The 288358-nt window shown below is 39.2% G+C and overlaps 1 protein-coding gene across 6 annotated transcripts; it reads right to left on the bottom strand.

Annotated features, from left to right (window-relative positions):
• Positions 1–84962: 84962 nt before the first annotated feature.
• Positions 84963–286503, bottom strand: TTC6 (tetratricopeptide repeat domain 6). 6 transcript variants are annotated; one of them, XM_010817188.4, is made up of 32 exons: positions 286326–286498; positions 272788–273747; positions 221518–221610; positions 218061–218270; positions 211366–211499; positions 206422–206616; positions 189523–189664; positions 178613–178717; positions 167213–167305; positions 164610–164684; positions 161587–161960; positions 158915–159365; positions 157786–157915; positions 156604–156776; positions 152797–152933; positions 146230–146399; positions 143058–143178; positions 141510–141660; positions 138644–138726; positions 137680–137756; positions 136869–137029; positions 127432–127566; positions 124157–124306; positions 123184–123324; positions 121527–121640; positions 118284–118403; positions 108686–108759; positions 102826–103036; positions 98209–98361; positions 97201–97371; positions 85703–85928; positions 84963–85195 (listed from the first exon to the last, which is right to left on the bottom strand). In XM_010817188.4, the coding sequence occupies exons 2-32, from the start codon at positions 273730–273732 to the stop codon at positions 85059–85061; spliced, it is 5652 nt and encodes a 1883-aa protein (XP_010815490.3). In that variant the 5' UTR covers positions 273733–273747; positions 286326–286498; the 3' UTR covers positions 84963–85058. The 6 variants fall into 6 exon arrangements, with proteins under 6 accessions (XP_010815490.3, XP_059735328.1, XP_024837846.1 ...); XM_059879345.1 differs by lacking the exon at positions 286326–286498 and adding an exon at positions 285876–286306; XM_024982078.2 differs by lacking the exon at positions 127432–127566 and having other exon boundaries at positions 286326–286499.
• Positions 286504–288358: the final 1855 nt, after the last annotated feature.

Here is a 288358-nt window from a genome sequence, read left to right as displayed (position 1 = left end):
AGTTCCTCGGAGGTTCTGTCTATCCACCAGATTGGGTGCTGCTTGATTCTAATCAGTTTTTGCTTAAATAAACTCTTAAAATTTTTAAATATGGCTCAATTTATCTTTTAACAATAGGAAATTTTATGATGCCACACAATGGGGAATCCATTCCCAATGACTCTCAGAAAGGATTTTAAAATGTCCCTCTTACCACTAACAAAACTGAACACCAACTGTAACTCAAAGAGATCTGGCCTCCATAAGGGCACACAAACACACAACAGCGAGGATACAGGAGAGCTCAACATCATGAAAACAATAACCAGTATTGTGCAGAATATACTGAAGCAGATAAAATTTTCCATCTAAATTCATTGTTATTACAAAAGACAGTCATTTACTTTTGATACCCTATAGATTCTACTTGAAGGGTTCTAGCCTCCTCCCATTTGTAAGCCCAGTGTATTCATACTGAAACATAAAGCCACTCTCAAAAAAAAGGCAGTATAGCAATAGTAATAGTAATGGTTATTCAAATGATATTATTAAGCACTTATAGTATGTGCCAGGTAATACTGTAAGCCCATTTAAGCTGATAACAGCCCTATGAGATGTTTCATCATTATAATTCTTACTTTATATCTTAGAAGTGAAGTTGCAGAAGAATCTATTACATAAACTATTCAATATATATAGTAAAGCAGGACCTTTGAATGAGATTTCAATGATTTGATACAATTTTATAAGAAGCAGCAAAGAGATTTTCAAAACAAATCACTCAGTGAACATTCTTTTTTTCTTTTGTCTGAGTAACACGGATCAGAAGAGAAATCTATAGTGTTAAAGGATGGATATCAAGTTAGTTAGTAAAAATACAATAATTTTCCACAGTTGGCAAGATTTTAGGGGAAAACAATGCAATAAAAAAGGAGGAGACCACAAAGCATTTGCGGTCTTAGGAGGCTGAAAGGAGGCTGGTAAAATGAATAGAGAATTCAGTGAGGCTGAAACCAGACAATGGAACACTTTCTCATGCTGCCACTAAAATTAAAAGATACAAATGTAGATGAAGTAAACAGAAATCAAGGGAGAGTCTCAAATGCCATCTTGGCAAAAAACCAGAGCATGATTTGGGAAGGCTACTGAACAGGAAGTATAGGACCACAGAGGGATAGTTGAGGTGTGCAAATAAATAGGATTGGGCAGGACAGGTATACTCAGAACTTCATAGATAGTGCAGACCTGTTCTTTTCTGAATAGGTCAAACCAGTGTGAGTAAATATGGAATGACAGTAAATATATATGTCGGTTTCTGCCCTTGTTCCTGAGACAGAGTTCCTAAGGCTGTTATAATTTCTTGAGTGATGGAAGTGCCTGACTTCAAGCTCCTAAATCCCTTGGAATTTCCTTGGTAATAGAAATGATTTTTGTTCTAAAGTGACTCTCTGTGGACTCTTGGATGGGGGCTGATCACCAGAAAGACCAGGCCATGACATCAAGGCAACTGAAGAGCTGTCATCCAAGTGGTTTTGCAGATGATGGAGTGTGAATGACATGCTTGTAATGAGGCCGTTAAGAGTGTCTCCTGGCCAGCCTAAAATAACATGGCACAGTATTGAAGAGGGCTCGGATTCTTACATATGCTGGAGGGAGCTCAAGCCCGTGAAGTTTATGATAATTACTGCTGCGGTAACCATATTCATGCCTTTAGAATTATTATGTCTGAAAATTTTTAAACTATATATTTGGAAGGATATGCACCAAAATGTTAATAGTGGCTGTTTTTGGATGATAGGGATTATGAATGACTCATTTTTTTTCCTTTACATTTTTTACTTCCCCCAAATGTCCTGTAACTAAATTTTATATTATTGATATAGTGTGATCAGCAAACACACACACAATGTTATGTTAAAAAAAAATACTCTAGGGGCTTCAGTGCCATTCAAATACACCCAAATGATGTTAATTAAGCCTTCTCAACAAACAATCTCACAACTTCAAGTTCAGAGTAGAACAAAGGAAATCTAAAAACTTGGAGAGCCAAGAGTGGGAGGACAATTCTTCCCAGGAAGATCTAATTCTCTTCATTTATCACCAAAATAAACAGTAATATCAGCAAACATCATCTCAGATAGACATCCAAAGAACAAATAAATTGGAATTAATTGTACTGAATTCATGACTTTTAAAATTTTTAGATATGTAAAATATAGTTTATAGTCCATTAGATGTGCTATCTCTTGTTTGAATTACTGTAAATAGATAGCTATATATAGGGATATGAAAACAAAACATAAACATAGCCATGGAGTATATATAGGATTAGATGCACATATGAATTTATCGGGGATCTCAGAACCATACTTGAGACCCACTCCTATATTTTCCAGTATATCCTCTTTAGTTCCTTACCTCAAACTGATTACATTCCCCAAATTTTCAGAACCTGTGGCTCAGTGGTAATCTGCCTGCCAGTGCATGAGATGCAGATTTGATCCCTGGGTCAGGAAAATCCCGTGGAGAAGGAAATGACAACCCACTCCAATATTCTTGCCTGGGAAATCCCAATAACAGAAGACTACAGTCCATGGGGTTGCAAAGAGTCAGACGTGACTTAGCAACTGAACAGCAGCAGCAGCAACAATCTTAAATTTCAGCAATTATTAAACAGTCCAGTCCCTAGACAACTTTCATTGTATTGCTTTTTATGTCTGTTATATATCCATAATAGAAGAGAGGTATGCAGAGTTCAGGAAAATTTAAGAGAAAAAATATGTTTTATTTAAGACACCAAAGATTTATAGCCAAATAAATAGCTGAAGGAAAATTACTAAATATACTGCATATTATATTTAGCAATTTAGATAATAAATTCAAGATACCTGAATAATCTACACTGAAAATATCTATACTTTGAAAAATCTACAACTTTAAAAGGCATCAGCAAATGATATTTGATAATAAAATTTTATTTGCAAATGAATTTTGTGAATCACATTATATTAAAAATCACCTATTATCTTATGGTTTAATATAAAATGTATTACTGTTGATCTATGTATATATTGTTTATATGGCTATAGAATAATCCATAATTCATAAGGAAAAGTAGTCTTAGTCAATATCAATAACTAAAACTTTTGTACAATTCCTAAAAAGTAATATATATTTATGAATTATATTAGATATGTATTTATTTAAATAAAATATCCCCCAAATATGCTATTCATCTCAAGTTCAATTGCATATCACATATAAATAAAGAATGGATTTTAGGTACAAGTTGTCTACACAATAATCTTACTACAGTCATAGAATAGAAAAACCCAGCACAACTACATTTTACAACTCTGGGGCACACTTACACAGCAACCCTGGACAAATACCACATGAACAATTCTATAGAGATGGTCAGTAATTGTTTTCTAAAGGATAAAGCAGAATTACATCCTCTAGTTTAACCTCTGAAGCGACTAGTTTCCCTTCTTTCCATCACTGACTGCTTATTTTGTGTCTCCTTATCTAATTGCCCATTTTCTCTGGTCTTTAATAAGATTCCACTGTTTCTGGCAAAGCATTTGTGCTAATAATTTCCAGCTCAAGGTCTCTCTATAGCTGCATATGAATGATGACTTGTTTCTTTGCTAAGAGCTCATTTGCTGGATTGTAATTTTGGTTCAAGAGGAATTAACATTTTGTAAAACAGATGGTGGATAATAATTCATCACACCTTGAAAGTTTTGCTGCTGCTGCTGCTGCTGCTGGAAGGAAAGCCAGGTTCATTTGACAGGTGTTCCATTGCCACTTACTATTGTTGAAGGTGATAGAAAACTTCCCTCTCCCGCATGCCTTGAAGTTTTTGCAAAATTTGTAATACCCAAAAGGCCTTCTGGGTTGGGGACAGCATGTTCCTGTAGGGTAAGTCTTTCTGTGTAAATACCAAAAAAAAAAAAAAAGGCTATCTCTGGTCTTGTTCATCACTTCTGTAGTGAGAGAGAAAATTACATAATTTTTACTAACTTTAAAAATACTCTCCTTGCCAAATCAAACCCAGAGCTTAAAACATTTCTGAAGCACCTACTCTGACTCAACAACTAAGAATAAGGCTGAAATTTTTATTTTTAAAAAGATCAACTAGCTTCCACAGCTATTCAGTTGTTTACAAATTCAATCTTCAAAGGCATTACACTACGATGTTTTAAGCAGATTCAGGGCATGTTGACCTTTGACCTCAAAGCTAACTTTTGAGGATCTCCTCTCTTCTGGGCATTCTGAACTGCACATAATGAAGAGGCAAATCTAGGAGGAAAGTTCCCTCCAAAACGATGCAGAAAAGGTGACAGGCTAGAAGGTTCCAGCATTATCATGGCAGAAGCTGAAGACTACACTCAATTTTATTTGTTTTTATCCCTAAAAAGTCCTTCCCATTCTGATTTTGGAACTCAACTGTGAAGATTAAGAAGTGAAACTCACAGAGGTAAAAAGCAAACTCTAAGAATGCAAACCATACCCTCTAAGGACATAGACAAGAACAAAATTCTTGAAGCAAATAAAGGAGCATCTGTGGCAAAAATACAGGTGTTTGTCTTCCAACTCCCCTTCTCCAGTGAGTAATTCTGAGGGGTATTCTACATTGTACTCCAGAGCTTGCCAATATGATCGCATCCCAGTGCTAAATTGACTGACTTGCTGTATATTTGTTTCCTTCTCTTGCTTATCTCATGCCTCCATTCCCTTCTCAACCCTTCCTTGGATTATCTCCAAAGAAACCACTTTTACACAAATCCTTGTCTCAGTGCCCGCTTCTAAGAAAACCCAACATAAAAGGATGTGTATGCCCATGAGTCCCTCTGAGCTATTGGAATAATAATAGATAATAGATGCAAATAAGATTAGAGTTAAAATAAATAGCTATTAATAATAATTATTATTACAATTATTTTTACAATTATTACTGTAAAATTATTATTATTATAATTATTACAATTACTATATTCTTCCCTCTGAGAACACCCTATTTCTCTCTTTTCTACAGTGGTAGTCAGTAAAGAATAAGAAGCAGTATAAAACAGTCCTAGAATGTAAAAGACCTCTAGTCCTCCTGAAAAGGGGCTGCTTAGTTATAGATCTGGTCCCATCACTTCATGGGAAATAGATGGGGAAACAGTGGAAACAATGTCAGACTTTATTTTGGGGGGCTCCAAAATCACTGCAGATGGTGACTGCAGCCATGAAATTAAAAGACACTTACTCCTTGGAAGGAAAGTTATAACCAACTTAGACAGAATATTTAAAAGCAGAGACATTAGTTTGCCAACAAAGGTCCATCTAGTCAAGGCTATGGTTTTTCCAGTGATCATGTATGGATGTGAGAGTTGGACTGTGAAGAAAGCTGAGTGCCAAAGAATTGATGCTTTTGAACTGTGGTGTTGGAGAAGACTCTTGAGAGTCCCTTGGACTGCAAGGAGATCCAACCAGTCCATTCTGAAGGAGATCAGCCCTGGGATTTCTTTGGAAGGAATGATGCTAAAGCTGAAGCTCCAGTACTTTGGCCACCTCATGCGAGGAGTTGACTCACTGGAAAAGACTCTGATGCTGGGAGGGATTGCGGGCAGGAGGAGAAGGGGACGACAGAGGATGAGATGGCTGGGTGGCATCACTGACTCAATGGACATGAGTTTGAGTGAACTCCGGGAGTTGGTGATGGACAGGGAGGCCTGGCGTGCTGCGATTCATGGGGTCGCAAAGAGTCGGACACGACTGAGCAACTGAACTGAACTGAACCGAACTAGTTATAGATGGAGCTCAACTTCATCCACACTATGTAGTAGTTTTCTAGGGCTACAATGACAATAGCCACAAATTTGGTGGCCTAAAACAATAGAAATGTCTTTGCTCACAATTCTGATTCATGGATGCCTAAGAATCTGCTCCCTCTGAAGACCCTAGGAAAGGAGCCTTCCTTGCCCCTCCTAGTTTCTCCCAGCACTCCTGCAAGCCTTCCTTGGGTTGCAACTGTATCGCTCCAATCTCTGCCTTGGTCTTCACATGGAGTTCTTCCTTGTGCACCTCTCTGCCTCTTCACACGTCCTCTTAGAAGGACACCACTCATTGGATTTAGCACCCTTTCCCTGCCCCAGTCCAGTATGATCTCAGCTTAGCTTAATTACATCTACAGTGACCCTATATCCAAATAAGATTGCTTTTAGATACAGGAGGTGTGAATTTGAAACTATTTCTTGGGGGATACAGTTCAACCCACACCATGCCGTATCTACCAGTTTAATAGAACAATCAAGTCAGAAAAGTCCCTACTCAGAAAAATCAGTTGTCAGAAATCCAGAAGTCCAATATGCAGATCAAGTCTAACACAGGCACTTTAAAAGATGCATATGGGTTTAAAGAATAATGTCTTCAGCATCCCTGAGATTTCCAAAATATGATGTAGGTTCTATACTCACTGAAAGTGGAAACAAAAGTTGCTCAATTATGTCCGACTCTTTGTGACCCCAGAGACTATACAGTCCATGGAATTCTCCAGGACAGAATACTGGAATGTGTAGCCTTTCCCTTCTCCAGGGGATCTTCCCCACTCAGGGATTGAACCCAGGTCTTCTGCATTGCAGGTGGATTCTTTACTAGCTGAGCCACAGAGGAAGCCCAAGAATACTGGAGTGAGTAGCCTATCCCTTCTCCAGCAGATCTTCCTGACCCAGGAATTGACCCGGGTCAATCTCCTGCATTGCAGGCAGATTCTTTATCAATAGAACTATCAGGTAAGCCCTTCTGTACTCATTCATGTATACCAGATATGGTGATGGTGGTGATGATGATGAAAATATTGATGGTAGTGATGATAATTCTAAAAATCTACTCCAGTCAGGAATGTATGCTTTGGCATAACTAGACTATACAGAAAGTTCATGGCCAGTTCTTTATACTTACACCTGTGGTCTTATTTTACTTTCTAGGCTGGTTACAGTCCATAGTATATATATTTGCTTTGAGAACTGATTGGCTGCCTTGAATCTCTAATCTTCTCTCTCCTAAAAATAGTGAAAGTAATTTTGACATGATAGTGTCTTCTGTAATGGAGTGAGAGTCAAAATAAGCAGTTCAGCAACCCCTCACAGTCCCTAAAAGCTGAACCATGTTTCCATCACTCTGAGAGATGCAAGTAGCCAAGAAGAAAGCAGCCCGTGACCTTTCCACCATCAGTCCCCTGAACTGCGTGCATCCCTTTTCTCATCGTTACAAGCACATCTTTACAAGCACATCTGGTTTCCAAGTGAAATACTCCCAGGTTCTTGAGTAATTCACAAACCAGTCATGGCATTTGAGTCAGATAACTGTATGTTCAGCTTTTTTGATGCAATTTCTCTTTTGATTACTAATGAGAAGGCATTGAAAAGGAAAGGGAAGGTTATTGAACAACCAGAGCAAAATGTTCATCACTAATTGTCTGAAAGCCTGATGAGCTAGCATCCTGATTAGCACAGGCCTGGAAAAAGCACAGAGTAAAAACTGGACATTTATTCTTCAGTTAGAGAGCTGAATAATTACTGCCTCCCAGATACCCTGGGGAGCAGCTCTTCAACTTTATCAGTCCTTGAGCAGAAAAGTAATTTAAAAGACGAAGAAGTGCCCATTTAGGGTCTAGGAACAGAGTCTCAAATGCTCCAGTGTGGAAGGCACTTCTGACTTTTTTTTTTGCTTTTATCTCTTAATCAAATTAGTCTCCTGCTGAGGTAAAAACAAAAAGAGCAGTTCACAAAATTATATATGCAATGCTATGTCAATTATTGTTAAATGTACACAGTGTTTTTTAGAAGAGAAGAAAACACAACAAAACACTCCCTGTGGTAAATCTTTGAGGATCCCACTATGAGTATTTCATTACTTTCTTTTCAATCCTTTTGTGTTTTCCATGTTTTCTACAGTAAGCATATATTTTTAGTATTTTATCAGTAATGGTTTTAATATATGTTGAGTACCTATAATGTACATGACACTATGCCAAGAAAATTGCGTATATTATTTCATTTTATTCTACTGAAAGGGGCAAAAAATAACCTATGTAGGAAGTATTAACACCATTAGATAACTTGCCAAGGATCACTTTCCTGACATATGGTAGAGTTGGGATTCAAAACCAAGTCTACACAATTTAATTCTGCCCGCCATGGACAAGTTTCAGAGAATCAGAGAAAAGGGGCTATTCTAAAATCAGTATCTGCTAAAAAAAAAATTCAGCTGCATAAATTTTAAAGATCTTCTTGGCTTTATTCAACGATTCATGAATTGGGCAGTATCCAGTCTAGCAGACATAAAGGAGCTCTGAAAAGCTGTATGAAATAAAAGACTTTAATAGGCAGAAAGGAGCAGAACTAAGGAAGTTATACAACGCAAAAAAGAGGATTGGTCACTGGAAGCTAACTTTCCTTTAGGGGACAGGGGACCATCAGGCAGATTACCTAACCAGTGCCGATCAGGCAATTCCTGATTGACGGGTTTAAGATTCCATTTCTGGGAGAGCTGAAACTATAATTAAGTCTAGGTTTGGTGATGTGGGGCTTAGCATAAATGACTCCATTTAGGGGCCTGTTGTGTTCTTTTTTCATAGTATCTGAGACAGTAACAAGAGTGGAATCAACCCGTGTAAAGCAAGCTTCCTAAAATGCAAACTAAACAATACACCTAGAGAGGATAAAAACCTGTAAAAATAATTTATCTCATTTTTTAAAAAATATTTATTTAGCTCCTTGGGTCTTAGTTGCAGCGCTCAGGATCTTAGATCTTTAGCTGTGGCATACAAACTCTTAGTTGTAGCATCTAGGATCTGGTTCACTGACCAGAATTTGAACCCAGGCCCCCACACTGGGAGTGTGGAGTCTTAACCACTGAACCACCAGGGAAGTCCCTATCTCAGTTTTACTCAAGGTCAGTTGCCAGATATTCAGTGGTCTTACAGTATGAAAATGCACACACTTGATACAGTGCCTGGAAATCAGTAGTCATCACAGGTAGATTCTGCAAGCACTTACTAAATAATAGCTGTCAATATTTGAAAGCATACCACCGCTACTTGCCTGATTATTCAACATTTCAATTCAAGTCAGTACTAAAAATAGATAAAGTTTTCTACCACCAGTTTTGTGAAAGATAAATAGAGAAGTCTTTCATGCCTGGGAAGGCTGTTATAAGAGAATAACATTAGTGAAACAGAGAACACGTTGGTGAGAACTGAAATGAAAACCACTGCTCAGTAGATTAGAAATAGACATGTGGATGTATTAAGCAGAGTCCAATATGTTCTAGGGTATCAAGAGTGACCTCATGGTCTCTTGGTTCCTATAGCAAGAAAGATATAAAATAACCTGTATTTCTTCTAAGGTTCCCATGAGGAATATCTCGACTGCCCCATTCCTGTTGGCCAGGCATTCTAGACCCCTACTGACCTGGAGCAGATTAAAAATTATAGCACATAGATGAAATTTATGTGACAGCCTCATGAATCATTTTTCTCACCTCAGTGACCTTTGTCCCCCGAATGCCATTTTTTGTAAAGTGTATCAACCCTAGAGATTTTAACAGGTTGTCTTCATTTTGCTTATTTCTCCAAAATCCTGCTCTACAAACTTTTTGGCCTTTCAGCTACAGAAATTATTTCTCAGGGATACATAAAAGTGTCAATGTTACCAGGCAGTCTGATGATGCATGGCATACTTCTTGCTAGAGCAAAGGCGATGGAGAAGGTATTGCTTTGAATCAAATACTGACACGGGGCCAAAAACCATGGCATGTAATACATTCTCCGATGGAATAGGTTACAAATGTGTGGGGAGTGGTGATAACGCACACATGAGATGTATACCGCATGTCAGGAAGGCCAATTCGAACTTTAAGAAGAGAAGTTGAAGAACCTCTCAGAACTGTACTCATGTCAGCTAAATTGGGATTTTTAATTAAAATGCATTGCATACATGTTTGAGGCACTTAGGGGCAGCAATAAGGGAACATGTCTCTCCTCCATTTGGCTAATTTCTATTTATCCTTCAGATCTCAACTCAGCAATAACCGTCTTCAAGAAGCTCTTGGCGATCCCCATTGCATCCTCTACATCAGCACCCACAACTGCTACCACAACCATACTATTTCCTTTGCCATTTACAACCACCGCCACCACCGCTACAGCCCGATCTAAGCCTGTGCACATCTCTTAATGTGGCTATATCACACTGCATTTGTTTGGTACTGGCTGTTCTCTCGCTGGACTTCCCTGGTGGCTCAGGGTAAAGAACCCACTTGCCAATGCAGGAATCCCTGGGTCAGGAAGATCCTCTTGAGAAGGAAATGGCAACCCACTCCAGTATTCTTGCCTAGGAAATCCCATGGAGAGAGGAGCCTGGCAGACTACAGTCCATGGGGTCGCAAAAATGTCAGACACAACTTAGCAACTAAACAACAACATTCTCTCACTAGCCTGATTTTTTGGTATCAGGGACTGTTTTTTCTTATCTTGCCCCCGACCCTAGTGCCTAATAAAGAGCCTACTTAGAGTAGGTATTCAACAGATGTCTGCTGGACGAACAAAGATAAAAACAGAAATACTGTAAAGAAATGCTTACAATACGGAGTGTCTTCTTTTTAACAAATTATAGCCAGATTCTCACAGTGCAAAAATCACCTAGTAACTTTATCACTTCTTTCCAGCCACTAAGGAACACTAAAGAAGCAATTTACTGAATGATACTCTAGTGACCAGAAAGAGGTAATGTGGCTAATTCCAAAAGAAGTTTTTCATGCAGAGTTTGCCCACAGGAAAAATATGGCTAAATGCTTTTTAAGACCACAGATTGGTGAGCACTAAATTAACTCTGCCTGAGAAGTTCATATACGGTGGGTGTCACCTGTTGGAAGACAGTTTTGAAAATCTGTTGAAAAAAAAAATCCCACTCTTTCATTAATGACTTTTGTGGCTTAGCTGCATTTCTATACATGGAAATTCAGGCTGGACTCTAACAAGGGTTTTTTAATTGCTCACAAATGACCCTTGAACAATAAAGGAAAAAAATCTGAAGTTATTTTGTTCATTGCTAAAGATTGTTCCTTTTCTTTGTGAGACTTGCATATATTTTAAAAACAAAGGAGGAAACAGGAAAAAGAGAGGAAGTGAGGCAGAGAAATAGGAAAAGAGGTAAATGTAAAACTTTTAAAATGCGTGTGTGTGTGTGCACGCACGTGTGCACATACAAGCCCAACATCACATCAGCTATTAATGCCAAAAACCACAAGTTTGGAATCCACTCATTTGCTCTGCTTCTAACTCTACCACTAACAATGTGACATTAAGCATGTTAATTTTACTCCCGTTCCTTTTCTGTAAGTCTGGGGCACAGTGTTGTTTATCCAAAGGTTCCTTCATGTTCTATGATTTCATAGGCTTCTGCAAATAAGCACTGAGTATTCTGTTTTCTCAGCTCTCTGCCTCCCTTTATTAGAAAGCCAAAGGTCCAGGTGAAGAAAAGTACTGCCAATGAGCACCTACCCGGGGATCTCAGAGGTTGCTGTTTAATATTTTTTAACTCACACAGTGAAAGAGAAGTTGCTTTATTCTGCTGCCAACTTGAGGAGAGTTATAGGCACCATAACTAGGTTTAAATTTTAAGTCCTTTATCAATCAAATTCCCCCAGGGTTCAGTGCTGATCTCATTCCAATAATTCAATTCCTTCCCACAAAAAGAAAATACGAAAGACCAAAGACAAGAGTTACATGGTTCTCCTGGCTGTCACTGTCACCTATTCCTTTAGTCTGTGTGCTCCCAGGAAAAAGATACATGTAGGCCAGGAAATACATAAAATACACGGAATAGTAAAATATAAATAAGTTCACACATCTATTCCTTTACTATCCAGCATTCACCAGCGGGGGAGAGTTGAACCAGTTTTCACTCCAGCCCTTTTCTCAAATCAGAGAACAAACGTGAAGAAAGAGGGGAGGGGAAATGTAGCAGAGAAGAAAAGCAAAGGTTGATTTTAATTATGTGCACCACACATGACCATGCTTTCGTATTTCATTTATTTACTTTGCTTTTCTACTGGGTTGGCTGAAAAGTCCATTCAAGTTTTTATGGAAAAACCCAAACAAATTTTTGACCAATAATAATTAATATTATTAGTATAATTGTCTGTTGTTGTTTTTTTTTTTAATTCCAGCCTGCTTCAACTGACAGACCTTCCTGGCCTTGCTGAGGAATCCAGAGCAGCTGAATATTCTAGGTATCAGGAGCAGAGGGACTGACTCAGGAAGCTGGGCTGAAAACGTGTAGATCTGGGACAGTGAAGAAAGTCAGCTCCTCGGAACAGGACTGAGCATTACTTTTCCAGCTGGATATACCCTTGTACCCTTAGATGGGCTTCCCTGGTGGCTCAGACGGTAAAGAATCTGGCTGCTATGCAGGAGACCCAGGTTCAATCCCTGGGTTAGGAAGATGCCCTAGAGAAGGAAATGGCTATCCACTCCGGTATTCTTGCCTGGAGAACTCCACGGACAGAGGAGCCTGGCAGGCTCCATGGGGTTGCAAAGAGTTGGACATGACTGAGCAACCAACACATGTCACATACCCTTATGTATTTGATCCTTCAAAGCTTATATTCTACAAGATATTAAATAACTTGAAACTCCTAACTGTTGAGCTTTTTATCACTCAGTGCATCCATTTATAATATTATCAATAGTAGGATAGAAGTAATAAACTTAGGAAAATATGTACCAGGGATGTGAGGCAATAAATTCTCCTATTGGTATGTGTATTATTCTCTATAACAATGCTTTTATAATGGAAAAACATAAATACATCTCTCATAATAATAGAGCTTTAAAGCTTTCAGTCTCTCAAAAGAGGGGATGTTTTTCATCCCTATTTCCCAATATGCGCAAAGGATTCCCTGAGGCACATGAAATTAACCCAGCAATAAACTAGTGATGTGCAAGTATAACAGCTCTCCGAATAAAAAAGCCCTGATTTGTAGTATTTGTGACAGGATGTAATTTCTATGATAAAAATATTCCTACCATGGCAAGTTAAAGCTACCAAAGTTTTAACAACTTGCAAATACTTGATTACTGGAAAATCAGTTCTGAGAGCCAGTGCGAGTCAATATAAGTCAGTTCCAGCACACCAGCATCACATTAAAAAAAAAAATTTAAGATTTCCTTTCAGAAAGTAAACTCATCTATTTAAATAACTTGAATAAGTCAATCAGACTCCACAGTTTTCTCCTTCTAGATTTTCAAATTCTGATTTCCTAAAAAAATGTCACCAAAATACCCTGTCAAAGAGCAATGCTGAGTTTATTGCTTATTAAGGTATGGGAGGGGCTTCCCAGATGGCTCAGTGGTAAAGAATCTGCCTGCCAATGCAGGAGATGCAGGAGATATGGGTTTGATCCTTGGGTCAGAAAGATGCCCTGGAGTAGGAAATGGCAACTCACTCCAGTATTCTTGCCTGGGAAATCCCATGGACAGAGGAGACTGGTGGGCTACAGTCCATGGGATGGCAAAGAGTTGGACACGACTGAGCACACACACAGGTAGAGGAGATCACCTCCTTGAAAGATTCTTGGTAGCATTTCAGAGGGAAGAGAGCAAAGGTAAGCTGTTTAAAAGGTTTTTAGTGTCTGGTTTAGGCAGGTATTTCTTTCTTTTATAAAGGCAGGAGAGGGGGAATTTGATTAGGATAGGTCAAGTTTTTGACATAATAGTTTAGGACTGGTGAACACAGCAAGGCAAGGGTTTCAAAGTGAATCTTGAAGAAAAAACCATGGCTCAGACAGTAAATAATCTGCCTGAAATGCGGGAGACCTGGGTTCAATCCCTGGGTCGGGAAGATCCCCTGGAGAAGGAATGGCTAGCCACTCCAGTACTCTTGCCTGGGAAATCCCATGGACAGAGGAGCCTGGCAGGCTACAGTCCATGGGGTCACAAAGAGCCAGACACGACTGAGCGACTAACACTTTCGCACACACATCATCCTGAAAAGGAATATTTATTCTGATGAGGGTACATTGAGTAGTCTAGTGTTTAGATTCGTGGGTTTGGGGAATGTTTCTGGAAAAAATAAAGCAACTTGCAACTTTCTCTTTCTGGGCAAGAATTTACTAGGATCTTAAAAATCATCTTAACAAAGTCTGTCAAATAGGAAAGATACTTTGATGAACACAGCCAAATAATAAAGTTCTCCATGGTTATACCAGATTTTGACTGCCAGATCCAAAGGTCCATAAACCTGGAGGCTTCTCTACATGTGAACTAGTGATTTTCTTGTCAAGATTAGGAAGGGTCCATTGATGTTTTTATTCCCACATCATGGGGATATACAGAGTTGATGAATACTTCGAAGATACCCACAGAAGCCTGACAAAGAGCTCCAAAATGTAGGAAGAATATCAGGGTGCAAGAAGGTTAAGCATTTGCCAGGCTGGTGTAATCAGAAAATTCACAGGTATTCTTTCCACAGAAATGTTGCGAAATATCTACCACAGCCCTTTCTCTTCTTTGTGATACATACTAATCTCTTTTAAAATACAGATTTCTCAACACAGAGTCCACTAACACATAGTCTCTAACATTCTAGTGTGAATGAATTATTTTATTCATTGGTTCAGTCCATCAATCATTCAATCCAAAAATAAAGTGCCTATTACCTTTCAAGTATGCTGTCACCAAGATGGACATAATTTTTAAAAATATATTCAATTAAAGGGGAAAAATAAGTGATGTGGGATATTATTGATACTGGTTACAAAATCTCCACTGCTCGTGAACTTTCAATTTTAAAATTTCTTAATAGGCATGAAAGAGGCAACAATATATCAACCTTGTAAGTGCGTGTGTTGAGTCTCTTTAGTTATGTCTGACTCTTTGTGACCCTATGGACTACAGCCTGCCAGGCTCCTCCATCCATAGGATTCTCCAGGCAAGAATACTGGAGTGGGTTGCAATTTCCTCTTCCAGGGGATCTTCCCAACCCAGAGATCAAATCCACATCTCTTATGTCTGCTGAATTGGCAGGTGGGTTCTTTACCAACTAGGCCACCTGGGAAGCCCAGCCTGCCCTTAAATAGGGATTTTGTAAACTTACTTTGGCCTTCCCAGGTGACACTAGTGGTAAAGAATCTGCCTGCCAGCACAGGAGATGCAGATTCAATACCTGAGTTGGGAAGATCCCATGGAGTAGGAAATGGCAACCAATTCCAGTATTCTTGCCTGAAGAATCCCATGGACAGAGGAGGCTGGCAGTCTACAGTCCATGGGGTCATAAAGAGACACGATTGAGCAACTGAACTACCACCACCATACTTACTTCAGTACAGAATACTGCATTACTCGTGAGCCTAAAAGGCATAAATTCTAGGTATATTGTTAACATGAAAAGATTTAGGAATATTATCATCCCTATCATGTTTTATGGGCACCCTCCAATAGTTTGGCCACCTGAGGCGAAGAGCTGACTCATTTGAAAAGACCCTGATGCTGGGAAAGATCGAAGGCAGGAGGAGAAAGGGATGACAGAGGATGAGATTGTTGGATGGCATCACCGACTCAATGGACATGAGTTTGGGTGGACTCCGGGAGTTGGTGATGGACAGGGAGGCTTGGCGTGCTGTGGTTTAAGGGGTTGCAAACAGTCAGACATGCCTGAGTGACTGAACTAAACTATCAGAAACAGTGAAAGTGATTTCAAAAACTTCTGTAAGAGAGACATAAAATTATGATATAAATGAAAAGATTATTATTAATTTTTCATTAAAGGTGCCTTCTTTTCCCATTTTTCTGATAAAATCAAGTCACTATTTATTCCACTTTTTCCTTTATTAATTTGATGCACCTTCCATTTACCTACCTGCTCTCATAATTAGACGCATGTCTGTCTCTGCTGATAAATGAAATAAAATACTGAGTGTTTTCCCTCATAAATATACTCCTTCTGAATAAAATTGTACTTTTATTAGATTACTTCATGTTCCCTCTTCGTGCCCCATGAGACATTGGGAATACTTTTACTCTGCCCCTTCCAGCCCAATTCTTGCTTTTACTGAGATGGTTTGCTACAATTTTATGCTTTTTTTATTCTAGACTATTATTAGACTTTTCTTCTAGTAGATTCCTTCCATTTTAAGAGTCTAGATTCAGCTCCTAATGTTATACACTTCCAGGCAACTTATAATTTTCTATTCAATGGATAATTTAAATTGATTCTCCCTGCTTTCTCTCTTCATCCTCCCTTATCTTACTTTCTGATATGGTTCATTTCTTGTTTAATTGGAGTCTTTTACCAAGTGGTCTTCTGAGAAGGAATACACAAGGGATGACTGAAGCTCCTTACACAAAACTCAAACCTTATTTATTAATAGTGGGCATATCATACCTGATTAAATGAGATTATTTTCAGATATGACACTACAGATATAGATTCAGTTGCATAATTTGTCCAGTTATATTCTGGTGAAAAGGAGAATAGATTTTTCCTGAAGCTCTGTAAATAATATTATTGCTATTAAAGACAGAACACTAAATAGAAGCATTTCTTAATTCTTAAGGGTCAATTTTATATATATATGTGTGTGTATATATATATATATATATATATAAAATAATGAAACATTAAAGATTCAAACTATATTTCAAACAAATAACCACAATTTAATTTCCTTATCAGTTTGTCTAGTCCCACACTTTTATTCCACTGGATCCAAGGCCAAATAGTCTTCTTTCATCATACATTTTTGCCTCAAGACTGGAAAAAGTCCTGGAATTCCTAACAGCCCACTGGTAAAATCTGAAAGTCCCCTAAGCATTGAGAGCTTAGAAGTATATATTCAAGTATCTGTCCTTTAAAGTCTCAGTATAGTATGTGATAGAGTCCACCCATGAGACTCTACAACTGTCCCTCTTTGTTGAAGATGCCTTATACTAGTCTGTAGTAAATACGAAAGCCTTTAGACAAACATCCAAGGGGAGCTGAAACTTGCTCAATAATGAAACTGAATGATGGTCAACAATGCAATGACTAATAGTATCAGAATGGAGGAAAATAATATTCTCTAATCAAGTATGCTTCTGCTAAGTCGCTTCAGTCGTGTCCGACTCTGTGTGACCCCATAGACGGCAGCCCACCAGGCTTCCCTGTCCCTGGGATGCTCCAGGCAAGAACACTTGAGTGGGTTGCCATTTCCTTCTCCAATGTGTGAAAGTGAAAAGTGAAAATGAAGTCGCTCAGTTGTGTCCGACTCTTTGCAACCCCATGGACTGAAGCCTACCAGGCTCCTCCGTCCATGGGATTTTCTAGGCAAGAGTACTGGAGTGGCTTGCCATTGCCTTCTCCGCTAATGAAGTATAGTACATAAATATTTCATAAGGGTTTGATCATTGTTTTCCTGCAAATAGAAATAATGAGAGCACCAATAAATCTCAAGGGCTTTCTCACAAAATGTACAATTTCTGAAATATTTATCTTAATAACATTTTACCTATACAGACTTAGCAAGGGAAGAGTCAGCATGTCTTCTGATTTAACAATTACTCCATATTGTTCTTATAGTCATGTCAAATTAATTATGAAACATGGAACATACTAAACACTCATAATTATTTCTAGCATCCTTAGAGGTATAAAGGTAAGGTACAAATATAAGGTAAAATAATAAATCTTTTTTATCTTCCAGGGCCCTCTGTTAATTCTCAAATACAGTTTTAGATGTAAAAGACATACTGGTTTTATTTTTCTAATTTTAGGGTTTAAGTCAAAAGAGTTATTAGAAGAGCTTTGAAGACTTAATTAAAATAACATTATGGATACTGAGAACTGCTGCTGCTGCTGCTGCTAAGTCGCTTCAGTCGTGTCCAACTCTGTGCGACCCCTTAGACGGCAGCCCATTAGGTTCCTCTGTCCCTGGGATTCTCCAGGCAAGAACACTGGAGTGGGTTGCCATTTCCTTCTCCAATGCATGAAAGTGAAAAGTGAAAGTGAAGTCGCTCAGTCGTGCCTGACTCTTAGCGACCCCATGGACTGCAGACTACCAGGCTTCTCCGTCCATGGGATTTTACAGGCAAGAGTACTGGAGTGGGTTGCCAATGCCGTCTCCATACTGAGAACTAGTACCTGCCTATCTATTTAATCAAAGTGTCAATAAGGTATTTTAAAATAACATCAGTAGGGTATATTGGGCTTCCTTGGTGGCTCAGCAGTAAAGAATCCTGCAGGAGACTTGCAGGAAACATGGGTTCAATCCCTGGGTCAGGAAGATCCCCTGGAGAAGGAAATGGCAACCCACTCCAGTATTCTTGCCTGGAGAATCCCATGGATGAAGGATTCTGGCAGGCTACAGTCCATGGAATCACAAAAGATGAGACTGAGAGACTAAACAATAAACAGAATGACATGATTATAAGGAGTTTTGATTCTTTCACAAGTGAAGCATCTTTGTTAATTATTTTTGCTTTTTAAAAAATAATTAAGGACAGTACTAAAAAAAACAAAGTCAATACAGAACAGAAAAAAATATTCTGATGAGATGCAGAGCCTCTATTATTTGAATAGATTTTACAAAGGATACACAAAAACATTTTTCAATCCCTTAAGATTAATTTATTATTTTAATAGAGAGAAAGCTAAATTCTAATTTTTCATTAATATATTTGAAAGTAAAAGATTCACAAGCTCCTTTTCATTCCTTCAGTTATCCCATGACCAAATTCTTCAAAATCGAACAAATTTGCCAAAATTTTAATACGTCATAGCTTCTTTTCAGACTAAGCTATTATCAGATTAGATCAGTCACTCAGTCGTGTCCAACTCTTTGCGACCCCATGAAATCGCAGCACGCCAGGCCTCCCTGTCCATCACCAACTCCCGGAATTCACTCAGACTCATGTCCATCAAGTCAGTGATGCCATCCAGCCATCTCATCCTCTGTCGTCCCCTTCTCCTCCTGCCCCCAATCCCTCCCAGCATCAGAGTCTTTTCCAATGAGTCAACTCTTCGCATGAGGTGGCCAAAGCACTAGAGTTTCAGCTTCAGTGTCATTCCCTCCAAAGAAATCCCAGGGCTGATCTCCTTCAGAATGGACTGGTTGGATCTCCTTGCAGTCCAAGGGACTCTCAAGAGTCTTCTCCAACACCACAGTTCAAAAGCATCAATTCTTCGATTCAAGGCAAATAAAATCACTTTCCTCAAATTCTCAACAACTTGCTCTACATACTCAGATTTTTGTCCTTCACTGTGCTCTCTTGAGAATACTCTGGGACAAACTCGCACCCTTTAATGTGGGATTAAATCACTCTCCTTTTTTTCTTGAAAAAACCAAAGTACATATACAGTTTCATTTTTCTCACACTGTGGCTCCTACTATACTTTCAAGCATCCATATTAATTATCACTTTTAACTAAAATAACTTCTACTTCACAGAGCAAACTGGAAGATAGAAAACTGAGAAATGTATCATACTTAAGAATTTTATCAGTCTAACAAAACTCATGAATACTAATAACAAAACTTCTTCCACATACACACTCCCTTTACACTGTCATAAATAACAAAAATAGAACATTCATTAACATGAGTATTCCAAAGATATAGCAATACTACAGTGTATCAAAGTCAGATGTAAAGGTATATGAGCTTGAAATTATGCCTAGTAATCTATGTTTTAGTCTAAATAGTACTTATAAGTGTTATGTGTGTCTATTGATTATCTCCTAAATAACAGTTTTTTTAAATTCCAAGATTTTAAGTTACCTACCAATCTTGGAAATGATGTTCAAACTGACACACTGCAAATATAATTATAGCTGTAAAAGTGTTTGTCAGAATTGTGAAAAATTTATAATTTTATAATTTTAAGCACTATGTATCTATAATATTAATTTATTTGGTTAATAATCCAGAGTAATGGGTTTAGGAAGCTTATATTAAACTAGTCTCCTCATGAGAAGACATATCCAAATCATGTTTTAAAAAATGCACTGTATTATAATGAACACTGATAAATAAACATTTATTAAATTAGTATAATTCATCCAAAGATTCACTTTCATTATGTAAACTTCGATTCTTAATATGCTTCTAAGCTTGCAGTTTCTGTAAGAGAGATTTTTTTCCCTCATATGCCTAGTGCATTTAAAGTAGTAAAAGATTAGTTATTTATTTTTCTATGAATTCTAGGAATATTTAATTTATATAAGCATTTGTTCATCTCTAAAAACCAATCAGAACACAGTTCCTTAAACTTACTATACAATGTAATCTAATTTATTAATATCTTCCAGAAGTAAGAAAATATTTCACATTCACACACAAGAGGTAAATGTTTTTCTGAATTACAATCACACAGCGTTTAGCCCAGTTGCACAACTTCAACTGCAGGTCAAAAGTAAACCCAGAAAGTCAAAAGTTCATCAGTCTAGATTTCAAGAGCCATTCATTACTCTTCCCAATGGTCACCAAATATTTTTCAACTTATTTGAGCTCACAAGTAGGAAAACAGGAAAAGATCCCAATTGATCAAACCCCCACTCTTCAGAGACTAGATCTCCATCATCCATTTGACAGAGATCACAATGGTCAGGCCATAAAACCAAATTCCCAACCACTGATGCCACTAATGGGGAATGACTTTACTGACCATGAAGAATTGATGCTTTTGAACTGTGGTGTTGGAGAAGACTCTTGAGAGTCCCTTGGACTGCAAGGAGATCCAACCAGTCCATCCTAAAGGAAATCAGTCCTGAATATTCATTGGAAGGACTGATGCTGAAGCTGAAACTCCAATACTTTGGCCACATGATACAAAGAACTGACTCATTTGAAAAGACCCTGATGCTGGGAAAGATTGAAGGTGGGAGGAGAAGGGGACAACAGAGGATGAGGTGGTTGGATGGCATCACTGATTCAATGGACGTGAGTTTGAGTAAACTCCAGGAGTTGGTGATGGACAGGGAGGCCTGGTGTGCTGCAGTTCATGGGGTCGCAAAGAGTCAGACACGACTGAGCAACTGAACTGACTGACTGACCATGCAGGAACCGGAAAAAGCAAAAACACAATACCAAGAAAGAGAGAAATCTGAAGAAGCAGAGCATCTGCAAAAGCTAAACTTCTATTGCTGCTTGACATTTACTCCAGGGGGCAAGAAAAGAATGCTTGAGCATAAGCATCTCCAGAGGTGACTTCAAAGAAGCAACCCTTTCAGCTGAGTGCACTTGGGCATTTCAATGGAGGATCTCCAAAACTGTTACAAGAATCATTTTCAAAAAGGTAAAACCACAATTCTAATGCAATAGGAGCACCTGCCAATGATTTTTTAACTCTCTAAAAATAAGAGAAACAGTAAACTCTTTGAAAGAGGAGAGAGAGAGAGCAATTCGGTGAGGATTCAGGAAGGTAGGCAGAAAGAAAGAAGCAAAAAGGAATGTAAAGATAAAATTGATGAGTTAGATACAAAACTGCTTTATGTCTTACAGAGTCATAAAGTATATCCCTTGGGGGAGTGCCTGTTCCATGAAACAGAAATTATTTTCATCTCTACCAGATGAAAATCTGCATATTAATTTCAGCCACTACAGACTTATAGAATATTTTAGTCAATAAAAAGTCAAGCCCAGCCCTGCACAGAGAAAGCACCCAATAATCCCTTTGTCATAGCCCAACTTTGGGACCATTTTTTTCTAAGAGTTCAAGAATTTCCACCATACCTCAATATATCCTCTTTTATGCACCCTACTAAAATCTGGGGAGCCCTTTCAGAATACAGATGTAGATCTTTTTTCAAATCAGGGACAGTTAGCCCACAATGCTGTGTGTAGCCATTGGGAGGAGGGCGTGAGGATGGAGATTGTTCTTAAAGTAAGCAGAAATGTGTGAAAATTGAACTGTTTGACTAGAAAGGATAAACCAGGTCATGTTTAGCTTGAAATAAGCAAAGTGCTCACGTCTAGACTCCCTTATCCACTGTCAAATCTCAGGCTGGCATTAGAACCCAGTTGTCCTCTCTGAGCGATTTGTTCATTCACTCAGTGAACTTGTTTCCCTGGGTTCTTTAGTTATTTTGTTATCCTTCAGAGGGTAGGATATTTATAGAATGGGTCAAGTCCAAAGCCATATTGAGGCAGAAGAGAACTTTTGGTAAAATGAGAGGAAAGTTAGAACTTAGGTTTCTACAGAATGAAGAGGCTGTTTGGATTTTTTTTTTTTTTTTTTTTTTGCTTTTTTGCTTTTGATTTTTCTCACACCTGCTGCAAAAAAAAAAAAAAATGAACCCAGGGGCTGCCTTGCAATGGGACCATCTCCTAAGGATGCCTTAAAGCAGCACTTCTGTAGGCCTTAGATCAAATCGTTCTCCTCTCTGACTTTAGTAGTCTAACTTGGGTGTCTTTTCTTTCCTTTTTACCCACTGTGTGCATGAGTTTAGGAGACAGACATCAGTTAGGACCCTGGGCTATGTTTTAGGGGTTGTAGTTCTTAGCATGCTTGTTAAAGTTTACCTCAACCACTTAAGTCTGACTGCTGGATAAGAAAAACATTTTTGTGGCATATTGTGATACAGCTCAGCTCCCAAGGAAAGTAAATTTAAGTTTGGAATTAAACCTCCGGCTATTTACAATTTATCTGTACCTGAATTTATCTTTTACATATCACCTTTGCAATCTGGTGCAGAGTTGGGAGGCTGATTACTAATGATACTGTACTTAAGATAATGGGCCTGGCTTTATAGAGGTGGAGAATAACACATCCTTTAAGATTACATAAGGCAGCTCTAATGGCCCTAAAAGATTTTACTGCTTCAAAAGAAGAGACAAACTTAAAGCATTGTCAATATCATTAGAACCTTGCAATGGGTTTGAAGATTTTCCTGTCTTGTTCCTATTTGATATCCATAATTATTCAAAGATGCAATAAGAAAACAAACCTTACTAAATATTTAAATGGTAGCTTGAGTCTACTTCCTTTCCTTTACAAACAAAAAACACTGCTTGCTTTTACTTTGACTGACTTATAACTTTAATATCATTTCACTGTTTTATAAAAATACAAAAACATAAGGAAGGATATAAAAGTTATCCATAGTCTCTGTTACTAGAAGTAACCTCTGTTAGCATTTTGCTGAATTCATATATATATGCATAAAGCTAATGAGTTCAGTCATATCTATATATTCATTTTACTAAATGATTTAGACAATGTAGAGCTAGTTTTTAAATAACATGAACTTTTTTCAAAACCCTATTTGAATTTATATTTTTTCTAATTACAAAATCCAAGAGTAGCATAAGTTTTAGTTTAACATTCCTTTACTTCCCAATTCTTGCCAGTACTGCCCAAGATTAAGTGCCTAAAATATTATCAAATTGTTTTTCATTCTGTATTCACTTTCAATTTTTATTCTTACATTTCATTTGGGTAACAATTAGTGCTCTCATCATGGTCCTTTAGGACAATCTAATTTTTTTTAATTGATGTATAGTTGACTTACAATATTGTGCTAGTTTCTAGTATATAGCAAAGTGATTCAGTTATACATATACATATTTTTCCTATTCTTTTCCATTATGGTTTATTATAGGATACTAAATAGAGTTCTCTGTGCTATACAGTAGGATTTTGTGGTTTATCTAATATTTTATATATATTAGTTTATATCTACTAATCCCAAACTCCTCATTTATCCCTCTCCACCCTTTTGGGCTTCCCTGGTGGCTTAGACGGTAAAAAATCTGCCTGCAATGTGAGAGACCCAGGTTAGATTCCTGGGTCAGGAAGATCCCCTGGAGAAGGAAATGGCAACCCACTCCAGTATTCTTGACTGGAGATTTCCATGGACAGAGATCCTGGCGGGCTACAGTCCATGGGGTCGCAAAGAGTTGGACATGACTGAGCAACTAACACTAACACCACCCCTTTTCCCCTTTGGTGACCATAAATATAGGCAGGAGGAGAAGGGGACCACAGAGGATGAGATGGCTGGATGGCATCACTGACTCAATGGATGTGAGTCTCAGTGAACTCCGGGAGTTGGTGATGGACAGGGAGGCCTGGCGTGCTGCGATTCATGGGGTTGCGAAGAGTCGGACACGACTGAGCGACTGATCTGATCTGATCTGATGTCTAAGAGTCTGTTTCTCTTTTGTCATTCAGTTCATTTGGGGGATTCCCTGGGGGTCCAGTGGTTAGGACTCCTTGCTTTCACTGCCGAGGGCATGGGTTTGATCCCTGGTCAGGGAACTGCTGCTGCTGCTAAGTCGCTTCAGTCGTGTCCGACTCTGTGCGACCCCATAGACGGTGGCCCACCAGGCTCCCCCGTCCCTGGGATTCTCCAGGCAAGAACACTGGAGTGGGTTGCCATTTCCTTCTCCAATGCATGAAAGGGAAAAGTGAAAGTGAAGTCGCTCAGTCGTGTCCGACTCTTAGTCACCCCATGGTCTGCAGCCCGCCAGGCTCCTCCGTCCATGGGATTTTCCAGGCAAGAGTACTGGAGTGGGGTGCCATTGCCTTCTCCAGGTCAGGGAACTAAGATCCCACAAACAGCCAAAAATAAAAAAAAATTTTTTAAGTTTTGAGTCATATATAGGATAATCTATTTTATTTTCTTATCCTTAGAAGTATCTCTTATTTTTCTAGATTGATAACTTTAATTGTTTTTCTACTGGAAATTCACATTTTCACCAGCATATACCTGATTTCTTTTATTTTCCTTGAAACATTTTCCTCAATCCATACTGTCAGGCATTTTTTTCAGACCCAGAAACTTTTCTTTACATATCTTTGATTATACACTTATTTATACTTTCTATTCATTTAGTCTCATCTTTAAGGATGCCAATTATTCATACCTTCACGTTCCATTCCCCAAATCAATCATTTTTCATTTTCTTCTGCATTATAAAATAGATTCTACATTAACTATCCCCAAAGTAGATTTTTAATTCTGCAGGGGAGTTTTAATTTTTATGGATTCTTTTCTTAACATTGGCAGCTCATTTTTAATCTTTATCCACTCCCCCTTCAAATACTCTTTCACAGATACCTTTCTTTTTGCCCTTTCATAACTCAAAGCAGGTATATTTTAAGTTTCCTTCTTTTACTATGATGACCTTTCACACATACTTGTTATTTACACACCCAGTTTGCTCCAAAAGCAATTGAGAAGGTATCCCTCCCCTCTCCCCCAAGAGTTTTATATATTTATCTATTTTAGGCTGCGCTGGTTCTTTCTTGACGCACAGACTACTCTCTAGCTGTGGTGCACAGGCTTCTCACTGGACTGGCTTCTCTTGCTGTGGAGCACGGACTCCAGGGTGCACAGGCTTCAGGAGTTGCAGCTCACAGGCACTAGAGCACCAGCCCCGTAGCTGTGGCTCACGGGGTTAGTTGCTCTATGGCATGTGGGATCTTCCCCTTCTGGGGATCAAACCCATATCTCCATGTCTAGTTGGTCATCATGAAACATTAGAAACCTCTGTATATGTTTGGGGGTTTTAGGTCACTTTTTAGGAACCTGTTTAAGATGAAGGAGTATAAAAGAAGATAAAAATAATATCAAAAGTATGCATAATCCATTATATTTTAGTCTGTCCTGGGTAATTTTATCAAATGAAATGTATAGCTCTTTCTATTTCTATAGGCTGTTTCTTGTAATTTTTGAAATTAAAATAATAGCCAGTTCTCTCAACACTGCACCAGAAGTTAGGGGCCAAGTCCCAGTGAGCGTGGGTGTCCTGAACATTTGAGACTGTCGGGACTCACAGAATCTCTGCTTAGCGGGACAGTCTACCAACCTTTGGGCTGTAACCGAGTAATCCTTTGGTGGTGAACAAGGTCACCCACCAATAACGATCACAAAGGCCAACAGTGATAGAAAAACACTGTTGTGGATGAGTTCAGCTGTTCACCCTCCCTGACAGGGTGAGTTGCTAAGCGGTAGCTCTAACTTCTGTTTCAGACTTCCCTTAAGTCTTAACCTTGATAGAATTTCCATCCTCTCCTCCAAGCATCCCCTGTCTCTAAGTTTCATCATGAATATGATAGATGAAGGAAACAAATTTTCTGAAATTAATATGGACAGAATATTTTGTATTTCTTACTATACTTCTTACTTATGCACAAGTGCATGACTAAAAAGCAGAAGTTCTAAATAGAGATTCTAAGGGATTGATGAGCTGTTTACTTTCTCATGTCATCAATTATCATGGCAAATAAATCAATTGCACTGATTGGCTCCCTACAGCCCTGTGTAGGATGCATCTCTTCATCCATTTACTGTTACTCTTTAATGATCATTATCTGGCCTGGTTCCAGTATCCAGTGAATCGGCAATGCTTCAAAAGTCAACTAGACTAAAATCTTTCTGCTTCTGTATTTTTAAAGTATCAGTTCATTCACTTAACTAACATTACTACCTTGTCTAACTTTTATTTTAAGTAATGTTCTAGACTTGTGGGGATTATATCATAGTCCTTGCTTTCATGACAGTATGTGAATAATTATCATTTGAGCTAGTGTTTACAAACACTACACAAGAAACACAGTAAAATGTCACAGAGATACAGAAGTAGGAATAAGTGCTTTCATCTGAGATTAGAGAACATTTCATAGAGGACTTAGTACGTGAGTTTATCTATAAGAGTAAGAACAGATGACATTAAGAGAGATTGGAAGGATGCTCCTAGGAAATAGAGTAGCATGGAAATGTATATGAGTGTTATTTTTTTAAAGGCAAGTAGCACAATTTGAGGGGTAAGGTAACTAAAGGCAGATATAATAAGATTTAATTTTGGAAATGTAGGTTTGAAATAAGTCAGGAGAAACTTTGAGTGAGTGCCAGCTTAAAATGTTCAAATATCCTTTTGCAATCCCTCCAGAAAATAAAATAAACTTTGAAATTTTATTTAAATTCTATTTCCCAGTTATTCTATCTGAAACAATTTCTTGTTTGCAAGGGAAATATTTTCAAAATCTACAGATTAAATGTCCTAAAATATCAATTGAGTGTTTTTTTTAATAAATTGAAATTGCTCCAGTTTCACTAAGTACATTATATGTTAGAGAGCGACACCTAATGGTAATATGTTATTTTACAGCCAATTCTGTGATCCAGGAGAAAAGATTATAATAAAAAGGATAGAAAGGGGTTAGGCAAGCTCTCCCAGAGGAGAGACTTCCCTGGACTACAGTAAGGGCTGTGATGACCCTAAGGGCAGTAAGAAGAGATGGCAGGTGATTGCAAAGGGCCCCAAATTTCCTGAATTACTAAGTTCTACTTTGCCAACAAAGGTCCATCTAGTCAAGGATGTGGCTTTTCCAGTGGTCATGTATGGATGTGAGAGTTGGACTGTGAAGAAAGCTGAGTGCCAAAGAATTGATGCTTTTGAACTGTGGTGTTGGAGAAGACTCTTGAGAGTCCCTTGGACTGCAAGGAGGTCCGAACAGTCCATTCTAAAGGAGATCAGTCCTGGGTGTTCTTTGGAAGGAATGATGTTAAAGGTGAAACTCCAGTACTTTGGCCACCTCATGCGAAGAGTTGACTCATTGGAAAAGACTCTGATGCTGGGAGGGATTGGGGGCAGGAGGAGAAGGGGAAGACAGAGGATGAGATGGCTGGATGGCATCACCGACTCGATGGACGTGTGTTTGAGTGAACTCCGGGAGTTGGTGATGGACAGGGAGGCCTGGCGTGCTGCGATTCATGGGGTCACAGAGTCAGACACGACTGAGTAACTGAACTGAACTGAATGGAACATAAATTATTAGTCAGCATTTGGGATCCTCCATGCCTGTGTTCTCTGGATCTGCCAGAGGATAACAAGCCTAAAGTAGTTTTATTTAAGGATAGTATAAGAGAAAAATGTAGATCCTACATGTATCTAATAATAGGTTCTTCAGATCCCCGGGAATTATAATGCATGATGCTTTCAAATCATGGCGCTGGAGAAGACTCTTGAGAGTCCCTTGGACAGAAAGCAGATCAAACCAGCCAATCCTAAAGGAAAGCAACCCTGAATATTCATGGAAGGACTGATGCTGAAGCTGAAGCTATACTACTTTGGTCATCTGATACAAAGGGCCAACTCATTGGAAAAGACCCTGATGCTGGGAAGGATTGAAGGCAGGAAGAAAAGGGGGATGACAGAGGATGAGATGGTTGGATGGCATCACTGAATCAATGGACATCAGTTTAAGCAAAGTCTGGGAGATAAAGGACAGGAAAGCCTGGTGTGCTGCAGTCCGTGGGTTTGCAAAGAGCTGGACACAACTTAGCTACTCAACACAACACAACAACAAGACAAACCCCAAATGTCCAAATGTTTGTCTAACATCACACATAATAAAAATTTATAAGAACGGTCACACATTTTATCACTTGTGTCTTTCTGAAAAAAGGACGTAACATCACAAAGTATCATAAAACTCCTTAAACTCCCGGAAGTTACTCTTCCACTACTTCCAGTTCAAATGCCAGGGCAGCATCTGCCTATCCATGGTAGTGATTTTATGCTGGAAGACCTTCTCATTTGCTTACATCTTGTAAATGGAGAGGGGGATGATCCAGGCTAGGGTACACTCCTCCAAGCACGTGGGGCGGGAGGACAAATACAACCCATCAAAAAGTCACACAATGACTTTTTTACGATAACCTTCAGTGAACACATTTTCTTTTTTTGTTTGTTTGGTTGGGTTTTTTTTTAATTTATTTATTTTAATTGGAGGCTAATTACTTTACAATATTGTATTGGTTTTGCCATACATTGACATGAATCTACCATGGGTATACATGTGTTCCCCATCCTGAACCCCCCTCCCACCTCCCTCCCCATACCATCCCTCTGGGTCATCCCAGTGTACCAGCCCCAAGCATCCTATATCATGCATCGAACCTGGACTGGCGATTCGTTTCATATATGATATTATACATATTTCAATGCCTTCTCCCAAATCATCCCACCCTCGCCCTTTCCCACAGAGTCCAAAAGACTGTTCTATACATCTGTGTCTCTTTTGCTGTCTCGCATACAGGGTTATCGTTACCATCTTTTTAAATTTCATATATATGCGTTAGTATACTGTATTGGTGTTTTCCTTTCTGACTTACTTCACTCTGTATAATAGGCTCCAGTTTCATCCACCTCATTAGAACTGATTCAAATGTGTTCTTTTTAATGGCTGAGTAATACTCCATTGTGTATATGTACCACAGCTTTCTTATCCATTCATCTGCTGATGGACATCTAGGTTGCTTCCATGTCCTGGCTATTGTAAACAGTGCTGCGATGAACATTGGGGTACACATGTCTTTTCAATTCTGGTTTCCTTGGTGTGTATGCCCAGCAGTGGGATTGCTGGGTCATATGGCAGCTCTATTTCCAGTTTTTTAAGGCATCTCCATACTGTTCTCCATAGTGGCTGTACTGGTTTGCATTCCCACCAACAGTGTAAGAGGTGAACAAATTCTCTTGTTCCCCCTTCTAATACTCGCAAGCTTAGAAAAAAAATGTTCAGTTGTTAGATGAACAGAAAATGAGCTCTCACTTACTCTCTGCCTATGTTTAGTATGAAGATCTGTCATCTCTCTGATCAACTGGGACTCTGGGCTGCAATCCATAAATCCTGGACTGGAAAAGAAAAAGCAAAAGTTAGCACAGAGCACCTAGGTCATTTTAGGTTCTAAGTTTGCATTCTACTCACATCTTCAAGCAGTACAAAAAAAAAAGAAAGAAAACTAAAATAATCCTCTTTGCTTATATTATTCTAACTGGGTACACTTCATTTCAGCTTTTAGCTCCGGTTTTATCATTTTAGCTTGCACCATGACTTTGAATTATATTTCTATTAGAATGTAAGTTTGTGGATACCATATTCCAAAATGACATTAATTTAATGCCATGCATTGTGCTGTTATGTGCTATCACAGAATTATGTACAAGGAAATGGCTGACAAAAAATAAGCAACCTGTGTTTCCAATATCAAGTGTTTTTTTTTCCTCTACATATGCATTCTAAGATAATATTCTTATGCACATTAGGTTTACTCTAGTCTCTTAGCTTGACTCAGCAAGATTTATATTATATAATGCCCCAAATAGACGTCAAACATTTTCAATTCCTATTCTTATTTACACTGTAATCTCCCAAGAACTTATGAAACATTGGAGGAAGGGAAGGATGTTCAAATATGCAAGGACTACCCTAAGTCATGAACATTGGCTGGCAATGCCAATGGAAGCATTATTATTATTGAATCTGGAGGGATTTGATGAGAGTAATCAGGGCATATAGGTGCCAATTGCCTTTTCCAACCCCCAGAGGCAGAAGTAACTAGCACGGTGGAGGGACCTGATGTTTCCTAAGGTGGCCCTGCATGTTAATGGCTCTGCCAGGACAGGCTCCTTGGTGGGTTGTAAAGAAAAGAGCAGGTGGAATAAGTGTTCCCAGGAGGATGGCACAGGGTTCTTTCCAGCTGGTTGGAAGCCTGCCTCTGTGACAAGAATAATCCTAAAGGGAGTGATTCTCCCTTCATCTCTCCTGCTCCCCCCACCTCTAGCAGAATAACGTTCCCAGAGAGAATCACAAAAAGATAGTGATGCCTCCTGTCCACAAGCTTATTAATTTACTTTCGCATGAACACCCCAAGCCTAATGTTCATCCTCCTCTAAAACCACAGCTAGGGGGCTTCCCTGGTGGCTCAGTGGTAAAGAATCTGCCTGCTGCTGCAGGCGACACCGGTTTGATCTCTGGTCCCGGAAGATCTCACATGCTGCAGGACAACTAAGCCCATGTGCCACAACCACTGAAGCCCAAGCACTGCAGAGCCTGTGCTCTGCAATAAAAGGAGCTGTGGCCATGAGAAGCGCGCGCACCACAGCTAGAGAAGCACCCACGCAGCAGTGAAGACCCAGCACAGCCAAAAATAAATAAATAAAGTTATAAAAAAAAAACCTCACAGCTTGGGCAATACCCCTTGTAAAATTAAATAACAAACAGCTACATAAAGTCTGTACCACACGAGTACCACTCACATACAAGAACTTCTCAACTTTTCTTGGCCATGTTGCGGTACATGAATTTCTTTAAGCAATATATTTAGTAGCTTATTTTTAAATGAAATCTGAACTTTTCTGTCTTTTGATGAATGAATTTAACCTATTCACGTCTTGTATGAAAGTAAATATGCATCCTTAACTCCTTTTGTTGATTTTAGGTTTACTTTTTATCATTCTTTATTGTTGTGGATCCATCTGTTCATAGTGGTCTCCAGACACACACTCTAGAGCAGCACCATCTGATAGAATGTTCTGTGGGGAGGGAAATGTTCTAAATCTCTGCTACTCAATTCAGTAATCTGTAGCCACAAATGGCTATCGTACACTTGATATGTGGTTACTGCAACTGAGGAACTGAAATTGTTATTTAAAGTAATCTTGGTTAATTTAAATGGTCACATGTGGCCCGTGGCTACTGCATTGAACAGTGTAACCTAGAAGCTTTTGTCAGCCTGGTAAACTAGGAGAGGAGGGTCCCCACTTGACAGGCAGAAGTCAGCAGCCTGAGTCCAGCCTGCTTTGCTAGTGACTCCAGAGCAAAGGAGGGTCCAGGTAGCAGAGAGGAGAAGAAAACTTCCATCTTCAAGGGGCTCTGGGTCGGCTCTCCAGATATCTTTTTTTCTCTCTGCAGACTCCTGCCATCAAGAGCACTGAAATGTATCATCTCCAGGACTCTGTCTCCATGACACCGGTAAGTCGTCTTTTTAAGGGATCTCTGCCTGATGTCTTACTGAAGATGGTGGGTAGACAGTCCCCTTCCTCAAGCATACTTGACTTCCTGCTCTGCTTCTGGCCCTGGACTCAGAACTGTGGCTCTCCAACTTAAAGAGAATATAGGATTGGGGAGTTCATTGGGAACCACGCACAACAAATAGGCTGGCTCCTTTTCAAGAGGACCCAGAGTCTTCCACTTGCTGGACCCTGAAGAAGCTGCAAAAAATCTCTCATTTCACTGTAGGCTTTGAGGAGGGACCAGCCCTCACCGTTTCTGCCTCTCAACTCCACCAGCAGCCTAGGTGTTCTCCTAAACTTCCTCCTGTTATCTGTTCCAGTAGGAAATGGGAATGGGGGCTCTCAAGCCTGTCATATTCCTAGAATCTCCTCCAGCAAATTCTCTGCGAAAAGTGTTACATCTTTATCCTACTTTCCAACTGAATAACTGAGGAGTTGGAAATACTAGGCCATTTCAGCCTGGGTCCCAGACACCTGTTCACCCATGGCTGGACGGAGCTTTTCTGAAACTTAGCTTTCCCTGCATTCCACTGCAGGCAATCTTTCCCTGCTGAACATACTCTGTCCTCTGCAGCAGCTCCCCTCCTGACCTCTCCTTCGTTTTTTTTTTCTTTTTGGAATGTATCTCATTCATTATTAACATTTTAGAACTACATGAGACTAAAGACTAAGTCCCCAAATTTACACAGGTGAGGTAAAAGAGTCACAAGGACGGACAAATAGAAAGCCTGTAGGCTGTCACATTCCCTTCCTCTCCTACATGGTCAACTGCAGAAACCTTCCCTGCTGGCCTCCAAATCTTTCCCAACAGAATACTCCAGGCAGCCTCTTCGTATTTAATCGTAAATGTGGTTGGCATCATACAGTAAGCCCATTTGCTGATCCAGTGTTAAGTGATGTTAGAATTAAGACTGAGGCCTGAACTTATGTCCCCGGTTTCTCAGGCCACTCACCTCTCTAGTGCCTCACCATGCTGTGCTTATGTCCAAATGCCATGTTTTCAGGCTTCACAACCTCCCAGCCACATTTCATTACGAGCTAAGTTTTCCAAAAAACATCTAATCATGGTTTTGTCTTTTAACTTATTCTTCTTAAAGAAGGAAAACATCTATGGGTTAAAAAAAAATCAAAATTTGGGAACAGCAGGTGCAAACTACGATATATAGAATGGATAAATAACAAGGTCCTACTGTGTAGCACAGGGAAATATATTCAATGTCTTGTAATGAACCATAATGGAAAAGAATTTTTAAAATACCAAAAAAAATCAAAGCAATATAAAAGTATAGTCTGAGAAGTCATGCTCCCACCCTCTCACCACCTACACCATCCCTCCACTTTTATTAGTTGCTCGTTTATCCTTCCAGGGTTTCTTTGTGCAAATACAAGCACATCAAATATATATTCTTATTTTCTGCCCTGGTTATACACAAAAGGTAGCATATTATATACAGTTTTAGCACCTTGCCTTTTTTAATTTAATATATTCTGGAAATGGATCGTCCTCATTTCTCAGCAGATACAAAATCATGTAACCTTTGACATTTAGCTCCTTCAAACAGGATCCAACGTGCAATACACATCTTCTTAAGCCCTGCTTTTGTCCTCTCTGAAATGCAACGCCACTGGACAGTTAATGTCTAAGTGGCCCTTTTTGCATAACCTTGAAGATCATTCCCGATCCTCCTCAGTAGGTGAAGTTTTTTCTATTATCCAGCAGCATGGCCAACACTTGTATTTTAAAATAAACTTAATTAAAGCCACCACTCTTTTGAGAGACATTTTTTTTAAGGCATAGAGATACACATAAATCATCATAATGACATTGACAAGAGTTTAGAATTTTGCAGTTGCCAAGTAGGAACCTGGAGACTTCAGAATTGATTTTGTTAATAAAGTGGAGGCTTACTTATTACACATCTGCTCCTAAAACTGCTCTCAGTTCCACTCACAGAAGGCCTGTGGCTTCCCTGGCTTGTAGGCCTCTGGTAGAGCCCTTTAGATCTGTGGGGCTGCCCCAAAATTACCCCACCAGACTGAGTACTGATTAAATGGGCCCCAAAGTATCCACCCCTACTCTTATGTCAACTGCCCTGAGTGTACCTGGTCATCAGAAGACAGAGTAGAGTCTGTGGTCCATGTAGCCTCTTGTACTCGGATCTTTTTTACCTTCTACATATGAACAAATCACTTACACATTTTTCAGTTCCTTTGAATTGTCTTGATAATACAGAATGAGCCCTCCCTAGAAAGCCAGCATTTCTCTGAGAGAAGAATAAATGTTGGAGACATTATACAAAGCAAAGAAACATATTTAAGGATACATATCCTGCTGCTGCTGCTAAGTCTCTTCAGTCGTGTCCGACTCTGTGCGACCCCATAGACGGCAGCCCACCAGGCTCCCCCGTCCCTGGGATTTTCCAGGCAAGAACGCATCCTACATATCCTCATTTCCATCCCAACACTTCTTTTTTTTTTTTAATTTTTTTTTTTACTTTACAATATTGTATTGGTTTTGCCATACATCAACCTGTATCTGCCACAGGTGTACACACGTTCCCAATCCTGAACCCCCCTCCCACCTCCCTCGCCATACCATCCTTCTGGGTCATCCCAGTGCACCAGCCCCAAGCTTCCTGTATCCTGCATCAAACCTGGACTGGTGATTTGTTTCTTATATGATATTATACATGTTTTAATGCCATTCTCCCAAATCATCCCCCCCTCCCTCTCCCACAGAGTCCAAAAGACTGTTCTATACATCTGTGTCTCTTTTGCTGTCTTGCATACAGGGTTGTCGTTACCATATTTCTAAATTCCATATATATGCGTTAGTATACTGTATTGGTGTTTTTCTTTCTGGCTTACTTCACTGTGTACAATAAGCTCCAGTTTCATCCATCTCATTAGAACTGATTCAAATGTATTCTTTTTAATGGCTGAGTAATACTCCATTGTGTATATGTACCACAGCTTTCTTATCCATTCATCTGCTGATGGACACCCAACACTTGTTAGATGGCAAATTTCTTTGAACAAAGGCTAAGAAAACAACAGAGTAGCCTGGTGGGCTACAGTCCACGAGGTTGCAAAGAGTCAGACATGACTGAAGTGACTTATTGGACATGACTCCATATGGATGGAGACAGAGAATAACAAGACCTTGTAGCTTGGGGTTATTGATGCCAGATAAGCGGAGACATCACACAGAGACTGTTTTGCCTCTTTCCTATCACTGCTCCCGGGAGGCCCAGTGGTAAAGAATCCGCCTGCCAATGCAGGAGACACAAGAGTTGCAGGTTCAATCTCTGGGTCAGGAAGATGCTCTGGAGTAGGAAACGGCAATGCACTCCTATATTCTTGCCTGGAAAATTCTACAGACAGAGGAGCCTGGCAGCTACAGTCTGTGGGGTCACAAAGAGTCAGACATGACTGAGCACACATGCACGCAATACCACTGCTCCCCAGAAAGAGACAATGTGGGGACTCTGTAAGGAGAGCACGCCAGGCCTCAGGATGGAGCAGACACCAGCAAGTCAGTCTCAACACTAGACAGGAACATTAGCCTTAACAGCACTAATTAGTAATTTATTTCTTCTTTGTGTAGCTGAGCACTTAATGATCTGAATCTTGGGAGGTAACTGAGTAATAGGTCACTGCTGGACAAGCCATCTTGACTTTAGAAGTTGCTATTGTTTTTTACATTACCCTCAAGTACCATCATTAAGTTGTGAGCAAAACCAATTTTCTTAATCATCCCCAATCTCCCCACCCCTTCTTCACTAGGATAATATCATCAACAGGCTTCACAAATTGGGCATCTGAGATTTAGTTGAATTAGTAACACCTCAAAGATCATTTATGGCTGCAGCAATCAGCCTCCAATTTCATCTAATTAGAGAGCAAGATTATTTCCCTAAATCCTCACTAATATTTTGAGTTGACAAACAATGGAGCAATCCCGATAAAGAGAATAAATGAGTTTCATAAAGCCACTGCTTTCCTGTTCCCTCTTCAATAACCTGACCACTATGTCCCATGTGCAAATTTAAGTGTCGAGAACAGAACACATAAGCATTCATCACAGCACTCATCGGCCAAGAAAGCTCTGAAGAAACTGCCCTGAACCAGAAGCGTTTAACTCTGGGGCTGCCATCCACCAGGAACAATGCTACTGCTTTTATGCTTAAATTCTTAAACAGTCAGGGACAGAGACAAATTTTGCTTGGTCCCCCATCATGACATTACTTAAGTATTTGCTAACGCTAATTTCTCCCAATAAATTATAACTCATTCCCCAAAGTTATTTCTCAAATATATTTGCGTGTGTGCTAAGTTGCTTCTGTCCCATCTGACTCTGTGCAACCCTATGAATTGTAGCACGCCAGGCTCCTCTGTCCATGGAATTCTCCAGGAAGAAATACTGGAGTGTGTTGCCATGTCCTCCTCCACTCAAAGACACTATGGAGCACCTAAAAAGATGAGGATGTGGAAATCTGATCAAGCCTGCTCTAGTTTGGTAAATGACAACTTTTTCCATCTGAGACAACATCTGTAGGCTATGTCTATTTTGAGTACATGTGCTGCATGCTAAGTCGCTTCAGTCATGTCCAGCTCTTTGTGACCCTATGGACTGTAGCCCACCAGGTTCCACTGTCCATGGGATTCTCCAGGCAAGAATACTGGAGTGGGCTGCCATCTGCATCTCCAGGGGATCTTCCCGACCCAGGGATCGAACCCACGTCTCTTATGTCTTCTGCACTGGCAGGCAGCTTCCACGTTATCGCTAGTGCCAACTGGGAAGCTTGAGCACGTGTGAGGGTATTAAAATTCATTTAAAATTGGATGCAGTGTTGGCAACTATGCCCCATGGGTAACAAGATGAGAAATTATATAGCAGATGCACAGAACAGTGGGAGGAGAAGAACTGAATGAAGAGAATAGAAGACAGCAAAGTAGAGAAGAGTTAAAGGGGGAGAGAGACCCTGCTGTCTTGACAAAGAGCGTTATGGACTCCACAAGGGGGTCTGGTAGGTCAGGACCTGGGCTGGCTGACAGAGTCCGATAAATGTGTCTGGCTCTGTCCCAAAGCTCTTAATGCACAGGGACCCTGGCAGGATCATTCTATACCTCATCTTACTTGGCAACATTATTCTGGAAGATAACAGGGAGAGACTGTATTGGGGAAGCAATCAGAAGAGTGGTGTCCAGTGGAAGACTGGAGAATCTGGGTTCCTTCTTCCTCAACAGAAGTTCAGGCTGGGTCCCTTAACATTTGTCCTCAGCTGTATTAAATGTGTCACCCATTTCTGCCATTTGAAATCAAAGGAATGCAATGGGCAGAGTTTGCAACTTGCTTTCTAGAAACTTAAATATTTAGTCATTTATTTTAAAGCTAATGACTCACTTTCAGGTGTGCAAACTTACATTTCCTAGAAATCTGGAAAGCCACCTAAACCTCTTGATTTTCTGAGGACCAATATTATAGGTTATTAAGGCAAATGTCAACAAAGCAGAGAGAGCCTGCCCATTGTTTTCCCACTCTCCATAAGTGCAAACAGCACTCCCGTGGGAGTCTGGAGACCTGTTTATTTTTCAACTGACAAAGGTGAAAGCTATTAAGTGGTGGAGCCAGCTCTGAGCTCCATTGTATCAGACTCCATCATGTCCCACGCTTGCTCCCTGACCTCTAAACCACACATCAGTCAGTCCTTTGTACCCTGATTAATAACGAAATATTTTTCAGACTTCATAGATATCTGAGAAACGCCAAGATGCTAAAGAGCAAGTCAAAGGGTCCCACTTTCTGCTGATGGCTGCCTGCCTTGTGTGGAGTCATCCTCAATTTTGTGGAACTGAGGACTCTTTTAATAGCTAATATTTACTAAGCACTAAGTAAGCTATGGCACCCCACTCCAGTACTCCTGCCTGAAAAATCCCATGGACGGAGGAGCCTGGTGGGCCACAGTCCATGGGGTCACTAAGAGTCGGACACAACTGAGCGACTTCCCTTTCACTTTTCACTTTCATGCATTGGAGAAGGAAATGGCAACCCACTCCAGTGTTCTTGCCTGGAGAATCCCAGGGATGGGGGAGCCTGGTGGGCTGCTGTCTATGGGGTCGCACAGAGTCAGACACGACTGAAGCGACTTAGTAGCAGCAGCAAGTAAGCTATATGCTATGTTCTGAACACTGCCTGTGTATCAACTCATTTATCATTCACAACTACTCTGAGAAATAGTCATCCCATTTTGCAGATAAGGAGACTGATTCCTAGAAAGGTTAATGGATGCAAGGCCTTACCACAAGTGGGTGGCGGTGCCCAGGTATAAACTGTGGTTCCAAATTGTACCTCCTTCTGTAAGACCTAGCCACCATCTGCCTGTCTTCTCTCTCTTCTTTTTACACACACACACACACACACACACATACCTTTTTAACATAAAGGAATTATATCCACAATATAGCTCTACAATAAACAATAGATCTTGAAGCTCTTTCGATGTCTATGCATATTGATACGTCATTCTTCTAAGAGATGCAAATAGTCAAATGTCACCTTGTCTGAGGGTGTCCCTGGCCATCTTTATAAAATAGCACTCTCCCCATCTCTGTCATTCTCATCCCTTAATTTTCTTCTCAGCTTTTATCAACCCAGGTATATTTATTTGTTTACTATCTCCCTCCGCTAAAAGGTAAACTTTATGAGACAGAACTTCCTTTTTTACTGGTATATTCCCAGTCTATAGAGCAGTGCTGGCACCTCAGAGACACTCAAAACATTTTTTGAATGAATACTGTTGAGATCACCCTTCAAAAAGACGTTATCAATTTACATAATCACAATAGTGTATGCGTGCCCACTAACCCACACCCTTGCTAACACTGCCCATTGTAGGACTTTCAAATTTTTGTTAATCCAAGAGCTCATTTTAATCTACATTCCCTGAGACCTTGTGGAGTCAATTACCTGTTCAAATACGTTTTTCCCTTTGGCAGTTGGATCTGATTTCTTCTTATCTATTTGTAGGCGCTCTTTACACATACCGGGCATCAATCCTCTGTATTTTATGAGCTGAAAATGTTTTATCCTCTTCTGTCTCTCATGGGCCACTGGTCAGGCATGGAAGCGAAGCTTTGACTGACTCCTCAGGGAGCCCTGTCACTGGATGGAGACCAGAAGTGCTATGGACTAAATATCCTCATGAACTGGCTTGTTTCAGATGACCTGGGCCTTTCCAGAACCATTCAGTCAGCAGCTACCATTCCCTGAACCCTACTCTGAATAAAAAAAAAAAAAGATTCCCAGGATTGTGCCTCCTGCCAGGCCTTGCGAGAGAGCACCGTATTGAATCAGCTGCCGTCCAACATCATGAGGTCGAGATTAAACACTGAAGGAATATTGTTAGAGGACACACTGCCCATCCAAGCCTTTATATATTCTCTCCAGTCTAATTATCTGAGAACTGAATTCTTGGCCTCTGTTTTCCTGAAGTCACTTTAGCTGACCTCCACGTTCCAGCTAGCTGGTTAACAGCTGTTACTGATTCTCTCTGAAAATGAACCGAGGAAAGCCCAGGGCCAGCTGAATGCTAGCAGCTAACAAATCCAAGCATTTCTGTCTTCCCCGGTTATTTGCTTGCCCCGACTCCGTTGTGTTTTTTTCCTCAAATCTATTTATACTATTTAATTTTGTTGTTGTAATTCATAATTTGTTATTATATAAAGTAACCAAAATGTAGGTGAACAGAGATTAGTTGTTCCTATGAAAACTTGGTTGATTATTTCAGATACATCAGAAAATTAGGTGCTAAAAATTGGTATGAGATAACCGTTAAAAAAAAAAGGGGGTGGGGGGAAATGTCCAAAAATGTAGAAATGTAGAAGCATTCCTCCTTCAGATCGGATTGTAAAGAAAAGGTCCAGGCTCTACATCAAAATACATCTCAGAAACTGCACCTTTCCTTATAATAAAATGAATGTCATATGCATGATTTTTTTATAATTCTCTGCTTTTGTACACTTTATAGTAGCTGGTCCTACTCACATTGTACTCTGCGGGTGGAAGCAGGAGCAGTAGAAGCTTATTACAAATGCAGGATATCAGGCCAGCCCCAGACTTACTGATTCAGGACCTACATTTTAAGAAGTTCCTCAGGTGACTGAGCACACTGCACTCTGAAAAGCACCAATCTACAGGATGGTTTCCCCCTGATTTTATAAGGGACACTAAAAATAAATCTGTGCAGTTGAGGACTTTTCTAGATACTAAACTCAGCCCGTGTCAAAAATGTCTTTTTAAATTTGGAGGTAGGAAAAGCTTTTCCCTTGCAGACAGTAATAATTATAATATCAACCTTAACTTCCTTTTCCGTTTGACCACAAGGAAGCTCATAAACAGTTTTTACTCTGCTATGTCATTTGTTCTTGTTTTCTTATTTTAATTAGTATTTCCCCTAGTGGAGTAGCTTTTATTTACATTTTGTTATTTCATTGTTATATGTTTCTTAACATTTATTTACTTTATTGTTTTCCCTAACATCATTTATGGAGAAACATAAGGAGATTAAGAAATGGAGTCTTCAAAAGTACTTTGAGTGGAAGGAACATGTATCATCTGGGTACCTACACACAGTAAGTGCTATATTAATGAATGAATAAATAAGTGTCCAATGGAATGGATTAAGTACATATGATGAGAGTTTCATTTGGTTTACATTCTAAAAAAAAAAAAAAAAGATTTGACACAGGTAGCCACCAACCTGATCAGTAAAATAACACATTACTTTTACATTTTCTTCTTTACTCGTCATTCAAAGAAAGTCATAACCCAGAATTTGTTTGAGGGTCTGAAAATTGTATTCAAAATATGTAGGACAACATGTACGATGTCAACTTTCAGTCAAGCCAATGGGTAATTAGGATACACGGTAGGGTGGGTCAGATGTCTATGTGTACCTTGGATGGGATGATAGAAAATACTTCCATCTTTACCCAAACCACAGTGCTCACCTGGGGCTTCTGGAACCATTTCTAAAGATTCACAGACCTTTAGCCTCTTAAAGCCAAAGCTCCCCATGGACTGCCTCCCAGTGATCTGCAGGGGAACAAGGTAATGTTGACTTTGGTGGCTCCGAGACAGTGTAAAATGGTAGCAGACAGTAGCACACAGCCAGCCAGGAAAATGGGACATCTGCGTGTGAGCCAACACACCCCGCTGACCTTGAGCTGAAGGAAGGAACCTTGGCAGGGACCATTACAGGGCTCAGACTCCCCGAGCGGAGAACGAACTCCACTCCCCTGCAAGCGCAGAGGAGTAGCCCCTGCCACATTCACCAGCCTGGCACACAGCCGTCATCAACAAAGCCAGCTTTGTGATGAGGAAACATGGAGGACTGTAAAGTGTATCAATTCTCTCACCTTCTACTGAGATCAATTCTGTCGGACAGAAATGTAATGCAGGCTATGAATGTAATTTTAAATTTTTATAAAGTTTAAAAGAAAAAAGTGAACTTAATTTTAATAATATGCTTAAAAGTCATAATAAGCTATATTTAGCCCAATATACATAAACTGCTAGCATTTCAATATATAATCTATAATTTAAAAATTATTAATGAGACAGTACATCCATTTTACATACTAGGTTTGTGAAACACACCATCTCATTTTGGACTAGCCACATTTAAAGCATGCAATAGACACCGCAGGTGGCTAGTGAGTAGAGTCCCGGACAGTGCAGACTTTAGATACTGAAAATGCAAAAGTGGCAAAGTAAGCATTCATAAACGACGGGAAAGGTCCTGGCTTTGAAGAGCAAGGTGCCGAGCTACATTCTACTCCTTGGCTTAAACCTAGCTCTTGGCACAAAAGAGCCCATTTAACCTCTCGGAGCTTCTCCTCATTAGAAAAATGTTGATAAGTAATCTGTATGTTTCAAGTTGTTGGGATGAATATATAGCGTCCCAAGCAGGAGACGGGCCCCTTGGACATTCAATAAGTGATGGTGGATATGACCGTAAGTCCAGAGAGAAGGACTCCAGCACTGGCTGTGAGAAAAGAGTGAGAAATCCCTCCGAAGGATGTTAAATCCTCTCATTTATCCTGGTTTAAAATCACAATAGTAGAAGAGAAAGATGACAGCTTCATTCTGTTATTTTCTAGTTTCACAGTGTGTTATTCTCATAGGTTGTACTCCCTTTATGAAAATATACAGATTGGAGAAAACCACATGTTGTTTTCTTATCATCTTCAAATCAGGGAATTGAAACATTTTGAATACACAACAAATCAATATTTAGAGAAGTTAGAAGATAAATATCTTTCACCAAGGAATGTTTCACCTCCTACCACCACTCACACAAAATGATTTCACAATCAAGAAATGCAAAAGAAAGTGGCTAGTGTCAAATAGCTAAGTATTGGGTCAGCCAACGAGTTTATCTGAGTTTTTCAGAAAAATCCAAATGAACTTGTTGGCCAACCCAACAGATGACCTGAAAATGTTCAGACTTCTTGGAGCCCAGGTCACTATAGAATTTAGCATCTCATGTCCTTAACTGTCTTTTTCTCTTCTGATATCAGTGGGTGTAGCTGGAGTCTTGGGAATCCAGTCTACATTTTTGCTGTATTAACAAGTATTGGAAAATATCTCAGAAGGGGGAAAGAGGTTAGACATTCAGGAAGTAGGAAGTTGTTCTAGAAACAGAGTTGTTTTACATAATTTTAGAGGAAGAAAAGATTGTCAAGAGACAAATCGTAAAGAGACAATTTCCTGGCCTTCAGCAAAAGAAGAATAGGATCAGTTAGGTAGGTGGAAGTGGAGCTTGAGAGATACAGGTATTCACTCTCCTCCAGAAAACTCTAAGGTCAAAATAATTACTAGAGAGCCCTAGGGAAGAATATATATTATAAAGTAAAGACACAGGGTGTGGAGGGCAATGTCTCAAGTCACTGTGCTGGAGGAAAAGGGAATGGTCTTTGATGGACAAGCAGAGCAAGGTAGGAAAATAAAACTAGAGGGGAGATGCCAGAGTGACTTCCTAGGATGCAAGAATAATTGGAAGGCACGAATAATTTCTCCTTTCAGCACAGAAACATAACTTCAGGAAGGCACCAGTAAGAAGCTGGGTCAAAGTCCCTGCAGCCCTTAGAGAGGTCAGGGCGGGGCACACTGGGGCTGCGGGGACAGAAAGACATCCTGTGTGGAAGGAAGCAGAGAGGAATCTCAGTTGTGAAGCTATTTAGGACAGCATTCTTTTAGGCTGACATTGTTAACTAGTAATCATTAACCATCTTTTACATTCCCCTCTGCCTCCAGCTTTCCACCCTTTACCTGGTTTTTTGTTGTTATTGTTTTTATCTTTAAGACTGCCACTGACAGAAGTTTAAGAACTTGCCCTTGCCTCCCTGTTGTTCAGTTGCTCAGCCATGTCCAACTCTTTGCAACTCCATGGACTGCAGCCCGCCAGGCTTCCCCATCCTTCACTATCTCCCAGAGTTTGCTCATGTCCACTGAGTTGGGTCTGTAGGCTTTCCTCACTCTGAGGAAAGCCTACAGACCCAACCTATCAAGTGGTTAGATGAGAAGGTACTGCTGGTGGGGAACAAAGACATTTTGGGGAAAAAAAAAATTTTTTTAACAAAATTGAAAACAGTACTTAAGAATGATCATTTCCCATGGGTTTGGTTTGTTTTGTTTTGTTTCTTTAAGAGGTTTGTGACTGACACAAATTTTCTAAAAGACTCATAAAAGTTGTTAGCCAGGTTCAGAACAAGTTTCACCACATCGCTTCTTGAGGTCAAAAGCAGTAAAGTGTGACTCTTACCAGAGAACTCCTCTCTCCTCACATTGTTTGGCCAGTTTGGTGCCTCTGCAGCCACACGGGATAAAGCCAAGATAAACTCTCCACGTAGTCTCATTCTGCCGAGGACTAAAATCTGCACTTAACTACAGTGTCAAGCATTTCGAAATTGCTCTGGATCTTGTTGGCAAGTTATTATCTATCAGGACATCTGGAATTAGCAGAGGAAGGCATCACCTAAAGCAGTGGCTTTTAAACCTTTTTTTGTAAACCTCGAACCACAGTACAAAATAATTTTGATCTTGTGACCCTGTGCATGCATACATAAATACACAAAAATATATATAAACTGAATCAAGAGAATCACAAAACAATTCCTAAATACCCTTGGTGCTCTCTGAAATATCAGTCCATGGTCTATTTCATCTGAAGATAAAACGAACTCGTTGCCGCCCACTGTAATTAGTCACTGCCCATTAGTGGGTCCCTAACCCTGTTTGAAAAACACTAAAACTTGTGATCTCACTTCCCAAGTTGCTACCGTGACATGTCTATTTGCAAAGCCTTCCACCATCCAATCCCATCTCTGTATCTTGTTCCCATTTCTGCTAACACAGTTTTTATTTTATTATTATTTTATTGTAAAATTATTATTTTATTGTATTTAAAATACAATAGCTTACTTTTATTGTGTACCTATAATGTGACAATTTCTGTACTAGAGACTATGTGTACAATATCTCTACTACTAACAGAGATATTATAGTAGAGATGAGTTGTTAGTAATATATTATAGTAGAGATGTTAGTTACTAGTAATAGAGAGTGACGAGAGGACTGATTTCCTTCCATTAGACAGATGAAGAAACTGCGCCTTAGAGAAGCTGATCAACAAGTAAGTGACTGAGCTAGAAGTGAACTAAGTGACTGTCACCCTGAGCCCCTTCTTTTTCTAATGAAATGCATTGGCTCCAAGTGAGCACAGCTTCTCACTGTCCCTCCACTCAGTCTGCCTGGCATAGCCCATGTTCACGCTCTTCCCCTAGCTGGAAGATCCTTCCAGCCTGTTTCTGGCAACTCACATGAGCCTGCTAGTCTTTCTGGACCCAGTTCAAACCATGCTTTTACCAAAAATCTACCCGGATGGTGCTGGCCCTTGTTCTCCTTCCTTCTCACTCTGGGAGGCAGAAAATCGCAGAGGTTAGAGGGGGAGCATAGGAACCATACTGTGAGTTTCATTAGTTCAGTCACTTAGAGTCTGGTGATGGTGGAAATCTTGTGTTCCCATTGCCTTTTCTGAAAATGCAGATAATAACTGTTCCTACCCACCCAGAGAATTGCTCCCAGGATAAATGAGTTAACAGATATAGAGTAACCAGTACAGAATCTGGTACATTTGTTGTTCACTCAGTCATGTCCGACTCTTTGCAACCCCATGGACTTGGAGCACACCAGGCTTCCAAGTCCTTCCCTATCATGAAGTTTGTTTAACTTCATGTCCATTGACTTGGTGATGCCATCCAACCATCTCATCCTCTGTCACACACAGTAGGTGCTTAATAAATGTTACTATTATTCACTTGTACCACAATGAGACTTTATCATATCCTGTCCTACCCCTTAATTATTTACCGAATATGTATGTATTTTATTTCTTTGACTAGAATGTAAACTCTTCCTGGCCAAGATATACCACATTTAAATTTATAGATATGCAATACCAGGCACATATTTAATAAATATCAGATTTAGGCATTACAAACTGGCTGGTGCCAGACGATGAATTTTTTTTTTTTTTTTTTTAGCAAAGGAGCAACTAATGAGAACCTATTAGCCTTCACTTTTCTGAAGGTAAAGCCCCAATGCGTAGCATGTGGGATTTTAGTTCCCCAACCAGAGATCAAAAACTCAGCCTTTGCACTGAAAACCAACCTCTTAACCACTGGCCTGACAGGTAAGTGCCCTGAAGGTAAATATTTGTTATCTTGGGAGACAATTTTGTTTTGGGAAACTCTCTAGGATGGTTTTTCAGTTCCACACACAGAAGTGTTCCTGAGGACTTCTGTGATACAGATGTGGCTCTGTGCTCTGTTTAATGACTGAAAGTGAAAGTCGCTCACTTGTACAACTCTTTGGGACCCCATGAATGTTACAGCTATACAGCCCATGGAATTCTCCAGGCCAGAATACTGGAGTGGGTAGCCTTTCCTTTCTCCAGGGGATCTTCCCAGCCCAGGGATTGAACCCAGGTCCCTGCATTGCAGGCGGATTCTTTCCCAGCTGAGCCACAAGGGAAGTTTAATGACTGCTGCTGCTGGCACCCAGATATAAATTTCATAGACTGTGTACTGAGATATACAAAATTTTACATTTCTTTATTTTTCTAAAAAAACTGCTGTCATTTTAATTCTTGAGCTTTTATTTGCACTTAAGTTTACTTAGTCTCTTCAAATTTAATGCTGTCATTCTAAATATGATTCTCTCTCTTACTTCTCTTTCTTTCCTCCTTCACTGGGACAGTCTAAGTTCCTAAGCCCAACCAGAACAAGGATAGAGTGAGAAATAGGCCAAGTATTTCTGCACATTTTTTCCAGCTCTGGGCATTTAATGAACCTGTGAGTGTGACTCTCAGAGGTTAGTTTATTATATTCACCTCTTTAGAAAATAGGACATTTTAAACACACTCAATGTAGCCACTTTCTTTGTCCATGGTTTTCTTTTTAAGCTCACCCAGTTTTGTTCATTCGGCAACACTCCTGCCCCCACCATAAATCCTTTGCAGTACAGAAGAGATAACTGAAGGAAAGGCCAAGACGTCCAGCCTGCTTGACTTTTACCTCCAGTCATAATAAAAACAGATTTTTCTCTTGTACACAGAAACAACACACACACACACACACACACACACACAAAAGGCACAGAGAGAAACCACACAGAAAGGAATCATCCAGACCATCTAAAGAAAATCACATATTTTACTGTATTTATTATCTTTCCTGACAAGTGAAAGTGTGAGAGCCCTTAGATATCTGCTGCAAGGACAACATTTCTGCCCCACTAGACATGCCCTTATTGATTTTCATGGAACCTAAACCCTGGTCTCCCTTCTTGAACTTCATCTGGCAAATGCTGATCCTCAGGACATGGTTTGGATCCACACTCTTGCTCCCATATTTGCTGGTCTTGTTCAAGGAAGACTGATGGGGAAAGAGGAAACGGGGAGAGAAATGACAGCTCCCTGGGAAGTGGCATTTTTTATTTCCTAGAATGTGACTTGAATAGGCTTTGGCTGAGGGGTAAATCACCCTCAAACTCTACCTGGGAAGAGGGCTCATGCAAAGTTCTAGAAGAGCTTGGACAACTCAGTGGATGCTCCAAATTCTTGGTATTGCAACCTGTTATTGCATGATTTTGCTAGAGTCCCTCAGTGTGTTATATGGCATGTGCTTACGTTGGCACAAATAGAAACATATAAATCAGTGTACAGTTGGCCAGGATTGAGGATTTTACAGCTTCCTTTGAAATACTGGTAGCACACTAAAACTGCAAAATCAGAGTCTTGGCTTCAGCCCAATGTAATCAGCGCCAGTGTGGCCAGGGTAGTGCTTAGTGTGAGTTTAGAGAAACCTCTTTTCAAAACCACATACCCACTTTGGTTTTTGCACTAAGACTTGTTTTCCTGGGCTTCCTGGGACATTTCTGAAGACTACATCTGCTACCCTCAGCCGTAAACTCAAGTGGTCAGTTAATATGGCCCATGGGCTTGACTGTCCATGGAGCTTATGACATAGACAGACATTAAGTACTATATGTTCCCTGGTGACTCGGTGGTAAAGAATCCACCTGCCAGTGCAGGAGACACAGGTTTGATCTCTGGTCCGGGAAGATTCCACGTGCCATGGAACAACTAAGCCCATGTGCCACACTATTGAGCCCATGCTCTAGAGCCCAGGAGCCACAACTACTGAGCCCATATGCCCTAGAACCCACGTTCCTCAACAAGAGAAGCCACTGCAATGAGCAGTCTGCTCGCCACAACTAGAAAAAAGCCTATGCAGCAAGGAAGACCCAGCACAGCCAAAAATAAATAAATAAATATCTTTTAAAGTCCTGCATGAAATATTATTTATGTAAAATAGTTCTGTTAAGAAACCTTAGTGTATTTCATTCAATAATTTTTCAATAATAGACTAACATTATCACTAATACAACTTTGTAAAGCAATTATATTCCAATACAAAAGTATCTTTCTTCTACTCTGCTGAAAGCTATAAAATTATAAATGCCTCCTACTAAGTTTTCAGAGATTCTAAACAATCCACCTCCTCCTTCTAGAATAGTGTAAGTACTTCCTCTGGAAGGAAATCTTTTTGAGCAAAATCATTCTTCTGAGATACTTCTTGCCAAAGTAGAACTCTGCCTTTGAACCTCCCTTTGCAGTGATTCTATCCAGGGATGAACTGACGTCAGTGCCTAAAGAAAGATATCCTTAACCTTGAAACACTGGAGGCTTATTTTCAAAGAAAAAGCATCACTTCATGTGGAGTCAGAATATTTCATGGGGGAAAAAACTTCAGAGAGGCTATGACACTTTGGAGCAGGGAGCTGGCTAGGAGAGAAAAAGCAAGGACCTATTTCAGAGAGTTGACAGAAACAGATAGACACAGTCTATAGGGGGGAAGGAGGAGACTGGGTTTCCTGCTCATCTCACTGGATACAGTGGGATATGTCTATCCTAGAACCTGGGTCTGAGCAGTTTACTCCCTGAGAGAGTCATCACACACTCAGATGTGGAGAAGGAAAGAGTGAGAGAGGGATGAGCCATCCCAAGGACACAGAGCCTACACTCAACCCAAAGACTTGTCCTCCCCAAAATGGTACCATGGCCCAGAGATCCAGGGTCAGCTTCAGTTTATATCAACAACAGCACGCTGGTGAGAACAAAAAGATCATATGATGTGATTCCCCTGAGTTTAACTCCCCAGTGTCTCCCATTGTTCTAATGATAAATCCCCAACTAAGTTCCAGGTCCTATGAAGCCCTGCAGATTTGACTTGCATATACTTCACAGGTCCCCTCTCGGGAGATTTTCCCTCCATCCTTGTGCTGGAGCCACAGTCACCTTCCTAGGGCTCCCACCCTGCTCCTGCTCCTCTCAGGGACTTTTCTACCTAAAATGCTCTTACCTCCACTCTTCACCAACTCCAATATCCATTAAGTGTCATTCATTTCATGGAAGCCAACCAACCTATCTTCCATCGCCCTAACTTTCTCTTTTAAGCACTTGATACAATTTTATTAAATCCTAATGTCTTTAATGGCTTGACTTAGACTGGAAGATCCATGAAAGCAGGAACCGTATCTGCCATAAAGTCTCAGCACCAACACAGTGTCGGACCCGTAGTGAGTGCTTGCTAAATGTTTGCTGACTGAATGCCTGAGAATGAATGAAGTTGTGCAGGAGAACATGGGAGAGACTACAGTTAATAACATGTCCTCTTTCTGTCATTCTGAAATACCCCCCAGATCAATGTTTCCTAAGTACCCATTCAGCTATACACAGAGATTTTATAAATTATAAACAAGATAGAGCTTTTAAAAACTTGTTGAATAATTGTAGTCTATCTTCTAAGCCAAAATATGACATTTTTATTAATAACAGTGGGAGGAAAGGAGAAAATACGCAGAAGGATTAAAATACTGTAGCACAATCTATGTGCTATGCCTTTCTACCATTTAATGGACTAATTTTAATTTAGTGAATTTTAAAACTTAGAACTCCAAGTATGCTACTTTCTCCTCTCTGTTATTGTAGGCAGTTGTCCTGGCATAAACAGAGCAGAAAAAGGTATCTGGGCGAGAATTCATTACTACCAGGTAACAGGACTGGAACAGGTATTAGGGTGATCAGAGATAATTACCGAGTAGTAAGATTTATCTCGGTGGCACTAATGGTAAAGAACCCTCTTGCCAATACAGGAGACATAGGAGACGTGGGTTCAATCCCTGGGTTGGGAAGATCCCCTGGAGAAGGAAATGGCAACCCACTCCAGTATTCTTGCCTAGAGAATTCCATGGACAGAGGAGCCTGGTCCATGGGGTCACAAAGAGTCGGACATGACTGAAGCAACTTAATATGCACTGCACCAACACAAGAGTGATCTCAATTCTTTCCTGAAGTCTAGTTGAGTTTGATCTAGAGCAGTGCTTCTCCAGATTTCATGTGCACATGAATCACTTCAGATTAAACTGCAGATTCTTCTTCAAAAAATGTTCAGTGAGGTCCAAGATTCTGCATTTCTAACAATCTCCTGGGTAATGTGTTGGCAACCCACTCCAGTACTCTTGCCTGGAAAATCCCACGGATGGAGGATCCTGGTGGGCTGCAGTCCATGGGGTCGCGAAGAGTCGGACACGACTGAGCGACTTCACTTCCACTTTCATGCATTGGAGAAGGAAATGGCAACCCACTCCAGTGTTCTTGCCTGGAGAATCCCAGGGACAGAGGAGTCTGGTAGGAGGCCGTCTATGGGGTCATGCAGAGTCGGACACGACTGAAGCGACTTAGCAGCCGCAGCAGGTAAGGTGTACACTATTAGTTCAAAGATCACAGTTAAAGAAGTAAGGAAGCTTAGAACAACTGGACTTGGCAACACAGACTGGCACAGGTCAGAGGGCACATTATTTCCCTGAAAGAAAAGATTTTCTTCACTGAGCTAGAGGCCAAAGTGCTAAAAATAACTATTTCATTATGAGGCTGGTGTAACTTAGATCTAAAGGGTGAACAGTAAATACCATCTGTCGCCAGCAGAGGGCAGCAGAGGGCAGGGTAAATTGCGCAGGACTCCTCCCACCCCCACAACAGCCCAAACACCCTGAAAGTAAACTTAATTAAGGTCAAAACAGAACACAGGTAAGAGAGCAACTGGAAAAGAAAGACGCTGATAAAATCAGCAGCAAGGAGAGAGATGTTCACACAGGCCAGAATAAACTCGAAGGAGGGAACACTTTGTAGCGGTGGCACCTGGTCGGGAGACCCAAGCTCCAGTTTAGACAGGAAAAGGGAGCAGAGCCTTTGGGCCAGCCACTCTCTCACCAACAGCCTTGATTCCATCGCGGTAAATCAGGGGGAAATGCAAAGAGTGATCTCTAATGGGCATTTTCAACCTTCACATCCTATGATCAGTGCTCCTGGTTGTGGGTTTGAGAAAACTGGAAGGATCCCTCTTCTTCAGGCAAGGGGTGGGGAGTCAGAGGGCGGACATGGTGAGCTGGCTGGTCCCTCTGCTGGGTGAAGCCCAACAAGCCTTCAGTTTGCTCTGAAAGTTGGAGTTCCTTGGTGGCTGTGGGAGTTTTTTTATTTTGTTTTGTTCTTTACTCTGTTAAAAATTGCATGCAAATAGTTGAAAAGTAAACAGGACTAAAAGGCTTATAACTGAAACAAGTCTTTCTTCCTCTTATCCTCCTCATCCTTTTCCTCAGGAGCAATGTCTTTGAATTCTTTTCATTTCTTCTCCAATTTGCCTCCGTATTTCCAAATAATATATAATATAATCCTATTACTTGATCCAGCTGGGCTTCCCAGGTGGCGCTAATAGTAAAGAATCCACCTGCCAATGCAGGTGACTCTGGTTCGATCCCTGGGTCAGGAAGATCCCCTGGAGAAGGAACTGGCAAGCCACTCCAGTATTCTTGCCTGGAAAATCCCATGGACAGAGGAGCCTGGCGGGCTACAGTCCATAGGATCACAAAGAGTCGGACACGACTAAGCCCTACTTCTACTACTATTGGCTTTTTCTCTGGCAGGTTAGATACTAATTCAATCACACCATCTCTTCCCTTCATTATTCTCCAAATATAATGTCTTATTTTTTGAATCATATCTACATTTGTCACCAGCAAAGAAAGACCATTAGCAATTCCTGGGAAATTAAAGTAGAATCCGGGTAATAAAACACAGGCTAACCTTTTTCTTTTCCTTTGTGATTCGTTTCACTTGTTCATAGAGGGCCACACACAGAGGCCTCGCATCCAGCCCTTCAAACCAGAGTTCCCAGGTCCATAGGCTGCCACTGACACAGCCAAACGACTGCCGACGACCAGGCACAGCACTCAGTTCAAGACGGCGGCGGCAGGTCGCTTGCTGTGCCTGTGCTGTGATCTAAAGCCTGAGCAGGACGCCTGCCCCAGACCCAGGAGAGTTCCGCCCCATTCCTGGTGCCGGCAGAGAACCCAGCTGAGCAGCCCCACCCCGGGCCTATGGGGAGAGCATGCCCTCTAGAGCCCAAACACAGGCCTCTCCATTCTCTTCCTGTTCCGTGCGTGCTGGCTCAGTGTCTCCGACTCTTTGCAACCCCAAGGACGGTAGCCCACCAGGCTCCTCTGTCCGTGGAATTTTCCAGGCAAGAATACTGGAGCCAGTTGCCATTTCCTTCTCCAGGGGATCTTTTCCAACCCAGGGATGGAACCCTTATCTCTTCTGCACTGGTTGGCCGATTCTTTACCTGCTGAACCACCTCCCGTTCTCTTAGGAAAAAACAAAGCTTTCCTTTGCTTCTGAATCAAACCTGGTATCATTCCATTGGTTCTAATGACACCGGGCAGGAGGACCCTTTTTGAGGCCAGACTCGAAAGTGTTGGTAACATAGTCACTGTTTTTATTATGACTATATAAACATTATTTAGGTAACATACTATGTCAAGTAATATACTGTGACTACACTTAGTTTCTTGTACAACCTTCTTCATTCTTTCTGGAGTTATTTCTCCACTGATCTCCAGTAGCCTATTGGGCACCTACCGACCTGGGGAGTTCATCTTTCAGTGTCCTATCTTTTTGCCTTTTCATACTGTTCATCTCATTCTCAAGGCAAAAATACTTAAGTGGTTTGCCATTCTCTTCTCCAGTGGACCACACTCTGTCAGAACTCTGACCCGTCCGTCTTGGGTGTGCCTACACAGCATGGCTCATATTTCCATTGAGTTAGACAAGGCTGTGGCCCATGTGATCAGATTGGTTAGTTTCCTGTGACTGTGGTTTTCAGCCTGTCTGCCCTCTGATGGAGAAGGATAAGAGGCTTAAGGAAGCTTCCTGATGGGAGAGACTGACTGACAGGGAAATTGGGTCTTGTTCCGATGGGCGGGGCCGTGTTCAGTAAATCTTTAATCCAATTTTCTGTTGATGGATGGAGCTGTGTTCTCTCCCTGTTATTTACCTGGGGCCAAACTATGGTGGAGGTAATGAAGATAATGGCAACCTCCTTCAAAAGGTCCCATGCATGCACTGCTGCACTCAGTGCCCCCAACCCTGCAGCAGGCCACGGATGACCCACGCCTCCACTGGAGACTCCTGGACTCTTATGGGCAAGTCTCGATCAGTCTTTTGTGGGGTCACTGCTCCTTTCTCCTGGGTCCTGGTGCACATAAGGTTCTGTTTGTGCCCTCCAAGAGTCTGTTTCCCAGTCCTGTATAAGTTCTGGCAGCTCTATGTGGGGTTAATCGTGACCTCCTCCAAGAGGGCTTATGCCATACCCACTTCTGCTGCACCCAGAGCCCCTGCCCCTGTGGCAGTCCACTGCTGACCCGTACTTCCACAGGAGACACTCAAACACAGTTCTGTCTTAGTCTCTGTGGGGTCTCTGGGTCCTGGTGCACACAAGGTTTGTTTGAGCCCTCTGAGCGTGAGAATTTGAGTAATCTCCAGGATTTGATGATGGACAGGGAGGCCTAGTGTGCAGCAAGCAGTCCATGGGGTCGCAAAGAGTTGGACACGACTGAGTGACTGAACTGAACTGAACTGAACAACCTTCTATTTATTCCAGAATTAATAATTGTCCTTTTTTTAAAATTTGACCATCTTACTTTACTTTGACCATCTGACTAAGCATACCCCAGGACCTCTATAAAATGTCCCTTCTGATTCTGAAGACAGTTTTCCACAAAGGAGAATTTGTCAAATCTGACAAATTCCACATTTTGGTATTAGATCCTGCTTCCTGGATCCCATCCATTCTTCTTTTTGTTTTTCCTCATTTTAGTGGACCATATCATCCATCCAATAACATCCAATACCCTTGTGTCAATGCCTCTTTGGTCACTGTGGTTGTCTAAGACACATTCTCTAGTAGATTACTCAAGAAGAACTCAGAACCATTGCTTCCTCATTTTTTGGCCTGGTCATGACAGCAGGTCTGAACTCTGTATTTTGTTTGGCTGGATATAAACTCCTTAGCTTACATTTTCCTTCCTTCAGTATCCTAATTGTTAGTTCATTGTTTTTCTGGCATAACACATTGCTCTCAAACCACCTGATGAAAATGTATTTCCTTTCCGTAACCCATGAATTGTCTTTTAGCCTGGATACCTTGAAGATTTTTAGCCTGGATACCTTGAAGATTTTTTCCTTTCCTTCAACTCCCATGTGCCTACTAGACTAGGTATCAGGGTTGACCTTTTAGAGGTCAGTTTCCCAAATTTTTGCTTTTAATCTGAGGCTTGAAATCATCATTGATTTCAGGAAAGTTTTCTTGAATTAAAAACTGTAGCCCACTCCAGTGTTCTTGGCTGGAGAATCCCAGGGTCGGGGGAGCCTGGAGGGCTGCCATCTCTGGGGTCGCACAGAGTCGGACACGACTAAAGCGACTTAGCAGCAGCAACATTTGTTATGTATTCTACTTATTTGGTTTTCTTCTTTGAGGATACCTAACACCTGTACATTGGATCTTCTTTACTAATTCTATCAGTCTCAAATTCCAGTTCTTCATTCTGATTGATATTTAAATTTTTTCCCCTTTGCCTCTTCTATTTCTCTAAGCAATATTCATGATGCTTATTTTCTTTTGTTTTCCTCCTAGTTTCTCTAGTTCTGAAATTTTTTCTTTTATCCATACTTCTTTTGTGACTCCTGTTGTTTCACATTTAAATGTCACTTTCTCCAATGTCTCCTGAGTTTTCCTAATTCTGATTCCTGTTGTTCTCTCATAATTTCTACCCACTTCTTTTAGCTTTTTTTGAAATATTAGTTTACAATTGTCATCTGCTTTGTGGGAATATTTTTCTAGAACCTTTCATTGAGTAGGGACGTTATTCTACTTATTTCCCTGCTTTTAATAACTCTGTATTGATTCACTCCCAATCTTTTTCTGCTGCTCATTTTTTCAGAGGTTCTACTCTACTTTTAGGAAGGAGGGTTGAGTGGATAGCTTTTCTAATTTCATAGCACGAGGATTCCCTCTCGTGTTATTTTTTGAAGAGATAAATATCAATATACAGCCTTGAGCTTTCTGAGACATACTTTCTCTGTGTCCCCTCTCCCATTTTCATCAGGACTTCTCATTCCTTTTTCATCATTTCTATTCTTAGTTTGGATTCTACTTCCAGCAGTTTCTCCGCAGTGCAGAACTTTGCCTGGAATAAGAAGGGAGCTTTTCGTTTTTCAATTCTAGAGTTAGCAGCACTCAGATTCCTCCAAGTTCTCTCTCATTAACCGTATTCTCCGGCTCTAGTCACAGATTTAACTCCGAGTCTGGTACGTGCATTTTAAACACTGTGATCTTTTGACCACATCTCACTGTAAGCCAGGACGTGTATGCTGGTTCCACACTGCTTGCACACATTCCAGTCCCAGGGTTTCCTTGAGCATGTGTCACCTTAAGAGGCAAAGTTTGAAAGGACTGGGGGAAAGTGACAATACGGACATTTATGAAACCCCTTGAATCCCTCTCTACATGAGAGCTGCCAGAACAACCATTAACCTTGAGTTTTTGTTTTTCCAGTGTTATTTTAAACAATGGCAACACACTGGATCCATGGTTTTGGTTTTGCTCTCCTTGCTGTTCTGCTCGAGACCCGAATTTGAGGTGAGTCTGTGATCTCTGGATTACATAATCCACGTTTTCATCATTTGTAAATAGGATAAAGAATAATACCACAGAGTTATCAAAATCAGATGAGATGATGTGGAAGTTTAAACTTGTGAAATTGCCTATGATTTAACCTGACATGTAAAAAAAAAAGATAAACTGTAAAATCATATGCTATTGTTAGTTATTTCAAACTTGATTTATGAAATATGTGGAAACCTGTAATTTTATGTTTAACCACATTGTGCCAAATATGCTTCTTTTTTTTTTTTTTTTTTTCTGCCTCTTCCAACAGAATATTGCTTCCAAAACAGCCACGATTTTTGGATTTCCCTGGTGGTCCAGTGGTTAAGAATCTGCCTGCCCATGTAGGGGACACAGCTTTGATCCCTGGTTGGGAAAGATTCCACATGCTTCAGAGCAACTAAACTGGTAAGCCACAGCTACTGAAGCCTGCCTGACCTAGAGCCTGTTTGCCGTCAGCAAAAGCGTCTGTAGTGAGAAGCTCCTGCACCACAACACAGAGCCTGGCTCCCTGCAACCAGAGAAAGCCCTCAGGTAGCAAGGAAGACCAAGCACAGCCAAAAATAAAAATAAATTTAAAAATATATATATTTTTAAAGCATGAAGATTTTTGTCTGGCTTCTTCCATGCCATTTCCTCACTGTCGAGTCTGGTGCCTGGTACACCAGGTAGGCACTCCAGAATTACTTGATGAATGAGTGAATGACTTGTGCTAACGTTGCCTTAAAGCATATTGTGAAAGATAAAACGAATGAGCAAAACATAAATTCTGATTAGGCGGTTGTCGAACTGGGCCTGTGTAACATGCTCTGCCAAACTTTTCCTTCCGCATCTCCGTTTGCTTTGCATCCCTGCCAAAAAAATAACATTGGCCCCTGCTGTGGAGCCGGGATGAGGCAACCCCTCCACAGGGCAGTGGCCAGGAAGAACTCCTGCGAAAGGCGGCCGCATTGGGCACCCAGCCTCCAGCCTCCAGCCTCCGATCCAAAATGCAGAAAGCCTGAAACAATGTGCAGAGCAGCCGGGCTGAGAACAAGGGACAGCTCTGTCCCTCTCTCGCTGGCGTTTATGGAAGGAAGCCTGGCTGTCTGTTTTTAAGTAAACAGACTTGCTTTAATGGAGCAATCTGTCAAAATAAACCGAGCTGCTTGGGCATGGGGGGGTTAGCGGGGAGAGGGTGCCACACCGCTTCCGTCTCCCGTGGGAGCTGTTTATTTGAGAAGGATGATAAATGGGAGCGAGGCAGAAGCCTGCGGTAATGACACTCAAAGCAAGAAAAATAATAGCGTGTGGCTTAGGATGGGCTCATCTTCACTCGATGTATAGATGGCTTTTGTGTGTTTAAAGAGCCAGCCCCTTCTATTTGCATTTCAAACACCCCTGCCCAGGAGCAGTAGAGCGCAGGAGCTTTACCGGCAGCTTGTGGTCTGTGGGTTTTGCAGGAACTGGGGAGGTAAGGAAGAACAGATGAATGAGCCAAAGTTTAGTCTCTACAGGTTTTCTCCCTCTTCTACTAATGGAGGTGTGACAAAAGCATTAATTTGCTTCATCACCACGCAGTGCTTAATAAATGAGTAACAAGTTTGCATCGTGAGATGCATGGGATGGGACATGTTGCAGAGAAGCGTGGAGGGCAGAAATTACCAAATACTCGCATGAAGACTCACATTTTGGACTTTACTCAGAATATTCGCTGCTTGTGAAATGATACAATGAAAGGGCCAGGTGTAGTTTAACCCTTTTAGTTTGTGCCAGGACCTTGAATTCTTTGCAAAGAAGAAAAGGATTTAATGTAAACTGCAAATGCTTTAATCAAGTGGCTTTCTTCGCATACCGTGAAAGCATTTTGAAACATTCAAGTACAAAAAAAAAAAAAAAGTCCTTATTTTCTGAAAATATAACCTCTTAAACACCCAGGACACTGCCAGACCAAGTCCCATCAAGTAACAAGGCACAATAAGAAGCTTAAAAAAGGTAAGGATTAAGTTACATTTGTATGAATAAGCTCATTTTTGTTGTTCTGGTCTCAATCTTTAAATGATCCTATCTCGTGCACGTAAGGTGTCTCCTCGTTACATTGTACATTACTATTCTCAGTGTGGGTCCCAGTGAGACCCAACATGTCCCCAGGGCTCACGAACCTTTGGAAAGAACCACATCAATAGCAATCACTCAGAGTTCGCTTGCCTATTGTCCCCACCTGCAGGGACGGCCCCTCACCGCACTCCTGAGATGCCCTGGGCTCCTCTCTCCTGGAGATGGGAATCTGCACCTGCTCCCTCCACATGAGCACAGATCCTGCCCCACTACTGGCACCTTCCGAGAGGATGCCCTTCTTGTCCCAGGACTATCCCCAGGCTCCCAAATCTGCAAAACACACCAGCTGCTAAAAGATGCACATTCCGCCACTGGCCCCCCACCCACCCACCCAGCCTTCTCAGGTCTGAGCTGTGCTGGTTCTGCAACAAAAACGCCAGAGGTCCACTCATGCCAGCTCCCTGTTCCGCTTTGTTTCTTGGGCCTTGAAGCAGCCTGACCTTACACCTCAAGTAACTAGAGAAAGAAGAGCAAACAAAAGCTAAAGTAAGGAGAAGGAGAAAAATCATAAAGATAAGAGCAGTAATAAATGAAATACAGACCAAAAATATGCATTTATAGCAAAAATCAACAGAACTAAAAACTGGTTCTTTGAAAAGATAAACAATATTGATAACCCTTTAGCCAGACTCATCAAGAAAAAAAAAGAAGAGGACTCAAATCAAGAACTCAAGAATTTTAGCAAAGCAGTACCAGTGTTAACCCTTGTTAATTCTTAGCCTTAAAAAAAAAAAAAAAAAAATTCTTAGCCTTGAATAAAATGCCTTACTGGGAGAAAAAAAAAAAAAAACTACCTGACTTGTGCCCCCCATTTCACAAAATCTCTCATGAAAACATCGTCACTGCTTCTACCTTCTTCCTCTCCCTCCACCTGGGATATAGACCACAGCCTGGGAATGGAATAAATGCCCCTCCTCCATCACCCAAAGGAGCACAGGTGTCCTCCTCCCAAGGAACATTAACGTCCCTATGCAAATTCACTCCTCCAGGGCCTTCCCTCCATTTGACACGCATGCCAAGATACACTTGAATATCAAGAGTGTCAAATTCTGTCTCACTGTCTCTCACACCAGGCACCAAGTCCTGCAAATGAATTTTTCCCTCTAAAGCTTCACCCTGACCTTCCTTTCCTTCGCATTTGCCATCATCTTGATTCCAGCTTCTTATTTCTTTGCCCCTGGCTGAATTCAGAAGTTCACTAATTGGAATCACTCCTCTGTAAATTCATCCTAAAAGCTGCTTCGGAAACAAAACTCCTTAGATGCCATCTTGAGCACATCACCTGCTTGCAGCAGTTTCTGAAGTTTGATTGGCCGTATGAATCAGGCCTGTTACAGAAAGAGTGCAGCCTTGGAATCAATCACCACGGTTCCAATCTTAGTTCTATGCTTGAATAACTTTTGTAACTTTAGTTGCTTTAAGCCTAAATTTCATCATCTATAAAATGTGATATTAATATAGGCTTCATAGGGCTACTGTGGGCTTCCCTGGTGGTTCAGATGGTAAAGAATCTGCCTACAATTCAGGAGATCCAGACTCGATCCCTGGATTGGGAAGATCCCCTGGAGAAGGGAAGGCTACCCACTCCAGTTATCCTTGCCTGGAGAAATCCATGGACAGAAGAGCCTGGTGGGCTACACACGGACACAACTGAGCGACTAAGACGTTCACTTTTAGGGCTGTTGTAAGAAAAAATTAAATAATGTGAAGTGTTTTTTTTTTTTTAATGTGAAAAGACAAATTTGAAGAATAATGTTATGAAAATGCAAGCACTTCCTCTTGGAAATAATGTCCTCCATAAACTGGCCACCACTCACGTTTTTACCCTTTGCTCTAATTACTCCCATTTCCAGCCCTTCTTGCTGGACTTTTGCATCTGTTTCTTGCCCTACAAATGTGTCTTTCACTTCTAGATAACACTATTTGCTGTAATAGATAAAACAAAATGTCAGTGGCTTAATACAAGAGAACTTTATTCCTTGCTCAGTTAAAATCCAAAACATGTATTCCTACCTGGCAGGTGGTTCTCATCCAGGTGATAATTCCGGGATTTGGGATCCTTCCATCTTGTGGCCCTACAATCCTTTACACGTGGTTTCCAGGGTGACTCCAGAGGAAGAGACAACAGGGAGACTCATGAGTGGAGGTTATTACAGGTCAGGCATGGAGGAGCACATAGCAGAACTGAGTCACATAACAGCATCTGATATAACCCAGTAGCATGTCCGGAAAGAAGAGGACACGGGGTTGGTGAACAGCTGGCTGCTCTGTGCCACCCCCATAGACATATATATATTTCCCAGACTACAGTCCCCAGATACATCCTTCGAAAACCAGCTCAAGTCTCATTTTTAATTCATGACGTCCTTTTGGAGCAATCTGACTGACGATTTTATTCTCTGAACTCAAACTCCCAGCATACATCGATTATACCAGCCTTTGATCCATTTGCCTTTTTTGTTAAATCACACAGACTTACTTCAAATCTTTTTTTCCTTAAACTCAGAGATATAAATCTGGTCCCATCCTCCTTGATGAAACATTTCTTGCATCAACATCCATAATTTCACACTTCCCCCTGTCTCCTATGAGCTCCAAGGCAGGATCAGTGCTTTTTCTACTGAGTATCTGTGAGAGTCCCGCAGGTAATGATTCTTCTCGGAAAGTGGCTGGGAGGCTGCAGTCAGGCCTCAAACTTCAACTTCACATCCAGGAAGCACTGGCTGAGGAAGAAGCTGATCTCAACCCAAGAGCTTCCAAAATTTCTGAAAGCCTCTTCAGCTGCCAATTATATGATGTTAACATTAAGACATAAGTACCTAGTGTCAGGTACTTCTTCCCGATGGGCTTCCCAGGGAGCTCTAGTGGTAAAGAACCAGCCTGCCAATGCAGGAGACATAATGAGATGTGGGTTCGATCCCTGGGTGGGGAAGATCCCCTGGAAGAGGAAATGGGAACCCACTCCAGTATTCTTGCCTGGAGAATCCCATGGACAGAGGAACCTGGCGGGCTACAGTCCATGGACACGACTGGAGCGACTTAGCAAGCACATGCCTAGTATTGGCTATAGAGATTAGCAGTAATGATAGGAGTTAAATTGTTATGTGATGTTGGGAAGAATAGAAGAGGCAAAAATGTCTCTGATCACTTCTGAGTGTTCACTAACCAGACACGGTCATGTATTCCATTTTCTCCCTAGAGATGGCAATATGTGTTCTTGTCACTCCTGTCTGTTGGTGATGTTGCTGGACACGACTGGAGCTGGACACGACTGGAGCGACTTAGCAAGCACATGCCTAGTATTGGCTATAGAGATTAGCAGTAATGATAGGAGTTAAATTGTTATGTGATGTTGGGAAGAATAGAAGAGGCAAAAATGTCTCTGATCACTTCTGAGTGTTCACTAACCAGACACGGTCATGTATTCCATTTTCTCCCTAGAGATGGCAATATGTGTTCTTGTCACTCCTGTCTGTTGGTGATGTTGCTTTGGGGAACAAATAAGACTCTATAAGATGAAAATGAGGGTAAAATTTGGAGATGGAAGAAAATCAAGGACCTCAATTCTACAGTAGTTGCTTACAGAAATTTAAAATATGAAAAAAATACGTAGCAGAACTCCCAAAACCCACTTGTAATTGTAGGATAGCTTCCCATTCCCTCTCCTCTCTTCTCGTCCTCAGACACCCATACCTCACAGGAATATTTGGACATCCCGAGGTTCTGAAATCTCTTGAGAAGCCCAAAAGGTAGAGTGACTTCCCTGCTCTCCAGCCACTTCAGCCACACCGAGTGAAGCCTGCCGCGCTCTGGGCAGGGGAGCTGGCTCAGCCCATCCTTCTGAACAGACTGCAAACCTCACTTCTCGTTCCGCTGTTGACGGCATGGAACGGTGTAAACTAAAAGCTCCTTCACATTTATTCATGCAGCTCCACTCCTGCCCTGTTGAGGTACAAGTGCCCAGAGACAATTAACTGATGATTCATCCTCCAGGACGCCTGCTAAGGCAGGCTGCCTGGCTGTGAGTGAAAACATACTTGAGCAGTAGCTGATCTTTTCCTTTGGTTGAGGACCAAGTCAGACCAGGCATGTCTTTGAAGTTATTTCTGTCTCGGTGGATTAGAGGTATCAAAAGAAGCAGCTCCACAAACCCTTACCAAATATTTACAATTCTGCACTAAACAACCTCCACCGTACCTTAACCTTTACCGTCTTGTGAAATGCTTGCCAACCTCCCTGCCAAACACATACACTTGCCAGCGTAGGAGAGAGGGCAGCAGCTGAAGGGAAATGAAGTGCAAACAGTAAAGGGTCCACTGTCTTTGTCGTAGAGGAGAACGAGGCCTTTTGGTAGTGACCTACCTGCAGAGGGGGGACTCTGTCTCCCCATTACCATCACCCCCCAACCACCATGATAGTTCATTACTTCACTGGGGTGTTGAAGAGACAAGTGCTATACTCCGTTCAGTGAAGTTGTGGGACTGCCCTGAAGGCAGAGTTTCCAAATGTGCCAAGGGTGGCCGTCGTCAGTGCAGGAGAGACACAAAACAATAGCTTAAGCCACAATGGAGTCTGGTGATGGGGGAGTCTGTCAGCGTTTTCCTCATGCAGAGGACTGCCACACTTTACATGGTTTCTAGTAAACCTCCTTCCTCAGATGTTTCTCAATGAATTGCTCATTGTAGAATTCTCCAGTTGCTTCTAAAATGCTGTAGGGATTAGTGAAATAGATGACTGATGTATTTTCTATTTTTCAGACTCCTTACTGTGAGCACAAAAATCTCATAATAAAAAGAGAAGGATAAATAATAATAATAAAGGATAAATGAAAGGAGCTGGCAGGTGGGATACCATGTTGCTGGGGCAAAGAGGAGCAGGCCAGCCCTGGCTGCAGTCAAGCCCACGATGAGATACATTATGGAGACTCATTGCAGGACCCACATTGGTGAGGTTCCCCCAAAGGGCTTCAGTCAGCAACAGAAGCTTTTGGCAGAGAAGTTACCAAAGGCAGAGCTTTAGAGAAATAGATGGCAGCCACTGAAATAACAGTCACCAAGGTTTGTTCATGAATCCCCCTGACACAGTACCCAAGGACCCCTAGAACTGACTGTGGGACTCTGTGTGTGCGCTAAGTCGCTTCAGTCATCTGACTCTTTTCGACCCTATGAACTGTAGTCTGCCAGTCTCCTCTGTCCATAGGATTCTCCAGGCAAGAATACTGCAGTGGATTGCCATTCGCCCCTCCAGGGCATCTTTCCAACCCAGGGATCGAACCCCTGTCTCTAACATCTCCTGCCTTGGCAGGTGGGTTCTTTACCACTAGGGCCATCAGGTAAGCCCTGCTGTGAGAGTGTAAGGGAACCTAAGTAGAAGCCCACACAGCGATGGAGACCAGGACCAAAAGTTTGTGCTATCCTGTTAACCACCAGCTGTTGCCTCCACTACACACAGAGGAACTCAGAGATACAGTGCCTGGGCCACGTTTAGGCATTTCATTCATTCACTCATTCATTCACTCAACACATGTTTATATTTCAAGGCACTGGATTAAAGTGCTTTGTAAAACAAAAATAATTAGACTTCAGTTTGGCCATCTAAAAGCTTTCACTAATCACTGCTATAAGCACACAAATCTCCATAATACAGATTAGAAATGGGTCATTATACAGTCACAGATAAAGTCTGCACTGGCCAGGTGGTAGAGAGAGATGATTTCTGTGCTGGAAGAATTTGGAAAGATTTTTGTATAGGAGCTAAGGGTTGAGGTGAAATTAGGGAGTGCAAAGGCAATGGAGAACATATTCTCAAAGACAAATAATCTGAGTGATGGTATTGAGAAGGGAAAGGGTGCACATGCTTGAAAATAAAAGCAGGTGGTTCCATTGTCTGGGCAGTTAGTGTACAGGAAAGAAAACAGAGAAAATTGTGGTCAGAAAAGTGGGATTGTCAGGAAATGGAGGACTGAGTGCCCCAGGTCAAGGGAACTGAGAACTCATCAAAGATTCCTTAGCAGGAGAGATTTGATGATTACTTCAGGAAAATTAATATTTATTTTAGTAGCCAAGAAAAGTATTGAATACAGAGCCAGATTTATGATGAAACTTTACATTAATTCCTGTTGCAATAATATTCAGTAGTATATACAAGCAAGAAGATGGTTCATCAGCTTTCAGTCCTAAACTTTTTTTTTTTGTACTGCCCAGAACACCGTTTCAGGCTACCAGCTTTCTGTAGGCTCAGGGAGTAAAAGCTCTTGAATAGCTTATGTCAATCATAATTAGGAACGTCCATCGGCTGGAAGGAGGGATAGGGCTGGCATGGTGAATAATTATTATGTAGAGAATGGTTCTCAGCCAGCCTTACCAACAAGAGGCGTGTCCTCCAGGAAGGCCTTCTGGCTGCCCCACAGTCTCTCGCCTCTGGGAGAGGGAGCTTCTTTCATAGCCCACGGTCCCCATGCAAGTATTCTTAATTTCCTCAAGTAATTTATAAAGTTGTTAATGACACCCTCATTCCTGAAAACTCGTGAAAACATCTTTTTCTACGGGAGTATTTTCCTTATTATGTAAAAATAATAGTAATAGCCCATAGATATTGAGAGTCTATTACGAGGCATTAAATATGTGATAAACTCAATATGCTTTATTTTGCACATTTTAGAATATGAAATGGGAATAACGGTCGTAACTCCATGAAATCAACCCAGGACCTGTTCAGTTCAGTTCAGTCACTCAGTCGTGTCTAACTCTGCGACCCCATCAATCGCAGCACGCCAGGCCTCCCTGTCCATCACCAACTCCGGAGTTTACCCAAACTCATGTGCATCAAGTCAGTGATGCCATCCAGCCATCTCATCCTCTGTCATTCCCTTATCCTCCTACCCCCAATCTCTCCCAGCATCAGGGTCTTTTCCAATGAGTCAACTCTTCGCATGAGGTGGCCAAAGTATTGGAGTTTCAGCTTCAGCATCAGTCCTTCCAATGAACACCCAGGACTGATCTCCTTTAGTATGGACTGGTTGGATCTCCTTGCAGTCCAAGGGACTCTCAAGAGTCTTCTCCAACACCACAGTTCAAAAGCATCAATTCTTCGGTGCTCAGCTTTCTTCACAGTCCAACTCTCACATCCATACATGACCAGTGGAAAAACCATAGCCTTGACTAGACAGACCTTTGTTGGCAAAGTAATATCTCTGCTTTTGAATATGCTATCTAGGTTGGTCATAACTTTCCTTCCAAGGAGTAAGCGTCTTTTAATTTCATGGCTGCAATCACCATCTGCAGTAATTTTAGAGCCCCCAAAATAAAGTCTGCCACTGTTTCCACTGTTTCCCCATTTATTTGCCATGAAGTGATGGGACCAAATGCCATGATCTTAGTTTTCTGAATGTTGAGCTTTAAGCCAACTTTTTCACTCTCCTCTTTCACTTTCATCAAGAGGCTTTTTAGTTCCTCTTCACTTTCTGCCATAAGGGTGGTGTCATCTGCATATCTGAGCCTGTTAGTTGTAATCAAAAGTAATAATCTGTATTTATAGAAAATGCTTCCATGACTCCTGCTGCAGTTTATGAATATTTGCTTTTAATTTCAGAATTGCTTTATAGTTTCAAAATTTTGAAGAGACTTTAAAAATTCAATGTAATTTGTTCTCTTTTCAGAAATGTAGAAAGTACATCTTTTTTCTACAAAAATGTAGAAAAAAATTTAGGAAATGTAAAGAAAACTGTTTAATACCTTAATCCCACCATTCAAAGATGATGACTATTATTAATATGATGTTGTATATATTCTTATAGTTATAAAATTAAGCTATGATATAGTTTTTAATAGAGAAATAACATTTGATTGTATAGACAATAACTCATTTAACCTATATGATTTTATCGATTTAAAATGTTTCCAATTTTTTCCTTTTAAAAGTAGAATGTTTATGGGCATGCTGTCTAAATATCTGCTTACATTTCTAATCATTTCTGACACATTTATAAAAGTCTAATTTCTAGGTCAAAGGATAGGCATATGGCTTTGATGAATACTGACAAATAATCCAGAAAACTTAGACCAATTTAACTGCCCTCTCGCAATGAATGAAAGTGGCCATTTTCTTGAACACTAGATAGTAATACTAATTTTTTTGAGTAATTATAATGCATATTATTCATGCATTTTCTTCCTTTTGAGTTATATTCTTTGCCCATTTTAAAATTCATATGTTTGGGGTTTTTTATGGAGAATGGGGCTCATTTTATGTTTAACAAATATTTATATATTTTACAAATATATTTTAGTATGTTCTCCTTTATAATTTTTATAGTATTTTTTATATACAGTTAATTTTTCATATGGTCATATCTATCCATCTTTCTCTTTCATGATTTCTGGACTTGTCAGATTCAGAAAATCTAGCACACTCAAAATTACATAATATTCAAATTTTTATACTATTCTTATGAATTGACATTTGAATTTTCAACTTTTTAAAATCTATTTGGAATTTATTTTGGCATGTGGTGGTAAAGCAGTTGTTTGTCCTTGTGTGTTTTGCAAGCAGTCTCGATGTCCCACATTGTTTGGTAAAAAGTTCATTCTCTTTTCACTGTTTCCCCTATTTAACTATGCACCCATTTTTTTAATAGATAAACAAACCAGTTTGAGGACTTTTTTCTTTTCTATTTTTTCTATTTTATTTTAGCATTGTAACACCTCGTAATGTCAGATATGGTATGGTGAGGGCCTCATGATTGGTTTGTTTTGTTCCAATAGAATTTTTGTGCTAGTTCTGCCTATTTATCCTCTAACATTTTTCAAGATATTAGGAAATTTTAAACCATTTTAGAAGGCATATGGGCTTCCCTCATAGCTCAGTTGGTAAAGAATCCACCTGCAATGCAGGAGACCCTGATTTGATTCCTCGGTCGGGAAGATCCTCTAGAGAAGAGATAGGCTACCCACTCTGGTATTCTTGGGCTTCCCTTGTGGCTCAGCTGGTAAGAATCTGCCTGCAATGTGGGAGATCTGGGTTTGATCCCTGGGTTGGGAAGATCCCCTGGAGAAGGGAAAGGCTACCCACTCCAGTATTCTGGCCTAGAGAATTCCATGGACTGTATGGTCCATGGGGTCGCAAAGAGTTGGATATGACTGAACGACTTTCACTTCACTTTAGAAGGCATATAGAGTATTTCTATCTATATAAGGCATGTATCCTTACTATGTATACCCATGTCTAAACTTGCTTAACATTGACAGCGTTCAACAGTATGTTGGTGAAGTTTGTGCAACTGATATGTGTAGCTGTAGTCTTTCCTTTTCATTGTTTCCAAATACACTCCATGGTGTGAATGGGATGTATCATTTAAATTATTTATCCATTATTTTTTGAGCGAAGTTTTATGTGGTTTCTTTTGCTATGAACATTCTTGTCCTGTTATACATATATATGTAGATATTTCTTGAGGATATACACTGATCTGAGTTCTGGGATTTATACTCTTCAACTTTATATTGAGTGGCCTCATGCTGCTCTCCAGAGTGGTGATCGATTTACTTTGCTACTAGCAGTGTATAAGAGTTTCCATTGCTCCACAGCCTCATAGATTTTAATCTTCTCAAGTTTTTAAACTTTCACCAACATCATCAATTTATTCTTCCAGATGAACTTTGTTGTTGTTCAGTCACTAAGTCATGTATGACTCTGCAATTCTGTGGAGTGCAGCATGTCAGGCTTCCCTGTCCTTCACTATCTTCTGGAGTTTGCTTAAACTCATGTCTATTGAGTTGGTGATGCCATACAACCATCTCATTCTCTGTCTCCCCTTCTTCTCCTGCCCTCAGTCTTTCCTAGCATCAGGGTTTTTTTCCAGTGAGTCAGCTCTTTGCATCAGGTGGCCACAGTACTGGAGCTTCAGCTTCAGCATGAGTCCTTCCAATGAATATTCAGGGTTGATGTCCTTCAGGATTGACTAGTTTGATCTCCTTGATGTCCAAGGAACTCTCAAGAGTCTTATCCAACAGCATAGTTCAAAAGCATCAATTATTTGGCACTCAGCCTTCTTTATGGTCCAACTCTCACATCCGTACTGGAAAAACCATAGCTTTTACCGTAACGATCTCTGTTGACAAAGCAATGTCTCTGCTTTTTAATATGCTGTCTAGATATGTCATAGCTTTTCTCCCAAGGAGCAAGCGTCTTTTAATTTCATGGCTGCAGTCACTGTCCCCAGTGATTTTTGGAGCCCAAGAAAATAAAGTCTTTGACTGTTTCCACTGTTTCCCCATCTATTTGCCATGAAGTGATGGAACCAGATGCCATGATCTTAGTTTTTTGAATGTTGAGCTTTAAGCCAGCTTTTTCATTCTCCTCTTTCACCCTCTTCAAGAAGCTGTTTAGTTCTTCACTTTCTTACATTAGAGTAGTATCATCTTCATATCTGAGGTTGTTGATATTTCTCCTGGAAATCTTGATTCCAGCTTGTGGTTCATCCAGACTGGGCATTTCACATGATGTACTTTACATATAAGTTAAATAAGCAGGGTGACAATATACAGCATTGATGTACTCCTTTCCCAATTTGGAACCAGTCTATTGTTACATGTCTAGTTCTAACTGCTACTTCTTGACCTGCATACAGGTTTCTCAAGAGACAGGTAAGGTGGTCTGTTATTCCCATCTCTTTTTTCCACAGCTTGTTGTGATCCACACAGTCAAAGGCTTTAGTGTAGTCAATGAAGCAGAAGTAGATGACTTTCTGTAATTCCCTTGGTTTCTCTATGATACAAGAGATGTTGGCAATTTGATCTCTGGTTCCTCTGCTTTTTCTAAATCCAGTTGTACATCTGGAAGTTCTCAGTTCACATACCGTTGAAGTCTAGCTTGAAGGATTTTGAGCATTACCTTGCTAGCACATGAAATGAGGGCAATTGTACAGTAGTTTGAACATTCTTTGGTGTTGCCTTTCTTTGGAATTGGAATGAAAACTGACCTTTTCCAGTTCTGTGGCCACTGTTGTTTTCTCTATTGCTGGCATAAAACTTGCTGGCATATTGAGTGCAGCATTTTAATAGAATTATCTTTTAGGATTTGAAATAGCTCTGTTGGAATTCCATCACCTCCGCTAGTTTGTTTGTAATAATGCTTCCTAGGAGAAGGCAATGGCACCCCACTCCAGTCCTCTTGCCTGGAGAATCCCATGGGTGGAGGAGCCTGATGGGCTGCAGTCCAGGGGTCGCTAAGAGTCGGACACGACTGAGCAACTTCACTTTCACTTTTCACTTTCATGCATTGGAGAAGGAATGGCAACCCACTTCAGTGTTCTTGCCTGGAGAATCCCAGGGACAGGGGAGCCTGGTGGGCTGCCGTCTTCGGGGTCGCACAGAGTTGGACATGACTGAAGCGACTTAGCAGCAGCAGCAGCAGCAATGCTTCCTAAACCCAGCTGACTTCACACTCCAGAATGTCTGGCTCTAGGTGAATGACCACACCATTGGTTATCTAGGTCATTAAGACCTTTTTTTTATAGTTCTTCTTGGTATTCTTGTCCTCTTCTTAATCTCTTCTGCTTCTGTTAGGTCCTTGCCATTTATATCCTTTATTGTGCCCATTTATATCCTTTATTGTGCATGAAATGTCCCCTAGATGTCTCCAATTTTCTTGAAGAGATCTTTAGTCTTTACCACTCTGTTGTCTTCCTCTGTGTCTGACTCTTTGTGAACCCATGGCTTGTAGCCCACCAGTCTCCTCTGTCCATGGAATTCTCCAGGCCAGAATATTAGACAGGGTTGCCATTCCCTTCTCTAGGGGATCTTCCTGACCCAGGGATCAAACCCTGGTCTCCTGCATTGCAGGCAGATTCTTTGTCATCTAAGCCACCAGGGAAGCCCCAGATGAACTTTAGAAATGTGTTGTTAAGTCCTAACAGAATTTGTAACTTCATACATTTGGGGAAATTAGCACATGTGCGCATATACACAGAACTCTTCTCATCTAGGAACATGATTTTCCTTTCCCATATTTTCTTTTACCTTTTTGTAGTTTTATGCCTTTTCATAGTCTTAAATATTGCTTAAGATAATTCATATGCATTGCATATTTTGCTACTATTGTGAATGAACGCTTTTTTCCAAAAGGTATTTTTAAGCCCAAAGTTTACTTTATTCTTTTACTGACTTTGAATATAAGTAGATTAGTGCCCTCAAATGATGGAAAATATGTTAAAAACAAATAACTGAGCATATCCATAGCATCATCTAAAATGTCAAATAAAAGGTCAGCATTGAAATTAAATTTCAACACCATTATAAACACTGCTGGTCCCCTTCCTTTGATCTGCACCACTCTCCAGAAGCCTGATTTTTTAAAAGTCAGTTTTGAAGACTCCTCCTTCTAATAGGCTAGCATCTTGAAGTGATCTAGAATTCACCACATGGAAGAGTGGGCAGAAGGTAGGCAATTTCTTTGGGATTCACCTGCCTGGAGCACTCTGCACACCTTCCCAGGTTTCATTAGTAGTCGTAAGGACAGTGCTTAACCTTACCAAGCTTAAGCTTTAACTTTAACCATATGCTCAAAACTCAAGGACATAAAAGAAGGTCGGAGTAAGAACGGGGCCTCCTATCTCAAGGCTCCTCCCTCTCTGTCTGAGCATCCCTCTCTTCATCTATAGAAGTTATCAAGTACCTGCTGTAGATCAAGGGTTGGGTCTGACAGTGTTAAAGTAGGAGAGATAATATGAAAAGAGTCTAAGATATAGTTCTGTCCTCAAAGAGCATACAGGCTAACTGGAAAGAGAACCACTGTGCATGAAGAATTCAGTTCAGTACCCTTAAAGAGGACTCCCATTTTTCCTATAGTACTCTAAAGCTGCATCCAATTATAGGGACAGATAGATAGATAAGCTAGAGATATATAAAATACTTGGAGTATTTTAGCTTCTACACCACCCTGTGAGTTGGAACAATGGGAAATATTCTTTTACTATCACAACTGGAGAGATGACCTAGTTTAACGCTGCTGTGTCTCAACAGTGACAGCCAGGTACAAACCATATCATCATTTTTCTGGGGTCTCTGAGTGTATACTTTCTGCCATTGCCACCCACTGGCCCCCAGTTATGGGTTGTCCTGAACTACAGCACTTTTCTCTCCACATGGGTGAGATACTATGTTGAGTCCCCAGCTCTGTTTAAGCAATCTCTGGAGTGAAACAGTAAACTCACCTGCTTCTCAGAACTTTGAAAGGAGTAGGAAAAAAGTCCAGAACCCTGTGTACCTGCGATTAATTTGACCTCTGTTTAAAAAAAAAAAAAAAAGTTCCTCCCTCCAACCTCTTGCTTTAGAATGACTTGGAGTAACATCTAGGGGGAAAGAGATTAGTCTGTTCATTTGTCTTGCATTACGGTGTACATCATTAAAGACCAAATACAAAAGATATATACACAGTCTTGAAGATTAGAAATAAATTGCAAGCTATTTTGATTCTTCAGAAGGAATTAATAGTATCACATTCCTTAATCTTTTGTAGAGGATTTACAAAGTGGTTTCATAAATATGATCTCCTTTAATTCCCACAACAACCCATTTGGGTAGGCTGAGCAGGTAATTCTATTCTCATCAAATCCATAGGCCTTCAAAGGCTAGATGGGACTTGAAGACCCAATCCTAAAAACAGGCTCAGAGCAGCTGAACTGACACAACTGGTAGAGACGAGACTAGAAAACCTAGCTGACAACCAGATCTATTGCCTTTCTACTAACCGTGATGCCTCATCTATCTCAAGTAGGGAAAGATGAAAGTGGTCATTTAGTCTGTAAAGGACCACAATGGAAGGAAGGAGAGCAAGGTGCTCAAGGGATTTGATCATAGAATATTTTATGACCATATTATCTGAGATACCCACATTCAAGATTACGAGAGAGTGAGGTATTTGTGTTGTTCGATCACTAAGTTGTGTCCAACTCTGTAACCCCATGGACTATGGCCCACCAGGCTCCTCCGTCCTCCACTATCTTCCAGAGTTTGCTCGAATTCAGGTCCACGATGTTATCACAGAACCTAGTAAACCTCCTGCAGCTCATGTTCCAAAGCTACAGTTGACGCAAAAGTGAAAAGCCCCACATTCAGCCTCTCCAACTCCAAGGGAGCGTTGCTTCCCAGGCAGTGGATGGCACCTGGCTTTCTCAGGGGATGCCTAGGTCTGGAACTGCAGAATCTCTGAGAAGGAAGGTCATCTCTACGACTGACTAGGATGAACAGGGCCCAAAGTAAGCCCCAAATCTTGAAACCTCATTAGAACAAATTCCACCTTTAATGGAACCAAATTTTACATTTCCCCCAGAACCAGTGCCATGGGGGAATAACAAAGCCAGAGCAAGAATAACTTTCCAGCCCTGCCTCCCTGAACTAACCTTTTGTGAGCCCATAGATGGATGGACAAAACCACACAAGGTGACAACCATGCTAGGAAGGGGAGCCATTTTTTTTTCTGGGGACCCCTGTGTCTACTTTCCTAGTAATCAGCTGACATAGGAGATGCAAAAATGAGACAGGCTGCCCAAGGACTGTATGGCAACCTCTTTCCCCTCGTGAGGCAGGGTAGCCTGTGGCCTCCTAGCTAAGCTCTTTACCTGGCACATCACCAGGCATTTGGGACAGACAACTGGATCGCCATGCCCCCGTGACATCAACACTGTTCAGACACCAGAGCGAGTAAGACGAGAATTTGATCCAAAGATTAGTTTTGGACAATCACACTCAGACTGGAAGGCTGAGCCCCTGAAAAAGATCTGTCTCGCCAGCTGGCCAAAATAAATACATGCAAAAATAAAAGAAAAGGAGAGAAAAGCAGATTATGAATAGTTTTTTCCAGACATGCAATTCTAAACCTTAGTCCAGATATGCACTTCAGAAAAAAAAATTGCCCTAGTCTTTTAAAATATTTCATCTCTGGGAACAAACGTATCTTACTTCAAATTTGCTTCGATTTAGAAAACTGACACAGGGTGAGATCAAGGAACTTATATGTATTTATGCAGAAGTTTATTATTGTGAACTTTAAACCACATTAATATTAATGTGGTTTGCACGTCACTTGACTATTACTGCTATGAGACATACATGATTACATTCTATATCCTGGCAGTAAGTTCTGACTTTTTGCTGTGAATTTACTGACATCTATGTTCATGTTTTAAATTCCATTTTTTGTTTTGAGAGGTCAAATTTCTCCAATATTAAGTTACTTATTTCTATAACTATGTATCAAATGCCTTCTCTATGCTATGCTGTCTGCTACTGAATTCAGGACTTATTTTTTTTATATTGAGGAGAGGAAGCAGAGTGACAAAGCGGGGTTCCCCATGGGGAAATATAGCTTACAAGTGATTTGACTGTTTACAATGCTAATTTTCATGTAACTTAGAAAAGTGCATATGGGATTTGGAGATGTTTTAATTCTCCCATTAAGAAGCGATGTATTATCACGTTCTGCTCATAATAACCATGGTCATACTGTATTTTGAAATAGTAGCACCCATTGGGTGTTTTCAATCCCACAGTTTCCAATAAAAACATCAGTGAAACAAAATCATTATGAATAATATATTAATCGTATGCTAGAAGTTTAACAGTGAGGATATAACTAGTTAGTAGACTTTAAAAGTGGAGAAGGCAATGGCAACCCACTCCAGTACTCTTGCCTGGAAAATCCCATGGACGGAGGAGCCTGGTAGGCTGTGGTCCATGGGGTTGCAAAGAGTCAGACACAACTGAGCGACTTCACTTTCACTTTTCAGTTTCATGCATTGGAGAAGGAAATGGCAACCCACTCCAGTGTTCTTGCCTGGAGAATCCCAGGGACAGGGGAGCCTGGTGTGTTGCCATCTATGGGGTCGCACACAGTCGGACATGACTGAAGCGACTTAGCAGCAGCAGCAGCAGCAGACTTTAAAAGTAAAGTCTTCAATGGTAAAGAAATAATTCATCCAAATACTGTAATACATAAAATGGAAAAAGATTTTTTATAATTAACTGCTATATTCCGTTGTTCTAATATTCTCAGGCCTGGGAGGGCAGAATGTTTACAACCAGCATTGTAATCCATATCCTAAATAGCTTCTTGATGACACTGTTCTTTGGTTAAATTATGTCACACAAAACCTCCCAGAGAAATTAAAAAGAGCACAGTAATGAAAAAGACATATAAAGCTCAGAAACTCCTTCAATAGCCTTGCTGATCTGCTCATCCATTACTGAGCACATTTTCAGAGCAGCCACTCTGACCTTACTAACGAGCATCTTTTGAGAATCATAACTGTCATAAAAGGAAAGAGACCTTGTTAACCAAGAAAGTTCATATCCCACGGAAACCTCGCACATTAAATATTGCATAATCTATTTCCAAGGGAGCAGGAAAATCAATTGTAAATCCAGTAATCTCAAATAAGCTAAATGAATGTTTTTGTATTTGGATAATTATAACAAACTTTGAACCCTAAATTATGAGCAAACATTTTAATACAAGCACCTAAACACTTTCCCTTACTTTTGACAATTTATTTAAGACTGTTTTTGCCTTTGATGCCTGACTCATTTACATGAGTTATACTATAAATGAAAGTCAAAGAGAAGATGCCTTTATTATGGCAGCTTACTGTTTAATACCAAATCTCTATATCCAAATAGCTAAAAAAAAAAAAAAAAAAAGCTTGTTCTGAAAACTCTCAAATCAAAGACTTTGGCTAATAGGGGGTGAATAATAACTAAAACTTCAAAAACAAACTCACTCATGTTGTACTGATGCTGCATCTTTATGGTTCATGTGTTTAATTGTGTCTCAATAGGTGCTTAACCACATCAATGATGTGTCGTTTTGTGGTAAATCTCAGATTCATTACTTTTGTTTAATAGTATCTAGCACAACATGAAGTCCATTTAATAAGAACCTTTGATGATGGTTACAAACCCACAGCAGAGCTCCCATTTACCACAAGGGCATCTAGTTTAAAAAAAAAAAAAAAAGACTTTTTAAACAAACTTACAATCACCAATAACAAAAATTCCAGCACTGACTTGTCACTTTTTTTAAGTACTCTTTTTTTCAATCAGAAGGAAATTCTTTTGAGTAATGCAGTGCTTCTCAAATTTGAATGCAGAGACAAAACACCTGTAGATTCTGATTCTGGGGTGAACCCCAAGATCCTGGGTTTCTAATACATTCCCAGGTGAGACCAATATTGTTGATCCAGGAACTGCAGTTTCTGTAGCCAGAGTAGAGGATTATTTCTAGGAAACCAGTAAAAAAGCCTCAGCACCTTACTAGAGTGTTCCTTGAATGTTAATATCTTACTATAAAGATGCTTATCGCAAACACGACGTACCTTCTGAGCTAAATTAAAGAATAACTGTCACTGTTGTGAAGACAGATCCTTCAAATGGAAAATATAAAACATAAACCAGTCTGGCTCTAACGTAAAGGAATTAAATATATCCTTCTCCCACTGAAACATTCATTCATTAATCAAACATCTGTTGCATGTCAAGAAAGCACCCCCGTGAAGCAAAACAAAGAAAGGGCACAGACTTTGTATTTAAGGAGTTACCTGTACAGTAGGAAAGATGAAACATCTTCCTCAAACACAAACTGTATACCCATGGAGAAGGGAGCCGGTGTCCTTGAACAAGTGAAAAGCAGGGGCTGGAGAGATGACTCACAGTTGTGTGACTCAGGCCTTCCTAAGCGGGTAGGAATCACCCTCTGAAGGATGAGCTGGGTGAACAGGTGATGTGGAAAGTGAGGAACGGCCCCACAGAGGTACAGAGACACATTTTGGGGGTTTGGTTAACATTTTAATTTCTACAACCAAAATGCCTGAAAGCAAGTTTTATTAAAAGATTCCAAGATTAGACTGCAGCTTCTCAACCTCTGGAATTCACAAAGTGGGGTTTCCAAACCAGCAGCATTAGCACCCCCAGAAACTCCACAGAAATGCAAGTTCTCAGTCCCCACCCAGGACCTCCTGAATCAGAAACTCCAGACCAGGCCCTAGAAATCTGTTGTAATAAGCCTTCCATAATTAAGCTGGAAACTCCCTGGACTAGATCTTTGTTTCAGTGTGGTTAGGAATCTCTCAGGAGCCTATTGAAATGTAGAGTTCTTTGTTGCTTCCTAGAGAATCTGCTTCGGAGAAGGCAATGGCACCCCACTCCAGTACTCTTGCCTGGAAAATGTCATGGACGGAGGAGCCTGGTGGGCTGCAGTCCATGGGGTCACTAAGTCCGACACGACTGAGTGACTTCACTTTCACTCTTCACTTTCATGCATTGGAGAAGGAAATGGCAACCCACTCCAGTGTTCTTGTCTTGAGAATCCCAGGGACGGGGGAGCCTGATGGGCTGCCGTCTATGGGGTTGCACAGAGTCGGACACGACTGAAGCAACTTAGCAGCAGCAGCAGCAGCAGAGAATCTGCTTTAGTCCAATTGAGAAATGACCTGAAATACACATTTTTAATAAGCATTCAAGCCTATTCTGACCCAGGTGGACTATACACCCCATTTTGAGAAGCTGTGAGTTAAGAGTATGACCTCAAAACAGGAGATGAAGGAAAGAAAAAAGTATGTGGAGAGAGTCAACAAAAACAGGAAAGGAAGAAAAAGGAAACAGCTCTGTGTCTATCAGTATGAAAGCAGCAAGGAAAGGGTTTGATTCTGAATGCTCTGGAAAGAAAATGAGATCCAGAAAGCTGATACCTACGTAACTTGCACATTTCATAAAGTGTGATGGACAGTTCCACCGGGATTTTTCAATAGCCATAAACAATTCCTCTTTTATAACAAAGGTCTCTGAGGATGACTCCTCTTGACATTACAAGTGTAGAGAAATCGCTCAAGTTCTTTGCCTGATGCCCAAGAATTCGATAAGCCATTGCCATTTTCAAAAGACAGTCATTTATTGCTTGTGGATCACAGGAGAGCTGAATGGCAGAAATTACTCTGAAAGCCTTGTCCTGTTTAAGAGACAAGAGTCATTTCCTCTCAAAGGGTCCTTCCGTTTTCCTGTAAACTTCCAGGGATAAATCTCAGAGAGACTTAATCTCCAGAAAATAAAAGTTATGACTCCAAAGAAGCTACAGCCCTAGAGCATAGTGAGCAAAATGACTAGGTTTTAAGGTTGAATTTTATCCTTTAGTCTTATTTTAAAACAAAATTGAGATGCTTACTTTGGGTCTAGGGTACTCCAAACAGAAGATAAAACATGGAGTTCCTCAAGAAACCATATTATTTCTGGGTGCCAAAAGCCTGAGTTCCTGGGACACAGATCTCCCAAAAACCTGCATGCTGCTGACAGGTAACTCCTCTGAACAGGGCAGGGCCTCAGTATCTGTCTTCCCTCACATGGCTTAAAGTCAGAAGAAAGAACAGACGCCCTGGAGTCAGAGTGTTCAACTGCTTAATTGATGTGACTTTAAGCAAATTACCTCATCTCCCTCTGCTTCCGCTTTCCCATCTATAAAATGGGCGTGTTAATCATAATAATTTTACGGGGTGGTTATCATAATTAAAGAGCTAATATATGTAGAGCATTTAGAAGCGGTCCTGTCACTTGAGTAATCACTTATGTGTTTTTATTATCCCACAGTTTATATAGCATAGAACGGATCCAAGTAGATATGAAGACGGCACTTAAAACATCAAATAAAAATACAGGTATCGTTGAAAGGACTTTGAGAAATGAATTACTCATCAGGCTAGTCAAATGTGCATTACATCAAAATTAAAAAAATAAAAACCCAAACAAGAGGAATTTCAGCCTTTTATATCTGACTTTATAGGTATTTTCATTTTAAGGTATTCCAGAAACAGTGTTTCTCAAATTCCTCCAGTTGCCAGGGTTTGTCTTATGGTTCCTCCCTTAAGTGTGGAGCCTCTGTGGGCCATCTAACCTTTCTGGACCCAAGTTTCCCCATCTGTAAAATGGGCTCACGGACACCCACTATGAAGGGAGCCTCGGATGCTGCATCCCTGTGCTACTGGAGGCTGCTGCAGTCCCCCAGTGCCCAGCAACAGAGGAGGCTAGATGCTAACCCTTGTGGGTCTATGGCACATCCCAGAGCAGCCACCCCAAAGGGAGAGATGTCTCCCTTTAAAGATTCATGTGAATTTTTCAAGTTCTATCCATGACTTTGCTGTATTTTTATGTCTAAATTGCTTTCCAGGGGACTTCCCTGATCTGCCTTCCAGTCCAGGGGCTGCAGGTTTGATCCCAGGTCAGGAAACAAGATCCCACATACCACAGGGTAACTAAGCCCACGTTCCCCAATTACTGAGTCTGCTAGCCACAACCAGAGAAGTCCAAGCACCACAACATGCCTCAGCTAAGACCCAGTGCAGCCAAGTAATAAATAAGTCAATAAACATTTTTAAATAATAATAATAAATTACTTTCCACTTACATCGCTTAACTTTCTCCCTCCTCTCTCCCTCTGACACTTCTCCAGTAAAATTAATATGCATTGGCTACCCACTTATTTCCTAATGGTAAAAACATCCCAGGTTCAGAAACCCTAGAGGAAAGCTTTATACAAAAATCACACTTCCAAAACCAAACTACACTAAAAAAGTTTACTGTATAGAAACTATTTCCCGGATTGCCAACGACTTTCAGTTCTCCAACATTTCCACCCCGCCTCACCTTGTCTACTCACCATCAGAGATCCAATATAGTAAACACACAGCATGGGAATTGAAAGCAGGAGATGCAATACTAGAGAAGCCAGCATTCAGTGGAGAAGAGTACACTGCAGAGCAATTACCCGACTCATACATTATTCAGGGTAAATTATACCCTGAAAAAGCGTGTTGAGATGTCTCCCACATTTCAAAGGCACAGAGTTGTACTACAGAATTTGGAAATTTCCTGAATAGGGCTCCAAGACTTTAATAAGATCATTGCTCTATCATTTTTAAGGAAGAAGACCTCATCTCTAGTTTCTTGTGTAATATAATAAATCACCTTAACTTAGACACTAAAATTCTTATCGTGGTCTTTAGATTAAAAAGACAGATTTGTTCCTAACTTATAAAGCAAACATACTCAAATGGCAGTCTCCCAGTCTAATAACTTCAGAATATTGTTATTTGTAACTGTCTTAAAAAAAGAAATGCTTACTACTGTGTAACAGTCATATAAAATATTAAGTTAAACTCTCAGCTACCTTTTCTAAGTATAAGTCAAGTTGATCTACAGACTTATATGGGTCATCTATGGAAGGTTATAGAAAAAAAAAGATATGTTTTCTAAAATATAAGTATGGATCTATCCCTTAGGTCTCTGAACCACACAAGAAAAATATCATACTTCAAAGTATCAAATAATTATATATATATAGTAACAATAAATGGAACTGTCTAACCTATTAACCAATTGAAGTAAGATTAAGGAGCATTTTTATATTTGGAATGTAAATGATCCTTTTTCCACTTAGAAATTTAAGTGATGGCTATAAAATTACAAGTATCATCAGCATAAACCACTGGCCTCTTATGATTCATTTCTCTATTATAATTTGTGTCATGAAGTTTGATATATTAAAGCAAAGTTCAGTGTTTTGTTTTGTTTTTTTCCTTCTCATCAGAGGCTTTGGAGATCTTTCTACTTTCAGAGAAGAGCTCTAAAGTAAAGCAAAATCACTACATGAATACCTGAAAACTAATATATTCCACTTTTGCAAGTAAATTAAAATTACAGTTGCTGGGAAGATAAGAGACCTCAATTGACTCACATGTTTGAATAGCAAATTATATAGTTTCCTTGGAAATATAAGTGACTATGATCATACCGGGAAATCCCTGGTAGCTTAGAGGGTAAAGCATCTGTCTGCAACGCAGGAGACCCACATTCAATTCAGGTTTGATCCCTGGGTCGGGAAGATCCCCTGGAGAAGGAAATGGCAACCCACTCCAGTACTCTTGCCTGAATAATCCCATGGATGGAGGAGCCTTGTAGGCTACAGTCCATGGGGTCGCAAAGAGTCAGGCACGACTGAGCGACTTCACTTCACTTCTTCATGATCATACTATCTGTATAGCAGAAAAAGATTTTTTTCAAGACAAAGTTCTTCCAAAGAGATGGTGATGGTGAAACAGGGACCTGAGCTGCTTCCTGAGCAGGACCTGTCTCAACCAGCTGAACTCTATGAAGGGAGCCTGCAGGCCAGCTCTAGCTTGAAGTTCACTATAGACACCCAGGGGAAAAGGCAACGTGCATCTTTTACAGTCATAAATGTTGCTGCAAATGAGCTACTTAATTTAGTGGGTGGGGGACATTATTTTATATTGTTCCTATTCTAAAGCCAAGACACACCCAATGATTTAAACAAATCAGAAAATGCAGGAGCCTCCACTAAAAATTCAAACTGAACTTCTTTTAAACCTCCCACACACCCTTGACCAAAAACCCTACACCAACAATCCCATTCTCCACAGGTACTCAGTGTTAAAGCCTGGTGTATTCAAATAATTTAAGGTTTTTAAAATATATTTAAGAGGTATATTCTTTATATGTTACAATAAACTGGAATTATACTATAAATTCCGGAGAAGGCAAGGGCACCCCACTCCAGTACTCTTGCCTGGAAAATCCCATGGATGGAGGAGTCTGGTGGGCTGCAGTCCATGGGGTCGCTAGGAGTCAGACACGACTGAGCAACTTCACTTTCACTTTTCACTTTCATGCATTGGAGAAGGAAATGGCAACCCACTCCAGTGTTCTTGCCTACAGAATCCCAGGGACGGGGGAGCCTGGTGGGCTGCCATCTATGGGGTCGCACAGAGTCGGACACAACTGAAGTGACTTAGCAGCAGTAGCATACTATAAATATTGTTCTATATAATCAAAGTCAAATTATCACTGAAGTTTCTAGACTAGCATAGAATCAGAAAGAAAAGAAGTAGCTGAATTACCTTAATGGTTCAGTGGATTAAAACTATGACAAAGTGGTACAATCCATTTACTTTATGGGGATTAATTATAAAGAAGTCAAAAGATTGTTCCTATCTACTCTTTGGAGCACTAGTTCAGCAAATAGAGCCAGGAACAAGCATATAAATGTTTGCACTCTGACCATTCCCTGCCCCAATTTTAGGTTCAATATCCACCATGCCCCCCCTTGATTACTGCAAGATTTCTTTTTATATAAAGGGAATTTAAAATTTGTTAGAGCTTTTATTCACTATACTTGATTGGGTTACAGCTTGATTATGTCATAGCATCATCCAATTATAAAAATTACAGTGATTAGCTTAAGATGTTAATACATCATAATTTCAGACGTTTCACCCTCATCACCTTGACAGGATTGTTTTTAAGCTACCTATTTGTTATTTTTACAGCAGACTGAGCTCATTCACTACATCTTGGTTTTTCCTAATTTCATTTTCTAGGGTATTCATCTTACAGTTCTTCTACTCACAGATGTTAAATATGTTGCACTGAAGATGAATGCAGTCACTGCTTTGACCTTTAAGAGGCTATGCCTAGAATCTCACATATGTCCACTTTATCAGAGAAATGAATAGTATGGTGTTGGGTCATAATGGCTTGCAATGTGAACATCCAGACTCACATTTTATTTAAGGAAATTCATCAAATACTTATGAAGCACCAGCTATGTGCCAGGAACTGTGACAACCATTGGCAACACCATGGTGAATGAGATAGGCCTAATCCTTGCCCTCGCAGAGTTTCCAGTCTAGGGAGAAGATAATCATTAAACACAGATCTACAGATATAAAGGGTGTTCTAAAAGATCAGGAAGCAGTGCCTCGGAGTGCAGAGAAACAAAGAGTAAACCACCCTCCTGGGAAGAGGAGATCTCTTCTTGAGAATAAATTCCCCAGGCAAAGATGGATGAGGAGAAGAGACGCTGAACAGTGGAATCTCACAGTAGATGGTCGAAGTGCCTGCTATTTTTGGAAATCAGTGATTCTCAAACATTAACTATCAAACATTTTTAAGCCACTGGGGAACCTCGGAGAGTGAGATCTTCCCACTAAGAAGGTAGACGGGCTCTCAAAGCTCAAGGTTATTGCTTCTAGCTCTGATCTGTCTGTCCAGGCACAAATCAACTTCTGCTCTTGTTCATGCAGAGGTATTGACATTTTTCCCTCCCTCGCTGTGATGTCTCTTCCAGCTACACCCATCTAGAAATAGAGGACAATGTTTCTTATAATGTGATTCAAGGAACATGGGTGCAGAAAGATTTCTGTGGGTAGAACAAGGGACAAACACTAATAATTATGCTTTTTTTTCTTATAAATTCCTTCTTGCTAAATAAATTCAATTGATTCTAGCAAGTCAACTTACAGGAATATATTACATAAATAAAAACAAAACTAAGTTTGGATAACAACACTACACCAAGGGTGTTCTAAACCCATTAATGTCTGTACCTCATATTTTTTCTCCTGTAAAATGGGAATAAGACTTGCCTCATTTATAATGGTGAAATGAAAATGTGAAGGCAATGGCACCCCACTCCAGTACTCTTGCCTGGAAAATCCCATGGACAGAGGAGCCTGGAAGGCTGCAGTCCATGAGGTCGCTAAGAGTCGGACACAACTGAGCGACTTCACTTTCACTTTTCACTTTCATGCACTGGAGGAGGAAATGGCAACCCACTCCAGTGTTCTTGCCTGGAGAATCCCAGGGACGGTAGGGCCTGGTGGGCTGCCATCTTTGGGGTCACACAGAGTCGGACACGACTGAAGCGACTTAGCAGCAGCAGCAGTGGGTTTTTAGCAGATAGAGGTTTCCTTTCTTTTTCCCCTTTCTTGCTGCCCACATGCTGACCTTTCTACTGTCATACTTATCTGGCCTGTACCATCAAAGGCAAAATGTAAAATGTTGCCCACTGACTGTGTTTCAAGTTTAAAGTTCAAGATAATCTTACTACTCTCATCATACTTACTACTATCATAGACATAAATAAATACACATATATGCCAGTAAAAAAGAACTGTTCTTAAAAACAAAAAAGTGTTCTTTAAGACTGGAAATCCTTTTTGTGTACTAATAAACCTTAGGCAGACAGAGAGCTTTATTGTCACTATGATAAAGATTATTTCCTGGGTGAGTTTATCTTGTTTGATTTCTCTCTAGGTGAAAAGGAGCAGGAGGAGTAGAGACTTTTAAATTAGAACAGAGGCTGACTTTCAGCTCCACCATTCACTAGCTGGCCACATAATCTTATCCTTCCGAGCCTCAGTTTCCTCATGCAATAAACCTGCTACCTTACAAGGCATAGGTAAAAAAGTAAAACAATGACTGTGAGGCATAGAACACTCTACCTAGCCTGGCCCAGTGGCTTAACCGAGGTGTGGACTGAGAGAAGGGCCTCAGGTGGAAAACCGTAGGTTTGTGCAAGAGGTTGGAGGTTAGTACACAGAAACTCTGGGTCCCTGGGGGATATGGACCCAGGACCTGCAGCATTTTGGCACATTAGATATGATTTGCTCCATTATGCCATCATGGTCCTTGGTTTTTATCATTCCTGCCTCAAGTTATAAGGATTTGTGTGTAATCAGAAAAAAAAAAAATTACTAGTTGTCTCAGCCTGGGTTGTCTCAGAAAGCAGAGCCAGAGGCCAATGTTTCTGGGCAATGGCTTTATCAAGAAGTGCAAACCCAGAAAAGCAGGGGGAGAAACAAAAGAAAGCAAGCCAGGGAAGTCAAAAGCACAAGTGCAGGATACGTCTGGAAGCTGGGTACCAGCTTAGTCTCCCAGGTGAGTTGTACAGGAGGCTGTATAGACTGAGTGTCTCAGAACACTTCACCAAGAGATGGAAAGGAGCTGATTTCCTAGTTTTTTTCTCTCATCATCCAAAGTTCACTCGACAGGGACTTGGGTCCCCTGCACATCCACTGGGCATGTAGCCCAGTACTGCCACTGCTAGCAGGCTACCCCTCAGCTTTTAACAGAGATGCCCCAGGGCTGTAGGTGAGAGATGTGTGGCTGGGGCACGAGACGAGGGTCTGCCAGTGGGTGCAGGAGGTTGTTCTGATCTCATCAGCTGCCGGCCTGGGACTAAAGGTTCTGGAGACAAGTGAGAACAAGAGGATGTGAAGAGGCTTATTAAAGGTGGCTGAGTCACCCACTGAAATACCAGGCGTGGCCCAGTCCTCACGTGAACCCACGTACCACGCCAAGGAAACGATCCTAAAAGAGTGTGAAGCAGCCTCACAGTGGCTTCTGACTTAAAATCGACTTTCTACTGTGAAACTCTGGTACCTCAAATGGAAAACAAAGGCAACTGAGTCGATGGGGGTGTTTTTTTGCCATAAAGTCTCATCACAGTGAAAACAAGTCTCTGAGGAGCTGGAGATGTACTGGAAGAATGAGACACAGAAGGAAAATAAACTGAGCGGAGCAAATCCAGAGGAGTGTATAAGTCAGGAAACTGTTACTACCAGTGAGGTAAAGGAAAAGGGTTCTCTGCTTCACTAAAGAAACATTCTATTAAGAATTTTTAGCTGTTTTAAGGAGAAGGCAATGGCAACCCACTCCAGTACTCTTGCCTGGAAAATCCCATGGATGGAGGAGCCTGGTAGGCTGCAGTCCACGGGGTCACGAAGAGTCAGACACGACTAAGCGACTTCAATTTCACTTTCATGCATTGGACAAGGAAATGGCAATCCACTCCCATGTTCTTGCCTGGAGAATCCCAGGGTTGGGGGAGCCTGGTGGGCTGCTGTCTGTGGGGTCGCACAGAGTCGGACACGACTGAAGTTACTTAGCAGCAGCAGCAGCTGTTTTAATGTATTCTTGTCAAATTGTATGATGCACTAATTATAAGTATATACAGATTTTTATATATGTTTATAAAATTTGCATTAAAGAGGCGGATGCTCAAAATCTTCATAGGCGCTGTCCTGGGAGGGAGGCTACATGAAAAAGAGAAACATGTTTATGTGTTGAACAACATACGTACTAGGAAGAATTCAGACCTGTGCAGATATTGTTCAAAGGAGGAGAAAGGAAATGTGCTTGACTTTAATTTCTTTATAGGCATCAGCTCTCTATTTTTTTTAATCTGGATATTGTTGAATACATCTAGGTACTGATGAAAAGGTCCATGATCCTTTTTCTAAAATCATGCACTATTATTTTTAAAGGAATTATTTTACTTTAAAGAAAATATTTTGTATTTCTAGGGCCCTTGAGAAACATTCTCATTTAAATTCTAATCTTGTGAAAAAAATTCATTTTTGAGTTGTTACAAATCTGCAGAAAATGATCTAAAAGTTTTATAATTAATGTATAAAGAAGATGTTAAAATGTATCAAAGGATTATATAAAAGACTAACACAAGGAATACAACAATGAAGATAGTGAAAACTTTTTTTAAAAGCAACAAACAGGCTTCAGTTTCTGGAAGAAGAACTGTGTAAATTGCTATAGAATCCATGGTCTATGTACTCATACCACCGAGGCATGTTCTTGAAGATCAAGTGCTTTGTTATAGTCGGCCATAGCTTCTTCAATCAGACCTATCTTACCACGAACTTCTGCTCTAAGATTATATATTAGAGCATCATTAGGTTTCAAAGACAAAGCTGTAAAAGAAAAAAATTTTTCAAGGTATCTTTTACGTGAGCACTCAAAAAGACTCATTTTTTAAATACAAATTTTATAATAAATTATAATAACACCTTATTATTACTATAAGTTATTATTAGTAAATAATAGTATATAATAGAAAAATAAAATAACACTTTAGTATTACCTATTTGAAAACATTTTTCCTCATATGTACATTATTTAGTTACATTTGAATCTTTCTAAGAAAATTAACTCGGGAAACACAGTACAATGTCTTTTTTGAAAGTCGAGCAATATTTGTGTATGGTTTCCCTAATAATTTTCTACATTTTAGCATACCAATGCTGTAAGTTATTATATAAACAAATCTATATTGATTACATTAAAGATAAGATATATAAAACCATTAATTCTAATGTAAATTTATCTAAGCAAATAGACCTGATGTCTTTCTTCTTTTGTCATCTAAAAACAATTCAAACATTGTAATCTTACTCAAAAAATTACCAAAAAAACTATACCTTTACTTAGGTCTTCTTCAGCCAGTTCATATTGCTTTAAACAACAGTAGAAGTATGCTCTGTTAAAATATACTGCAGCCCACAATGGACAGCTTTCAACTACATATGCAAAATCTTCTTTTGCTTCTTCATATCTCTTTAATACTGTATTTGCAATAGCTCGATTCATGGTAGCACATTCATTTTCTGGATCAAACTTTAAAGCCTTTGAGAAGTAGTCACTAGCCTATAGAAATGCGAAGATAATGACAATCTGAATATATTTTAACTGGCAGCTATACAGCAATTTGAAATACTTTTATTATAAAACTCAGGCCATCTGTATCAGATACAGATGATAAGAAGGTACAGTATTTGCAGAGAATGTAAAAGATGATAATAAAACCAACCAATAGTTGGTCTGCTTTGTGTTATCATCCTGCGTCAGCAGTTTTAGATAGCATCAGAGATAAAATACTCCTCTCTGCTGAAGCAAAATGTTCTCCTACCACCTCCTCCTGCTGTCTATGCCCCCACCCCCACCCCACCCCCGCCACACACACACACAAATCCCATATCCCTGTACAACACTATAAGTTAGGAAAAAAGGCCACAACAGGAAAATAAAACATAAGTTAGAAAACTAACACTTTTCATATAAAAGCAGAGTAAGGGCTAAAGAGAGAAGTGAACTTTGAAAATAAAATTCTAAACCATACCAAAAAGGTTTAAAAACACAGTTATACTATGAAAAGCTATAAGGAAAGAAGAAAGAAGATAAAAATCAGCTTTTCAAGAAGATCCAAGATTCCAGATGCTTCGCAACAAATTCTCAAGCTGGAAAGGACCCTGCAAAGTGTGGTCCATAGACCGGTGTTGGGGTCTGAAGTAAGTTAGAAAAATCTTAAAAACTGCTCTTTCACCAAAAATAGCTTGAGATGCTGATTAGACATGCTGCTACTCAAGGTAGGAATCTCTTCTCTAGTTACAGAATGGATAAAAATTTGACTCCTTTGAATTTGAATTCAAAGGAGTTTGAAACCTCCCTAAATTAGGAAAAGCTATTTTTAACAATACAGCTTGCTGAATCCAATTCCTTTACCACTCAATTTTCCCCCAGCACACCACAGTCTGGCTTCTATCTATCTCCCTCTTTCCACGAGGTCAGTTTTTGGTAAGGCTAAGGGTGTTGTCAAGTCCAGCAGACATTTTCTAGACCTTTCCTTCCACAGCGTTTCTGTGGCACAGATGCCCTTGGTCTCTCCTTCCCCCTTAAAACTCTCTTTGTCCTTGAAACAGGGAGTCTCCCTAGTTTTTCTCCTACCTCTCTGATCATTGTCTATCAGTCTTCTTTATTGGACTATTTTTCTTTCTATTTCCCAGGGATTTGTTCTCAGTTCACTTCCACTGTGGGTGAAGTGGAGCACTGGGAGTGCGGTGCCCAGGAGCCCAGACCTCAGGGCCAGACGTCCAGGCTCCACCACATATTAGCTCCACGCCCTCAGGTGAGTAGCTAAAACACTCTGACTCGATGGAAGCAAAAAATCAAACTCTACTTTCAGTGCTGCTATGACAGCTAAGTGAGCTAACAGGTAAAGTACTGAGAACAATATGTAGAATATAATAAAGACTCAGTTATACTGATACATCTTTATTTTTTGCCAGTATCTGCAAATGGAGAGATCATAGCCCTCAAGCAATACACCATGAATTTTACTGTTTGTGACTTTTGAGAAGCAATTAGATCAAGACTGTGTAATCCATCTCATCCCAGAATGGGAGCTGTTCTGTGCTGTGGCTAAGTGCAATTTAAGGATCCCTTAAAAAGGCAGCAGAATTGACATTCCTCTGTGAAAAGCTCAAAGAATTCACTCCTGAACAGGAGGCTGGACTCGCAGTCATTACAAATGAGGCAAGGGAATGACTCAAAGCAGGGCCAAGACTTCCTTCAAAAAGTAATTTAAGTTTCATTTTAACTAACCAATAAGTCCTCAATAAAAACTACACAATTCAAAATCACAAAAGGATGACTTCAATCAGGTAGAAGCTAACACCCACCTCAGCTAAAATAAATGAACTTAGTAAAACACTATAGTATGGCTAACTGTGAACAATGTAACTTTCTATTACAGCTTTAAATATATACTACTTAGGAAATGAAAGCCTATATATTTAACGAGGTTACTAGAAGAACAGGAGTATTATCACCCATGGAGTAGTTAGAGAACAAAGATGCCTACCACAATGGATGGCCTTGATTTAACAACGGGTCTAATTTCCTCATGCACGTGTGTGTACATGATAAGTCAATCAGTCATGTCCGCCTCTTTGCAACCTCATGGACTACAGCACACCAGGCTTCCCTGTCCATCACCAACTCCCAGAGCTTGCTCAAACTCACGTCCATCGAGTTGGTAATGTCATCCAATCATCTCATCCTCTATCGTGCCCTTCTCCTCCTGCCTTCAATCTTTCCCAGCATCAGGGTCTTTTCCAATGAGTCAGTTCTTCACATCAGGTGGCCAAAGTATTAGAGCTTCAGCATCAGTCCTTCCAATGAATATTCAGGACTGATTTCCTTTAGGATTGACTGAAGTCACTTCAGTCATGTCCAACTCTTTGCGACCCCATGGACTGTAACCTGTCAGGCTCCTGTTCATGGGATTCTCCAGGCAAGAATACTGGAGTGGGCTGCCATTTCCTTCTCCAGAGATTTTCCTGATCCAGGGACTGAACCTACTTCTCTTCTGTCTCCTGCACTGGCAGGAGGGTTCTTTACCACTAGTGCCACCTGGGAGGCTAGAACTTATTTACTAGCTTATAGATGCTTTCTTGGAGAAGGCGATGGTGACCCACTCCAGTACTCTTGCATGGAAAATCCCATGGACAGAGGAGCCTGGTAGGCTGCAGTCCACGGGATCACTGAGTCAGACATGACGGAGCGACTTCACTTTCACTTCTCACTTTCATGCATTGGAGAAGGAAATAGCAACCCACTCCAGTGTTCTTGCCTGGAGAATCCCAGGGACAGGGGAGCCTGGTGGGCTGCTGTCTATGGGGTCGCGCAGAGTAGGACATGACTGAAGCGACTCGGCAGCAGATGCTTTCTGATTCAAATTGTGTTTCTAGAATTTCAATAGACTCTATCCCTAAATCTAAAATTCGTTCAGAACCATACCTGTAAGTTCCCTCATACTTGTAATTAATTAGAAGGCTGACTCAGTTATTATTGAAAAGTCACCTGTAGTTCATGATGCATCCAAATGGGGTTTAAAACCATTAAGCTACTAACTAATCACAAAAGAAGCCAGAACACATACATGTCTTAACCCTCTAGAGATTATTTGGTTTATTGAAGACCCTTCCTCCTGGCCCTAAGTCTTCCATCCATAGTCAGAAATAAAACGGGGAGGAGGGTGTACAGCAAATAGAAGAATTTTCTCCACAAAAAAAAAAACACAGAGCATACAGAAATAGCTGAATAAACCACTCTCCAAGTCTGCTGTCTCTGAAGAGAGCATGCACTATAAAGCCCAGGTATCCAGTCTATCAAGACAGAGGACAGACTATATTTTAGATCACATATTTGCCCAGCTGATGTGCCCCTAGTTTGAAGAAAAAAGAGCCATACTTTTTAAGTATGATCAAAATTCAAACTACACTTTAGATCTAACCAAACAGTCTTATACATGATATCCATAGAGTTATTAGGGACAAATAAGCTTAAAATGTGAGAGTTTCCTTCTCACGTGGACCACAAGCAGTTATGGAAACAGAAAATTGCCCTGGGCATTGTGTGTGTCTTAACTAACTCTCTAGCACACAGAAACATTGCCAAAACCCAGCTGGAGAGTAGTCTGAGCTTGACAAAGTTTAAGGTAACTTACCCTGACCGTCAGCCTTGGAAGACATTAGACTCCCAGCTATCTGAGGTCTGAGCTATGATGATCTCATTCACGCTTTACACAATAATATCTTTGATAATTCTCTGTCCCAGAATCTAACTTCACCTCTGAAGTCAGCCAGCCTCATCATAGGGGTCAGCAAGCCAACTGATCTAACTCGGGAAAGAATGAAGGCAATTGCAGTAGAAATAGAATGGAAATGGCATGTGTGAGAAAAAACTAAGAAGCAAAACTGACAGAATTAGATGACTGATTAGAGGAAGCTGAGGAAGAAAAATCATGATTGATGCAATATTTTTACTCAGGTGACTCTAAGGAATGACATCTTGAGTTTGAGACAGGGTTTCTAGGAAGAAGAGCTGGAAGGGGTGTAGAAGATACAGAGATTAATTCCGTTTTGAGTCTAACGCACTTATAAAGCATCCTGTTTTAGCAACTGATAAGTATGGGTTAGGAGCTCAGAAGAAAGGTAGAGGCTGACATGCAGCATAAGCCATGGGTATGGATGTGCTTTCTGAGTAAGGAAATATAGGGGAAGAGACAGGAGTGTGATTCCAGGCATTAAAGAGCTTTCCTGGAAGGAGGAGATAAGAGACTAACTCAGAGAAATGGTTGTGGAGTGACACAAAGCCATACTGAATTTGTATAGAAAGAATTATATACAAAGCAGTATAGTCAAGATCTCACTTTAAATTTAACCACAAACTTCAAATGAGAACTTAAAGTTGTCTGGTAGTCCTGCTATACTTCCCTGGCATGTTCACACTACCACTCTCTAGAACAATTATTTCACATGTTCTCTTTCCTCTTCAAAACTCCTAGCCACACGTCCCCCTTTTTGCCTATCCATCCTCACTCTTAACTGGTAAATGATACTCATATCTAATGGAAAAACTATAATCAATAAACAGAAATGCCTACTATCAAAATCTACCTATCAGACTTCCCTAGTGGTGCAGTGGATAAGAATCTACCTGCCAAGACAGTGGGCACGGGTTCCATCACTGGTCTGAGAAGACTCCACATGCCGAGGAGAACCTAAAATTGTGTGCCACAACCACTGAGCCTGCGCTCTAGGGCCAGTGAGCCACAACTATGGAGCCCATGTGCCACAACTCCTGAAGCCCCCACGCCTAGAGCCCACGCTCCGAAACAAGAGAAGCCACCGCAGCGAGAAGCCTGCAAACCACAATGAGGATCTGCCCCCATTCACCGCAACTAGCTGAGCACCGAAGAATTGGTACCTTTGAACTGTGGTGTTGGAGAAGACTCTTGAGAGTCCCTTGGACTGCAAGGAGATCCAACCAGTCCATCCTAAAGGAAATCAGTCCTGAACAGTCATTGGAAGGACTGATGCTGAAGCTGAAACTCCAATACTTTGGCCACCTGATGTGAAGAAATGACTCATTTGAAAAGACTCTGATGCTGGGAAAGATTGAAGGCAGGAGGAGAAGGGGACGACAGAGGATGAGACGGTTGGATGGCATCACCGACTCGATGGTCATGGGTTTGGGTGGACTCCGGGAGTTGGTGATAGACAGGGAGGCCTGGCGTGCTGCAGTCCACGGGTTCACAAAGAGTCGGACATGACTGAGCGACTGAACTGAACACCGAAACCAGAGAAAGCCTGCACAAAGCAACAAAAATCTAGTGCAATCAAATTAAAAAGCAATTAAAAAAAAAAACTATCCATCTACAGCAGCGGTACTCTCTTTTGTACTCTGTGCGTTCCTTCACGACATAATGGATAGTGTGACCTGCTCTCTTCAAAGCCCACCCCGGAACTTCCAAACTTTAGACCCATCAAATTCTGAAAGATTTTGATCCTAATTATCCCTATCACTCTCTCCTGCACCAACAATTTCTCCTTTTCCACCATATTCTTTCATTAACATAGGAGCATGAATCAATATCCCTCATATTTAAAAAAATTAAAAATAGCAACACCTTACTCCACTCCACCCATCACCCCATTTCACTACTTCTCTTCACAGGAGAATTTCTTCAACTAGTTGAACTGTCTAATTCTTCACCTCACATTTTCTCCAAAACCCTTTCCACTTAAGGCTCTGGTGCCATTGCTATTCCAATGATGTTCTTCCCAAAGTCATCAAGGATTCTCTCCATCGTCTTTCCTGGACTTCTCAGCAGCATTTGACACAGGACACATTTCTTAAAGCACTTTATTCTTGAGGTGATATGTGTTCTCCTGTTTTTCTTCCCATCATCCTGGCTGGATATTCCCTTCTTCAGTCTACTCTCTGGCATCTCCTCTCTGCCTCACTTCTAAACACTGATGTTGCCCCAGAGCTTGCTCCTTAAACCCCTTCTCTCCACCTACATTATCCACCCAGGTAAACTTCTATAGTCCCACACACATGTTAATACTGATATAGCACTGCTTACATGAGGTGGTATTAGATGTTTATCACACTACTAATATTATATTATTTTCTATTTCTTCCTCCAATAAAATGTAAACTACATCATAAAAGAAGTCTTCCTTGTCTCGTTTAGCTCTGTATCCTCAGGGTCTTCATTAACTCCTAGCAGATGGCAGGTACATTATAAACATAAGGAGATTAAAAGAATGAAGAGCTAAGTGGAATCAGGAAGTACTTGCTCAACTTTTCCAGCAAAATGCAAAGGACTGTAGCCTCTCAGTAGATAAAGGTGTCCCAAAGATCACTTTTAAGGGGTATGGTCACAATATCGAGTGGTAGAGGAGAATACAGAGGTTATAGATCTCAGAAAATGCAAGCAATAAAAACAACTTTTTAAGATGAGTATGTTATCTTAGAAGCAAGGACTGTGAGAAGTTCTGAGAAACACAGAGCTTGTGATAAAAGTCTTCCCAAACCAGGCTACGCTAAATAGAACAGACTGTAAAGTCCTTTGCAATAGCGTCAGAGGTAGCTCAACTCAGAAAGTTACCATGGACCATCACCCGGTTTCCCACAGGAATCTCTGCTTTTAGTCCAGGAGAAAAAAATTATCTCACACAAATGTAACTAACAGAAAAGTAATTTGCCTGCCTTCACTGCAAAAACCAAAGATAAAAAATTAACAGATTTTCAGAAATAAAATAAAAGTGACCAGAAAAAAAGTATTGCTACACTGTAGATAAAAATTATAACATTATAAAATGAACTAGAAAAAACTGGTAAGAAATTGCATTTAATTTTTTTAATTAAATAAATAAATAATCTATCTTTAAAAAGAGGTGGCCAGGAAGATATGTCATGGAAATGGCATAGAAAAGAATTTTAAAGAAACCTGAATTGTAAGGTCCACAAGGGAATAACAAATAGAAAACACAGTAAAGATTTAGAAAGTGTTAGTCGATCAGTTGTGTCCGACTCTTTGCGACTCCATAGACTGTAACCCACCAGGCTCCTCTGTCCATGGAATTCTCCAGGCAAGAATACTGGAGTGGGTTGCCATGCCCTCCTCCAGGGGATCTTCCCAACCCAGGGATAGAACCTAAGTCTCCCAGGTTGCAGGCAGATTCTTTACTGTCTGAGCCATCAGGAAAGCCCAAAGATTTAGGAGAGAGATGCAAAAGAAAATGAAACAGAAATTAAGAGATTAAAAATTGCTTGAAAAAAAATAACTAGCATATAGAAGTCAAAAGCATCCCATTTATAATAATTGGTATTCACTGCCATTGAAGAAAATCAAAATAGTGAAACAGAAAAATTCTTACACTGAATTCAACAAATTTTCTGGAATCTAAATATTGAAAATGCATACTCTGTACTTACAACTTGACCCCAAAAGGTCAATTCTAACAAATACTTGAGTAAAACTTTTCATTTATAAAAACAAAAAAAACTTTGGTGATTCTGACAAAAAAAAGTCATCGACAACAAAAATCAGGTTTGCATCAGACTTTAGGTACCAACATATATAACACCAAAAAATAGTGAAAGACACAAGACATTCAAGGAAAGAAAAAGTGAGTCAAGGATACTAAATCCAGACATGCTGTCTTAAGACATAAAGGCTGCAGGCTAACAGCTGTGAACATGAAACAATTCAAGGAATATGAACCCTTTCTCAAGACTCTATTTGTTGTGGCTGTTGTTCAATCACTAAGTCATGTCCAACTGTTTGTGACCCCATGGACTGCAGCCTACCAGGCTCCTCTCTCCATGCGATTTTCCAGGCAAGAATACAGCGGTGGGTTGCCATTTCCTTCTCCAGGGGATCTTTCTGACACAGAGATTGAATCCGGGTCTCCTGCATTGGCAGGTGGATTGTTTACCATTACTGACTGAGGGAAGTCCCCAGGACTCTACTAGAAGACCAATTTTAGGGCACCAAAAGATGATTGGTTAGAAGGAAAACTTTGGCAAAAAGCCTGGTGAGGAGAATTAAATATATTCAACTGAAGAACTAAGACTAAAACAAAAAGTAAGGATGAAAAAATAGTATGCAAATATTAAATCTTCTGGCAGCATAGGAAAAATGAAGGACAACAAAATGGGAAAATACAGAGAGAATGGAAAGCAAGTTAATGTGACAAGTTTGACAAGTTGACAGAACAAGCTCAAGCATATTTAAGTATATAAATATGAACCTTTTTTAAAAGAGAAAACTATGAACTAAAAGTGACTAATGTGTGAAAGGGAGAAGTAAGAGGGAAAGATATTAAAGGGTCATTTTATTGTTCTTCATAGCAAAGAACTTCCCTGGTGGCTCAGACCATACAAAATCTGCCTGCAATGTCGGAAACCTGGGTTTGATCCCTGGGATGGGAAGATCCACAGGAGGAGAGCATGGCAACTCACTCCAGTATTCTTGCCTGGAGAACCCCCATGGGCAGAGGAGCCTGGTGGGCTATAGTCCATGGGGTCACAAAGAGTCAGACACAACTGAGCGACTCAGCACAGCACACAGTGCAGCACAGTAAAGAAACTAAAGAAATAAGGAAGTAAGGGTACAAAGGCATTTTTATAAAGGTAATCACTAAAGCAAAACTGCAAGGAGATCAAACCAGTCAATCCTCAAGGAAAATCAATACTGAATATGCATTGGAAGGACTGATGCTGAAGCTGAAGCTTTAAAACTTTGGTCACCTGATGTGGAGAGACTATTCACTGGAAAAGACTCTGACGCTGGGAAAGGATGGAGACAAAAGGAGAAGGGGTGGCCGAAGATGAGATGTTTAAATAGCATCACCACTCAATGGACATGAATTTGAGCAAATTCCAGGAGATAGTGAAGGATGGAGGAGCCTGGTGGGCTGCAGTTCCTGAGGTTGCAAAGAGTTGGACATGACTCAGTGACTGAACAACAAAGCAAAACTGTAAACCTTCCTAAATGTTAGGAAAAATTCTAAATTTTTAAATAAAACAAACCACAGAATAAAAATTTAAATACATGTAAACAGAAAATAGGACATAAAATAACAGAACTAAGACCAAATATACTGACTATGTGAAAATATAAATGGGATATTTATTAAAAGACAAATATTTTCAAATTTTGTCATCTAAAACAAAATCCAACTCTACACTGTAGGAAAGAGACAAAACTAAAACAAAGAATTTTAAACACTGAAAATAAAAGGAAGGACAAAAATACCAAGCAGAAGCAAATCTAATGAAATCAGAGGTCTGGATCTTCATATCAGATAAAGGAGAATTTATTCCAAAGAGAAACAAAAAAAAGCATTTGTAACACTGAAGATTACAATTCACAATGTATATATAATATGTATTAATATCTATACATGAAATACTATATTTCATAAGGTGGGAATTAAACAGATATAACTGGAGAAGGAAACGGCAACCCACTCCAGTATTCTTGACTGAGAAATTCCATGGACAAAGGAGCCTGGAGGGCTTTAGTGCATGGGGTCACAAAGAGTTGGACACAACTCAACCACTGCTGCTGCTGCTGCTAAGTCACTTCAGTCGTGTCCGACTCTGTGCGACCCCATAGACAGCAGCCCACCAGGCTCCCCTGTCCCTAGGATTCTCCAGGCAAGAACACTGGAGTGGGTTGCCATTCCCTTCTCCAATGCATGAAAGTGAAAAGTGAAAGTGAAGTTGCTCAGTCCTGTCCAACTCTTAGCGACTCCATGGACTGCAGCCCACCAGGCTCCTCCGTCCATGGGATTTTCCAGGCAAGAGTACTGGAGTAGGTTGCCACTCAACCACTAAACAAGAACAAAAGAGATATAAAGAAACCTACATAGGATCACACTAATTATAGGATACTTGAATAAACCTTTCTCTGTAGAAGATAAACCAAATGAACAAAATAGTATGAATAAAGATTAATTTAAATATAATTAATAAGGTATATCTTATACATTTCAACACTATATGCCCATGATAGAAACTCTTTTTGGGAAGGCCCCTGGAATATTAAAGAAAAAAAAGTCATCATGTATTAGACCACATTAAAACCCAATAAATTTCAATATTCACAAAGATAAAAATCCTCCCTCCTGAACATTTTAAGTGCTCCATCAATTTATCCTTTAATCAAAGGGGAAATTTGGCTAAAGTTTCAAGTGCAACATTTTGGAAAAACAAAAATAAAAACATTAAAGACCAAAATTCAGAGGATACTGCTGAAAACATTACTTGGGGGAAAGGCATAACCCTTAACAACTTACCACAATATAAGTGAAAGAGTGAATAAATAGATTAAGCTCTGACTCAAAAAATTAGACAAAGAATATAATAAAATTGAAGATAAAGAGCAAAAGAGTAAACAAAGATTTAAAAAACACAACAAATGTTTGATTCATGTAATGCATTACAACTCGAATATAATACATTCAAAATATAAAATATCATCTACTAACCCAACACTTTCATTTCAGACATTATGAACTGATGCTGAAAAAAAAGACTCTTGCCATAAAAACCAGAAGTAACATACATATCTCCTCACCCCCAGTCAAGTGCTCATGTGACTGAAACTTAAGGTAGAAATTACTATGAGCTAGACAATTACATCCAGAGAAGGCAATGGCACCCCACTGCAGTACTCTTGCCTGGCAAATCCCATGGACAGAGAAGCCTGGTAGGCTGCAGTCCATGGGGTCACTATGAGTCGGACAGGACTGAGGGACTTCGCTTTCACTTTTCACTTTCATGCATTGGAGAAGGACATGGCAACCCACTCCACTGTTCTTGCCTGGAGAATCCCAGGGACGGGGGAGCCTGGTGAGCTGCCATCTATGGGGTCGCACAGAGTCGGACACCACTGAAGCGACTTAGCAGCAGCAGCAGCAGCAATTACATCATGAAAGACAGTCTGGAAGAAAGTCTGAGATTTTGCTAAATGGGGGCGAAAAGCAGAGAATTCCAGGTGGGAAGCTGGCAACCATGGACAGCAAGGAGACTGCAGGCACCTGGAGAAGTCCAAAACAATGTTTACTGGACAAGTGTTGAGCGGCTGATAATAATGAGAAGAATAAATCCACAGAGGTGTAAACATTTAATACATAATTATAAGCATTCTTATGAAAGAGAAAATCTCCTAAAGAGCTAATGAATGCCTGAGACATAAGGACTGCATTTTGAAACTATATGTAATGAAGAAAGCACTTAGTGTCAAAAAGAAAACGAGAAGGAAAACTCACATTACCTGGGAAAATTGCCTGTGATGAAAGTAGATATTTCCTGCATTAAAGTAAGCCAGCGAGTAAGTGGGGTTTAAAGAAATTGCTTCTTGATAGTCTCTCATTGCATTCTGTTGTTGACCCATAAACTCATGAATCACACCACGATTTGTTAAGAATTCTGCTGTAGCATTGATCTGCAATATAATATAAGAGTAGTTAGTGTCTGGGAATAGTATTTATCTCCGATTTCATGTCTGCAAAAATGGACATTATGAAATCTCTTTGTGGGAAGCTAGTGATTTTATAGGGCAGGTGAAACCCCACTAGAGCAAACATTTTGAGAAAGGACTCGGCATGAAGTTGGTTCAATGCCAACATTTTGTTGATTTGGTTGCAATAAAACAAATAATCTTAGTGCTTTACTCAGTTCCTTTGCAAAGAATGGGGCTTAAGAAGAGATGCATGAGGAAAAGCTTGTCTGTTTAGCTCTGTTAAGCTGGAGGAGAAATTTAAAAGTTAACATGTTTATTTGTCCTATGCAGTATAGCAATTACCTTTCAGGTCTTTCCTTTTTCTGATCTCAAATATTACAATATCTACCCAAATATACAAAAAAAAAAAAGAATCCAAAATCGAGAAGACAAAAAGCAGATTTTCTGTCTCTGAATTTATTTGCCATTTCACTATAAAAAAAGCTGGGGATTTACATTATTCTTTCTTTAGTTCCTTCAAAGCCAGAACATTATTTTTTTAATTATAAAATAATATTGATGTATCATGAAGCTATAAATTTGCATGTACTAAGAGGAATCAACATTTATTAGAAATGTATTTTCAAAATTTTAAATACATTTAAGTTAGAAAACTGGCAAGCTATAATAACTCTCTATTCTGTGAAACTCCTGGGGGAAAAAAATACAAATATTATTTTTTCTACAAGTCACTTTTAAAAGGCAACAGAGGGCTTCTTACTTCATCTTATTCACCGATGACATTAATTTACACTAATGATAATATAAATGGATTTTTACCTTTATGGCAGCATTTATATCCTGAAATGCAGCAAAATTATCACCCATCTGAAGACAGACCACAGCTCTTCCTTCATAGGCTAGGTAGCTCTTTGGATCAACTTCCATAGCAATGGTAAAGTGGTTCCAAGCTTTCTGGAATTTTCCTTGGGCCTAAAATAATTTTCCATTTACACCAAGTAGGAAATTGTCCATATCATGACAAATGTTTATGATTCTAACTTAAATAAAGTCTTTTAGTAAGGGTATATTTATATTGTGCTAAATCTAAGATATTTTAAACAAGGAAGTAGGCTGTACTGTGAATACATTCAAATGACTGATTCCCCTGAGTATTTATGCTGAAATTTTTATTAGTTGAAATAAATCTGATTATCAGTCATCTCTTAGACAGGTCTTCAACAACATAAAATCTTGACCCCCATGGAAACACCAATGCTTCTGACAATCACTACAAAATTTACATTGAGTTCTGAAAGCTCAGTTGGTAAAGAATCCACCTGCAATGCAGGGGACCCCAGTTCAATTCCCAGGTTGGAAAGATCTGCTGGAGAAGGGATATGCTACCCACTCCAGGATTCTTGGGCTTCCCTTGTGGCTCAGCTGGTAAAGAATCCACCTGCAAAGCGGGAGAATTGGGTTTGATCCCTGGGTTGGGAAGATCCCCTGGAGAAGGGAATGGCTACCCACTCCAGTATTCTGGCCTAGAGAATTCCATGGACTGTATAGTCCACGGGGTAGCAAAGAGATGGACATGACTGAGCACCTTTCACTTTCACTGCACACACAGGCAGGAATCGTTTATTTGCTTGGCATCGAAACTCTAGTTATACATATTATACATAACAAAATAAATATGTGCTCAATAATTAAACAAATAAACTAATGGTATAAAGTGAAAGTGTATAAACTATACAGTCCATGGAATTCTTCAGGCCAGAATACTGGAGTGGGTAGCCTTTCCCTTCTCCAGGGGATCTTCCCAACCCAGTGTTGAACCCAAGTCTCCAGCATTGCAGGTGGATTCTTTACCAGCTGAACCACAAGGGAAGCCCATCATGGTATAAAACCTAGCTGTTAAATTGCACCAGTGTCTGGCATTTTAGGATCACTATACACATCCCATGAAAAATGCATACAAATCAACCAAGCAGGTATTTATACCAACCTTAGTACCAACTGGAAAAAAAGAGAGAAGGTCAGGAGAGGGACACTGTTAGCAGAAAGATGTCAGAGTATTTCCTAGAGAAGACCAGTTGGCAACTAAATAAATCATCACAGAAAGGCAGTGAGTTGATAAATTCAGCACAGTCCAGGGCCTGTCTTTTATTCCTGTGGGCTCAAAAACCCAACTTGCCAGTCTCAGAAGCTGACTCTCACGTAAACCAATTGACTCTTGAATAAAACTAATACAAAATAGAACTTAGAGTTAACTAGACACTGTCTTTGGGAGAAGGCAATGGCAACCCACTCCAGTTCTCTTGCCTGGAAAATCCCATGGACAGAGGGGCCTGGTGGGCTGCTCGGACACGACTGAGCGACTTCACTTTCACTTTTCACTTTCATGCATTGGAGAAGGAAATGGCAACCCACTCCAGTGTTCTTGCCTGGAGAATCCCAGGGATGGGGGAGCCTGGTGGGCTGCCATTTATGGGGTCACACAGAATCAAACACGACTAAAGTGACTTAGCGGCAGCAGCAGCAGACACTGTCTTTAACCAGTAAACTTCTCCCTCACAGTAAATTATGTGAAAATCAACATCACCATCACATGTTCATTTGATAAACAAGGAATTGAACTTGTCTGGTCCTGACAACATCTGTTTTGCTCTCTTCCACGTCTCTAGTGCTAGGCACGTAGAAGGGGAATCTGTTTCGTATTTATCTAAAAAATGGTCACTCTTGGCCCTAAATAGGATTTGATGGGGTTTTCTAGCTTTCATTTTTCAGTCCTTCCTTTCCTGATTCAATTCCTCCTCATACTGACGAGTTTTTCAATTCTCCTTCAGCTTGATATATACCCAGTGAGATCTTCATAAAATACAGATCTGATGTCAGTGCTCTGGTGAGTTATATTCACATTTTTAACTGACCTAGACCAGTTACAATGACCTTCACCTCCAGTCATTACTCAGTTCTGCAGTCTTATCCCACATCACTCTCCCCTTGTCCATAACATTCTGTCTCCTTTAAGCCCTCTGTCTCTTTCTCACCAAATGAGCTGGTCCCTCTCTGTGGAACACCGTGTTCTAAGCCCCAACTCTTACTCCTAATTACTAGTTTTTCATACCTCGATTTAAATGTTAATTTCTCAAAAAGTCTTTCCTCATCCCCTCAAATAAAGCTGTTTCCTTCATATAAACTGTCCTAAAACCCATCCTTTTTTTCTTTTTTGTACTTATCCTGAGTATAATTAAGTAATTATTCATGTGCCAGCTTGATGCTTATCCCTTCAATAGGTAGTAAACTCTACGAGAAGAACCCAGTGTCTTTTCACCACTGTAGCCCTAGGCCTAGGTCAGTCCCTGTCCTGTACTAGGTGCCCAGCAAATGCAATGAACGATGACATTAACACATGTCTTTTGATTGCAGTCAGTTCTAGCTGTTTTGGGAGTCACCCTGTCTCTAAATTGACTTTGCAAGTTTCTACTGTGATCAAATAATGGCTAATTTCATGCTTAACTCTCAGAAGGCAATCTTATTTCCCTTATTAATCAGTTCTTGGGCATACCTCACTATAACCAAGCCACAGCCACCTCCTAGTCTTAGATCAGCCAAATTCATTTATTTTTTAAATGAAAAAAAAAAAAAAAACCTCAACTTTAAAAGACACTGTAGATGTCCATCAGCAGATGAATGGATAAGAAAGCTGTGGTACATATACACAATGGAGTATTACTCAGCCATTAAAAAGAATACATTTCAATCAATTCTAATGAGGTGGATGAAACTGGAGCCTATTATACAGAGTGAAGTAAGCCAGAAAGAAAAACACCAATACAGTATACTAACACATATATATGGAATTTAGAAAGATGGTAACAGTAATCCTGTATGTGAGACAGCAAAAGAGACACAGATGTATAGAACAGTCTTTTGGACTCTGTGGGAGAGGACGAGGGTGGGATGATATGGGAGAATGGCATTGAAACATGTATAATATCATATAAGAAACGAATCGCCAGTCCAGGTTCGATGCATGATACACGATGCTCGGGGCTGGGGCACTGGGATGACCCAGAGGGATGGTACGGGGAGGGAGGTGGTAGGGGAGTTCAGGATGGGGAACTCGTGTACACCTGTGGCGGATTCATGTTGATGTATGGCAAAACCAATACAATATTGTAAAGTAATTAGCCTCCAATTAAAATAAATAAATTTATATTTAAAAAAAAGACATTGTTAATAAGAATTTCTGAAAATTACCATAATTTAAACATACTTTTGCCCATTGTTTAATTTAATTTAATTTTATTTTTTTTACATTTTATTTTATTTTTAAACTTTACAATATTGTATTAGTTTTGCCAATTCAAAATGAATCTGTGTTACCTGTGTTCCCCATCTTGAACCCTCCTCCCTCATCCCTCCCCATACCCTCCCTCTGGGTCGTCCCAGTGCACCAGCCCCAAGCATCCAGTATCGTGCATCGAACCTGGACTGGCGACTCGTTTCATACATGGTATTATACATGTTTCAATGCCATTCTCCCAAATCTCCCCACCCTCTCCCTCTCCCACAGAGTCCATAAAACTGATCTATACATCAGTGTCTCTTTTGCTGTCTTGTACCCAGGGTTATTGTTACCATCTTTCTAAATTCCATATATATGCGTTAGTATACTGTATTGGTGTTTTTCTTTCTGGCTTAAGACACAAAAAGATTACTCCTTTCCTTTTCATGGAAAATATAACACATCTAGCACTTTCTTCCAAGAATATCGCTCCATATTTTGTCGTCCACATAGCTCAGTGAGCGTATGGGTCAGGTCAGTGTCCCAGAAATCACTCAGAGACACGCTTGATAACACAAAGAACAACACTCTTCCAGCTAGCTGGAAGGACACATGCCTGTTCTCTTGGCTTCCAGTGTGTTCTAATTCACTGCCATTTGGAAGATGACCTGAATTCAGAAGTCCTTATATAGTGGTTGTCTGGTCCATCACATAGGTCATGTCATTACATTGTCTATTCCCTTTAGCTTTTCACTAATTTAATAGGATAAAACCTATGGAGCCCAGGTGTAACTAGAGAAATAAATTTTAACCAGATTTTCATATGTGAAACTCACTGGGAAAGTCTCAAAAGTTGTCTATAAGAGTGGTATGTATAACGGGATGAGGTAGAAAGGGGCACAGGCAATAAGGCAACTCAAGTTCACAAGATCTTCATCTCACTATCACACCAGGTTCCTGGGTTCGCTCCCCAGGCAGGCTCCCTGTAACTCATCAAACCCCTGCTTCCCACTGACACTGTGAAGACTACTAAGAAGATAAAGGTAAAATGTTCACGGTGAAAGCAGCATTGTGTAAACCCATCACCACTGAAAGGTCAAATATAACCTCTTTCTTGTCCAGAAGGTGCATTAGTGGTCCAAAATGTGGTCATATGATATTACCTGCAAATTATAGCCTAAACAAATTCTGGCTTTTGTATAGACTGGATTAAAATGCAGTGCTTTCAGAAAGTCCTTCTGTGCTTGCTTGGTGGCCTCATCATGTCCATATTCCATGTAAGAATTTCCCCGTCCAATGTAAGCATCCAGAAAACGTGGATCAATTTTCACAGCCCAGGTGAAGAAGTTGACGGCTTCTTCAAACTCTTTATTCCTGAAAAGAAATGAAAATATTAATTGTTTCTGGTGAATTATCTAAGTCCTTTCCGGTATATAACCTTTACATAAAGGAATGCATTAACTCTTAAAAAAAAACTTTAATTTTTATTAACATATGAACTATCATAAGAACTATTGCCATGGAGAAGGAAATGGCAACCCACTCCAGTATTCTTGCCTGGAGAATCCCATGGACAGAGGAGCCTGGCAGGGGGTCTCAAGAGTCCATGGGGGTCTCAAGAGTCAGACATGACTTAGCAACTAAACCACCACCACCAAGAACTATTGCCATACGACCTGAGGCAGTCTGATGGGGTTCTTTGAAGATATTGGTAGAAGGAAAGAGGGGAAGTAAGAGCCTTCTTTTTAGCAGAATACATTGAGATGATATTCTAGAGTTCTTTCTTCAGAATTATAAAAATCTAAATGGCATTCTTGAACACAGTTATCAGTGGACAGTACAGAAAAACATACTATTATTAATAAAACACACCATTTAAATCATTAAAATAAGTTCATTGTTATATATTTAATATGTCCTTTATAATGAAAGGAGCTCAATTTTTTGTCACACGGGAATTCTTACTTCAGAACTTCTGTAAAGGCAACCCATTTCATTTTGGACACCGAAAGAGGAGGGGAGAAAAAGAAGTGAAATGCATTTTATTATTAACTTGTGAATATATATGACTAAATGATAACTCTGTCTCTCTATCTTCCTTGATTAGTCTCCTGTGGTTAGGTGAGGGTTGTTGAAGTAATCAAACATTTATCCAAGGGTATATAAAGTCACTTTGCCATTTCACATGCAAATCTAATAAGTATTTTTAATTTCAATTAATATAGAGAGTTTAGAATTTTTTAATAGAATGAAGGAGCTAACACTGAGTAACTACTTACTTACCAGGCACTGCGCTGAGTGTTTTACATATACTATTTCACTTTTATTTTATATTTAATATTCACTTATATTTTTATACAAAAAATATAAAATAATTTTTTATTATTCTTCCAACACTTCTGTAAGTTTGTTATAATTTTTTTATATTTTATAGATTAAAAGAATATCATGACTCAGAAAAGTTTGCACATATTAAGTAACATAGTAGATAGCATGCTAAGATTGCACAGAGCAAATATGTGGGGTTCAAACCCAGGTGAGTCAGACTCCAAAATCCACGCTTTGCCACAAGTCATCCCTACCCACATTCTTCACCTTTAACTTACTTGTAGCTGGCGCACAAGAGCCGGTGTGGTGACCTCTCAACAGTGGAGTCAGAAGAAAGGCTTGGAGTTCAAAACTAAGCCTGAACATACAAATTAATACTAATTTTTCAAAACTGCTAGAAGGATCATATGACAGCATGTGAAAAACCCTTAGCACAGAGACCCTCACCCAATAAAGATTATTTTCCTCCTTCCATTCTTTTCGTTACTTCTCCAAAAGGTTTCAAACTTTAACAAGATGCATCACTTGCTTTTCTAACTTTTCCTTTATAAAAATACACGGAACCCAGGGTAACTGTTCTAGAAACTATCATCTCTCAGATATCACTCAGCATTCTCTTAAAATACAGTTTCCCAAACCTCAGCCCTTCCTTCATGACAGTGGCCCTGTGTCCCAACCACACCTATCATTTATTGAGTATTTCTCTTTAAATCACTTTTTTACTTAAGTAAATCTATTTTTTAAAATAATTTAAATACCACAAGTACAAAATCAATATCTCATGTCATAAACAGAAGGCAACCATAAAGATAAATAAATATTGGAGTTGGATAGTACGGTTTGCAGAAAACTAAATCTAAGAGCTGTACCATCTATCATGAAGTGTGGGGAAGATGCTAAAGACTAACTCTTAGCTAAGACTCTCTCCTTGATGTGTTCACAGGTTTGAAAAAGAATTCACTTTGAAACTGAAAAGCAGTCCAGTTTGCCGTAACGTGATTCAATTTTTTTGAATGCTTGGGCATGCCCTGAAAATTAACAGAGGTGCTGATGATATTTCCCCCATGTTTTGGCAAACACTGTCCAAAAGTGTGTACCAAGGGTTGTGCCAGAAGATGACAAAAGAGTCAACAGGAAAGCACCGGGAGAGCTTGACATTACAAACAGGAGCCGGTTAACACTCATGTATATGAGACAGCTGTTGCCTTCTGAGTTCACTCTGTGGATTCTCACAAAGAAAACATGGGCTCCCCTCCCTCAAGCAGTTTAAAGTGAAACTGTCCTCCTCTTTCCTGATAGCTGGCAGTATTTGAGAAGTAAAAGTTCACTGAATACAAGGTTACAATGCTTGTAGCCACTTTCTCACTGTATTACAGAAATAACTCTAGCCTAGATAATGAACTCTTTATCAAGAATAATTACACAGTAGTAATTTGCATTTCTATATAAAATGCATTTAGCTGATAGGTTTTTAACGGCCACTGCTTCCCTAGTTGGCTCAGATGGTAAAGAATCTGCCTTCAAGGCACAAAAACCCGCGTTCAATTCCTGGGTCGGGAAGATCCCCTGAAGGAGGGCAAGGCAACCAACTCCAGTATTCTTGCCTGGAGAATCTCCATGGACAGAGGAGCCTGGTGGGCCACAGTACATGGGGTTGCAAAGAGTCGGACACGTTTGAACAACAACACTTGAACAGTTCACTTTCATTTCTATCTCTAGGTAGTGAGCTATTTATTTATGATGCATATCTATGGTGACCATGTAAATGGAAATTTCCAGGGCAACCCAGGTCTCTCATATTCTTCCCACAAATCACCAAAATGTTTCTAGTATGCTTGCATCCAAATTGTATCATACACATTGCTTCCCTCTTATCCAGAGGGAAATTTAAAATCCTTTGTGAGTACATATGCCAATACATAGTTTACAAAAACATAATTTCACCCTTTGAATCATCAAACCAATTTAAAAAAAAAAATTAGGCAATGAATTGAAGTTATTTTTTGACACACATCTAGTTATCAGCACTAATGTTTAACAAACATCTAGTCTATTCAGACTAAGTAAACAATCATTAAACCTTAAACCTGGGGAGGGACCTTGAAAGGCACCTAGCAACCTCTTCAAAGCTGATAATATCTAAAAATAAGTCCAGAGGAGGTGATGGAGCCAAAGCCAGAGACACCACCCCCAACCCCCTACACCAGTAGGAAATAACATAGATTCGGCAACTTCATTTTTCTGCAGATGGGTATGTCACACAATGTCCTGTAGATTAGGGCTCCTGTTAAATAATCACATGATGGTTTAAAAATGGAAAAAAGTGGCAGTGTCTGTTATATCGGGGTACACGATCACTGGCACATGAACTGTTAAAACATCAATTACACAAACACAAAAGTATGTTAGTTTTTCTAAAATAAAAAGTGTCTCTATAAATCTAAAACAACGTGATCACCGAAGGAAGGTGTGTGACTCGCATTATGGTGTCTATTAACTAAGGACCAGGTGCTGAGCTGGCAGGTTAGGCCACAGGCACCAAGGCTCACCACGTTTTCCAAATGAATCATATACGTGACCAGATGTGCCCTACTGGGTTGTACAAATAAATCATAAATACCTCCCCAAACTAAAGAATGTGGCCTGCAGAGTCGAAGATTCAGAAATATTGTATGCAAACAGAAGAAGAGTGAAATAAATGTGCTGAAGTAAAAAGTGGACAGAATATATAACGCTAAGCCATCAGGCTCTCCCTCTGTGACTTTTTTTTTTTTAGTCTTAAGGTGGCTTTCTCAAAGAGATCTAAAAATTAACTCTACCATAATACTCTCAGTGACCCAACTGGGCAACAAGTAGGATATTCAGCCTAAGGAATGCTGTCTCCTAGCAACCACAAGAGTGAGAACCAGAGATATACAAAGGCACACTTCAAAAGTCTGCAACCCCTCGAGTTCAAAGATCAAAGCCCTAAAGTTTACAGATTTATTCCTTTTTAAAATTTTTCCAAATGGGAGAATTTTGACTTTCTCTACTATGAAACACCAATAGTGAATCTTATTATTTACAAACCATGCTGCTGAAGTAATAAATATGTTATAGCTCAACTTGAAAAGCAAAAATATTTTTCTTGAAATAAATATAACCAATCACTAAACATTCCTTATTGTTAAATTTAGTAAAACTGTTAAAATACATGGAATTGGGATGCTGAGTTATCAGAATTTTACTGTTGATTTAATTCTACTTTTATTAAAAGACAATAGAGATTCTGGTGGGATGATGAAAGTTGGTTATTTGGAATTGCAAAGCAGTTTCAGCTTAAGGAGGCCCCGCCATATATACCCAGTGATTACATTTCATAAAGGAGATCAGGACCTGACACATAGAAAAATTTACTGACTCTAACAGTTGCAAAACACAGGAATGAGGCTGAGAAAATTCTGGTGTCTGGTTTTGGTTTTAAGAGAATTCAGTGACCTCAGACATTTCTGGTCTCCAGTCGCCCACCAAAACAAACACATCAGTCATTATTATTCCATTTCTTTTTAAGAATGGCAATTACTTAGAGAGATGAATTGTACAAAGATGCTGTATTAAAATAGACAATGATGTGACTATGCTTTTTGCCTGTATAAATTTAAAGGTCTGAGACCAGTTTGGGCCTTTTAACCAAATATACCTTTACAAGGTCCAGTAATTATACTACCATATTCATAAAATTGAAAAAATATAACTCTCATAGAGAAACCATACCTGTACTAGTTATGTCCTAAAAGAGGGGAAAAAAGAATGTTAGTTTTCTAAGTAATTCAAACTATGTTCTACTGCCTAAAAAGTATATCTACGGAGTCTACTTGCTGTCCTAATTTTCTCATCCAAGTAACTACTATTATTTCACTCACAAAAAATGCTGTAAACTATTACTTAACTAAATACATTCTATTTCACATTAAAAAGTGAAATTCACGTGCTGAATTTCTATGCTTTTAAAAGTAAAATGTCCAGAAATTAATTTTTTATATCAAATGTATGGGTAGAAATGTAAGCTATAAATTATAGTTAGCAAAATCAATCTAATATTATTTCAGAGTAAATTTTAAACTGATCTTCTATATTTTAGCCTTATGTTACTATTCTTTTCTCCTCTTCTATAATTTACTTATTTTTTACAACAATACCAGAAACAAGTAATGTATTTTAAGCAATTTTAAGTAATGTATTTTTTGTAGATTTCATTATATTTTATAGATATTTACTGGTATATTTTAATTATTTTAGTTTTAGAAATGCTTTTTAAAGGTAAAATTTTCTTGAAAATATTTTACTAAATCAACCTCTCTTCTAGGAAACAGACTTTTTAAAAGTTAGCTCCATTTAATGAACAAAGTTAATTATTCTATTCTTAGATATTTCAAGCTATTCATGATTTCATTCTGTGTATTACCAAGGTCCTTTCCAATAAGTGGACCTGAATCATATGGATACCCCCAATGCTATCTATCAGCAGGCATTTACTTGCTGATCTGGCTAAAATAGTTTGAGAAACTTAGCTGTGGTTCCCACATCCATACAGTGATTCTCTGTGTCTCCCCCCATTTTTGTACTCTGTCACTTCCATAATATTCTCCTCTGTTTCTCCTATTATAAATCTGCAGTCCCACTCGCTCTCACTTCAACATGAATCGCACTCCATACCTGTGATAGCACACAGCAGTAGCTTGACACAGGCTCACATTAGTCTTGCTTATCAGTGCAGCTTGTTTAAAATCCTGAAAGAGTTTTACAAATTTCTGTTAATTTTACCACATTACCTTTCGGGTTTTCATAAACTTCCTCCTAATTTTGATTCTACCACAAATAAATTTTATACAAGCCTTAAAATATACATCTTCTTTAAAACTTTATGTTCGCCTTTTAGTATCTATGAGAATACTATAACCCAATACAGAATACCATAACCAAAAACTCACTCAGAACCTTGCACTACTGTCTCCACTCTTCTTGTGGTTTTGCCTGGTATTGTAATGAGGTATCACACTTACTTTCTTTTTCATTGTTTTTTTCCCCCCCAGTGAACACAACCAGAGACTTCTGTATCCAGACAGAAATAGAAATTTGCCGGCAGAGACTCTTAGGACTATAGGACAGATAAGCACTTGGGCCAGGCCCTATAACTGCAACTCTTGTGTGGATTAGCTAAGGTAGCTCCTACCTGGGCAACCCACACTTAGGGGAAAATGTGTCATTTTGTCCAGAGATCCTAGAAGCCTCCAGAAAAGGAGCAGCGGAAATGCTAACTGCAACAGGTAAAGTCAGGGCAGTCAGTTGGAATGGACTTGAATGGTACTGGTTGGGCTGTCGCTCAGTCGAGTACAACTCTTTGTGACCCCATGGACTGTAGCCCGCCAGACTCTTTGACCATGGGGATTCTCCAGGCAAGAATACTGGTGTGGGTTGCCATGCCCTCCTCCAGGGGATCTTCCCAACCCAAGGGTCAAACCCACATCTCCTGCATTGCAAGCAGATTCTTTACCATGTGAGCCACCAGGGAAGCCCAAATGGTACTGGGGAAGAGGTTAAAAGAATTAAAAGCACTAACTCTGCCTAAGATTCTGATGCTGTGACCTGAACACTGTTCTCTATTGAACACCAGAGATATGCTGTCTGAAGCTCTTTAGCTTTTCAAAGCCCTACAAAAACAACTGAAACCTGAAGCAAAATAAGAATACCACTGAGTCAGTTCAGTTCACTTCAGTTGCTCAGTTGTGTCCGACTCTTTGTGACTCGATGAATCGCAGCACGTCAGGCCTCCCTGTCCATCACCAACTCCCAGAGTTTACCCAAACTCATGTGCATCGAGTCGGTGATTCCATCCAACCATCTCATCCTCTGTCGTCCCCTTCTCTTCCTGCCCCCAATCCCTCCCAGCATCAGGGTCTTTTCCAATGAGTCAACTCTTCATATGAGGTGGCCAAAGTACTGGAGTTTCAGCCTCAGCATCAGTCCTTCCAATGAACACCCAGGACTGGTCTCCTTCAGAATGGACTGGTTGGATCTCCTTGCAGTCCAAGGGACTTGCAAGAGTCTTCTCCAACACCACAGTTCAAAAGCATCAATTCTTCAGCACTCGGCTTTCTTCACAGTCCAACTCTCACATCCATACGTGACCACAGGAAAAACCATAGCCTTGACTACACGGACCTTTGTTGGCAAAGTAATATCTCTTCTTTTTAATATGCTATCTAGGTTTGTCATAACTTTCCTTCCAAGAAGTAAGTGTCTTTTAATTTCATGGCTGCAATCACCATCTGCAGTGATTTTGGAGCCCAAAAAAATAAAGTCTGACACTGTTTCCACTGTTTCCCCATCTATTTCCCATGAAGTGATGGGACCAGATGCCATGATCTTCGTTTTCTGAATGTTGAGCTTTAAGCCAACTTTTTCACTCTCCTCTTTCACTTTCATCAAGAGGCTTTTTAGTTCCTCTTCACTTTCTGCCATAAGGGTGGTGTCATCTGCATATCTGAGGTGATTGATATTTCTCCTGGCAATCTTGATTCCAGCTTGTGATTCTTCCAGCCCAGCGTTTCTCATGATGTACTCTGCATATAAGTTAAATAAGCAGGGTGACAATATACAACCTTGACATACTCCTTTTCCTATTTGGAACCAGTCTGTTGTTCCATGTCCAGTTCTAACTGTTGCTTCCTGACCTGCATACAGGTTTCTCAAGAGGTAGGTCAGGTGGTCTGGTATTCCCATCTCCTTAAGAATTCTCCACAGTTTATTGTGATCCACATAGTCAAAGGTTTTGGTATAGTCAATAAAGCAGAAATAGATGTTTTTCTGGAACTCTCTTGCTTTTTCAATGATCCAGCGGATGTTGGCAATTTGAACTCTGGTTCCTCTGCCTTTTCTAAACCAGCTTGAATATCTGGAAGTTCACGGTTCACATATTGCTAAACCCTGGCTTGGAGAATTTTGAGCATTACTTTCCTAGCGTGTGAGATGAGTGCAATTGTGCAGTAGTTTGAGCAGTCTTTGACATTGCCTTTCTTTGGGATTGGAATGAAAACTGACCTTTTCCAGTCCTGTGGCCACTGCTGAGTTTTCCAAATTTGCCGGCATATTGAGGGCAGCACTTTCACAGCATCATTTTTCAGGATTTGAAATAGCTCAACTGGAATTCCATCACCTCCACTAGCTTTGTTCGTAGTGATGCTTTCTAAGGCCCACTTGACTTCACATTCCAGGATGACTGGCTCTAGGTGAGTGATCGCACCATCGTGATTATCTGGGGCATGAAGATCTTTTTTGTACAGTTCTTCTGTGTATTCTTGCCACCTCTTCTTAATATCTTCTGCTTCTGTCAGTCCATACAATTTCTGTCCTTTATCGAGCCCATCTTTGCATGAAATGTTCCCTTGGTATCTCTCATTTTCTTGAAGAGATCTCTACTCTTTCCCATTCTGTTGTTTTCCTCTATTTCTTTGCATTGATTGCTAAGGAAGGCTTCCTTATCTCTCCTTGCTATTTTTTGGAACTCTGCATTCAGATATTTATATCCTTCCTTTTCTCCTTTGCTTTTCACTTCTCTTCTTTTCACAGCTATTTGTAAGGCCTCCTCAGACTGCCATTCGGCTTTTTTGCATTTCTTTTCCATGGAGATGGTCTTGATCCCTGTCTCCTGTACAATGTCATGAATCTCATTCCATAGTTCATCAGGCACTCTATCTATCAGATCTAGTCCCTTAAATCTATTTCTCTCTTCCACTGTATAATCATAAGGGATTTGATTTAGGTCATACCTGAATGGTCTAGTGGTTTTTCCTGCTTTCTTCAATTTAAGTCTGAATTTGGCAATTAGGAGTTCATGATCTGAGCCACAGTCAGCTCCTGGTCTTGTTTTTGCTGACTGTATAGAGTTTCTCCATCTTTGGCTGCAAAGAATATAATCAGTCTGATTTTGGTGTTGGCCATCTGGTGATGTCCATGTGTAGAGTCTTCTCTTGTGTTGTTGGAAAAGGGTGTTTGCTATGACCAGTGCATTCTCTTGGCAAAACTCTATTAACCTTTGCCCTGCTTCATTCCGTACTCCAAGGCCAGATTTGCTTGTTACTCCAGGTGTTTCTTCCTACTTTTGCATTCCAGTCCCCTATAATGAAAAGGACATCTTTTTTGGGTGTTAGTTCTAAAAGTTCTTGTAGGTCTTCATAGAACTGTTCAACTTCAGCTTCTTCAGCATTACTGGTTGGGGCATAGGCTTGGATTACTGTGATATTGAATGGTTTGCCTTGGAAACAAACAGAAATCATTCTGTCGTTTTTGAGATTACATCCAAGTACTGCATTTCAGACTCTTTTGTTGACCATGATGGCTACTCCATTTCTTCTAAGGGATTCCTGCCCGCTGTAGTAGATATAATGGTGATTTGAGGTAAATTCACCCATTCCAGCCCATTTTAGTTCGCTTATTCCTAGAACATCGACGTTCACTCTTGCCATCTCCTGTTTGACCACTTCCAATTTGCCTTGATTCATGGACCTAACATTCCAGGTTCCTATGCAATAGAGGACATCAACTCCAAGCTAGTGAGATGCAAAATATTTCCTGGACGTTTACCCCTTCATAGAATTTCTGCCACTCAGCGTCAAATTGCTTGACAGAAATGTGCAGCCATCTCATTTTCTTCTGAATCTGCCCATGTTGACGGGCTTAGAAAGTTTTCAAGAAAACGTTTCCTTCCCGAGAATACCACTAAACTGAAACAAATAAAATGTTTAAATAAATGTCTATATATCAAAAGACCATGTCAACTGCAATGAGACTTATATGTATAGGCATGTGTGAAAGTGAGAGTGAAGTTGTTCAGTCGTGTCCAACTCTTTGCAACCCCATGGACTGTAGCCTACCAGGATCCTCCATCCATGGGATGTCCCAGGCAAGAGTACTAGAGTGGGTTGCCATTTCCTTCTCCAGGGGATCTTCCCAACCTAGGGATTGAACCCGGGTCTCCTGCATTGTAGGCAGATGCTTTACCGTCTGAGCCACCAGGGAAGTCCTAGATATGTCCATAGGTATGTGTACATATATACATAAATAATGTGAGATACAGATTGATTTCAATGTTTGCCATAATGTGGGATTATGGAATTATATCCCATAATTTGGGAACTCAAAAAATAAGAGTTCAACACCTGTGAAGGAATAAAAATGGAATAAACAAAGGAATAAAAAATAAAAATGACACTGCTTTTTCCCAGAGAACTGCTTCAGCAAGAATCTTTTGGGCAGTTTTGGTTATGAACTCACTTGACCAAACTAGACTGTGGGGAGGACCCTAACCTCCTGTGGAGTGACTAAAGGTAACTTTAGTTTCCAGACTCCCTTCCCACTTCCAGAAGGCTAGGAAAGAGCACTCTACAGTCTTAAAAGCTAAGCGTCAGACTTCTGGTTTCCACTTCACTAGAGAGAACTCAACCATGAGGCTAGTCTCCCTCCTCCCTCCGTTCCTGCATTGTCTTCCCCTCTCCCTTCTCCTTCCACAAAGCTGGCTATTTAATGGGGGTAGAATAAGTTCTCTGCTAACAGGGGTGGAAGAGGGAGCAGTAGTGTCAAACGGAGCCCTCTGGGACGCTACTATAGGAGAAGGGTATCAGTCCAGACCCATCTGAGAATATGAACTCCCCACTTAGACTTCTGAAGCGTATTTTGATGCTACATGGAATTATTTGGAAGAAATAAGAAATTTATTGTCTAGACAAATATAATCTAATGAAATATTCTACCAGGTATTTCCCCCAAGAGGACTTTCTTTTTCTTTTTTGCTGAAATGAAGTCAAACTTACAACTGTAACTGAGATTTCATTACAAACTTTCCCATTAATTTGGCCTAAGAATTCCAGTTCAAATGCCACACTCTATTTCCCGTGTTCTAATGAAGGGCACACAACTATCAATTAATACATTTTCAGCTCTCGTCCTACTTGATCTCTCTGTTAATCAGTCATCCCCACTAAGAATGTTTCCCTGTGTAGGTTTTCTGACTCTGCTCTCTCTAGGTTCTGCATTTAGCCCTCTTATTATTCAGTCATGTGTTTCTTCATTGGTCTGCCTCAGCAATCGTCTTTTTTTAATATTTCAAATTAATTTTTTAAATTTACACAGGGGAAAAACTTTTTTTTGCCTTTAATTGCAAGCATATCTTGTTTTATTGAGCTTCGCAGATACTGCACTTTGTACAAATTGTGCAATCTTGCCTCAAGCAAGTCTATCGGCACCATTTTTTCAACAGCATTTGTTCAGTTCGTGTCTCTGTATCATATTCTGGTAATTCTCATAATATTTAAAACATTTTCATTATTATTGTAGTTGTTATGGTAGTTTGTGATCCTCAATGATCCTTGATGTTACTACTGCAAAAAGATTGCAACTAACTGAAGGCTCAGGTGATGGTTAACATTTTTTTAATCAATAAAGTACTTTTTAACTAAGATAGGTCCATTTTTAAGACATAATGCTATTGCACACTTAATAGATTACAGCATTGTACAAACATAACTTTTATATGCACTTTTATATGAAGCAAAACAATTAATGGGAGTCACTTTATCGCTATGTTCGCTTTATTGCTGGAACCAAATCTACAATATCTCCAAGGCAAGCCTGTAGTGTTTGCAGGGCATGTTTTTTTCCCTCAGTCTTTTTACTTTTACCCTTCTATATCTTATATCTAAAGTCTGTTTCTTGCAGCCAAAATATTGTTGGGACTTTTAAAAAATTCTACTCTAACATCCTCACTATTTCAATTGGGGTATTTGGAGAATTTCCATGTAATGTAACTGCTGATGAGGTTGGATTTAGGTCTACCATTTATTGTCTGTTTTCTGCTGGTCTCCTCTGTTTCTGATCCTTTGTGTTCTCTTTCCAGACTTATCTGGGATTATTTTAATTTTTTAATATTCCATTTTAATTAATCTACTCTTTTTGACTGCGGAGGTCACATTTGAGAAGAAACCTGGAACAAAAGGAGGTCATGAACCATATACAGATCAATAGGAGGAGTGTTTTCCACCTAGGGAATAGCTTGTGTGAGGACCCTGAGGCAGGAAGGGAGCCTGGAATTTCCAAGGCATAGCAAAAGGCCACAGAGGAGTAACCTGAGTGGAGAAAAGAAGAACATTGACAATGAAGTCAGATCAGTGAGCAGCAATGAGGTCACTGGGGTCTTGGTTGGCTACAGTCAAGAGTTCAGATTTTGGCCTAAGTGTGATGGGAAGTCCCTGGAGGGCTCTGAGCCGAGTAGCTTGCTCTGCTTTATGTTTTTCAGAGGCATCTCCGGCTGCTGTGTGAACAGCATGTAGAGGGACAAGAGCAGAAGCAGTGAGTCCAGATGGAAAGCTACTGCAGGAACCCAGACAGGAGAAGGTAGAGGCTGGAAGGAGGAGGAGAACAGGGGTAAAAGAATGAGAAATGACTGAATTCAAGATATGTTTTGATGGTAGAGCTGACCACACTGGTTCATGATTTAGACACCGGGTGTGAGAAAAGAGAGAGGTCAAGAATGATTCCCACCAGACCGTGAGCTCCTCAAGGACTAGAAATCTGTCTTATTTGTCTCCATATCTTCAATGTCAATGTTAGTACCATGCCTTGTCTGAAGGAATACAGGATTTGGAATCAGGAGAGACCTAAGTTCAAATCTTGTCCCAGTACTTCCTGGTTGACTCAGTTCAGTTCAGTTCAGTCACTCAGTTGTGTCCGACTCTTTGCAACCCCATGAACCACAGCATGCCAGGCCTCCCTGTCCATCACCAACTCCTGGAGTCCACCCAAACCCATGTCCATTGAGTCAGTGATGCCATCCAGCCATCTCATCCTCTGTCATCCCCTTCTCCTCCTGCCTTCAATCTTTCCCAGCATCAAGGTCTTTTCAAATGAGTCAGCTCTTCGCATCAGGTGGCCAAAGTTTTAGAGTTTCAGCTTCAACATCAGTCCTTCTAATGAACACCCAGGACTGATTTTCTTTAGGATGGACTGGTTGGATCTCTGTGCAGTCCAAGCGACTCTCAAGAGTCTTCTCTAACACCACAGTTCAAAAGAATCAATTCTTTGGCACTCAGCTTTCTTTATAGTCCAACTCTCACATCCATACGTTGACTACTGGAAAAACCAGAGCCTTGACTAGACGGACCTTTGTTGACAAAGAAATGTCTCTGCTTTTTAATATGCTATCTAGGGTGGTCATAACTTTCCTTCCAAGAAGTAAATGTCTTTTAATTTCATGGATGCAGTCACCATCTGCAGTGATTTTGGAGCCCAGAAAAATAAAGTCAGCCACTATTTCCACTGTTTCCCCATCTACTTGCCATGAAGTGATGGGACCGGATGCCATGATCTTAATTTTCTGAATATTGGGATTTAAGCCAACTTTTTGACTCTCCTCTTTCACTTTCATCAAGAGGCTCTTTAGTTCTTCTTCACTTTCTGCCATAAGGGTGGTGTCATCTGCATATAGGAGGTTATTGATATTTCTCCCGGCAGTCTTGATTTTAGCTTGTGCTTCCTCCAGCCCAGCGTTTCTCATGATGTACTCTGCATATAAGTTAAATAAGCAGGGTGACGATATACAGCCTTGACGTACTCCTTTTCCTATTTGGAACCAGTCTGTTGTTCCATGTCCAGTTCTAACTGTTGCTTCCTGACCTGCATCCAGGTTTCTCAAAAGGCAGGTCAGGTGGTCTGGGATTCCCATCTCTTTCAGAATTTTCCACAATTTATTGTGATCCACACAGTAAAAGGCTTTGGCATAGTCAATAAAGCAGAAATAGATGTTTTTCTGGAACTCTCACTTTTTCAATAACCTGTTTAGAATATCAGCTTCCTCATCCATAAGTTACAATTGTAAATTATGCAGTACTGTTGAGAACATGGCAGGTATAACTGTACAATAACTCAAGTTAACGTTGCTGTTAAGTACTACAGGAATACTTAGGTGGGTAGTAACATGGGCCCTGATTTAATTCTCCAACAGCTGAAGTCTTTTGCTTCCAAACCTCATTTTCCTCACTTTCGCCACCCAACACTATTGCCCAGAGTCTCATAGCTTTTTTGCCTATTCCAAAGACATTCTTTAGCTTTCCCTATCTGAGGGAATTCCAAAGGGCACATCTCAAAACCAAAACCTAAGGGAGTTCAACTCTTGAAATAACATTTCACCATAGTATAAATTGGCTTCCCTGGTGGCTCAGTGGTAAGGAATCCACCTGCCAAGCAGGAATCCACCTACCACGTGCCAAGTTCAGTTTCTGGGTCTGGAAGATTCCCTGGGAAGGAAATGGCAACCCCCTCCAGTATTCTTGCTTGAGAAATCTCACAGACAGAAAAGCCTGGTAGGCTGAAGTGCATGCGGTCAGAAAGAGTCAGACACAAATTGTAACTGAGCAGGAACACGATTATGTAAGCTGCCTAGAATACAGTATCTCAGTCACTTCTTTAATAGTAAGTAATTCTGTGGCACAGAATCTCAAAAGATGGCTCCAGAAGTTGAAAAATAATACAAGTTATATTTGGAGGTGAAAAAACAGGAAACACTCCCTTACATAATTGTCTGTTGTGGTTCCTGAGAAACACAGAAGAAAAACTACCATTATTTAATGGCAAACTTCAAATTACTATTTGATTTTTGCCTATATCTCTTAATTCCTAATTTAACTCTATATAGACAATACAGATAAAAACGAGAACAGTGAACTTTGTTTCATTATTCTATAAAGAAATCCGCCTGTTTCTTATCTGTGTATTGCAGATGCTGTCTTCTATTGCAATTCTGAGTGCCTGTTCCCACTAACTTAAAAGCCTATTCCCAGTAACTTATTCTGGGCTGCTATTCTCTGCCCACGTGAAGCAAACAGATTTATTTTGACATATTTTCAATGTGGAATGAGGAAAACTATGAACGAGGAAGAGCACTGAGCAGCAAAGTAAATGACACTTAAATCATTTTAATTTTTGTCTACAGCTAAGACACTCCCTTAGGAGAGATGATAGTCTTGATATTTCATCAATTTAGAAATTTTTTTTACATATTATCTATTCATTTGTATTTAAAAAGTAAAAAAACACTTTTGCAAAGATTCTGTCATTCAAAGTACTTCATCACAATTCTCACTAAAGTTGAATTATTGTTCATTAATAATGCCATTTATTATCAAAAAAACTTTTTCACAGGTTTTCAGAAGTGAATATACAAAATCAAGTGGGTTCATTTTTACAAGTAAACAGAAAGGTTTACCTCTAATGCGAAATTGAACTGTTCTAATTCTGCATAGATGAGTCCACGATTAATGAAGGTGTTCAAAGTCACAGTTTCTCCAGCATTAAGAAGAAGCACAATTCCATAATCTGTTAATGCCTAAAAATGAAATAATCACTTACAAGCTAAAGTCAACTCTTTAGAGCATTACTACATTGACCACGGACAAACTAGAACCTCATAATTAGTTCTTTAATGTGACTTAAAATTTAAGGCCAAAAATAATCATTTGTTAGGTTTAACAGGTCCACTTAATTAAATACTATGGATGCTGCTACTTTCTAACAAATGGGGTTCACTGTGCTTGTACTCACATGCTATCCTAAGCATTTTTATTGTGCAGGGATTGAAGGGGGCACGCAACACCCTTCCCCAACTCAACAGTTTCACAAAATGACTATTGACATTAAAGCAGAGCACTTGTTAACCTTTTGAAGTTTAACTGCTTTATAGTGTTTTATTGTTTTCGTCACTGAAACCTAAGTTTTACTGAGGCAGAGATTATTCATTTTGTTCCCCATTGTAAAGCCAGTAACTAGCACCATGCCTGCACTTACTAGGCATTTGATAAATTTTTGTTGAGTGAATAAATCATAAAGCAATGAAAACAGATCTTAATAAAACTAACAAATAAGCACTTGTTGGAAAATTACTGCAATATTCTCTCTTTTAAAGATAATCTAAGCTGAGAATTATCTCAGAGGACCTTTTTCCATTTCTTATCTTTTTTTTTTCATTTAATAAATAGGTTTTTCCTCTGTACCAGGTACTAGGAGTATCCCAAATATCAGTTGGAGCTGAATCTCTTAACTCTGAACATTTTTCTTCTGAACATTTTGCCTAAAAGAGCCATATGGTTTCATCAGAAAAGGGCCAAATCATATATGCCCGTAGCATGTGCTAAATGAAAATGCAAATAAATAGTATTTTACTATTTGCTTAGTTAGTGGTTCTCCTCTAGTGTTTTGTGATGGGGAACTCGACATCTAAAAGAATTGTACAATTAAACATCCTATATGTATATTGTAGAATAACTATAAATAAACACTGACAGGCTATAAAAATAATTTGTAACACTTGTAAAACAAAACTAGAATGTTTGCAATTTTCCTATCATGGAATCACATAATTAAAACCTGTGTATATATCATGATGCCTTAGAAATCTACTAAGTAGCTGAATATATAACACAAGAGGAAACAAACCTTGGAAATTAGATTTCATGAAGGTCACAATGAGCAGGCTTTGTGCTTTGTCTCTACTATTGTTACTAAACTTTCAGTCTTGGGAAAGTTACTTAACATTAAGCCTCAGTTTTCCTATCCACAAAAATGGAATATTAATAACATATTGTTATAGAAGTCCACTTTAAAATACTGGTTTTTTAGATTTTTGATATGGACCATTTATTGAATTTATTACAATACTGCTTCTGTTTTATGTTTCAGTTTTTTGGCCCCAAGATATGTGGGATCTTAGCTCCCCAACTAGGGATCAAATCTCCACCCCCTACATTGGAAGGTGAAGTCTTAACCACTGGACTGCCAGGGAAGTCCTTAAAATATTTGATTGAATGTTGGTAAAGCATTAGCCCAGTGCCTATCACACAATAAGCCCAAAATGGGTGATAACGGTTACTACTTTTATTAACATAAGGGGGTAGGAACCAGACTTCACCTTTTCTTAGTTTTTATGAAACTGTATCTTGGGAGTGCATTTTTTGCACAAAATTACTTGTGTTTGCTTGGTCCTGTTATGGCAGGAACGCTGAGAAACAGGTGGAGGGAGACAAAAGGGAGGAGGTGACACAATAAAATGACATCCGGTCCACGTGCTGGAGGTCAGATGGTTTCACAAAGCCACCTAAAGACTGTTAACCAGAAGCAAACAAACCTGTGGACGCCGATATAGGTCCCTATTCCCTGTGTGACTTGGATGTGTTTCTAATGTCTCCCTGTTTCCATTTCTTCATCTGTAAAATGAGCCCATTGGATGAAAAGCATTGGGTACCAGGCCGCTCTAAAATAGCCAATATGTTCTTATTCTAGTTAGATTTCCATTTACATAGATTTTCATTTTCCTTATTCATAGAGCACCAGCTCTGATACCAATCAGACATAACAAAAATAGTACTTCCCTGCCCAGACCCCGGCCATTGTTTGCAAGTTCAGGGTTACCCAGAAAAGGCAGGGATAGGGGTGGGGAGGAAGCTGTCAAAGATACCTGCTGTGCAGGTTACTCTAATAAATGATCCTTTAATTGGCTCCTAGAATGGTAACAAGAGCCTGTGTTAAAATTAGTTATTCATTTGTCAACATTTCTGGAGGAAACCTGAAAATCCAGTTATCGGCAATTTTATATCCGTTTAGACAGAAACAATATTTCTCAACTTTTTTCTTCCATAGGAAATAAATCACTAAATTTCTAAATGTCTTAAACAGATTTAACTTTCCAGGTTTTAAGGAAATTGAGGGAGTGTATCCGCACACAACACCCGGGAACACAATGCAGTCTTTTAAAAGAAGCCATCATCAACAATGAAGTGATAGAAACAAGGAAGAGGAGATAGGAGGATAGCAGAAACGGAAGCAAGAAATTGGGCAGAACACCAAGAAACTACTGATCTGCTCCCCCGTGAGGAATCTTGATTGGAAAAGGACAAAATTGACAAGGGGAGACTGGAGAATGGAGTAAGATTCAAAAATATAAAAAAGGGCTTGCACAGGTAGAATCTGGAACAGGATAAATAGAGAAAAAAGGTTTGCTTCAACCATCAGTTAGGCTTCAAAATGGTCTCTGAGCTGGAAACCATCACTCAAAACTGCCTGCTGCATCTGTGGTCTGAGCATTGTAACAAAATACCTCCCCAGGCTATTCTAGTTAATGTTGAGATTGTGAAGCAAACAATATTGCTAGTGATCACTGCTTAAAAATTCTACACACAATTTATCAGTGGAAACATTTTTCTCAAACGAGAAACATGTAACACGTGTTAGTTTACACAGCCCTTAAATGCTTGTATAAGCATTATAAAATTAATTTTCATTTGACGTTGCAGAGATTGTATATGAAAATTTGCTAAGCACTAGCAAAAAATTAAATATTCTTTAACATGGTTCTTTGGCATCTCAAGTTTTGTGTGTATTTCCACAGGAATTATTTTTCTAAAATTGTAACAGAAATAATAAGAAAATACGCTTTAAATATATTTACAAATCTTACCATTTGAAGTTCATTTATCTTGGTGTAACATAATGCTCTGTTATAAAATGCTATATAACTGTTTTTATCCATGTTGATAGCTGTAGTTAAATCTGTAATCGCTAGTTTATAATTCTACAAAGAAAACATAATTAAGTGAGAAGAGTTCATCATAATGGACTTAAATTTAGTTGTAAAATAAATTCTTGATTCTATCGGAGTTTTGGGACTACACATTTAATCATTCTGTGTATCATCCGTGAAATTAAGACCATCAAGCTAATCTTTTACAGAATTAATTAAGAAGGTCCCTTGGTAGGAACTGTTATTATAGTTTTTCTCATTTGCAAATAAAATTCAATATACAAACAACTATTAACGATTCTCTTTTTTCCATTGTTGCTATATGTATCTGTGCGCTTGGTTGCTCTCTTGTGTCCGACTCTGCAACTCTATGGACTATAGCCTGCCAGACTTCTCTGTCCGTGAAATTTTTTAGGCAAGAATACTGGAGTGGGTTGCAATTTCCTATTCCAAGGGATCTTCCATACCAAGGGATCAAACCTGGGTCTCCTGCATTGACAGGCAGATTCTTTACCACGAACGCCACCTGGGAAGACCCCTGTTGCTATACAGCAAGCAAAAAATTTAATTTCTTACGGATAAAAGAGAAGCAAGCTAATTCACCCAACAAACATTCACCAGAGCTGGCTTGCTTCTGTCTCTAGTACTGTCATATCACGTAATTGTCATGTTTTCTACCCACATTCTCTTTTGCTTCTTTTTGATGCTTCCCTGATAACTTAGACATCCATTTTTTAAAATTTTATTTTATTTTTAAACTTTACATAAACATCCATTTTTATAGACAGTAATTTTCACAGAATATACAGGTAATGCAAGGTCTTACCTTTGTTTTAAGGTATTATTTGCAAAATAATATTTCATATTTCATATGAAATATCTACAAAGAAATGTCAGAAAAGAAAAATAGGGGGAAAAAATATGCCAAGAACCATTAGACATCAACAGTATTGCTCACACTTTTTAATTCAGTAATATCCATTTAGGAACCATAACCTTTGATTTTCTTCTATGTGTATTATTTAAAATAGTAAAATAAAAAAAAAATTCAAACAATCCAAATGCCCAACAATAAAGTGGTTAAAATATACTGATGGAATAGTATGCAGTCATTAAAACTGGTATCATCTTCAATGATTAAATATAAGAAGCAAGGCACAACACAGATTATTTAAGTAGCACAGTCCCAGTTTTTAGAAGTATATATTTTATTAGGAAAAAAAGACTACATGAAATACACCAAAATGCTCTCAGGAATTACCATCTGATGGTAGGAAATCAGGTGATTTTAACCCTTCTTTATTCCTCATTGTATTTTCCAAATTCTCTATAATGAATACTATTTCCTTAATAAAAATATATAATTAATGCCATTTAAAATATAAATGTCACAAATAAATATCACTATTTTATGAAAAATCATTAACTGAAATCCCTTTTGATGTTCTGTCAAAGTGCAACACCTTTTATGTAGTTCTGCCTCATTCCATGGCAATTCTCCTTTCACAGAGAGAAAGGGGAAGTGAGTCCCTCCTTGGCATCCGAGCAGCCACACACCCTAAAATACCAGAGCTTAAGGTAGGAAATTCCTTACCCTGCTGTAGTATTTCAGAACTCCTCTGTAGACATAGGCACGCACACTCTGAGGGTAAATTTTGATGGCCTCATTACAACTCAAGATCGCTTTGGAGTATCTGCCTTTCAAACCATAGTAGGCTACTCGACTTAAATATGCCTTTTCAGAGAAAGAGAGGAAGAAAGAGGAAACAGATTATTTCAGTAAAAGCATCAGTTCTGCCAAAATATATATTGTAGTTGGAACAAATTTATGCCATCCAAAGATGATATAAATCAAACTTTTTGTCACTCTTTTATTAAGAAAATTTCAAACTCACAGAATATTCAAAGAATAGTACAGTGAACACCCATATACCTACCACCTGGATTCAATAATTATTAACATTTTGTGATTTTGTTGTTATCTAATTTTTTCTGAACAATTTGAAAATAAGTTGTAGACATTTTAAAAATTCACCCCAAGTCTTTCAGTATACATCTCCTTTGAAGAAGACATACTCCTACACAACCACGTTACCACTGTATATCTAAAAAAATTCATAGTATTTCCCTAAAATCATCTGATATTTCATCCATATTCAAATTTCATACACTTTTAAAATCAAGATCCAATGGAGTTTCATCTATTGGATTTTATATTGTCTCTATAGTCTCTTAAAAGGCAGGATACAATGTAACAGCAAAGGAAGAAGTAAATGAATTTATTTACATAATATAGTATATAAAATCATAATGATTAATAGGTACATTAAAATATTAACAAATTTATATACATTAAAATTCACAAAGCACTTTTACCTATATAATATCCCTGTTGGAAATCATATTTTCAGTTCAATGGAAAATACAGATAATATATAGATTATTAAAACAGCTGTAAAGTAGATAAAAGTAACTGTTACTAACTAATAACAACAACACTTAAAGATTTAATAGTATTAGCAAATTTAATACACTCTCCAAACCAGAGCAATCACCCATTTAAATACCTGGTAATGTTTTGGATCAAGGGTAATCGCACGATTAAAATCCAGGATCGAGCCACTCTTATGGAGTTTGACTTTACAAAGCCCACGGTGATAAAAGCTTTCTGCAAAATCAGGATTTGCTTTCACAGCTTTTGTAAAAGAATCAAAAGCCTAGAAGAGCATATTGGTAAAAAGCAAATCATTCAGTGAGTAGCATACATTAGTTAAAAAGTTAATACATTACAGTATATAACTATTCTTGAAAAGTTTTTATTTTTTGGTCATTTTAAAGATGTTTTTCCCAGTGAACCTTGTGGAGCCAAAAAATATGAATGACCCAGGTTTATTATAATTTACAGATTCCTTTATTCACAGACTAAAGTCTACATAATTCATGTTGTTACAATACTTTTGGAGGTGTAATTTTTTAAATTTATTTATGTATTTATTTGGCTGCACCGGGTCTTAGCTGTGGTAATGCAGGCTCTTTAGTTGTAGCATGTGGGATCTAGATCCTTGACCAGGGATCAAACCTGGGCCCTCTGCATTGGGAGCACTGAGTTTTAGCCACTGGGCCACCAGGGAAGACCCTGCTGCTGCTGCTAAGTCACTTCAGTCGTGTCCGACTCTGTGCGACCCCATAGATGGCAGTCCACCAGGCTCCGCCATCCCTGGGATTCTCCAGGGAAGAACACTGGAGTGGGTTGCCATTTCCTTCTCCAATGCATGAAAGTGAAAAGTGAAAGTGAAGTCACTCAGTCTTGTCTGACTCTTAGTGACCCCATGGACTGCAGCCTACCAGGCTCCTCCGTCCATGGGATTTTCCAGGCAAGAGTACTGGAGTGGGGTGCCATTGCCTTCTCCGAGGGACCCTAAGAGGACTTTAATCATTATGTGTCTTATTGTGTTTCTTCAAAGAAATCACAATTAGTATTTATTATTTCCCATGAGGACCAGCAGATACATAGTTACAAAATTTCAAAACAAAAGAACTCCAAAGTTTTTTCTAACATTGTGAAGCAAAACTAGGTTTCCCCTGCTTGTCCAAAGGACTAAGAACATGAAAAATATTTGTAATTAATCTCATATGTATTGTAATTTCTTAATGGAAAACTAATCAACTGCAATTCTCTTTTAAAGTTATAAAGATACAGGTGGACCCCATCCACCCCTATGAATATAAGGACTGGAATGGTGTGTGGGTGTGTCTGTCTGTGTGTGTGTCTGTGTAGCTGTGAAATATTCAAAAAGAGCTAATGATACGTTATTTACGTATTTATCATATCAGTGAAAATTTTGAAATGGAGACTTCGATAAAATAGTCAAATATTATTAGGTTGGTGCAAACATAATTTTGGTTTTTTCACTGTTGAAATTTGCCATTTGATATTGGAATACATTCTTAAATAAATGTGGTTACATTATGTTATTTTAATACACATTTCTCACTTTATGTTTTTTGCTAATGACTCATTGCTGTTTATTTTATGTTTATTTTAGATTATAGAAATGATGTTAGACAAAAAGCAAATTTGAGCGATTTTCTTATTGGAGTTCAAAATAGGTCATTAAGCAGTGGAGACAACTCACAACATCAACAACACTTTTGGCCCAAGAACTGCTAATGAATGTACAGCACAGTGGTAGTTCAAAAAGTTTTGCAAAGGAGACAAGAGACTTCAAGATGAGGAGTGCAGTGGCTGGCCACTGGAAGTTGACAACGAAAACTGAAAACCATCATCAAAGCTGATCCTCTTACAACTACATGAGAAGTTGCCAAAGAACTCAACGTCAACCATTCTACAGTTATTCTTCATTTGAAGCAAATTGGAAAGGTGAAAAAGTTTGATAAGTGGGTGTCTCATGAGCTGACTCGAAATCAAAAACGTTGTTCTGAAGTGTCATCTTCCTTTTATTCTACACAACAACGAACCATTTCTCAATCAGATTGGGACAAAAAGTGGATTTTATACAACTGGCAATGACTTGCTCAGTGGGTGGACAAAGAAGAAGGTCCAAAGCACTTCCCAAAGCCAAACTTGCACCAAAAAAAGGTCATGCTCACTGTTTGCTGTTCTGCTGCTGATCTGATCCACTACAGCTGTTTGAATCCCAGTGAAACCATTACATCTGAGACGTATGCTCAGCAAATCAATGAGATGCACTGAAAACTGCAGCACCTACAGCTGGCATCGGTCAACAGAAAGGGCCCAGTTTTTCTCCATAACAATGCCCGACTGCATGTCGCACAACTCATGCTTCAGAAGTTGAAGAGTTGCACCACGAAGTTTTGCCTCACCCACCGTATTCACTTGACCTCTTGCCAACCGACTACCACTTCTTCAAGCATCTTGACAACTTTTTGCAGGGAAAACGGTTCCACAACCAGCAGGATGCAGAAAATGCTTTCCAAGAATTCATCAAATCCTGAAGCACAGATTTTTACACTACAGGAATAAATAAACATTTCTTGTCGGCAAAAATATGTTGATTATAATGGCTCCTATTTTGATTAATAAAGATGTGTTTGATAAGGAAGAAGAAGCACCAGTCACAGAAGCTGGTGCTCTGTGACAACCTAGAGGGGTAGGATGGGGAAGGAGGTGAGAGGGAGGTTTAAGAGTGAGGGGACATATATATATACCTATGGCCAATTCATGTTGATGTATGGCAGAAACTGTCACAATGTTGTAGAGTAATTATCCTCCAATTAAAAATAAAATTAAATTTAAAAAAATGAGGATTTGTTTGAGCCTAGCTAATAATGATTTAAAGTTCAAGGTCCAAAACTGCAATTGCTTTTGCACCAACCTAATAGATAAATACTTAATAATTGAATAAACTGGTTTTCAATGAACCTGGCCATCTTAACAGCCAGTTTGCTCTGATTTTAATTGTTCAGTTGTCAATAAGAGAAATCAGTGTCCTCATTGTTTTCCATTTATCCTGCATGACATTGATACACTCAACGTACTGACAATGTGGTAAGTAAATTTATACTAAGTGATGAAATTATTTTGCTATAATAATTTCTTACAATTAGATTTATTGCTTTGGTGGGAAACACACATTAGCCTTTGGAATATTATCGACAAACAAGCATTAATAAAATGTGTTGAATAAATAAGACAACGTAGTAGGTTTTACAGTGTGCAGACTGACTATAGTAAGCCAAGCTTTACCAGAAGCTCTGGTCTAGTCCCTCACTGCTTAGGTGGCCTTTGGAAATGGAACTGAATGTAAGGAAACAATTTCTAAAACCGTGAAAAACTTATGTGCTTAAATACACAAAATACCAGTTGTAAGCTGCCTTCCTCCATGTAACAAAGACCCAAGTGATACAGACAGTCTGCTGAAGCTGCTAAGGGATTCAGTCCTTTATCAGAAGAAGAAATGAGATCCAATGCCTTTTTAAACATTCTCATGGCTTCCTATAATGATTTAAAAAAAGAGAGAGTGAGGGAAGGTCATGTTTCTCTGTTATATTTATTTAACGTGGCAGCCTACCTAGTAAAGGGAATCCTGAGTACACAGCCTTACTCTCATTTGACATGAGGACACACAGATCTGGTAAAGACATGGATCTTGTCAGTGCACGGCGAGCGAGGACCCAGGTGGGGAGTCTGACCTACCCACGTGCCTGGCCTCTAAGCAGGTATGTAAGTAGGCTTACACAAATAGACTTTTGAAACTGTAATTTCTAAATTCTTTTCTTTTTTGTGAAAATTTATGTGTGTTTAATCTATGAAATAGAGCCATACAAGACTAATTTCTAAATTCTAAAGGGTATTTTCTCATACTCTTCAATCAGACTTCAATTTATAGACCAGTTTATGACCAGTTGCCTAGTAAGTCTCCTGAAGGGAATGTTGGCCAGCTGTTATGTAGTAAAAGTTCTCTACTGACAATCTCTGAGGCACTTTTAATCACCCTTTATTTTGTTCTGCTGTGCTCTCAAGGAGGTTCCATTGACACGAGAGAATAAACTAACATCAAAAATTACCCATTTAAACTATTCCGCCAAAAGAGTTGAAATTCATTAATGACAAAAATTCAATTTCCCAGATAAAGACAGCTTTTCATAATTAGTGACTCTGTGTATTAATCCATATAGAAATGCAGATGCTTATGACTCTTTAGCCCACTTAATGACATGAAATTGCTACAGAAACAATGAGGTTTAACTTGTATATGCAGTGTCCTTTGTACCCACCCTTGGTTTCTGCCACATATTTACAGTCCATCTCAACATTCAGTGGCTCAGCTGGTAAAGAATCTGCCTGCAAAGAGGGAAGACCTGGGTATGATCCCTGGGTTGGGAAGATCCCCTGGAGAAGGTAACAGCTATCCACCAGTATTCTGGCCTGGAGAATTCCATGGACTGTATAGTTCATGGGGTCATAAAGAGTCGGACACGACTGAGAGACTTTCAACATTAAACACAAGACCTTGCTACAGAAAAAACACCAATCAACTTCTCAGTTTCCCTCCTTTTTAATTTTCAAAGTCCCTCTATCTTCTTCATTTCCATCTCTTTCTCTCCTGCCTTTGGATGGTTTCTTCTTCTCAGAGCTAACTCCTTAAGCTGTGCCTTTGAGCCCAACTCCATCCCCATAGAAGCCTGCCAGTTCCTTCCACTTTTGAATCTGTGCCCCTCCATTGTCTCCTTGACTCCCTACAGTCTTCCATCACATTTACTTTAAAATGAACATATCTTCACTTCCTCCTGCTTTCTCCTTCAGCTGATGTCCCACCTCTCTTTCCTTCACTACTATAGAAAGTAGTGGTCATCCTCTCAAGGTTTGCAGGGAAGGCATATTTACATTCTAAACACAATACTCTGGGGATAAAAACTTTGAAGAGTTATAAGACTATTATACTAAGTCAAGCAAACTAAAAATATGTTCTGAATTAGGACTAATGACCAGAGAAATAGAGAAAGGAAGTGGATTTGAGAGACATATTTAGAAAGCAGAACCAAGAGAACATGACTATTGATTTGGTATAAAGTGCAAACAAAAGTCACCTAAGATTTCTAGCAGAACAATGTCAGGGAGGCAGAGAGGTTAAAGGAAATTTAGGGTTATTCCCAAGAAGGAATTCAATATCATAAAGGTGTCAATTATTCCTAAAATAACCTAGAGAGTCAATGCAATTCAGTCAAAATTCCAGCAGGATTTCTTGTTGCTGTTGTTTTTATTGAGGCATAGTGGCAACCCACTACAGTATTCTTGCCTGGAAAATCCCACAGACAGGAGCCTGGAGGGTTACAGTTCATGTGATCACAAAGAGTCAGACACAACTGAACGACTGAGCATGGATATTTACAATAGTGCTAGTTTCTGCTATACAAAGAAGTGAATCAGCTATATGCATACAAATATCCTTCCGTCTTGGACCTCTCTCCCTCCCACCCCATCCCACCCATCTGGGTCATCTTAGAGCACTGAGCTGAGCACCATGTGCTATACAGCAGGTTCCCACTAGGGTTTTTAATGACTCTTGACAAGCTGAATTTTAAATGTGTATGGAAGAGTAAAGGCTAAAAAATAACCAGGGATTTTCTGAAAAAATATGGTGTGATGACTTGCTCTACCAGATGTCAAAAATTACAATAAAGCAATAGTAATTAAGACATTGTATTATTAAGCCAGGGGTAGAAATATTGACCAAAGGAACAGAATAGAAAGCCCAAAATCAGTCCCACACATACATGAAAAGCTACAACAGGACAGATGTACTACTTAAATCTTTGATTGAGGAGAACACTTCAGTAAATGATACTGGAACATGTGAGTAACCATATGGGGAAAATTGAAATTTTATCAATATCTCACATTCAAAAATATCTATTTAAGGTAGAGAGAGATCTTAAACTGGACAAGGGAATGGCAAACCACTTCAGTATTCTTGCCTTGAGAACCCCATGAACAGTATGAAAAGGCAAAAAGATATGACACTGAAAGATGAACTCCCCAGTCAGTAGGTGCCCAATATGCTACTGGAGAAGAGTGGAGAAATAACTCCAGAAAGCATGAAGAGATGGAGCCAAAGCAAAAACAACACCCTCTGGTCAAAGAAGTAAAGTCCAATGCTGTAAAGAACAACATTGCATAGGAATGTTAGATCCGTGAATCAAGGTAAATGGGAAGTAGTCAAACAGAAGATGGCAAGAGTGAATATCGACATTTTAGGAATCAGTGAACTAAAATGGACTGGAATGGTCGAATTTAACTCAGAGGACCATTACATCTACTATTGTGGCCAAGATTCCTTTAGAAGAAATGGAGTAGCCATCATAGTCAATGAAAGAGTCCAAAATGCAGTACTTGGATGCAATCTCAAAAAGGACAGAATGGTCTCTGTTTGTTCCAAGGCAAACCATTCAATATCACAGTAATCCAAGTCTATGCCCCTACCAGTAATGCTGAAGAAGCTGAAGTTGAATAGTTCTATAAAGACTAACGAGATCTTTTAGAACAAACACCCAAAAAAGATATCCTTTTCATCATAGGGGAATGGAATGCAAAAGTACAAAGTCAAGAGATACCTGGAGTAACAGGAAATTTGGCCTTGGAATACAAAATGAACCACCGCAAAGGCCAGTGGAGTTTTGTCAAGAGAACACACTGGTCATAGCAAACACCCTCTTCCAACAACACAAGAGATGACTCTACAAATGAACATCACCAGATGGTCAACACCGAAATCAGATTGATTATATTCTTTGCAGCCAAAGATGGAGAAGCTCTACACAGTCAGCAAAAACAAGACCAGGAGCTGACTGTGGCTCAGACCATGAACTCCTTATTGCCAAATTCAGACTTAAATTGAAGAAAGCAGGGAAAACCATTAGACCATTCAGGTATGACCTAAATCAAACCCCTTATGATTATACAGAGGAAGTGACAAATAGATTCAAGGGATGAGATCTAATAGACAGAGTGCATGAAGACCTAGGGACGGAGGTTCATGACTTTGTACAGGAGGCAGTGATCAAGATCAACCCCAAGAAAAAGAAATGCAAAAAGGCAAAATGGTTTTCTGAGGAGGCCTTACAAATAGCTGAGAAGAGACGTGGAAGGCAAAGGAGAAAAGGAAAGATATAAGCATCAGAATGCAGAGTTCCAAAGAATAGCAAGGAGACATAAGAAAGCCTTCCTCAGTGATCAATGCAAAGAAACAGAGGAAAACAATAGAATGCGAAACTAGACATCTCTTCAAGAAAATTAAATACAAAGGGAACTTTTCATGCAAATATGGACTCAATTAAGGACAGAAATGGTATGGACCTAACAGAAGCAGAAGATATTAAGAAGAGGTGGCAAGAATACACAGAAGAACTATACAAAAAAGATCTTCACGACCCAGATAATCACGATGGTGTGATCACTCACCTAGAGCCAAACATCCTGAAATGTGAACTCAAGTGGGCCTTAGGAAGCATCACTACGAACAAAGCTAGTGGAGGTGATGGAATTCCAATTGAGCTATTTCAAATTCTAAAAGATGATGCTGTGAAAGTGCTACATTCAATATGCCAGCAAACTTGGAAAACTCAGCAGTGGCCACAGGACTGGAAAAGGTCAGTTTTCATTCTAATCCCAAAGAAAGGCAATGCCAAAGAATGCTCAAACTACCACACAATTGCACTCATCTCACATGCTAGTAAAATAATGCTCAAAATTCTCAAAGCCAGGCTTCAACAGTACATTAAACGTGAACTTCCAAGTACTTCAAGCTGGATATAGAAAAGGTAGAGGAACCAGAGAGCAAATGGCAACATCCATTAGATCATCCAGAAAGCAAGGGAGTTGCAGAAAAACATCTACTTCTGCTTTATTGACTATGCCAAAGACTTTGACTATGTATATCATAACAAACTCTGGAAAATTCTTCAAGAGATGGGAATACCAGACCACCTTAACTGCCTCCTGAGAAATCTGTATGCAGGTCAAGAAGAAACAGTTAGAACCAGAGATTGAACAACAGATTGGTTCCAAATTGGGAAAGGAGTACATAAAGGCTGTATATTGTCACCCTGCTTATTTAACTTATATGCAGAGTACCTCATGTGAAATGCCCAGTCTGGATGAAGCACAAGCTGGAATCAAGATTGCTAGGAGAAATATCAATAACCTCAGATATGCAGATGATGGCTGTATGGCGCAGGAGTGGCAGCTGCGTGGTGCAAGAGCTACCCCACGTCCAAGGTCAGGAGCTGCGGCCGTGAGGAGATACGCCATGTTGAAGGTAAGGAGTAGCGGCTGCGCTTTCCTGGAGCAGCCGTGAAAGGATACCCCATGTCCAACGTAGTAAGAGAAACACAAGTAAGATGGCAGGTGCTGAGAGAGGGCACCAGAGGGCTGATAGACTGAAACCACAATCAAAGACAACTAGCCAATCTGATCACATGGACCACAGCCTTGTCTAACTCAATAAAACTAAGCCATGTCATGTGGGGCCACCCAAGACGGACAGGTCATGGTGGGGAGGTCTGACAGAATGTGGTCCACTGGAGAAGGGAATGGCAAACCACTTCAGTATTCTTGCTTTGAGAACCCCATGAACAGTATGAGAAGGCAAAGAGATAGGACACCAAAAGATGAACTCCCTAGGTCGGTAGGTGCCCAATAGGCTACTGGAGAGGAGTGGAGACATAACTCCAGAAAGAATGAAGGGATGGAGCCAAAGCAAAAACAACACCCAGTTGTGGATGGGACTGGTGATAGAAGCAAGGTCTGATGCTGTAAAGAGCAACATTGCATAGGAACCTGGAATGTCAGGTCCATGAATCAAGGTAAATGGGAAGTGATCAAACAGGAGACAGCAAGAGTGAACGTCGACATTCTAGGAATCAGCAAACTAAGATGGACTTGAATGCGTGAATTTACCTCAGATCAGGAATCCCTTAGAAGAAATGGAGTAGCCATCATAGTCAACAAGAGTCCAAAATGCAGTACTTGGATGCAATCTCAAAAACGACAGAATGATTTCTGTTCATTTCCAAGGCAAACCATTCAACATCATGGTAATCCAAGTCTATGTGCCGACCAGTAACGCTGAAGAAGCTGAAGTTAAGCAGTTCTATGAAGACCTACAAGACCTTTTAGAACTAAACCCAAAAAGTACATCAAGGCTGTATATCCTTTTCATTATAGGGGACTGGAATGCAAAAGTAGGAAGTCAAGAAATACATGGAGTAACAGGCAAATTTGGCCTTGGAATACAGAATGAAGAAGGCAAAGGCTAATAGAGTTTTGCCAAGAGAACGCACTGGTCATAGCAAACACCCTCTTCCAACAACACAAGAGAAAACTCTATACATGGACATCACCGCCAACACCAAAATCAGACTGATCATATTCTCTGCAGCCAAAGATGGAGAAGCTTTATACAGTCAGCAAAAACAAGACCGGGAGCTGACTGTGGCTCTGATCATGAACTCCTTATTGCCAAATTCAGACTTAAATTGAAGAAAGTAGGAAAAACCACTAGACTATTCAGGTATGACCTAAATCTAATCCCTTATGATTATACAGTGGAAGTGAGAAATAGATATAAGGGACTAGATCTGATAGACAGAGTGCTTGATGAACTATGAACGGAAGTTCGTGACATTGTATAGGAGACAGGGAGCAAAACCGTTCCCAAGAAAAAGAAATGGAATAAAGCAAAATGGAAGTCTGAGGAGGCCTTACAAATAGCTGTGAAAAGAAGAGAAGCGAAAAGCAAAGGAGAAAAAGAAAGATATTCCCATTTGAATGCAGAGTTCCAAAGAATAACAAGGAGCGATAAGAAAGCCTTCCTCAGCTATCAATGCAAAGAAACAGAGGAAAACAATAGAATGGGAAAGACTAGAGATATCTTCAAGAAAATTAGAGATACCAAGGGAATATTTCATGCAAAGATGGGCTCAATAAAGGACAGAAATGGTATGGATCTGACAGAAGCAGAAGACATTAACAAGAGGTGGCAAGAATACACAGAAGAATTGTACAAAAAAGATCTTCACGACTCAGATATCACAATGGTGTGATCACTCACCTAGAGCCAGACATCCTGGAATGTGAGGTCAAGTGGGCCTTAGAAAGAAAGCATCACTACGAACAAAGCTAGTGGAGGTGATGGAATTCCAATTGAGCTATTTCAAATTCTAAAAGATGATGCTGTGAAAGTGCTGCACTCAATATGCCAGCAAATTTGGAAAACTCAGCAGTGGCCACAGGACCGGAAAAGGTCAGTTTTCATACCAATCCCAAAGAAAGGCAATGTCAAAGAATGCTCAAACTACTGCACAATTGCACTCATCTCACACGCTAGTAAAATAATGCTCAAAATTCTCAAAGCCAGGCTTCAGCAATATGTGAACCATGAACTTCCAGATGTTCAAGCTGGTTTTAGAAAAGGCAGAGGAACCAGAGTTCAAATTGCCAACATCTGCTGGATTATCGGAAAAGCAAGAGAGTTCCAGAAAAACATCTATTTCTGCTTTACTGACTATGCCAAAGCCTTTGACTGTGTGGATCACAATAAACTGTGGAAAATTCTGAAAGAGATGGGAGTACCAGACTACCTGACCTGCCTCTTGAGAAACCTATATGCAGGTCAGGAAGCAACAGTTAGAACTGGACATGGAACAACAGGCTGGTTCCAGATAGGAAAAGGAGTACATCAAGGCTGTATATTGTTAACCTGTTTATTTAACTTATATGCAGAGTACCTCATGCAAAATGCCCAGTCTGGATGAAGCAAAAGCTGGAGTCAAGACTGCCAGGAGAAATATCAATAACCTCAGATATGCAGATGACACCACTCTTATGGCAGAAAGTGAAGAAGAACAAAAGAGCCTCTTGATGAAAGTGAAAGAGGAGAGTGAAAAAGTTGGCTTAAAGGTCAACATTCAGAAAACTAAGATCATGGCATCTGGTCCCATCACTTCATGGCAACTAGATGGGGAAATAATGCAAACAGTGAGAGACTTTATTTTGGGGGGCTCCAAAATCACTGCAGATGGTAACTGCAGCCATGAAATTCAAAGACACTTGCTCCTTGGAAGAAAAGCTATGACTATCCTAGACTGAATATTAAAAAGCAGAGTCATTACTTTACCAACTAAGGTCTTTTTAGTCATAGCTATGGCTTTTCCAGTAGTCATGTAAGAATGTGAGAGGTGGATTATAAGGAAAGCTGAATGTTGAAGAATTGATGCTTTTGAACTGAGGTGTTTGAGAAGACTCTTGAGAATCCCTTGGACTGCAAGGAGATTGAACCAGTCAATCCTTAAAGGAAATCAGTCCTGAATATCCATTGGAAGGACTGATGCTGAAGCTGAAACTCCAATATTTTGGCCAGCTGATGCAAAGAACTGACTCATTAGAAAAGAGCCTGATGCTGGCAAAGATTGAAGGCAGGAGGAGAAGGGGACAACAGAGGATGAGATGATTGGATGGCATCACCTATTTGTTGGACTTGAGTTTGAGCAACCTCCAGGAGTTGGCCAGGGAGGCCTGATGTGCTGCAGTCCATGGGGTCTCAAAGAGTCGGACACAACTGCGTGACTGAACTGAACTGAACTGAGATCTTAAATTTGAAAAGCAAAACTTTTAAACTCTTAGAAGAAAATACTGGGAAATCGCTTACAACCCTGGTGTAGAAAGGGAATTTTTAAACAAGAAATTTGTTTAATATTTTGTATTTATTTATCTGACTGTGTCAGGTTGTGGCATTTGGGATCTAGTTAGTTGACCAGGAATCGAACCCAGCCCCCCTGCATTGGGAGCACAGAGTCTTAGCCACTGGATTACCAGGAAAGTCCAAACAAGAATTTTTTTAAGGGTGTGATAATGAAACAAAAAGTAGATAGTCAACTACATTAAAATTAAGATCCTCTGCTCATTAAAAGACATCATAAAGAAAATTTAAAAAGCAGGCACAAATTTTAAGAGAATATATGACACACATGCCACCAACCAAGGATTCATACACAGAACTTATTTTTTTCAGTGCCAAAAATCAACATGAACAAGACAAACAAAAATGTGTACAGGAAATGGATAGAACAGGAAATGTGAGTGGCTATTAACCTATAAAATGACGCCTCAACTTTCGCTCAAACTGAAAAATGTGAATTAAGACCATAGACAGTTTTATGCACCAAATTGACAAAAATAAAGTTGACAATACCAGTTATCATAAGATGGAGATAAGCAATAATACTCATACACCACAGGTACAAGAATAAATTGGTAGAAGCCTATGGAACGATGTGCCATTTTTTTGAAAGTCAAACATTTATATCCTCTGCTGCTTCTGCGAAGTCACATCAGTCGTTTCCGTGCGACCCCATAGAAGGCCTCCCACCAGGCTCCCCCGTCCCTGGGATTCTCCAGGCAAGAACACTGGAGTGGGTTGCCATTTCCTTCTCCAATGCATGGAAGTGAAAAGTGAAAGTGAAGTCACTCAGCCGTGTCCGACTCCTAGTGACCCCATGGACTGCATCCTCTATGTTCCAGCAATGTTAACAGAAGACATGAAAAAGAATGCTTATAGCAACCTTATTCTTAAGAGGAAAAAAAAATAAAAGGGAATAACCTAAATGTTAATTAACAGAAGAATCAATAAATGAATGGCATGATTGTTTTGTTAAAAAATGTATATATAAGCTGTAATTCTAAGCACAATATAAAAATCCATTAACGGGTTTAGTAAACATTACTGAAACATTTTTTACCTTGTTTCTCTTGGCCTTCATTTGAGCTTTTGCTAATAGAGTACACATGGGGACATCAGGCTTATTCAACGTGATCCCATCCAAGACCTGAATGGCCTTGTCATGGTTCTCACAAAATGAATAAATGAGTGCCTGCTGTATAGGACTCAACTCAATGAGACCTGAAAGGAAAAGAAAGTTTATCAATAACTTTGCCAAGTATCTAGACTTCGAGATAATTGTTTTTAGGCAGTCAAGCAATTCAATATTCTGTTTTTTCAATATGAATTTAATAAATCAATATGATACTAAAATCTATTTATTATCAATAAACAGTAAGACATTCCAATTACAAACAAAAAAATAATAGTGAAAGCTTGATATAGCCTGTAATAATCTCGGGGCTTTGCAGGTGGTAAAGAATCCACCTGCCAATGCAGGAGACACAAGAGATGTGGATTCGATCCCTGGGACAGAAAGATCCCCTGGAGTAGGAAATGGCACCCATTCCAGTATTCTTACCTGGAAAATTCCATAAACAGAAGAGCCTGATGGGCTACGTACGGTTCATGGGGTTGCAAAGAATCAAACATGACTGAGCACACACACACACACACATAATAATCTCTCACAAAACTCACCAGGTTATGAAGCATTTTACAAATTGATTATATACATGCAAAATTGATGTTTTAAAGTTTCAAAATCCAACTCTGACTTTCAAGTGCACTCTTCGTGCTAGCTATACATAGCTATAGCAAATAGTATAAAAAGATCAAAGAAGTATTTAAAAATTAAGGCAATGTTATAATTTTGCATTGATTATATTTACCTTTGTTCAGTTCTGCTACTTGATAAATAGTGAACTTTGCAAGATCATAGCATCTCATCCTAAGAAGATACTGTCCTCTGGAAGAAATAACATTCTTTAAATCTAAGCGGTTAAAAATAATCAGTATTTTTCTAAAATAAAGATTTTTATATTACTTAAGATCTTAAATTACATTTATTTACACTTACATATATATGACAAAAACTGTGAAATTTATGAATATTTGTGTAAGTCTAAGTAAGCCAATTAGCATGGGGATGTGAGAACAATACAATTTAGCAAATGTGAACCTGAAAGGAAAATATTCAAGTCTTTTTTTAATCAGTATTTAAAATGTTACACTCTGCTGCTGAGAAATTTTAAAGCTAAACACAGGTCAAGGGGACATAAAAAGGGAGAAGTATTTACATAAATTGTTAAAACACAAAGCAAGCTCTTATCAGAAAGCACTGTTAGAGTCCATTTTCCCACATCTGTAAATCCACTTTCCATGTTAGTAATTACATTTTTGGTAGTGATAACTCATAATTTGCAATGGATCCTTTCATAACAAACTCTACTGGGTCTGAAATACAGTTCAAAGTATCATGGTTTTTTTTTTCACCGAATTATCCGAGGTTTATACTTGGTACCTCTGCAGACACAATCAAAATATATTGCCTCACTTTCATGAGATCTGGGGTAACTATCTAACCAGTAATCTAGAGAAGCCTCAAAGAACTTAAACACGAGATAGTTGTTTTGAAACAAGAATAGAACAAAGGGAAAGATCTGCTTATTACCTAAATTATCTTAAAATTCAACAAAAACAGTAACTATATTTGACTTGCTGGTTGGGAGATGGCCATTTCTGGGAGATTAAATGTAAGACAAAGAGGTCAGGAGGATCAAGAAAGAACTAAGGATTCCCACAGCTAGCTCAGATTCTGTTATCCCAAGAAGAATTCTGTTTCTATGCTCATACCTTATTATATATAATTGGATTCCATCTGGCTGAAGGTGGATAGCATAAGATAACTCTCTTACTGCCTTTTTCAGTTTGTGCAACTGTTGAGAGATAAACAGAAATTTAGCTCATAAGAATACTAATTGCTTCCTTTCTGATATTTATTTCCTCCCATTCTTCAATACAGAAATTGTGCAGGAATTCCTCAATGAACATGGGATACCGTGAAGTAAAAAAAAACAAAAAGATGCTAAGTCTTCTGGTTTTTTAAATTATCTTTAAGTTTGAAGAATGATTACACAGACCCACATAGTTTTAGATAAATATAATTATATCATGTATTCTAGTTTCTTTCATTTAGCTTTTTCTCTAGCTTTTCAGTTTTTCTCCCTCAACCACAGCATCTTTTACACCAAACATTACTCATGTTAATAAAGTAGATAGCAAAGGAAGGTAAAATAAAAAGTCAGTTCCACTTAAAAATAAGAGAGGAAAAACAAGCTTGCACTTAAAGGGTAAAATGAATGAGTGAAACAAAATACAATGATGAATAAGATATGTTTTAAAATCAATATACAATGAAAAGTAAACATTGATTCTTATCTTAATACAGGTTACATGGCATAATCTGGATTTGTACAAATTTTTACAATTTTTCAGTTCAGTTCAGTTGCTCAGTCGTGTCCAGCTCTTTGTGATCCCATGAACCGCAGCACGCCAGGCCTCCCTGCCCATCACCAACTCCCAGAGTAACCCAAACTCATGTCCTTTGAGTCAGGGACGCCATTCAACCATCTCGTCCTCCGTCATCCCCTTCTCCTCCCGCCTTCAGTCTTTCCCAGCATTAGGTATGTTACAAAAGGAGGGACGAAACAGATTCCAGCAAAATGAACCTGGGACAACAAATGACTCCTCTTACTACGCTGACATGTTGACCCAAATTTATTTGTACACGGGAGTATTCATACAGGGTGGGTCACGTCAAAAGAGGGAATTCAAAAGGAAGGAGTCTGAGATGTGTTTAATTGTGCAACTTCCGGCCTGCTGCTTCTCAAACTGACTGACCAGGTTGGTGTAATTAATAAACCACCTCGTCATATATTTGCATTGCTCCACCTGGTTCCAGCAATGGACATATCTGCTGCTGCTGCTGCTGCTAAGTCGCTTCAGTCGTGTCCAACTCTGTGCGACCCCATGGCTGCCTGGAGAAGTTCAATCCCAGGAAAGTTTGTAAAGGCCAGAGAATGAGCCTCCACCCTGACTGGGAATGATGGAGGCTCATTCTCTGGTCTTTACGAACTTTCCTGGGATTGAACTTCTCCAGGCAGCATGAAATTAGATTTACCCTTGAGGCTGAATCCACAGTGTAGGCACAGGTATTCTTCTATGTACATACAGAGGGTTTGGTTTGTCACTGTTTCATCTACATGGGATCATACTGTACACACTTCATACTCTTCTAAATCTTGCTCTAAGGTATCTTGGAAATCCCTCTAAAACAGCTGCTATAGTCCTAATTATTCTTTTTATTGGCTACATAATGCTCTAGAGTGTGAATACAATGTAATTTACTCAAACGTTACTGTGAAGAAATATTTGCCCCCTCACAACAATAAGTCTCTGAATATATGTCCTTACACCTTGGTATTATGCTAGTGCTTTGGTTTCTAAGTATGCTCGGAGGAAACTTCTGCATAAGGCCTCAGCTCCATCTACAGGGAGTGATGGAGGGTCACAATCCATCCCCATCCCTTCCCAAAGGGAAACTCTCCCTGGGGACAATGCCAAAATGGCCACAGGGTCATCCACCTCCACCATCGCAAAGGTAAGGACTCTTGAGTGGGACTGTAGTCACACTGAGTTATGAGATGTTGACAATGAGAACAGAGCCTCTAGCAACCTCCCAATGGACATGTAGTGTGGGCAAGAAATAAACTTTGATTATTTTAAGATGGCGACTTTGAAATTTTGTCTGCTGTTGCTGTTTTTCCATAGCATAACAGCCTATCTTGACTGAAACCTACATGAGGAAAGGACTTGGAGGAGATGAGGGCCAAAAGGTAATGAGAAGCCAGTTCACATGAACTCTTGCAGACCTTTGGCTTTTGCAGGATATTTGGCTTTTATGCTGAGCGCACAAGGGAAGCTATTGAAGGGTTCCAGGCAAAAAAAGTAAAGTAATCTGATTTATGTTTTAACAGGATCATTATGCTGTTGTTTTGAAAATCCATCAAAAAGGAATAAAGAACAGAAGCAGCAAGACCAGGAGGCTACTGCAATAACCAGTGAGAAATGACAGTATCTTGGACAGGGTGGTTAGTAGTGGAGCAGTAGAAAGGAATATCTGCTTTGAAAAGTAGACACAACCAGCTAACACTGTATATCTCTGGAAAGTCAAATTTGGTTGGAATCAGGAAGAACTTTTATTTACTGCATTGTTTGAATTTTACACTAAGCATACATTAGTTTCTTAATTTAAATAACTTGTAAAATTTAAACCAAATTTAAAGGAAAATGTGAATGATTTGGATCCCATCCAGTGCACAGATCCCATTCTAGAGAATAAGATTGCAAATGGTTTTTAATTTATTCTTATTTGCATACATATATTACATATATATATTGCTTTCATAATAAGAAAAAAAGGCATTATTTAAAGAAAATGAAAGACAGAAATTCACACCTCATCAGGAGAGGCTTTATAAGTGGGCTTTTCTAATTAACTGAATCTATTTAATACCTAATATGCATTGCTTATAAATGCACTAGAATCTGTAATTAGCTGAAAAAGAATACATAGATACATTTTAAATTATACTATTTAACAACTATTCAGAAAATTAAAACTTTTTTTAAAAAATCAAGCATCTCAAACTTTAGATACCTTACTATAGGCTTCTGCTCGACAAATATAGCTTTGAATATACATAGGGTCATGTCTAATAGCCTCAGAAAAATATGAAGTGGCTTCAATGTAGTTATCCAGATGTAGCAGATATATGAGGCCAATATTTATATAGGCCAAAGTCATGGTTCTTTAAAAAAAAAATGACAAAGCAAAATATTTTTAGACATTTTAACTATTCCAAATGTTCTCCAATTATAAATTAACCTAATAAAATACATACAGCAATTTATTCAAGGGTTCATTCTCAGGGTTTTACTAAAGCAAAGTAAACCAATTAACTACTTTCTATTAAAAATTACAAACACCTTCATAAAATCCTTAATAAGGAATAAACATCTGTAGGATTTATCCTAGGAATAGATTTACTAAAGTCTTCTTGACTCTTAACAATACTTCACTCTTTTTCACTTAATCTTATCTTGAATAACAAGCTTAGTTTTCCTCAAAAGCTTTTGCCTCAGTGTATGTTATCCTTGCCCTGAGAAAGGGTGTGGAACAACAACAAACAGCAAGGCTTAGGGTTAAAAATCCTCTCCACCGAGTTATTAACCCAGCTGCTTTTCTATATCAAATAAATACTGTTTTCCTCTCTTAGAATCAAACAATTTTCAATGTAGAACTTTAGAAATTGTGTTCCATGCCTCTATTTCAAAATGAAGAAACTACACATCTTTAGCCCAACTTTGTAGAAGTCCTGACCCTTTGTCTACTGCCCACTTTCTGGCTTTCTGCAACTGAAACTCACTTCTTTCCCTTCCTGACTCAAAAATATCCCAGAGAAAACCACTGCGGCCACTATGGAGCCATGCTCCATGACCTTCCTAAGTCAAGTTCCACATTTACCCCGAAGAGGCTCAGTAAGCAGTCTGTCGATGACACGAAAATGGCATAATTTGTTACCTTTCTGACAACTTCCATTTTAACGAATGCTTCTTTGGAAAGAAGGGGAATTATTTAATTAAATTCTGTTTTTACAGTCTGGTTTTCTGACTAGCGTATATAACCTTCAGTCTGTTTCTTCCTGAACCTATATTCTAATGGTATTCGCTTTTTTCTTTTGCATTACTAAACAAAATGCAGTCAGAAGTTCTAAATAGAGGATTTCTTTCCATTGAGTCATATATTGTACATTGTAATGATATATCAAGAAGAATATTTTGCCATTATTTTAGAAATAGAGGACAATTTTTCATGAACTTAACTTCAAAAAGTTCTAACCTGGTCATCCCCAAACTGCTCTTAATTACTGGTTGATTTTATTATCTATGAATATAAACTCCCCTCAAACCCATTCAACCCCTAAAATTTGCAGAAGCAGCTGAAGCAAACAGATGTTGAGAACAGTCCTTATTTTGGAAGTAATCTTATTTTTGAAAGTAGTATTATAATTTTAGGGTGACTTTATATTCATCTCATTTTTACAAAGCTACTAATGATGAGGGGAGAAAGCTTTTTCTTGCATTTTTGGTATTTTCTTAATTTTATACAAAAGTGAAATCAGTAAGAATGAAAAAGAAAACGTACCTTTCTAGAGAGATAACAGCTTCAAAGTCACAAATTGCTAGCAACCAAAATTTCAGATCTGCATAGAGTATGCCCCGATGTAGGAAACAACTAAGATTCTCATAGCCATCATTTATGAGAACTTAAAAATAAAGGTATATATCTTATTCAGGTTGTGAGCAAACATATCTAAGTTATATTTTACGCTATATTCCTTCCTACAGATTATTCTTATTTTTTAACATTGTATAAAATAAAACATATCTATGGGTGTAATTCCTTAGTGAGTAAAAATAGTACTCACATATAAAAGTATATTTGTTTATAAATAACAATGTGATTATCCTGGTTCACAAATTCATTAGAGCTGGAAGACATCCTGGTGGTAATCCAGGTATCTACAAATGAAAAGATTAAGGTCCACATTGCCCATGCAAACCAATGTCAAAGATGGGCCTAGAATCTAACCTCTGATTCACTTCAATGAACTGCAGTCAGAAAGGTGCCATTACCCTTGATGGTCTGTTATTATCAGGTATACAGGAAAGCATCATTACTGGCCAAACAACAGGTACAAGCCCAGACTTGGAGAGACAGCAGAGGCCAGGCTTATACACATAAACCAGGAAGGGCAGCTCAAAGAGACCACTCTAGTGCACACAGACCTTGGAGTTGAGGCACGCAAGTTGACTATGCACGTCCCAAATCACAGAAGCACAGGGCACAAGTAACCTCCTCTCAGGACTCCAGGTGTGTGGGCCTCGTCAGTGACCAGTCTAGTCAGTCCATCCTAAAGGAAATCAACCCTGAATATTCATTGGAAGGACTGATGCTGAAGCTGAAGCTCCAATACTTTGGCCGCCTGATGCAAAGAGACAACTCACTGGAAAAGACCCTGAGGCTGGGAAAGACTGAAGGCAGAAGAGAAGAGGGTCACAGAGAATGAGATGGTTGGATGGCATCACCAATTCAGTGGGCAGCAGTCTGAGCAAACTCCAAAAGACAGTGAAGGACAGGGAAGCCTGGTGTGCTGCAGTCCATGGGATCACAAAGAATCAGACACAACTTAGCAACTGAACAACCGGTCAGTCTAGAGGTCACCTCACATTTCCCCCTCAGCTTTCAAAAACATGCAGTGAATTAGATGAGATTTACACAACATATGATCTACATCTTCCAACTTTCTCAAGTACATTCTAGCTAAAAAGGGAAAGTTTTCAAAAAAAAAAAAAAGATACACAATGTTCACAGTCTGGGGCACAAATATTCACAGCACTGTATTCTGGGAAGTATACTGAGTATAAGCAATGATCACACAGATTAAGTAATCACTTGAAGGTCATTTGCTCAGTTTACAGTATGACTGTCTAACAAGGAGAAAGTTAGCTGCAATTTGGGTGGTTGCTCTGAAAAACAGAAACATTCCCTTTGGGGGGAAAAATGTATTAGAATTACTTAACCCCTCTGTGCATCGGTTTTGTCATCAGTAAAATGGAGATGATAATATACCTACCTCACAGCATTATTCTGAAGAGTAATTGAGACACTTCCTATATAGCATTTAGAATAGTTAGCCTGGAAAGTTGTGAAATGTCTAATGAATGTTAGACATTATTATTAGCTTAGAGAAATATCTTGAGGATCCATTTAATGAAAGATAAAATTCCTTAGGCTAACCTATAGGAAAGGACTGAGGCCAAAATAAAGTTGGTCAGCTCTGAATAATCAACTGACAAGGATTTATATTATTGTGATAGCCTAGAAAAGAGGGGATGAGGAGCCCAAGACATGGAGAAGAGGGAAATATGAGAAAGTGGCTTTTAGGAAGAACGGGAAGAAAGGGGTTTGGCCAGATGGCAGATGTACAGGGCTGACAGAGACTAATAAAAGATGAACCTTCAGAAATAAAGGTGTTAAACCTTTAATTTTAAATTATCTGTGCTAACTTTATCCAATGACCCCTAAAACATTCAGTAACAGATGGTAACCATGAGAAGTGAACTGGTGAACCAAAACGGAGAATCAATCAGAGAGGAGTAATTAGAGACAAAGATTACAAGAGAAGTGAACAAGAATCCTCAGTTCCAGGAATCGCTGGCTATAGAAGGGAGAACACTAGACTCCTCTCGGCACATAGGGTGGGCTCTGAGTTATTTTATTTGCATATTCATGGCAAGGGTGACTTCAGAAGTCAGATGGACTTAGAGATACCAATAAATGATCATCTGTTATTGACTTCTCTGAACAGCTGTCTATTCTCTTCCTAAGGGTCTAGGGGTTTCCTTAAGCTCTAGATTCTGCCTCAAGGACGTCGGGATTCTAACACTTTGCACCCAGGTAAACACAGCCATGTCTGGAGTGTTGAACCCTGGCGGGAAACAGCTGGACACTGTTTACTGAGCATTTATTCTCTGCACAGAATTGTGCTGGACATACTTGTGGACCAAGAATGTCCTGGTACAGAGTGAGGTGGAAATGGCCACTTTTAGCTGTTGGCACCCTCTTACCGAGGATTCCCATTTTCAGTTTAAGGGTTACAAAACTCCGAATTTGACTAATCCATCGGCTGGGCCTATGGAGTGAGACTCATCCCACCAGGAAAATTTACTATCATTTTAGCAAGGTGACTAGGAAATAGGCCTAGATTTCCAGAAACAGCCTCAGAAGTTCATATATAGAAAGAGATTTCTTTGATATGATATTCTCTCTTTGTCACTGTTATACACACATAAACACACATACAATCACACACTAAAAGGGAATATTAGAAACACTTTTAGCTAAACTATTATAGCTTACAAGTATAAAAAAATACATGTGCTATATAAATATACATTAGTGTATGTATATATATATATATGCTGCTGCTGCTGCTAAGTCGCTTCAGTCGTGTCCGACTCTGTGCGACCCCATAGACGGCAGCCCACCAGGCTCCCCCGTCCCTGGGATTCTCAAGGCAGGAACACTGGAGTGGGTTGTCATTTCCTTTTCCAATGCATGAAAGTGAAAAGTGAAAGTGAAGTTGCTCAGTCGTGTCCCACTCTTAGCGACCCCATGGACTGTAGCCCACCAGGCTCCTCCATCCATATACACATATCACATTAGCCATCCCACATTAGGATCCCACTCCATGACAGTGAGCTGCTGAACCTCAGATTAAATCCCCACATATGTGCCATTGAAGGTGAAGTACCTGAAGCACTATAATCCTGTAGCGCTCTAACAGGGCTACTCTTCCTAAATAAGCAGGCTCTATAATACAGTGCTAACCAGTTATTAGGATCTAAGTGAACTGCAATAGAAAGATCTTGAACTGCTTGCTTGTAAAACTGTCGTTTAAAATATGCTCTCCCTCGGTACATCCTAGAAAAAGAGAAAAATTCATTTTAACACACACAGAAAAATATAAATTTTCTCTTTTTGGCAAACCTATACAACTAATTTTATATTTGAATAACAATTGGTGGTTATTTCCCTTTGCTTCTCAGGAAAGTTTAGTCATAATGTTAACAGCAAAAGAGATATAAACTTTTTATAAATAAATATATATAATAAAATGCTAATATTAATAATGTTATATATTAATTGTATGCTTATGAATTTATTATATTTCTTGTATCTATCAGAGAGGTGTGTCAATAAAATAAATGAAACACCAAAGATACACCCAAATAAATGGGAGATTTCTCTATCTACACACATTAAAGATACTGCATCAGTTTCATGAGTTGAATTCTATCTCCATTAATTTCTGACTTCAGTTCCTAAATTTTCATTGACCTAGATCAACGTTGAAAAATCTCATCTTCAATCAATTAATAATGTAAAGCAAATCAGCTTTTGTAACTAAAATAAAAAAGGCAATTAAGGAAAAACAGGAAGAATAAGCTACTAGGCTGTCTACTCTGAAGAAGTTAAACCCAGGGGGAGGAAAAGAGATGCTCAAGAAGGTTATAATAGGAAAACAATGATAATTTGAAATAAAGAGTGCAGCCAGCAACAGAGGTCTTTCGAAAGCACCAAGACTCAGGATGTTTTATACTGGAGCAAAATATTTTTTACCCCACACATAAAAAATGTCTTATGTACCTTTTAATAAACATAAAATCTTACATTTATTTTTAATAATTTCTACTTGCTAAAGAATATTAATTAACTTTTAAGTCTACATGTGATTCTGAACTTAAAACCTCACAGAATAAATCTTTAGTAATATTTTTTGTAGGACGTCATCTACAATGTGTTTGAAGAATTAAGTCATGTCAATTCTTCAAAAACAATTCGCATCTGTTCCTTTCATTTCCACTGCCTCAATACTGAAGATTCTCATCAGATCACACCTAGGCTACTATTTTATCCCTTTCCTGTCTCTAGAGTGCTAAGATTTGATCATCAGATAATAAAGATCAAGGGGATCTTCCCCACCCAGGAATTGAACCTGCATCTCCTACATCTCCTGCATTGCAGGCAGATCCTTTACCAGTGAGCCACCAGGGAAGTCCTTTCTGAAAGTAATCCCCTTCAAGTCAAGAAGCAGACAACCAAAATAGAACAATAACTAGGGAAGAATTTTTAAAGAGCTTCAAAAAAGTTTGCCCTCCCTTCAAATGGCTGTAAGCTGGGATAGTTTTAGAAGTAAATTATTTCAAACTTTCAAAGAACAAAAATTATCCAATCCTAAAGGACATATTTTCTAAGAAAAGAAAAAGATAAAAGACTTAATTCATTTTGAGAAAGTAGCCAATTCCTGAAATCAAAATCTGACTATATGAAATCAGTGAACAATTTTATTATGAATATAGATGAAAATTTTAAAAATTTAAAAGATAAATTCAGTATAGTTTAATAACATTCAATATAAAAATATATGACGGCCAAAAGGTTTCAAAATAAGAAGGCCTATTACCATGAAACTCGTATAAACAGATCATAGGAAAAAATTTAAACAGAAAAAAAAAAGATATTCCCTTGAAATAAAGAATAAATGGCTTAAAAATTAAAACTGCAATGTTTGTTGGCAAAAGCCAAAGGCACTTTCATTAATTTCAAGGAATAAAGACTATTTTATCCCTAATGTTATAATAAGGTTAAAGTTGATGCAATGATAAAAAGAGTTGAGAGATTGGAGTAGACCAAAACAGGTAGAATAGGAACTCCAAAACTCCACTTTTCCACAAAGCAAGGAATAAGATGGCAAAAACTGTCAGAATCCATTTTTTGGAACTCTGAAATCTAATTAAAAACAGAACAACCAGGGAAATGCTTAATAAAGGAGGACAAACTGCTGAATTTTGGTAAGGGAGCTCTATGGTGTTCTAACTCACCCTGTATTTCCCTCCCCAATTTCCCAGACCCATGGTGGCCTTCAAGACAACCACCTGCCTTCCTGGTGCAGGTTACTAGTACCAGAGGGAACAACACAAATCTTACTCTCAAAGAACTGTAGCTGTGTGTTTTGACCTGTCTGCTGGATGGACCACTGAAAGACTGGCTCAAATGTTTCCCTCTGTTTTGACTGTCTTAGAGCTTTTAGGGGCTGCTGTGACTTCCTGGAAGGTATTTATCAAAAGCACTTAAAGGCAAATGTATTAGCAGCTGCCACTTGAGGCAAGGGATAACAGTCTGGACAAGCAACAAACTAACCAAAAATTCTGGGATGAAAGAAGCTGGAAGAGGAGATACCAGAGGGGTGAGGCCTTTAGAAAGTTTCTACATATTTCAGAAAATCTAAAAGCCACATGAAAACCCAAGGCTGGAAGCATGCACAGAAAAGACCTGAGAAGACCCTAAGCTCTCACCTCTGATTAATTCAGACTCTGTGCAAGTAGGACACACAAGCTCAGTCACTGAAATCATCTGGATAAGCACTGAAAGAGCGCCTCATTAGAGCCAATCTGCAAAGACTGAGAGACTTCTTTTGTTTGACTGGTTGGTTTGTTCCAGGAGATTAAGAAAATCTCAAATCACTGCTAACAATCAAGCTAACAGAAAAGAGACCTAAGTACCCACACATAGCAAAGAATACACACTTTTAAAAATCGGTTCAGAAGAGTCACTAAACAAACCACATGAATGACAAGAAGCAGCAACAACAAACCCTGAAAGTTGAGTGGATGAAAAGGATACCCTGAAGTGCTATATTATAATATTCAAAGTGACTACTTTTCAACAAAAAAATATAAGCAATGCAAAGAAAAATATGACCCATTCACAGTATAAAAAGAAATTAATAGAAATCATCCCTGAGGGCATCCAGACATCAGACAGACTTATATTCAACTATCTTAGTCAGTCAGTCAGCTCAGTTGCTCAGTCGTATCCTACTCTTTGCAACCCCATGAACCACAGCATGCCAGGCCTCCCTGCCTATCACCAACTGCCGGAGTTTACCCAAACTCATGTCCATTGAGTTGGTGATGCCATCTAACCATCTCATCCTCTGTTGTCCCCTTCTTCTCCTGCCTTCAATCCTTCCCAACATCAGGGTCTTTTCAAATGAGTCAGCTCTTCGCATCAGGTGGCCAAAGAATTGGAGTTTCAACTTCAACATCAGTCCTTCCAATGAACACCCAGGACTGATTTCCTTTAGGATAGACTGGTTGGATCTCCTTGCAGCCCAAGGGACTCTCAAGAGTCTTCTCCAGCACCAGAGTTCAAAAGCATCAATTTTTTTGCCCTCAGCCCTCTTTATTGTACAACTCTCACATCTATACGTGACTACTGGAAAAACCATAGCCTTCAGTAGATGGACCTTTGTTGGCAAAATAATGTCTCTGCTTTTTAATATGCTGTTTAGGTTGGTCATAACTTTTCTGCCAAGGAGTAAGCGTCTTTTAATTTCATGGCTGCAATCACCATCTGCAGTGATTTTGGAGCCCAAAGAAATAAAGTCAGCCACTGTTTCCCCATCTATTTACCATGAAGTGATGGGACCGGATGCCATGATCTTAGCTTTCTGAATGTTGAGTTTTAAGCCAACTTTTTCACTCTCCTCTTTCACTTTCATCAAGAGGCTCTTTAGTTCTTCTTCACTTTCTGCCATAAGGGTGGTATCAACTGCATATCTGAGGTTATTGATATTTCTGCCAGCAATCTTGATTCCAGTGTGTGCTTCATCGAGCCCAGTGTTTCTCATGATGTACTCTGTATATAGCTTAAATAAGCAGGGTGACAATATACAGCCTTGATGTACTGCTTTTCCTATCTGGAACCAGTCTGTTGTTCCATGTACAGTTCTAACTATTGCTTCCTGACCTGCATATAGGTTTCTCAAGAGACAGGTCAGGTGGTCTGGTATGCCCATCTCTTTCAGAATTTTCCAGTTTACTGTGATCCACATAGTCAAAGGCTTTGGCACAGTCAATAAAGCAGAAATAGATGTTTTTCTGGAACTCTCTTGCTTTTTCCATGATCCAGCGGATGTTGGCAATTTGATCTCTGGTTCCTCTGCCTTTTCTAAAACCAGCTTGAACATCTGGAAGTTCATGGTTCACACATTGCTGAAGCCTGGCTTGGAGAATTTTGAGCATTACTTTACTAGTGTGTGAGATGAGTGCAATTGCGCGGTAGTTTGAGCATTCTTTGGCATTGCCTTTCTTTGGGATTGGAATGAAAACTGACCTTTTCCAGTCCTATGGCCACTGCTGAGTTTTCCAAATTTGCCGGCATATTGAGGGCAGCACTTTCACAGCATCATCCATCAGGATTTGGAATAGCTCAACTGGAATTCCATCACCTCCACTAGCTTTGTTCGTAGTGATGCTTTCTAAGGCCCACTTGACTTCACATTCCAGGATGTCTGGCTCTAGGTGAGTGATCACATCATTGTGATTATCTGCGTCATTAAGATCTTTTTTGTACAGTTCTTCTGTGTATTCTTGCCACCTCTTCTTAATATCTTCTGCTTCTGTTAGGTCCATACCATTTCTGTCCTTTATCAAGCCCATCTTTGCATGAAATGTTCCCTTGGTATCTCTCATTTTCTTGAAGAGATCTCTAGTCTTTCCCATTCTGTTGTTTTCCTCTATTTCTTTGCATTGATCACTGAGGAAGGCTCTCTAATCTCTCCTTGCTATTCTTTGGAACTCTGCATTCAGATGCTTATATCTTTCCTTTTCTCCTTTGCTTTTCGCTTCTCTTCTTTTCACAGCTATTTGTAAGGCCTCCCCAGACAGCCATTTTACTTTTTTGCATTTCTTTTCCATGGAGATGGTCTTGATCCCTGTCTCCTGTACAATGTCACGAACCTCATTCCATAGTTCATCAGGCACTCTATCTATCAGATCTAGGCCCTTAAATCTATTTCTCACTTCCACTGTATAATCATAAGGGATTTGATTTGGGTCATACCTGAATGGTCTAGTGGTTTTCCCTACTTTCTTCAATTTCAGTCTGAATTTGGCAATAAGGAGTTCATGATCTGAGCCACAGTCAGCTCCTTGGTCTTGTTTTTGTTGACTGTATAGAGCTTCTCCATCTTTGGCTGCAAAGAATATAATCAATCTGATTTCGGTGTTGACCATCTGGTGATGTCCATGTGTAGAGTCTTCTCTTGTGTTGTTGGAAGAGGGTGTTTATTATGACCAGTGCATTTTCTTGGCAAAACTCTGTTAGTCTTTGCCCTGCTTCATTCCGTATTCCAAGGCCAAATTTGCCTGTTATTCCAGGTGTTTCTTGACTTCCTACTTTTGCATTCCAGTCCCCTATAATGAAAAGAACATCTTTTTTGGGTGTTAGTTCTAAAAGGTCTTATAGGTCTTCATAGAACCGTTCAACTTCAGCTTCTTCAGCATTACTGGTTGAGGCATAGACTTGGATTACTGTGATATTGAATGGTTTGCCTTGGAAACGAACGGAGATTATTCCGTCGTTTTTGAGATTGCATCCAAGTACTGCATTTCGGACTCTTGTTGACCATGATGGCTACTCCATTTCTTCTAAGGTCTTTATACTTTGCATATTTTTGAATGCATACTTTATTTTACTGTAACAATGCTGCTGCTGCTGCTGCTGCTAAGTCACTTCAGTCGTGTCCAACTCTGTGTGACCTCATAGACAGCAGCCCACCAGGTTCCCATCCCTGGGATTCTCCAGGCAAGAACACTGGAGTGGGTTGCCATTTCCTTCTCCAATGCATGAAAGTGAAAAGTGAAAGTGAAGTTGCTCAGTCATGCCCAACTTTTCGCAACCCCATGGACTGCAGCTTACCCGGCTCCTCCATCCATGGGATTTTCCAGGCAAGAGTACTGGAGTTGGGTGCATTGCCATCTCTGATAACAATGCTAATAGACAACAAATAGGTATGTCTATATAAACGTTTTAAGCTTCCTCAAAACTAAATTTTTATTAAAAGAAAAGCAACAAAATGGAAACGAATTATGCATAATAAGGTTGGATGAATAAAGTTTAATATCCAAGTTACAATAAGAAAGAATGGAAATCTATGTCAACAGTTCTCTGTACTGAATAAATACAGATATGAAAAGAAATCCAAAGAAACAAAACACAGGTCAGTATTTTAAAAAATCGATAATGTAACTAATCTTTAGAAAATGCAAATGAAACAACTCTAAATTATCACTTTCATGCCTTTTAGGTTGAAATACTATTCTTAGGGTATAGGTAAAGATTTTAATACACTAGTAGCTCTAAAAATTGATTCACTACTTTAAAGGGCCGTCTGATGTATTTCAAGCAATTTTCTTTCCTGAGAGCATATTTCAAATTTTTTTTCAAAAACTATATCTAAAATAATTCTTACCTTGCTTGAGAATTTTGGGGATCTATATTTAACAAGGCTGTAAAATCTTGTTCAGCTGCAATCCAGTTTGCATTTTCATAGTAGAACATCCCACGTTTAAATAATGCATCTGTTCTTTTGGGATCATAAAAGATACACTACATGGGGCAGGGGGAGGAGGGAAGTCACAAAAACATATCACTTTATGAAAAAAAAATAAGCAAGAAAAGTATATAATCCCACAGGAAATTAAATAACTACAATCCTATTTTTAACTTCAGCTTACATAAAAACAAACTAAGATGCCAAAAGTTTCAGATTTGCATGTAAAGACCATGCCTTTAAGGAAATCCATTTGTAATCAAATTCTAGAAAAGGGAGGTTTTATTAAAAACAAAAACAAAATCCAGCACGTATAAGAAGCCAAGGTTTCTTCCTGCCAAAATTTTTATTAATAAAACCTCATAAGTAATTATTCAACTAGAGTAGGATTGGATTATATTGTATCTATCATAGCATTTTATTCCAATTAAAGGTGACACATATTAGACCACATTAAGGCTGACTCAATGAAATCAAATATGGATTGATTTAGCCCCTAAAATGGAGAAAAGAAATGAATTGGTATTGGCATGGCTCATTCATTTCACATTGACAAAGAAGGCAATAAACAGACTAAATCATTGTAAACTCAGTTGTAAAGTTCCTTGCCTATTGATAGTAGAGGGGAAATTGAAGCAGAGCAATTACGAAGTATTTTTAAAAGAGGAAAAAACACACTAAAGATTTTGACAGTTGACCTCAAATTGCTGCATTAGTCAATTTTTAAACTATGAATATCAGTGCTAGATAAAGGAAATGATCAGAAAAGATATTTTAACAACTTTAATATCTTCAAAAGAGATTTGTGTTCACTTCTATTCAAGAAGTTACCAAGTTATAACAATATTCTCTTGAAGCAAAAGAATGTCAAGTATGTGGCTAATCATTATAAATTAAGAAACAGAGTAGTTGGGAACATGAAAAGTTAAACTGTTTAAATAACTTCTCAGTTGTACTAAGAACAAGAATTTAGAATTAAAACTCAGAAGTTCAAGGTTACAATTCTGCTGCAATCAGTGGAATATCTGCCTGACTACAGACTCAAAACATAGGCTAGCAAAAATTCACTCCCTCAAGGGGTTCTCTGATATCTCCCAATCAAATATAAATTTCCCCCTATCATCAATAAATATTTCATTTATTAAGCTAAAGGCAAAGGAAAAGAGGCAAGATATACCCATTTGAATGCAGAGTTCCAAAGAATAACAAGGAAAGATAAGAAAGCCTTCCTCAGTGATCAATGAAATCAGAAAACAATAGAATGGGAAGGACTAGAGGTTTCTTCAAGAAAATCAGAGATACCTTGGGGACATTTCACGCAAAGATGGGCTCAATAAAGGACAGAAATGGTATGAACCTAACAGAGCAGAAGATACTAAGAAGAGGTGGCAAGAATACAGAGAAGAACTGTGCAGAAAAGATCTTCACTACCCAGATAAGCATGATTCTGTGATCACTCACCTAGAGCCAGACATCCTGGTATGTGAAGTCAAGTGGGCCTTAGGAAGCATCACTAAGAACAAAGCTAGTAGAGGTGATGGAATTCCAGTTGAGCTATTCCAAATCCTGAAAGATGATGCTGTGAAAGTGCTGCACTCAATATGCCAGCAAATTTGGAAAACTCAGCAGTGGCCACAGGACTGGAAAAGGTCGGTTTTCATTCCAATCCCAAGAAAGGCAATGCCAAAGAATGCTCAAACTACCGCACAATTGCACTCATCTCACACGCTAGCAAAGTAATGCTCACAATTCTCCAAGCCAGGCTTCAACAGTATGTGAACTGTGAACTTCCAGATGTTCAACCTGGATTTAGAAAAGCCAAGAGGAACCAGAGATCAAATTGCCAACACACTGTATCATCGAAAAATAAGAGAGTTCCAGAAAAACATCTGCTTCTGCTTTATTGTCTATGCCAAAGTCTTTGACTGTGTGGATCACAATAAACTGGAAAATTCTTCAAGAGATGTGAATACCAGACCACCTTACCTGCCTCCTGAGAAATCTGTATGCAGGTCAAGAAGCAACAGTTAGAACTGGACATGGAACAACAGACTGGTTCCAAATCAGGAAACAAGTATGCCAAGGCTGTATTGTCACCCTGCTTATTTAACTTATATGCAGAGTACATCATGAGAAACACTGGGCTGGATGAAGCACAAGCTGGAATCAAGATTGCCGGCAGAAATATCAATAACCTCAGATATGCAGATGACATCACCCTTATGGAAGAAAGTGATGAAAGTAAAAGAGGAAAGTGAAAAAGCTGGCTTAAAAGTCAGCATCTAAAATACTCAGATCATGGCATCTGGTCCCATCACTTCATGGCAAATAGATGGGGAAGCAATGGAAACAGTGACAGACTTTAATTTTTTGGGCTCCAAAATCACTGCAGATGGTGACTGTAACCATGAAATTAAAAGATGCTTGCTCCTTGGAAGAAAGCTATGATCAACCTAGATAGCATGTTAAAAAGCAGAGACACTACTTTGCCAACAAAGGTCCATCTAGTCAAAGCTATGGTTTTCCCAATAGTCATGTATGGATGTGAGAATTGGACTATAAAGAAAACTGAGCACCGAAGAATTGATGCTTTTGAACTGTGTTGTTGGAAAAGACTCTTGAGAGTCTCTTGGACTGCAAGGAAATTAAACCAGACTATCCTAAAGGAAATCAGTCCTGATATTCATTGGAAGGACTGATGCTAAAGCTGAAACTCCAATTCTTTGGCCACTTGATGCAAAGAACTGACTCATTAGAAAAGGCCCTGATGCTGGGAAAGATTGAGGGTGGAAGGAGAAGGGTATGACAGAGGATAAGATGCTTGGATGGCATCACTGACTCAGTGAACATGAGTTTGAGTGAGCTCTGGGAGTTGGTGATGGACAGGGAAGCCTGGAGTGCTGCAGTCCATGGGGTCGCAAAGAATCGGACATGACTGAGTGACTAAACAGAACTGATCATCTTTATTTCCATCACAGCATTCATTACAATTAGTAATTATATATTAGTATATATATTTATTTATTTAATATTTGTTCTTTATACTATAGGCTCCATGTAAGCATGAAACATGTCTGTTTTATTCACCAATATTTATCCATTTTATTACCCAGTGCCTTAGGCAATAAATATTTGTGAGTGAATGAATGAATTAATGAGCCAGTAAGCAGTCTTTGAAACCAGACAGGTTTACTACAGAAGAAAATCACCAGATCTCAGTGTCAAGAAGTGGAAAATTATTTTCTCCTCTGAAAGGAAGAAGCACTCTTCAAAGGTTTCTTTCTTCACTGCTTCATTTCGATATTTGGCAAAACTAATACAACACTGTAAAGTTTAAAAATAAAATAAAATTTAAAAAATAATAATAATAAAGTTAAAAAAAAAAAAAAAACATCCAAAGGAAGACAGCTGGAAAGTCAAGGCTCCATCAGAGTAGCCTGAATGCTCCCATACCCAACTCTGATGGAAATCCATTCATTCAAAAATATCATTGATGTATTGTTAATATCAATTCCACTAATGAATATTCTAGGATCTAATCTAAAATAAATTAATTTTGACTATATAACATATGAAAGAATTTCAACAATTTGTTATAAATTAGGATATTATGCTCTAAAATATATAAATATATTAGATAATTTGTATTTATATAATTAGGATTTTATATCATGTTCTAAAATATACAAATATATAAATGGCAGCATTATATGTAATACAGCTTACTTTAGAAAAGTCGTCAATGGCCAGCATTTTGTTTTCTTTTTCATACATCTCACCCCTCCTGAAGTACATATCAGCGTCCATGGGCCTGCACTTGATTGCCTGAGTATAATTTAGAATTGCCAAAGTAATTTCATTTTTTTCTCTGAAAATTTCTGCTCTTGAAAAATATGCATCTAAAGAAAATTAAGAGGGTAAAATTTAGTGTTACAGTCCTAAATTTTAAGAGATTAATCCTTCACCCTCTAAAAATGTAGTCTTAGAAAAATATATCTCTATTTTACTCTCTTTGTCATTTAATACTTGTTCTTTTGTTCAACAATGCAAAATTCATTTTCACAGACTGGATAAATATTTATGTTAAAAGTGCTTTCAATTTCATCAACAAAAATTACCTTTTACCTTTTTATATATCTAAAACGTCTCATAATCTTTTAATGTTCATAGTAAAAAGTTATGGACTTTTAGCAGAGATCAGCACAGAGTTAAAAAAAATATATTTATTTAGCTCGTTATATTTTAGGGGTATGTTGTGAGTGTTGGAGATACAAAGATGAATATGACATTTTCTCATTTCTCAAAAGTTCCATGCCTAGTCATTCAGCTTGATTAGAGAATAGTACATAAACACAAAGCTATCTTTTTCATCCAACTGAGAAGTTTTAAGAATGGTAAAGAATCTGCTTGCCAATGCAGGAAATTCAGGAAACACCAGTTCAATCCCAGGTTCAGGAAGATCCCCTAGAGGAAGAAATGGCAACCCACTCCAGTATTCTTGCCTAGAGAATCCTATGGATAGAGGAGCTTGGTGGGCTGTAGTCTGTGGGGTCACAAAGAACTGGACACAACTGAGCAATTGAGCACTCACACATGGAAAATTACTGCAACTCTAATTCAGACTAAATTTGTGAATTATTTCTATAAAAACTGTAAGTTTATCTTACAAAATAAGCAGTAAGAAACCAATTTATTGTAATGTATACCAAAGATATTAACATTTCAAACTATGATAAATATCTTTTAAAACAACAGGATCACAAGAGTCCTATATTTACAATATCAAGAGTAAATTTAACTTAGGAAAGTTACAAACATTTGCGGAGACTTACATGTCTTGAATTATATATCTTTATACCACTAAATGACCAAAGCTTAGGTTAAGATATAACTGCACAGACAACCCACCTGCATTATTTTTATTGTATTTATTTATAAAATTCAAGTCATCCAAAGCTTCATTAATTTTGTCTTGGAAAAGATAAATGAAATGTCGGTGCCAATAGGCATTGAGGAACAATGGCTCCAAGATTATAGCCTAGAAAATAGATGTATAAATTCAATTTAAATTGATTAAGGGAAGAAAGCCTATCAACTAAACTTTCAAACATTGCTGACTTAAACAGCTTTAAGTGTGTATAGTATAATATGATGCCTCTGAATCTGTCAAAACCTAGTGTTTTTAAGGCTAATTATTTGAAAATGTCAGAATTTTCTAATCCTATAAAGTTGGCTTAAAGCTCGACATTCAGTAAACGAAGATCATGGCATCCAGTCCCACCACTTTATGGGAAATAGATGGGGAAACAGTGGAAACAGTGTCAGACTTTATTTTTGGGGGCTCCAAAATCACTGCAGATGGTGACTGCAGCCATGAAATTAAAAGATGCTTACTCCTTGGAAGGAAAGTTATGACCAACCTAGATAGCATGTTCAAAAGCAGAGACATTACTTTGCCAACAAAGGTTCGTCTAGTCAAGTCTATGGTTTTTCCTGTGGTCATGTATGGATGTGAGAGTTGAACTGTGAAGAAGGCTGAGCACCAAAGAATTGATGCTTTTGAACTGTGGTGTTGGAGAAGACTTTTGCAAGTCCCTTGGACTGCAAGGAGATCCAACCAGTCCATTCTGAAGGAGATCAGCCCTGGGATTTCTTTGGAAGGAATGATGCTAAAGCTGAAACTCCAGTACTTTGGCCACCTCATGTGAAGAGTTGACTCATTGGAAAAGACCCTGATGCTGGGAGGGATTGGGGGCAGGAGGAGAAGGGGACGACAGAGGATGAGATGGCTGGATGGCATCACTGACTCAATGAACGTGAGTCTCAGTGAACTCCGGGAGTTGGTGATGGACAGGGAGGTCTGGCGTCCTGTGATTCATGGGGTCGCAAAGAGTCGGACACGACTGAGCGACTGATCTGATCTGATCTGATATACATAATACAAGTATTCATTATTCAAAATTCTAGTAAAAGTTAATACATAATTATAAGTAAGGATAAATTGTTAGTACTATTATTTTGATTACATAAAACTTACTTCCTGTAGATCATTCATGGCACTCTGTAACTTTCCCAGTTTCCTATAAAGAGCTCCACGCCTACAATATAAAAATGCAGGATATTTCTTCTTACTATTTATTTCTTCAGTCAAAATCTCCACTTCAGACTCATAATGTTTAATGACTGCTGGAGGAAGACCACAGGTCAAAGAATCACTCAATTCTAGCTTTGTTGATTGTTTCAATATTTCAAATGAGTCTTCGTCAACAGATATTTTAACTCTCGGGGTTGTCTTCTTTTGCTTAGGCTGAGAGACCATCTCAGGAGTCCATGTTTGAGGATCATTATGTTCTAGAATTCTCTTAATTTGGGCACGTTTGTCAGAATTTAAACACAAAGGTGCACTGGGACACCGAAGTACACGTTCATAGAGTGGAATTCTGAGCAAATACTTCTTCTGTCCAGGAAGGACTCCGTGGGACACTGATCTAGTATGCAAAAGGGTGATTCTTAAATTACAGAAATATAATTTTTATAACCAATAAATCAACTCAGTGACAATTACTATTTCTCTGTTATCAAAATAAAATTACATGGTACTTTTATGTAAACCAAGTCCTTCTGTTCATTCATTTAGATCGTGTGAAGAATCTATGTTGAGGTTATGAAAGCAGAAGACTGTTATTAAAGATACAGCCTCTGTAAAGAACTGAATAAGAGGTCAGTGCTCCTTCCAGGCTTAATTTATATCCCCCCCCCAAACCAGAGGAAATCCAATCTCCGGAGAATTGAGGAGTTAAAACTTGGTGTGCAAAAGGAAATGTATCCAAATGGTTGGCAAGGACATGAACTTGAGGAAGCAGGAAGAAGCAAAGATTTTACTCCACAGCAGACCAACAAAAAGACATCCCAGACTTCATTCCAAACTTCGTAGGCTATCAATTTAGATGACATCTAATACGTTTTCAAATGCTATGTTTCTAGGATCATCTCCGCAAACTCTCCATTTCCCACACAGTTTTCATTCAGAAGCATTCACTGTATGCTGGTGCTGTTATAGCCACGTGAGAGAACAAACACACTCTATTGGAAGGAAAAAAAATTAAACACCATCATTTCATAAATATTTACCAAGTGTGTACTATGAGAAAGGCCTGTGCTAAAGGAAAGGGAATAAAAGTGAGAAAAGTCAGTATCCTTCTGCTTCCTTACTCGGTGACACTCCTCACCCCTCTCCACACTTCAGTGCAAGCCTCCATCATCTCTTCAGTCTAGAGTACAATAACATCTTAAATCCCTGCTTGTACTCTTGGTCTCATCCATTCTCCACATGGCAGCCAGCATATTTTGTTTTTTTTTTTAAACAAATGTAAATTAGATCATGTCACTCCCTCCAAGAGCTTTCCCTAGTACCTAGAATACAAATCAAGCTTTTCATCATAGCCTACAAGACAACACGATGAGACCCCAGCAAATATCTCTAATAACACTACTCTCTAGCCTCCCACTGTTCTAGGCTTAGGGCAAGCCTCAAAGCCATTCCATTTTCCAGTCCTTCAGAGTGGCTGACTCCTTCTCAATTCCTATTTCTGGTCAAAGGACACCCTGGAAAGACCATCTGTGCCAAATAGATTTCGTTTCCACCTCTACATTTATCTCTATTCTCTATCTTGTCCTTTGCCCTGGAGTACTAGTCTATACAGACTATATACATAGGAATACTTGCTTTCTTCTAATCAAGTATGTTCAGTTAGGAGCCCTGAAAAGAGAGTTCAAGCAAAGTCATAGTATTTATTCCTCCCGGCCCCTCCTGAAAGGTTGCCTCAAACTGGCTGTGATCTTTGACCAAAGTTCACTACTTCTTTCAAGGAAATCCTTTCCATAAAATTCCTTTCTTCCAGGTTCTAGTAATCATTCTCTCTTTTTGTCCTCTCATACTGAGGGGTAGAGACTGGCTCTATTATTTCTAGCCCCAGGATAGCACTCTAGCATTTTTGATTTCCTTATGCCCACATCTTTGTAAAATGCCCTTTGTTATACCTCTCTATAATTATTCTAAATTGAGAGTGCTATCTGTTTACTTCTGAGACCCTGACTGATAAATTAATTGGCACCAGAGATGGGCCCAGGAAAAGCTACGGTTTATAGTCAAAGCTATGGTTTTTCCAGTAGTCATGTATGGATGTGAGAGTTGGACCATAAAGAAGGCTGAGCACTGAAGAATTGATGTTTTTGAACTGTGGCATTGGAGAAGACTCTTGGGAGTCCCTTGGATTGCAAGGAGATTCAATCAGTCCATCCGAAAGGAAATCAGTCCTGAATATTCACTGGAAGGACAGATGCTAAAGCTAAAGCTCCAATACTTTGGCCACCTGATGTGAAGTGCCGACTCATTAGAAAAGACCCTGAGGCTGGAAAAGATTGAAGGCAGGAGGAGAAGGGGACGACAGAGGACAAGATGGTTGGATGGCATCACCAACTCAAGGGACATGAGTCTGAGCAAGCTCCGGGGTATGGTGAAGGACAGGGAAGCCGGGTGTGCTGCAGTCCATGGGGTTGCAAAGAGTCAGACATGACTGAGCGACTGAAAACCAGAGACGGACCCAGGAAATATACATACAAAAGGATCCTTCAATGAGTGAATTATAAAACTAAAGCCCAAACCATAATATATTTCTTAAGCTATAACAAATGTTGATTAAATGAGACCTTTCAAGAATTTTTGGAGGCTTGGATAACTCATCATACACCAGTGTAAGTTTACTGAGTCTCAGTCCTTTCCTCCGCCTCATCTTCTTTTTCTTGGGATAAACAATGTAAGTAATGCCAGCTTGTCGAGATGCTTCAATGAGAGTGAAAGACAGGTCTCTTGAACCATATCTGCAGTGCATGTAGTCTAAGATAGAATCTATATTTTCTTTCTCAGAGACAGATTCCTTAGTTTCTTTTTGCTCAGTCATCCAACGCTCCAACTCCTTTGCTTTTTGAAGCATCACCTCTTTTATATTGCTTTTCATGTCATCCTGAAACTCTGATAGAACTACGGTCTCCTCCTTATTCAACTCAACTGCAGATTTTACTCTCTTATTCATAAGGAAACAAAAAATTGAAAAATATAAAATCAATTTAGTTGCTATACATTTAAAATTAATTCAGTTATAATTACTGTTAATTTAATTTGGTCACCATTGAAAAATTTCAAATCATCTATTCTTGATGTATTTCAAGTGAGCTTATAAGTTAACAGTGGGTTAGTTAAAGCAAAGTACAATAATTTGGTCACATGACATCTCATTAGCTATATAAAAATAACGCCATAAAGTAGATATGAATTGTGATTTTATATATTCTTAATTTAAAGAGAATGCTCTTTACATATCCAAATAAAGTATGTGCTCTACTTTTAATTTAATGCAAAAAAATGGTGAGTGAAATGAAACTTGCTAAGTCATATCCAACTCTTTGCCACCCATGGACTATACAGTCCATGGAATTCTCCAGGCCAGAATACTGGAGTGTGTAGCCGTTCCCTTCCCCAGGGGGTCTTTCCAACCCAGGGATTGAACCCAGGTCTCCCACATTGCAGGTGGATTCTTTACCTGCTGAGCCACCAGAGAAGCCCAGGAATACTGAAATGGATAGCCTAGCCCTTCTCTTGCAGATCTTCCCAACCCAGGAATCAAACCAGGGTCTCCTGCATTGCAGGCAGAGCAAAAATTACTAAAATGCCTCACCTTATTACATCAGTTTGTAAGTCTATTTTCAAAAGCACCTTAATAACACAGAATTCCTATACTTAATATTCAATTATTTTCAATTCAATATTTATAGGCTTACATAACAGAATTTCAACCTAACATTCATTTTATCTAATCATTAGAGAATCAATTTTCAATAATAATATTATTACAATACATTAATGAATTATTTATAATAATTATGCATTAGTACTTGAAACTCTAACAACATTCATTACAAATAAAAGAGAGATTAGCTCCAATCCTTTGATATACCATTTCTTGCCCATTGAGCTACTGTCAATAAATAATTGCATTTAATTTTGCTAGTAAATAATTCATTACAGAAATATTTTTCTTAATAGTGAATATAGACCCAAATTCCAAACCCAAATAACAATTCCATACAAGCTAGTTGTATATTTTAAGATGTACTAAAATAGAGATATTGACCTTCTCTGTGACTTACTATATATACTAACCCCATGTCAAGAAACTGTATTTAACTCAATATGAACTTAGAACAGAGAAATACCAATTATAGAACATATGTATGTGTACATATATATATATGTACATATATATACACATATGTATATGTGTATATGTGTATATATATGTGTATATATATGTACATATGTATATATGTGTGTGTATATATATACACATATATGTGTATATATATATATATCAAAAAATAAACACATATGTATGTACCAAGAAAAAGTGGAATATTCCTGAAAAAAGTAAAACATTAAATTATTCTTCAAATAATTTTTCTGGCCGCTTCTCTCTTCTCCTTCTGGGACCTTTATAATGTGAATGCTATTCTGCCTGATGTTGTACCAGAGGTCCTTTAAGGTAGCCTCACTTTTTAAAATTCTTTTTTCATTTTGCTGCCTAACAGTGATCTCTGTTGCTTTTCCTTCTTGCTTGTCAATTCATGCTTCTCCTTCATTCAGAGATTTAAAAATGGTGCCCACCAGCACATCTGAAGTCCCAACAGGTTTCTGCCTCTCCAGCAGCTGCTTTAATTTCAGGAAGTAGGTGTCCCACACTTATAATCTATGCTTTAAAACGGTGAGCCCACCTTGCAGTCCTGGCACACCAGGGAACCAGGTCACGAGGAAGGGAGGGCTTCATGTACTCCCACCATTTCTTCCACCTTCAGTCTCTACACCTTCTGCAGAGCTTCCAACAGTGCAACATTGGGACAGAACATCTGGAGTTTCACAACTGGGAGCCACTATGAGGAGGGCCCACGGAAGAATATACCATTTTCAGTGGAAAACAAGTGGAGGTTACTAACTATGATAACTTTGGGTCTGGATTTGCTGAACCTTTCTTTACAGTAAGACACCAACTTCTTAAGAAGTAATCCATGAGACAGACATGCAGAGGAGCATATTAAGAGGTGCAATCTCTGAAAAAAGGATTAAACTCTGGAACTCAGCATCCTAGATATGTTTGTAAATAAACTTACAGCATAAAACAAACTGTGAGCTCAATGCAAATGGTAGAGCAACATATAAGTGACTTGACTTATAATATACCAAGTGAAGTCAGGTTTTCCCTTGTGGCTCAGCTGGTAAAGAATCACCTGCAATGCAGGAGACGTGGGTTCGATCCCTGGGTTGGGAAGATCCCCTGGAGAAGGGAAAGGCTACCCACTCCGGTATTCTGGCCTGGAGAACTCCAGTGGGGTCACAGAGTCGGACACGACTAAGCAACTTTCACTTTCACTTTTCACTTTCAAGTAAAGTCAAGTATGACTATGAGACACTTCCAAGAGATGCTGAAAACCTTAAATTGGCACTACGCACAGCAATCTTACAGAGGCCACCAAATCCTCAGTTAAATCCAAAATTTCAATCAACTCTGTATGAATCAAGTGATCATGCTATTTTAGGAAAGCAAACAAAAAGCATAGGTGGTAATTATTACTAGAAATGTGAACATTTCCTTTCAATAACAAAAACTGAAAAATTATCGTACCTTTAATTCAGTAGACTGTGTGCTGAAACGTTTTTGGATATTTTCAAATGATGCAGCTTTTCTCAGGAAAAAAAGCTGTAAAATAGTCAAATGACAAATATACATTGACTCTACATACTATTTGGTAAACTAAAATATCAGATGACAATTGGCTAGTGATAACTGAGTAAATTAGAGTAAATGCAAAAATACTAATTAAAATACAGGTTCTTACTGATTTTGAAATCACTATGTTCACACATAGGGTCAGAACTTAAAATCCATCAATTTAGTAGTAGTTGAGTAGTTTAGTTGCTCAGTCGTGTCTGACTCTTTGCGACCCCATGGACTGCAGCATGCCAGGCTTCCCTGTCCATCACCAACTCCCAGAGTTTACCCAAACTCATCTCCGTTGAATCCAACCATCTCATCCTCTGTGATCCCGTTCTCCTCCCACCTTCAATCTTTCCCAGCAACAGGGTCTTTTCAAATGAGTCAGTTTTTCCCATCAGGTGGCCAAAGTATTGGAGTTTCAGCTTCAGCATCAATGAATATTCCAATGAATATTCAGGACTGATTTCCTTTCAGATGGACTGGTTAGATCTCCTTTCTGTTTAAGGGACTCTCAAGAGTCTTTTCCAACAACACAGTTCAATTCTTTGGCACTCAACTTTCTTTATAGTCCAACTCTCACATCCATACATGACTACTGGAGATGGATCTTTGTTGGCAAAGTAATCTCTCTGCTTTTTAATACGCTGTCTATATTGGTCATAACTTTTTTTCCAAGGAGCAAGCATCTTTTAATTTCATGGCTGCTGCTGCTAAGTCGCTTCAGTCGTGTCTGACTCTGTGTGACCCCATAGACGGCAGCCCACCAGGCTCCGCCGTCCCTGGGATTCTCCAGGCAAGAACACTGGAGTGGGTTGCCATTTCCTTATCCAATTTCATGGCTGCATTCACACAAATATTACTTACCATGAGAACTAGTACACTTAAAGAGTTGGGAAGTACTACCACACCAGGTAGGGTGGAAAGTACGAAAAACTAACATGTTTCAGGTATGATGGTGGAAAAAGACATAAAGTAGTAACTATAATTCACAGCAGCTGTAACAGTGACTGTAAGGATAGCATGAATCAGGTGTAAAGAGAGCACAGGAGAGGCAGAGGTCAATTCAGAATGAGAAGGAACCTGGCTTGACCAGCTAGAAGAGGTACCATTAGGGCCAGGCTGTGAAAGGTAGTGACATTTTCTCTATGTGACTGAGGATGGGTTGAGAACATGCCAGGCCAACGCAATAGCCTAAATAAGCAGAGAAGTGTCAAAGTTCTGGGATGTTAGTCCCCAAGGACTCTGGTGCAAGCAGAGAACAGAGTACATGGAGGTTACATGGAAGCAGAGGCACAATAGGAGGTAAGACAGAAAATATAGCTGAGGCCACGTTATGAGACTTAGAGAAGCACTCTGACTTTGATAGGTGATGTTATTCAGTTTGTTGAGATTGAGTGATGTAATTACACCTGTGTTTTAAGAATATTGCAAGGGGCAACAGGGAGGTTAGATTAGAAACAGCTATTAAAAACGGGAATACCTGACAGGTTAGGTACAAGTAATGCTACTACAGTAGTCCATGCATTTCAAACTAGAAAGTGTCATTTGTTGGTTCAATTAATTTTTATGTGATGGTCACTGTTCTAGGTGCTGTGGATAAAAAACAAGAATGATATGACCTCCATATCATTCAGACTGATGAGAAATAAAAAGCTCAAACATACATAAGGACAAATATTTAATAAGAAATAGTTATCTATATTAAAATAGCAAAAGTGATCTACACTAAATAGAAACATTACCTCAAAAAAATATATCACCTGACTATACGGGGAATACAGAAAGAGGTACAGAACCATATTAACCTAGTGTAATTGACTAGAACAGGGATCTGATTTGTCCCAAGTTAACAAAGACTCTCTACTCTGTGGCACTCAGCATCCTAAGATATCATCAAGGGGAGTAGAGGGCTGGAGGCCTTAAGGAAAGAAAAATAAAACCATTTCCTCTTTGTCCCTTATAAAGTTCAGGATATTTATAAAGCCAGTGATATAAACTTCATACCTGTCTTCTTCCCTCAATCGCTGTCTCTTTTCTCTCCAACTGTGTTTATCATTTAGTTATTTTACTTAGATACACTTTAGTGACTATAAAATCATGGGCACAAATCCAGTCATCACTTAGAGAATTCAGTGTTACTCTGTTTCATAGCCATAAACAATCCCCTCCCCTCATTTGGTAAAAAGATTCATCAGCATGTTCTTTTGATCATTTAAGACCTGGGCAAGCAGTGACAAATGATGGAAAAAATAGACATTGTAGGAATTTCAGTAGAACTCACAGCAGATATCCTACTACTGATTAGTAAATGACATATTCTGAGTGTCATAAAGACAGCATATTTGAAAAAGAGGAAATATGTCCTCTGCAAACATTCTGGTCAACGCACTGAGGCATTTCCCAGAATGAGGAAACGTCAAGAAATTACTTGTGAAATCACTAGAAATAATATCTACACTGCAGGAAGACAAAGACACCAACCCATAAGTTAGACTAAAAATTATACTTACCCTGGAACTTCTCCTATGCTGATTTAAAGTAATGACACTTTCCTTGCTTTCAGATGTAAATTTCTCAATTAAAATTCTGCTTGTTTGTGCACTCTGTGATAAAAGAAAGATAACAGTTTTAAACTATATAGTAGAATACTTCTAATTCAGAGCCTATGATTACTGTTGTTACATACTAAAACGTTATTACCAAAAGAGCAATACATAGGAAAGTATAATTCTAGAAAAAAAAACATAGATCAAACTCCAGCTGCAGCCCTAGTATTTGGCTAAAACCCACAATATGGCTTTGGCACTGGACCTTAGCCAAACCGATACTTCCACATTATTTCTTACACTCTTGGACTCAGGACAATCAATGATCCTGTGACCTCATAGAGTGGTATTGAAGCTCTTCAGCATATTAACATCAGGATTATGAACAAAACATGCTATTTAGAGCTATTATCAATATGTGACTATTCACTGACAAATACAAGCAAACATTCCAGTATCAACTGGAATGAAAATTTCCTTAAATGCTTTATGGTTTGAATTGTATCAGTCAGTTAGATTATATATATATTTATTGCTGCAACGCAAACTGCTGCAATAGTTATAGTTATTATTAAATGTGCTACTTATCTATCTTGTAACCAGTGATTTGGATATATAGAAACAACTCGAAGACCTAAGTTCCATAGGATTCATGGTGAAGTAAACCATGCTGCTGCTTTGTTTGATGAAATTTTTACATCTCAATTCAGTTCAGTCACTGAGTCGTGTCCGACTCTTTGCAACCCCATGAATCGCAGCACGCCAGGCCTCCCTGTTTATCACCAACTCCCGGAGTTCACTCAGACTCACGTTCATCGAGTCAGTGATGCCATCCAGCCATCTCATCCTCTGTCATCCCCGTCTCCTCCTGCCCCCAATCCCTCCCAGCATCAGAGTCTTTTCCAATGAGTCAACTCTTTGCATGAGGTGGCCAAAGTACTGGAGTTTCAGCTTCAGCATCATTCCCTCCAAAGAAATCCCAGGGCTGATCTCCTTCAGAATGGACTGGTTGGATCTCCTTGCAGTCCAAGGGACTCTCAAGAGTCTTCTCCAACACCACAGTTCAAAAGCATCAATTCTTCGGCGCTCAGCCTTCTTCACAATCCAACTCTCATATCCAAACATGACCACAGGAAAAACCATAGCCTTGACTAGATGGACCTTTGTTGGCAAAGTAATGTCTCTGCTTTTCAATATGCTATCTAGGTTGGTCATAACTTTCCTTCCAAGGAGTAAGCGTCTTTTAATTTCACGGCTGCAGTCACCATCTGCAGTGATTTTGGAGCCCAAAAAAATAAAGTCTGACACTGTTTCCACTGTTTCCCCATCTATTTCCCATGAAGTGATGGGACCCGATGCCATGATCTTCGTTTTCTGAATGTTGAGCTTTAAGCCAACTTTTTCACTCTCCACTTTCACTTTCATCAGAGGCTTTTTAGTTCCTCTTCACTTTCTGCCATAAGGGTGGTGTCATCTGCATATCTCAGGTTATTGATATTTCTCCCGGCAATCTTGATTCCAGCTTGTGCTTCTTCCAGCCCAGCATTTCTCATGATGTACTATGCATATAAGTTAAATAAGCAGGGTGACAATATACAGCCTTGACGTACTCCTTTTCCTATTTGGAACCAGTCTGTTGTTCCATGTCCAGTTCTAACTGTTGCTTCCTGACCTACATACAGATTTCTCAAGAGGCAGGTCAGGTGGTCTGGTATGCCCATCTCTTTCAGAATTTTCCACAGTTTACTGTGATCCACACAGTAAAAGGCTTTGGCATAGTCAATAAAGCAGAAATAGATGCTTTTCTGGAACTCTCTTGCTTTTTCCATGATCCAGCAGATGTTGGCAATTTGAACTCTGGTTCCGCTGCCTTTTCTAAAACCAGCTTGAACATCAGAAAGTTCAGGGTTCACATATTGCTGAAGCCTGGCTTGGAGAATTTTGAGCATTACTTTACTAGCGTGTGAGATGAGTGCAATTGTGCAGTAGTTTGAGCATTCTTTGGCATTGCCTTTCTTTGGGATTGGAATGAAAACTGACCTTTTCCAGTCCTATGGCCACTGCTGAATTTTCCAAACCTGCTGGCATATTGAGTGCAGCACTTTCACAGCATCATCTTTCAGGATTTGGAAGAGCTCTCTGGAATTCCATCACCTCCACTAGCTTTGTTCTTAGTGATGCTTTCTAAGGCCCACTTGACTTCACATTCCAGGATGTCTGGCTCTAGGTGAGTGATCACATTATCGTGATTATCTGGGTCGTGAAGATCTTTTTTGTACAGTTCTTCTGTGTATTCTTGCCTCCTCTTCTTAATATCTTCTGCTTCTGTCAGTCCATACAATTTCTGTCCTTTATCGAGCCCATCTTTGCATGAAATGTTCCCTTGGTATCTCTCATTTTCTTGAAGAGATCTCTCATCTTTCCCATTCTGTTGTTTTCCTCTATTTCTTTGCATTGATTGCTGAGGAAGGCTTCCTTATCTCTCCTTGCTATTTTTTGGAACTCTGCATTCAGATATTTATATCTTTCCTTTTCTCCTTTGCTTTTCGCTTCTCTTCTTTTCACAGCTATTTGTAAGGCCTCCCCAGACTGCCATTCGGCTTTTTTGCATTTCTTTTCCATGGAGATGGTCTTGATCCCTGTCTCCTGTACAATGTCATGAACCTCATTCCATAGTTCATCAGGCACTCTATCTATCAGATCTAGGCCCTTAAATCTATTTCTCACTTCCACTGTATAATCATAAGGGATTTGATTTGGGTCATACCTGAATGGTCTAATGGTTTTCCCTACTTTCTTCAATTTCAGTCTGAATTTGGCAATAAGGAGTTCATGATCTGAGCCACAGTCAGCTCCTTGGTCTTGTTTTTGTTGACTGTATAGAGCTTCTCCATCTTTGGCTGCAAAGAATATAATCAATCTGATTTCGGTGTTGACCATCTGGTGATGTCCATGTGTAGAGTCTTCTCTTGTGTTGTTGGAAGAGGGTGTTTGTTATGACCAGTGCATTTTCTTGGCAAAACTCTATTAGTCTTTGCCCTGCTTCATTCCGTATTCCAAGGCCAAATTTGCCTGTTACTCCAGGTGTTTCTTGACTTCCTACTTTTGCATTCCAGTCCCCTATAATGAAAAGGACATCTTTTTTGGGTGTTAGTTCTAAAAGGTCTTATAGGTCTTCATAGAACCGTTCAACTTCAGCTTCTTCAGCATTACTGGTTGGGGCATAGACTTGGATTACTGTGATATTGAATGGTTTGCCTTGGAAACAAACAGAGATCATTCTGTCGTTTACTAGCATTTAAAAAATTTAAAATATTTATTCAGTAGAAAATGAACTTTTAAAAGTATCATGTAATTATTACTGAGAATGAAACAGATACAGAGAAGGCAATGGCTAATTTTAGTTATCATCAGTATTGAATTTTTGTTCATCCTCTCTGTTGTATTTTTGGAAAGTAGTTATAGCACAATGCAATGTAAGAGAATTACTGGACACTGCAGAAAGATACCTGGTCACTTTCATCATTATTCTTCAAAAACAAAGTATGTGACACACAAGGATTTTGGAATTATTTTGCCATATGCTTACACAAAATATTCAAATATGGAGGAATAGCAGCTATGACATTTTAAAAGAATGCTTTTAACAATAACAAAGACAAAAACCTTAACACTGTGTTTTATATCAAAACAGCAGAACTAACAATCAATGGCTGCTTTGTAAAAAGACAATATGGTTCATATGTTGGAACCTATCAGTATATTACTCCTACCAGCATGCCTTGAGAGGACAATTACAGTAGTGCTTACATATATGTGATGTAAAAATTCTGCTCTATTACAGGAATATTGCTACAATTAGTATGTGTGCAATAAAAGCTGGGATGCAGATGGAAATGGAAACAGTTTTGCTACCTTAAAAGTCAATTATGACTTCTACTTCTAACTATGGCAGGCTAGGTAATTCTAGGAGATCAAACTAGTCAATTCTATAGGAAGTCATCCCTGAATATTCATTGGAAGGACTGATGCTGAAGCTCCAATACTTTGGCTATCTGATGTGAAAAGCCGACTCACTGGAAAAGACCCTGATGCTGGGAAAGATTGAGGGCAGGAGGAGAAGGGTGCAACAAAGGATGGTTGGATAGCATCACTGACTCAATGGACATGAGTTTGTAGCAAACTCTGGGAGATGGTGAAGGACAGAGAAGCATGACACACTACAGTCCATGGAGTCACATAGAGTTGAACAAACTTAGCAACTGAACAAGAACAGCAACAAGCAATTCTTCTGAGAACAACTAGAAAGCATGTATTATGACAAAGGTAATCTTCAAAGCATCAGAGCTAATAATATGATGAAGAGATACTGGGCAAAAAATATAGGAGAAAATCCAAAAACCTGAAAAGGTAAACCCAGTATTCAAAGATGCTTTTGTTCACAAAATGTTTGCCAAAACAGTTGCAAATCTGAGCTGCATATGTGCAACTTTAAGGGGCAAGGGTGACAGACAGGCAAGCCCAGAGTCTCCCTGAAGTATGGAAACTGATTTTATATATATACAATATACAGGTATCCAAGGCTACAAGGATATTACAGGGTTATACCCTAAGATAGGAATGAATGGATGTAAATCAGCATTTGTGTAGACTTGCAGCCTAGGCTCTGTACACAGGTGTTCAAAGAAACTCAAGCTTCAACCTCAGTTTTAAGTTGAACTGTACAGATCTCAAGTTCTGACAAAAAATTTTCTCTAGAGGAAGAACTGCCATTCTAGGTCTCAAATATTTACTAAAAATAATGTTCTAAATACAATGATAAACATTTAAAGACAAGTACCCAAAAATACAAAACACCAGAATGTAATAGAGAAAACAGATAAATTCTAAAAGGAATATAAAACCAAAGTTAAACATGCAGAGAACAAGTTAAACAGTATTATTAGACACAACTGAAGAATTTATGAACCTGAACTATAAGACAGATCAGAAGAAATTGTACAGGATCCAGTATCAAGGGGGGAAAAAGTAGTTAATACATGTAATTAAAGACCCAGAAAATGAAGGACAGAATAGAGGCAAAATGTGAAGAAACAGTAACTAAAAAATTTCCATAGCTGATGAAAGATATCAAACCACAGATTCAAAGATCCCAATCATTCCAAAATATAATAAATAAGAAGAAATCTCCAACTAGACACACCATACTGAAACTTCATGGAAGAAAAAAGAACAGCTTAAAAGTAAAAGGGGGGAGGCAGAGAATTTATTATCAAAGGGTTGTTTGATTTACTATCAAAGAACCTTCAAAGGGTTCATATTTAAGAATCAATTCTCAGTAGCAAGAGTGGATACCAGAAAACTGTGAGACATCATTAGTGTGCTAAAAATAAGTATCTGCAATAATATTATCACAAAGTAAAATATACCTCAAGCATGAAGTAAAATAAAGGCATTTAAAACAAAGAAAAAAACAGAATTTTTACCAACTGTAGACCTACTTCCCTTAAAGCAAATTCTAAAAGATATATTCTAGTAGAAGGCAAAATGATTCCAGACAGAAAGGTCTGAGATGCTTGAAAAGTAGAAAGGAAAAAAGAGAGAGATAAATTCATGGGTAAAATCTAAGGATTATTGCATAAAATGATAAGAATAATATCTTCTGAATTTTAAAAGATAAGGATCTAAAAATGTATCAAAGTAAGAACACATTAAATCAAGAAAGAGTAAATGGAATAACAAGTTTTCAAATAATTGCATTTTCCTTGAAGAGTATAAAGGTATTGATTAATATTAGATATTGATAAATTAAACATGTATGTTCTAGGGAGACCACCATAGGAATAAGGAACAATATATATAACTTCCAAAACAGGGATAATAAAATATAATTTATCCAAATAGTTAAAAATAAAATCAGAATATATTATACTCAGACCACTGAAATTTTTTTAAAAGGAATAACAAAAAAAGACAAATTTAAGAAAAGAAATAAAAAGAATATAAAACAAACAAAAGGCAATATCTAGCTTATGAATTTTCAGACAAAGAAGGGGACTGTAACATTTTGGCAAATTTGCTATGTAAACAGTACTAAATTTGTCATTGTACAATGAAGTTTCATTTTGATTTCTGGGATACTGCTAACTGTTAAGACTTTGTAAATTCTTCATTTTATAATGGAAGTATCGGGAGTTGGTGATGGACAGGTAGGCCTGGCATGCTGCGATTCATGGGGTCACAAAGAGTTGGACACGACAGAGTGGCTGATCTGATCTGTTTTTTAGAACGATTGAGTAAATTGCTTAGTTTGTCCAAATTAAAAAAAAAAAAAAAGGCAGCATCTATAAAAAACAAAAATCAAATGGCAGGATAAAACAAAAAATACCAATAACCATAATATATGTAAATAGGTAAAATTTGCTTTTAAAAAATGAGGCACACAGATCTTTGTATCTAAATGAATTTCCCATTCAAAGGAACCAATAGTCTTTGAACAAAGGTCTGATTCCAGTTCTAGTGAATGGAAAGTGTCCTGGGCCCTCTTTCTGTACCAGAAAGTCTTGTTGGATCTTTGTCCTTCTGGTCACTGGATTTGAACAATCACCAAGAGCAATTTATTTTTGAACTAGCTTTGTAATGTGTTACTCCATTTTCAACAGTTCTAACCAAACTTCTTAAAATTGCTGCAATTTTTACTTCTGTTCAGGCAATTCTGCCTTCTCTCAGTTCCCTATATTCACACTTTTATCCACACAAAGACAGAAAAATATGTGTCCATGCTTTATAAACACACAGTTTAGTTAACACTATACTAATATCACAGATTCCTCTATTGTGTCAGTTCAGTTAGAAGCAAATGCTACCAATGGAGGATAAAGAGAGAAAGAGCAGTAGGCAGGGGTTGCCTTCAGACCATAATCCAACAACTGTGGAAGGGGAAGAGAGATTTTTAATCTTAAATTGAAGTGTAGAATTACAATGTTGTGTTAGTTTCAAATGCATAGCACAGTGATTCAGACATTGTTGCTTAGTCGCTGTCATGTCTGACCCCATGGACTGTAGCCCACCAGGCTCCTCAGTTCATGGGATTTTCCAGGCAAGGGTACTGGAGCGGGTTGCCATTTCTTTCTCCAGGGAATCTTCCCTCGTCAGGGATCATACACATGTCTCCTGCACTGTCAGGCAGATTCTTTCTTTACCTTTGAGCCACCAGAGAAGCCCATAATCATATATCAAAAACCTTGCTAAAAAAAAATTAAATGGATGGTTTTACACTAGTGTGAGTAGAGCAATTTGATGAGTAGAAAATAAAGCATCTGTACTTGAAAATAAGTGAAAAAAAGATCCCTGAAAAAAATACTAAATTAACTTCTAGAAAATTTATTCTAGGGGAAAAAGAAAATTCCCCAAATATCATTAGAAATGATAAAGAAAATAATCCAACTTTAGAAATGGAGATTAAAACTAAAGAGAGACTATATACAAACTCTGCATATAAACTTATAAATTTCAACTGAATAGATGGTTTTTTGTAAGAATATATGTTACCAATTGACTTGAGAAAAAAATATTAAGCATGAGTAACCCAAGAATTAGAAAATAAAAGGTTCTAATTGTCAAAAGTTACCTTCCCAAATAGCTCAAATGTTCCTAGACAGTGGATTCTTCCACAATTTCAAGATTATTCCTATGTTCTTTCAATTCCAGAATATTAAAAAAATGAAATGCTAACCAATTAACTTTATAAAGCAAGAATAACCTTGATAAGAGTCCAACAAAAAATACACTACATATATATTTCACTCATTAGTATATATTTTAAAAAACAATAAAATATTGCCTAACAGAATTCAATATAATATTTAAGAATAATACATCATAATCAAGTAATGCAAGGAATGTAAAGATGTTTCAATATCAACATTGACGTTGATGACCCCATTTCAAGCAAAGGCATATATGGACAGAATTTCTTTATGTCTGACTTATGCTATTACCCTGGTTGTTCTTTCCCTATGATTAACTTTTTTGTCTTATTCTTTTCCATATATGTGTTATTAGTAATCTATCTAAAATCCTATGCAAATAAAATAATTCTAAATACCATTAAAACTTTATGCACAATGATGTTCATCATAGAATCATTTTAAGAGGAAAATATAAGTAGGAAGAAGAAAAGGGGGAAAGGAGACAAAAAGGAAAAGGAGGAGGAAGAAAAAGAACTTTTAACAATGAAAGAAAGTGGACCAAGAAGTGGACAGTAATTGTCTTGAGGGAGAAAAATAATAGACTCTTTTGGTTTTCCTCTCTTGATTTTTCTACTTTGAGACTCCATGGACTGTAGCCCACCAGGCTCCTCTGTCCATGGAATTCTCCAGGCAGGAATACTGGAGTGGGTTTCCATTTGCTTCTCCAGGGGATCTTCCCAACCCACGGACTGAACCCGGGTATCCTGCATTGCAGGCAGATTCTTTACCATCTGAGCCACCAGGGAAGCCCTTTAAAATAAGCAGTGTAACATAAAATGTTAAATACCTTAAGGGAAGAAGAAAACAGATTAATAATTGTATTAGGTTTCATTCTTTTACAAGTGGTTGACCAGATTTCCTAGCACCACTTGTTAAAGAGATTATCTTTAATCCATTGTATATTCTTGCCTCCTTTGTCAAAGATAAGGTGTCCATATGTGCGTGGATTTATCTCTGGGCTTTCTATTTTGTTCCATTGATCTATATTTCTGTCTTTGTGCCAGTATCATACTGTCTTGATAACTGTGGCTTTGTAGTAGAGCCCAAAGTCAGGAAGGTTGATTCCTCCAGTTCCATTCTTCTTTCTCAGGATCGCTTTGGCTATTCGAGGTTTTTTGTATTTCCATACAAATTGTGAAATTATTTGTTCTAGCTCTGTGAAGAATACTGTTGGTAGCTTGATAGGGATTGCATTGAATCTATAAATTGCTTTGGGTAGTATACTCATTTTCACTATATTGATTCTTCCAATCCATGAACATGGTATATTTCTCCATCTATTAGTATCCTCTTTGATTTCTTTCACCAGTGTTTTATAGTTTTCTATATATAGGTCTTTAGTTTCTTTAGGTAGATATATTCCTAAGTATTTTATTCTTTCCGTTGCAATGGTGAATGGAATTGTTTCCTTAATTTCTCTTTCTATTTTCTCATTATTAGTATATAGGAATGCAAGGGATTTCTGTGTGTTGATTTTATATCCTGCAACTTTACTACAGTCATTGATTAGTTCTAGTAATTTTCTGGTGGAGTCTTTAGGGTTTTCTATGTAGAGGATCATGTCATCTGCAAATAGTGAGAGTTTTACTTCTTCTTTTCCAATTTGGATTCCTTTTATTTCTTTTTCTGCTCTGATTGCTGTGGCCAAAACTTCCAAAACTATGTTGAATAGTAATGGTGAAAGTGAGCACCCTTGTCTTGTTCCTGACTTTAGAGGAAATGCTTTCAATTTTTCACCATTGAGGATAATGTTTGCTGTGGGTTTGTCTGGTCAACTACTTGCAAAAGAATGAAACTAGAACACTTTCTAACACCATACACAAAAATAAACTCAAAATGGATTAAAGATCTAAACATAAGACCAGAAACTATAAAACTCCTAGAGGAGAACATAAGCAAAACACTCTCTGACATACATCACAGCAGGATCCTCTATGACCCACCTCCCAGAATATTGGAAATAAAAGCAAAAATAAACAAATGGGACCTAATTAACCTTAAAAGCTCCTGCACATCAAAGGAAACTATTAGCAAGGTGAAAAGACAGCCTTCAGAATGGGAGAAAATAATAGCAAATGAAACAACTGACAAACAACTAATCTCAAAAATATACAAGCAACTCCTACAGCTCAACTCCAGAAAAATAAATGACCCAATCAAAAAATGGGCCAAAGAACTAAACAGACATTTCTCCAAAGAAGACATACAGAGGGCTAACAAACACATGAAAAGATGCTCCACATCACTCATTATCAGAGAAATGCAAATCAAAACCACTATGAGGTACCATTTCCCACCAGTCAGAATGGCTGCGATCCAAAAGTCTACAAATAATAAATGCTGGAGAGGGTGTGGAGAAAAGGGAACCCTCTTACACTGTTGGTGGGAATGCAAACTAGTACAGCCACTATGGAGAACAGTGTGGAGATTCCTTAAGAAACTGGAAATAGAACTGCCCTATGATCCAGCAATCCCACTGCTGGACATACACACTGAGGAAACCAGAAGGGAAAGAGACACGTGTACCCCAATGTTCATCACAGCACTGTTTATAATAGCCAGGACATGGAAGCAACCTAGATGTCCCTCAGCAGATGAATGGATAAGAAAGCGGTGGTACATATACACAATGGAGTATTACTCAGCCATTAAAAAGAAAACATTTGAATCAGTTCTAATGAGGTAGATGAAACTGGAGCCTATTATACAGAGTGAAGTAAGCCAGAAGAAAAAACACCAATACAGTATACTAATGCATATATATGGAATTTAGAAAGATGGTAACAATAACCCTGTGTACGAGACAGCAAAAGAGACATTGATGTATAGAACAGTCTTATGGACTCTATGGGAGATGGAGAGGGTGGGAAGATTTGGGAGAATGGCATTGAAACAGGTAAAATATCATGTATGAAACGAGATGCCAGTCCAGGTTCGATGCACGATACTGGATGCTTGGGGCTAGTGCACTGGGACAACCCAGAGGGATGGTATGGGGAGGGAGGAGGGAGGAGGGTTCAGGATGGGGAACACATGAATACCTGTGGCGGATTCATTTTGATATTTGGCAAAACTAATACAATTATGTAGTTTAAAAATAAAATAAAATTAAAAAAAAATAAAATAAAAGCTATTACCTTGAATTAGAAAAAAAAATAATTGTATTAGGTAGTTTTAAACTTTTTTAAACAATAACTAAAAATTCACTTTTAAAAGCAAATAAGCATATCATAAAGATCTTCTAAACAGCCCAAGATGCTTTATACCTGGTCAGTCAAATAATTCTTTCAGAAAGAAAGGAGAATATTTTTCTTGACTAGCTAAAGTAACATGGATAAGTCCAACCATTTTCTTAGAAATACACCTATAAGTGTACATGTATAAGTGTACACATAGTTATAAGCTTATAAGTATATGTGTATATATGTACACACATATAATATATATATAATTATTTATTATACGCATACTTTCTATAGTGCCATCCAATCATTCAGTTATTGCAGTCTTTACTGACAATTTACATAATAACTTCCAGTAAAACTTAATATCATAATTAATTATACAGTTTAATTAGTAAACAACAATAGAGAAAAGTCATTCTGCATTTTACCTCATATTTTGGATATATGGTTTCCTTCATGACAGATACTGGAACGGAGAATTTGGGTGAAGTTAGATTCCAAAACAACTTTGTAACTCCTGGATAAGCAGACACCTTTGAAAATAACATAAAAAGGATATTAGAAACTAATAAATAGCCCCTAGGATAAACACTCAAGCTTCTATCAAAATTAGTTCTAGTTCCTGAGAGAATGAGGTGATTGGTTCCACAGTCTCTGAAAATCTGGGAAAGACAATTGATCATACGATCTGATCTGGCAAGATTAGCAAAAATAAAAAGTCAGCAGTTTCAAGTGATGCCGAGGATGTGGGAAACTAGTAAAATCACACTAGAGGCAAACTGGTCATTTCTAGTAAAATAGAAAAATGTACATGCCACACGATCCAACAATTTCACTTCTAGCTATATGGTCTAAGGAAATTCTTTCACATATGCATGAGGAGATATGTACAAGGATGTCAATACAGAATATGAAATAGCAAAATCATAGCCCAATCTAAATGTCAATTAATAAGTAGATGAATAAAATGTAGTATATTCATTTAACTAAACACTGTAAAGACATTCCAGCACAAACATTATCAACCAGAAATGGATCTTGCTGTTAAGTCACTTCAGTCGTGTCCAACTCTGTGCGACCCTGTAGATGGCAGCCCACCAGGCTCCCCCATCCCTGGGATTCTCCAGGCAAGAACACTGGAGTGGGTTGCCATTTCCTTCTCCAATACATGAAAGTGAAAAGTGAAAGTGAAGTCGCTCAGTTGTGTCAGACTCTTCGCAACCCCATGGACCACAGCCTACCAGGCTCCTCCATCCATGAGATTCTCCAGGCAAGAGTACCGGAGTGGGTTGCCATTGCCTTCACCTTTTAAACAGTCTGCTACTGCTAAGTTGCTTCAGTCGTGTCCGACTCTGTGCGACCCCAGAGATGGCAGCCCACCAGGCTCCCCCGTCCCTAGGATTCTCCAGGCAAGAACACTGGAGTGGGTTGCCATTTCCTTCCCCAGTGCATGAAAGTGAAAAGTGAAAGTGAAGTCGTGTTCGACTCATTGCGACCCCATGGACTGCAGCCTCCCAGGCTCCTCCATCCATGGGATTTTCCAGGCAAGAGTACTGGAGTGGGGTGCCATTGCCTTCTCCAAGATGGATCTTAGTAGCATACTATTTAACAGTAAAATAAGCATGATTTAGAAAGATACCTACAAAGTCACGTCATTTATATAAACATTCCTAGAACACACAGAACTACAGGATTTATTGTTTAAGGTCACAAGTACACCTAATAAAGTAAAAAATCATGGAGTGGGAAAAAAAACACAATTGTAACAGTAACTGTCCTTGGGTAAAAAGGAAGAGAAATGGAATTAAGAAGTACAAGAGGACTTCATCTGTTCTTTAAATGTCTTTTAAAAAAACTGAAACAGTATGACAAAATGTTAATTACAAACACACATGTAGTCATGTGTTCGTTAGTTTGGTTTCTGTATTTGTTTAACTTTTTCCAAATAAAAGTTGAAATTTTTTAAAAATTATTTGGGAGGTCAAGAGGAATCCCACAATGAAATGTGGAATATAACAAACCAATCTAATTGTATTATAAATATATGAAACAATCTCGATGAAAGGGGGAAGAAAAAAAATTGCTGACCTTAGTAACTTTGGAAATGAGTAAAGTATATAACACTACAGGCAAAATAAACTGTACATTGTGCTACCCTGTAGTTAATAAGGTTATTTTCCACAAGAATATGGGTAAATAATTCTGAAATTTCTATACTGGAATTGAATAATTAGGTAAATGGATGGAGTGTGGGGGCAACCAGGTTTGTCACTAACTATTGGGAGTTTAAAGATTAAGCAGGGGACGAGGTTAGAACGATCCATGTGGTCATGAATTAGAGGTGGAGACATCAGTATGAACTCATGAATAGCTTAAGTTAGACAAAGATGGTTACATATAGAAATACCACACTATGTGCATTTACTAAATTTATTATGTATATTAAAATATGTGTATTTATAGGAAGGAGTTAGAATACAGGCATGTATTTGTGTGAGCTGAGAAGGCCTAGAAGCAACAGAGACCTGGGGGCAACAAGCACATCCAAAGGCCAGATCTTAGTTTCTAATTACATTCTCCAATAGGGACCTGAGACTTCCTGTAGAAATGGCTGACTCTGTGGCCTGGCACAGGAAATAAGCAAGATGAGCCTGGAACATCTGCACTGCCAGTAATTAAATGTTAAAAAAAAATTCCACAGTGATAGGGTCTGTCAAAGGGACACAGGAGACAACTGAAGGAGCTCTCAATGACCAACGCTCAACAGTCTTAGCAAAATAATAATAAATAGTATTAGAGTATAACTCGGGCTTCCCAGGTGGGTCAGCAATGAAGAATTTGCCTGCAACGGAGAGACTTAGGAGATACCGGTTCAGTCCTTGAGTGGAGAAGATCCCCTGCAGAATGGCATGGTAACTCAACTCCAGCATTCTTGCCTGGTGAATCCCATGAACAGAGGAGCCTGGTGGGCTACAATCCATAGGGTTGCAAAGGGTCAGACATGACCAAAATGACTGACCACAACTCAAAGTATAAACATCTATGAGTCTTACTGATATAAGCAAGTGACTGAATAAATAAATGGGAAGAAGAGATATCCTGTCCGGGTGAATTCAAATTAGTTTTTATAGATAATCTGCCCTCAAGGAGACGGAGCGTGGCTCTTCGTTTCTTAAGTGTGGGCTATATATAGCAACTTCTTTCCAGACTACAGTATGGAAAGGGAGCAAAAAAGAAAAACTTCACAGTGAAGCATTCTGGCAGACACTGCCTCAGCCGGACAATTAAGGTCAACATCAACAATGGTAAGTCATCACATTGGTAATATGTACTCTGGATATGATAGGATGAAAATGGCACCTCAGTGGTCTTCCTCCCAAAATCACATAACACACAATCAAATCAAAAAGAACATCATGTGAGACTTTGCTAGTGGTCCAGTGGTTAAGAATCACCTTGCAATGCAGGGGATGCTGGCTGAGGAGCTAAGATCACACATGCCACAGAGCAATTAAGTCCGTACGATATCACTGAGACCAGAGGCAGCCAAATAAAATAATAGATATTTGGGGAATAGTCTACAAAATATCTGACAGTACTCCCCCAAACTGTCAAGGTCATCAAAACAAGGAAGTCCCAGAAACTATCACAGCTGAGAGAAGCCTAAGGAGACATGGCAACTACATGAAATGTGGTATCCACTTCTATCCTGGAACAGAAAAAAGGACATTACCTTAAACTAAGGAAATCCAAATGAAACATGGATCTTAATTAATCATAAAGTATAAATATACTTTATGGTTATTTGGTTCATTGGTTTGAACAAATGTATCATACAGCTGTCAGATGTACTGGGAGTTTTCTAGGGCTATTGTAGCAAATTACCAGTGGATGGCTTAAAACAACAGAAATTAATTCTCTGAGTTCTGGAAACAAGAAGCCCAAAATCAAAATGTTGGGAGGGCCATGCTCCCTCTGAATGCTATAGAGAATTCTGCCTTGCCCCTTCCTGGCTTCTAGTGGTTGCCAGCCACCCCTGGCACTCCTTGGCTTGCAGTGGCATTGCTCCAATTTGCTTCTATCAGCCCATGGCGTTCTTCCCTGTGTGTCTATGTGTTCACAGGGTTTTCTCCTCTTATAAGGACAGTCATATTGAATTTAGATATGTAGAGCTTACCCTAAATCCAAGATGATCTCATTCCAAGATTCTTAATTACATCTGCAAAGACTCTATTTCCAAGTAAGGTCACATTCATGGGTTAGGATCTGGATATATCTTTTGGGTATGGAGAGGGAAATGGCAACCCACTCCAGCATTCTTGCCTGGAGAATTCCATGGACAGAGAAGCCTGGTGGGCTATGGTCTATGGTGTCACAGAGAGTCAGACACAACTGAGCAACTGAGCACATATCTTTTGGGGACCACTATTTACCCATCATTATTGTATTAATATAATAATAGGGGGAACAGAGTGGGAAATCTCCATACTGTCTTTGTAATTTTTCTGGAAGTCTAAAACTTTTCTAAAAAATAGAGTCTACTATCAATAAAATAATAATAATAAAACAAACAATAAAAGAAAAAATGTTTAAATAGTTGGAAGTGAAAAAATTAATCAGGCATTCATGACAAGATTTGAAGAATTGTGAGTTTTTTTAATTATAGCTGTTTGAGTCCATGGTATTCCTGGTAATTATGTTTTCTGTAACTTTCACTAACTCTGAGCAATACTTAATTGGACCAAACATTTTCCCCAACAAGATTTGTGGCTTCCCTGGTAGCTCAGGTGGTAAAGAATTTGCCTGCAATACAGAAGACCACAGTCCAATCCCTGGGTCAGGAAAATCCCCTGGAAAAGGGAATGGTTACCCACTCCAGTATTCTTGCCTGGAGAATTCCATGGACAGAGGAGACTGGCAAGCTACAGTCTGTGGCATCACAAAGAACTGGACACAACTGAGCGACTAAGCACGCACACACGCATGAAATCTTAACAGAATTCCTTGGTGGCTCAGCAGTGAAGACTCTGCCTGCAATGGGTTAGGAAGATCCCCTGGAGGAGGATATGGCAATCCACTCTAGTACTCTTGCCTAGAGAACCCCGTGGACAGAGAAGCTTGCTAGGCTGCAGTCCATAGTGTTGCACAGAGTCAGACACGTCTGAAGCGACTCAGCAGCAGCAGCACGAAACCTTAACAGCCACCATCTCCTGGAGCATGGCTGTTACACAGACTTTTAGAGTAATATCCAAAGACCCAAACACCGTAAATAAAAATTCACAATTATAAGCTGATACTGAGTCTTCACCACTTTTATTTCTCAACTAGATCACATTTCTTCTCTACCAACAGAGTATTTATTTAGAGAAAGGTAGATTTTTTCAGATGCTATGTTCATTCGTGTACCATAGAAATTCAAAATTGTTTCCATCTCACTCATCCTCTGTTTTGGTGGACACACTGCATCCCTTTATGCTGCATAGACCTAGAGTCAGGAATTCCTTGATAAAAGATGAAAAAACTCTTCCAAAATCAGTTGAAAATTCTTCTTCCAAAGATCACCTAGAAATTAAGATTTCAGATATTCAAATGATATGTCACATACAATGTGGTAAACCTTTCCTTGTAGTAGATAGACTTTCAGCAGCTTGAGCATCTAGAATAAAATTATTTCCCTAGAAGAAAGTAATATACAAGCTTCTAAATGTGAAGACAGAAAAATCTATCATTAAACAGCACTATTTTGTTCTCAAGGAAAAGCACCTATGCACTTTCAGGAGAGATATGTCAAATTAAACTAGCAAAGAAACACTCATCATGGTATACCAGTTTCCCCAACAATCCTCAGAACTTTCTAAGAGAAAATCAGGAAAACAGAAGCAGCCAGATCGGTGGCTGTTAGAACTTGATTGCAGAGCAAACTGAATTACTAACTATAATTTAGTAATTATGGAGCAGGGTTTCCCTGGTAGCTCAGATCGTAAATAATCTGCCTATAGTTTAGGAGACCCAGGTTCAGTCCCTGGGTTGGGAAGATCTCCTGGAGACAGGAATGGCAACCCACTTCAATATGCTAATCTGGAGAATTCCATGGACAGAGGAGCCCGGTGGGCTACAGTCCATGGGGTCGCAAAGAGTCAGACATGACTTAGTAACTAACATACATACACACACACAACTATAAAGCAAGCTAGGTTAATTAGTTTAACAGCACCTGCACAGCCCCTAAGGTTACTATGTATATTACAACCCAATGTAATAACCATGTTCATACTAAAGACCCAATAGTTTCAGATTTTAAATGCAACAAACATTTTTAGCTGTACAAATGGTCATTTATTACACGTTCTTTTTAACTAAGTTTAATTTTTTAGCACTGGTCCAACAACCATAATTTTTATTAAATTTTTAAGCTAATTATAAATTCACATGCAGTTTTAAGAAATAACACAGAGACTATCTTTTACCCAGTTTACCTCAAAGGTAACATCTTGCAAAACTGTGGTACAGAATCACAAACAAAATATTGACATTGATATAGTTAAGATATAGAACATTTTCATCACCATAAGTGATCTCATGTCTTTTATAAACACACTCCACTCATTCCCACCCACTCCAATCCTGAAACCCTGGAAAACCCGAATCTGTTCGGCATTTCTGTACTTTTGTCATTTCCTGAACGTTATATAAGAATATCATCCAGTATGTAATGTTTTGGAATTGGTTTTTTCCAGCATAATTCTCTGAAGATTTATCCTTATAGTTTATGTATTCATCCTGCAACATGCTTAATAGTATTGATGGTTGCATGTTTATTTTGATTTTTTAACTGTCAAACTATTTCAGGGGTCTGAGAAGGGAGTTTTGTAGGCCTTTCCTTAACATTATAGAGCTATTCAAATTATCTATTAATATTTCATATTGAGTGAGTTGTGGTAGTTTGTGTTTTTTGAGGAACTGCTCTATTTTGTCTAAGTTGTCAAATTTATGTGTGTAGAGTTGTTTATACTGTTCATGGGGTTCTTGAGGCAAGAATACTGGAATTGCTTATATAAATTGCTTATATTAACAACTGGATTTGCTTATAGTATTGCCTTACTAGTCTTTTGATGTCTGTAGGGTCTGCAGTGATATCTATTTCATTTCTAATATTAGTAATTTGTGTCTTTTCTGTTTTGTGTCAGTTTTGTAGAGATCAATTTTTTGTAAGAACTATTTTGTCTCAGTGATTTTTCTCTATTGTTTTCAACTTCAGTGATTTCTGTTCTTCCTTATTCTTTTCCACCGCTCACTTTTGGTTTATTTGGCTCTTCTTTCTCTAGGTTCTTGCTTAAATTATTGATTTGAGACTTCTCTTTTTTAATTGGAAGCATTTAGTGTTATAATTTTTCCTCTTGGCATTATCTCTGTTCCATAAATTATGATATGTTATATTTTCAATTTAATTCAGTTTAATTGGTTTTCAAAGTACTTTTTAAATCCCTTGATACACCCTCTTTAACCCATGAATTAATTATACCTGTATTGTTTAGACTCCAACAGTTTGGAGATATTTCTGTTATCTATGCTATTGATATCTAGTTTGATTTCATTATGGATTTATCTTGGTATATCTTCTGCAGGAACTCAAAAAGAGTAAGTATTCTGCTCTGATTTGGTGTAGTGTTCTGTACATTTCAATTAGATCCTGTTAGTTGAGAGTCATTGATTTTTCTGTATCCCTGCTGATTTTCTAGTGTTCCACCAACTATTTAGAGAGGAGCATTGAGGTCTCCAATTGTAATTGTGAATTGTCTATTTCTGCTTTCAGTTCACCAGCTTTTGCTTTACATGTTTTACAATTCTGCTATTTTGTGCACATGCTTTTTAAGACTACTATGTCTTCCTGGCGGGTTGACATTTTTGTCATAATGTAATCTCCTTCTCTGTCTCTTGCAACTGTCTTTGCTGAGAGGTCTACTTTATCTGATATTAACATAGTCACTCCTACTTCTCTTTGATTAATGTTTGTATGACTTATCTGTTTTATTCTTTTACTTGCAGCCTCTCTAAATCATTATATATGAAGTCAGTTACTTGCGGATAGTAAATAGTTGGGTCATTTCTTTTAATCCACTCTGCATTCCCTGTCACTTAATTGGTGTATTTAGACCAATAATATATTTAAGTTAGGGATTTCATCTGTCATTTCATTTTTGTCTTCTGCTTGTTCTCTCTGGTTCCTCTTGTTTCTCTGTTTTCTTTTCCCTGCTTTCCTTTTACATGGACATATTTTAGAATTCCACTTTTATTTATCTGTGGTGTTTATGAATACGCCTCATAGATTTTTAGTCTTGCTCTAGGTGTTACATTATATAAACATAACTTATCAAAGTCTACTGATGTCTGCACTTTACCAGTTCAAGGGTGTGTAAACCTACCTTCTTTTATGTCTCCTTTCTTCATTTATAATGCAGTTGTCTTAAACATTTCCTCTCTATACATTTAATGGTATGGTAATTTTTGCTTCAACCGACAGACATCATTTAGAAAACTCAAAACGAGGAGGAAAATTCTTTATTGCATTTACTCACATTTTTGCTTTACTTGTTTTTGTTCCTTCTAGATATTCCAAGATTTCATCTTTCATCATTTAAGAACATCCTGCAGGCTTTCTTTCAGGGTAAATCTGTTGGGTGACAAATTCTCTTACTTTCCTGTCATCTGGAAATGTCTGGATTCCCCTTCATTCTTGAAGGATATCTTCTCTGGATATACAGGACTCAGGGCATACCGTTCTTTCCTTTCAGCATTTGAAAAATGTTCTGCCACTTACTTCTGGCCTCCATGGTTTCTGATGAGAAATCCATTATCACTCCAACTGTTTTTCTCCTGTAGGTAGCATATGGTTTCTCTCTTGCTGCTTTCAAGATTCTTTTCTTTGTCATTAGTTTTCAGAAGTTTGACTATTAAGTGACTTGGTTCATATTTCTTTGGACTTTTCCTGCTTGGAGTTTGCTCAGCTTCCTAATATGCAGGTTTAAGTCTCACTAAAATGGGGAAGTTTCCAGTCATTATTTCTTCCTAAACATTTTCAGTCACCCCTCTTCTTTTTCTTCTCCTTCCAGGACTGTGATAACACAAATGTTAGATCTTTTACTTTAGTCCCACAATTAACAGACTCCTGAGGATCTGTTAATTTTTTTTTTCCTTTAGTCTATTTCTCTTGGTTGCTCAGACTGGATAAATTCTACTATTTTATCTTCAACTTCACTTCCTATCTCCTCCATTCTACTTTTGAGCCCATCTGCCAAGCATTTTACTTTGGTTATTATATTTTTTGAATTCTAAAATGTCTTCAGTTTCTTTACTAAGTATTTTCAATGTTTTTTACTAAGACCTTCTATTTCCTTTCTAAATCTTCTTATTTTTAAAAAATTTTTTCAAGTGTGTTCATGATTATCACTGAAGCATTTTTAGAATGATGGCTTTAAAATCATTGTCAGACAATTCTAACATTTCTATCATCTAAATGATAGCATCTATTGGTTACCTTCTTATATTCAGTTTGAGACTTTCCTAGTTCTTGGGATGGATTAGCAATTTTCTATTGAAATTCGGATACTTTGCTATGAGATTCTGGATCTTATGTAAACCTTCTGTTCCAGCTGACACTCTGCTGGGCCTCCTCTGATACCATCGCAGTGGGGAGAGAGAGAAGTGGCTCATTACTACTAGGTGGGGATGCAAGTCCAGGATCCCCATGCGGTATCAACTAACACCATAGAAGGGAAACCTCATGACCATTCTACCAAAACGAAAGTCCCAGCCCCACACGGCCTTCTTCAACACCACCCTGTCAGAGGTGTGACAGTGCCTTCTCGTATTCTGTGGCACAGTGGTAAAGAATCTGTCTGCCAATGCAGGAGATCCAACAGACGCTGGTTCAATCTCTGGGTTGCGAAGATTCCCTGGAGAAGGGAATGGCAGCCCACTCCAGTATTCTTGCCTGGAGAATCCCAAGGACAGAGGAGACTGGCAGGCTACAGTCCCTGGGGTCCCAAAGAGTCAGATACAACTGAGCACACACATTACATACTTTGTAAAAGTAGTTTTCCTACAAGGCCTTTGCTGGTAGGAGTGAGGGAAGGACCAGGGCCACCATTTTTTCTGTGGTGTTTGGCTAGGGTAGCTATTGTTTAAAAATTGTGTCGTGCTAGGCTGCCCCTTTCCTGGTTCTTTGGCTAAAAAGAGTAGGCTTTGTTTGGACTTCTTTGTGTCTTTACCTAATTTTCTTTCCAGGTTACCAGGTTTTTTTTTAACTTGAAATTATAAAAAGGATTTATCAAAGGATATACGAGGCAGAAAAGGAAACTCAAGGAACTAACTTGCCACCGTGTCATTTCTTGGATCCCGAAGTTCCTGGTTAGAGTCTCAGTCTCTGCATCTTTCAGATCTGCCCTGTTTGTAACACCCAGGTTTCTACTTGTACTTCGCAGGAAGAATAGGAAAAAGAACTTCCACTGCATCATTCACAGCAGTGGAAGTCTCACAACTAAGTTTCAAGAAACCACCTCTTGTATGTGTATTAAGTTGCTTCAGTCATGTCCGACTCTTTGCAACCCCATGGACTGTAGTCTACCAGGCTCCTCTGTCCATCGGATTCTCCAGGCAAGAATACTGGAATGGGCTGCCATTTCCTCCTCCAGAAAGTGAAAGTGAAGTCGCTCAGTCATGTCCGACTCTTTGCGACCCCATGGACTGCAGCCTACCAGGCTTCTCCATAAGGATCTTCCCAACCTAGAACTCAAACCCAGGTCTCTTATGTCTCCTGCATTGGCAGGCAGGTTCTTTACCAACTGTGCCACCTAGGAAGCATATTATCAAACAAGAATATCCATAATTATGTTTAAAGGCTATTAAAATAATCTCTCCTTTTTCAACCACATATCTGCATGAAGCCAGAATTTCCCTCATATAGTTCAGTCAAAACAACTTATCGCAAAATTGAATGCAGAAGCAAGCATAAGAATCCAGCTGTCATCCATTAAGCCAAGCATTAGATATTTGCAAAAAGTTTTACACTACTTCTTTGTTTTAAAAAATATAATTATTTTTCATAAAAAATATAGCATGTTAACATATATTATTTTAGTAGGTTATTTTTCATTTAAAAAATAAACACTTAAGCATTTTCCCAGTTTTAACTTCCAATATTGCAAATCTCAATAGATACAAGCCACATAAATAATTATTGAAGTCCTCAATAATTTTTAAGAACATAAAAAGGGTCCTGAAACCAAAAAGTTTGAGAGTCTAAGAGATAGAGAAAACTAATATTAAAGGAAGCTCTTACTTCCTCCCCTAAGAGTTGTAACTGTGGTTTGTGAGCACTCGGGCCAGTTCCTGGTATCAGTTCAGGCAGTATCCCTGGTCTTGTTGGAACAACAGCAACATATTCTTGACTGACATCCATAACAGGAGCTCCGTGCAGTATTCTACAGTGTGAAAAAAAATTTTTTAAGTCATTGATAAAGCAACAGGTATTTACTCTCGTTTTATATCTCTATGAAATAAACACACTGACATTTGATATCTACACTAAATGAGACTTCACTGGTGGCTCAGCTGGTAAAGAATCCACCTGCCAATGCAGAAGACACAAGAGATGCAGGTTCGATTCCTGGGTCAGGAAGATCCCCTGGAGAAGGGAATGGCTACTCACTCCAGTATTTTTGCCTGGAGAATTCCATGGACAGAGGAGCCTGGCAGGCTACAGTCCATGAGGTCACAATCAGTCGGACACAACTGAGTTGCACGTGCATGCACGCATCTATGCTAAATAGATACCGTGCCGAAGGCAGATAATTCAAAACGGGGAATAGCTCAGAAATAATTTATGTTTGCTTCTGAATGTATTTTAGTAGTAACCTTTGGGTGGTTTTGTTTTATAATATAGTAATAATAAATTCACTCTATGAAAGTCTCATTACACAGAGGTAAAAAGTTTCCTACCTTCTGATTCCTAACCTGCTCCCCACTCCAAGCTCATGGGAAATGGTTTCATTTCTTAGCCCAAGGCAAACCATCACCCTAAGAAGAACTGCCTGCTCACATTAAGGTTTTTCTTTCTTGATTCATATCTTGCCGGGATGAACATAAAACAGGTATGGCAGTAGGTCTTTACTTCTGGGCTACCAACTCTATATAGGGCTTCCTGAGTGGCTCAGAATGTCTTCCCTGTAGCTCAAAAGGTAAAGAATCTGCCTGCCAATGCAGGAAATGTGGGCTCGATCCTTGGGTTGGGAAGATCCCCTGGAGAAATAAATGGCAATCCCCTCCAGTAATCTTGCCTGGAGAATCCTATGGACAGAGGAGGCTGGTAGACTACAGTCCATGAGGTCGCAAAAGTGTCAGGCACAACTTAGCAACTTAACAACAACTAACTATATATACATAAGAAGAATATACATAGGAGGTTTAAAACTTATCAACAAAAGCCTGAATTAAACCAAGAGATGAGGTAAATCAAAATCTGAAGGCAAAATGTGTCATTAATGACTGACTTACAGATGGCTTGAAATAACATTTTTGTATTATAACACTGTACAAAATATATAAAATGAGTATAAAGTGGAACTACACTGACTATAGCCATATTTCAATTTCACTTGAAAGTGGAGCCTATGTTCCCTTGAACGTTTTGGTATACCATTACCTGAACAGACAATCACTTTAGAGCCACCAGATGTGAAAACAAAGCACACACATCTCAAACTGCCTGCACATAACAATATGCTGAAATCCTCAGAGTCTATCATATCAAACCAGCTCTTAAAAATCAGGCCCACCCAAAGCTAGGCTGGAGAAGACAGGGCTTTGCCAAAATAGGTTCATGGGGAAAAAAAGCTTCCTACCTCACCCAGTTGAATATCTGAATTCAAAGAGAAGGTAAAGCTCAACTCCCAGCACAGTGGCTTATAGTACACTGTCATTTGACATCCAATCCAATATGCTTTCCCAAACTGCTGAGGATGGAGAGGTGACGACTCTCCTGCAGCCAGTGTCTGAGATGTCTCTTAAGATCTACTAACCAGATGCACTCACATGCAATCTAGAAGGCTATGATGTTCCCGCTGCAAGCAGTCGTGGCAACACTGAGTTCTGTAGCAGCCTTCCCATTACATCTTTTGTGGGTAGGCTTTTTTGCCAGTGAATGTTTCAACAGACATGGCATATCTCCAGAGTCAAAAGCTGTGGCAGGAGAGGCCACACGATCTCTGAGTCTCAGCTAAAGTGGTATGTTGCCAAGGTTGGCCTCCAGCTTTCCTACCTTCCTGACTCTGCCAGAAGGAGCAGCAGGCATGGAAGCCAGTTAAATGTGCTATATGAGTTATCTCTGGAAAGTTCAGCCTGCATAGAGCCCATTCTTCCAAACTTTCCATTGATTTTACAAGCATCGTATTCCCATTACCAGATTCCTTTATGCTTAAAATAGTTAAAAATGTTTCTGTTTTCTGCAACTGGATCCTCACTGATATATCCAGCAAAAACAAAAGAGCGGGATATTGCATTGTCTAGAATAACGAGCCAAGAGAGTACATACATGAAAATTAGGGAGGAGAGGGGTGACTTACGAAGCTACCTTGAGGCACTGCTATATTTTTATCTGGCCCTAAGCCAAAGCTTTTGACTGTGTGGACCACAACTCTTCTGGAAAATTCTTAAAGCGATGGGAATACCAGACTACTTGACCTGCCTCTTAAGAAATCTGTATGCAGTTAGAACTGGACATGGAACAACAGACTGGTTCCAAACTGGGAAACCAGTACATCAAGGCTGTACATTGTCACCCTGCTTATTTAACTTATATGCAGAGTACACCATGAGAAATCCTGGGCTGGATGAAGCACAAGCTAGAATCAAGATTGCCGGAGAAATGTCAATAACCTCAGATATGCAGATGACACCACCCTTATGGCAGAAAGTGAAGAGGAACTAAAGAGCCCCTTGATGAAAGTGAAAGAGGAGAGTGAAAAAGTTGGCTTAAAGCTCAACATTCAGAAAACTAAGATCATGGCATCTGGTCCCATCACTTCATGGGAAATAGATGGGGAAACAGCGGAAACAGTGACAGACTTTATTTTGGGGGGCTCCAAAATCACTCCAGATGGTGAATGCAGCCATGAAATTAAAAGATGCTTGCTCTTTGGAAGAAAAGTTATGACCAACCAAGACAGCATATTAAAAAGCAGAGATTATTAGTTTGCCAACAAAGGTCCAACTAGTCAAAGCTATGGTTTTTCCAGTAGTCATGTACGGATGTGAGAGTTGGACTATAAAGAAAGCTGAGCACAGAAGAATTGATGCTTTTGAACTGTGGTTTGGAGAAGACTCTTGAGAGTCCCTTGGACAGCAAGGAGGTCCAACCAGTCCAGCCTAAAGGAAATCAGTCCTGAGTATTCATTGGAAGGACAGATGCTAAAGTTGAAACTCAAATACTTTGGCCTCCTGATGCAAAGAACTGACTCATTTGAAAAGACCCTGATGCTGGGAAAGATTGAAGGCAGGAGAAGAAGAGGATGAGATGGTTGGATGGCATCACTGACTGAATGGACATGAGTGTGAGTAAACTCCGGGAGTTGGTGATGGACAGGGAGGCCTGGCGTGCTGCAGTGCATGTGGTCACAAACAGTAGGGCACAACTGAGCGACTGAACTGAACTGAAGCCAATAACAAAGTGGTCAGGATCATTTATATATTACTGTCTTTTCATATCCCAAATGTGCCTCAAAAGAAAAAGAAAAAAAAGAAATTCTGGTTGGTTGGAAGGAAAGTGAAAGAGGTCATCGGACATTTTAGAATGCATAGCTAGTTCTGGTAGATATGAACTACGGATCTTAGTGGAAAGGGTACCCAAGGTTAGCAACTATTCCTGCCTGACAAAAATGAATCATCTGCTTTGAAATTTTTGTCCAAATTTTCCCTGCTTCCTTCTGAATTTCCAGAGAAAAGAACCAGTCTTTTCGAGAGATTCCCCCCTTTGGAGATCACCAATATCTCAGTGGTTCAGACTGAAAATCTCTTCATCTCCAACCTCTCCCTCAGTAATCACTAGTCCTGACTCTTCTCCCTCCAGTGTCTCTCCACCCTATTGCATTCTTCTCTCAACTGAGTCCTGTGATAACATCTTTGCTGTCCCTCACTTCCAAACTTTCCCTCCTCTAATCCATGCTACAGACTGGTACCAAAGTTACTGTCAGTTACCCTCTTCCAAATACTTTAATGACTACACACACACACACAAGCTCCTGGCCTGGCCGTTAGGGTCCTCCACACCTGGGCATCACCTACTTCACCAATTCTACTTCCCTCCCCAGTACCCAGCCCCATGTTTCGCTGCGCAAAAGATGCTCTAGATTTCTCCAGGTGTTGCAGGAGAGACAGGGAAACTGAACTACAATAACTACAATACAATGCGGCTCTGGAAACACTGACAATAAGACTTAGGTCTCCACTACTCCATGGGGCCTTTACGAACGTCCCTCTGCCCAGCAAAAACTCGTCTTTGCCTCCCTAGTTTCCCGGTGCATTTGATCTGCAATTTCATTATAGAATCTGCTGCATTTTGTTCTGTGCGTTTTTCACAGCAGATTACACGCTAGTTGGGGTGGGGGAAGACTGATTCTTATTCATTTCCTGTCTCCCAGGAATACAGTAGATACTGAATACACATTGTTTAACACTGTGCTTGAAAAATCCCACAGCCAAAGCCAGTCCAGACCGTGTCCTGAGAAAGTGAGAATAATGGGTTGGCATGATGTACTACACTGATCCTCAAGGTGTATTCCCTAACCAGCATCATTAGCACCACATAGGAACTTGTTAGAAATTAAAATTCTTGAGTCCCATCAAAAGGTCTGTGGAGAAGCCCAGCCTTCTGTGTTTTAACCAGCCCTATAGTTAATTCTGACGCACAATAAAGTCTGAGAAGCACTGATGCACTGCAGTCTTTCCCAACAGTCTGATGATAAGAATATTCTGGAGAAATGTCTATTTAGTTCTTTGGCCCATTTTTTGATTGGGTCATTTATTTTTCTGGAATTGAGCTGTAGGAGTTGCTTGTATATTTTTGAGATTAGTTGTTTGTCAGTTGCTTCATTTGCTATTATTTTCTCCCATTCTGAAGGCTGTCTTTTCACCTTGCTTATAGTTTCCTTTGTTGTGCAGAAGCTTTTAAGTTTAGATGGCTAACAAACACATGAAAAGATGCTCAACATCACTCATTATCAGAGAAATGCAAATCAAAACCACTATGAGGTACCATTTCACACCAGTCAGAATGGCTGCGATCCAAAGTCTACAAGCAATAAATGCTGGAGAGGGTGTGGAGAAAAGGGAACTCTCTTACACTGTTGGTGGGAATGCAAACTAGTACAGCCACTATGGAGAACAGTGTGGAGATTCCTTAAGAAACTGGAAATAGAACTGCCCTATGATCCAGCAATCCCACTGCTGGGCATACACACTGAGGAAACCAGAATTGAAAGAGACACGTGTACCCCAATGTTCATCGCAGCACTGTTTATAATAGCCAGGACATGGAAGCAACTTAGATGTCCATCGGCAGATGAATGGATAAGAAGGCTGTGGTACATATACACAATGGAGTATTACTCAGCCATTAAAAAGAATACATTTGAATCAGTTCTAATGAGGTGGATGAAACTGGAGCCTATTATACAGAGTGAAGTAAGCCAGAAAGAAAAACACCAATACAGTATACTAACGCATATATATGGAATTTAGAAAGACGGTAACAATAACCCTGTATACGAGACAGCAAAAGACACACTGATGCATAGAACACTCTTTTGGACTCTGTGGGAGAGGGAGAGGGTGGGATGATTTGGGAGAATGGCATTGAAACATGTATAGTATCATATATGAAACGAGTCTCCAGTCCAGGTTCGATGCACGATACTGGATGCTTGGGGCTGGTGCACTGGGACGACCCAGAGGGATGGTATGGGGAGGGAGGAGGGAGGAGGGTTCAGGATGAGGAGCACGTGTATACCTGTGGCAGATTCATTTCGATATTTGGCAAAACCAATACAATAGTGTAAAGTTTAAAAACAAAATAAAATTAAATTAAATTAAAAAAAAAAAAGAATATTCTGGGATGCTTGTCAGATCTATAGCTCCCCAGATACTTCCTCTGGAGATTCTAGTTCAGTTGGTTTGGGATAGAGACCAGGATCACTTAAACACTCCAGGGGGTCCTTATCCTCAGGAGAAGCCTAAAAAGCACTGTTAGAGTGAGAAAAGCTAGGCTTTGGAATGAAGTTAAAAACCAGGATTTTAGCTTTAGTTTGGCCTCTTGATGTGCTGTGTTGGGTAAGTCATTTTTCTTTCTTAAGGCTCCGTTTCCTCATCTGTGAAGAGCAACAGTGATGAGATCTTTCAGCATCTAATGCTTAAAAATAATATATGTAACAAGTTTGCACAAAGTTCAGAAAAGTACATTAAGTAGTTGACATTACAATCATTTTTGTTATTATGACTGAGAGGACTGAATGAAGCAAACAACCCCATCTCTCTCAGATCGAGTTAAACCTCGTTCTCAGTCAACACTGATCTCCCATGGGGCCAGAGATATAAAATGGTGTTCTTATTACAAGTTAGAAGAAGTTTGGAGAACATCTGCTCTAGGCTGTGAGCACTCTTAAAAATCTTCACCCACATCTTTTATGACTTACATAAAAGTGACTGCAGGCTCCATCCTGTGATGGATGGAGGGTTCTCCCTCCAGCAACCCTCTCCCCTCCCTGGAGTAACTCTAACAATGGAGAAGTTATACATCACATCCTCCCTACCCCTTTCTCAGAAAATTCATTGTGCTCCTTGGGGTACTAAGCCTGGGGAGCATTCACAGGATAAAGCTCACAGCCATTTTTATGCAACTCAGAGCAGATGTGTTCAGGGATAGTTTGAGTGTTTATGCAAAAGTTTTGTCAAAGTAATAGTTACATGCAATATTCTATCCCAAATACCATTTCTTTAAGGGACTCATAGCAAGCCATTAAGCTGATTGCACAATCCACTTACTGGGTCGCAATCAACAACTTAGAAAACAGTAACTTAAAAGAATGTTGTTTGAAAAGCAAACTTCTAGGTCTAGAAAAGACTTTAAGAGCTCACCTTCTTGAAGATACTAATCTACAAATAATTTTGCAAAGTCTTTAAAATCTATAGCAGAGATAATGAATATTTTCAATACTTTAAAAAATTCAGGAAATACAGTCTTCAATAAAATAATAAATCTAAAGAAGAATAAGCCAAAGAAGAAAAGGAGTATAACTATGCAGAATCTTTTATATAAATATAATTAGGGAGGGGGAAATTTTATTTTAATCATTGTAACTTCATTGCTACATGCAAACAGTGACATCTGGTGGAATGACATTGCTTTGCTTTCAGACATTTTTGTGTGAAAGTCGCTCAGTTGTGTCGATTCTGCGACCCCATGGAGTGTGACCCCAGGGACTATACAGTCCACGGAATTCTCCAGGCCAGAATACTGGAGTGGGTAGCCATTTCTTTCTCCACGGGATCTTCCCAGCCCAGGGATCGGACCCAGGTCTCCCGCATTGCAGGTGGATTCTCTACCAACTGAGCCACCAAGGAAGCCCAAGAACACTGGAGTGGGTAGCCTATCCCTTCTCCAGCGGATCTTCCCAACTCAGAAATTGAACCGAGGTCTCCTGCATTGCAGGCAGATTCTTTATCAGCTGAGCTGTTAGATGTTGGCAGATAAGAAATCAGGCATATTTCCAAATAAATTTTTTGGAGTTTCCATATAAAAACAAAAATATACTAATCTTATCAAATATTGATAATGTGTACTAACATAAATTTGTCATCCCAATTTATTTTTTAAAGTATGCTTAAGGCTTACTTAGGTATGGGGGCTACTTGTTGAAAATGAATTAACAAAAATCTAAATGGGATTACTGTTGATGCTAGTCCTAACTGCCACCTACTGTGATTTGGGGTGCAAAATTCTGCCTCTGTTTCCTCATCTATAACATGAGATGGTTAGGCAAGGGGAAGGCCAAGGTCTCTTACAGCTCTTACATATGTGCTTCAGTCACATACACCACCAGCGAGATCTCAAATGGGGCTCAGGTCTTATATTCTTTGGTATAATACCTTGGGTCATTGTCTGGATTATGTAGCAAGGAACAAGGTCAAGTAAGGGGTGGGGGTAGGCCAGGTCAGGATTGACCTGACCACTGAGGAATGAATGGCAGACAATGCAGGACATGTGATTGGGGGGGAAAGTCAGTCCTAGACACCCACACTGGAAGGACATGTGGAGCAGAAGACAAAATATACTATCCCAAATGCAGAGCTACAGACCACAGCACTGCAACTGACACTGGAAAGGTCTAACATGGGATGATGGCACATTCTAGTGTGGGGGCGGGAGCAACCAGTGACACGGAGTACAAATACAGGTAGTATTCAGTAAGAGCTTTCAGTAATTGAGCAATTAATATCAGAAATGTCCCCTCGGTGAGCAAGGCCCCTGCTTTGGCCCAGGACTCAGAAACAGAACTTCAGGTCCTAAGAAGGAACAAATGATACAAGATAAAATCCCCACCTAATAAGCATAAACCCTACCTTCGAAATTGGGTCATAACAAATCCTGAAAGATGATGCTATGAAAGTGTGGCACTCAATATGCCAGCAAATTTGGAAAACTCAGCAGTGGCCACAGGACTGGAAAAGGTCAGTTTTCATTCCAATCCCAAAGAAAGGCAATGCCAAAGAATGCTCAAACTCCCGCACAATTGCACTCATCTCACACGCTAGTAAAAGTAATGCTCAAAATTCTCCAAGCCAGGCTTCAGCAATACGTGAACCGTGAACTTCCAGATGTTCAAGCTGGTTTTAGAAAAGGCAGAGGAACCAGAGACCAAATTGTCAACATCCACTGGATCATGGAAAAAGCAAGAGAGTTCCAGAAAAACATCTATTTCTGCTTTATTAACTATGCCAAAGCCTTTGACTGTGTGGATCACAAGAAACTGGAAAATTCTGAAAGAGATGGAAATCCAGACCACCTGAAACGCCTCTTTAGAAACCTGTATGCAGGTCATGAAGCAACAGTTAGAACTGGACATGGAACAACAGACTGGTTCCAAATAGGAAAAGGAGTTCGTCCAGGCTGTATATTGTCACCCTGTTTATTTAACTTATATGCAGAGTACATCATGAAAAACGCTGGACTGGAAGAAGCACAAGCTGGAATCAAGATTGCCGGGAGAAATATCAATAACCTCAGATATGCAGATGACATCACCCTTATGGCAGAAAGTGAAGAGGAACTAAAAAGCCTCTTGATGAAAGTGAAAGAGGAGAGTAAAAAAGTTGGCTTAAAATTCAACATTCAGAAAACGAAGATCATGGCATCTGGTCCCATCACTTCATGGCAAATAGATGGGGAAACAGTGGAAACAGTGTCAGACTTTATTTTTCTGGGCTCCAAAATCACTGCAGATGATGACCGCAGCCATGAAATTAAAAGACGCTTACTCCTTGGAAGGAAAGTTATGACCAACCTAGATAGCATATTGAAAAGCAGAGACATTACTTTGCCAACAAAGGTCCGTCTAGTCAAGGTTATGGTTTTTCCTGTGGTCATGTATGGATGTGAGAGTTGAACTGTGAAGAAGGCTGAGTGCCGAAGAATTGATGCTTTTGAACTGTGGTGTTGGCGAAGACTCTTGAGAGTCCCTTGGACTGCAAGGAGATCCAACCAGTCCATTCTGAAGGAGATCAGTCCTGGGATTTCTTTGGAAGGACTGATGCTAAAGCTGAAACTCCAGTACTTGGGCCACCTCGTGCGAAGAGTTGACTCATTGGAAAAGACTCTGATGCTGGGAGGGATTGGGGGCAGGAGGAGAAGGGGACGACAGAGGATGAGATGGCTGGATGGCATCACTGACTCGATGGACGTGAGTCTGAGTGAACTCTGGGAGTTGGTGATGGACAGGGAGGCCTGGCGTGCTGTGATTCATGGGGTCACAAAGAGTCGGACACAACTGAGTGACTGAACTGAACTGAACTGAGACCAAATACAGAGCATCAAGAGTGAGTAAAATATGATCCTTCCTACTTTATATCAGGATTGGTTCTGAAAACGAGATGAGAATCAGTATTTGGAATTGAACCATAGAAAAAAAATAAGAGGGATTTTTATAAGATCACAAAACAGTGAATTTACATATACATATACATATGTGTGTGTGTGTGTGTGTGTGTAAATATATATATAAATAATTCCCTGGGGGTCCAGTGGTTAAGACTCTGCACGCCCAATGCAGGGGGCACAGGTTCGATCCTGGGCCAGGGGAACTAAGCAGAAACTAACACAACATTGTAAGTCAACAATACTCCAAAGAAAATTAATTTTAAAAAAACAGTGTGATATAATGGAAACCACATTTAGGATCAGAGAGACTTGGGTCTGAGTCCTACCTTTTACCAGCTCTATAAATATGAACTGGTCAATCTCTGAACCTCCTTTTCTTCGTTTGGGAAACAGAATGATTTCATCTACTGCATAGAGTGGTTGTTAATAATAAGTTATGCAATAAATGCACCTCAATAGACTTTCTACGAGATAATATTCTGTTTTCCATTTAGATATTGCTACCCTACTCAAGATGGGGGGCCAGATAAAATCTTCCTAATGGAAGTACATTTTATATAGTTGATTTGTAAGCTGTAAGTAGTAAAGATAATAAGTCAAAATAATTACTCATATGTCTGCCCTTCAGTTTTAAAATTAAAATCCTCTAAGGATTATAAATGTCAAGATAACATCTTTAATGTATTTTCTGTAAAATGTATGTATAAGTAATATATGTGCATGCACAGAAAAAAAGCCAAGAAGAATCTTTCTACATAGAAAACTCAGTAGGAAAAGGTCAGCTTCTAGTACAACAGTTTTAACAATCACAGATGAAAACCACAGATGCAAAATCTTTCAATCCTGTCCTCTTCCACCTCTAACACCTTTCAAGAATACTACCAAGTGTATCTGATATGACAATAAATGAGTATGAGATGATCCAGCCTACTATAAGAAAATTGATTTCTGACTGGCTTAACTAATATCCAATACTATACAATCTACAAGGGAAATAACTTAGAAAAAATTAAAAATTAAAGGGCAAAAATATTCCCTTGTAGCTCAGCTGGTAAAGGATCCGCCTACAATGCAGGAGACCTGGGTTCAATCCCTGGGTTGGGAAAATGCCCTGGAGAAGGGAAAGGCTACCCACTCCAGTATTCTGGCCCGGAGAATTTGATGGACTGTATAGTCCATGGGGTCCCAAAGAGTTGGACACAACTTAGCGAATTTCACTTTCATATATCATATAAATAAAGCAAAAATAAGACAAAGTATAATTTCACTTTTTATCAATTTGGTGTAAAATATAAAAGGAAAATAGAAGGATCACAGTTAACAGTTTCCTGAATTTTCCTCCATGCTAAAAATCTGTTTGTCTATAATCACATATCTGTTTATATACTGGGTTCTAACTCCTCTCAGTACACAGAGCTCTAACTTATTCTTTGCCACAATTCTAATACATCCCATCATTGGGTGCACTATAAAAAGTCTTCCATTGATGGACACTTAAGTTGTTTCCAGCTTTTAGTTATTATAAGGACAATTATAGCCTTTAATCATTTATCTTAGTTAATAATAGTTATCAGCATATAGATCATATATAAAGCTATGGTCCTGAATAAGATCACCTTGAGAGTACAGGCAGAAGAGAAAACAGATCCAAGGATAAGCTTTGGGCACTCCAATGCTTTGAAGTCAAGAGATGAGGATATACCAGCAAGGGAGACTAAGAAGACATAGCAAAGGAGGCAGGAATCAAGAGAGACTGCAGTCCTGAAGGCCAAGGGATAGGGGTGTTGTAAGGAAGAGCACGTGATCAACTGTGCTAGGTGGTACTGAGAAGTCATGATGAGGACTGTGCTATCTCAAAGCAAATCTGATCATGTCATTTTTCCTCAAAGAATCCTATCACTGGCTTCTCAATACACTGTCAATAAGACTCTCTCCCCCAAGTCCCCACACACATGCTCTCACATACACACAGAGAACATCTCTAAGTCCTACATAATCCTGAACCTTGTGTCCTCTCCTGAATCAATGGTATCACTGCTCTACTGATGGACATCTTTCTACTTCTCAAATGGGTTCCAACTGTCCACCGCACAGACTCTCAAACTTCAGCTTGCATACTGTATTTTTAACAAGCTTCCAGGTGATGGTGATGCTGCTAGTCTGTGAACTATCTTTTGGAGTAGCACAAAACTAAAAAAATTCTTTCCCCTCTTCCGAGCTATCTTCTGTTCATTCCTAGATTTCAATTTAAGTATCATTTGCTTAATCTTCCCCAGATAATTGAAAACATGCTTCTACACACTGCCCATCTGCATATTAACTGTCAAACTCACAATAATTAATTCACCACCTTTCTTCTCTGCTAATCTCCAAATTCCCTGTGGGCAGAGATTGTTTTTTGTGTTTACAGATTCTTAACTGTGTCAGTCAGTCAGTTGTGTCCAATTGTTTGCAATCCCATAGGTGGTAGCCTTCCAGGCTCCTCCGTCCATGGAATTCTCCAGGCAAGAATACTGGAGCAGGTAGCCATTCCCTTTTCCAGGGGACCTTCCCAACCCAGGGATAGAACCTGGGCCTCCTGCACTGCAGGCAGGTTCTTTACCGTCTGAGCCACCAGGGAAGCTCCTCACAGATGCTTACTTAGTGCCTAACTCAAAGCCTGCCACATAGTAAGTACACAAAAAATTTTTAAAACTGATCAATTTAAATGACTATTCAGACCTGTATGTCATGACATAGAAAGATAATTATGGCATAATAAGCTTTAAAAATCAGGTTACAAGACATTATTTACATAGCATTACCCGTTTTGTTCCATATGATTTATTTGCAAACAACAAAGTCCAGAATCATATACTTAAGAAAAGTATTATCTCTGGATGGCAAGATCTTGAGTAATTGTTGTCCTTTTTTGTATTTTATTGCATATTTGTATTTTTATTATTATTTTATAGAAAAATAACAAATGAAATTAAACTTTGACTTCTGACATTTAACCTCTGCTTTTCCAATTTTTGTTGTGATAGTCATGACTGCTATTTTAATGCATGCTATGCTATGCTAAGTCACTTCAGTCATGTCCGACTCTGTGCGACCCCATAGACGGCAGCCCACCAGGCTCCCCCGTCCCTGGGATTCTCCAGGCAAGAACACTGGAGTGGGTTGCCATTTCCTTCTCCAATGCATGAAAGGGAAAACTCAAAGTGAAGTCGCTCAGTCATGTCCGACTCTTAGCAACCCCATGGATTGCAGCCTAACAGGCTCCTCCATCCATGGGATTTTCCAGGCAAGAGTACTGGAGTGGTGTGCCATTGCCTTCTCCGCTAGAACTAACCATTTACACATGTTTTTCTAAAATATGACTAGAAATTTCCCTTGTAATTTGAAGCTCAGTTGAGGGCTAAATTCGGGATCTCTAATCTAAGCACGTCTTACCACCAGAAGCTGGCTATGAGGGGTACCTGACTTGAGAGGTCATTCTGTGTTTATTGACAGCATTTTTGCCACCCATTCTCTCTTTCTTGATGGTGGGTCAACAAAATATACATGCAATTTTACACAGAAAACTCACTAAAATAGAATGTAAGTCTATAAAAAAACTTGATGACACACTGCAATTTAAGGTATGAAAAGTTGGCATTTCAAATTAGTGAGAAAAAGAGGATTTATTGAATAAATAAACTTATTGTGCAATTAGTCATTTGGAAAGGAAACAATAATGCTTAATATTATCAAATTAATTAAAGATGGATCAAAGATTAAATTTTTTAAAAATAAAGCAATAAAATTACTTGATGAAAATATGAAAAATATATTTAAATTTAAGTGTAGCAAAGCCCTTTCTAAGAATGACACCAAGACTAGAAACACATAAAGGAAACTATTGCCAGTTTTCACTACTTCTGTATTAGTGTAAAACTTCTGTATGGCATAAAGCAGCATAAACAAAACTGAAAGCAAACAACAAAATTTTTAAGGTCTTCATTAATATGACAAATAGTTAAATCTTTAATATAGAAAGATCACTTATAAATCAATAAGAAAAAGATGAATGATAACAGAAGATAAATTGGTAATTCTCAAAAGGATAAAAACAAATAACCAAGAGACATCTAAGAATATGCTCAATCTTATTAGAAATGAATAAAAGAAATAAAGAGATTTTTTTCTACATCAGATTAGGGGAAAAAAATCATGAAAATTGACAATTAATAGTTTGGTCATGTTGAAAGGAAATAAACAATGTCATAAATCGTTGGTAGGGATATAAGATGGTATAACTTTTCCAGAGAGAATTTCAGCAATATCCATCAAAATTTTAAACCAAAAAATTTAATAAATAATTCCATACCAAGGAATTTTCTTAAGCTACAGATTGGTTAAGTTAGCAAATATTATGGAATAATTTAAATGTTCACACATAACCTTGAGTGAAAAATATCAGTCTATAGAATGCCATCTATGGTTTAAATACATGTATACACAGAAATGTTCACGAGGCTTTTCACCAAAATTCCATGCTATTCACTAAAATTCCATGCTAAGAATCCTAATTCTTAGATGTCTATAAACTTCTCTTTATAATACAGAAACTTTAAACACAAAAAATATGATCAATATGGAGTATTTTTATAGTTCTCATCAAAATTGTTATCTAACAAAATAAACATAAGTTTGAACAATAGATTGCTATTTGAACTAAACTTATGTACCCACACTATCCCATTAAAGTACCTTTGGTGTTTCCCACAAATGACAATTACTATGTGCAAAATTAAGAAAGCATTAAACTGTATAACCACAAGTGTTATGCTTTGTGGTTAACTGTTCCCTGCACAGAAAAACCAAAAAGCCACCAAGTGAAAAGGTATTCATTTTGTGTTCACAATTACCTTTCCTGAGACAACTTATTAGTGCAGAAAAAAATATACATTTCTCTGAACTTGTAGGCTCAGCAGACAGATATATTTTGAAAAGGTTAAGCTATGTTTAGCAAGATAATCCTCAAGAAATGGATGCCAGAGAATTAAATATTCAGTACTTAAATTAACTTCTTATTTGGTACTTAGGAACAAATTGCCAAGAATTACCATCATCAAATAGAACATTTATTGACTCTCTGATAAAAAGAAAGTGAGATCTGCTTGAGGAAAAAAAAATTTAGAATTGGAAAGAAATCAGTATTTTTAACACTTTGCAAGAATAATATAAGCTGTGAGTCCTCAAAAAAGGATGCTTGGCTTTCAGAGTACCAATGGAAATGATTCAATATAGTTGTCTCATACCTACTAGACTACGTTTATATGTCTTTATGTCCACTATCTGCTTTAGGCTTTTAAAAGACATTTCAAAGAAGTTATATGGAACTGCTATCGTCTATCAGAGAAACTGAAGCAATTTTGAAATTTCCAAAATCTTCACATAAAATTTTATTCATAAAATTATGAATAATACATAAATCCTTTTTTAAAAAAATATTTTTGCCTAAACAGAAAACAAACATGTGAATGACCTTCCTTGGGGGATTCATATTGAATGGCACTGTGATTACTAAACACACGGAAACCAGAAGACTTCAAATCTTAAAAGAAGGCAGTAAAGTGTTACAATCTTGACCAAAAGTAAAGTTTGAGGAAACTGGATCAGAATAAAGCATGTGAGAGTAAGTTACTAATAATTTTTTTAGTAGTAAAATTAAAAGTGATCTTTTAACATATGATCTAGATTAGTTAAAATATAACACTAAGAACATATCTATTTAAATTTAACTTAATATTTAATATTTTAGTATTTTAAAAACATACAGGGTGCCCAGCCTGCTGCTCTGTGACAACCTAGAGGGGTGGAGTGGGTGGCAGAGGGAGGCTCAACAGGGAGGAGATACACTTGTAATTATGACTGATTCATGTTGATGTACAGCAGAGACCATCACAAAACTGTAAAACAATTATCCTCCAATAAAAAAAATTAATGCCAAAAAAAATGCATTACAGATGATTTTTCAGGATTCCTACCAGCTCTTTTGAAAGACAAGAGACTTTAGAGTATGCATTCTCTGTATGCAGGTGCTATCACCCTCGAGGGAGTGAAAATTAGTGGCTGAGGAGGCAGGGGATAATAAAAGTTTACTCTTTCTATGTATAAGGTACAGATACACACACAATACCACAGACAGATATACAATATATCTAGAGCATTATAATTTAATGCGGAGGGGAAATTAGGGTGGGGAGCAGTTTAAAAAGCCTTCTTAAGGGGGTGACAATGAAAAAACATTTTTGAGAAAAATTAGGGTAAACAAATCTGGATTCTAATCACTATTTAGAGGTAAGTTACCTGATATTATAAAGCCTAAGTTTCTTCATGAATAAAATGGAAATTATGACTTCTTCTTATGATTGAAGATTTAAACAGGAAAAAATGCAAAGCACAGAGCATAGTACAAGGAATATAGTTCACATTAAGTAAATGTTAGCCCCCTTCCCTTTTCTTTTCCCATTTGAGGATGCCATAAGTTATATACTCACCATAAAAGAATACTCATATTCCAAAGGAAACTGAGACACAAGGAGAAATGGAAAAGGTTCCAGTAGATACGACTTTTGTACATGATCCCTGGACCCAAGAATGCCCAATGATGAGGAAATCTCAAAACTGCCTTCAACTCTCAAATCTGCGATGTTTAGTTGTATAAGCCAGGCAAAGTTGCTTGGTTCTCATGAGCTTCAATTTCTACATCTGTACTCCACCGAGTTGTTACAAAGAACAAATGAGGCCATGCATATGACACTCTTTGGGAACTATAAACTGTTCAACGAAATTTGCCTTCTGGTTCATGTCAATAACAGGAGATGAAGATACTGACCTAGACTGTGTACATACGGCGAAGGAACAGAAAGGCCCAGAACCCAACTTCTCCTTTCTAGCACCCAAGAACAGAAGCAGGTCTTCAGAATCTAAGCCTCCAAGGCAGAAATTCTTTGGCTAAATTCTTTCAAATCTAGTTTAAGACAAAATTAACAGTGGAATTCTCACCTATCTCTTTGCTCCTCGTCTGTATAGTGATCATCTAACAAAGAGGTGCCGAATACTCCAAGCACAGTATCGTGACCTTTCTTGTCGGCTGTGTGATACACTCGAGAGCCCACGCGCAAGTCAACGGGCAGCTCTTTGGCTGGGATGGTGGCGCACAGGTTGTGAAGGGTCCAGGTGGAGTAGTCTTCTGGAAATCTGCCGCAGAGGTAAGAAATTAGGCCTCTTTTTTTTTTTTTTATCATTTTCTGCTTTTTTAGATACAAAATATATTTACACTGTCAGTTTAGTTCAGGCTCTACAAAAGACGTGTACACGTGGTAGATCACATTTAAAACTATTACAGTGGTTTATAAAAAGTTTACTATTACAACCTCAGGCCATTGACCAGATCTTTAGTCATATATATCCAACTGCCTGCCGAAGATCTCAACCTGTATTTTCTACAGGTATCTCAGAATCAACAAGTCTAAAAGCTAACTCATTATTATTATCCCACTCCCACCCAAATCTCTTCTCTCCTGAACTCTGCAACTCACTCAGTGACACCATAACCTTTAGCCATTATACATTACTTAATTGCTACTCTGCTCAAATGCTTTATATCGCTGAAGAAGTTCAACAACACAGTACATTATCCATTAACTAGCATCAGTGGAAATCTGGGTCTCTCTAAGTTAACAAAGCATCTTCTTTCCCATTATGCAGTTAATAGAACTTGCTTCTCTCCTGCCTTTCCAAAACAGAAAAGAGGTCATGAAGATCTAATTTCTTAATACCCACTCTCACTTGCCATGCCATTCAATCAACAAATCCTTTTTGACCACCTATTACGTACCAGACTTTGTACTAACCAATCTATACACATCATCTCTAACTTCTATAATGAAACTATGTGGGAGGTATTATTATCATTATTAGCCTTATTTTGGAGCAGGCTTGTTTTGGATAGGTTGCAAAATTAGTTAGTGGTCACTGGATCTAAAAAAAGTGTTGCTAATTATGAGTCAAATTTCTTTCCTATTAATGCCTATTAATGACCTCTGAGGAGGAAATGGCCATTAGCCAGTACAACTCCATCCCCACCTCCTACTAATGTTATACTCTTACATTACCCAAACAATGGCCTTTTCATCAAATCAAATGAACTTTAGACCTTTCGATTATGGACCTCCAAGCCACAGCTGGCAATACTGATGATCCTTCTTCCTCTCTGAGCTTTGTTAAGCCTGCACCATCCCAGCTCTCCATCTACCTTTCAAATTCATTATAACTTGACTTAGTCACTGGCTTTTCTTTCACCATCTTCTGAACTGGGTATGGCTTCCAAAGTTGAACTACTCTTTCTGCACTGGAAAAATCATCTTCAGTATTTCAACCCTTCCCTCTGTGCTGAGTTCCCAAGTCCCATCTCTGCTATCACTATCTCACCGAGATTCCTCATCTTCAACATACAAAGCACTGGAGCCATCTTTGTCTCTGCCCTTCACCTGCTCAGCCAATGAAAAACTGAGCGTCTCCCTTGAACGGAGTTCTTCCCGTGTGCTCCTTCTCCCCCTTACTTCCACCACACTCCAGTCCAAGCCCTTATCACCTCCCCTGAAGAGCAAAGTCTGCCACTTGGATTCAACCCTGCACCCTCTGTCTCCTCCCCCTTCCATGCATGCTTGCCTGTGTGCTCAGTTGCCCAGTCATATCTGATTCTTTGGGACCCCCCAGACTGTGGCCCATGGAATTTTCCAGGCAAGAATACTGGAGTGGGTTGCCATTTGCTATTCCACCTCCTTCCAAACATCCTGCAAAATTCTAGCACACAGATCTTTAAGTACTCCTCTCCCCAGTACAATGGCTTTTTTGTTGCTTGCTGCATGCAACAATTTCCTCTAAGTTTCAAGGCTCCTAGCATCTGGCCCTACTTTAAGCATAGTGGTTAAGAATGCCTCTGTTCAAATCCTGTTTAAAGTTAACACTTGGCAATAAGCAAATCAATTAATTTCATTATACCTCAGTAAGTTGAGAATAACAACATTCGGTTAAGATGGTAATTACAACATTAGTGCATCCTGAGTAAAGTTGCTTTAAGAAAGAAAGGAATGAATGCATTTAAAGCATATGTGCCATCTCATATGGCAGATGCTGTCTCCAGGACAATTCATAGGGCCAGAAAGACCTCTCAGTTCTTTAAGTTATAGATATATTGCCTAACTTTTTATCTGCTTTCCTGGTGTCTCAGACAGTAAAGAATCTGCCTGCAATGTGGGAGACCCAGGTTCAATCCCTGGGTCAGGAATATCCCCTGGAGAAGGGAATTGCTACCCACTCCAGTATTCTTGCCTGGAGAATCTCATGGACAGAGGAGGCTGATGGGCTACAGTCCAAGAGGATGCAAAGAGTTGGACATGACTGAGTGACCAACACTTTCACTTTTTCAAATATTCTTCAAATAATACTTCAAGGACAAATTTATCTGCAAACTTTACTTTCTTTTTCTTTCTTACAAATATCTCTTTTCATACATTGCCCTATTCCTGTCCCACCCAATCTGACCCTTTATGTAATGGGTTAATGCAGATCTACCCACTGACCATTCCATGAGCCTGGATAGTAGCATAGTATAAATAGTTAGCTGGGCCTGCATCAGAAGCCTAGTTCTAACACTTGGAAATGCTACTACTGGCCTCTCTGAAGGTCTTCTGCAAAATTAAAGCAAAAATTCTTAACCCCTACCTTATAAAAAAATTGATAACAGTAACACTTCTTGGTCTCTGGAACTCTGTTTACTGCTGTGACTAATTTGCACTGCACGACACCTAACCCATTGCTAGGCATCACATGTACATTATTGAATCACTAGTAGAGAGTAGTTTATGTCATTTCTAAAACAGTATGTGGCCCAACAAAAACAGGACATGAAATGTGTACATGTTTAAGTGGCAGAGGAAAAGAGAGGTAAATCTAAGTGTTTGGAAATGCCTGGGACAAAAAAATGTAACTCGGGGAGTGAAAATGGATCTCCAAGAAGCCGAGGATCTCTAAGAAACTCAGGGTTCTGAAGAAAGGACTGGGAAAAAGAGAGAGTAAAAGGTGGGTTCTGATGTCATGCTCACCTACATCTTCATTCTATCTGGGACAGGTCTTGGCTAGTGGAATGTTCTTGAGATTACTTCACAGATTTTTTTTTTTTTTTTACTTAAAAAAGCATCAGAACCAATCTGAATTCCTATGTCTCCTTCATGTTTTTAATAATATAGATCTGCAAGTGAATCTCCCTTGGTTATTGAGCTAAAAAACACTATGTTTTCAAGAGATGGCTGAATTCCTAAGAAAACAATTCAATTGGGAAGCTAGTCATTGGTGAGAAAAGTTAGGTAAAAAATTGATTAAGGAAAAAAGAGCAGTGAATAAAAGATTTTCCAAAATTCTCTTCTATTCATATAAACTTTTTAAATACCAGATTTTTATTCCTCTGCATCACATTCTTAGTTCTTTATAATGGAGATTTCTAATTTCAGTTTTAATGAATTAACACAGTCCTATATATATATATCAAAAAGATCTACAAATATTTTTGGCATGCTCAAGAAAGGCTGTGTGTTTTTATAGCACACTCTCCTTTAACAGGACTATTTGTCATTCTTTGAAACACTAAGACATAAAAAAGAAAAGACTCTGCCTCTGTGTGTGGCCACACTACTTTGCCTAATGCACTAAATGCAAGGTTTTTTAGGGGAAAAAAATCAAGAAGTTTCTGCTTCATTGATAATCTGACAGTAACTATTTATTGAAGGTAAAATACTTGTTGTCTGCTGTCACTATTTGTTTTAATACATAATCTTGCTAACTAAATGAGCTTAAAGCAATGCAGATAAGCAATGGCATGTCAGGGTCACTTAAATGCCAATTTGACTCTTTCATAAACTTTGGAATTCTTTTCCTGTGAGTCTACTCCCAGCTACTAAATTGTGAGTATTATCCATTTACAAAGTTTAGGCTGGCCATAAAAAGGTTGTCTTCCATGTCCTGCACACCTTTCAGTGCCCTAAGCAACAACAAAAGCTAATAATTAAAGCTTCTTTAAGCCCCCCATAAAGAGTTAAATGAAGAAGAACCTAGAACCAACCAACCCATAAAAACCTTGTGGAAAAATAAGGAGAAAATAAGTTTCATCAAGATGACTGACAAAAGATAAACCATAAACCTAAATTGCATTTACACACTATTATTCAAAATTGTGGTTGCACTCCTGTGTAATAAGAAACCCTACTGAAAGTATGTGAAGGGTGGGAATGAAATATAAAATTACAGTAGAGAAAAGTAAGGCCATCTAAATTTCCAAATCGAGAAGGAAATGGCAACCCACTCCAGTATTCTTGCCTGGAAAAGTCCATGGACAGAGGAGCCTGGCGGGCTACAGTCCATGGGGTTACATGACTGAGCATGTGTGCATGAGGGTGGAGGTTGATGGGTTGGTAGCAATAAACTGGTAGAACTAAAAAAAATAAATTTCCAAATCGACTGTCCTATGGATATTTTGTGGGGGGTTGTCTTTTATTTTATCATAACAAAATTAACCAATATAATGAACAGTTAATCCAAATTAGGCACTTCAGTGACCAAAAATATCAAGTCTCACATGTTAACATGAAATTCTTTTTTGTCTCTCAAAGAGTTATTTTTATTCTAGCTGTTGCTTTGTCATTACTAAGTACACTGATCCAAAAAAAAAAAGTAGAAAGAAGTGTGGACTACAATATATATATATATATATATATATATATATCCTACTGTACCAGCTGCCCCCAACTCTTCCTGTGAGAAGGTTTAAGTTGGATCTCATATGTGAATTTCTAAAACATTTAATCTTCCTTTACAAACACAGTTTCAGGTATAAGTACTACTGAATAATTTCTCTTCAGACAATAAAATTTGTATAGTTAAGGAAGTTACTTTTTTTTAGGTAGTTTTTGATCACACATGGGTTTTGAAATCTTTTTTGGTCTCTGTGGTATAACTCCAAATTTACTTTTTCGCCTTCGCTTAACTTCTTTTCCTTTGATTTGCAACAATTCTGATGATTTCACCTTGGAAAAAACATAAAGTGTGCTGTTAAGGAAAGTTAGATCTTTCATATTTGATGTTCCATGTTATTTTTCAACTCCTAATTTCTATGTATATTTTAGAATATAAATCCTAAAGGAGGTGTTGATATTTTCCTCTAAATTTTTTCCTAAATTTTATAACACATAATTTTATACCTTCACAGCAATAAAAATATTAGTACCATAATTATTTATAATAGTCTATTTGTTGCCTTAAAACTATTAGAGAAAAAATATAAGATTTTTCCCTTCATAAATCTACTCTTCTTGATTAGTATTTTTAATAAAACTTACCTTCAGCCCCAAAGTTGGTCATGACTAGTGCTTGCAAGCACAAGCCAAAATGAACTTTAATGCTTTCTAGAACTATTTTGAGTAAGGTTTACCAATTTATACTTCTTACAGGTATCCTGTTTTCTGTTTCTACTACTTGGGAAAAGTCAAATGCATTTCTGTCTCCTAAACAATTGCCTTTTTAATCATTATAGATATTAGGAATGTTGTTTTCCTAGTTTCCTTAGGAAATTTGCAGAATTCATGGCAGTAGTTCATTTAAAGATACTTTTCTCTGTGGGTTGCTCTGTACTTTTTGGAGACTAGATTTCAGGAAGAAAGCAGGGAGGTTTTCCTTGAGGAAAGCAGAGAATGACTGAATAAGTAGGAAGAGGCCAGGTAAGGGAGGTCCTTATAAATTAGGTAGAGGGTTTGGGCTCGCTGCAGCCTTAAGGAGAGAGCTATTGCAATGTCTTGGTAAGGAAATGATAATGAATAAGGGAAATTCAGAGTAAGGGGTATACCATCTCACCACCAAGTTCATGTTTGAATTTCCTCTATAGTGTCTCCACCACAGGCCATCCGTCCTGACTTGAAAATGGGGAGGGAAATGATGATGAACGGGGAAAACTCAGAGGATGGGGTATTCTATCTCACATCAAGTTCGTGTCCGAATTTCCTCTACAGCATCTCCACCAAAGGCCATCCATCCTGATTCGAACATGATCAGCAACAGAGGACTCAGAGTCATCTTTGAAATTCTTCCAGGTGTTAGAAATTTTGTGTATTATTATTATTGAGCCTACAACTTTCATCTACCAGTCTCAATTCAATCCTCGGGATCATACAGGCATAATCTGGCTCTCTTCCACGTGACAGACAAATATTTGAACAGAGTTGACTCCCCTGGGCCTGCTTTCCCACCTCCCACCCCCTGACCACTACCACCCCGCCGCAATAAGCATCCCCAGTCCCTCCGACTCTACCTCACATGACATTTTTTTGAAATACTCTTCTTTGTCATCCTGAGTACTTTCTTCCAAACGGTCTCCAATTTGTCAGTATCTCTCCTGGGGCTGGACTCCCAGGTCTGAACACAGTATTTGAGGTGTGATGTGATCAAATCTGAGGGCTTTCCAGGTGGCACTAGGGGTAAAGAACCACCTGCCAATGCAGGAGACATAAGAGACGTGGGTTCAATTTCTGGGTTGGAAAGGTGCTCTGGAGGAGGGCGTGGCAAGCCACTCCAGAGAATCCCTGGAGAATTCTACAGACAGAGGAGCCTGGAGGGCTACAGTCCATAGTATCGCAGAAAGTGAGACATGACTGAAGTGACTTAGCACAGCACATGCACGTGATCAGATCCACTAGGAGAAAGATGATCTTCTTTTAGGGTAATTGTAAATCAATGCAAATTATGATCGCATGTATCTTCCTATCACAAAACTGAATCATAACTTAAAACCCTGAAACCTTTTCCATATTCGCTCTAAGTCATGCCATCCCATAGCTACAAACTTAGTTTGTGGAGTCAAGGAAAGAATCATACATACATTTATCCCAATTAAATTGCATCTGAGCAAGCAAATATTACCAGTCACATTTTGGACATTCTGCAAATCTAATCAGTAAGTCTTCCATATTCTCACCCAAATTATTAAAAAATATGCTGAATTAGACACAACCCTATGACAGTCCTGGAGAAGGCAATGGCACCTCACTCCAGTACTCTTGCCTGGAAAATCCCATGGACGGAGGAGCCTGGAAGGCTGCAGTCCATGGGGTCGCTAAGAGTCAGATACGACTGAGCAACTTCCCTTTCACTTTTCACTTTCATGCATTGGAGAAGGAAATGGCAACCCACTCCAGTGTTCTTGCCTGGAGAATCCCAGGGACGGGGGAGCCTGGTGGGCTGCCGTCTATGGGGTCGCACAGAGTCAGACACAACTGAAGCGACTTAGCAGCAGCAGCAGCAGCAGCAGCAGCTATGACAGTTCATTAGGGACTTCCATGACTAACTGCATCCTTCACATAACTACTCATAAGTCCACCTGGCAGTTCACCAAGTTGTAGTCTTGTCTTCAAAACTGTCATCAGGAGGCTAAATGGATTGTTGAAATCCAAAGGAGAGTAACAATAACTAACATTTATTGAGCTTTCTGATGTGCTGGGCTCTTCCCCATGATACTCTTGTGTTGACCCCCAGGTATGACACTTTTCTTATGTTCAGTCTAGTAATTCTCAAAAAATAATAGTAATAATAATAAGGTTGTTCTTCCATGGCTTGCCTTTAGGGAACCCATACTGGCTCCTTTTTATAAGGGTTCAAACACAATTATTTTAATGATTCATTTAATCATTTCAGATCTTTATCCAAGATCAGTGCATACACTGCAGAAACCATAACTCTTATCATTAAAAAAAAAAAACCTCAAGATTTGCAGTTGCCTGTTTCCAGGTTCCTAGCACCTCTCCCACGACAACAGCTCCTCAAAGCTGCTGCTGACAGAGGCACAGCAGGCTTAAACCCATCTCTCTGAGCCAACAGGATCAGATATCCAAGTTAACTCTTGAAATCTTTCTACCCATCTTGGGCTTCAAGTTTCTTTTATTAATTCTTTCTTCTTTCTAAACTAAGGATCGTTCTCCTTGTCAGATTTAAGAGAAGCAAAGTACAATTTTATCAGCTTCCCTTTCTCTTTGACTTAGCTCTGTTTATTTAAAACCTCAACCTTTTCCCAAAAATAAATTAAGACTGCTCTGTCATCTGTTGTCATCACTCTATTCATCCGTAATGACAAGGTTATCCTTCCTTTTTTCTCTCTTTGCTCCAAAACTAACACCAAAAAAAAAAATACTTTCTTGTTCTTTGCATTATTCACAGGCCTCAACCCATTTTGGATCTTAGCCCTCCTGATATAATTGTTATAGCCACATGCCACTTTTATGTTTATCTATGGATATTTCTTCTTTCATTTTCTGTGTATTTTTAAAACTCTGAATGCAATAGATCACTCAAAATTGTTTTGTAAAAATTGGGGAGAATTTGGGGTATGCCACATCCCTGAAACTTCCTTCTATTTAGAATTTTGAGATACATGCTATCTATCTATCTATATATATATATATTTTTTTTTACAAACTTTTGATCTTTTCCTTCCTAAAATGTTCAATGATCCGCTCACAGGTTCTTCTGTCATTTCTTCAGAGTCACTATTATCTAATTTCTTTTTGTTGGGCATGGCTCAGATCAGAGTCCTCAATCTTTACTATACTAATAAGCTTCTAAGGGTAGAAATGGTCAGTAAAGTAAGAACTGATTAAATTCTCCCCCCCCCCTTTTTTTTTTTGGCTGAATGAGACCATCTGGCATGTAGTTGAGCAGTGCAAATCCTGCATTGTTCCTTTATCACAGCTCCAGCCTACTTCTCTGAGCAATGTAGAAGAGGTTTCCTTGTGTCCCCAGTCCGGCCTGGCTGGCTGGAGTACACTGTTCCTCATTCCTGTGCCAGAGATGCTGGAGACTAACTTTATGGCCTCAGATGTCCCAACAGGGTAAAGTTCATGGAGACTAACTGACCTTGAGATGTTATCACAAATAAAAGGAATACAAGGTGAAGATTTGGTGGGATGAGTCAGAAAACTTCCAGCTATCTTTTCTCTGGCCTTTCTGATGTGTCCCACGACAATAAACCATCAAAGTCTTATCAGACATTCTCTTCTCCTCCTTTTGAAAGACTTCTGGTTTCAGGTTAGAACCCTCTGAATCTGTGCTCTCAGTCTCTCTCATCAAACCGTTCCTTCCAGTTCAGCGAGGGACACTCTGGCCATAGTCATTTTCGCCACTCTGAGTCTGTGTTCTTGTATTTCACCAGGTACCTGTTAACTGTTGTTATGAATGGGTAGCACTGCAAAGAGGCAAAGAGCGAAGGCTCCAGAATTAGACCACCTCAGCTCAAGTCTTACCTCTGCAACTTAGCCATATGGTTGTAAAGGGAAACCTATTTCTCTTCTCCATGACTCAGTTTTTTCAACTCTAAAATGAGAGTCATCTAATAGGGTTGTTAGAAGAAAAAAGATAACGTGTAAAACACTTAGCAAAGTGGCCAGAACATGATAAACACTCAGTAAACTCTAGTTACCTTGGGAAATGAGTGTTTTTACCAAAAACAAATAATTTTTCACATTTTTTCATGACATTTAATAGCAGCCACAGCAAATCAAAAGAATGAACATTATGGAACTTTTTTCAATGCAAGATTTAAATTCTTCACAGGTCATGGTGGTGAAATCATTGTCCAAAAAATCTATTTCATTCTTTGACACACTTACTAATTAACCATTTGCCCCTCATGCCACATTTTATTTCCAAAGTCCAAATTTTCAGGTGGGAGAATGGGTAAAAAACATTACCTGTGACCACCAGCCAAATGGTTTTTCGGCAAGACATCATCATTTTTAAAGATGCCTTTTAAGTTCTCCACACCTAGAAGGTATCAGCCTAACACAGGGTAGTTATCATTGAGAGGGCTCACTCAGCCTTGGCAGGCTTCACTTCATACACCCAGTGTGAGCTTAGGAAGACAGCATGATGTATGATAAAGTCAGTCACCAATCATAAGACAGCATGATATATGATAAAGTCAGACACCAATCATAGCAGCTAAGTCCCTTCCCCCTGACAGCAGTGGCAGATTTTCTCTGGTCACCTATTACTTGTGGATTTTCCTTATTATTTATTATTGCAGGAAGATCCAGATGCTAATATCATGCCAGATGACCCTAAGAAAATAGGACTTGAGAAATGAATAAAAGGCAAAAGGCAATGGTACTAATCCAGAGAGAAGGTCAACTGGAAAAGAGAAGAAAAAGGTTATAAGCAATTATGTTTAGGAGGAATCTAGGCCTTGGAGACTGATTATTTTGTGAAAGGCAAGAAGACAGTAAGGTCACAGAAAAATATAAGGTTTCAGCGTTGGGTGTTTGGGGCAAAAGTTAAAGAACTGGCAATGGCCAGTAGACTTGGGTGATGCACAGTAGCAGGATCATGGTCGTTGGTGGGGACAGAGGAGCCCAGAAGGAGAGGGATTGACTAAAGGGAGTGTTTATCCAAGAAGGGGCCTCCATCTGAATCAGAGAAGACTGCACGAGATAATATCAAGATAACACGCTGCGGTTTATGAAAAAGTGGCTTTTTAAAAAAATCCTAGGCACAGCACCCCACTCCAGTACTCTTGCCTGGAAAATCCCATGGGCAGAGGAGCCTGGTGGGCTGCAGTCCATGGGGTCGCTAGGAGTCGGACACGACTGAGCAACTTCACTTTCATGCATTGGAGAAGGAAATAGCAACCCACTCCAGTATTCTTGCCTGGAGAATCCCAGGGATGGGGGAGCCTGGTGGGCTGCCGTCTATGGGGTTGCACAGAGTCGGACATGACTGAAGTGACTTAGCAGTAGCAGTAGCAATAATAATATATCTATTCTTAAATGTGCTAAGCTACTTCAGTCATGTCTGACTCTTTGAAACCCCATGGACTGTAGCCCACCAGGCTCCTCTGTCCATGGGATTCTCCAGGCAAGAATACTGGAGTGGGTTGCCATCTCCTTCTCCAGGGAGTCTTCCTGATCCAGGGATAGAAGCCACGTCTTTTATGTCTCCTGCACTGGCAGGCAGGTTCTTCACCACGAGCGCCACCTGGGAAGTCCAAGGCTTACTATTAATTATCTAATCTTAAATAAGCTAAAATTCCTAAATAACTCATTTATTTAAATCAAAAAATAACTCAAGGAAACACACCAAGCAAATAATAATAAGGCAATACACAAATGTGGTAAAATAATGAAAATCATGCATAAATAAAATAGAATAAAATTATAGATAAAATAAAATTCTCACAGTAGAAAAAGACACAGAGAGTAGAAGAAACCTAAATGGAGCACAGGTTACAAAATTCACCCAGTCCTGATCCCCGGGCTACAGTTCTTGACTCTCTCAAGATGGTAACAAGACGACATTTGGTCAGTTTCTGAAAGCCCCAAGGTTCTTTTATTCCTTAAAACTTTTTCTTTTCTTCCCAGAGCTGCAATTAGGTCTGAGACTAAAAGTTTGTAAAAAACAGAAGTCCTTTTTTCCCAGACAAGCAACTTCACGTGAAAGGCCGTTTTTCAGGATGAACCCTCTCACAAACCTTGGCCCATGCTGAGCCACATCTTCACACTTAAACGTTCTCAACTCTCACAACTTTGTTTCCAACGTAAGTAGTGCTTTACCTTTAGAGATATCCGCTTGGCTATTTTTGAATCACCTATGGGCTGTGCGCCTTCCAAAGGCTTACTTGATTCACTTGCTGACTGAACTTCTGAAGCTTCCTGAGGTTTAAATAATACGCTTTCTGCATCTGAGGTTCCCCATTCCAATACATCCTCTTGTTCAATCTGGAAAATACTTGATACAGTTTCGGGAAGCTTCTCAAGCACATTCTGTTGGGAAACATAAATGCACAAACGTGCTTTTTTATTGGCCCTTCCAAAGTTTTAAGTTATGCAATGTTTTCTCTCTGACAACAAACTGAGTATGAAAAATGCATGATTGAAATTAAGCAGAAATAATAAACTTCCTCTGAAAGACTGAGGAAGAGAAACTCACACTGGACTTAAGAAAAATGTGAAGCTTGGCAAATTATTTTCCTTGGCCCTTGTCTCAAAACATATTGCTACCCCACCCGTATGATGCAACAACTCTAAGGAAACAATAAGACTCTAATCTTACCCTGATTCTTCCCCACACTTAGACAGAATCAAGCCCATTGAAATATCCAACCTCTCCCCAATCTGAGGTTCTTTCATCCTAAACAATGAGATTCCTGCTAGCCAAATGCTCTTGTAGAAGCATGACTTCAGTCTCTCAGAGAAGGGTTCACCCAGAGCCCCAAGAAGACCACCCAGATACCCCAGCTCCATGCCAAGCCCTAATGAAAAAACAAAATATCATTCCTACACCTGTTTTGTGTTTCTTAAAAACATCTCACTTAATATCTACCTCACTGAGCCTCAAAGAAAGTACCTCTACAGACATATTTTGGGTATTATCCAATTTAGACCAAGATTATTGGGGATTATGAGCACTGCCTCAAATTAACAGATGATAAAACCAGTCTGATTTACACAGAATCTGAATTTTATAGAATGACTTGAAAACGCAATTGTATCCCTTTTCTCTCTGACATACTCATTTGATAATAAGTAAGTTCAATTCAGTTCAGTCACTCAGTCGTGTCTGACTCTGCAGCCCCATGGACTGCAACACACCAGGCCTCCCTGTTCACCACTAACTCCTGGAGTCTGCTCAAACTCATGCCCATCGAGTCAGTGATGCCGTCCAACCATCTCATTCTCTGTAGTCCAAATAAGGGGTAAAGATGGTGAATAGTACCAAATACTCTTTAAGTTTCTTTATTATGCAATAAAGGATAGCAAAACAAAGAAATGTACTTTTGTGAAACATAACTTTAATCTGGAGCTCATGTTTTTACAAAGCTACTCAGTGGTACTGGAGAAAGAGTAAGAGCTTAGGACTATGTAGGACTTAATTCAAATCCTGGATCTATTAACAGATGTGTAATCTTGGTCAAATTATTTAACCCTTTTTAACCTCATCTTCCTCACTGGTGAAAAGGTTTAAAAAAGTCCTTCCATAAAACGACAGGATAGACACACAAAAGGTAATATGTCTTATGGGCTTATACTGTCTACCTCTGCCAAACTCACTCATTTTATGTTCCATAACTTTTGGAACTGCTCATCACTCCCTTGCTTTTCACTCTTTCTGCTCCTGGCTTTCTCAGCATACATTCCCAGGATCTGGCTGGGGAGACTGAACACATGAAGGTGCCACCCTCCAAAATAGAAAACGGAGAAGAAAAGCTTGAGGGGCAATGGTCATCCCCCAGCTGCAACTGACCGTCTCAGGACTCTGCCTCACCTACCCACAAAGCTATTACTGATCTGATCACTGCCCTGTGATCCGCTCTATTGTAGCACGTATCATCCTATAGTATATGCATCAAGTAACCATCGTAACTGTCGACACATAGCAGCATTATCTCATACAATTTTCATCTTCACCTCAACTCCATTAAGTAGGAACTGTCCACAACCCCATTGTATGGATGAAGAAATGGGCATAATGAAGTTAAGTAACCTGCCCAAGGCCATAATGAGAGTAAGTCTAAGGGATAGGTAGAATGAATAGATAGAGTTCTGTTCTTTGATACAGAGCAGGAACCCCAAAAACGTGTTAGGAATTAAAGGTACCATAGAGGAGCTTTTTTTTTTTTTTCTAACCATGGCTAGGTATCAAACTTAAAAGATAAAGAAGTGGTAAACTTAATAAAAGCTAAAGAAAAGATAAACTTAAAAGATCTAAACAAGTGGTAAGCTTCCTCTTAAAAAACCAGTGGCCAGGAGAGGTCCAGAGATTGCTTATAAATGTCAAAGCTGAGGGTATGGTTCCTAGAGAATTACAAAACAATTGATATTTTTGTTTAAACCTTTCTTTTAACAATCAAGATGGTGTATAAGCTAGGTATCTGAAACTAGCCTTTTTCACAGCTTCCTTCAAAATGGAATAATATTTTCTCTTACTTTATAAGAATATTCACTGAATGGTATTATGTCAAGTTTATTCTATGAGTGAATGTTTCTAATTTTCTGAACCTAAGTGATCTTGCAGTTTCAGTTTACTATTTACCTGTTACAAGCTTACAGGTCTGATATCTACCTGTAAATGGTGTCACCTAGAGGCAGCCACCCTAAATGTCAGTTTTAAGCCCATAGCATATGTGGTAAGGCTCCAGAATGGATTTATCCACATTCTAGTGCCACACATGCTGGGTATTGAGACACACGAAGAGACTACGAAGGGGAAAAGTGCAGGATCTCCACCCAGAAGGGTCTCCAACTCTAGTAGTCAACCTCTTGCGGTATCTCTAAAGTTATAAGATCCATGGTTTTTGTGAAAAGATTCAGTACATTTTCTAAACATGATATATCATCCAAAAAATAACTGTGATCTGAATTTTTATGTATGTAGAATCATATTTTCAGGAACTAAAGGAGCTTGTTATCTAATGATATCATTTTATGAATCCTTTGTAAAAGACTGATCATCGTGCCATTGTTTATTTCATATAAATATGGGTTTCTATACACAGGGAGACATTTCCCATTCACAGGGAATATGTTCCAGATTCCTTGGAGTCCCATAAGTATTTTGCCGGTGATGGATGAAAAGAACGTTCTACTTCTGAAACAAACTTCTATCACCACGTGTCTGTCTTTCTCTACAAAATGCTCCCCTTATCAGTGCTCTTCACAATTCTTCCACCTAAATAAAGAATAAGGGGATGCTTTCTTAAAAACTAAAAACTTATAATTTCTCCAGCTACTTTATAGATATAAATGTGTTCAGAGCAGAAGAACTGTTAAAAATCTTTTCTTTCTGAAGAGTTTTGAGCCTTAGCAGAGAATATCTGTGATAGGCAAAAATGGTGAGTCAAAATAGCCAAGACTCCCCATATGGTATTAGATTAGATGTGTTTATAGTTAAACACGCCTCTAAAATAAATCAGAGGAGATTTTTTTTTAACTCTCTAGATAAAACATTAAAGCAACAGAAGCAGACTATTACTTTAAAATAGGTGAAGAGGACTTTTATTAAACACATTACCATTTGAGTTTCCTTAATACTTATCTGTGGTCCTTGCTCTGCTTGCATTTGAGGTGATTTCTGCCAGTACATTTTTCCCATTAAAGAAATATCCTTGAAGGAGGAAAAGAAAATAATTAAAATAATGTCAATTTTTAAATTTTATTTATTTTTTAATTGAAGGATAATTGCTTTACAGAATTTTGTTGTTTTCTGTCAAACCTCAACATGAATCAATCATACCTATAGCCCCTCCTTTTTGAACCTCCCTCCCATCTCCCTCCCCATCTCACCCACCCCTCTAGGTTGATACAGAGCCCTTGTTTGAGTTTCCTGAGACATACAGCAAATTCCCATTGGCTACCTATTTTACATTTGGTAATGTAAGTTAACAATGTCAGTTTTAAAGATCACTGAGGCATATTATTCAGTGCAATTAAATGCTAGTCAGTATAACGCAGTAAATGAGAAGACAAAACCAAAGACACAGTAAAAATATTTTGTCTATCATTTCAATGTAAGACTTTTTAAATTACTGACCTCTATAGATATATCATCAGGCTTCATATAACAATTAGGTAATATTAAATCAGATATTATAAATCACTGCTCTTAAATGGCTGCACAAGAAATTTAAAATCAAAAGTAAAATTTAACCTAACCAAGAACAAGAAGGAATATAAATATACTTTAAATGTTAATGGGTAGAACTCCTAGTGCCATTTTCATCATTACTAATGCTCACTGCTATGATATACCCTCAACTCAGCTGAAGTGCTAAGAAACAGCACCCCACAGTGTCTAACAGTGAACAGGAATGAAGAGACCCAGCTTCTGCCCAAACTGCAAAGTCACACACCAGAAAGCAGCAGGCAAGTTATCTTGTTTCCCTTTACCTCAGTTTTATCACCTTAAAATGGACATTCCTGACTTTTTAAGGCCCCTTTCTCCTCTGGACTTTTAGTAATGTCAGTAGCAAAATCTGAACATTCTTTGTACTTTACAATGCTGCTTTTCTACCTTTCCTTTGCTTCCTTAGAAAGATGCAACTGAGGTTACTGGCTTATACGTCTGTCCTCTTGTCATAAATAACTATAAAACTGGACAAAATATAAGGACAATTCTTTTACGGTTGGACAACAGGAAATGCAAGACTATAATGGCTAAGAGAATGGAAACAAAAAACATTATGAGCTAAATCACCCCACATTTCTGCCTCACACAATTTTCAGACCACAACACAAGGAGAGAGAAATCACACAGAACCCAGGAACCTCACTGAGTTGCAGAGACAGAAATTAGAGAAGGAAGACAGAGAGGGTAGAATTCGTAGGACACAGAATGGGGAGGAGGGAGCTGCACAGATAAACAGCTCCAGAAATCTGCAATAGAATCCTTGAGTCTTTGGCTGAATATCAATCTGCTCAGGAAAATGGTGAAACCCACGAGGCCAAACAAATAAAAACTGCCAGGGGGAAAAAAAGTAATCGCCAAAAAGACGACGTCATAATTCCCAGACTTCACACAGTGCTCGCTCAGTCATGTCCAACTCTTTGCAACCCCATGGACTAGCCTGCCAGGCTCCTCGGTCCGTGGGATTTTCCAGGCAAGAATACTGGAGTAGGTTGCCATTTCCTTCTCCAGGGGATCTCCCCTACTCAAGGATCTAACCCAGATCTCCCACACTGCAGGCAGACTCTTTACTGTCTGAGTCATCAGGGAAAGATAGCGCTAAGCTGTGTCCAACTCTTGTGATCCCATGAACTGTAGCCTACCAGGCTCCTCTGTCCATGGGATTCTCCAGGCAAGAATACTAGAGTGGGCTGCCTCCACACAATGCTAGGAATCATCAGATCTCCCATTAGACATTCTGAATATATGGTACATTCATTACAAACCTCAGACGGATCATGTATTAGCCCTAGAGTAAAAACTTCTTTGGACATAAAAAAAATCTTAAATACTTTAAAAGATCAAGCTGATCTTCAAGTAGCTTAACTGCCTAACAGAGCAAACTCCAGATCTTTTTAAAGGAAAACGACAAAATCCAGTACTCTACAATGGAAAATTCACCATGTTCAACACCTAATCAAAAGTTACTACTTACATGAAGAAGCATGAATAGGTAACATATAACCAGAAGAAAAATAAACAGAAAAAGACCCAGAAATGACAGAGACATTGAAATTAAGAGGTAAGAATCTTGAAACTTCTAATATAAATATTACAAATTTTCAAAGACGTAAATATAATGAGGAGCAAATATAGGCTAAAGACAGAATCAAACGGAATGACTAGATAAAATGTCCACTACCTGAGACAAAATTTTCACTGAGTGGCATGAAAACCAGAGAAAACATTGCAGAAGAAAAGATCAGTTAATGTGAAGACACAGCAAAAGAAGTCACACAAAGTAAATCACTGAGAGAAATAAAAACCAAAACAAAATTCACAAAACACTCACACTAACATATATTTAATTAGAGTCACAGAAAGCAGAATATGAAGAGAGCAGAAAATATTTGTATAAAAAATAGCCAGATTTTTAAGCCCCCAGTACAAAAAGTTCTATCAACTGTAAGCAAAAATATACAACAAACACATTATCATAAAAATGAAAAAAAAGTAATAAACAAAAAAATCTTAGAAGCATCCAAAGACACATTAATTACAAAGACACAAAGAATTATGGCAACTAATTCCCAGGAGGCTCAGTGGTAAAGAATCCACCTGCCAATGCAGGAGATGCAAGAGACACTGATTCAATCCCTGAATCAGGTAGATTCCCTGGAAGAGGGTATGGCAACCCACTCCAGTGCTCTTGCCTGGAAAATTCCATGAACAAAGGAGCCTGGTGGGCTACCGTCCAGGGGGTTGCAAAGAACCAAACACAACTCAGTATACAGGCAGACAGACAGAATTACCACAAAGTAACACTGCAGGCTTCTTGTCAGAACAGTGTAAGACAGAAGACAAGGAAGCAACATATTTAGAGCACTGGTACAGAAGAACTGTACAAAAAAGATCTTCACGACCCATATAATCACGATGGTGTGATCACTGACCTAGAGCCAGACATCCTGGAATGTGAAGTCAAGTGGGCCTTAGAAAGCATCACTACGAACAAAGCTAGTGGAGGTGATGGAATTCCAGTTGAGCTATTCCAAATCCTGAAAGATGATGCTGTGAAAGTGCTGCACTCAATATGCCAGCAAATTGGGAAAACTCAGCAGTGGCCACAGGACTGGAAAAGGTCAGTTTTCATTTCAATCCCAAAGAAAGGCAATGCCAAAGAATGCTCAAACTCCCGCACAATTGCACTCATCTCACACGCTAGTAAACTAAAGCTCAAAATTCTCCAAGCCAGGCTTCAGCAATATGTGAACCGTGAACTTCCAGATGTTCAAGCTGGTTTTAGAAAAGGCAGAGGAACCAGAGATCAAATTGCCAACATCCGCTGGATCATGGAACAAGCAAGAGACTTCCAGAAAAACATCTATTTCTGCTTTATTGACTATGCCAAAGCCTTTGACTGTGTGGATCACAATAAACTGTGGAAAATTCTGAAAGAGATGGGAATACCAGACCACCTGATCTGCCTCTTGAGAAATTTGTATGCAGGTCAGGAAGCAACAGTTAGAACTGGACATGGAACAACAGACTGGTTCCAAATAGGAAAAGGAGTTCGTCCAGGCTGTATATTGTCACCCTGTTTATTTAACTTATATGCAGAGTACATCATGAGAAACGCTGGACTGGAAGAAACACAAACTGGAATGAAGATTGCCGGGAGAAATATTAATAACCTCAAATATGCAGATGACACCACCCTCATGGCAGAAAGTGAAAAGGAACTCAAAAGCCTCTTGATGAAAGTGAAAGTGGAGAGTGAAAAAGTTGGCTTAAAGCTCAACATTCAGAAAACGAAGATCATAGCATCTGGTCCCACCACTTCATGGGAAATAGATGGGGAAACAGTGGAAACAGTGTCAGACTTTATTTTTCTGGGCTCCAAAATCACTGCAGATGGTGACTGCAGCCATGAAATTAAAAGACTCTTAATCCTTGGAAGGAAAGTTATGACCAACCTAGATAGCATATTGAAAAGCAGAGACATTACTTTGCCAACAAAGGTCCGTCTAGTCAAGGCTATGGTTTTTCCTGTGGTCATGTATGGATGTGAGAGTTGAACTGTGAAGAAGGCTGAGCACCAAAGAATTGATGCTTTTGAACTACGGTGCTGGAGAAGACTCTTGAGAGTCCCTTGGACTGCAAGGAGATCCAACCAGTCCATTCTGAAGGAGATCAGCCCTGGGATTTCTTTGGAAGGAATGATGTTAAAGCTGAAACTCCAGTACTTTGGCCACCTCATGCGAAGAGTTGACTCATTGGAAAAGACTCTGATGCTGGGAGGGATTGGGGGCAGGAGGAGAAGGGGACGACAGAGGATGAGATGGCTGGATGGCATCACTGACTTGATGGACATGAGTCTCAGTGAACTCTGGGAGTTTGTGATGGACAGGGAGGCCTGGCATGCTGCGATTCATGGGGTCGCAAAGAGTCGCACACGACTGAGCGACTGATCTGATCTGACTGAAAGAAAACAACCGTCCACACAGAATTCCATATCCAGCTAAAATATCTTTTAAAACTGAAGGTGGAATACTTTTGTAGCAATCAAAAGGTGAAAAGTTTGATTGCCATCAAAGCTGCATTACAAGAAATGTTAAAGGAAATTCTTCAAGCAGAAGGAGCAAAACTTGAATGCATACAGTGAAAATAAATTATAAAATGATTTTAAAAGTGGGTAAATAAAAAATATACCCTCCCATTTTGAAGTTTTTAAAATATAATAGACTATTTAAAAATGATACATTTTGAGATTTATAACATACATAGAAGTGAAGTATGCACTAATGAGATAACAATAATAGGAGAGGGGAAAAAGAAGTATACATCTCTAAGTTTCTTATACTATACACTATTTAGTGGAATAAGCTAGATATAGTTATTGTAAATCCCATGCTGCTGCTGCTGCTGAGTCACTTCAGTCATGTCCAACTCTGTGCGACCCCATAGATGGCAGCCCACCAGGCTCCTCCATCCCTGGGATTCTCCAGGCAAGAATACTGGAATGGGTTGCCATTTCCTTCTCCAATGCATGCATGCACGCTAAGTCGCTTCAGTCATGTCTGACTCTGTGCAACTCCATGGACAGCAGCCCACCAGGCTCCTCTGTCCACAGGACTCTCCAGGCAAGAACACTGGAGTGGGTTGCCATTTCCTGCTCTTGTAAATCCCATAGCATCCACTAAAAGAATAAAACAAAAAGGTAAGTAAACTAACAGTATGAAATAGCATGAAAGGCTTTAAAAAAAAAAAAAGAAGGCAGGTAAAGTAGAAAAGGGGGGCAAACAACAAATGCAAAAAATAGAAACCAAATAGCAAGATATAAATATCTTTATAATTTATACATATAAAGTTTTTAAAAACATATAATTTATATATATAATGTATATAAGATATAAATATCAATAATGACTGGTGGCTCAATACCAAAGAATCCGCCCGCAATGCAGGACACATGGGTTCGATCCCTGGATCAGGAAGGTCCGCTAGAGAAGAAAATGGCAACCTACTTCATTTTTCTTGCCTGGAGAATCCATGGACACAGTAGCCTGGTGGGCTACAGTCCATGGGGTTACAAAGAGTTGGACACGACTTAGCGACTAACACTTCCATTTCAATAATTGCATGTAAATGGTGCTAAATAGTCCAAATAAAAGACAAAGACTGTCACATTGCAGGAAAAACAAGATCCTACTTTATGATTGCTATGGGAAACCTACTTTAAGTATAAAGACACTGGTTAAAGGCAAAAGGATGAAGAAAAATAAAACATGAAAATACCAAGATAAAACAGAACTGATTATATTAACATCAGACAAAGCAGACTTCAAAACAAGAAGTATTAGAAAGAAAAATAGGGTTACTGCATCATAAACAAAAAGAGCATCAAGTCCCTCAGAAAACATAATAGTATGCACTGATGACAAAGCTTCAAAGGGCATAAAACAAAAACTAAAAGAATTCAAAACAGAAATTAAAAAAACATACTATTACAGTTAGAAATTTCAAACAAAGACTATGTGGCTCCAGAGACTACATTTTTTTTTTTAATTTAATAACTAAACAGTCAATTTGAAATACGAACAACTACAAAAAATTCTTTACAACCTTTTAGGTTTATAAAGACATCATTAAAATATAAAAACATGACAACAACAGACATCAAATTCAGGATACCATTCCCATCTGAGGTGGAAGAGAATTACTGGAAAGAGATACATAAGAGGGTGCTACTTTACTTGCAATTTTCTATTTATTTAAACAATCTGAAGTAAATGTGGTAAAAAATAAATAAATTTTGAAAAATCTGAGTGTTTAGTATTTATTCTACAATTAAAATATTTCCTGATAAAAAAAGAAATCTCTCAACATATTTAATGTAGGTAGCATAAAAATGTCAAAGATGGATAAAAACATCTTACTAAAGAAACCTACAGCTTGCATCACTTGTAAAACATAAATGCAAAAATCCCAATGAAAATATTTGCAAATCAAACTAATCAGCATATTGAGAAACAAGGCATCTTGGCAAGGGATATTTGTACATCAATATTCATAGTAACACTATTCACAATCACCAAAAAGTAGAAACAAGCTGAATGTCTATAAATAGAATGGAATACTTTTCAGCCAAAAAAAGAAGTGACATACTAACATATGTCACAACACAAATGAACGTCAAAACTATTATGCTAATTGAAAGACAATAGACACAAAAGGTCATATATTTCATGATTCCATTTATATGAAACATCCAGAAGAGGTAAATCCACTGAGTCAGAAAACCAACGTGTGGCTGCCAGGCGCTGGAGGGAGGGCAATTGACGGGGAGTGACTGCTTAATGTGTGTGGTATATATCCTTTGGGGATAATGAAATATTTTGGAACCAGATGTGGGTGATAGTTACTCAACATTGTAAATATACTGATGCCACTGAACTGTATACTTCAAGATGGTTTATTTTACGTCAATTTCACCTCAGTGTAAAAAAAAAAACGGGATTGGGTTTGATGAGCACTTGAAAATATTCCCTGCTTCTTTGACACTTCCTAATATAGCAATAAAATTTATACCTGATAGTTCTAAAACACTGTCCAATGACAAAAGAACTTCTTTTGTCTGTATTGTAGTAAATTCATAGAAATAAAGACCACATTTGACATTTTTTTAAAGACATGTAATATAAAAATAATGATTTATTAATATCAATTTTGTTAGATCTAAATTTCAGTAACATAAACTGATGTGGAGGTAACAGATAAGAGTTACTATCATGGTAGCCTTAAGTGACAATCCCATGGGATAAGCTGGTTGAGCACACATGCTTTGAAGTCAAAAGTTGCTTCAAGTCTTAATTCAGACACCTTAGGGCAGACTTGAATGAGTTACTTAATCTCTCCAGGCCTTGGTTTTGCAAAATGGAGACAATAATAGTGCATACCTCTTATGTTTATCCTTAGGAATAAAAGAAATAATACATGAAAACAAAAAATATCGTATATGTAATCATACCTATTACTGTTAGCATTGAAATTAAAAAAAAAAAATTCCAGATCTGAAATAAACATAAAATTATAAGAAATAATTTAACCGAATTACTGAGCATTGAAGAGGACATGACTATATGACTAGAAACCCTGAAAGAATCTATTGCAAAAGTATTAGAAATCATATTATTTAGACATAAAATCAATTCACAAAAACAAATTTAGAAAATGAGAAAAGGAAAAAAACCACAAAAAGCAACAAAAATATAAACTACCAAAACAGTGCCTTAACAAATGTGAGGAAAACTAAAAAAGTGAGATATAAAAATTGCCTTGAATCAGAAATTTTGAATGCAGGACTAAAAAGAAAAGCAAAGATAATTTTTTAAAGAAATACGATTAGTGTTTTGCCTAAAAGTGTTTATTTGTTGCTCAGTCGCATCTGACTCTTTGTGACCCCATGGACTGTACCCCGCCAGGCTCCTCTGTCCCTGGGATTTTTCAAGCAAGAATACTGCAGTGGGTTGCCATTTCCTTCTCCAGGGGATCTCCTCGACCCAGGGATCAAACTTGGGTTTCCAGCACTGCAGGTGGATTCTTTACCAACTGAGCCATCAGGGAAGCCCCTTTTACCTAAGAGCAGTATTAATTCCATTTTGTCTCTCCAACTGAGTCAGAAACTATAACAACTAGCATTGTTCTTCATTTTACACAAGGTCTGGCACAGTGTTGAACAAATGCTTTTAAAACTTGAGGACTTAAAAGCTGTGAGCAGTCCAGTTTCACAATCCTAGATACATTTTTCATGTGTTTCTCAGAGCAGTTTCTACCTGTGGTGTCAAACTTAGAACCCAAAACGTCAGAGCTGGAAGGAACCTGAAAGATGAATAAAGTCTGAAGGAAGCCCACATGTCACAGGCACTGAAACCAGAGATTTGCGTGTTCAAAACAAACAGACTGTGGCCTTTTTCCCTAACCTGCTTCCAGCAGAGGAACCAGCAACAGAAGCAGGAGTGTTCCGCTGGCCTGTTAGGCAGGCCCAGGAGTTTTTCAGTCATCTTTAAAAAAGTGATGGGAAGAGCAACTTCCCCCTACCCTTCCTCACGCAATCCAGCTGTCCCCAAATGACGCTGGCCGCCAAGATGGAGGCTGAAAGTGTGTTTCTCCCACATATCCATTTATGGTTTCATCAGCACTTATTCAAGGTGCACTGCCTTTAAATAACTTACTATGAAGTTCAAGTTTCAGAAAGAAGGAAAGAAAAGACATTTTCATGGCCCTAAGCAAATACCTGTCCACACAGGTTATTTTCTTGAGAAACTGCCTTGATTTGCATTGACTTTCTCTTGCTTCCCGCAGGCAAAACCCTGCTGGCATTGGCCTGCAGAGTCCTGCTCACAGGCACAAGAATGTGCCAGAGCTGCTTTGCACTCGTTCTTAACCACATTTTTTTTTTAATTAAACAGTTTATGGGATTGTTCTGGATGGCTGACCCCTGTATTCAGTAAACTGTCACTTCTAAAAAATATGATTAAAAAAAAAAAGAACCTGAATGGCAGCCATATAAGTATAAATATCAAAAACATTCATAGTACCATATGCAAATCTTATTACAAACAGACTCTGATATCCCATGTCCAAGATGGTCCCCAGTGATTTCCATCTGCTGGTAATCATGCCCTTGAGTAGTTGTCCTCCTCAGTAAATACGGCAGACTTGTATCCTTAATAAGCTACAGTGGAAATGACAGTATGTGGCTATGTCATAAAAGATACTGCAAGTCCAACCTTGTTCTCTCTTAGAATACTTGCTCTAGGGGAAGCCAGATGCCATGTCACGAGGACACTCAAGCTGTCCTACGGTGAGGTCCACACGGTAAGGAACTGAGGTCTCCTGGCAGCAGCCTGCACCAAACTGCCAGTCTTGTGTCTGAGGCATCCTGGAACCAGATCCTTTAGTCCCCAACAATCAAGGCTTCAAATGGCAGCCCCCAACAAGGTCTTTGGGCTTCCCAGGTGGCACGAGTGGTAAAGAACACGCCTGCCACCGCAGGAGACATAAGAGACGCACGTTCAATCCCTGGGCCGGGAAGATCCCCTGGAGGAGGGTATGGCAACCCACTCCGGTGTTCTTGCCTGGAGAACCCCATGGACAGAGAAGCCTGGCGGGTTACAGTCCATAGGGTCGCAAAGAATCGGACACGACTGAAGTGACTTAGCACGTGTGCGCGTGCACACACACACACACACACACACACACACACAGAGTAAGACCTTGACCACAATCCCGTGACCTCGAGTCAGAGTCATCTAGCTAAGCTGCTCCTGACCCACAGAAACTATGTGAAACAATGCATATTCATTGTTTTAAACTGCTAAATTGTGAGGTGATTTGTTACCAAGAAATAACTTTAAAAGCCACTAAAGGTTAAATTCTAATTCTTCAGATATTTCATGGCAGTTCCTAGAGGACCCAAGACTTCAAGAGCTCAAAGCAATTACCATTCCTATTTAGGTAATAATATGTTTTCTTTCCTATTATCTATAATTACATAATTTTTCTTAGCTCTTTTAAAAGATATATACTGCTTAAGAAAGTCCAATAAAAAGGTAAGTATTTTGTGCTAGGTCTTTACAAAAAGTACGTGCATTAGCAATATATACTGGGTGATACTTAATATGCCTTTCTTTGTCCCACATAATTATCCTGTACGTCACGAAATATTATCATCTGACATTTCATTACCTATATCAGCAACTTTAAAAGACACATGCTAAGCACCATTGCTATAGTATTTGAAAACTACAGTTACAGACTTAGAGAGCTTACTTGAAGCAGGATACACCAAGAACATGGTTCTTTGTCCTATTACTAGGCAAAGCCAAGGAAGGAAATTCTGTAAGTCCCCTAAGAAACATAAATCTATAAGTAATAAAAACCCAAACTGTCTTTATTTTAGGCAATGTACAGTCTTTCTTAGTTCAGATGAAGAATGACTAATATCATCCGTAAAGGAGAATCAATAATCCAACTTCTGTTATATATTCCCCAAACCAAATTCAAACTCCTCCAAACTTTTCTCACATGGATCTAGGAGTGGAAATGATTCAGCAGAGTCCGTAAGTATATTCTTAAAGCCTTCTAATATCACTGATATTAATAACATAAATTCTTCAATAATAAAATTCAGGTCTCCAAGTGTAAGCGTATTTTTATTTACAACATTTGACAAATATGTATTTATAGTTAACTCTTAAGTCTGAGAACTATGTGATGTAAGGGATAAAAAGACAAAATATAAATAATCTTGCCTCCAGGTCATTTAGCATTCATTTGATCCATCCTACTAAAAACAGAAAGACAAGTAAGACTTGATTCCAATCACTTAGGTATTCACAGCCTAGACAGATAAATTTAATGGTATGTATGTAAATAACAATAATATATGCCATAAGATAGGTAGAAAGTAAATTTGTACCATGGAGTTAGGGCAAGGAGGGGACAGATTAAATATTTTTAGAATAGAAGGCAGTGTTTCCTTAAAATAGGCATGAGAGAAAGGTAGGATCTAAATGTGTCTGGGGAATACAAAGGGCATTTAGTATGGAAAAATACTCTTTGGGCAGATTTTTGGGTCCTTTCTCTTCCCCAAGGGGCAGGCACACACATGCCACTTACTAAAGATAAGCAGGGTGAGGACAGAGGCTATATTCACACTGGCTCCTTCACTTCCTACCCGCCATGTCTATTTTCAAGGGATGGGAATAAGTCTTTTGGCTGTGTGCTCACTTGATTCTCTAAAATGGCTTTCCTGATAGCCGGATTTCAATTCAAAAGCAAAACCATTCTATTCATCTGGTTTATATGAAGTTGTTAGAACATGTACCACATTATCTACATTCTTACTTTCCCTCCTCCCACTTTGCGAATTTTAGGAGCAAGGAAGTTCATCTGTTGGGGAAAGCAAGGAGCTTACTCAAGTCATCAAGTGATTCAATCAACATTCTCAGTCAGAAGCATCAAAAACAGGCTCTTGTCATATAAGAGGCACTGGGAGACAGGCAAGACTCAGAATCAGTGGGAGAAGGACCAAAGGAGTCACAGGATCAAGAAGCAAGAAATGTCATAATAGTGTTTTAGCAAGAATAGACTTGCCAGCCTTCCTCATGACACAATGGCTCAGAATGAACCTTTACCACTTGTGCCACTACTTGGCACAAGCAATGATGGGCCAATTCCAAGCCCAGAGCTCAAGAGGTCCTGCATTTTACTGTCTTGAGCTTCTGCTGTCACTGTGAGAAAAGCATGCCTGGTCAAACCAATGGGTTCAGGGTGAAAACATGCATGGATATGCCTGCTATACATGTTAGTCCCAAAAGGGAAACCCAGGGGCAGAGCTGCTCCAGTTAAAGCCTCCCGTTGACCCACTGATACATGAATTGGACTTGCAGACCCATATGCAAGTTCAGATCAGATCAAATAACTCCAGCCAAGAGATGTGAGAGCTATAATAATACTGTCATAAGCCACTAGATTCGGAGAGCTGCTGTTACACAGCATTAGCTGACTGATACATCTGGTGATTGACATTAGATTGCAAGAGAAAAGTATGAGGCTAATAAGGTTAAATCATGAAGCACCCTCTAGGTTATCTACACTTTGGAGTTGGGCCCTATCCTGTGATCAGTAGGAATCCAGCCAAATTTTTGTGAGAAATAACACAATAACACCTATCTGGTAAATAAACTTCAGTGAGGGTAAGAACTGGCAGTTGGTCCTGAAGATGTTGAAAGGATTCACATGAAAGCTGATGAGGGCCTAACTTAAGCTACAGTCAGTGGAAATAAGAACATTTAAAAGAATATTCTCTTTAAATTCTCATTCTTGGGACTCTCCTGGTGGTCCAGTGGTTAAGAATCTGTCTTCCAATGCAGGGGATGCAGAATCAATCCCTGGTTGGGAAACTAAGATCCCACACGCTGCAGGGTAACTAAACCCAACTAGAGAGGCCACATCCTACAACTACTGAGCCCACACACTCTATAGAGTCCACGCTCTGCAACAAGAGAAACCCAAGTGCTACAACTTGAGAAGCCCCCAAGTGCCCCAGCTAGAGAGGGCCGGTGTGCCACCATGAAGACCCAACAACAAAATTCGAAAAAAAAAAATTCTCATTCTCCATTCCTTAAGGATATCCTCACAGATCAAAGGAAAATATTAATAAAAAAAATAACCCTCACCTTTTGGAAATACAGGGAGGCTACCTTGAGTCTAAATGGAATTCAGATATGTTTGGACATGCCTGGCAAAGTCTTATGAACAGACTTCCCAAAATCTCATCTGCATGAATATGGAGTCACTTGTGGGAAAAAATAAAAAACCCAGAGAATGAAAAAGCTAAGGCATGATCAGCAGAATCCCACAAGAAAGCCTTTGTCTTCTGAGAGGAGTGACACTTCTGTCTCAAATCTGTCTCCTGGTTCAATCCAACAGAACTCATGTCTGATTCATAGTAGGTATATGACTGGGGAGCACGGGTGTTGTAAGTAAAGAGTAAAAGAATCAACACGTCTTTCTAAGGGATGAAAAAGACCTATTCCCCCTGCTCTAACCAGGGCTAACATGTCTGGTGGACTCAGCAGATACAGTGCCGGGGGCCTGTGATATTTTGAAGACCTACAAAAATGTTTTCATTTTAATTTCTTTTACAATCAGATGAAAATGATACATATAAGAATGAATGTGTAATAATGAATCCAGCCTGAATTCTATTTCTTTTTTATACCAACAGAGTCAAATAATGTAATCTTCAAATATTTTTTGTAATACAAGGACTCCAAAAGCAAAAGTACCTTGGGCCCACTGCTAAGTCGCTTCAGTCGTGTCTGACTCTGTGCGACCCCATAGACAGCGGCCCACCAGGCTCCCCCGTCCCTGGGATTCTCCAGGCAAGAACACTGGAGTGGGTTGCCATTTCCTTCTCCAATGCATGAAAGGGAAAAGTGAAAGTGAAGTCGCTCAGTCGTGTCCAACTCTTCGCGACCCCATGGTCTGCAGCCTACCAGGCTCCTCTGTCCATGGGATTTTCCAGGCAAGAGTACTGGAGTGGGGTACCATTGCCTTCTCCAGCCTTGGGCCCACAAAAGTCATAAATGCAGTCCCGGGACCAGTACAGTATAACCTGAGCGCTCTGAGAGCCCTGAGCTGCGGTGGATGCCACCAGGATGGGAGCTGGGTAAGTGCCCGCCTCCACCTACTCCCTCAGAGGACATGAGCAGAAAATGACAAGGCTGGAGACAGAGAGGGGTTTTAGCAGATTGAGATCAAATGAGTCTGGGGGTATCTTTCTTTATTTCCCCTCCCTTCTCTCCTAAGGGAACCTCTGCCCAGATAAGGCATCCCACAGGCCACATGATAAGAGAGCAACAGCCTGAGAGGAGCAGGAAAACTGCTAGGTGTGGTGACAGGCCCTGGAGAATTTAGACATGTGGAAATAAACTTTAAATCAACTTTCAACTTTTTACAAAGCAGGATCTTGGGCTTCCCTGGTAGCTCAAGTGGTAAAGAATCCTTCTGCCACTGCAGGAGAAGACATGGGTTCAATCCCTGATCCAGGAAGATCCCGCATGCTGTGGAGCAACTAAGCCCATGCACCACAACCACTGAGCCTATGCTCCAGAGCCTGGGAGCCTCACGTGTGGCAACTACTGAAGCCCGCACGTCCTGGAGCCAGTGCTCCACAGCAAGAGAAACCACTGCAACGAGAAGCCTGCACCCATTAACAAAGACCCAGTAAGCCAAAAATTTTAAAAAGAAAAAAAAAAGTAGGATCTCTTTTTGTCAAACAAACTCACGCTTGAAGGCCCAGCAAACAAGTAGATCAAAAGGGAATGCCGGGGGGCTTCCCTGGTGGCTCAGTGGTAGAGAATCCACCTAGCAATACAGGAGACATGAGTTTGCTCCCTGGGTAGAATCCAGGAAGATTCTACATGCCATGGAGCAACTAAACCCGTGAGCCACAACTATTGAGCCTGTGCTCGAGCTGGTGAGCCACAACTACTGAAGCCCTAGAATCCATGCTCAGCAACAGGAGAGCAGCCCCTGCTCGCTACAACTAGAGAAAGCCTACGCAAAGCAACAAAGACCCAGTGCAGCCAAAAATTAAGTTTAAAAAAAAAAGGGAATGTTGCACTTGGGTAAGGACTGATAGAGAGTGCTGGGGGGCCAATGCCCTCTACACTCATTCCTCCCACCCACCTCCATATGATCCCAGGACTCTCTGCTTTGCTAGAAATCACTGCTCTTGGTTAAGCAGAAATATAGATGGGCTAATCGAAAAACATATTTAAATGTATAACTCATTTCGTTTGTAAACTGCTTTGTAATTACATATTCATTTGGCTCCAACAGATTTAACTATATATGTTGGGAGCAGAAGGAGAAAAAGAATCATCTATTTAAATCAAGGCTCTTGTATGTACTTAAGATGACAAGCTTGACTCAGCTGATGCCTCAGTTCCCGATGCAGCCTCAGAGTATGAACATCTCACCTAAGGAGTGTGATTTCAGTTTTAAGTAGATGTACAGCCCCAAAACATTAACCAGCCATGTCATGTTGGGCTCAGCCTAGCTCCCCTGGGCTCACTTGGAGACTGTGTATCTGTCTTGCGGTGTGTGCTGTGTGCTTAGGCCTTCAGTCGTGTCTGACTCTTTTTAACTCCATGGACTCTAGCTTGCCAGGATCCTCTATGGAATTCTCCAGGCAAGAATACTGGGGTGGGTTGCCATTTCCTTCTCCAGGGGATATTCCCAACCCAAGGATCAAACCTGCATCTCTTTCATCTCCTGCATTTGCAGGCAGATTTTTTACCACTGCACCACTGGGAAGCCTGTGTAGCTGTTTTATCTGGCCTCTTGTCCTTTAAGATGCTCAGGGGTAGTTAGAACTGTTCATCATTTTCAATTTAAGTGCTGATTTGGGAACCTGACTCCTCACAGAATAAATCTCTGCATTAAATTTCATAATGGAAATTCTGTGACTTTTCAGTCAATTGTAGAACAAATGACACTGTTTTCTCAAAATTTTATCTGTGTTAATATCATGAACATTATGTCTGAAGCAACTAGCATAAGTAACAAAGCAAAAAGGTTTCAACTTGATAACATGAATAGGAGAACTGATGATTAAGAGTAACCCTTGATTAACCAACTTCTAAGTCTTGGTAATTAATCATCATGTAATTTATATTTCAAAGAAAAATAAACTCTATGTCACCGAATGATTATAGCTTTGTAAGACCAAATTTTAGAGTGGAAGCATAGATGTATTCTCAAAAATGTCATGAGTTTCCATAATCATTCACCTTCATATACATTTCTAAAGTGAAGGCAAAAGAAAGACTTTTTCAGACATCTTATTTATCCAGGGCTTTTCTAAAAACAGAAAGCCAAGACTAGTCAAACCAAGAATACCCTCAACTGCAAGCCTCACCCACTCACACTTTTAAGTAACAATGGCCAAGGTCCCCTCCATCTCTCTTTTGTTCAAAAGAGGAAAACTTGATCACATAAAATGACAGTCTTTCATAATATAATATAAATCAAGATTTGGCAAAAGATGGCCTACCAAATCTGGCCAGTCACCTGTTTTTGTTTGGTCCATGAGCTAAGAATGGTTTTTACATTTTTTAATGAGTTTTAAAAAGCAAAAGAAAAATAACATTTTGTGACATGTAAAAAAATCATGTGAAATTCAAATTTCAATGTCCATTAAAAAAATTTTTATTTCATTGATATTTTTGGAAATTCTTATTCTCTTATTATATAAGTACCTACACATTATTCTTGATTTCACCTCTTGGCCCACAAAGCTTAAACTATTTACTATCTACTATTTACTTTACAGAGCAGTTTGGTGACCCCTGATGTAAATGACTGATAAGTAACAAGAAATCACCACTTTGTGGGGAAAAATGTATTTCTAAAGAGAACCAAAGGAATGAATTTTCCACTCTGGAATTTCTGACAAAACAAATACTTTTAAGAGCTGGTATATATCAACAAAAGAAATCAAACTTATCTCCTTATGTAGAGTTACGTAGCTTGAACTGATGTTATCACCTCACTACATACCATATTGTCTGTAAAACAAGATAAATTGGTATCTCCTCTCAAAATTACTTTCACTGGGAGTTTAAGTTAAAGAATTTAAACAACCACTCTACTTTGACGTTCTGCTTTAAACTTTATTAATCAAAATATTACTTTATAAAATTGACACCTGTGAAAAAATCTACATAATGATAAGCAATGTATGAAATAAATTTCAATTCATGAAGCACACCAATACAGGTATGCCTTGTTGATTGCACTTTGCTTTATTGTACTTTGCAGATAATGTGTTTTTTACAAACTGAAGGTTTGTGGTAACCCCGCATCCAGCAAGTCTACTGGTGTCATTTTTACAACAGCATTGGCTTACTTGGTGTCTCTGTCATATTTTGGTAATTCTTGCAATATTTCCATCTTTTTTCATTATTATATGTTATGGTGATCTGTGAAATGGGATTTCTGATGTTACTATTACAAAAAGATTACAGCTCCCTGAAGTCTCAGATGATTTTTAGCATTAAAGTGTTTTGTAATTAAGGTATGTACATTTTTCAGACATAATACCACTGCACACTTAACGGACTACATTATAGTGTAAACATAACTTTTATACAGAATGGGAAACTAAAAAATTCGTGTGACTCACTTTATTGCAATGGTCTGGAGTGAACCCACAATATCACTGAGGTATGACTGTAAACATGTTATTTTTCTTTATGGATTGCTTCAAATCATTCATACTGGTATAGTTTCCCAAATACATTGGGTCCTTTCTTGACTTAGTACCCTTACTTACATTTGTCCCTCTGTCAGGAATTTTCTTTCTGAATATACTGTTTCAGGGATTCTCTCCAGGTGGAATAGGTAGATAAATAAGGCATTCAGGAGGTTTGGGGAGGAGGAGGGGGGTTTTTTGTTTTGTTTTTTGTTTTTCTTCTGTTTTTAATTGGAAAGTTTCCAAGCCTTCTAAACCTTTTGAAAATGATTTTTTATTTAAGTGTCTCTCCTTGAATGCTCACTCAGAATTCACTGCTCACACAACACATTACTTGAACTTCTATTTGGTATTTATGCCATTCTATCTGATTAGAATGTGACTTTAGAATCATCCATCTCTAGTTCTTTACAGATTTCCAGAACTTCGTTGTGTGGGACTTCCCTGGTGGTCCAGTGGCTAAGACTCCATGCTCCCAAAACATGGGGCCTGGATTCAATCCCTGGTCGGGAAACTAGACCCCACATGCCACAACTAAGAGTTCTCATGCCACAACTAGAGACCATGCATGCAGCGACAAAGATTCAAGATTCTTCCTGCTGCAACAAGACCCAACAAAGCCAAATAAACAAATATTTTTTTTAAAAGGGAAAGCAGCTAGTTTTTTCCCAGAGTGGCAGCGTACAAATGCCAAAAGGAGGAACCATCTTTGACATTTCTCCTCTCCCTCATCTCCGAAATCCAGCTCAATACCAAATCCTTAAGTGGCTGCCTAAATATTTCTGGAATTTCCACATTGGCCTCTTAGCTGTTATAACGTACAACCAACTTAACCACCACCTACCAAAGCTATTTCATTCTCCCACTAGACAGGGTAATAATCCTCCTAAATCAAACTCATCCATGTGCACACATTAGCATCCTTGACTTCATCTACCCACATCACAAGGGATCATAGCACCATGTGGCTTGCAAAATTGTGTGGGAATTGGAAGCCTGTCCCTTCCACGAGATCATAAGGGAATGATGTGTATACAGTACTCATTCAAAGACATTTCATGATTGAATTAATGCTGGGCAACAGCTCATTCTTTGCATTCTCGATGCTGCCAACTACTTTAAAGGAGTCCATTTTGGAAGTTCCACACTTAATTCCATAATTTTTGGAATATCTTTTGGAACTGCATTCAGAGACACTTTGCCATCTACAAAAGAAAAATTGTCTTTCTTTTTCATTGCTATACCTGGATTTTTGACCCAAAAAGGCTGTACTCCAAAATTGTTCACCCACTGTATTTGAAAGACATTGCTTTAAATGACATTTGCTTGTTTCCAAAATATCTAACCCACATCCAAAAGCTAGATATTTAACAAGAGATAGGCAAAAGAATATACCACGAAAGCTAAGAAGTACTTGGCACTTATGGTGGTCCAAGCATCAGTGAACACTTGACAAACATTATTCAACAAATCCATGTGATAATGACTATTATCATTCCAACTTTACATATTAAAAGAAAATAACAACAAACTGAAATTAAGAGCCATGGTTAAGACTTTGTGGAAGGGACTTTCCTGGTGATCCAGTTAAGAATCCACCTGCCAATGCAAGGAACAAGGGTTCGATCTCTAGACTGGAATAACCTGCTGTGGAGCCTGCGCTCTAAAGCCCTTGAGTCCCCACTACTGAGCCCACAAGTACTGAAGCCTGTGCACTCAGAGCCTGTGCCCCACAACAAAAGGTCCCGCCCCAATGGAAGCCTTTGCACCATAACAAAGAGTAGCCCCTGCTCACCACAACTAGAGAAAGCCTTCATGTGGCAGTAAAGACCCAGAGCAACCAAAAACAAACACATTAATTTTTTAATTAAAAAAAAAACAAAGGCTTTGCAGGAAACTCCCTTATGAATACCCACAAATAAAATATTGAGTGATGACAAGTACTGGGTAGTTGTAGTATTAGATTAATGTTTATCTTTACATTTTCTGGGAATCTACAGTCATTTTATTATCTTTTGTTGATACCTATTCAAAGTATTTTGGGCCCCTGCATGATGCTGAGTCATGCTGAATAAGACTGGGAGGAGCTGTTAGAAAAAGAAAAATCTAGAAAAGGGATATGATATGCCTATATTATAGATACAGCCCAAAGTTCAAAGAAAAAGACGGTTACTTCAAATTGACACAAGGGTAGTTCTGGAAAAAACAGTAATCCTGTTTGGGGGTCCATACTCTAAAAATTCAAGATATCATAATTCATATCAATCCCATGGTAGCAAAGTAGTAGTATATTAATAGAAATTAAAACACAAGGCTTTATTTTAAAACTGCTGGAAATAGCTTAAAATACAGAAAGTTATATGGAAACTAGAGGAATTATTTGAGAAACTATCCATTTTATACACAAGAGTATTTTTTTCTTCTTTAGTCTTTGCTTTTCTGGGTACCACTCAGTTTCTCTATTTAGATAAAAATTTTGTCAACTTGTTTCATTATAAATATTCATCTTTACGAACTTTCCAGGTGGCTCACATGGTAAAGAATCTGCCTGAAATGCAGGAGACCTGGGTTCAATCCCTGGGTCGGGATCCTCTGGAGAAGGAAATGACAACCCACTCCAATATTCTTGCCTGGAAAATCCCATGAAGAGAAGCCTGGCAAGCTACAGTCCATGGGGTCACAAAGAGTCAGACATCACTGAGCAACTAACATTCATCTTTACAGTATCAAAATTCAAGGGTGGCATTGGCCATGATTCTTATTTTTCCAGTCTTTATGTCAAAATCTCCAAGCCCACTACTCTAGACATGCAAGTGATTTAAACAACTGGGGGGGTGAGGCCAGGGGTGGGTGGCGAGTGGTGAAGGGTGTAAGTGACACATCCAAAGAGCAGCCAAAATTACTTACAGTTTCCAAACCCATCCACAGCATAATGAAATCACACACTTAATATAAATTCAGAAATTATTTAAGAAACAAGCTGATAAATAGAAAAGCATAATCTCCAGATTAGCATTAGTAGATTATAATCAACTATAAAATCTGGTCTCATTCTCTATAAATTAGAAAACAAAAATTTTTAATAATCAAATATCTGACTTACTTATATTTTTGAGAGTGCTATTATTTAAACTAATTTAAGTTTTGTCCAAGTACCCACTTTATATTTTTGCTTAAATTTATGAGACTAGACAAACCAAGAGAAAAATTACTTATCCCTGAACTGCTTTATTCTCTAATGATTCTGTCAGTTCCAACTTCCAAATATTTTTTTAAAGTTATGCTTTTACTATATTTTCAATTTAAAGCATTTCTAAACCTGGAAAATCCCACAGACAGAGGAGCTTGGTGGGCTGCAGTCCATGGGGTCGCTAAGAGTCGAACACAACTGAGTGACTTCACTTTCACTTTTCACTTTCATGCATTGGAGAAGGAAATGGCAACCCACTCCAGTGTTCTTGCCTGGAGAATCCCAGGGACGGGGGAGCCTGGTGGGCTGCCGTCTATGGGGTCGCACAGAGTCGGACACGACTGAAGCGACTTAGCAGTAGCAGCAGCAAAATACAATCATATAAAAATCTATGCTGCTGCTTCTTCACCAAGAAGAAAAGAGAGAGGACCCAAATAAGCAAAATAAGAAATTTGAGAGAAATAACATTCAACACCACGGCAATACCAAAAAAAAGAAAAAACTGTAAGAGAATACTACGAACAACTAAGTGCCAACAAACTGGACAACCTAGAAGAAGTAGACAATTTTCTGAAAATAAACAGCCCACCAAAGCTGAATCAAGAAGAAATATATAATTTGAACACAGCAAGCATTAGAACTGAAATCAAAAATCTAATTTAAAAAACAATTCTCTAAAAACAACAATCCAGGACTGGATGACTTCACTGGAGAATTCTACCAAACACAAAGGAAGAACATATACCAATTCTCAAACTCTCCCAAAAGACTGACGAGGAGGGGATGCTCCCAGAGTTATTCTAGGAAGCCACCACCACCCTGATACCAAAACCAGACAAAAACACCATCACCAAAGAAAATTACAGGCTGATATTTTTGATGAATATATATGCAAAAGTTCTCAACAAAATATTAGCAAATAGAATCCAACAACACATTAAAAAAAGATCATACACCACAATCAAGTTGGAGTCATTCCAAGCTCACAAGCATGGCTCAACATAGGCAAATTAATCAATGTGATATACCACATCAACAAAAGAAAAGACAAAAACTACATGAGTATCTCAATAGATGCAGAAAAAGAATCTGATGAAATTCAACATCCATTCATGAAAAAAAGGAGTCTTATCAAAGTGGGTATAGAGGGAAGATATCTCAACCTAATACAAGTCATTTATGACAAACCCACGGCCAACATAATACTCAACAGTGAAAAGCTGAAAGTCTGCTTGCTAAAATCTGGAAAAAGACAAGGATATTAGTTCTCACCTCTACTATTCAACATAGTACCAGAAGTCCTAGTCACAGCTATCAGACAAGAAAGAAATAAAAGGTATCCAAATTGGAAGGGACAAAGTGAAACTGTCATTATATGCCAAAGACATGATACTATAGAGAGAAAGAATCCTAAAGACTCCACACAAAAACTAGCAGAACTGATAAATGAATTCAGTGAGGTAGCAGGATACTTACAGATATCTGCTGCATTTCTTTACACTGACAAAATGAAATATTAGAAAGAAAGTTTAAAAAAAAATACTTTTTAAAATAGCATCCAAAAAAAGTACTTCGGAATAAACTTGACCAAGGAGGTGAACACTGATAAAGGAAACACTGAAGATGATTCAAAGAAATAGAAGGATATCCTGTGGTCTTGGACTAGAAGAATTAATAGTTAAAATGACCATACTATCCAAAGCAATCTACAGATTTAATGCAATCTCTATCAAATTACCCATGATATTTTTTCACAGAACTAGAATAAGTAATCCTAAAATTGATATGGAATCATAAAAGATCCAGAATTGATCCTGAGGAAAAAGAACAAAGCTGGAAAAGAACCCTCCCAGACTTCAGACATCACTACAGCACTACAGCAATCAAAACAGCACGGCCCTGGCACAAAAACAGACATGGGGGCCGATGGAACAGAACAGAAAGCGCAGAAATAAATCCACAGACCTGCAGTCAATTAAACTTGGATAAAGGAGGCAAGAATATACAATAGAGAAAAGATAAGCTCTTCAGCAAGTGGTGTTGGGAAACCTGGACAGCCACACATAAATCAATGAAATTAGAACATACCCTCACACCATATTCAAAAATAAACTCGAAATGGCTTAAAGACTTAAATATAAGACCAAACACCATAAAACTCCTAGAATAAAACATACTCAAAACATTTTCTGACATAAATTGTAGTAATGTTCTCCTAGGTTAGCCAGTCTCTGAAGGCACTAGAAATAAAAGCAAAAGTAAACAAATGGGACTAAATCAAACTTATAAGCTTTTGCACAGCAAAGGAAACCACAAACAGAATGAAAGGACAACCTACAGAATGGGAGAAGATATTTGCAAACACTGCTACCAACAACAGATTAATTTCTAAAACATACAAACAGCTCATATGACTCAATAACAAAAAAACAAACAAGCCAACCAAAACATAGACAGAATACCTACATAGACATTTCTCCAAAGAAGATATACAGATGGCCAACAGCCATAAGAAAAGATGCTCATGTGCTAGTTATTAGAGAAATACAAATCAAAACCACAGCAAGGTGTCACCTCATACAAGTCAGAATGGCCATTATCAAAAAGTCTACACATAATAAAAGCTAGTGAAGGTGTGGAGAAAGGAAACCATCCTACACTGTTGGTAAGAATGCGATTGGTACAGCCACTATGGAGAACGGTATGGAAGTCCCTTTAAAAACTAAAATTAGAGCTACCATATGATTCAGTAATCCCACTCCTGGATGTATATCCAGAAAAGGGTCTAATTCAAAAGATACATGACCACAGTGTTCACAGCAGCACTATTTACAGTAGCCAAGATACAGAAGCAAGCTAAATGTCCACTGACAGATAAATGGATAATGAAGATTTGATGTGTGTGTGTGTGTGTCAGTCAAATGGAATATTCAGTTCAGTTCAGTTCAGTTCAGTTGCTCAGTCATGTCCAATTCTTTGCGACCCCGTGAATCGCAGCACAACAGGCCTCCCTGTCCATCACCAACTCCTGGAGTTCACTCAGACTCACGTCCATCGAGCCAGTGGTGCCATCCAGCCATCTCATCCTCTGTCGTCCCCTTCTCCTCCTGCCCCCAATCCTTCCCAGCATCAGAGTCTTTTCCAATGAGTCACCTCTTCGCATGAGATGGCCAAAGTACTGGAGTTTCAGCTTTAGCATCATTCCTTCCAAAGAACACCCAGGGCTGATCTCCTTTAGAATGGACTGGTTGGATATCCTTGCAGATATTACTCAGTCATAAAAAAAGAATGAAATAATGTCATTTGCAGCAACATGCATGGATCTATAGATTATCATGCTGAGTAAGCCAAACAAAGGAAGAATGTATTGCTTATATGTGGAATCTAAAAAAAATAATGATAGAAATGAACTTAAATACAAGATAGATGTTGACCCACAGATGTAGAAAACAAATTTAGGATTACCAAAGGGGAAAGGGTGAGAGAGATAGATTAGGAGTTTGGGATTAGCAGATACAAACTACTATGTATAAAGCAGATAAACAACAAGGTCCTATTATATAGCACAGGGAATTATGTCCAATATCTTGCAATAAAGTGTGATAAGTCACTTCAGTCATGTCTGATTCTTTGTGACCCTATGTACTATATAGCCCACCAGGCTTGTAATAAACTATAATGGAAAAGAATATAAAAAAAGAATATATGTATAACACTCACTTTGCTGTATACGAAACTAACATAACACTGTAAATTAATGATACTTCAATTTTTTTAAAAAGAGTAAAAAAACAATTATCTTAGACAAGTTTCAAATATAAGAAGACACTGCTTTAAATAAACACTCCTCTAATTGGGAGCAAATATATTAAAGGAAGTTTACTTTGGACATGACTTAACAGCCAATGAGAACCTCAAAATGTGTTTTGTAAGACTGTTATTTATTCTGGTGTCTTACTACTATAACACACATAGCAAGTTGCAAATAAATAAATAAAGACACATATTAAAAACAATACTAAACATTGATTAACTGACATGAGAATATTTTGTAAATGTTTTTTTATTTTATCAAAAATGCTCTGTGAAATGTAAACTCGCTTTACAAAAATGAAAGCCTAGAAGCAAAACAAGTCAAACCACAATCTCAGAAAGATTTAGGAATTGGAGGCAAGTGTGTATGCTAACTCACTTCAGTCCTGTCAGGCTCTTTGTAACCCTATGAACTGCAGTCCGCCAGGCTCCTCTGTCCATGGGATTGTCCGGGCAAGAATACTGGAGTGGGTTGCCATGCCCTCCTCCAGGGATCTTCCTGACCCAGGGATCGAACCCACCACTCCTGCAGCCCCTGCAGTGCAGGCTGATTCTTCAACCACTGAGCCACTGGGGAAGCCCCAGGGATTAGAGGCAATAATCCCCAAAAGTGAGGGTACAAGGGAAGACAGCCTCCCTAGAACTCCCCTTCATACAGCCAAATAACTCTCTCTCCCACACCAGGGCAGAGGACAGAAAGGGCTAAGAATAAAATAAGCCAGCAGAATGAACATGTCAATACAAAAAAAAAGAAACAAAAATTAAGAAAATTCTGCCAAAACAAAGAGGCGACAACAAGGAAGCAAACAGTAGAGAAATAAATAAAAATAAGAGAATCACTCCAGAGAACCAACATCCAAATAAGAGGAGTTCCAGAGAGGACTGAGAAAACAGAGGTGAAGACTTATAAGTAACAAAAGGAAATTTCCCAGAACTGAAGGACATCATGCCATTGGGAAATTTCAGGAAACCTGGAGTGAAATGCTTTTGGAGACAGGAGAAAAGGTCACTAGAAGGGAACAGAAAGGAGAACATCATTGAAGCTCTGACCGGCAACCACAGATGTTAGAATAGCACTTCCAAAATTCTGAGTAAAATACCTTTTGACCTAGCATTCTGTGACCAAACTGTTAAGTGAAGGTAAGATACAGAAACTTTCACAAGTGAGATTTTTTTTTAAGTACCTCCCATGTATCCTTTCTTAGTAGTTAGTAAGTCAAGAAACCAGAAGATATGGGGTTCAATCACAGATGATGAAGGCAAATGCCATGGCCACAGGTAAGTATAACAGTAGCCCAGAGAGCAATTAATCCAGATCTTACCAGGAAATCAACTCCAAAAAGTCTCAAAGAAAGAACATGAAAGATTATATGATGTATCAAAGAGCACAGCAAGAAATTAGTGATGTTTACACAAAACACTAAATAACTAGGGGAAGAAAGAAAAACTCGATTGCAATCATCAGTTCTAGGAAAAGGTAGTTACTCAATAAAGAAAATGTTAGCTATGATATGTCCCTAAATAATACATTGCAAATACCAAAAATTATGATTATGTTGTGAAGATAGGAAAATGTATGTGCCATGGAGTGACGGCAAATGGTAGAAAAAGCACTAAATTGTTATATTTCATAAAGAAAATCGACAGATGCTGTCTAATATAAAAAATAGAAAGAGCAGCATTAAAATATTATTTAGAAGTATAAAGGTACATGTAAGATGAGTAGCTAAAAGGTTGAAGAGTAATTTTCTATGAGGAGTAGAAATGGGAGGTATGGGACTGTTGTAATTTAAAAAAAATCAAGTAGTACTATATAACTTTTTAAACTATATCTCCCTATTATTTTGACAAAAATTTAAATAAAACAATGATAATACTGGACTTCCCTGGTGGTCGAGTGGTAAACTCTGTGCTTCTACTGCAGGGGGCAAGATTCAGTCCCTGGCTGGGAAACTAAGATCCCATATGTTGCAAAGTGTGGTCAAAAAATAAAACACTTGAAAAAAAAATAAAATAAAACATGTGGGGACTTTTCCTCATGGTCCAGGGGCTAAGACTGAGTTCCCAAGGCAGCAGGCCCAGGTACAATTCCTGGTCAGGGAACTAGATCCCACGTGCCACAACTAAAGATTCTGCACACTGCAACTAAGACCCGATGCAGCCAAATAAGTAAATATGTTCTTAAAATAAATAAAGCAACTCTCGATTTGTAATTAAACATATACATTACCATATGTAAAACAGAGAGCCAGTGGGAATTTGCTGTATGATGCAGAGAGCTCAATCCTGTGCTCTGTGACAACCTAGAGGGGTGTGAAGGGGTGGGAGGCGGGAGGGAGGTCCAAGAGAGAGGGGACATACATGTATACCTGTGGTTGATCCATGTCGATACAGGGGGAAAAATCAACACAACACTGTAAAGCAGCTATCTTCCAATTAAAAATAAATTTAATAAATAAATAAAGCAATACAAAAACAACAACATTAAACCCATTTCTTCTTACAGCTTCAGTCTCCCTCCAGGTCATCTTTCCCCTCAGCATATAAACATCCTTTCCAAGAAAACCCTTATATAACCTCTTCCAGCCATAGTCCAGATTCTTTTCTTTCCATCACAGTCAATCTTACTGCATATTATTCTCTAAAACGATTAAACTGAATCATATGAAAAAGTACTGATGCCATCCTTTTTTACCTATAAAAAGAATGGCTTACTCTCATCACCACCAAATTCTGAATTCACCACCTGCATATGCCTGCTGTTTCATTTGTGCTCTGCGCTGCAGCAACACTGCCCTGCCTTCATTCAGACATTCTTCATTTCTTTCTAGATTAAAGCCTTAACCTCCTAACTTGTGCTTACCACCAGGCCATGTTGGCATTGCTGCCAGGACAGGCTTTCTAAACACTCACAGTGTTGTGACACTCCCCTTCTTACAATGCATCCCCAAACCATCAGAATCAAACCTAAACTCTCCCGTGGCCGCGGGCTGACCACTGCGACCTCTCATGCTATCTTCCTCCATTCTCTGTACCTGTTCTAGACAGACTACCGCCCTGCATTCTATACTTGACTCAAGCTAACCATTCGGTGTTTTCTTAAACAATCCCAAAAGTAATCATGGATGAAAGAAATTTCAATTTCTTCTATGGGCCAAGTCAATGACGAAAAGACTGATTATGCTTTACTTAAATATTCAAATGCATGGTGATAGGGAACTAAGAACTAGTCGTACTGAAAGAGGGAGAGACAGAGAAAGAAAGAATGTGAGAAAGGAAAAGAAAGAGGAATGAGAAAGGGAGGCATGGAGAAGGGTCTGGGAAAAAAACAACACAGCTTCACAGGCATAGTGTCCGCTCTTACTAAAGAGACTCCACTAATATATATCATTGGAGTATTTCAATCATAGTACTAGTAAATAAACAGTCTTTCCTCTTGAGGGGAAAAAAAAAAGTTTCACCTCAAGTTTACAATGTAACAACAATGTGATGAAAACTTGCAAACATTACAACTAATCTGTTTGCAGGAAATTGCTCTCCATTTTCCAACAAAATGATAAAACTAAGACCAGCTTACAGTTAGCTTAAAAAAAAGATGTGTACCAAGTATTTGTACTTCTGTTTATCTTCTGGTGAAGAGCTTCATCATTAAGTTTTAAAAGCCGTCCAACCAGTTCTCAAACTAGCACCCTATCCAACAAAAGTTTAATTGGGTTTGGAGTTTTGTTTAAACTGACATCTGTGGTTCAGAAAGCCCCCAAGGTCAGCAGTACCGTTTGCATCAAATGGCCCAAAGGTATTCTGTGGTTCTGGGGTGGTGATTTTTTTATTTTTATTTGCAACTACCTAGTTAATGGCTCTCTTCTCAGACCGTGGCATAATCATATGCAAAACATTCTCACGGAATCTCTGAATCAACGAAATAAGAAAAGGAAGGGAGGGAAAAAGCAGTTGCTCCTCACCTGTTCACTGTGCAGACATCCTGCACCTTCACGGATCTAGCCGAGACAGGAAGCAGGATGTAAGAAAAAAAGGCCTTCGAGCAGGCAAAGAGGGGTCAGCAAAGGCTTGTGCAAAAGAAGCTTGCAAACTTTCCCATAGGAAAGCGTGGGAGGCTCTTCCTCAGAGGCTATTTACTCTCACTTTACAAACAATATCACCAGGCTTATTTACCTAGTTTCAAAGCCTAGGGCAGAACAGACAAAAGATATTAGGAAGAGAGCTGCGGAAGATACTTACAACATACTGAAATATTGACTGCAAAACGGAGACACTTGCTAGCATAATGGGGAGGAGGAAACAAAAATTACAAAAAGAAAACAAGAAAACTCAAAGCACAGTTGGATCCAGGGTATGGGGGACAAACACCTCATTCACCCAATAAGACTATGGGCATTACTTTATTATAGAATAGAATTAGGAGCCAACTTCCAAAATGGTGTCCTAGGTCCTCAAAAAAAGAATCAACTTAGCACCTCTGCGAGGGGGTACCTGAGCAGGTAATCAGAATGCAAGGGGGAACAAGTCCCGCCCACTTTTACAAAGGGGAAGAAGTATAACAGATTTTAGAACATGTTTCTACTGAAAGAGAAAACATTTTAAAAGGGCATATTTGGGACTTGCCTGGAGGCTCGATGGTTGGGACTCCAAGCTTCCAATGCAGGGGACCTGGGTTCAGTCCCTGGTCAGAGAACTAAGATCCCACAAGCCCTGCAGCACTCCCCTCCCCCCAAAAAGGCATATTTGTCCTGAACCCATAATTATTAAGAAAATTGAGCATCTACAATAGTTCATTTGCTAAAGGATCCTCATGATGACAGTTACAAAGTATTTGAAACTGAGGTGAAATAAGTATTGGGTTGTAGAATCTAGACTCAATAAGTGTTTCAAATAACTATTAAGACAATATATAACATCAAAGAACACAAAAGTAGTCCAGATCCGGAGTTTGGTCTCTGTTGTATGTGACCTTGGCAAGTCCATTACTTTTTTGAGACTCTGTCCCCTCTTCTGTCAAATAAGGGTCTGAAGGGACAGTTTTGAAGAATCCACTGACATTTCCCTCCAACCCACATTCACAGTATTCTCCCTTTATTCATCTTGGCCATTCTAGGCCTCAGGCAAAAGATGCTACTGCAGGATAAAGTGATAAAACAAGGGTCTGTTCTGGTTTTCAGGTTTTAAAAACAGGGGAGTCTTATGGAAAAGAACATAGGACAGTAACAATTGATTTGGGAGCAAACAAGATGAGTTTATCTGAGTAACATGTCCTACCTCTACAGCTAGAAAAGAATTAAACTCCTGGACCACAAAACATTTGTGGGGAGGTGATGAAAACACAGAATGCTGCTGGATCCCCGGGACAGAGACTCATACCCAGCTCCCCAGGGCTAAGCCCAAAGGAAACAAGAGGGAGATGTGTTTGTAGGAACAGCGAGCGGGGGCAGAAAAGATCTGAGATCATTTCCCAAACGGAGAATCCAAAAAGCAGCAAGATCTGTGAGAGGAAACAGCCATGTGGGAGCATCAAGGCAGATGGAACATTGTATAATCTTGCAGAGTTTACCAGGTCCCAGCGTGGCCTGAGAATAGCAAAATGATTTCTGTATGCCCCTGCGTGGCAAACACAGATGGGAAATCTGGGGAACCGGAAGGAGTCTTGGAGACGGGAACAACGGGCAACTCGGCAGGGACCTGTGTAGACTTATGATGGAGAGGCAATCTGTCAATCAAGTGGCCTCTGTGGCCAATCACCAGGAGGAGAAGTCCAAACACTCCTGCCCACTGTGTCTTGGTGTTGGTGTCACCAAGGAAAGCACAACACAGTCAAACACCGGAGGGAACAATGTTACATAAAGAGGCAGAGTAAGATCAGCTCCGCTAGTGGCCGTAGGTCCATCACAGCCAGCAAGGCCCTCCTGACAGCCATGCAGCACCAGAGGCCTTCAGAAAGTCCAGAACTCTTGTGTTGTAGAATGAAAGGCCCCAGCCCCTCCCTGCAATGGATGATGGATAAAGTAACGGGGTTCACCAGGCACCATATGACACACACACTTAGGCAAAACAAAGACATACATTTTGAATAGGAAACAGGAAAAGATATTCCCATACAAGGATACAAACCCAACACAAGCTATGAGGACTCTGGTAGAGAAGTATTCCAAGCCAAAGGCCCATTCCTACGTGGCTGAGTTGGAGTACCCTCCAACAGGCAAAAGACTTCATGCCTTCTTTCCTAACATGACCTAAGTGGACCCCTAAGTGGACCCCCAGATGGAAAGATGTCCCAGGCAAAGAACGGGATGCAATCTTAAGAGACTCTGTAAACATCCCAGGAAAGGTGATAGGGAAACCCCAAATTGCCTAAAACCAAATTTCTATGGTCCTGATGGAATGGGAACCCCAAATAAAGACTAAATTGAGTTCTAAAGAAATAAACATATTTCTTGCACATCCATGTTTGAAGACTGAGATTCATACCCACTGTATGCTGAGACAGACTCCATAGCTATAAAATCAAAAGACTACAAACCTCAGAATAAGAAAAATAATATATAAATAACTTTACACTAATAAATACAGCAAAACTTGATTTTAAAAATTATTATCTAGAAATATATGTCACAAAATTGACCCACTAGGGAGGGAGAGAATTAAAAGTCTGAATGAATTAATAATCATTAAAGAAATTGAGATAATTTTTAAAAAATCTGTTTGCCCAAGACACAAGACACAACATTACAAGTGAAAATTACCAAGCTTTCAAGGAACAAACAACCCATCTCTTATACAAAATGTATAGAACAGAAGAAGATAGAAAGCATCCAGCTTACACACCTAGAACAACATTAATACCAAAAACAGACAAGGATAGTATAAGAAAAATATATATATACCAATCTCAGGTGAAACTATAAATACAAAAACCCCACAGAGATTCTCATTGTATAAAAACATTCTATAACATAAACAAGACTTTTTCCCAGGATGCAAGGATAGTTCAGATAGACCAACATATCCCAACATTAAAGAAGCAAAAAAAGAACTCAACAAAAGTCAGCTCTCATTAATGACAAAAAGTTTTGACAAGCTGATAAAGGAAGAGAATACAAAGAGTACCTACCAAAAAGCTATGGTAAACCTTATACTTAGTGGTGAAACTAAGAACCAAGTCTTTGTTTTAAAGTCAGAAATAAAATAGGGATGCTTATTATCACCACTTTTATTCAACACAAATTTTATTAAACAAGAAATTCTATAGGCAAACTGTTGGAACAAATAAGAGAATTCAGAGATATTTGGGATATATGATCAACATGTTAAACCAACATGGTAATAAACAATTTAAAAATGTGAGTGGGAAAAAATCTCACTCAAAAGAACAGTAAGATCTATAAGGTAGGTATACTTATGTGTCTGTGTGTAGCTATATGATATAGTTAAAGTTATTATTAATCCTTACAGTGCACATCTAATTTGACCCAGTAGGATTTGACATTGAAGAAGGAAATGGCAACCCACTCCAGTATTCTTGCCTAGAGAATCCTGTTGACAGAGGAGCCTGGTAGGCTGCCGTCCATAGGGTCGCACAGAGTCAGACATGACTGAAGAGAAGGAAATGGCAACCCACTCCAGTATTCTTGCCTGGAGAATCCCAGAGACAGAGGAGCCTGATGGGCTACCATCTATGGGGTTGCACAGAGTCAGACATGACTGAAGCAACTTAGCAGCAGCAGCAAGATTTGACACAGTTATCGCATCCTTCTGGACATATTTCCTTCACTTGGTTTTCAAGACCCCATACACCAAGGGTCCCTGATAGGAACTAGACCACACAGCAGGAGGTGAACAGGGGGCAATGGAGCAGAGCTTTGCAGCCACTCCCCACTGCTCGAATCACCACCTGAGCTCCGCCCCCTGTCAGATCAGCAGTGCCGTTAGGTTCTCACAGCGGCGTGAACCCTGACCCTAAAGTCAAGGCAGAATATCTTCATATTGCCACAAAATAGAAATAAAGTACACAATAAATAAACGCACTTGAGTCATCCCAAAACCATCTTCCAGCCCCTCAGTCTATGGAAAAACTGTCTTCCACAAAACAGGTTTCTGGTGCTAAAAAGGTAAGACCCCTAGGCTCTTAGTCCATAGATTTCTTCTCCTTTCCAACTACACTTTTCCCTTTGGTCATCTCTTCCAGTTTAATAAATTCAAATTATTGAATTTGGACGCTGATGAGTCCCAATCTTTCTAGCCTTAACCTGCCTCCTGACCTCTAAAACTGTAAGTAATCGCCTACTCAACATCTCCATTTGGAATTATATTAGGCGCCTCTAACTTAAATCAACCTCACAAGCTAACTCACCTTTGGTCTTCACCATCTCAGAAAATGAAAACTTTATTTTTCCAGTTAACTTCACCCATCAAAAGACCATGAGTCATCTTCTACTCTTCTCTCTCCACACTTTCAATCCACAAGGGACCTTCAGAATTCATGGTAAGTCAGACCACTTTTCACCTCCTTTCCACAACTACCATCACAGTTGGATGAAGTCACCATCATCTCTCACGTGGATTACTGCAAGAGGCACCTAACTGGTCATCTTTTCTCCACCACTGCTTCCCCTGTAAACTACTGTCCACACAATAGTCAGTTGATCATTTCAGAATAAGGTCAGATCATGTCATGCCATGACATGATGTGCTAAGTCACTTCAGTTGTGTCCAACTCTTTGCTACTCTATGCTTCTGCTCAAAACCCCCCAACATCTTCCTATGTCACGACAAGTGAAATTCAAAGTTCTTAAAAACCTACAGTTATCTGCACATCGGTGATTCTCATTAGGGATGATACTGCTCCCTAGGGAACATTTATAAACTACCTGCGGGTGGGGGCAGCACCTTTGGTTTTTACAATGGGAAAGTGATACTGGCATTTACTGGGCAAGGAAGGACCAGGGGATGGACCAGACAGCCTACAGTTCATAGGACAGTCCTACAAAACAAAAATGTCCTGCATCCTGTATTGTTGTTCAGTAGCTCAGTTATGTCCGATTCTTTGCGAGCCCAGGGACTGCAGCACGCCAGGCTTCCCTGTCCTTCACTATCTCCCAGAGTTTGCTCAAAGTCATGTCCATAGAGTCGGTGATGCCATTCGACCATCTCATCCTCTGTCGTCCCCCCTATCTTCCTGCCCTCAATCGTTCCCAGCATCAGGGTCTTCTCCAATGAGTCGGCTCTTCACATCAGGTGACCAAAGTATTGGAGTTTCAACTTCAGTCCTTCCAATGAATATTCAGGGCTGGTTTCCTTTATGATTGACTGGTTTGATCATTTGATCACCTTGCTGTCCAAGGGACTCTCAAGAGTCTGCTCAACACCACAGTTTGAAAGCATTAAGTCTTCAGCACTTAGCCTTATTTATGGCCCAACTCTTACATCTATATATGACTACTGGAAAAACCACAGCTTTGACTAGACGGATCTTTGTCAGCAAAGTCATGTCTCTGCTTTTTAATATGCTATCTAGGTTTGTCATAGTTTTTCTTCCAAGGAGCAAGCGTCTTTTAATTTTGTGGCTACAGTTACCATCTGCAGTGATTTTGGAGCTCAAGAAAATAAAGTCTCTCACCACCTCCACTGTTTCCCCATCTATTTGCCATCAAGTGATGGGACCAAATGCCATGATATTTGTTTTTTGAATGTTGAATTTTAAGTCAAATTTTTCACTCTCCTCTTTCACCTTCATCAAAAGGCTCTTTAGTTCCTCTTCACTTTCTGCCATAAGGATGGTATCATTTGCATATCTGAGGTTATTGATATTTCTCCTGGCAGTCCTGATTCTAGCTTGAACTTCATCCAATGTGGCATTTCGCATGATGTACTCTGCATAGAAGTTAAGTAAGCAGGATGACAACACACACTTTGATGTACTTCCTTCCCAATTTTGAACCAGTCCATTTTTCCATGTCTGGTTCTAACTGTTGCTTCTTGACCTCCATACAGGTTTCTGCATAAAGGTTTCTCCATTTTATATATAAAAATACAAAATATCCCCCTTATTTAACCCACACTATATTTTCCAGGAATGCAACTACTTTGTAAATCAAAGAAAGATTGTACCTTATTTTCCTGGGAACTTCAACAAGAATTCCTTACCACTTCAGAAAATCAGGTCAACCAAAGACAACTCTGCTGACAGTTTATTCTGTCTGTGTTAACAGAACGACAGACCTGTTTCATTCTGCATTGTTAGCAGTTGCATACAAAAATGTACAAGAGGATTATGAAGTTCATTTTATAAACTTAGAATCCAACATAATTAATTTAGCAAAGACATGTAAAACACAGGAATAATAAATATTTAATAAAGGGATTAACTGTATATCATTAAGAATTTATATAATTGTAAATACTTTAAGCAAAGGGTAATAAATTTGTCATAAAAATTACATGTCAAAGTTTTTTTTTTTTTTTTAATTTTGAATGGCCTGGTTTGGTTTTTATTTTACTGTCAAACAGTTCACAATGGTCTATTTCTCCATGTCTTCCTGTATTACTCTCTTTTTTTTTCCAGTTCATCCTGTAGTCTCATCATCTATCAAAAGACATGGCTTGCAAGTTATTTTTAGGTTACAGACTCTGAATGTGTCCTGATATCTGCTAGAAGTTCATGCTGGGAAATATGGCGGGGGGGTGGGGGGGGGGGTGGGCGCGGGGACAGTGTGATACCTGTCACTTTGTCCTATATCTCAAGAGAGATTTATTTTGACAGTATACTTATAAAGAGGCCGAGCTCATTTTCTCCATTTCAAGAGCCTTTCGTTGATCACAGCACACATCCTAACCACTTAAAGTTGCTTCCCATCTTCTCTTATCATAACACACATAAGTCTAGTCTATTAGTCATCTCAACACATATCCCAGTGCCACCTGTGTTCATTTTCTGGTCATCGTTATGTATTATGGCCCATATATTCCTACCCAGAGCACATTCATTATCAGTACATACAGGCAACAAACAACTTTATTATGTCTTCCAGTGTCATTCTTTATAATTTAATTATTCATCACTCATTTTTTTCTTTACATTACAAATACTGCATTATATTGATTTTCAAGATCACTTAGGTAGGTAGATGATAATTATCTATTAATTTTATTTCAGGCCAGTAAAACAGGTAAATTATATGCAAAGTACATGCAATAAGAAGAGAGTGCTGGAGCTTCCCTGAAGGCTCAGTGGTGAAGGCTCTGTGCTTTCACTGTAGGAGACATGGGTTCGATCCCTGGTCCAGGAACTAAGGTCCCACATGCCTTGTGGCACAACCAAGAAAAACAAACAAAAAAGAAGGGAATGCTAACTCTGATTGTATTCTCCTATCATAATCCCCCACACAAAGCCCCCACCTTGTTGTTCCTCAAACACCACAGGAACATTCCTGCCTTGGAGGCTCACAATGTTTCCTCCCTTTGCCTGGAATGATCTTCCCACACATGAAGTGTATAGCCTGCTCATTACTTCCTTCAGACATCTTCTCAAATTCCATCTTCTCTAACAGTGCTTCTCTGACCATCCAGTTTAAACATGTCTCCATCCCACCGTGCTGTGTTTTATCCTGAAGTCTTCACATCACTTATCACCACATGAGACATTACTGATTTGTTTACTCTCTGTCTTGTGTCTCTAGAACGCAGAGGGGCCCACGAAAGCAGGGACTTCAGCTGTTCACTGCTGTTTTCCAGTTTCTGGTGGGCTGCCTGATATAATATCATAGGTACCCAATAAAACTGAATGGAGAGGTGAATATCTAAAAGGCCAAAGAATGTGCTGGCAGGAGCCTGAATCCTGTGCAGGTAGCTTCCGGTTCCTTCATTCCCAACTGACACACTCAGTTCACTTCAGTCGCTCAGTTGTGTCCGACTCTTTGCGACCCCATGAACTGCAGCACGCCAGGCCTCCCTGTCCATCACCAACTCCCAGAGTTCACTCAGACTCACGTCCATCGAGTCAGTGATGCCATCCAGCCATCTCATCCTCTGTCGTCCCCTTCTCCTCCTGCCCCCAATCCCTCCCAGCATCAGAGTCTTTTCCAATGAGTCAACTCTTTGCATGAGGTGGCCAAAGTACTGGAGTTTCAGCTTCAGCATCATTCCCTCCAAAGAAATCCCAAGGCTGATCTCCTTCAGAATGGACTGGTTGGATCTCCTTGCAGTTCAAGGGACACTCAAGAGTCTTCTCCAACACCACAGTTCAAAAGCATCAATTCTTCGGCACTCAGCCTTCTTCACAGTCCAACTCTCACATCCATACATGACCACAGGAAAAATCATAGCCTTGACTAGACGGAACCTTTGTTGGCAAAGTAATGTCTCTGCTTTTCAATATGCTATCTAGGTTGGTCATAACTTTCCTTCCAAGGATTAAGAGTCTTTTAATTTCATGGCTGCAGTCACCATCTGCAGTGATTTTGGAGCCCAAAGAAATATAAAGTCTGACACTGTTTCCACTGTTTCCCCATCTATTTTCCATGAAGTGATGGGACCGGATGCCATGATCTTCGTTTTCTGAATGTTGAGCTTTAAGCCAACTTTTTCACTCTCCACTTTCACTTTCATCAAGAGGCTTTTTAGTTCCTCTCACTTTCTACCATAAGGGTGGTGTCATCTGCATATCTGAGGTTATTAATATTTCTCCCGGCAATCTTGATTCCAGCTTGTTTCTTCCAGTCCAGCGTTTCTCATGATGTACTCTGCATATAAGTTAAGCAGGGTGATAATATACAGCTTTGACGTACTCCTTTTCCTATTTGGAACCAGTCTGTTGTTCCATGTCCAGTGCTAACTGTTGCTTTCTGACCTGCATATAGATTTCTCAAGAGGCAGGTCAGGTGGTCTGGTATGCCCATCTCTTTCAGAATTTTCCACAGTTTATTGTGATCCACACAGTCAAAGGCTTTGGCATAGTCAATAAAGCAGAAATAGATGTTTTTCTGGAACTCTCTTGCTTGTTCCATGATCCAGCGGATGTTGGCAATTTGATCTCTGGTTCCTCTGCCTTTTCTGAAACCAGCTTGAACATCAGGAAGTTCACAGTTCACATACTGCTGAAGCCTGGCTTGGAGAATTTTGAGCATTACTTTACTAGCATGTGAGAGGAGTGCAATTGTGCAGTAGTTTGAGCATTCTTTGGCATTGCCTTTCTTTGGGATTGGTATGAAAACTGACCTTTTCCAGTCCTGTGGCCACTGCTGAGTTTTCCAAATTTGCTGGCATATTGAGTGCAGCACTTTCACAGCATCATCTTTCAGGATTTGAAATAGCTCAACTGGAATTCCATCACCTCCACTAGCTTTGTTCGTAGTGATGCTTTCTAAGGCCCACTTGACTTCCCATTCCAGGATGTCTGGCTCTAGGTCAGTGATCACACCATCGTGATTATCTGGGTCGTGAAGATCTTTTTTGTACAGTTCTTCTGTGTATTCTTGTCACCTCTTTTTAATATCTTCTGCTTCTGTTAGGTCCATACCATTTCTGTCCTTTATCGAGCCCATCTTTGCATGAAATGTTCCCTTGGTATCTCTCATTTTCTTGAAGAGATCTCTAGTCTTTCCCATTCTGTTGTTTTCCTCTATTTCTTTGCATTGATCACTGAGGAAGGCTTTCTTATCTCTTCTTGCTATTCTTTGCTGCCATGCTATTAAATGTTTGAGATACTGAACATTCATTGAATATTTCATTTGAAGAAAGGTTTCCAGAACTGAGAAGTATTGGAAAGCCACTGACCTTCCAAATTAGCAAAGATACAAAGCACAGTAACACACAATGCTGGTGAGGATGGAGAGAAACAGACTGATACCCTCTATTTGTGGGAATGTATATGGTTTAGTTTTACCAGGAGGTAATATGGCAATGGCAACCCACTCCAGCACTCTTGCCTGGAAACTCCCATGCACGGAGGAGCCTGGTGGGCTGCAGTCCATGGGGTCGATAAGAGTCGGACACGACTGAGCAACTTCACTTTCACTTTTCACTTTCATGCACTGGAGAAGGAAATGGCAACCCACTCCAGTGTTCTTGCCTGGAGAATCCCAGGGACAGGGGAGCCTGGTGAACTGCCGTCTATAGGGTCACAGAGTCGGACACGACTGAAGCGACTTAGCAATATGGAAATACATACTAAAAGCCTTTAAAAACTGCAGTATATTTAACATGTGCTGCTTTATTTACAATCATTTTACTCTCACAGTATTGTAAAGTAAGCATTATTAACTCTACTGCAGAGATGAGAAAAGTGAGGCACCATGAATTTTAAGTAACAAATAAATTACAAGTCAAGGATCTAGGTCATCAAACTGAAATTCCAGGCCTTTCTCCATCGGTTTCCACTGACTGCTAGTTCTGTTAGTTTACCTAATTCCTTAAAGCTAACATTTGTGTCACATATAAAATCTTTCAACACTTAGTACCTGATGTGCTGTGCTCAGTCGTGTCCTAATCTTTGTGACCCCATGGACTGTAGCCCGCCAGGCTTCTCTGTCCTTGGGATTCTCCAGGCAAGAATACTAGAGTCGGTTGCTATTCCCTGCTCTAGCAGGTCTTTCCGATCTAGGGATCGAATCTGCATCTCCTGCATTGACAGATGGATTCTTTACTTACTGAGCCACCAAATGTTGCAGGTACTCAATAAACCTTTGAAGAGGGAAAAGCTCTTTCAGCCACAAAAGTCTCCATAGACATTGCATGACCGATAGGAACAATAACAGAAACCGATCCAGCATCTCCTCTATCCTCCTTCAGAGTAACAGAATGTGAACCTTGCCACACAGCCTGCTCAGAATATCAACTTTTATTTTCGTTGTCATTTGTAGGTAAATGTAGTCATGGAGTTAAGTTCTGGCTGGTGAAACATAAGCAAAAGTGGTGGGCAATTTTAGGCGCATGCTTTTCTTGCTTAAAGCCTTCCTGTTGGCTGGAATATAGATATGATGGTCACAGCAGCCACTGCTGACCTTGAGATGACCATGGCAATGAGGGTTAGTCAGTGAAACAGTAAGATGGCAGGATTCCTGACTCTGCAAAACACCGTATCAGTCCAACATTACCTTTGATTTGACTTTTACAGGACAGAAATAAACTTCCATCTCGTCTAAGTCACTATTATTTTGGCTTTTCTGATTATCTGCACCCATAAGCTGCCCAAGCTAGTTCTATTAGGACTGCCACTTACTCCTATTTCCTGTTACTTGATATTTGGCTAAACTAATTTGGCATTGTACTAGTGACAACCTATATGAATTATGCATTCCATTTAGCATTTTCAAAGATTCCATTGTAAATGGATATTTAATAAGCTTTTTCACTTAACCCTAAAGAGCGAGAGAACAGAGTCATGCATAAAAAGCTATAATTCAGTGTTTAATAATCACTTTCCAGAGTAATAATTGATTGTCAAAGACTACATCTAGGCAGGTCTGCACAGCATAATGAAATCAGAACAATGAAAAGTGTCTCAGCTGTGTCAGTCTTTCATTTCTTCAAAACCCTATTTCCAATGATTAAGAGATGAAGAGCTTGATACTAGAGATGTTCTTGAGGGGAAATCTGACTGAAATGATGAGGTCTGGCTTTATTATAATCTCCTCCTGTGTGCCTAATAAATTTGTAGTAAGTCATGCAAAGGACAGGAATTTTATTTACTGTATTATCTGTGAAATCTAAAAAGAAGATAGACTACCAATTTAAAAGGTAGGAAAGGGTAGAGGGCGGCAGGGATTTTATTCATTATCAAGACTGGCCCAATCTGATGAACAGAACACCAATTAACAGTGAACCATGCAATCATGGCAATCCTGCGGTCTCAGTTAGATAACATCCAAAGTGCTGACTCTTCCTCCTGGCTTTTGGGAATTCTTGGTAAGGCCACTGACACCCTCCATTCTCCCAAGTCAAGGAGTCTCAACAAGACCCCAGTCCATCACAAATAAGATTTCAAGTATGTCAAAAGTTGCTCTCCTTGGGCTTCCCTGGTGGTCCAATGGCTGAGAGTCCGCCTGCCAAAGCAAGGCACATGGGTTGGATCCCTGATCCAGGAAGATCCCACATGCCCCGACACAACTAAGCACAGCCCCTGTGTCACCACTACTGGAGCCCGAGCTCCAGAGCCCACGCTCCACAACAAGAGAAGCCACTGCAGTAAGAAGCCCAAGTCCCACAGTGAAGAGTAGCCCCTGCTCTCCGCAACCAGAGAAAGCCTGTGCACACAACAAAGACCCAAGTGCGCCAAACATAAACTAATTAATTGCTCTTTAAGTAGCTCTTCTTCCCCAAAAGGATGAGGACTCACAACCTATACCACTGGGCTAGGAAGAAAAAAATACGTGCAGGCATTTCCTCACTTTGAGAATAGCTAACAGATTTTTATATAAAATAAAGCTAAGAAGATGACGTAGAAGTGGGTCAGATTGTATTCTGCCATGAGAGATGGCAGATAATGGCCATTTCATCTTTTATTCATATTAACAGCAACCTAAGCTGGCAGGATCAGTGTTCCCTGATTGCATGTAACGGGTTAGGGATCATACAACCCACTGCTAATGTCATCACTACTTATAATTCATCCCACTTGTATTCTTTCACTTTCTGACACAATCTTGGCCCAAGTCCCAGCCCACACACACATCGCTACCACCACCACACCACTCTATGAGCAGCAAATCCTTGCTTCTTACTGACCTTCCCAGGTCTAAGTGTGCTGGGCTTAGAAGTCACCAGCAAGAGGCCACAGGTGGCCATCCCAGGACAGGAGAGTGTGATGGGCCTCTCACTAATGTAGAGATCTGAGAGGGGAAAAATCGAGTTGAGAAGTAATTTTGGACACTTGTCTTGGGGTCTAGGTCTCAAGACAGTTGGTGGGGGTGGGGAGAAGATGGGGCCAAAGAGGAAAAGGAAGGGCCATCAACATCATGTAATAAGAATAAAAACAATTCTGGTTCAGCTGTCAAAAGACCTAAACTAGTTCTGATCCCAACAATGCTAATTGGCTGTACAGCCTTATAAAAGTCACTATCTCTCACTGGGTCTCAGTTTTGTTATCTATAATACAAAGTTAATTAGGTTACCTTTCAGCTCCAGACACTACTGTAATGAAAAATGAGAGTAAGGAAACATTATGAAAAAATTTATAACAGAACTCTAGAAGTTCTTTTCCATACAGGAACACAGGGACTTCTCTGGTGGTCCAGTGACTAAGACTCTGCGTTCCCAATGCAGGGGACGCAGGTTCGGTGCCTAGTCAGGGAGCGCGATCCCACATGCCACAACTAAGACCCAGCAGAGCCAAATAAATAAATATTAAAAAAAAAAAAATTTTAAGACAAATATATAAAATTTATTAAATCAGAATGTGTTATTTTTAGTTTCAATGCAACAGACTATTTTTAGTTTCAATGCAACAGATTTTAACCTTTATTCTTACTTGTGCTCATAAAAATTCATAAAGATAATAAGTATGACTGATTCTGTCAAGCCATCCTTCTCTATTACAGTAAGACTAAAATGCAGTGTACTTTACAGTGGACTAAAGAAACCAGGTACTTGTAAAATAATATTCTCCCCAAAATGACATACATAGTCAGCACAACTGGATTGTGTGCTGCCTCGTCTACTAAATTACCTCCATTTGGGATGAAAGATGCATGATTGTGGTTCACTGGTTCTCAAGATTTTGATTTTATTATCAAAACTGTTTATCTACCCATCCTTAAAAGCCATATGTTTACCTATTATGTGTTAAAACAGGCACTCTAAATAATACAACTGCCTAGCTTCAGGCTGTTTACAGCTACAGAATGACTGACTCAACTCACAACCCAATACGGTAGTTTTCAGTAATAAAAAATAAACCACTTCCTGTGTACAATAAGTCAGTATGTAACCTAGCTGGGACATTCAGTTGGTTCGGTTGCTCTCAAGGTAGCCATATTATGCTAAGCCTTGATAGCAACTTTAGTATTTTTAAGCTTCTTTTTTTTTTTTTTTTTAAGCTTCTTTAAACTGAATGAACTCTTTCCTCTCATTTTACACAGAACATAAAAATCATGAATTGATACCACAAAAATTACCCTTAAAATGTATTTGAATTTCACAATGTTAAGGTAGTGATTAGTGCTGGATTTTAAATATGCTATTTATCAGCTGCGCCTCAACACCCACTTAAGGAGATTCTAAGGGCTTAGACTAGCCGTTAAAATGTAAAAGCATTAAAAAGGCCTACTTTAGGAAATCAGAGTTAAAACTGAGTTATATATTGAAATAACAACCCCCAGAGGGGGAAAGTCTTTGTCCTAAATATCCAAATAATTGTGCCTGAAGTAGCCAGAAAAAAGCAATTATTTCACTAACATTTAAAAATTCTTCATTTTATTGCATATGTACTCAAAACTGTGGCATATGTGAAAATGAATTACTTTCAATACATTCAAATGTATTTGTCCTTTATAGTCTAAATTACGAGACTATTACACAAACAGGCAAAAGAAAACAATCACTGCTGGGCAGTATCTGTACTAAGAGTCAGAAAAAAAGTACATCTGAATTCTACAATAAATTAACATTTCATTTTTCAAGTAACTCTGTATTTCAGTCTTAAAAAAAAATGCTCATGGAAAATAAAACACCTTTGTATCCAACAAAGAAGAAGTTTATTTTAAAGGAACAACTTCTAGCTTGGTTCAAAATCATTATTACAACCAAACCAGCTAAAGGAATAAGAATTTTTTCTCAAGAACAAATAAAAATATTATTTTCCATCTTTTAAAATGAACTGAAATTAAACACGTGAACATTTTGCATTTATTGAAGGCACCCAAATGATATCTGAGAGATTTTAAAACTTCACAGGAAAAAAACTGTAAATCAAGAAACTTCTTAATCATTACATCATTTGTACTAGTTTAAGCTGTTACGTCTGTGAGAATAAAGTAACGCACAAAGAGAATATAAAGAGAAAAGTATAATAAACGCGTCTGTCACTCTGAAGAGAAAAGATGTGCCCAAACTAGTCCCTCCCAATTATACCTGTGACAGTCAAACAACAGATGGCTTTTCTTTGCCCAGATCCTGGTAGGTTCTTTGATTTATAACTCCAGTGGAGCAAAACTTTGTTCCTAGGATAGGGAAAGATAAAATTTGAAGAGCAAAGAGCCAAGAAATGTTTAAATACTATGGAATAATATGCAGCGATTAAAAAAAAATAAAAAGTATACATGTCCATTGATATGTGTCAAAAAGTAAGCTGCAGAATAATGTGTACCATAGGTTCTTATTTTTACTTAAAAAAAACCTACATATGTATGTATGTGTACACATTTATACCAAAGAATTTATTTAGCATAAATATTTATATTAAATAATTAAGATAAATGTAGAAGGATAAACCTACTTCTGTTTCATTGACAATGCTAAAGACTTTGACTGTGTGGATCACAACACACTGTGGAAAATTCATAAAGACATGAGAATATCAGACCACCTTATCTGCCTCCTGTGAAATCTGTAGGCAGGTCAAGAAGCAACAGTTAGAACTGGACATGGAACAATGGACTGATTCAAAATTGGGGAAGGAGTACGTCAAGGCTATATATTGTTACCCTGCTTATTTAATTTTTATGCAGAGTACATCATGTGAAATGCTGGGCTGGATGAAGCACAAGCTGGAATCAAGACTAGTGGGAGAAATATTAATAACCTCAGATATGCAGACAACACTACCATTATGGCAGAAAGGGAAGAAGAATTAAGAGCCTCTTAATGAAAGTGACTGCAGCCATGAAATTAAAAGACGCTTACTCCTTGGAAGAAAAGCTATGACAAACCTAAACAGCGTATCGAAAAGCAGAGACATGACTTTGCCAACAAAGGTCCATCTAGTCAAAGCTATGGTTTTTCCAGTTGTCATGTATGGATGTGAGACCATAAATAAGGCTGAGAGCCAAAGAATTGATGTTTTTGAACTGTGGTATTGGAGAAGACTCTTGAGAGTCCCCTGGACTGCAAGGAGATCCAACCAATCCATCCCAAAGGAAATCAATCCTGAATATTCATTAGGACTGATGCTGAAACTGAAGCTCCAACACTTTGGCCACCTGATTTGAAGAGCCGACTCATCAGAAAAGACCGTGATGCTGGGAAAGATTGAAGGCAGGAGGAGAAGGGGACGACAGAGGATGAGATGATTGGCTGGCATCACTGACTCAATGGACATGAGTTTGAGCAAGCTCCTGAAGACAGCGGAGGACAGGGAAGCCTGGCATGCTGCAGTCCATGGAGTCACAAAGAGTCAAACACAACTGAGTGACTGAACAACAACAGGATAAACAAGTATTGGTTACTGTTGGTGAGTTAAGGGAGGCTTTAAAGAGAAATTATCATTTCCTTATATTCCTCCTTACAACTTATAAAAAGAAGCATAAACTTTTATAAACAATCAGATAAAATTTTACTTAAAGTTTCTGTTTTGAAATAATTATAGGTTCATGTTCACTTTGGGGGCTTCCCTGGTGGCTCAGATGGTAGAGAATCTGCCTACAATGCAGGAGACCTGGGTTTGATCCCTGGGTCAGGAAGATGCCCCCTGGGATAGGAAATGGCAACCCACTCCAGTATCCTTGCCTAGAGAATTTCATGGACAGAGGAACCTGGCAGGCTATAGTGCATGGGGTCACAAAGAGTCAGACATGACTGAGCGATTAACACACACACACACAATACACACACATATTCACTTATAATAAATAATACAGAGATATCCTCTGTACCCTTTTATCAGGTTTTCCTAATGAGAATATCATGCAAAACTATTACAAAATCACAGGCAGGAAACTGACACTGATATAGTCAAGATACAAAATATCTCCATCACCAGAAAGATTTCTGAATTTGCCTTTCTAAAGCTGCACATACTTCCCTCTCACCCTCCCCTACTTCAAGCCTGTCCTCAACCCCTGACAACTACAAATCTTGTCTCCATTCCTATAATTTAGTCATTTTAAGAATGTTGTATAAAATGTAATTATACAGTATATAACATTTAGAGACTGGATTTGCCTTGGCATAATTTTCTGGAGATTCATCCAAGTTATTGTAGATACCAGTACTTTATTTCTTTTTATTGCTGAGTAGTATGTCCTTAAAAGACATCTGGGTTATTTCTAGTTTGGGGTTATTAAGTAAAAAAAGCTCCTAAGAACATTCATCTCAGTTTCCTATTTGAATGTAAGTAATTTTTCATTCTCTAGGATAAAGGCACTACTGCTTTACCTATGTCCCCTAAATTTTGTACTTTTAATTCAGTTCAGTTTTTAAAATTTCTCTGAGATTTCCCCACTGATCCATGGATTACTTAGATATTGTTTAAGTTTCCAAGTGTTTGGAGATTTTATTATCAATCTGTTATTAATTTATAGTTTGATTCCATTATAATCAGAGAACACACTCTATATGATGTCAATGCTTTTAAATTCATTAAAGTTCACTTTTATGCACCAGAGATGGTCTTAGTATATGTCCCATGGGCAGTGACAAGAATGTACATTCTGCTACCACTGAGCACAGTGTTTTATAAATGTAGATTAGTTTCTAACGTTTGATGGTAGTGTTGAGTTCATCTGCATTCTTGGGGAATTTCTGTCTAGGGTTTTCTGTCAATTGTTGAAAGAAAGGTGCTGGCATCTTCAACTATAATTGTAGTTTCATCAATTTCTCCTTTTGGTTTTTACTTCACATATTTTTTCAGCTCTGTTGTTTGTTTAACACACATTTAGGATTCCTTTGACTTAATAGATTAACCCTTTTATCATGTTAAAATGCCAACTGTGTCTCTCATCATTTTCTTTGTACTGAAGTCTACTTTATTTGAAATTAATATAGCCACTCTTCTTTCTTTTGAATAATTTGTGCCTGATATTTTTTTCATGCTTTATTTTAAACCTGCCTATATCATCATACCAGAAGTACATTTCTTGTAAAAAAAAAAAAAATATATATATATATATATATATATATACTGGGTTTTATACGGAATCCACTTGCCAATCTCTGCTTTTAATCACTACATTTAGACCACTTACATTTAGTGTAGTTATTGATACATTTGAGTTTGAAGTTACTACTTTTCTTTTCGTTCTCTGTTTTTTGCTTCTGTTTACTTTTTACCTGCCTTCCTATGGGTTACTTAAAATTTCTTAATTCTAGGTTGATTTATATATAGTGGTTGTTGAGTGAATCTCTTTGTATAGATTTTTTGGTCATTGCTCCAGATATTACATTATATATCATAACTTATTTCCATCTACTGGTATTGTTGTTTTCCAATTAGAGTGATGTATAGGACCACTTTAAAATCTTTATCAGAGAATTCTAACATCTTGGTCATCTCAATGTTGGTATCGTCTTTTTTTTTCTTTCAAGTCTAAACACAAAACAAAACTTGAATAAGCAATAATAATGAGTATACTTGGAACAGTGAGAAAAAGAGAGTCTTAGTAAAGAAACAGAATATATAAAGAGGAGCCAAAGAAAAATGTTAGAACTGAAAATTACAGTAATTGAAATAAAACTGTACAAATGCCTCAAATACTGAACGTATGGGACACAGTGGAAAGGATCAGTGATCATGAAGATGAAACAATACTATTTTATCAATCTGAGTAACAGAGACAGTAAACTGGGGGAATAATAGAGCCTCAGGCACTTGTAGGACTACAACAGAAGATCTAATCTTTCTGTCATCAAAGTCCTGCTGCTGCTGCTACTGCTGCTAAGTCGCTTCAGTTGTGTCTGACTCTGTGCAACCCCATAGCCGGCAGCCCACCAGGCTCCCCCGTCCCTAGGATTCTCCAGGCAAGAACACTGGAGTGGGTTGCCATTTCCTTCTCCAATGCATGAAAGTGAAAAGTGAAAGTGAAGTCACTCAGTCGTGTCAACTCTTAGTGACCCCATGGACTGCAGCCTACCAGGCTCCTCCGTCCATGGGAGTTTCCAGGCAAGAGTACTGGAGTGGGGTGCCATTGCCTTCTCAGCATCAAAGTCCTGGAAACTGGGAAAAGCCCGTATGGTGTCCAGTGACACTACAGGGAGGAAGGTAGGATAGCCTCTTTAGTGTTAGGGTTGAAAGTCTTGGCTCTCCACTGACACTATGTCATTAGGGAAGAAATTGGGGTAACCTGTTACAGTCATTCAAGAGTGGAAGTTTAGCTCCCTCCTCAGTCCTGGCTGGCAGAGGAGAGGACAGGGTCATAGGTTTTTCTGTGGTGCTTGACTAGAGTAGCACAGTTATTGTCTAAAAGTTTTGTCTTGCTAGGCTGCTCCTTTCTTGATCCTTAGCTAAAGAGAGCAGGCTTTTGCTGGGGCTTTTTCTGTCTGTACCCACTGGCACATTCTTAGGTTGCCAGTCTCTTTAGCTCTGGTGCAGTAGATCTAAGACAAAAAGAAAACCTAAGAACTTATCACTACATGATCCCTTGGATCCCAAAGTCCCCAGCCAGTCTGCTTCTTTCTACCTTTTGGAGTCTTCTCCTGTTTGTTTGTACCTAGTTTTACTTAGCAGGAAGAAGAGAGAGAAGTATGTCTATTTCATCTTCCCTAAAGTTAAAGCCGGCATAAGTTTTATGATAAAACATTTGCTTGTGAGTTATTTGTTTATAAAGACCTGGGGACACGAACTCCCTCACCTGGGTCATTTTAAGCCATTTCTTCTTTTGAGCTATATGGCCAAAAACAACACACACCACAGAACCAAGGATGGGTTGATTCCTTCATCCTCAATTAACATCTGGAAGGAAGTCTCTAACCTTTATTCAGTCTCATATAATTAGAATGTATTTTGTGAGTGATAATATTGAATTCCTCAGTAAAACAAGCATTTAGGAACTTATAAAATTTCTATCCCTCCTGCCATGGTGTATGCTTACTGTTTAAGCCACCAGTTTTCACCTGGTTGGGAGGATGGGGGGGGCGGGAGGGGTGATTACACCCTTCTACCCCTGGTCTCATTTGGCAACATCTAGAGATATTTCAGTTGTTATGACTTGGTGGTCGGGAGGATGACGAGAGGATCATACTACTGGCATCTACTGGGTAGAGGCCAAGGATAATTCTAAACATCCTACAATTACAGGACAGCCACCCACAATGAAGAATTATTCAAACCAAAAAGTTAAGTGCCAAGGTTGAGAAAACTTGGTTTAGATGTTTGACCTACATTTGACAGCTGAGTTTAATCTTCAGGTATTCTGAGCACCTTCTGGCCTATGTAATTGTTTGTGGAACTCTGAATGCTAGGTCTGGAAGGGCCCTGCCCGAGCTCTAAACAGAGACAGCACATCTTGCCAAGACTGTCTTATCCTTTGACTTTCCCTCAAGGGATTGGCTCCAAATTAAGATGTCTAAAGTGAAGAACCATATCCCTTGCTTATTACGGACAGAACGTTGTTTATATAAACTCCAAACGTTTCGTTTAAAACAAGTGGCCTTATTATAATCTTAAGGATTTTTAGAATCATAATTTAGACACCACTTTTACTTGCATTTTCATTGCTATCCCTCACCTACCCAGTCACAACCATTTCAACAAATCCCCCACTGTTCTCTTCTCACCCTAACAAAAGACCAAAATAATTCAAAGCTCCATCTTCTGGAATTGTTGGGGGTAAGGGGAGATGGGGCACAGAGGCAAAAGTTTAAAAGCAAGAACAACAACTAGCTATACAAAAAATCAATACAATGGAAGGCAGGGATGGGACTAAGACATTTGAAACTGGCCAAGTCTTGAGAGTCCCTTGAACTGCAAGGAGATCAAACCAGTCCATCCTAAAGGAATTCAACTCTGAATATTCATTGGAAGGACCGATGCTGAACCTGAAGCTCCAATATTTTGGCCACCTGATGTGAAGAGCCAACTGACTGGAAAAGACCCTGATAGTGGCAAAGAGTGAGGGCAGGAGGAGAAGGGGACACAGAGAATTAGATGAGTGGATGGCATCACCAAATCAATGAATATGAGTTGAGCAAGCTCTGGGTGATAGTGAAGACAGGGAAGCCTGGCATGCTGCAATCCATGGGGTCACAAAGAGTTGGACATGACTTAGCAACTGAACAACAAAGTCTCATAATGTGGGGCTAGCTAGTGATGCTGACTTCTGACCCTAATCCTCCAAACCACTCTCCTACATAAAGCAATTCTGGTAACTGAAGCACCAGAAAAGGATACACAAGAGAAATGGAATACCAGAAAGAACAGAATTCACTGTCCCGGGGCAAATCATCATTGATACTCTCCCTTCTTATATTCTATTCTATTTGAACCCTTCAAAATGCATTTTCTTTATGGCAAATGGGTTTAAGGATTTAGGAGGGAATCTTCTTCCCTCCTTAAACCCTTGCTCTAAAAGTGTAACTTTCTCCAACTGTATAGGACCTCTGAGCCGGGTTCCAATATAGGCCCCTCTTCACGTCACATGCCTTGATTATGTTACAGAGTTCCTTCTGACAGGGGCGGCAATGAGGCCTTTGTTCTCTCCGTTTGGGCTCTCCAATGTGTGTATCCCTGATTCCTTTTTCTGTTAGATCCACAGAAAACTTTATAAGAAGTACTCATTTTGAAACCGCCTGAACAGTCAGGCTGGTCTTGTTCAGTAACCATAGGGAGGTGTGGATCTTACTTGAAAATATTTGTCCCATTCTGCCTACAAACATTAGGTCAAAGACGACACAGGGGACTCTTGTCCTTACACGTTTTTGTTTCCCTAATGGGCTTTAGAATCACATTCCTTAAATCACAGCCAAGAGTATATTCTGGGCTGAAACTATTTTGAAGACATAATGTGGCAGCAGTATTCTGTGTACTAACAAGAGGTTTGGCGCTGCAGCCAAGAAGAGTAATAGAATCTTCTTCCCTCCTAAGTGTCATTCTAATTACCATTCTCAAAAAACTCCTTTCCTCCTGCCCTCTCTCCCTCTCTCTCTGTGTATATGGGACTCAGACTCCCCTATTATTATTTCTACTTTGAATGTCCCTGTTTAGAACTAAGTCTGTATAATGAACCAGGACCCTATCTAGCTTTGCTCCCTGCCTGGGGACACATCACAATCAACAAACAGGCAGTCCTGGCATGATTCCAGTGTCTTCTCTGGGGTATGACTGGCGGGGGTGGACGCCCAGCTCTGTTCTGCCTTAGTTACTGAACTGGGAGGCAATCCTTTTAAACTCACTAAAGCTAGGAAGCCTCTTATGTAAAACAGGGCTCTTATGGGTATCCACCTGATGGGCTTGTCCTTGGGACAAATAATCACTTATAGTCCATATATATAGCTGAGAAGACCTAGAAAGTAAATTTTTTAAACATATTTTAAGAGAATGATTTTCACTGAAAATGGACCAAAATTCTTATAAATACAGCTTAGTAGTAGTATATTGATCTTCTTAAGGTACAGATTTACTGTTAATAAACTGTACCACCAAAGACCGAGTCTTTCATATAAAACATCAACCAAATCAATACTAAATAATCACAAAGACTTTGAAAGGAAAGGTTACCAGTTATGTATTACTCGGGTCAAAGAACTAATGTTCTTTGTACCAGTTTCTGAAATACCCTCTCCATTATTTTCACTTTTTTAAAAGGATATACTCCCTTGATGGAAAATTCAAAGACCCTGATTAACACCCGAACACTTTGTCTAGCTTTTCGAGCTTGTCTAGCTTAGAACACACGATATGCACGATTTTATGTCTGAATCCTGAAATGAAATTTATCCAGAAGAAATATGACCCCTATTCTGGATCACCTACTTCCATTTTAATGTCGTAGTTCTGCCCAAGGACGCTCTGGATGAGCTCTTTGATGGTCTGGTCGGAGGCCAGCTGGGCCTCGGACTGCAGCGAGGCGATGATCTCCTCGATGGACTTGGGGATCGCACGCACTGGCGGCGGGGCCTGCAGGGTGGCCTCCCGGGAGTCGCTCGGCGGGGTGCTCTCGCGGTCGGTTTTGGAAGCGGACCCGGGGGCTTCCCGCGACTCGCCACCCGAGTCCTCGTGCAGGAAGCGGGTGTTAATCCTCACTCTCTTCCGCCGGCCGGCCGCCTCCACGTCTCCCTCGTCGCTGGAAAAGGAGTCGGGCAGCCTCTCTCTGGCCTGGCCGACCTCGGCGAGCTGAGCTGGCTCCAGGCTGACCACGCGCCCCCGGGCCAGGTCGAGCACGGGCTTGGAGTCCGCCGGCGGGGGGCTCCTGGAGCCCCGGTGCGCCCGGGCCCTCCCCGTGGGCACGCGCGGCGGCATCAGGACCACTGGTCTGGACGTGCCAGCCCTGGGCGCGATGACCGGCGGCTGCTGGGGCCGGTGCCGGAGGAACGCGGAGCTCCGCAAGTAAAAGTCCTGGGGGCGGAAGGGCCGGCCCTTCCCGGGAGCGGCCACCTCCCTCGGGCCCGGGGGCCGCGGGGCGCCTCGGGGCACCGGCTGCGGGAGGGTCCCAGTTGGGCGCGCACGACCTTTAACCCGAGGGGAGCCTGCTGGTTTTGGGGATCCGACGCGGGAAGCGCTCCCCTTCGTCGCATACCGGGCCGGGCTGGGGACCCGGAGACCAAAGACGGGGATTTCATCCACAGCTGGCTTGGCAGCCAACTTCTCCTTGATTCGGAGAAATTCCTTTTTGGTCTCCTTGCGAACCTTCTCCAGCTCTTTAAAGATGTACGATTCTTCTTTGTATTTCAGTCCAAAGTGCTTTGAAATCGTGGACATCTTGACTGATTTGTCCTGTGAAATAACAATAAATTTATATTTATACATACCTACATACATGAAAACTAATATTGATGAATAAAATTCCAGTTCTAAAAAGCTTCTCATGGTGGAACGCTCACTGTGCTTAACTGAGGCACCAGTGGGCTGCATTCATTTATATCATTTTAAATCTACTATTTAAATGATTTACTACTAAATCCATAATGATACTACTAAAATGATCTTCTATCATTTTTAATATATCATTTTAAACTACTGGCCTTTTCACAGTAACAATGAAAAACTTTTAGTAAATTTTTACAGTGAAGATTTTCTGAAACTTCTATTGAGTGTATTTTAGTACTTCTCTCAACAGTACTGTAGTCTCCCACTTCCAGGCAAAAGGGACCACACTCCACACAGGCATAGTAAACCTAAAGTAATCCTGCCAAGAAGAGAGATCAGAGGTCAGCAGTAGCCTGGATCCTTCTTGCAAGCATGCTTTTCAATTTCTCTGAGCTTTTCAGAAATATTAATTCATAGCCAACGGTTTTAAATTGAGAGATTTTCATATAAAAATGCAGATTTGCAGTTTCTCTGGGGGGGGGGGGGATAAAACGAAGGCTCTGGCAATGCAAGGGCCAACCCCTACTCTTGGGGCAGGACAACAATTTCCCTTTCCCTTCTCCAGCTGGTCCGTGGTGTCTCCATTTCTCACCCAGCCCACTTGCCTCTACCTTTGACAGGAAACAGAGCAGGTGTAGGAAGGACAAGAGGTGATCAGCCACAAGCTAGGCTGCAGTGAGGTCGGGAGGCCTTGAATGCCAGGTGTTTGTACTTTTTCTGTGGTCTACTGGAAACTATTCAAAAACATTTAACAGCAAAGTGGCTTGATAGGATCTAGGGCTTGGGGTGGGAGAAAGACGAAAGAGAGAGAGGGCATGTAAAAGTAGGTAAGGCAAAGAGTCGGACACGACTGAGCGACTGAACTGAACTAAAGGCCTAGTTTTGATAACAGAGCAGAGTGAAAAGACTCTATAAGGTAAAACTGGTAGGATCTGGCCAATGACTGGGAATAAATAAAATAGCAACTTTGAATCACTTTGATAAAGTCTGGGTCATAACCAAGTGTGTAATAAAGCTGTTGCTATTCACTGAACTTTACACTTAAAAATGGTTTAAGATGGTAAATTTTATGTCAGGTATATTATCACAATTTAAAAAAAAAGTATGCTATTCAGCAGAGCCAGCCATCTATGATTACAGGTGAATTTTCCGATCTTGAGAGCTCTGAGATCATTACCAAAAGCCAGGATAACAAGAAATACAAACACAGAAGGGCTGATGACATTCTTTGGTCCTCTCACAGTTGGGAGGTGGGAAGAGTGGGAGCAATCAGAGAGCTGGGAAAATGAGAAGTTTCCACAGAAGCCAAGGAGAGGAGAGTGTCAAGAAATAAGAGTAAAACAATGAAATAAAAGCAGAAAATAATAAAGAAACTAATTGATTTCTTAGAAAACCCAAGGCCAAGGTTCTTTGACAATACAAAAATAAAGCAAAAATACCTCAGGAATACCATCATTACTTGCAAATGTGATTATTTACATAGAAAATCTAAGCACTAAAGAACTATTTAGAATTATAATTGAGGTCTGCAAGGTATTTAAATTTTTAAAATTTATACAAAAAAAAATCTTCCTTTATACCAAAAGCATGATGGCAAAATTCCATGTATAATTTATGTGAAGGAGTAAATATCTAGGAATAAACATAAGGAATGTGCTGAAACTGCATGAATGAAATGTTTTAATTTTAACTGAAGGACATAAAGGAAAGACTCCACTAAGTAGGCAGTTAATATTCCTTGCTTCAGTTTAGTTCAGTTCAGTTCAGTCGCTCAGTCATGTCCGACTCTGCGACCCCATGAATTGCAGCGCACCAGGCCTCCCTGTCCATCACCAACTCCCGGAGTTCACTCAAATTCACGTCCATTGAGTCAGTGATGCCATCCAGCCATCTCATCCTCTGTCATCCCCTTCTCCTCTTGCCCCCAATCCCTCCCAGCATTAGAGTCTTTTCCAATGAGTCAACTCTTTGCATGAGGTGGCCAAAGTACTGGAGTTTCAGCTTTAGCATAAGAACACCCAGGACCAATCTCCTTTAGAATGCACTGGTTGGATCTCTTTGCAGTCCAAGGGACTCTCAAGAGTCTTCTCCAACACCACAGTTCAAAAGCATCAATTCTTCTTCAGCACTCAGCTTTCTTCACAGTCCAACTCTCACATCCATACATGACCACTGGAAAAACCATAGTCTTGACTAGACGGACCTTTGTTGGCAAAGTAATGTCTCTGCTTTTCAATATGCCATATAGGTTGGTCATAACTTTCCTTCCAAGGAGTAAGCGTCTTTTAATTTCATGGCTGCAATCACCACCTACAGTGATTTTGGTATTCCTTGGTAAAAAGACCAAATATTTTCATTTTATCAGATCTTCCCAAAACACTGTACTGGTTTAATCCCATCATAAACAAAACCGAAACATGATATTTTGAAATTTGAAAACTAATTCTGGATTTATTTGAAGTAATAAACAGGATAGATTGGCCACAATTTTGGAAAGAGAAATGAGGGAGTGTTGTCCAACAAGATAATTAAAAACTCATATGGATGTAAGAATTAAAATAGAAACACTGCTGATAAAATCAATATGTAGACTGAGTGAGCAAAATAATTAAGAATAATGTGGGTAATATTATAATGGCAGCATTAAATTGATGATAAAAGAAGAATCATTCAATAGATTGTGCTGAGACAATTGGTTGACTATGGGGAGGGCGGGTAAGGGGGTTTATCTCATTTTATGCCAAAATATAATGGGCTTCCCTGATGGCTTAGACTGTGAGGAATCCGCCTGCAATGTAGGAGACCTGGGTTCAATCCTCAGACTAGGAAGACCCCCTGGAGAAGGAAATGGTTATCCATTCCAGTAGTCTTGCCTGGAGAATTTCATGGACAAGGAGCCTGGCTGGGTTTAGTCCACGTGGTCCCAAAAAGTCTGACATGACTAACACTTTCACTTTTTCATTTTTCACAATGGACTTAAGACAAATTTGGAAAGAAACATTTTCTTATCTTACTTTGCATTTCTTTGCTTACAAAGTATGCACATTTCTTGGTTGTTTCTTTTATATCAGCTCATAAAAGGGTTATTTTTATAATTAGATTTCTTCATTTATCATGCAGTCTGGGCTATATGAGAATATGCCAAAGCTGTATATTGTCACCCTGCTTATTTAACTGGTACTCAGAGTACACATCTGAAATGCCAGGCTGGATGAAGCACAAGCTGGAATCAAGATTGGCGGGAGAATGAATATCAATAACCTCAGATACGCAGATGACACCACCCTTATGGCAGAAAGCGAAGCAGAACTAAAGAGCCTCTTGATGAAAGTGTGAGTGAAAAAATTGGCTTAAAACTCAAAATTCAGAAAACGAAGATCATGGCATCTGGTCCCATCACTTCATGGCAAACAGATGGGGAAACAATGGAAATGGTGAGAGACTATTTTGGGGGGCTCAAAAATCACTGCAGATGGTGACTGTAGCCATGAAATTAAAAGACACTTGCTCCTTGGAAGAAAAGCTATGACCAACCTAGACAGCATATTAGAAAGCAGAGACGTTACTTTAACAACAAAGGTCCATCTAGTCAAAGCTATGGTTTTTCCAATAGCCATGTATGGATGTGAGAGTTGGACTATAAAGAAAGCTGAGCACCAAAGAATTGATGCTTTTGAACTGTGGTGTTGGAGAAGACTCTTGAGAGTCCCTTGGACTGCAAGGAGATCCAGCCAGTAAATCCTAAAGGAAATTAATCCTGAATATTCATTGGAAGGACTGATGCTGAAGCTGAAGCTTCAATACTTTGGCCACCTGATGCAAAGAACTGACTCATTTGAAAAGACCCTGATGCTAGGAAAGATTGAAGGTGGGAGAAGGGGACGACAGAAGATGAGATGGTTGGATGGGTTGGATAGCATCACCAATGTGATGGACATGAGTTTGAGCAAGCTCCAGGAGTTGGCGATGGACAGGGTTCCCTGGCGTGCTGCAGTCCATGAGGTCGCAAAGAGTCGGACACAACTGAGCGACTGAACTGAATGGGTTATATGAAGAAAACATCCTATTTAGCCTCTAGATATAGCCATATTGCTTTTAATCACTTAAATTGTCACTGCTGGTTCTCAAATCCAAGACCCTGCTATATGACAGAGCTCTCATTTCAGAATCAGTAGGCTTGCTTTCTCCACCCAGTTCCACCACTGACTACACCTTGGACAATTTAATCCTATCAGTAACAAGATTTCTTATTAAAAATGAAAATAATAATCTGTTGCCTCTTTTTCAAGCCATAGAATATGAACATTAGAAATGACTTCTAAAGCCCTTAAGGAAGTTTCCTTATTTAAAAAATTCTGTATAACCTCCCTCATAGTATTGTGGCTGTTTACTGTTTGCACAGGTGGTAATATGCTCATCCTGACACCATCTGCATTTCTTCCCACAAAAGACTGAAAGGTAGTAACTGGAACAGAGCACAGACCAGAAAGACATTAGTACCTGATGGGAATCTGATTTGACTCTCTCAACTGCACTTCCCTTTTATTTCTTAGTTCCTGCTTTGTATTCCTTTCCAACTTCTCTCAGGCCCTAGGTTTGCTATTGAAGTTTAACAAGTGGTCATTGTTTAACATTTCTCAGTACCCTCCCTAGAGTTCCGCATGGGAAAGTTGTTCTTTATATGTAAAAATGAAACAGTGGGAAATGGAACTTCTATTGTGTTTTCAAGGTGGTATCCCAATGCAAATGGGCCAGGCCATCAAACCCAGTGCTTTCATAGCCCCCATCCACCCCTTAACACTACAAAATATGTAAAATGATTTTTAAACATCCAATCTCAGGGGAAAACAACAGGTTCTCTTTTTTTGCTAGCAATTTATTTTTTAAAAAAGAGCCTAGTTCTGATTTGGAAATGCTCAAGGAAAAATAATGTCGCTGTCCCCAAAGAAGGAAGTATTAAAATTAACATACAGTGTCACACCTGCTGCTCACAATCCAGGTTGACTGTTTACGCTACCCTTTGAATGGGACAGAATGAGCAGTAATTTCATCGTCCTCTTCCTTCCCAGGTTTTGAAAACTCTGCCTTTTCCTTACTCCTCTACCAGGATGTTCAATGCCTGAGCAGTGACGCAGTCAGAGAGGCCAAGGGCCAGTCTTCTCTCCTTTCCCACAAAGTCGGTCAGACATAAAAAGTAAGCTCCCAGCCCAAAAGAGCTAAAGGCCCAGGGAGGGCTGCCTGCATGAATTCTCTAGATTCTGAGACAGGCTGCTTTCTGGTTCTTGCAGGTTTGGTTGTTCCTCCTGTTAGAACAGAAGATTCACAACTCTGCTCTAGACTCTAAAGCAGAAATAAATAAAGCAGACTACCAGATGACTTGGTTCCAAGCCACATGAACACTTCACACAGGGCAAGGAGTCTTAGTCCAGCAGAGTATTACCTGGGGAACTGAGCCAAAGCTCCAGCTGGTTATTGGAATTTCTTGTGCTTGACCACCTCCTACAAATAGTCACCTATATATCAGTATCTCGGTGGGAACAGTGACCCATAAGGATAAGATTCATAGCCAAATGTCTCAATTCAGTTCCTAAATTTCACACCAACATCAACTCACAATACACAGCACCAAAGTTCCAAAAGAAATGGCCAAAGACAGCCTATCTCATCTAGTAAAATCTTCAGTATTGCAAGGAACATAAAAGTATTCTGAAAATCACATTGGCTTTTGAAATATCACTGGTAGAAATGAGATCTGTCTGCCCACTGATAATTTATTAAAAAGTCCAAAAGGAAATATACAAATATTTTAATGATTTTTCTAAGAAATGGGATAATAGCAATTTTTTCTATTATCCCACACTTTCTATAATACATGCTTTCCTGCCTTTAATCCTAGTAATATCAATAATAATAACTGACACATATCATGCTGGTTAAAAATGATAGAGAAAATAGAGAAACGCTGTCTTCAAGCTCCAAAAAGATGTTTTTCTAAACTATTCAGAGGCTTCTCTGGTAGCTTAGCTGGTAAAGAATCTGCCTGCAATGCAGGAGACCCAGGTTTGAGTCCTGAGTGGGGAAGATCCCCTGAGAAGGGAAAGGCTACCCACTCCAGTATTCTTAGGCTCACAGAAATTTCAGTAACTATAAAAGCTTAACTTAGTTAACTCTTTATAACCAGTACCTAGAGTATGTCCATACCCCTTGTGAATACTCATACATACATAGAAAATATATATATACATAAATACATAATAGGTAATAGAACAGCTAAAAGCTCTTTCTGCCTGTTTTTCCTCTCCATGTTTTATCTTTTCTTGCTAGACTTCTGGCCAGAAGAATTAGAGAAAAGAGTCCAGACAACAACCACCACTGTGGAGTGAGAGAGAAATTCCAGAGGAAAGAGAGTCAGAGAAGTTAATCTCCGATTCTGTGTCTAAACCCCATACAAGTCTAGACTGACCTCAGAACCATGCACATGTCGGACAAACTCAAAGCTCAATAACAGTTACTAGAACATATTGTGCTGATTAAAAATCATATAGGAAATAGAAGCAAAGGCTTAAAGAGCTGAACTGAGAATTAGCTGAACTTAACCTCCAATCACAGAGAATGAAATAGAGCTTACAGTGAGTCTAACCTGGTAAATTTCCTTTTTTTGGTTTAAGCATTTAAGCTGTACTTTTCCCTCTAAACAATGCATTAGCTGTATCCCACACATTTTGAGGAGAAAGCAATGGCACTCCACTCCAGTACTCTTGCCTAGAAAATCCCATGGACAGAGGAGCCTGCTGGCTGCAGTCCATGGGGTCACTAGGAGTCGGACACGACTGAGCGACTTCACTTTTACTTTCACTTTTATGCATTGGAGAAGGAAATGGCAACCCACTCCAGTGTTCTTGCCTGGAGAATCCCAGGGATGGCGGAGGCCTGGTGGGACTGCCATCTATGGGGTCGCACAGAGTCGGACACGACTGAAGCGACTTAGCAGCCAGCAGCAGCAGCAGCAGCACACATTTTGATATGTTGTATTTTCACTATTATTTAATCTAAAATGTTTTCTAAATGAAAATTAAATGAAGTGAGAAAAGTAAATGAAGATGAAAAATGAAATGAAAAAATGAAAAAAATAAACCTTCTTCAGAGAGCTACAACAGAACCCAGAGTTTACACAAACATTCACAGTGTCCAGGATATAACAAGAAAATACTTTGCATAAAAAGATCCAGGAAAATGTGACCCAATGTCAAGGGCAAAGATAATTAACTGATGCCAGTCCAGAGATGACACAGAGGTTGAAATTATTAAACAAGGACTTTATAGCAACTATTATAGCTATACTCAATGAAGTAAAGGAAAATATGTTAAAGAGGAATAAAAAGCAAAATCTTAGAAGAGAAATAAATAGAAATTTTATATATGAAAAAATATAACATTGTCAATAAAAATTTGACTAGTGGAGTAGGGATGTTAAAGAAAGAGTCAGTAAACTAGAAGATAAATTAACAGAAATTATCCAATATTTAAAAGAGAGAGAAAAAGTTTTGAGAAAAAGAAGTCCTCAGAACCTTGTGAGAAAATATCAAAAGCTCTAACACATGGATTATTGGTAGCGCAAAAGGAGGGAGGAGAATGGGGTGGAAAGCTATTTGAAGAAATGATGTCTGCAAACATCCAAAATTTGGAGAAATACATACATTTATAGATTCAAAAGTTTATAACAAAGAGGCTTTCATTATTCCAAACTAGATAAAGAAAATTACATGTAAGCTGCTGGAAACCAAACACAAACATAAAATACTGAAGGAAACAGAAAAACAACACATTAATTAAGGGAAATAATTCAAATGACCATGAACTTCCCACGAAACACCTCTGAGACCGCAGGAAAGTGAAACAAGATTCGTAACATGCCAAAAGACAAAAAAAAGTGCCAACCCAGAATTAGATATCTAGCAAGTATATTCTTTAAAAAAAAAAATGAAGACACAACTAAAATACAGGAAAACTAGGAGAATAACTCACCAGCAGACTAAAACTGTAACAAATGCTAAAGACAGTTTTAGACTGAAGGAAAATTGTATCAGTGGAAAATCAAATTCTTCAGGAATGAATGAAGATCAGAAATGGCAAATATCTGTGTATATTTAACAAGCCATCTTTGTATAAATATTGCAACATTGTCTTGTGGAGTATCTGTATACACAGATGTAATGCATATGCCAACACTAAAGAGACTGGAATGGGGGTGGGTAAGGGAACTGTGGGGCTTCCTCGTGGCTCACACCATAAAGAATCTGCCTGCAATGCAAGAGACCCAGGTTCAATCCCTGGGTTGGGAAGATCCCTTGGAGAAGGGAATGGCTACCCACCCAGCATTCTTGCCTGGAGAATTCCATGGGCAGAGGAGCCTGGTGGGCTTCAGTCTATAGGGTCACCAAAAATCAGACACCACTGAGCAGCTAATTAGGGAACTATGGCTGTTAATATTTCTGCACTTTATGTGAACTAGTTCAATATTAACTCTAGACCATGAAATATTAAGGGTATATATTGTAATTCCTTGTTGTTGTTGAGTCACTAAGCATGTCTGACTCTGCAACCCCATGAACTGCTGCACGCTAGGCTTCCCTATTCTTCACTGTCTCCCGGAGTTTGCTCAAACTCATGTCCATTGAGTCAGTGATGCCATCCAACCATCTCATCCTCTGTTGCCCCTTTCTCCTCCTGCCCTCAATCTTTTCTAGCATCAGGTGGCCACAGTATTGTAACTCCTAGAGAAACACTTTTTTTTTTTTTGGCCACACTGTATGACTTGCAGGATCTTAGTTCTCTGATCAGGGACTAAACCCAGGCCACCCCAGTGAAAAGGTGGAGTCCTAACTGCTGGACCACCAGAGAATTCCCGCAAGATACATTGTTTTAAAGTAATACAAAAAGGTGTAATAAAAAGTTAATAAATAATAAAACAATACAAAAAAATTATTGAAATCATAGGAAACATTTTAGACTAAGTAATAATAAAAATACAGTATATCAATGTGTGGGACACAGCTAAAGCACTGATTAGAAGGAAAAGTACAGTTTAAATGCTTAAATCAAAAAGAAAAATAGGTCTAAAATCAATCACCTAAGTTTCTACTTTAAGAATCTAGAAAAAGAGCAGTAAAGTATACACAAAGTAAACAGAAGAATGTAAGTACAAAGACATATATCAATCAAATAATAGAAGCCAGAAAATAATTGAGAAAATTAAGAAAACCAAGAGCTGGTTCTTAAAAAAAAAATCAATAAAATTTTTATCACCCCCTAGCTAGACCATCCAAAAACAAAAGAGAACAAAATCACCTATAAAAGGAATGAAAAGAGGATGTTCACAACAGATCTTAGAGATAGTAAAGGATGATAAGAGAGTATGATAACTTTATGCCAATAATTAAGATGAAGTGGGTTAATCTCTGAAAACTACAATTTACCAAAATTAAAGAAACAGAATATCTGAATAGTTAAGAAAATCTGAATTAATATATTTTTTATCAAAAATCTTACCACAAAGAAATTTCCAGGCCCAGATGGTTCTCTCAAACCCCACTCATGAAAGAAATAACATCAGTCTTATACAAATATTTTCAGAAAAGAGAGGAAGGAACTCATTTTTTGAGATTTACATAATCCTACTACGAAATCTGACAAAGACATTCTTTTAAAAAAGGAAAATTACATAAATATCCCTCATAAACACAGATGCAAAATTTTTAAATAAAAAAGCAGATAAATCCAAAAATATATTTTTGAAAAGAATAATATATCCTAACCACATAGTTTACCCCAGAGTTGAAAAGTTGATTTAACATTAAAAATCAATATATTTCACAACATTAACAAAGTAAAGGAGAAAAAAATTGATCATTTAAATAGATAACGGAAAATCACAAGACAAAATTCAACACTTTTTGTGATAAAAATAAATAACTCTAGGAAAGCTATGAAGCATAGTGAACATTCTCAATCTGATTAAGAGAAATTTTTTAAAAACTTGCAGCTAATATTTTATTTTTGCTTTCCCCCTAAAATTGCTGCTGCTGCTAAGTCACTTCAGTCGGGTCTGACTCTGTGTGACTCCATAGACGGCAGCCCACCAGGCTCCCCCGTCCCTGGGATTCTCCAGGCAAGAACACTGGAGTGGGTTGCCATTCCTTCTCCAATGCATGAAAGTGAAAAGTGAAAGTGAAGTCGCTCAGTCGCGTCCGACTCCTAGCGACCCCATGGACTGCAGCCCACCAGGCTCCTCCATCCATGGGATTTGCCAGGCAAGAGTACTGGAGTGGGTTGCCATTGCCTTCTCTGCCCTAAAACTGAAAGCGAGGCAAAAATGCCTCAACTCTTACTGTATCTATTCAACGTTGTATTGGGGGTACCTGCCATTACAACATGGCAGGGAAAAGAAATAAAAACTAAAAAGGAGGGACCTCCCAGGTGGTCCAGTGGCTAGGAATCTGCCTGGCAATGCAGGGGATGCAGGTTTGATCCCTGGTTGGGGAACTAAGATCCCTCAGTGCCAGCGGAGCAACTAAGCTAGTGCACTGCAACTACTGAGCCCACACGTCTGGAGCACGCATGCCACAACTACAGAATCCATGCAAAAGATCGCAAATGAGGCAGGGAAGATTCTGCATGCCACAAGTAAGACAACACCGCCAAAATCAGTCAATAAATATTTTTTTAAAAAACTAAAAAGGAAAAAGGAGAACTGTCCCTATTTGCAGATGATGTGATTTCAATGTTAAGAATCTCAAGAAATCCACAAAACAATTACTAGTACTAATGAATGAATTATCTAGGTTGTACAATACAAGGTTAATATACAAACTCAGTAGCATTTTTATATCCTAACATCAAACAATTGGGAAAAAACACATAAAGTATTTAGGAGTTAATCTAACAAAATATGTCCAAAGTCTCTACACTGAAAATTACAAAACACTGCTAAGATTAATTAACATAAATTTAGGGACCATATTCATAAACTGCAAGACTATTGTTAAAATGGTAATTCTCCCCAAATAGATCTATAGATTTCATGCCTTCCCAATCAAAATTACAGCAGACTTTTTTTTTCTAGAAATTACAAGCTTATTCTAAATTGTATTCACAAATTCAAATGTTTTAAAATAGCTAAATTGATTTTTTAAAAGAAAAAGGTAGACTTAACACTACTCAGTTTCAAAACTTACTATTTACTACAGTAATGAAGACAATGCCTGCATGCTAAGTCCCTTCAGTTATGTCCGACTCTGTGCAACCCTGTGGGCTGTAGCCTGCCAGACTCCTCTGTCCATGGAATTCTCCAGGCAAGAATACTGGAGTGGGTTGCCGTTCCAGCCTCCAGGGGATCTTTCCCACCCAGGGATCAAACCCTGGACTCTTGACGTCTCCTGCATTGGCAGGTGAGTTCTTTACCACCAGCGCCACCTGGGAAGCTCAATCACGACAAAGGCCATAGCAAATCATTATGCTGAGTAAAGGAACCCAGACACAATGGATGCTTCCATTTATATAAACTAGTAGAAAATGTAACTGCTTCTACGATATTACACAGCAGATCAGTAGTTGAAGGTGGTGGGAGAGGGTGAGTGCAGGGCTAGATAGCAAAGGCAGCAGAGATATGAAAAAGGTTCCGTTATCTTGATTGCAGGAATTGCTTGAAAAGTGTTCGCAGCTATCAAAACTCATCAAACTGTACACCTGAACATTATAAAAACCATACGTTCCGTACATCTTAGTGAATACAAATTATATCTCTATGAAGCTGTAAATAGGAAAAAACATGTTAAATTTACATTTGAATGCTTAAAATAAAAAGAATTATTATATTTCTTCGGATCCTTGCAGTGCTAGTCCACAGCAGATTGTGGATCTGTGGCCTTCAGTACCGAATAATTCTCAGAGTAATCCTAGAGTGTCCCACTGCCTATCGAAGAATTTTAGGGTCAAACTCAGTAAGAGCTCCCTATTCCGAAATTAGACACACTGACCTAAGTGGGGAAGGTCACCAAAGGAGGTGTGTAAGGTTTGTCCCAAACAAGCAGCCCCTGTCAAGGGATAGCAGAAAAGGTCAAGGAATTGGAAGTTAAATTCCTCTATTGTGACCTTTCAGCCTCCCCCTAACCCCTCCGATTCATCCCCCACCCCACCCCCCACTCCTGCTTTTTGCCTTCCTAGCTCTTCCTATTTCCCCCACAGTTGGTCATCATAATCTATCTATTATTCCCTCCCACTAGATTTTCACTCCTCCCAGATCCTCCTTGACTCGTGCTCCCAGCCTCAAGCCCTTCTCCAACCTCAACTCTTTTCCGCCCAGATTTTCCTGGAGATTAGCGGGGCGGAACAGAGGTGACAACTGCTCCGCCAAAATAACGCAGCCATTCCTTCTCAAAGCCTCCCAAACCAAGTTCCCCGCGCCCCAGTCCGCGTCCTCCTCTCACCCGCCTCCCGGGAGGCCTCTGCTCCTACTCATGTGACGGAGAAGCTGGCCGGCCGACCCCGCGGCCCAGTCTCCAACCGGCCTTTCAGGGACTCAGCGGCCGGCGGACTCGCACAGCTGGCCGTCAGAACGCGCGTCGTCGCCTAGCAACAAGCCAAGCGCTACTCCCTCCGGTACCCGTCTCCGCCCCCGCCCCCTCCCCCTGGTCCTGGACCTGAAGGATTGGATTCATCTGCACTGCGGGCGCCCACTCGCGGATTCTGCCTCGGAGAACCAGCTTTAGGACCGCTTTGGAGTGTGAGCACAAACGCTTGAGACCGCATCTCCCCGGAGATTCCAAAGAGCTTCCTGGACTAGAGTCTTCTAGACCGCCAATTTTGCTCAATTTAACCCACTTGCTTTCTTGGCACTCTGGTTATTTCTACATTTTAATGAATAATACTGGACTACAAAACTTGAAGCTTTCTTTTCTTTTTTTCAAGGGTTTTTAAGCTGTATGTCTACACTACATAGGGGCTTCCCTGGTGGCTCAGTGGTAAAGAATCCACCTGTCAATGCAGGAGACCAGGAGACAAAGATTCGATCCCTGGGTTGGGAAGATCCCCTGGACAAGGCCATGACTACCCACTCCAGTATTCTTGCCTAGTGAATCCCATGGACAGAGAAGCCTGGTGAGCTACAGTACATGGGGCCGCAGAGTCGGACACGACTGAGCGACTTCACTTTTATTCATTAAATGCAATGCTATACTTGAAAGAAATAAAGAAAGATCTGTGGGGAATATATACATAAATCTCTAACTAATGTTATGTTGAACTATGAAACTATACCCAAAAGAATACATACCATACAATTCCATTTATATAAAGTTTAAAACCCAAGCCAGCAAAAACTATAGTGCTATGGATGCAGGCTCAGCAGATATACTACAAATAAACACAAGAAAGTAACAACCATAAGTCAAGATAGTAATCATCCCAGGAGAGAAGAAGGTGATGGTGAGTGGATGGACAGTGAAGAATCATGAGGTGCTAACACTGTTCTAGTTTTTAACGTTGGTGATGGCTGTTTGAGTTTTTTTCTTTAGAAAAGCTATTCTCTGTTTTGCTCATTTTCCTGTGTTTATGTCATCATTGTTTAAAAAGGCAAAAAGAAAAACCACTAAATGAAACCATGGAGATGATAGTGCTTTGCTCAATCTGGCACTTAGCAGGCCCTTAAAAATGTTTATTTTATATTCCTCTACTCTCCACCATGACAAACCTAAATAGCATTTTATAAAGTAGAGACATCACTTTGCCAACAAAGCTCCATATACTATACCAAGCCATGGTTTCTCCAGTAGTCATGTACGGATGTGAGAGTTGGGCCATAAAGAAAGCTGAGCACCAAAGAATTGATGCTTCCAAACTGTGGTGCTGGAGAAGACTCTTGAGAGTCCCTTGAACTACAGTGAGATCAAACCAGTTAATCTTCAAGGAAATCAACCCTGAATATTCATTGAAAGGACTGATGCTGAAGCTGAAACTCTAATACTTTGGCCACTTGATGTGAAGAGCCAACTCACTGGAAAAGACCCTGATGCTGGGAAAGACTGAGGGCAGGAGGAGAAGGGGTCGACAGAGGGTGAGATGGTTGGATGGCATTACCGGCTCAATGGACATGAGTTTGAGCAAACTGCAGGAGATGGTGAAGGACAGGGAAACCTGGTGTGCTGCAGTCCATGAGGTCGAAAGTAGTCGGACTCGACTTAGCAACTGAACAGCAGCAATAACTCTCTACCAACCTGTCTTTCTCCAAATACCCAAGCAACTAATAAGTGAGATCGAGAAAGTGGCAGATAAAACCTTCTGGAAGTCCTCCATGAGACTCCAGATGCTGGAAGCAGGAAGCATGCTTTCCAGCTGTTTTATGCTTTCCAAGAATGCTGCTGCTGCTGGTGCTGGTGCTGGTGCTACACATTCCCTGGTGCTGGGTCTTAGAGCAGCCCGGCTGAGGAGGTGGATACACTCAGGCATCTCAGTGAGGCCTCCC

Source organism: Bos taurus, chromosome 21 (genome assembly GCF_002263795.3).
Source record: "Bos taurus isolate L1 Dominette 01449 registration number 42190680 breed Hereford chromosome 21, ARS-UCD2.0, whole genome shotgun sequence".
NCBI classification, from domain to species: Eukaryota; Metazoa; Chordata; class Mammalia; order Artiodactyla; family Bovidae; genus Bos; species Bos taurus.
This window is presented reverse-complemented; position numbering and strand designations above follow the sequence as displayed.

Excerpts from the sequence above, each read along its gene's own strand:
- TTC6 (XM_010817188.4), bottom strand. The coding sequence starts at position 273,732 with ATGTCCACGATTTCAAAGCACTTTGGACTGAAATACAAAGAAGAATCG. Across the intron at positions 189,665-206,421 it reads GACGAGGAGCAAAGAGATAG|AATACTGCACGGAGCTCCTG; the intron begins GTGAGAATTCCA and ends TTCACACTGTAG. Across the intron at positions 85,196-85,702 it reads TGAAGAAGACCTAAGTAAAG|CTTTGTCTTTGAAACCTAAT; the intron begins GTATAGTTTTTT and ends TTTCTTTTACAG.